Source organism: Maylandia zebra, linkage group LG8, assembly GCF_041146795.1.
Source record: "Maylandia zebra isolate NMK-2024a linkage group LG8, Mzebra_GT3a, whole genome shotgun sequence".
In the NCBI taxonomy this organism is placed as follows: Eukaryota; Metazoa; Chordata; class Actinopteri; order Cichliformes; family Cichlidae; genus Maylandia; species Maylandia zebra.
The window spans coordinates 3,275,364-3,563,721 of record NC_135174.1 but is presented as its reverse complement, the minus strand read 5'-3'; the positions used below and the strand labels follow the sequence as shown (position 1 = coordinate 3,563,721).

At 39.4% G+C, this 288,358-nt stretch overlaps 4 protein-coding genes across 15 annotated transcripts; 1 reads left to right on the top strand and 3 right to left on the bottom strand.

Annotated features, from left to right (window-relative positions):
- Positions 1-163,385: 163,385 nt before the first annotated feature.
- nme2a (NME/NM23 nucleoside diphosphate kinase 2a) lies at positions 163,386-167,258 on the top strand. The gene is made up of 5 exons (XM_004574261.4): positions 163,386-163,533; positions 165,297-165,429; positions 166,444-166,545; positions 166,623-166,735; positions 166,822-167,258. Exons 2-5 carry the CDS (start codon positions 165,301-165,303, stop codon positions 166,934-166,936), a joined length of 459 nt encoding a protein of 152 aa, XP_004574318.1. The 5' UTR covers positions 163,386-163,533; positions 165,297-165,300; the 3' UTR covers positions 166,937-167,258.
- An 811-nt stretch (positions 167,259-168,069) lies between these two features.
- mbtd1 (mbt domain containing 1) lies at positions 168,070-208,240 on the bottom strand. The gene is made up of 17 exons (XM_004574263.3): positions 208,059-208,240; positions 205,910-206,114; positions 205,151-205,284; positions 204,949-205,063; positions 204,777-204,859; positions 204,580-204,697; positions 199,103-199,237; positions 198,943-199,031; positions 198,539-198,773; positions 198,284-198,339; positions 196,133-196,237; positions 193,434-193,581; positions 193,259-193,341; positions 189,488-189,722; positions 188,025-188,096; positions 174,131-174,286; positions 168,070-173,749 (listed from the first exon to the last, which is right to left on the bottom strand). Exons 1-17 carry the CDS (start codon positions 208,077-208,079, stop codon positions 173,631-173,633), a joined length of 2,109 nt encoding a protein of 702 aa, XP_004574320.1. The 5' UTR covers positions 208,080-208,240; the 3' UTR covers positions 168,070-173,630.
- Positions 208,241-208,481: 241 nt separating this feature from the next.
- Positions 208,482-243,761, bottom strand: tdrkh (tudor and KH domain containing). Of its 5 annotated transcripts, none has more exons than XM_012915723.2 (14): positions 243,614-243,761; positions 240,977-241,137; positions 240,778-240,869; positions 227,988-228,189; positions 225,658-225,797; positions 225,243-225,558; positions 224,991-225,157; positions 224,181-224,356; positions 214,015-214,079; positions 211,603-211,754; positions 211,389-211,499; positions 210,216-210,270; positions 209,125-209,207; positions 208,482-209,029 (listed from the first exon to the last, which is right to left on the bottom strand). In XM_012915723.2, the coding sequence occupies exons 2-13, from the start codon at positions 241,104-241,106 to the stop codon at positions 209,152-209,154; spliced, it is 1,662 nt and encodes a 553-aa protein (XP_012771177.1). In that variant the 5' UTR covers positions 241,107-241,137; positions 243,614-243,761; the 3' UTR covers positions 208,482-209,029; positions 209,125-209,151. The 5 variants fall into 5 exon arrangements, with proteins under 5 accessions (XP_012771177.1, XP_012771178.1, XP_076743315.1 ...); XM_012915724.2 differs by having other exon boundaries at positions 208,482-209,026; XM_076887200.1 differs by lacking the exons at positions 208,482-209,029; positions 209,125-209,207; positions 210,216-210,270 and adding an exon at positions 210,280-211,297 and having other exon boundaries at positions 227,988-228,102.
- Positions 243,762-249,183: 5,422 nt separating this feature from the next.
- On the bottom strand, positions 249,184-288,138 carry tmem94 (transmembrane protein 94). 8 transcript variants are annotated; one of them, XM_004574269.3, is made up of 32 exons: positions 288,006-288,138; positions 283,936-284,256; positions 281,030-281,149; positions 279,564-279,691; positions 279,131-279,267; positions 278,702-278,907; positions 277,832-277,983; positions 276,906-277,008; positions 276,718-276,804; positions 276,370-276,486; positions 273,737-273,793; positions 272,138-272,245; positions 269,750-269,923; positions 269,426-269,647; positions 268,787-269,099; positions 267,685-267,858; positions 267,393-267,495; positions 267,074-267,282; positions 266,557-266,738; positions 266,023-266,155; positions 263,968-264,083; positions 263,763-263,862; positions 263,526-263,634; positions 262,863-263,052; positions 262,694-262,771; positions 262,501-262,586; positions 262,325-262,406; positions 261,270-261,439; positions 261,029-261,123; positions 257,958-258,051; positions 254,080-254,250; positions 249,184-253,303 (listed from the first exon to the last, which is right to left on the bottom strand). In XM_004574269.3, exons 2-32 carry the CDS (start codon positions 283,957-283,959, stop codon positions 253,231-253,233), a joined length of 4,113 nt encoding a protein of 1,370 aa, XP_004574326.3. In that variant the 5' UTR covers positions 283,960-284,256; positions 288,006-288,138; the 3' UTR covers positions 249,184-253,230. The 8 variants fall into 8 exon arrangements, with proteins under 8 accessions (XP_004574326.3, XP_004574327.3, XP_076743313.1 ...); XM_004574270.3 differs by having other exon boundaries at positions 272,138-272,242; XM_076887198.1 differs by lacking the exon at positions 254,080-254,250.
- Between the last annotated feature and the right edge of the window lie 220 nt (positions 288,139-288,358).

Sequence of the window (288,358 nt, the reverse complement as noted above, 5' to 3'; positions counted from 1 at the left end):
CTGTTACATGCATTTGAATGGGGAACTCGACCGAAACAAAGTATAGGTTTTCATTATGTGAATAACTTGGAAATCTTAGCTCAAACAGCTGCAAAACCTGTTTTCCCAGCACGGAGACCTTGAGTTCTATAATATAAGGCCATAAACATGTTTGTCTGAGTCTTCTATCAAAAGTTACAGCTATTTCTATGAAGTTGTACAAAAACGCTTTCTTTTGCCAAGACAGTGCGTTTCTCACTGTTACATGCATTTGAATGGGGAACTCGACCGAAACAAAGTATAGGTTTTCATTATGTGAATAACTTGGAAATCTTAGCTCAAACAGCTGCAAAACCTGTTTGCCCAGCACGGGAACCTTGAGTTCTATAAGATAAAGCCATAAACATGTGTATCCGAGGCTTCTATCAAAAGTTACAGCTATTTCTATGAAGTTGTACAAAAACGCTTTCTTTTGCCAAGACAGTGCGTTTCTCACTGTTACATGCATTGAATGGGGAACTCGACCGAAACAAAGTATAGGTTTTCATTATGTGAATAACTTGGAAATCTTAGCTCAAACAGCTGCAAAACCTGTTTTCCCAGCACGGAGACCTTGAGTTCTATAATATAAGGCCATAAACATGTTTGTCTGAGTCTTCTATCAAAAGTTACAGCTATTTCTATGAAGTTGTACAAAAACGCTTTCTTTCGCCAAGACAGTGCGTTTCTCACTGTTACATGCATTTGAATGGGGAACTCGACCGAAACAAAGTATAGGTTTTCATTATGTGAATAACTTGGAAATCTTAGCTCAAACAGCTGCAAAACCTGTTTGCCCAGCACGGGAACCTTGAGTTCTATAAGATAAAGCCATAAACATGTGTATCCGAGGCTTCTATCAAAAGTTACAGCTATTTCTATGAAGTTGTACAAAAACGCTTTCTTTTGCCAAGACAGTGCGTTTCTCACTGTTACATGCATTTGAATGGGGAACTCGACCGAAACAAAGTATAGGTTTTCATTATGTGAATAACTTGGAAATCTTAGCTCAAACAGCTGCAAAACCTGTTTGCCCAGCACGGGAACCTTGAGTTCTATAAGATAAAGCCATAAACATGTGTATCCGAGTCTTCTATCAAAAGTTACAGCTATTCATATGAAGTTGTACAAAAACGCTTTCTTTCGCCAAGACAGTGCGTTTCTCACTGTTACATGCATTTGAATGGGGAACTCGACCGAAACAAAGTATAGGTTTTCATTATGTGAATAACTTGGAAATCTTAGCTCAAACAGCTGCAAAACCTGTTTTCCCAGCACGGAGACCTTGAGTTCTATAATATAAGGCCATAAACATGTTTGTCTGAGTCTTCTATCAAAAGTTACAGCTATTTCTATGAAGTTGTACAAAAACGCTTTCTTTCGCCAAGACAGTGCGTTTCTCACTGTTACATGCATTTGAATGGGGAACTCGACCGAAACAAAGTATAGGTTTTCATTATGTGAATAACTTGGAAATCTTAGCTCAAACAGCTGCAAAACCTGTTTTCCCAGCACGGAGACCTTGAGTTCTATAAGATAAAGCCATAAACATGTTTGTCTGAGTCTTCTATCAAAAGTTACAGCTATTTCTATGAAGTTGTACAAAAACGCTTTCTTTCGCCAAGACAGTGCGTTTCTCACTGTTACATGCATTTGAATGGGGAACTCGACCGAAACAAAGTATAGGTTTTCATTATGTGAATAACTTGGAAATCTTAGCTCAAACAGCTGCAAAACCTGTTTTCCCAGCACGGAGACCTTGAGTTCTATAAGATAAAGCCATAAACATGTGTATCCGAGTCTTCTATCAAAAGTTACAGCTATTTCTATGAAGTTGTACAAAAACGCTTTCTTTTGCCAAGACAGTGCGTTTCTCACTGTTACATGCATTTGAATGGGGAACTCGACCGAAACAAAGTATAGGTTTTCATTATGTGAATAACTTGGAAATCTTAGCTCAAACAGCTGCAAAACCTGTTTTCCCAGCACGGAGACCTTGAGTTCTATAATATAAGGCCATAAACATGTTTGTCTGAGTCTTCTATCAAAAGTTACAGCTATTTCTATGAAGTTGTACAAAAACGCTTTCTTTCGCCAAGACAGTGCGTTTCTCACTGTTACATGCATTTGAATGGGGAACTCGACCGAAACAAAGTATAGGTTTTCATTATGTGAATAACTTGGAAATCTTAGCTCAAACAGCTGCAAAACCTGTTTTCCCAGCACGGAGACCTTGAGTTCTATAATATAAGGCCATAAACATGTTTGTCTGAGTCTTCTATCAAAAGTTACAGCTATTTCTATGAAGTTGTACAAAAACGCTTTCTTTTGCCAAGACAGTGCGTTTCTCACTGTTACATGCATTTGAATGGGGAACTCGACCGAAACAAAGTATAGGTTTTCATTATGTGAATAACTTGGAAATCTTAGCTCAAACAGCTGCAAAACCTGTTTGCCCAGCACGGGAACCTTGAGTTCTATAAGATAAAGCCATAAACATGTGTATCCGAGGCTTCTATCAAAAGTTACAGCTATTTCTATGAAGTTGTACAAAAACGCTTTCTTTTGCCAAGACAGTGCGTTTCTCACTGTTACATGCATTGAATGGGGAACTCGACCGAAACAAAGTATAGGTTTTCATTATGTGAATAACTTGGAAATCTTAGCTCAAACAGCTGCAAAACCTGTTTTCCCAGCACGGAGACCTTGAGTTCTATAATATAAGGCCATAAACATGTTTGTCTGAGTCTTCTATCAAAAGTTACAGCTATTTCTATGAAGTTGTACAAAAACGCTTTCTTTCGCCAAGACAGTGCGTTTCTCACTGTTACATGCATTTGAATGGGGAACTCGACCGAAACAAAGTATAGGTTTTCATTATGTGAATAACTTGGAAATCTTAGCTCAAACAGCTGCAAAACCTGTTTTCCCAGCACGGGAACCTTGAGTTCTATAATATAAGGCCATAAACATGTTTGTCTGAGTCTTCTATCAAAAGTTACAGCTATTTCTATGAAGTTGTACAAAAACGCTTTCTTTCGCCAAGACAGTGCGTTTCTCACTGTTACATGCATTTGAATGGGGAACTCGACCGAAACAAAGTATAGGTTTTCATTATGTGAATAACTTGGAAATCTTAGCTCAAACAGCTGCAAAACCTGTTTGCCCAGCACGGGAACCTTGAGTTCTATAAGATAAAGCCATAAACATGTGTATCCGAGTCTTCTATCAAAAGTTACAGCTATTTCTATGAAGTTGTACAAAAACGCTTTCTTTTGCCAAGACAGTGCGTTTCTCACTGTTACATGCATTTGAATGGGGAACTCGACCGAAACAAAGTATAGGTTTTCATTATGTGAATAACTTGGAAATCTTAGCTCAAACAGCTGCAAAACCTGTTTTCCCAGCACGGAGACCTTGAGTTCTATAATATAAGGCCATAAACATGTTTGTCTGAGTCTTCTATCAAAAGTTACAGCTATTTCTATGAAGTTGTACAAAAACGCTTTCTTTCGCCAAGACAGTGCGTTTCTCACTGTTACATGCATTTGAATGGGGAACTCGACCGAAACAAAGTATAGGTTTTCATTATGTGAATAACTTGGAAATCTTAGCTCAAACAGCTGCAAAACCTGTTTTCCCAGCACGGAGACCTTGAGTTCTATAATATAAGGCCATAAACATGTTTGTCTGAGTCTTCTATCAAAAGTTACAGCTATTTCTATGAAGTTGTACAAAAACGCTTTCTTTCGCCAAGACAGTGCGTTTCTCACTGTTACATGCATTTGAATGGGGAACTCGACCGAAACAAAGTATAGGTTTTCATTATGTGAATAACTTGGAAATCTTAGCTCAAACAGCTGCAAAACCTGTTTTCCCAGCACGGGAACCTTGAGTTCTATAAGATAAAGCCATAAACATGTGTATCCGAGTCTTCTATCAAAAGTTACAGCTATTTCTATGAAGTTGTACAAAAACGCTTTCTTTCGCCAAGACAGTGCGTTTCTCACTGTTACATGCATTTGAATGGGGAACTCGACCGAAACAAAGTATAGGTTTTCATTATGTGAATAACTTGGAAATCTTAGCTCAAACAGCTGCAAAACCTGTTTGCCCAGCACGGGAACCTTGAGTTCTATAAGATAAAGCCATAAACATGTGTATCCGAGTCTTCTATCAAAAGTTACAGCTATTCATATGAAGTTGTACAAAAACGCTTTCTTTCGCCAAGACAGTGCGTTTCTCACTGTTACATGCATTTGAATGGGGAACTCGACCGAAACAAAGTATAGGTTTTCATTATGTGAATAACTTGGAAATCTTAGCTCAAACAGCTGCAAAACCTGTTTTCCCAGCACGGAGACCTTGAGTTCTATAATATAAGGCCATAAACATGTTTGTCTGAGTCTTCTATCAAAAGTTACAGCTATTTCTATGAAGTTGTACAAAAACGCTTTCTTTCGCCAAGACAGTGCGTTTCTCACTGTTACATGCATTTGAATGGGGAACTCGACCGAAACAAAGTATAGGTTTTCATTATGTGAATAACTTGGAAATCTTAGCTCAAACAGCTGCAAAACCTGTTTTCCCAGCACGGAGACCTTGAGTTCTATAAGATAAAGCCATAAACATGTTTGTCTGAGTCTTCTATCAAAAGTTACAGCTATTTCTATGAAGTTGTACAAAAACGCTTTCTTTCGCCAAGACAGTGCGTTTCTCACTGTTACATGCATTTGAATGGGGAACTCGACCGAAACAAAGTATAGGTTTTCATTATGTGAATAACTTGGAAATCTTAGCTCAAACAGCTGCAAAACCTGTTTTCCCAGCACGGAGACCTTGAGTTCTATAAGATAAAGCCATAAACATGTGTATCCGAGTCTTCTATCAAAAGTTACAGCTATTTCTATGAAGTTGTACAAAAACGCTTTCTTTCGCCAAGACAGTGCGTTTCTCACTGTTACATGCATTTGAATGGGGAACTCGACCGAAACAAAGTATAGGTTTTCATTATGTGAATAACTTGGAAATCTTAGCTCAAACAGCTGCAAAACCTGTTTTCCCAGCACGGAGACCTTGAGTTCTATAATATAAGGCCATAAACATGTTTGTCTGAGTCTTCTATCAAAAGTTACAGCTATTTCTATGAAGTTGTACAAAAACGCTTTCTTTCGCCAAGACAGTGCGTTTCTCACTGTTACATGCATTTGAATGGGGAACTCGACCGAAACAAAGTATAGGTTTTCATTATGTGAATAACTTGGAAATCTTAGCTCAAACAGCTGCAAAACCTGTTTTCCCAGCACGGAGACCTTGAGTTCTATAATATAAGGCCATAAACATGTTTGTCTGAGTCTTCTATCAAAAGTTACAGCTATTTCTATGAAGTTGTACAAAAACGCTTTCTTTCGCCAAGACAGTGCGTTTCTCACTGTTACATGCATTTGAATGGGGAACTCGACCGAAACAAAGTATAGGTTTTCATTATGTGAATAACTTGGAAATCTTAGCTCAAACAGCTGCAAAACCTGTTTTCCCAGCACGGGAACCTTGAGTTCTATAAGATAAAGCCATAAACATGTGTATCCGAGTCTTCTATCAAAAGTTACAGCTATTTCTATGAAGTTGTACAAAAACGCTTTCTTTCGCCAAGACAGTGCGTTTCTCACTGTTACATGCATTTGAATGGGGAACTCGACCGAAACAAAGTATAGGTTTTCATTATGTGAATAACTTGGAAATCTTAGCTCAAACAGCTGCAAAACCTGTTTGCCCAGCACGGGAACCTTGAGTTCTATAAGATAAAGCCATAAACATGTGTATCCGAGTCTTCTATCAAAAGTTACAGCTATTCATATGAAGTTGTACAAAAACGCTTTCTTTCGCCAAGACAGTGCGTTTCTCACTGTTACATGCATTTGAATGGGGAACTCGACCGAAACAAAGTATAGGTTTTCATTATGTGAATAACTTGGAAATCTTAGCTCAAACAGCTGCAAAACCTGTTTTCCCAGCACGGAGACCTTGAGTTCTATAATATAAGGCCATAAACATGTTTGTCTGAGTCTTCTATCAAAAGTTACAGCTATTTCTATGAAGTTGTACAAAAACGCTTTCTTTCGCCAAGACAGTGCGTTTCTCACTGTTACATGCATTTGAATGGGGAACTCGACCGAAACAAAGTATAGGTTTTCATTATGTGAATAACTTGGAAATCTTAGCTCAAACAGCTGCAAAACCTGTTTTCCCAGCACGGAGACCTTGAGTTCTATAAGATAAAGCCATAAACATGTTTGTCTGAGTCTTCTATCAAAAGTTACAGCTATTTCTATGAAGTTGTACAAAAACGCTTTCTTTCGCCAAGACAGTGCGTTTCTCACTGTTACATGCATTTGAATGGGGAACTCGACCGAAACAAAGTATAGGTTTTCATTATGTGAATAACTTGGAAATCTTAGCTCAAACAGCTGCAAAACCTGTTTGCCCAGCACGGGAACCTTGAGTTCTATAAGATAAAGCCATAAACATGTGTATCCGAGTCTTCTATCAAAAGTTACAGCTATTCATATGAAGTTGTACAAAAACGCTTTCTTTCGCCAAGACAGTGCGTTTCTCACTGTTACATGCATTTGAATGGGGAACTCGACCGAAACAAAGTATAGGTTTTCATTATGTGAATAATTTGGAAATCTTAGCTTAAACAGCTGCAAAACCTGTTTGTCCAGCACGGGAACCTTGAGTTCTATAAGATAAAGCCATAAACATGTTTGTCTGAGTCTTCTATCAAAAGTTACAGCTATTTCTATGAAGTTGTACAAAAACGCTTTCTTTTGCCAAGACAGTGCGTTTCTCACTGTTACATGCATTTGAATGGGGAACTCGACCGAAACAAAGTATAGGTTTTCATTATGTGAATAACTTGGAAATCTTAGCTCAAACAGCTGCAAAACCTGTTTTCCCAGCACGGAGACCTTGAGTTCTATAATATAAGGCCATAAACATGTTTGTCTGAGTCTTCTATCAAAAGTTACAGCTATTTCTATGAAGTTGTACAAAAACGCTTTCTTTCGCCAAGACAGTGCGTTTCTCACTGTTACATGCATTTTGAATGGGGAACTCGACCGAAACAAAGTATAGGTTTTCATTATGTGAATAACTTGGAAATCTTAGCTCAAACAGCTGCAAAACCTGTTTTCCCAGCACGGAGACCTTGAGTTCTATAATATAAGGCCATAAACATGTTTGTCTGAGTCTTCTATCAAAAGTTACAGCTATTTCTATGAAGTTGTACAAAAACGCTTTCTTTCGCCAAGACAGTGCGTTTCTCACTGTTACATGCATTTGAATGGGGAACTCGACCGAAACAAAGTATAGGTTTTCATTATGTGAATAACTTGGAAATCTTAGCTCAAACAGCTGCAAAACCTGTTTTCCCAGCACGGGAACCTTGAGTTCTATAAGATAAAGCCATAAACATGTGTATCCGAGTCTTCTATCAAAAGTTACAGCTATTCATATGAAGTTGTACAAAAACGCTTTCTTTCGCCAAGACAGTGCGTTTCTCACTGTTACATGCATTTGAATGGGGAACTCGACCGAAACAAAGTATAGGTTTTCATTATGTGAATAATTTGGAAATCTTAGCTCAAACAGCTGCAAAACCTGTTTGTCCAGCACGGGAACCTTGAGTTCTATAAGATAAAGCCATAAACATGTTTGTCTGAGTCTTCTATCAAAAGTTACAGCTATTTCTATGAAGTTGTACAAAAACGCTTTCTTTTGCCAAGACAGTGCGTTTCTCACTGTTACATGCATTTGAATGGGGAACTCGACCGAAACAAAGTATAGGTTTTCATTATGTGAATAACTTGGAAATCTTAGCTCAAACAGCTGCAAAACCTGTTTTCCCAGCACGGGAACCTTGAGTTCTATAAGATAAAGCCATAAACATGTGTATCCGAGTCTTCTATCAAAAGTTACAGCTATTCATATGAAGTTGTACAAAAACGCTTTCTTTCGCCAAGACAGTGCGTTTCTCACTGTTACATGCATTTGAATGGGGAACTCGACCGAAACAAAGTATAGGTTTTCATTATGTGAATAACTTGGAAATCTTAGCTCAAACAGCTGCAAAACCTGTTTTCCCAGCACGGAGACCTTGAGTTCTATAATATAAGGCCATAAACATGTTTGTCTGAGTCTTCTATCAAAAGTTACAGCTATTTCTATGAAGTTGTACAAAAACGCTTTCTTTCGCCAAGACAGTGCGTTTCTCACTGTTACATGCATTTGAATGGGGAACTCGACCGAAACAAAGTATAGGTTTTCATTATGTGAATAATTTGGAAATCTTAGCTCAAACAGCTGCAAAACCTGTTTGTCCAGCACGGGAACCTTGAGTTCTATAAGATAAAGCCATAAACATGTTTGTCTGCGTCTTCTATCAAAAGTTACAGCTATTTCTATGAAGTTGTACAAAAACGCTTTCTTTTGCCAAGACAGTGCGTTTCTCACTGTTACATGCATTTGAATGGGGAACTCGACCGAAACAAAGTATAGGTTTTCATTATGTGAATAACTTGGAAATCTTAGCTCAAACAGCTGCAAAACCTGTTTTCCCAGCACGGGAACCTTGAGTTCTATAAGATAAAGCCATAAACATGTGTATCCGAGGCTTCTATCAAAAGTTACAGCTATTTCTATGAAGTTGTACAAAAACGCTTTCTTTCGCCAAGACAGTGCGTTTCTCACTGTTACATGCATTTGAATGGGGAACTCGACCGAAACAAAGTATAGGTTTTCATTATGTGAATAACTTGGAAATCTTAGCTCAAACAGCTGCAAAACCTGTTTTCCCAGCACGGAGACCTTGAGTTCTATAATATAAGGCCATAAACATGTTTGTCTGAGTCTTCTATCAAAAGTTACAGCTATTTCTATGAAGTTGTACAAAAACGCTTTCTTTTGCCAAGACAGTGCGTTTCTCACTGTTACATGCATTTGAATGGGGAACTCGACCGAAACAAAGTATAGGTTTTCATTATGTGAATAACTTGGAAATCTTAGCTCAAACAGCTGCAAAACCTGTTTGCCCAGCACGGGAACCTTGAGTTCTATAAGATAAAGCCATAAACATGTGTATCCGAGTCTTCTATCAAAAGTTACAGCTATTCATATGAAGTTGTACAAAAACCCTTTCTTTCGCCAAGACAGTGCGTTTCTCACTGTTACATGCATTTGAATGGGGAACTCGACCGAAACAAAGTATAGGTTTTCATTATGTGAATAATTTGGAAATCTTAGCTCAAACAGCTGCAAAACCTGTTTGTCCAGCACGGGAACCTTGAGTTCTATAAGATAAAGCCATAAACATGTTTGTCTGCGTCTTCTATCAAAAGTTACAGCTATTTCTATGAAGTTGTACAAAAACGCTTTCTTTTGCCAAGACAGTGCGTTTCTCACTGTTACATGCATTTGAATGGGGAACTCGACCGAAACAAAGTATAGGTTTTCATTATGTGAATAACTTGGAAATCTTAGCTCAAACAGCTGCAAAACCTGTTTTCCCAGCACGGGAACCTTGAGTTCTATAAGATAAAGCCATAAACATGTGTATCCGAGGCTTCTATCAAAAGTTACAGCTATTTCTATGAAGTTGTACAAAAACGCTTTCTTTCGCCAAGACAGTGCGTTTCTCACTGTTACATGCATTTGAATGGGGAACTCGACCGAAACAAAGTATAGGTTTTCATTATGTGAATAACTTGGAAATCTTAGCTCAAACAGCTGCAAAACCTGTTTTCCCAGCACGGAGACCTTGAGTTCTATAATATAAGGCCATAAACATGTTTGTCTGAGTCTTCTATCAAAAGTTACAGCTATTTCTATGAAGTTGTACAAAAACGCTTTCTTTTGCCAAGACAGTGCGTTTCTCACTGTTACATGCATTTGAATGGGGAACTCGACCGAAACAAAGTATAGGTTTTCATTATGTGAATAACTTGGAAATCTTAGCTCAAACAGCTGCAAAACCTGTTTGCCCAGCACGGGAACCTTGAGTTCTATAAGATAAAGCCATAAACATGTGTATCCGAGTCTTCTATCAAAAGTTACAGCTATTCATATGAAGTTGTACAAAAACCCTTTCTTTCGCCAAGACAGTGCGTTTCTCACTGTTACATGCATTTGAATGGGGAACTCGACCGAAACAAAGTATAGGTTTTCATTATGTGAATAACTTGGAAATCTTAGCTCAAACAGCTGCAAAACCTGTTTGCCCAGCACGGGAACCTTGAGTTCTATAAGATAAAGCCATAAACATGTGTATCCGAGGCTTCTATCAAAAGTTACAGCTATTTCTATGAAGTTGTACAAAAACGCTTTCTTTCGCCAAGACAGTGCGTTTCTCACTGTTACATGCATTTGAATGGGGAACTCGACCGAAACAAAGTATAGGTTTTCATTATGTGAATAACTTGGAAATCTTAGCTCAAACAGCTGCAAAACCTGTTTGCCCAGCACGGGAACCTTGAGTTCTATAAGATAAAGCCATAAACATGTGTATCCGAGGCTTCTATCAAAAGTTACAGCTATTCATATGAAGTTGTACAAAAACGCTTTCTTTCGCCAAGACAGTGCGTTTCTCACTGTTACATGCATTTGAATGGGGAACTCCACCGAAACAAAGTATAGGTTTTCATTATGTGAATAACTTGGAAATCTTAGCTCAAACAGCTGCAAAACCTGTTTTCCCAGCACGGGAACCTTGAGTTCTATAAGATAAAGCCATAAACATGTGTATCCGAGTCTTCTATCAAAAGTTACAGCTATTCATATGAAGTTGTACAAAAACGCTTTCTTTCGCCAAGACAGTGCGTTTCTCACTGTTACATGCATTTGAATGGGGAACTCGACCGAAACAAAGTATAGGTTTTCATTATGTGAATAATTTGGAAATCTTAGCTTAAACAGCTGCAAAACCTGTTTGTCCAGCACGGGAACCTTGAGTTCTATAAGATAAAGCCATAAACATGTTTGTCTGAGTCTTCTATCAAAAGTTACAGCTATTTCTATGAAGTTGTACAAAAACGCTTTCTTTTGCCAAGACAGTGCGTTTCTCACTGTTACATGCATTTGAATGGGGAACTCCACCGAAACAAAGTATAGGTTTTCATTATGTGAATAACTTGGAAATCTTAGCTCAAACAGCTGCAAAACCTGTTTTCCCAGCACGGGAACCTTGAGTTCTATAAGATAAAGCCATAAACATGTGTATCCGAGTCTTCTATCAAAAGTTACAGCTATTCATATGAAGTTGTACAAAAACGCTTTCTTTCGCCAAGACAGTGCGTTTCTCACTGTTACATGCATTTGAATGGGGAACTCGACCGAAACAAAGTATAGGTTTTCATTATGTGAATAATTTGGAAATCTTAGCTTAAACAGCTGCAAAACCTGTTTGTCCAGCACGGGAACCTTGAGTTCTATAAGATAAAGCCATAAACATGTTTGTCTGAGTCTTCTATCAAAAGTTACAGCTATTTCTATGAAGTTGTACAAAAACGCTTTCTTTTGCCAAGACAGTGCGTTTCTCACTGTTACATGCATTTGAATGGGGAACTCGACCGAAACAAAGTATAGGTTTTCATTATGTGAATAACTTGGAAATCTTAGCTCAAACAGCTGCAAAACCTGTTTTCCCAGCACGGAGACCTTGAGTTCTATAATATAAGGCCATAAACATGTTTGTCTGAGTCTTCTATCAAAAGTTACAGCTATTTCTATGAAGTTGTACAAAAACGCTTTCTTTCGCCAAGACAGTGCGTTTCTCACTGTTACATGCATTTGAATGGGGAACTCGACCGAAACAAAGTATAGGTTTTCATTATGTGAATAACTTGGAAATCTTAGCTCAAACAGCTGCAAAACCTGTTTTCCCAGCACGGAGACCTTGAGTTCTATAATATAAGGCCATAAACATGTTTGTCTGAGTCTTCTATCAAAAGTTACAGCTATTTCTATGAAGTTGTACAAAAACGCTTTCTTTCGCCAAGACAGTGCGTTTCTCACTGTTACATGCATTTGAATGGGGAACTCGACCGAAACAAAGTATAGGTTTTCATTATGTGAATAACTTGGAAATCTTAGCTCAAACAGCTGCAAAACCTGTTTGCCCAGCACGGGAACCTTGAGTTCTATAAGATAAAGCCATAAACATGTGTATCCGAGGCTTCTATCAAAAGTTACAGCTATTTCTATGAAGTTGTACAAAAACGCTTTCTTTCGCCAAGACAGTGCGTTTCTCACTGTTACATGCATTTGAATGGGGAACTCGACCGAAACAAAGTATAGGTTTTCATTATGTGAATAACTTGGAAATCTTAGCTCAAACAGCTGCAAAACCTGTTTGCCCAGCACGGGAACCTTGAGTTCTATAAGATAAAGCCATAAACATGTGTATCCGAGGCTTCTATCAAAAGTTACAGCTATTCATATGAAGTTGTACAAAAACGCTTTCTTTCGCCAAGACAGTGCGTTTCTCACTGTTACATGCATTTGAATGGGGAACTCCACCGAAACAAAGTATAGGTTTTCATTATGTGAATAACTTGGAAATCTTAGCTCAAACAGCTGCAAAACCTGTTTTCCCAGCACGGGAACCTTGAGTTCTATAAGATAAAGCCATAAACATGTGTATCCGAGTCTTCTATCAAAAGTTACAGCTATTCATATGAAGTTGTACAAAAACGCTTTCTTTCGCCAAGACAGTGCGTTTCTCACTGTTACATGCATTTGAATGGGGAACTCGACCGAAACAAAGTATAGGTTTTCATTATGTGAATAATTTGGAAATCTTAGCTTAAACAGCTGCAAAACCTGTTTGTCCAGCACGGGAACCTTGAGTTCTATAAGATAAAGCCATAAACATGTTTGTCTGAGTCTTCTATCAAAAGTTACAGCTATTTCTATGAAGTTGTACAAAAACGCTTTCTTTTGCCAAGACAGTGCGTTTCTCACTGTTACATGCATTTGAATGGGGAACTCGACCGAAACAAAGTATAGGTTTTCATTATGTGAATAACTTGGAAATCTTAGCTCAAACAGCTGCAAAACCTGTTTTCCCAGCACGGAGACCTTGAGTTCTATAATATAAGGCCATAAACATGTTTGTCTGAGTCTTCTATCAAAAGTTACAGCTATTTCTATGAAGTTGTACAAAAACGCTTTCTTTCGCCAAGACAGTGCGTTTCTCACTGTTACATGCATTTGAATGGGGAACTCGACCGAAACAAAGTATAGGTTTTCATTATGTGAATAACTTGGAAATCTTAGCTCAAACAGCTGCAAAACCTGTTTGCCCAGCACGGGAACCTTGAGTTCTATAAGATAAAGCCATAAACATGTGTATCCGAGTCTTCTATCAAAAGTTACAGCTATTCATATGAAGTTGTACAAAAACCCTTTCTTTCGCCAAGACAGTGCGTTTCTCACTGTTACATGCATTTGAATGGGGAACTCGACCGAAACAAAGTATAGGTTTTCATTATGTGAATAACTTGGAAATCTTAGCTCAAACAGCTGCAAAACCTGTTTTCCCAGCACGGAGACCTTGAGTTCTATAATATAAGGCCATAAACATGTTTGTCTGAGTCTTCTATCAAAAGTTACAGCTATTTCTATGAAGTTGTACAAAAACGCTTTCTTTCGCCAAGACAGTGCGTTTCTCACTGTTACATGCATTTGAATGGGGAACTCGACCGAAACAAAGTATAGGTTTTCATTATGTGAATAACTTGGAAATCTTAGCTCAAACAGCTGCAAAACCTGTTTGCCCAGCACGGGAACCTTGAGTTCTATAAGATAAAGCCATAAACATGTGTATCCGAGGCTTCTATCAAAAGTTACAGCTATTTCTATGAAGTTGTACAAAAACGCTTTCTTTCGCCAAGACAGTGCGTTTCTCACTGTTACATGCATTTGAATGGGGAACTCGACCGAAACAAAGTATAGGTTTTCATTATGTGAATAACTTGGAAATCTTAGCTCAAACAGCTGCAAAACCTGTTTGCCCAGCACGGGAACCTTGAGTTCTATAAGATAAAGCCATAAACATGTGTATCCGAGGCTTCTATCAAAAGTTACAGCTATTCATATGAAGTTGTACAAAAACGCTTTCTTTCGCCAAGACAGTGCGTTTCTCACTGTTACATGCATTTGAATGGGGAACTCGACCGAAACAAAGTATAGGTTTTCATTATGTGAATAACTTGGAAATCTTAGCTCAAACAGCTGCAAAACCTGTTTGCCCAGCACGGGAACCTTGAGTTCTATAAGATAAAGCCATAAACATGTGTATCCGAGTCTTCTATCAAAAGTTACAGCTATTCATATGAAGTTGTACAAAAACCCTTTCTTTCGCCAAGACAGTGCGTTTCTCACTGTTACATGCATTTGAATGGGGAACTCGACCGAAACAAAGTATAGGTTTTCATTATGTGAATAACTTGGAAATCTTAGCTCAAACAGCTGCAAAACCTGTTTTCCCAGCACGGAGACCTTGAGTTCTATAATATAAGGCCATAAACATGTTTGTCTGAGTCTTCTATCAAAAGTTACAGCTATTTCTATGAAGTTGTACAAAAACGCTTTCTTTCGCCAAGACAGTGCGTTTCTCACTGTTACATGCATTTGAATGGGGAACTCGACCGAAACAAAGTATAGGTTTTCATTATGTGAATAACTTGGAAATCTTAGCTCAAACAGCTGCAAAACCTGTTTGCCCAGCACGGGAACCTTGAGTTCTATAAGATAAAGCCATAAACATGTGTATCCGAGGCTTCTATCAAAAGTTACAGCTATTTCTATGAAGTTGTACAAAAACGCTTTCTTTCGCCAAGACAGTGCGTTTCTCACTGTTACATGCATTTGAATGGGGAACTCGACCGAAACAAAGTATAGGTTTTCATTATGTGAATAACTTGGAAATCTTAGCTCAAACAGCTGCAAAACCTGTTTGCCCAGCACGGGAACCTTGAGTTCTATAAGATAAAGCCATAAACATGTGTATCCGAGGCTTCTATCAAAAGTTACAGCTATTCATATGAAGTTGTACAAAAACGCTTTCTTTCGCCAAGACAGTGCGTTTCTCACTGTTACATGCATTTGAATGGGGAACTCGACCGAAACAAAGTATAGGTTTTCATTATGTGAATAACTTGGAAATCTTAGCTCAAACAGCTGCAAAACCTGTTTGCCCAGCACGGAGACCTTGAGTTCTATAATATAAGGCCATAAACATGTTTGTCTGAGTCTTCTATCAAAAGTTACAGCTATTTCTATGAAGTTGTACAAAAACGCTTTCTTTCGCCAAGACAGTGCGTTTCTCACTGTTACATGCATTTGAATGGGGAACTCGACCGAAACAAAGTATAGGTTTTCATTATGTGAATAACTTGGAAATCTTAGCTCAAACAGCTGCAAAACCTGTTTGCCCAGCACGGGAACCTTGAGTTCTATAAGATAAAGCCATAAACATGTGTATCCGAGTCTTCTATCAAAAGTTACAGCTATTCATATGAAGTTGTACAAAAACGCTTTCTTTCGCCAAGACAGTGCGTTTCTCACTGTTACATGCATTTGAATGGGGAACTCGACCGAAACAAAGTATAGGTTTTCATTATGTGAATAATTTGGAAATCTTAGCTCAAACAGCTGCAAAACCTGTTTGCCCAGCACGGGAACCTTGAGTTCTATAAGATAAAGCCATAAACATGTTTGTCTGAGTCTTCTATCAAAAGTTACAGCTATTTCTATGAAGTTGTACAAAAACGCTTTCTTTTGCCAAGACAGTGCGTTTCTCACTGTTACATGCATTTGAATGGGGAACTCGACCGAAACAAAGTATAGGTTTTCATTATGTGAATAACTTGGAAATCTTAGCTCAAACAGCTGCAAAACCTGTTTTCCCAGCACGGGAACCTTGAGTTCTATAAGATAAAGCCATAAACATGTGTATCCGAGTCTTCTATCAAAAGTTACAGCTATTCATATGAAGTTGTACAAAAACGCTTTCTTTCGCCAAGACAGTGCGTTTCTCACTGTTACATGCATTTGAATGGGGAACTCGACCGAAACAAAGTATAGGTTTTCATTATGTGAATAACTTGGAAATCTTAGCTCAAACAGCTGCAAAACCTGTTTTCCCAGCACGGAGACCTTGAGTTCTATAATATAAGGCCATAAACATGTTTGTCTGAGTCTTCTATCAAAAGTTACAGCTATTTCTATGAAGTTGTACAAAAACGCTTTCTTTCGCCAAGACAGTGCGTTTCTCACTGTTACATGCATTTGAATGGGGAACTCGACCGAAACAAAGTATAGGTTTTCATTATGTGAATAATTTGGAAATCTTAGCTCAAACAGCTGCAAAACCTGTTTGTCCAGCACGGGAACCTTGAGTTCTATAAGATAAAGCCATAAACATGTTTGTCTGCGTCTTCTATCAAAAGTTACAGCTATTTCTATGAAGTTGTACAAAAACGCTTTCTTTTGCCAAGACAGTGCGTTTCTCACTGTTACATGCATTTGAATGGGGAACTCGACCGAAACAAAGTATAGGTTTTCATTATGTGAATAACTTGGAAATCTTAGCTCAAACAGCTGCAAAACCTGTTTTCCCAGCACGGGAACCTTGAGTTCTATAAGATAAAGCCATAAACATGTGTATCCGAGGCTTCTATCAAAAGTTACAGCTATTTCTATGAAGTTGTACAAAAACGCTTTCTTTCGCCAAGACAGTGCGTTTCTCACTGTTACATGCATTTGAATGGGGAACTCGACCGAAACAAAGTATAGGTTTTCATTATGTGAATAACTTGGAAATCTTAGCTCAAACAGCTGCAAAACCTGTTTTCCCAGCACGGAGACCTTGAGTTCTATAATATAAGGCCATAAACATGTTTGTCTGAGTCTTCTATCAAAAGTTACAGCTATTTCTATGAAGTTGTACAAAAACGCTTTCTTTTGCCAAGACAGTGCGTTTCTCACTGTTACATGCATTTGAATGGGGAACTCGACCGAAACAAAGTATAGGTTTTCATTATGTGAATAACTTGGAAATCTTAGCTCAAACAGCTGCAAAACCTGTTTGCCCAGCACGGGAACCTTGAGTTCTATAAGATAAAGCCATAAACATGTGTATCCGAGTCTTCTATCAAAAGTTACAGCTATTCATATGAAGTTGTACAAAAACCCTTTCTTTCGCCAAGACAGTGCGTTTCTCACTGTTACATGCATTTGAATGGGGAACTCGACCGAAACAAAGTATAGGTTTTCATTATGTGAATAACTTGGAAATCTTAGCTCAAACAGCTGCAAAACCTGTTTGCCCAGCACGGGAACCTTGAGTTCTATAAGATAAAGCCATAAACATGTGTATCCGAGGCTTCTATCAAAAGTTACAGCTATTTCTATGAAGTTGTACAAAAACGCTTTCTTTCGCCAAGACAGTGCGTTTCTCACTGTTACATGCATTTGAATGGGGAACTCGACCGAAACAAAGTATAGGTTTTCATTATGTGAATAACTTGGAAATCTTAGCTCAAACAGCTGCAAAACCTGTTTGCCCAGCACGGGAACCTTGAGTTCTATAAGATAAAGCCATAAACATGTGTATCCGAGTCTTCTATCAAAAGTTACAGCTATTCATATGAAGTTGTACAAAAACCCTTTCTTTCGCCAAGACAGTGCGTTTCTCACTGTTACATGCATTTGAATGGGGAACTCGACCGAAACAAAGTATAGGTTTTCATTATGTGAATAACTTGGAAATCTTAGCTCAAACAGCTGCAAAACCTGTTTTCCCAGCACGGAGACCTTGAGTTCTATAATATAAGGCCATAAACATGTTTGTCTGAGTCTTCTATCAAAAGTTACAGCTATTTCTATGAAGTTGTACAAAAACGCTTTCTTTCGCCAAGACAGTGCGTTTCTCACTGTTACATGCATTTGAATGGGGAACTCGACCGAAACAAAGTATAGGTTTTCATTATGTGAATAACTTGGAAATCTTAGCTCAAACAGCTGCAAAACCTGTTTGCCCAGCACGGGAACCTTGAGTTCTATAAGATAAAGCCATAAACATGTGTATCCGAGTCTTCTATCAAAAGTTACAGCTATTCATATGAAGTTGTACAAAAACCCTTTCTTTCGCCAAGACAGTGCGTTTCTCACTGTTACATGCATTTGAATGGGGAACTCGACCGAAACAAAGTATAGGTTTTCATTATGTGAATAACTTGGAAATCTTAGCTCAAACAGCTGCAAAACCTGTTTGCCCAGCACGGGAACCTTGAGTTCTATAAGATAAAGCCATAAACATGTGTATCCGAGGCTTCTATCAAAAGTTACAGCTATTTCTATGAAGTTGTACAAAAACGCTTTCTTTCGCCAAGACAGTGCGTTTCTCACTGTTACATGCATTTGAATGGGGAACTCGACCGAAACAAAGTATAGGTTTTCATTATGTGAATAACTTGGAAATCTTAGCTCAAACAGCTGCAAAACCTGTTTGCCCAGCACGGGAACCTTGAGTTCTATAAGATAAAGCCATAAACATGTGTATCCGAGTCTTCTATCAAAAGTTACAGCTATTCATATGAAGTTGTACAAAAACCCTTTCTTTCGCCAAGACAGTGCGTTTCTCACTGTTACATGCATTTGAATGGGGAACTCGACCGAAACAAAGTATAGGTTTTCATTATGTGAATAACTTGGAAATCTTAGCTCAAACAGCTGCAAAACCTGTTTTCCCAGCACGGAGACCTTGAGTTCTATAATATAAGGCCATAAACATGTTTGTCTGAGTCTTCTATCAAAAGTTACAGCTATTTCTATGAAGTTGTACAAAAACGCTTTCTTTCGCCAAGACAGTGCGTTTCTCACTGTTACATGCATTTGAATGGGGAACTCGACCGAAACAAAGTATAGGTTTTCATTATGTGAATAACTTGGAAATCTTAGCTCAAACAGCTGCAAAACCTGTTTTCCCAGCACGGAGACCTTGAGTTCTATAATATAAGGCCATAAACATGTTTGTCTGAGTCTTCTATCAAAAGTTACAGCTATTTCTATGAAGTTGTACAAAAACGCTTTCTTTCGCCAAGACAGTGCGTTTCTCACTGTTACATGCATTTGAATGGGGAACTCGACCGAAACAAAGTATAGGTTTTCATTATGTGAATAACTTGGAAATCTTAGCTCAAACAGCTGCAAAACCTGTTTGCCCAGCACGGGAACCTTGAGTTCTATAAGATAAAGCCATAAACATGTGTATCCGAGGCTTCTATCAAAAGTTACAGCTATTTCTATGAAGTTGTACAAAAACGCTTTCTTTCGCCAAGACAGTGCGTTTCTCACTGTTACATGCATTTGAATGGGGAACTCGACCGAAACAAAGTATAGGTTTTCATTATGTGAATAACTTGGAAATCTTAGCTCAAACAGCTGCAAAACCTGTTTGCCCAGCACGGGAACCTTGAGTTCTATAAGATAAAGCCATAAACATGTGTATCCGAGGCTTCTATCAAAAGTTACAGCTATTCATATGAAGTTGTACAAAAACGCTTTCTTTCGCCAAGACAGTGCGTTTCTCACTGTTACATGCATTTGAATGGGGAACTCCACCGAAACAAAGTATAGGTTTTCATTATGTGAATAACTTGGAAATCTTAGCTCAAACAGCTGCAAAACCTGTTTTCCCAGCACGGGAACCTTGAGTTCTATAAGATAAAGCCATAAACATGTGTATCCGAGTCTTCTATCAAAAGTTACAGCTATTCATATGAAGTTGTACAAAAACGCTTTCTTTCGCCAAGACAGTGCGTTTCTCACTGTTACATGCATTTGAATGGGGAACTCGACCGAAACAAAGTATAGGTTTTCATTATGTGAATAATTTGGAAATCTTAGCTTAAACAGCTGCAAAACCTGTTTGTCCAGCACGGGAACCTTGAGTTCTATAAGATAAAGCCATAAACATGTTTGTCTGAGTCTTCTATCAAAAGTTACAGCTATTTCTATGAAGTTGTACAAAAACGCTTTCTTTTGCCAAGACAGTGCGTTTCTCACTGTTACATGCATTTGAATGGGGAACTCGACCGAAACAAAGTATAGGTTTTCATTATGTGAATAACTTGGAAATCTTAGCTCAAACAGCTGCAAAACCTGTTTTCCCAGCACGGAGACCTTGAGTTCTATAATATAAGGCCATAAACATGTTTGTCTGAGTCTTCTATCAAAAGTTACAGCTATTTCTATGAAGTTGTACAAAAACGCTTTCTTTCGCCAAGACAGTGCGTTTCTCACTGTTACATGCATTTGAATGGGGAACTCGACCGAAACAAAGTATAGGTTTTCATTATGTGAATAACTTGGAAATCTTAGCTCAAACAGCTGCAAAACCTGTTTGCCCAGCACGGGAACCTTGAGTTCTATAAGATAAAGCCATAAACATGTGTATCCGAGTCTTCTATCAAAAGTTACAGCTATTCATATGAAGTTGTACAAAAACCCTTTCTTTCGCCAAGACAGTGCGTTTCTCACTGTTACATGCATTTGAATGGGGAACTCGACCGAAACAAAGTATAGGTTTTCATTATGTGAATAACTTGGAAATCTTAGCTCAAACAGCTGCAAAACCTGTTTTCCCAGCACGGAGACCTTGAGTTCTATAATATAAGGCCATAAACATGTTTGTCTGAGTCTTCTATCAAAAGTTACAGCTATTTCTATGAAGTTGTACAAAAACGCTTTCTTTCGCCAAGACAGTGCGTTTCTCACTGTTACATGCATTTGAATGGGGAACTCGACCGAAACAAAGTATAGGTTTTCATTATGTGAATAACTTGGAAATCTTAGCTCAAACAGCTGCAAAACCTGTTTGCCCAGCACGGGAACCTTGAGTTCTATAAGATAAAGCCATAAACATGTGTATCCGAGGCTTCTATCAAAAGTTACAGCTATTTCTATGAAGTTGTACAAAAACGCTTTCTTTCGCCAAGACAGTGCGTTTCTCACTGTTACATGCATTTGAATGGGGAACTCGACCGAAACAAAGTATAGGTTTTCATTATGTGAATAACTTGGAAATCTTAGCTCAAACAGCTGCAAAACCTGTTTGCCCAGCACGGGAACCTTGAGTTCTATAAGATAAAGCCATAAACATGTGTATCCGAGGCTTCTATCAAAAGTTACAGCTATTCATATGAAGTTGTACAAAAACGCTTTCTTTCGCCAAGACAGTGCGTTTCTCACTGTTACATGCATTTGAATGGGGAACTCGACCGAAACAAAGTATAGGTTTTCATTATGTGAATAACTTGGAAATCTTAGCTCAAACAGCTGCAAAACCTGTTTGCCCAGCACGGGAACCTTGAGTTCTATAAGATAAAGCCATAAACATGTGTATCCGAGTCTTCTATCAAAAGTTACAGCTATTCATATGAAGTTGTACAAAAACCCTTTCTTTCGCCAAGACAGTGCGTTTCTCACTGTTACATGCATTTGAATGGGGAACTCGACCGAAACAAAGTATAGGTTTTCATTATGTGAATAACTTGGAAATCTTAGCTCAAACAGCTGCAAAACCTGTTTTCCCAGCACGGAGACCTTGAGTTCTATAATATAAGGCCATAAACATGTTTGTCTGAGTCTTCTATCAAAAGTTACAGCTATTTCTATGAAGTTGTACAAAAACGCTTTCTTTCGCCAAGACAGTGCGTTTCTCACTGTTACATGCATTTGAATGGGGAACTCGACCGAAACAAAGTATAGGTTTTCATTATGTGAATAACTTGGAAATCTTAGCTCAAACAGCTGCAAAACCTGTTTGCCCAGCACGGGAACCTTGAGTTCTATAAGATAAAGCCATAAACATGTGTATCCGAGTCTTCTATCAAAAGTTACAGCTATTTCTATGAAGTTGTACAAAAACGCTTTCTTTCGCCAAGACAGTGCGTTTCTCACTGTTACATGCATTTGAATGGGGAACTCGACCGAAACAAAGTATAGGTTTTCATTATGTGAATAACTTGGAAATCTTAGCTCAAACAGCTGCAAAACCTGTTTGCCCAGCACGGGAACCTTGAGTTCTATAAGATAAAGCCATAAACATGTGTATCCGAGGCTTCTATCAAAAGTTACAGCTATTCATATGAAGTTGTACAAAAACGCTTTCTTTCGCCAAGACAGTGCGTTTCTCACTGTTACATGCATTTGAATGGGGAACTCGACCGAAACAAAGTATAGGTTTTCATTATGTGAATAACTTGGAAATCTTAGCTCAAACAGCTGCAAAACCTGTTTGCCCAGCACGGAGACCTTGAGTTCTATAATATAAGGCCATAAACATGTTTGTCTGAGTCTTCTATCAAAAGTTACAGCTATTTCTATGAAGTTGTACAAAAACGCTTTCTTTCGCCAAGACAGTGCGTTTCTCACTGTTACATGCATTTGAATGGGGAACTCGACCGAAACAAAGTATAGGTTTTCATTATGTGAATAACTTGGAAATCTTAGCTCAAACAGCTGCAAAACCTGTTTGCCCAGCACGGGAACCTTGAGTTCTATAAGATAAAGCCATAAACATGTGTATCCGAGTCTTCTATCAAAAGTTACAGCTATTCATATGAAGTTGTACAAAAACGCTTTCTTTCGCCAAGACAGTGCGTTTCTCACTGTTACATGCATTTGAATGGGGAACTCGACCGAAACAAAGTATAGGTTTTCATTATGTGAATAATTTGGAAATCTTAGCTCAAACAGCTGCAAAACCTGTTTGTCCAGCACGGGAACCTTGAGTTCTATAAGATAAAGCCATAAACATGTTTGTCTGAGTCTTCTATCAAAAGTTACAGCTATTTCTATGAAGTTGTACAAAAACGCTTTCTTTTGCCAAGACAGTGCGTTTCTCACTGTTACATGCATTTGAATGGGGAACTCGACCGAAACAAAGTATAGGTTTTCATTATGTGAATAACTTGGAAATCTTAGCTCAAACAGCTGCAAAACCTGTTTTCCCAGCACGGGAACCTTGAGTTCTATAAGATAAAGCCATAAACATGTGTATCCGAGTCTTCTATCAAAAGTTACAGCTATTCATATGAAGTTGTACAAAAACGCTTTCTTTCGCCAAGACAGTGCGTTTCTCACTGTTACATGCATTTGAATGGGGAACTCGACCGAAACAAAGTATAGGTTTTCATTATGTGAATAACTTGGAAATCTTAGCTCAAACAGCTGCAAAACCTGTTTTCCCAGCACGGAGACCTTGAGTTCTATAATATAAGGCCATAAACATGTTTGTCTGAGTCTTCTATCAAAAGTTACAGCTATTTCTATGAAGTTGTACAAAAACGCTTTCTTTCGCCAAGACAGTGCGTTTCTCACTGTTACATGCATTTGAATGGGGAACTCGACCGAAACAAAGTATAGGTTTTCATTATGTGAATAATTTGGAAATCTTAGCTCAAACAGCTGCAAAACCTGTTTGTCCAGCACGGGAACCTTGAGTTCTATAAGATAAAGCCATAAACATGTTTGTCTGCGTCTTCTATCAAAAGTTACAGCTATTTCTATGAAGTTGTACAAAAACGCTTTCTTTTGCCAAGACAGTGCGTTTCTCACTGTTACATGCATTTGAATGGGGAACTCGACCGAAACAAAGTATAGGTTTTCATTATGTGAATAACTTGGAAATCTTAGCTCAAACAGCTGCAAAACCTGTTTTCCCAGCACGGGAACCTTGAGTTCTATAAGATAAAGCCATAAACATGTGTATCCGAGGCTTCTATCAAAAGTTACAGCTATTTCTATGAAGTTGTACAAAAACGCTTTCTTTCGCCAAGACAGTGCGTTTCTCACTGTTACATGCATTTGAATGGGGAACTCGACCGAAACAAAGTATAGGTTTTCATTATGTGAATAACTTGGAAATCTTAGCTCAAACAGCTGCAAAACCTGTTTTCCCAGCACGGAGACCTTGAGTTCTATAATATAAGGCCATAAACATGTTTGTCTGAGTCTTCTATCAAAAGTTACAGCTATTTCTATGAAGTTGTACAAAAACGCTTTCTTTTGCCAAGACAGTGCGTTTCTCACTGTTACATGCATTTGAATGGGGAACTCGACCGAAACAAAGTATAGGTTTTCATTATGTGAATAACTTGGAAATCTTAGCTCAAACAGCTGCAAAACCTGTTTGCCCAGCACGGGAACCTTGAGTTCTATAAGATAAAGCCATAAACATGTGTATCCGAGTCTTCTATCAAAAGTTACAGCTATTCATATGAAGTTGTACAAAAACCCTTTCTTTCGCCAAGACAGTGCGTTTCTCACTGTTACATGCATTTGAATGGGGAACTCGACCGAAACAAAGTATAGGTTTTCATTATGTGAATAACTTGGAAATCTTAGCTCAAACAGCTGCAAAACCTGTTTGCCCAGCACGGGAACCTTGAGTTCTATAAGATAAAGCCATAAACATGTGTATCCGAGGCTTCTATCAAAAGTTACAGCTATTTCTATGAAGTTGTACAAAAACGCTTTCTTTCGCCAAGACAGTGCGTTTCTCACTGTTACATGCATTTGAATGGGGAACTCGACCGAAACAAAGTATAGGTTTTCATTATGTGAATAACTTGGAAATCTTAGCTCAAACAGCTGCAAAACCTGTTTGCCCAGCACGGGAACCTTGAGTTCTATAAGATAAAGCCATAAACATGTGTATCCGAGTCTTCTATCAAAAGTTACAGCTATTCATATGAAGTTGTACAAAAACCCTTTCTTTCGCCAAGACAGTGCGTTTCTCACTGTTACATGCATTTGAATGGGGAACTCGACCGAAACAAAGTATAGGTTTTCATTATGTGAATAATTTGGAAATCTTAGCTTAAACAGCTGCAAAACCTGTTTGTCCAGCACGGGAACCTTGAGTTCTATAAGATAAAGCCATAAACATGTGTATCCGAGTCTTCTATCAAAAGTTACAGCTATTCATATGAAGTTGTACAAAAACCCTTTCTTTCGCCAAGACAGTGCGTTTCTCACTGTTACATGCATTTGAATGGGGAACTCGACCGAAACAAAGTATAGGTTTTCATTATGTGAATAATTTGGAAATCTTAGCTTAAACAGCTGCAAAACCTGTTTGTCCAGCACGGGAACCTTGAGTTCTATAAGATAAAGCCATAAACATGTTTGTCTGAGTCTTCTATCAAAAGTTACAGCTATTTCTATGAAGTTGTACAAAAACGCTTTCTTTTGCCAAGACAGTGCGTTTCTCACTGTTACATGCATTTGAATGGGGAACTCGACCGAAACAAAGTATAGGTTTTCATTATGTGAATAACTTGGAAATCTTAGCTCAAACAGCTGCAAAACCTGTTTTCCCAGCACGGAGACCTTGAGTTCTATAATATAAGGCCATAAACATGTTTGTCTGAGTCTTCTATCAAAAGTTACAGCTATTTCTATGAAGTTGTACAAAAACGCTTTCTTTCGCCAAGACAGTGCGTTTCTCACTGTTACATGCATTTGAATGGGGAACTCGACCGAAACAAAGTATAGGTTTTCATTATGTGAATAACTTGGAAATCTTAGCTCAAACAGCTGCAAAACCTGTTTGCCCAGCACGGGAACCTTGAGTTCTATAAGATAAAGCCATAAACATGTGTATCCGAGTCTTCTATCAAAAGTTACAGCTATTCATATGAAGTTGTACAAAAACGCTTTCTTTCGCCAAGACAGTGCGTTTCTCACTGTTACATGCATTTGAATGGGGAACTCGACCGAAACAAAGTATAGGTTTTCATTATGTGAATAATTTGGAAATCTTAGCTCAAACAGCTGCAAAACCTGTTTGTCCAGCACGGGAACCTTGAGTTCTATAAGATAAAGCCATAAACATGTTTGTCTGAGTCTTCTATCAAAAGTTACAGCTATTTCTATGAAGTTGTACAAAAACGCTTTCTTTTGCCAAGACAGTGCGTTTCTCACTGTTACATGCATTTGAATGGGGAACTCGACCGAAACAAAGTATAGGTTTTCATTATGTGAATAACTTGGAAATCTTAGCTCAAACAGCTGCAAAACCTGTTTTCCCAGCACGGGAACCTTGAGTTCTATAAGATAAAGCCATAAACATGTGTATCCGAGTCTTCTATCAAAAGTTACAGCTATTCATATGAAGTTGTACAAAAACGCTTTCTTTCGCCAAGACAGTGCGTTTCTCACTGTTACATGCATTTGAATGGGGAACTCGACCGAAACAAAGTATAGGTTTTCATTATGTGAATAACTTGGAAATCTTAGCTCAAACAGCTGCAAAACCTGTTTTCCCAGCACGGAGACCTTGAGTTCTATAATATAAGGCCATAAACATGTTTGTCTGAGTCTTCTATCAAAAGTTACAGCTATTTCTATGAAGTTGTACAAAAACGCTTTCTTTCGCCAAGACAGTGCGTTTCTCACTGTTACATGCATTTGAATGGGGAACTCGACCGAAACAAAGTATAGGTTTTCATTATGTGAATAATTTGGAAATCTTAGCTCAAACAGCTGCAAAACCTGTTTGTCCAGCACGGGAACCTTGAGTTCTATAAGATAAAGCCATAAACATGTTTGTCTGCGTCTTCTATCAAAAGTTACAGCTATTTCTATGAAGTTGTACAAAAACGCTTTCTTTTGCCAAGACAGTGCGTTTCTCACTGTTACATGCATTTGAATGGGGAACTCGACCGAAACAAAGTATAGGTTTTCATTATGTGAATAACTTGGAAATCTTAGCTCAAACAGCTGCAAAACCTGTTTTCCCAGCACGGGAACCTTGAGTTCTATAAGATAAAGCCATAAACATGTGTATCCGAGGCTTCTATCAAAAGTTACAGCTATTTCTATGAAGTTGTACAAAAACGCTTTCTTTCGCCAAGACAGTGCGTTTCTCACTGTTACATGCATTTGAATGGGGAACTCGACCGAAACAAAGTATAGGTTTTCATTATGTGAATAACTTGGAAATCTTAGCTCAAACAGCTGCAAAACCTGTTTTCCCAGCACGGAGACCTTGAGTTCTATAATATAAGGCCATAAACATGTTTGTCTGAGTCTTCTATCAAAAGTTACAGCTATTTCTATGAAGTTGTACAAAAACGCTTTCTTTTGCCAAGACAGTGCGTTTCTCACTGTTACATGCATTTGAATGGGGAACTCGACCGAAACAAAGTATAGGTTTTCATTATGTGAATAACTTGGAAATCTTAGCTCAAACAGCTGCAAAACCTGTTTGCCCAGCACGGGAACCTTGAGTTCTATAAGATAAAGCCATAAACATGTGTATCCGAGTCTTCTATCAAAAGTTACAGCTATTCATATGAAGTTGTACAAAAACCCTTTCTTTCGCCAAGACAGTGCGTTTCTCACTGTTACATGCATTTGAATGGGGAACTCGACCGAAACAAAGTATAGGTTTTCATTATGTGAATAACTTGGAAATCTTAGCTCAAACAGCTGCAAAACCTGTTTGCCCAGCACGGGAACCTTGAGTTCTATAAGATAAAGCCATAAACATGTGTATCCGAGGCTTCTATCAAAAGTTACAGCTATTTCTATGAAGTTGTACAAAAACGCTTTCTTTCGCCAAGACAGTGCGTTTCTCACTGTTACATGCATTTGAATGGGGAACTCGACCGAAACAAAGTATAGGTTTTCATTATGTGAATAACTTGGAAATCTTAGCTCAAACAGCTGCAAAACCTGTTTGCCCAGCACGGGAACCTTGAGTTCTATAAGATAAAGCCATAAACATGTGTATCCGAGGCTTCTATCAAAAGTTACAGCTATTCATATGAAGTTGTACAAAAACGCTTTCTTTCGCCAAGACAGTGCGTTTCTCACTGTTACATGCATTTGAATGGGGAACTCGACCGAAACAAAGTATAGGTTTTCATTATGTGAATAACTTGGAAATCTTAGCTCAAACAGCTGCAAAACCTGTTTTCCCAGCACGGGAACCTTGAGTTCTATAAGATAAAGCCATAAACATGTGTATCCGAGTCTTCTATCAAAAGTTACAGCTATTCATATGAAGTTGTACAAAAACGCTTTCTTTCGCCAAGACAGTGCGTTTCTCACTGTTACATGCATTTGAATGGGGAACTCGACCGAAACAAAGTATAGGTTTTCATTATGTGAATAATTTGGAAATCTTAGCTTAAACAGCTGCAAAACCTGTTTGTCCAGCACGGGAACCTTGAGTTCTATAAGATAAAGCCATAAACATGTTTGTCTGAGTCTTCTATCAAAAGTTACAGCTATTTCTATGAAGTTGTACAAAAACGCTTTCTTTTGCCAAGACAGTGCGTTTCTCACTGTTACATGCATTTGAATGGGGAACTCGACCGAAACAAAGTATAGGTTTTCATTATGTGAATAACTTGGAAATCTTAGCTCAAACAGCTGCAAAACCTGTTTTCCCAGCACGGAGACCTTGAGTTCTATAATATAAGGCCATAAACATGTTTGTCTGAGTCTTCTATCAAAAGTTACAGCTATTTCTATGAAGTTGTACAAAAACGCTTTCTTTCGCCAAGACAGTGCGTTTCTCACTGTTACATGCATTTGAATGGGGAACTCGACCGAAACAAAGTATAGGTTTTCATTATGTGAATAACTTGGAAATCTTAGCTCAAACAGCTGCAAAACCTGTTTTCCCAGCACGGAGACCTTGAGTTCTATAATATAAGGCCATAAACATGTTTGTCTGAGTCTTCTATCAAAAGTTACAGCTATTTCTATGAAGTTGTACAAAAACGCTTTCTTTCGCCAAGACAGTGCGTTTCTCACTGTTACATGCATTTGAATGGGGAACTCCACCGAAACAAAGTATAGGTTTTCATTATGTGAATAACTTGGAAATCTTAGCTCAAACAGCTGCAAAACCTGTTTGCCCAGCACGGGAACCTTGAGTTCTATAAGATAAAGCCATAAACATGTGTATCCGAGGCTTCTATCAAAAGTTACAGCTATTTCTATGAAGTTGTACAAAAACGCTTTCTTTCGCCAAGACAGTGCGTTTCTCACTGTTACATGCATTTGAATGGGGAACTCGACCGAAACAAAGTATAGGTTTTCATTATGTGAATAACTTGGAAATCTTAGCTCAAACAGCTGCAAAACCTGTTTGCCCAGCACGGGAACCTTGAGTTCTATAAGATAAAGCCATAAACATGTGTATCCGAGGCTTCTATCAAAAGTTACAGCTATTCATATGAAGTTGTACAAAAACGCTTTCTTTCGCCAAGACAGTGCGTTTCTCACTGTTACATGCATTTGAATGGGGAACTCGACCGAAACAAAGTATAGGTTTTCATTATGTGAATAACTTGGAAATCTTAGCTCAAACAGCTGCAAAACCTGTTTTCCCAGCACGGGAACCTTGAGTTCTATAAGATAAAGCCATAAACATGTGTATCCGAGTCTTCTATCAAAAGTTACAGCTATTCATATGAAGTTGTACAAAAACGCTTTCTTTCGCCAAGACAGTGCGTTTCTCACTGTTACATGCATTTGAATGGGGAACTCGACCGAAACAAAGTATAGGTTTTCATTATGTGAATAATTTGGAAATCTTAGCTTAAACAGCTGCAAAACCTGTTTGTCCAGCACGGGAACCTTGAGTTCTATAAGATAAAGCCATAAACATGTTTGTCTGAGTCTTCTATCAAAAGTTACAGCTATTTCTATGAAGTTGTACAAAAACGCTTTCTTTCGCCAAGACAGTGCGTTTCTCACTGTTACATGCATTTGAATGGGGAACTCGACCGAAACAAAGTATAGGTTTTCATTATGTGAATAACTTGGAAATCTTAGCTCAAACAGCTGCAAAACCTGTTTTCCCAGCACGGAGACCTTGAGTTCTATAATATAAGGCCATAAACATGTTTGTCTGAGTCTTCTATCAAAAGTTACAGCTATTTCTATGAAGTTGTACAAAAACGCTTTCTTTCGCCAAGACAGTGCGTTTCTCACTGTTACATGCATTTGAATGGGGAACTCGACCGAAACAAAGTATAGGTTTTCATTATGTGAATAACTTGGAAATCTTAGCTCAAACAGCTGCAAAACCTGTTTTCCCAGCACGGAGACCTTGAGTTCTATAAGATAAAGCCATAAACATGTTTGTCTGAGTCTTCTATCAAAAGTTACAGCTATTTATATGAAGTTGTACAAAAACGCTTTCTTTCGCCAAGACAGTGCGTTTCTCACTGTTACATGCATTTGAATGGGGAACTCGACCGAAACAAAGTATACGTTTTCATTATGTGAATAACTTGGAAATCTTAGCTCAAACAGCTGCAAAACCTGTTTTCCCAGCACGGAGACCTTGAGTTCTATAATATAAGGCCATAAACATGTTTGTCTGAGTCTTCTATCAAAAGTTACAGCTATTTCTATGAAGTTGTACAAAAACGCTTTCTTTCGCCAAGACAGTGCGTTTCTCACTGTTACATGCATTTGAATGGGGAACTCGACCGAAACAAAGTATAGGTTTTCATTATGTGAATAACTTGGAAATCTTAGCTCAAACAGCTGCAAAACCTGTTTGCCCAGCACGGGAACCTTGAGTTCTATAAGATAAAGCCATAAACATGTTTGTCTGAGTCTTCTATCAAAAGTTACAGCTATTTATATGAAGTTGTACAAAAACGCTTTCTTTCGCCAAGACAGTGCGTTTCTCACTGTTACATGCATTTGAATGGGGAACTCGACCGAAACAAAGTATACGTTTTCATTATGTGAATAACTTGGAAATCTTAGCTCAAACAGCTGCAAAACCTGTTTTCCCAGCACGGAGACCTTGAGTTCTATAATATAAGGCCATAAACATGTTTGTCTGAGTCTTCTATCAAAAGTTACAGCTATTTCTATGAAGTTGTACAAAAACGCTTTCTTTCGCCAAGACAGTGCGTTTCTCACTGTTACATGCATTTGAATGGGGAACTCGACCGAAACAAAGTATAGGTTTTCATTATGTGAATAACTTGGAAATCTTAGCTCAAACAGCTGCAAAACCTGTTTGCCCAGCACGGGAACCTTGAGTTCTATAAGATAAAGCCATAAACATGTGTATCCGAGGCTTCTATCAAAAGTTACAGCTATTTCTATGAAGTTGTACAAAAACGCTTTCTTTCGCCAAGACAGTGCGTTTCTCACTGTTACATGCATTTGAATGGGGAACTCGACCGAAACAAAGTATAGGTTTTCATTATGTGAATAACTTGGAAATCTTAGCTCAAACAGCTGCAAAACCTGTTTGCCCAGCACGGGAACCTTGAGTTCTATAAGATAAAGCCATAAACATGTGTATCCGAGGCTTCTATCAAAAGTTACAGCTATTCATATGAAGTTGTACAAAAACGCTTTCTTTCGCCAAGACAGTGCGTTTCTCACTGTTACATGCATTTGAATGGGGAACTCGACCGAAACAAAGTATAGGTTTTCATTATGTGAATAACTTGGAAATCTTAGCTCAAACAGCTGCAAAACCTGTTTTCCCAGCACGGGAACCTTGAGTTCTATAAGATAAAGCCATAAACATGTGTATCCGAGTCTTCTATCAAAAGTTACAGCTATTCATATGAAGTTGTACAAAAACGCTTTCTTTCGCCAAGACAGTGCGTTTCTCACTGTTACATGCATTTGAATGGGGAACTCGACCGAAACAAAGTATAGGTTTTCATTATGTGAATAACTTGGAAATCTTAGCTCAAACAGCTGCAAAACCTGTTTTCCCAGCACGGAGACCTTGAGTTCTATAATATAAGGCCATAAACATGTTTGTCTGAGTCTTCTATCAAAAGTTACAGCTATTTCTATGAAGTTGTACAAAAACGCTTTCTTTCGCCAAGACAGTGCGTTTCTCACTGTTACATGCATTTGAATGGGGAACTCGACCGAAACAAAGTATAGGTTTTCATTATGTGAATAATTTGGAAATCTTAGCTCAAACAGCTGCAAAACCTGTTTGTCCAGCACGGGAACCTTGAGTTCTATAAGATAAAGCCATAAACATGTTTGTCTGCGTCTTCTATCAAAAGTTACAGCTATTTCTATGAAGTTGTACAAAAACGCTTTCTTTTGCCAAGACAGTGCGTTTCTCACTGTTACATGCATTTGAATGGGGAACTCGACCGAAACAAAGTATAGGTTTTCATTATGTGAATAACTTGGAAATCTTAGCTCAAACAGCTGCAAAACCTGTTTTCCCAGCACGGGAACCTTGAGTTCTATAAGATAAAGCCATAAACATGTGTATCCGAGGCTTCTATCAAAAGTTACAGCTATTTCTATGAAGTTGTACAAAAACGCTTTCTTTCGCCAAGACAGTGCGTTTCTCACTGTTACATGCATTTGAATGGGGAACTCGACCGAAACAAAGTATAGGTTTTCATTATGTGAATAACTTGGAAATCTTAGCTCAAACAGCTGCAAAACCTGTTTTCCCAGCACGGAGACCTTGAGTTCTATAATATAAGGCCATAAACATGTTTGTCTGAGTCTTCTATCAAAAGTTACAGCTATTTCTATGAAGTTGTACAAAAACGCTTTCTTTTGCCAAGACAGTGCGTTTCTCACTGTTACATGCATTTGAATGGGGAACTCGACCGAAACAAAGTATAGGTTTTCATTATGTGAATAACTTGGAAATCTTAGCTCAAACAGCTGCAAAACCTGTTCTCCCAGCACGGGAACCTTGAGTTCTATAAGATAAAGCCATAAACATGTGTATCCGAGTCTTCTATCAAAAGTTACAGCTATTCATATGAAGTTGTACAAAAACCCTTTCTTTCGCCAAGACAGTGCGTTTCTCACTGTTACATGCATTTGAATGGGGAACTCGACCGAAACAAAGTATAGGTTTTCATTATGTGAATAACTTGGAAATCTTAGCTCAAACAGCTGCAAAACCTGTTTGCCCAGCACGGGAACCTTGAGTTCTATAAGATAAAGCCATAAACATGTGTATCCGAGGCTTCTATCAAAAGTTACAGCTATTTCTATGAAGTTGTACAAAAACGCTTTCTTTCGCCAAGACAGTGCGTTTCTCACTGTTACATGCATTTGAATGGGGAACTCGACCGAAACAAAGTATAGGTTTTCATTATGTGAATAACTTGGAAATCTTAGCTCAAACAGCTGCAAAACCTGTTTGCCCAGCACGGGAACCTTGAGTTCTATAAGATAAAGCCATAAACATGTGTATCCGAGGCTTCTATCAAAAGTTACAGCTATTCATATGAAGTTGTACAAAAACGCTTTCTTTCGCCAAGACAGTGCGTTTCTCACTGTTACATGCATTTGAATGGGGAACTCCACCGAAACAAAGTATAGGTTTTCATTATGTGAATAACTTGGAAATCTTAGCTCAAACAGCTGCAAAACCTGTTTTCCCAGCACGGGAACCTTGAGTTCTATAAGATAAAGCCATAAACATGTGTATCCGAGTCTTCTATCAAAAGTTACAGCTATTCATATGAAGTTGTACAAAAACGCTTTCTTTCGCCAAGACAGTGCGTTTCTCACTGTTACATGCATTTGAATGGGGAACTCGACCGAAACAAAGTATAGGTTTTCATTATGTGAATAATTTGGAAATCTTAGCTCAAACAGCTGCAAAACCTGTTTGCCCAGCACGGGAACCTTGAGTTCTATAAGATAAAGCCATAAACATGTGTATCCGAGGCTTCTATCAAAAGTTACAGCTATTCATATGAAGTTGTACAAAAACGCTTTCTTTCGCCAAGACAGTGCGTTTCTCACTGTTACATGCATTTGAATGGGGAACTCGACCGAAACAAAGTATAGGTTTTCATTATGTGAATAACTTGGAAATCTTAGCTCAAACAGCTGCAAAACCTGTTTTCCCAGCACGGAGACCTTGAGTTCTATAATATAAGGCCATAAACATGTTTGTCTGAGTCTTCTATCAAAAGTTACAGCTATTTCTATGAAGTTGTACAAAAACGCTTTCTTTCGCCAAGACAGTGCGTTTCTCACTGTTACATGCATTTGAATGGGGAACTCGACCGAAACAAAGTATAGGTTTTCATTATGTGAATAACTTGGAAATCTTAGCTCAAACAGCTGCAAAACCTGTTTGCCCAGCACGGGAACCTTGAGTTCTATAAGATAAAGCCATAAACATGTGTATCCGAGGCTTCTATCAAAAGTTACAGCTATTTCTATGAAGTTGTACAAAAACGCTTTCTTTCGCCAAGACAGTGCGTTTCTCACTGTTACATGCATTTGAATGGGGAACTCGACCGAAACAAAGTATAGGTTTTCATTATGTGAATAACTTGGAAATCTTAGCTCAAACAGCTGCAAAACCTGTTTGCCCAGCACGGGAACCTTGAGTTCTATAAGATAAAGCCATAAACATGTGTATCCGAGGCTTCTATCAAAAGTTACAGCTATTCATATGAAGTTGTACAAAAACGCTTTCTTTCGCCAAGACAGTGCGTTTCTCACTGTTACATGCATTTGAATGGGGAACTCGACCGAAACAAAGTATAGGTTTTCATTATGTGAATAACTTGGAAATCTTAGCTCAAACAGCTGCAAAACCTGTTTTCCCAGCACGGGAACCTTGAGTTCTATAAGATAAAGCCATAAACATGTGTATCCGAGTCTTCTATCAAAAGTTACAGCTATTCATATGAAGTTGTACAAAAACGCTTTCTTTCGCCAAGACAGTGCGTTTCTCACTGTTACATGCATTTGAATGGGGAACTCGACCGAAACAAAGTATAGGTTTTCATTATGTGAATAATTTGGAAATCTTAGCTCAAACAGCTGCAAAACCTGTTTGTCCAGCACGGGAACCTTGAGTTCTATAAGATAAAGCCATAAACATGTTTGTCTGAGTCTTCTATCAAAAGTTACAGCTATTTCTATGAAGTTGTACAAAAACGCTTTCTTTTGCCAAGACAGTGCGTTTCTCACTGTTACATGCATTTGAATGGGGAACTCGACCGAAACAAAGTATAGGTTTTCATTATGTGAATAACTTGGAAATCTTAGCTCAAACAGCTGCAAAACCTGTTTTCCCAGCACGGAGACCTTGAGTTCTATAATATAAGGCCATAAACATGTTTGTCTGAGTCTTCTATCAAAAGTTACAGCTATTTCTATGAAGTTGTACAAAAACGCTTTCTTTCGCCAAGACAGTGCGTTTCTCACTGTTACATGCATTTGAATGGGGAACTCGACCGAAACAAAGTATAGGTTTTCATTATGTGAATAACTTGGAAATCTTAGCTCAAACAGCTGCAAAACCTGTTTGCCCAGCACGGGAACCTTGAGTTCTATAAGATAAAGCCATAAACATGTGTATCCGAGGCTTCTATCAAAAGTTACAGCTATTCATATGAAGTTGTACAAAAACGCTTTCTTTCGCCAAGACAGTGCGTTTCTCACTGTTACATGCATTTGAATGGGGAACTCGACCGAAACAAAGTATAGGTTTTCATTATGTGAATAACTTGGAAATCTTAGCTCAAACAGCTGCAAAACCTGTTTTCCCAGCACGGGAACCTTGAGTTCTATAAGATAAAGCCATAAACATGTGTATCCGAGTCTTCTATCAAAAGTTACAGCTATTCATATGAAGTTGTACAAAAACGCTTTCTTTCGCCAAGACAGTGCGTTTCTCACTGTTACATGCATTTGAATGGGGAACTCGACCGAAACAAAGTATAGGTTTTCATTATGTGAATAATTTGGAAATCTTAGCTTAAACAGCTGCAAAACCTGTTTGTCCAGCACGGGAACCTTGAGTTCTATAAGATAAAGCCATAAACATGTTTGTCTGAGTCTTCTATCAAAAGTTACAGCTATTTCTATGAAGTTGTACAAAAACGCTTTCTTTTGCCAAGACAGTGCGTTTCTCACTGTTACATGCATTTGAATGGGGAACTCGACCGAAACAAAGTATAGGTTTTCATTATGTGAATAACTTGGAAATCTTAGCTCAAACAGCTGCAAAACCTGTTTTCCCAGCACGGAGACCTTGAGTTCTATAATATAAGGCCATAAACATGTTTGTCTGAGTCTTCTATCAAAAGTTACAGCTATTTCTATGAAGTTGTACAAAAACGCTTTCTTTCGCCAAGACAGTGCGTTTCTCACTGTTACATGCATTTGAATGGGGAACTCGACCGAAACAAAGTATAGGTTTTCATTATGTGAATAACTTGGAAATCTTAGCTCAAACAGCTGCAAAACCTGTTTGCCCAGCACGGGAACCTTGAGTTCTATAAGATAAAGCCATAAACATGTGTATCCGAGTCTTCTATCAAAAGTTACAGCTATTCATATGAAGTTGTACAAAAACGCTTTCTTTCGCCAAGACAGTGCGTTTCTCACTGTTACATGCATTTGAATGGGGAACTCGACCGAAACAAAGTATAGGTTTTCATTATGTGAATAATTTGGAAATCTTAGCTCAAACAGCTGCAAAACCTGTTTGTCCAGCACGGGAACCTTGAGTTCTATAAGATAAAGCCATAAACATGTTTGTCTGAGTCTTCTATCAAAAGTTACAGCTATTTCTATGAAGTTGTACAAAAACGCTTTCTTTTGCCAAGACAGTGCGTTTCTCACTGTTACATGCATTTGAATGGGGAACTCGACCGAAACAAAGTATAGGTTTTCATTATGTGAATAACTTGGAAATCTTAGCTCAAACAGCTGCAAAACCTGTTTTCCCAGCACGGGAACCTTGAGTTCTATAAGATAAAGCCATAAACATGTGTATCCGAGTCTTCTATCAAAAGTTACAGCTATTCATATGAAGTTGTACAAAAACGCTTTCTTTCGCCAAGACAGTGCGTTTCTCACTGTTACATGCATTTGAATGGGGAACTCGACCGAAACAAAGTATAGGTTTTCATTATGTGAATAACTTGGAAATCTTAGCTCAAACAGCTGCAAAACCTGTTTTCCCAGCACGGAGACCTTGAGTTCTATAATATAAGGCCATAAACATGTTTGTCTGAGTCTTCTATCAAAAGTTACAGCTATTTCTATGAAGTTGTACAAAAACGCTTTCTTTCGCCAAGACAGTGCGTTTCTCACTGTTACATGCATTTGAATGGGGAACTCGACCGAAACAAAGTATAGGTTTTCATTATGTGAATAATTTGGAAATCTTAGCTCAAACAGCTGCAAAACCTGTTTGTCCAGCACGGGAACCTTGAGTTCTATAAGATAAAGCCATAAACATGTTTGTCTGCGTCTTCTATCAAAAGTTACAGCTATTTCTATGAAGTTGTACAAAAACGCTTTCTTTTGCCAAGACAGTGCGTTTCTCACTGTTACATGCATTTGAATGGGGAACTCGACCGAAACAAAGTATAGGTTTTCATTATGTGAATAACTTGGAAATCTTAGCTCAAACAGCTGCAAAACCTGTTTTCCCAGCACGGAGACCTTGAGTTCTATAAGATAAAGCCATAAACATGTTTGTCTGAGTCTTCTATCAAAAGTTACAGCTATTTATATGAAGTTGTACAAAAACGCTTTCTTTCGCCAAGACAGTGCGTTTCTCACTGTTACATGCATTTGAATGGGGAACTCGACCGAAACAAAGTATAGGTTTTCATTATGTGAATAACTTGGAAATCTTAGCTCAAACAGCTGCAAAACCTGTTTTCCCAGCACGGAGACCTTGAGTTCTATAATATAAGGCCATAAACATGTTTGTCTGAGTCTTCTATCAAAAGTTACAGCTATTTCTATGAAGTTGTACAAAAACGCTTTCTTTCGCCAAGACAGTGCGTTTCTCACTGTTACATGCATTTGAATGGGGAACTCGACCGAAACAAAGTATAGGTTTTCATTATGTGAATAACTTGGAAATCTTAGCTCAAACAGCTGCAAAACCTGTTTGCCCAGCACGGGAACCTTGAGTTCTATAAGATAAAGCCATAAACATGTGTATCCGAGTCTTCTATCAAAAGTTACAGCTATTCATATGAAGTTGTACAAAAACGCTTTCTTTCGCCAAGACAGTGCGTTTCTCACTGTTACATGCATTTGAATGGGGAACTCGACCGAAACAAAGTATAGGTTTTCATTATGTGAATAATTTGGAAATCTTAGCTCAAACAGCTGCAAAACCTGTTTGTCCAGCACGGGAACCTTGAGTTCTATAAGATAAAGCCATAAACATGTTTGTCTGAGTCTTCTATCAAAAGTTACAGCTATTTCTATGAAGTTGTACAAAAACGCTTTCTTTTGCCAAGACAGTGCGTTTCTCACTGTTACATGCATTTGAATGGGGAACTCGACCGAAACAAAGTATAGGTTTTCATTATGTGAATAACTTGGAAATCTTAGCTCAAACAGCTGCAAAACCTGTTTTCCCAGCACGGGAACCTTGAGTTCTATAAGATAAAGCCATAAACATGTGTATCCGAGTCTTCTATCAAAAGTTACAGCTATTCATATGAAGTTGTACAAAAACGCTTTCTTTCGCCAAGACAGTGCGTTTCTCACTGTTACATGCATTTGAATGGGGAACTCGACCGAAACAAAGTATAGGTTTTCATTATGTGAATAACTTGGAAATCTTAGCTCAAACAGCTGCAAAACCTGTTTTCCCAGCACGGAGACCTTGAGTTCTATAATATAAGGCCATAAACATGTTTGTCTGAGTCTTCTATCAAAAGTTACAGCTATTTCTATGAAGTTGTACAAAAACGCTTTCTTTCGCCAAGACAGTGCGTTTCTCACTGTTACATGCATTTGAATGGGGAACTCGACCGAAACAAAGTATAGGTTTTCATTATGTGAATAATTTGGAAATCTTAGCTCAAACAGCTGCAAAACCTGTTTGTCCAGCACGGGAACCTTGAGTTCTATAAGATAAAGCCATAAACATGTTTGTCTGCGTCTTCTATCAAAAGTTACAGCTATTTCTATGAAGTTGTACAAAAACGCTTTCTTTTGCCAAGACAGTGCGTTTCTCACTGTTACATGCATTTGAATGGGGAACTCGACCGAAACAAAGTATAGGTTTTCATTATGTGAATAACTTGGAAATCTTAGCTCAAACAGCTGCAAAACCTGTTTTCCCAGCACGGGAACCTTGAGTTCTATAAGATAAAGCCATAAACATGTGTATCCGAGGCTTCTATCAAAAGTTACAGCTATTTCTATGAAGTTGTACAAAAACGCTTTCTTTCGCCAAGACAGTGCGTTTCTCACTGTTACATGCATTTGAATGGGGAACTCGACCGAAACAAAGTATAGGTTTTCATTATGTGAATAACTTGGAAATCTTAGCTCAAACAGCTGCAAAACCTGTTTTCCCAGCACGGAGACCTTGAGTTCTATAATATAAGGCCATAAACATGTTTGTCTGAGTCTTCTATCAAAAGTTACAGCTATTTCTATGAAGTTGTACAAAAACGCTTTCTTTTGCCAAGACAGTGCGTTTCTCACTGTTACATGCATTTGAATGGGGAACTCGACCGAAACAAAGTATAGGTTTTCATTATGTGAATAACTTGGAAATCTTAGCTCAAACAGCTGCAAAACCTGTTTGCCCAGCACGGGAACCTTGAGTTCTATAAGATAAAGCCATAAACATGTGTATCCGAGTCTTCTATCAAAAGTTACAGCTATTCATATGAAGTTGTACAAAAACCCTTTCTTTCGCCAAGACAGTGCGTTTCTCACTGTTACATGCATTTGAATGGGGAACTCGACCGAAACAAAGTATAGGTTTTCATTATGTGAATAACTTGGAAATCTTAGCTCAAACAGCTGCAAAACCTGTTTGCCCAGCACGGGAACCTTGAGTTCTATAAGATAAAGCCATAAACATGTGTATCCGAGGCTTCTATCAAAAGTTACAGCTATTTCTATGAAGTTGTACAAAAACGCTTTCTTTCGCCAAGACAGTGCGTTTCTCACTGTTACATGCATTTGAATGGGGAACTCGACCGAAACAAAGTATAGGTTTTCATTATGTGAATAACTTGGAAATCTTAGCTCAAACAGCTGCAAAACCTGTTTGCCCAGCACGGGAACCTTGAGTTCTATAAGATAAAGCCATAAACATGTGTATCCGAGGCTTCTATCAAAAGTTACAGCTATTCATATGAAGTTGTACAAAAACGCTTTCTTTCGCCAAGACAGTGCGTTTCTCACTGTTACATGCATTTGAATGGGGAACTCCACCGAAACAAAGTATAGGTTTTCATTATGTGAATAACTTGGAAATCTTAGCTCAAACAGCTGCAAAACCTGTTTTCCCAGCACGGGAACCTTGAGTTCTATAAGATAAAGCCATAAACATGTGTATCCGAGTCTTCTATCAAAAGTTACAGCTATTCATATGAAGTTGTACAAAAACGCTTTCTTTCGCCAAGACAGTGCGTTTCTCACTGTTACATGCATTTGAATGGGGAACTCGACCGAAACAAAGTATAGGTTTTCATTATGTGAATAATTTGGAAATCTTAGCTTAAACAGCTGCAAAACCTGTTTGTCCAGCACGGGAACCTTGAGTTCTATAAGATAAAGCCATAAACATGTTTGTCTGAGTCTTCTATCAAAAGTTACAGCTATTTCTATGAAGTTGTACAAAAACGCTTTCTTTTGCCAAGACAGTGCGTTTCTCACTGTTACATGCATTTGAATGGGGAACTCGACCGAAACAAAGTATAGGTTTTCATTATGTGAATAACTTGGAAATCTTAGCTCAAACAGCTGCAAAACCTGTTTTCCCAGCACGGAGACCTTGAGTTCTATAATATAAGGCCATAAACATGTTTGTCTGAGTCTTCTATCAAAAGTTACAGCTATTTCTATGAAGTTGTACAAAAACGCTTTCTTTCGCCAAGACAGTGCGTTTCTCACTGTTACATGCATTTGAATGGGGAACTCGACCGAAACAAAGTATAGGTTTTCATTATGTGAATAACTTGGAAATCTTAGCTCAAACAGCTGCAAAACCTGTTTTCCCAGCACGGAGACCTTGAGTTCTATAATATAAGGCCATAAACATGTTTGTCTGAGTCTTCTATCAAAAGTTACAGCTATTTCTATGAAGTTGTACAAAAACGCTTTCTTTCGCCAAGACAGTGCGTTTCTCACTGTTACATGCATTTGAATGGGGAACTCGACCGAAACAAAGTATAGGTTTTCATTATGTGAATAACTTGGAAATCTTAGCTCAAACAGCTGCAAAACCTGTTTGCCCAGCACGGGAACCTTGAGTTCTATAAGATAAAGCCATAAACATGTGTATCCGAGGCTTCTATCAAAAGTTACAGCTATTTCTATGAAGTTGTACAAAAACGCTTTCTTTCGCCAAGACAGTGCGTTTCTCACTGTTACATGCATTTGAATGGGGAACTCGACCGAAACAAAGTATAGGTTTTCATTATGTGAATAACTTGGAAATCTTAGCTCAAACAGCTGCAAAACCTGTTTGCCCAGCACGGGAACCTTGAGTTCTATAAGATAAAGCCATAAACATGTGTATCCGAGGCTTCTATCAAAAGTTACAGCTATTTCTATGAAGTTGTACAAAAACGCTTTCTTTCGCCAAGACAGTGCGTTTCTCACTGTTACATGCATTTGAATGGGGAACTCGACCGAAACAAAGTATAGGTTTTCATTATGTGAATAACTTGGAAATCTTAGCTCAAACAGCTGCAAAACCTGTTTGCCCAGCACGGGAACCTTGAGTTCTATAAGATAAAGCCATAAACATGTGTATCCGAGGCTTCTATCAAAAGTTACAGCTATTTCTATGAAGTTGTACAAAAACGCTTTCTTTCGCCAAGACAGTGCGTTTCTCACTGTTACATGCATTTGAATGGGGAACTCGACCGAAACAAAGTATAGGTTTTCATTATGTGAATAACTTGGAAATCTTAGCTCAAACAGCTGCAAAACCTGTTTGCCCAGCACGGGAACCTTGAGTTCTATAAGATAAAGCCATAAACATGTGTATCCGAGGCTTCTATCAAAAGTTACAGCTATTCATATGAAGTTGTACAAAAACGCTTTCTTTCGCCAAGACAGTGCGTTTCTCACTGTTACATGCATTTGAATGGGGAACTCGACCGAAACAAAGTATAGGTTTTCATTATGTGAATAACTTGGAAATCTTAGCTCAAACAGCTGCAAAACCTGTTTTCCCAGCACGGGAACCTTGAGTTCTATAAGATAAAGCCATAAACATGTGTATCCGAGTCTTCTATCAAAAGTTACAGCTATTCATATGAAGTTGTACAAAAACGCTTTCTTTCGCCAAGACAGTGCGTTTCTCACTGTTACATGCATTTGAATGGGGAACTCGACCGAAACAAAGTATAGGTTTTCATTATGTGAATAATTTGGAAATCTTAGCTTAAACAGCTGCAAAACCTGTTTGTCCAGCACGGGAACCTTGAGTTCTATAAGATAAAGCCATAAACATGTTTGTCTGAGTCTTCTATCAAAAGTTACAGCTATTTCTATGAAGTTGTACAAAAACGCTTTCTTTTGCCAAGACAGTGCGTTTCTCACTGTTACATGCATTTGAATGGGGAACTCGACCGAAACAAAGTATAGGTTTTCATTATGTGAATAACTTGGAAATCTTAGCTCAAACAGCTGCAAAACCTGTTTTCCCAGCACGGAGACCTTGAGTTCTATAATATAAGGCCATAAACATGTTTGTCTGAGTCTTCTATCAAAAGTTACAGCTATTTCTATGAAGTTGTACAAAAACGCTTTCTTTCGCCAAGACAGTGCGTTTCTCACTGTTACATGCATTTGAATGGGGAACTCGACCGAAACAAAGTATAGGTTTTCATTATGTGAATAACTTGGAAATCTTAGCTCAAACAGCTGCAAAACCTGTTTTCCCAGCACGGAGACCTTGAGTTCTATAAGATAAAGCCATAAACATGTTTGTCTGAGTCTTCTATCAAAAGTTACAGCTATTTATATGAAGTTGTACAAAAACGCTTTCTTTCGCCAAGACAGTGCGTTTCTCACTGTTACATGCATTTGAATGGGGAACTCGACCGAAACAAAGTATAGGTTTTCATTATGTGAATAACTTGGAAATCTTAGCTCAAACAGCTGCAAAACCTGTTTTCCCAGCACGGAGACCTTGAGTTCTATAATATAAGGCCATAAACATGTTTGTCTGAGTCTTCTATCAAAAGTTACAGCTATTTCTATGAAGTTGTACAAAAACGCTTTCTTTCGCCAAGACAGTGCGTTTCTCACTGTTACATGCATTTGAATGGGGAACTCGACCGAAACAAAGTATAGGTTTTCATTATGTGAATAACTTGGAAATCTTAGCTCAAACAGCTGCAAAACCTGTTTGCCCAGCACGGGAACCTTGAGTTCTATAAGATAAAGCCATAAACATGTGTATCCGAGGCTTCTATCAAAAGTTACAGCTATTTCTATGAAGTTGTACAAAAACGCTTTCTTTCGCCAAGACAGTGCGTTTCTCACTGTTACATGCATTTGAATGGGGAACTCGACCGAAACAAAGTATAGGTTTTCATTATGTGAATAACTTGGAAATCTTAGCTCAAACAGCTGCAAAACCTGTTTGCCCAGCACGGGAACCTTGAGTTCTATAAGATAAAGCCATAAACATGTGTATCCGAGGCTTCTATCAAAAGTTACAGCTATTCATATGAAGTTGTACAAAAACGCTTTCTTTCGCCAAGACAGTGCGTTTCTCACTGTTACATGCATTTGAATGGGGAACTCGACCGAAACAAAGTATAGGTTTTCATTATGTGAATAACTTGGAAATCTTAGCTCAAACAGCTGCAAAACCTGTTTTCCCAGCACGGGAACCTTGAGTTCTATAAGATAAAGCCATAAACATGTGTATCCGAGTCTTCTATCAAAAGTTACAGCTATTCATATGAAGTTGTACAAAAACGCTTTCTTTCGCCAAGACAGTGCGTTTCTCACTGTTACATGCATTTGAATGGGGAACTCGACCGAAACAAAGTATAGGTTTTCATTATGTGAATAATTTGGAAATCTTAGCTTAAACAGCTGCAAAACCTGTTTGTCCAGCACGGGAACCTTGAGTTCTATAAGATAAAGCCATAAACATGTTTGTCTGAGTCTTCTATCAAAAGTTACAGCTATTCATATGAAGTTGTACAAAAACCCTTTCTTTCGCCAAGACAGTGCGTTTCTCACTGTTACATGCATTTGAATGGGGAACTCGACCGAAACAAAGTATAGGTTTTCATTATGTGAATAACTTGGAAATCTTAGCTCAAACAGCTGCAAAACCTGTTTGCCCAGCACGGGAACCTTGAGTTCTATAAGATAAAGCCATAAACATGTGTATCCGAGGCTTCTATCAAAAGTTACAGCTATTCATATGAAGTTGTACAAAAACGCTTTCTTTCGCCAAGACAGTGCGTTTCTCACTGTTACATGCATTTGAATGGGGAACTCGACCGAAACAAAGTATAGGTTTTCATTATGTGAATAACTTGGAAATCTTAGCTCAAACAGCTGCAAAACCTGTTTTCCCAGCACGGGAACCTTGAGTTCTATAAGATAAAGCCATAAACATGTGTATCCGAGTCTTCTATCAAAAGTTACAGCTATTCATATGAAGTTGTACAAAAACGCTTTCTTTCGCCAAGACAGTGCGTTTCTCACTGTTACATGCATTTGAATGGGGAACTCGACCGAAACAAAGTATAGGTTTTCATTATGTGAATAATTTGGAAATCTTAGCTTAAACAGCTGCAAAACCTGTTTGTCCAGCACGGGAACCTTGAGTTCTATAAGATAAAGCCATAAACATGTTTGTCTGAGTCTTCTATCAAAAGTTACAGCTATTTCTATGAAGTTGTACAAAAATGCTTTCTTTTGCCAAGACAGTGCGTTTCTCACTGTTACATGCATTTGAATGGGGAACTCGACCGAAACAAAGTATAGGTTTTCATTATGTGAATAACTTGGAAATCTTAGCTCAAACAGCTGCAAAACCTGTTTTCCCAGCACGGAGACCTTGAGTTCTATAATATAAGGCCATAAACATGTTTGTCTGAGTCTTCTATCAAAAGTTACAGCTATTTCTATGAAGTTGTACAAAAACGCTTTCTTTCGCCAAGACAGTGCGTTTCTCACTGTTACATGCATTTGAATGGGGAACTCGACCGAAACAAAGTATAGGTTTTCATTATGTGAATAACTTGGAAATCTTAGCTCAAACAGCTGCAAAACCTGTTTTCCCAGCACGGAGACCTTGAGTTCTATAATATAAGGCCATAAACATGTTTGTCTGAGTCTTCTATCAAAAGTTACAGCTATTTCTATGAAGTTGTACAAAAACGCTTTCTTTCGCCAAGACAGTGCGTTTCTCACTGTTACATGCATTTGAATGGGGAACTCGACCGAAACAAAGTATAGGTTTTCATTATGTGAATAACTTGGAAATCTTAGCTCAAACAGCTGCAAAACCTGTTTGCCCAGCACGGGAACCTTGAGTTCTATAAGATAAAGCCATAAACATGTGTATCCGAGGCTTCTATCAAAAGTTACAGCTATTTCTATGAAGTTGTACAAAAACGCTTTCTTTCGCCAAGACAGTGCGTTTCTCACTGTTACATGCATTTGAATGGGGAACTCGACCGAAACAAAGTATAGGTTTTCATTATGTGAATAACTTGGAAATCTTAGCTCAAACAGCTGCAAAACCTGTTTGCCCAGCACGGGAACCTTGAGTTCTATAAGATAAAGCCATAAACATGTGTATCCGAGGCTTCTATCAAAAGTTACAGCTATTCATATGAAGTTGTACAAAAACGCTTTCTTTCGCCAAGACAGTGCGTTTCTCACTGTTACATGCATTTGAATGGGGAACTCGACCGAAACAAAGTATAGGTTTTCATTATGTGAATAACTTGGAAATCTTAGCTCAAACAGCTGCAAAACCTGTTTTCCCAGCACGGGAACCTTGAGTTCTATAAGATAAAGCCATAAACATGTGTATCCGAGTCTTCTATCAAAAGTTACAGCTATTCATATGAAGTTGTACAAAAACGCTTTCTTTCGCCAAGACAGTGCGTTTCTCACTGTTACATGCATTTGAATGGGGAACTCGACCGAAACAAAGTATAGGTTTTCATTATGTGAATAATTTGGAAATCTTAGCTTAAACAGCTGCAAAACCTGTTTGTCCAGCACGGGAACCTTGAGTTCTATAAGATAAAGCCATAAACATGTTTGTCTGAGTCTTCTATCAAAAGTTACAGCTATTTCTATGAAGTTGTACAAAAACGCTTTCTTTTGCCAAGACAGTGCGTTTCTCACTGTTACATGCATTTGAATGGGGAACTCGACCGAAACAAAGTATAGGTTTTCATTATGTGAATAACTTGGAAATCTTAGCTCAAACAGCTGCAAAACCTGTTTTCCCAGCACGGAGACCTTGAGTTCTATAATATAAGGCCATAAACATGTTTGTCTGAGTCTTCTATCAAAAGTTACAGCTATTTCTATGAAGTTGTACAAAAACGCTTTCTTTCGCCAAGACAGTGCGTTTCTCACTGTTACATGCATTTGAATGGGGAACTCGACCGAAACAAAGTATAGGTTTTCATTATGTGAATAACTTGGAAATCTTAGCTCAAACAGCTGCAAAACCTGTTTGCCCAGCACGGGAACCTTGAGTTCTATAAGATAAAGCCATAAACATGTGTATCCGAGGCTTCTATCAAAAGTTACAGCTATTTCTATGAAGTTGTACAAAAACGCTTTCTTTCGCCAAGACAGTGCGTTTCTCACTGTTACATGCATTTGAATGGGGAACTCGACCGAAACAAAGTATAGGTTTTCATTATGTGAATAACTTGGAAATCTTAGCTCAAACAGCTGCAAAACCTGTTTGCCCAGCACGGGAACCTTGAGTTCTATAAGATAAAGCCATAAACATGTGTATCCGAGGCTTCTATCAAAAGTTACAGCTATTCATATGAAGTTGTACAAAAACGCTTTCTTTCGCCAAGACAGTGCGTTTCTCACTGTTACATGCATTTGAATGGGGAACTCGACCGAAACAAAGTATAGGTTTTCATTATGTGAATAACTTGGAAATCTTAGCTCAAACAGCTGCAAAACCTGTTTTCCCAGCACGGGAACCTTGAGTTCTATAAGATAAAGCCATAAACATGTGTATCCGAGTCTTCTATCAAAAGTTACAGCTATTCATATGAAGTTGTACAAAAACGCTTTCTTTCGCCAAGACAGTGCGTTTCTCACTGTTACATGCATTTGAATGGGGAACTCGACCGAAACAAAGTATAGGTTTTCATTATGTGAATAATTTGGAAATCTTAGCTTAAACAGCTGCAAAACCTGTTTGTCCAGCACGGGAACCTTGAGTTCTATAAGATAAAGCCATAAACATGTTTGTCTGAGTCTTCTATCAAAAGTTACAGCTATTTCTATGAAGTTGTACAAAAACGCTTTCTTTTGCCAAGACAGTGCGTTTCTCACTGTTACATGCATTTGAATGGGGAACTCGACCGAAACAAAGTATAGGTTTTCATTATGTGAATAACTTGGAAATCTTAGCTCAAACAGCTGCAAAACCTGTTTTCCCAGCACGGAGACCTTGAGTTCTATAATATAAGGCCATAAACATGTTTGTCTGAGTCTTCTATCAAAAGTTACAGCTATTTCTATGAAGTTGTACAAAAACGCTTTCTTTCGCCAAGACAGTGCGTTTCTCACTGTTACATGCATTTGAATGGGGAACTCGACCGAAACAAAGTATAGGTTTTCATTATGTGAATAACTTGGAAATCTTAGCTCAAACAGCTGCAAAACCTGTTTTCCCAGCACGGAGACCTTGAGTTCTATAAGATAAAGCCATAAACATGTTTGTCTGAGTCTTCTATCAAAAGTTACAGCTATTTATATGAAGTTGTACAAAAACGCTTTCTTTCGCCAAGACAGTGCGTTTCTCACTGTTACATGCATTTGAATGGGGAACTCGACCGAAACAAAGTATAGGTTTTCATTATGTGAATAACTTGGAAATCTTAGCTCAAACAGCTGCAAAACCTGTTTTCCCAGCACGGAGACCTTGAGTTCTATAATATAAGGCCATAAACATGTTTGTCTGAGTCTTCTATCAAAAGTTACAGCTATTTCTATGAAGTTGTACAAAAACGCTTTCTTTCGCCAAGACAGTGCGTTTCTCACTGTTACATGCATTTGAATGGGGAACTCGACCGAAACAAAGTATAGGTTTTCATTATGTGAATAACTTGGAAATCTTAGCTCAAACAGCTGCAAAACCTGTTTGCCCAGCACGGGAACCTTGAGTTCTATAAGATAAAGCCATAAACATGTGTATCCGAGGCTTCTATCAAAAGTTACAGCTATTTCTATGAAGTTGTACAAAAACGCTTTCTTTCGCCAAGACAGTGCGTTTCTCACTGTTACATGCATTTGAATGGGGAACTCGACCGAAACAAAGTATAGGTTTTCATTATGTGAATAACTTGGAAATCTTAGCTCAAACAGCTGCAAAACCTGTTTGCCCAGCACGGGAACCTTGAGTTCTATAAGATAAAGCCATAAACATGTGTATCCGAGGCTTCTATCAAAAGTTACAGCTATTCATATGAAGTTGTACAAAAACGCTTTCTTTCGCCAAGACAGTGCGTTTCTCACTGTTACATGCATTTGAATGGGGAACTCGACCGAAACAAAGTATAGGTTTTCATTATGTGAATAACTTGGAAATCTTAGCTCAAACAGCTGCAAAACCTGTTTTCCCAGCACGGGAACCTTGAGTTCTATAAGATAAAGCCATAAACATGTGTATCCGAGTCTTCTATCAAAAGTTACAGCTATTCATATGAAGTTGTACAAAAACGCTTTCTTTCGCCAAGACAGTGCGTTTCTCACTGTTACATGCATTTGAATGGGGAACTCGACCGAAACAAAGTATAGGTTTTCATTATGTGAATAATTTGGAAATCTTAGCTTAAACAGCTGCAAAACCTGTTTGTCCAGCACGGGAACCTTGAGTTCTATAAGATAAAGCCATAAACATGTTTGTCTGAGTCTTCTATCAAAAGTTACAGCTATTTCTATGAAGTTGTACAAAAACGCTTTCTTTTGCCAAGACATTGCGTTTCTCACTGTTACATGCATTTGAATGGGGAACTCGACCGAAACAAAGTATAGGTTTTCATTATGTGAATAACTTGGAAATCTTAGCTCAAACAGCTGCAAAACCTGTTTGCCCAGCACGGGACCCTTGAGTTCTATAAGATAAAGCCATAAACATGTGTATCCGAGTCTTCTATCAAAAGTTACAGCTATTCATATGAAGTTGTACAAAAACCCTTTCTTTCGCCAAGACAGTGCGTTTCTCACTGTTACATGCATTTGAATGGGGAACTCGACCGAAACAAAGTATAGGTTTTCATTATGTGAATAACTTGGAAATCTTAGCTCAAACAGCTGCAAAACCTGTTTGCCCAGCACGGGAACCTTGAGTTCTATAAGATAAAGCCATAAACATGTGTATCCGAGGCTTCTATCAAAAGTTACAGCTATTCATATGAAGTTGTACAAAAACGCTTTCTTTCGCCAAGACAGTGCGTTTCTCACTGTTACATGCATTTGAATGGGGAACTCGACCGAAACAAAGTATAGGTTTTCATTATGTGAATAACTTGGAAATCTTAGCTCAAACAGCTGCAAAACCTGTTTTCCCAGCACGGGAACCTTGAGTTCTATAAGATAAAGCCATAAACATGTGTATCCGAGTCTTCTATCAAAAGTTACAGCTATTCATATGAAGTTGTACAAAAACGCTTTCTTTCGCCAAGACAGTGCGTTTCTCACTGTTACATGCATTTGAATGGGGAACTCGACCGAAACAAAGTATAGGTTTTCATTATGTGAATAATTTGGAAATCTTAGCTTAAACAGCTGCAAAACCTGTTTGTCCAGCACGGGAACCTTGAGTTCTATAAGATAAAGCCATAAACATGTTTGTCTGAGTCTTCTATCAAAAGTTACAGCTATTTCTATGAAGTTGTACAAAAATGCTTTCTTTTGCCAAGACAGTGCGTTTCTCACTGTTACATGCATTTGAATGGGGAACTCGACCGAAACAAAGTATAGGTTTTCATTATGTGAATAACTTGGAAATCTTAGCTCAAACAGCTGCAAAACCTGTTTTCCCAGCACGGAGACCTTGAGTTCTATAATATAAGGCCATAAACATGTTTGTCTGAGTCTTCTATCAAAAGTTACAGCTATTTCTATGAAGTTGTACAAAAACGCTTTCTTTCGCCAAGACAGTGCGTTTCTCACTGTTACATGCATTTGAATGGGGAACTCGACCGAAACAAAGTATAGGTTTTCATTATGTGAATAACTTGGAAATCTTAGCTCAAACAGCTGCAAAACCTGTTTTCCCAGCACGGAGACCTTGAGTTCTATAATATAAGGCCATAAACATGTTTGTCTGAGTCTTCTATCAAAAGTTACAGCTATTTCTATGAAGTTGTACAAAAACGCTTTCTTTCGCCAAGACAGTGCGTTTCTCACTGTTACATGCATTTGAATGGGGAACTCGACCGAAACAAAGTATAGGTTTTCATTATGTGAATAACTTGGAAATCTTAGCTCAAACAGCTGCAAAACCTGTTTGCCCAGCACGGGAACCTTGAGTTCTATAAGATAAAGCCATAAACATGTGTATCCGAGTCTTCTATCAAAAGTTACAGCTATTTCTATGAAGTTGTACAAAAACGCTTTCTTTCGCCAAGACAGTGCGTTTCTCACTGTTACATGCATTTGAATGGGGAACTCGACCGAAACAAAGTATAGGTTTTCATTATGTGAATAACTTGGAAATCTTAGCTCAAACAGCTGCAAAACCTGTTTGCCCAGCACGGGAACCTTGAGTTCTATAAGATAAAGCCATAAACATGTGTATCCGAGGCTTCTATCAAAAGTTACAGCTATTCATATGAAGTTGTACAAAAACGCTTTCTTTCGCCAAGACAGTGCGTTTCTCACTGTTACATGCATTTGAATGGGGAACTCGACCGAAACAAAGTATAGGTTTTCATTATGTGAATAACTTGGAAATCTTAGCTCAAACAGCTGCAAAACCTGTTTTCCCAGCACGGGAACCTTGAGTTCTATAAGATAAAGCCATAAACATGTGTATCCGAGTCTTCTATCAAAAGTTACAGCTATTCATATGAAGTTGTACAAAAACGCTTTCTTTCGCCAAGACAGTGCGTTTCTCACTGTTACATGCATTTGAATGGGGAACTCGACCGAAACAAAGTATAGGTTTTCATTATGTGAATAATTTGGAAATCTTAGCTTAAACAGCTGCAAAACCTGTTTGTCCAGCACGGGAACCTTGAGTTCTATAATATAAGGCCATAAACATGTTTGTCTGAGTCTTCTATCAAAAGTTACAGCTATTTCTATGAAGTTGTACAAAAACGCTTTCTTTTGCCAAGACAGTGCGTTTCTCACTGTTACATGCATTTGAATGGGGAACTCGACCGAAACAAAGTATAGGTTTTCATTATGTGAATAACTTGGAAATCTTAGCTCAAACAGCTGCAAAACCTGTTTTCCCAGCACGGAGACCTTGAGTTCTATAATATAAGGCCATAAACATGTTTGTCTGAGTCTTCTATCAAAAGTTACAGCTATTTCTATGAAGTTGTACAAAAACGCTTTCTTTCGCCAAGACAGTGCGTTTCTCACTGTTACATGCATTTGAATGGGGAACTCGACCGAAACAAAGTATAGGTTTTCATTATGTGAATAACTTGGAAATCTTAGCTCAAACAGCTGCAAAACCTGTTTGCCCAGCACGGGAACCTTGAGTTCTATAAGATAAAGCCATAAACATGTGTATCCGAGGCTTCTATCAAAAGTTACAGCTATTTCTATGAAGTTGTACAAAAACGCTTTCTTTCGCCAAGACAGTGCGTTTCTCACTGTTACATGCATTTGAATGGGGAACTCGACCGAAACAAAGTATAGGTTTTCATTATGTGAATAACTTGGAAATCTTAGCTCAAACAGCTGCAAAACCTGTTTGCCCAGCACGGGAACCTTGAGTTCTATAAGATAAAGCCATAAACATGTGTATCCGAGGCTTCTATCAAAAGTTACAGCTATTCATATGAAGTTGTACAAAAACGCTTTCTTTCGCCAAGACAGTGCGTTTCTCACTGTTACATGCATTTGAATGGGGAACTCGACCGAAACAAAGTATAGGTTTTCATTATGTGAATAACTTGGAAATCTTAGCTCAAACAGCTGCAAAACCTGTTTTCCCAGCACGGGAACCTTGAGTTCTATAAGATAAAGCCATAAACATGTGTATCCGAGTCTTCTATCAAAAGTTACAGCTATTCATATGAAGTTGTACAAAAACGCTTTCTTTCGCCAAGACAGTGCGTTTCTCACTGTTACATGCATTTGAATGGGGAACTCGACCGAAACAAAGTATAGGTTTTCATTATGTGAATAATTTGGAAATCTTAGCTTAAACAGCTGCAAAACCTGTTTGTCCAGCACGGGAACCTTGAGTTCTATAAGATAAAGCCATAAACATGTTTGTCTGAGTCTTCTATCAAAAGTTACAGCTATTTCTATGAAGTTGTACAAAAACGCTTTCTTTTGCCAAGACAGTGCGTTTCTCACTGTTACATGCATTTGAATGGGGAACTCGACCGAAACAAAGTATAGGTTTTCATTATGTGAATAACTTGGAAATCTTAGCTCAAACAGCTGCAAAACCTGTTTTCCCAGCACGGAGACCTTGAGTTCTATAATATAAGGCCATAAACATGTTTGTCTGAGTCTTCTATCAAAAGTTACAGCTATTTCTATGAAGTTGTACAAAAACGCTTTCTTTCGCCAAGACAGTGCGTTTCTCACTGTTACATGCATTTGAATGGGGAACTCGACCGAAACAAAGTATAGGTTTTCATTATGTGAATAACTTGGAAATCTTAGCTCAAACAGCTGCAAAACCTGTTTTCCCAGCACGGAGACCTTGAGTTCTATAAGATAAAGCCATAAACATGTTTGTCTGAGTCTTCTATCAAAAGTTACAGCTATTTATATGAAGTTGTACAAAAACGCTTTCTTTCGCCAAGACAGTGCGTTTCTCACTGTTACATGCATTTGAATGGGGAACTCGACCGAAACAAAGTATAGGTTTTCATTATGTGAATAACTTGGAAATCTTAGCTCAAACAGCTGCAAAACCTGTTTTCCCAGCACGGAGACCTTGAGTTCTATAATATAAGGCCATAAACATGTTTGTCTGAGTCTTCTATCAAAAGTTACAGCTATTTCTATGAAGTTGTACAAAAACGCTTTCTTTCGCCAAGACAGTGCGTTTCTCACTGTTACATGCATTTGAATGGGGAACTCGACCGAAACAAAGTATAGGTTTTCATTATGTGAATAACTTGGAAATCTTAGCTCAAACAGCTGCAAAACCTGTTTGCCCAGCACGGGAACCTTGAGTTCTATAAGATAAAGCCATAAACATGTGTATCCGAGGCTTCTATCAAAAGTTACAGCTATTTCTATGAAGTTGTACAAAAACGCTTTCTTTCGCCAAGACAGTGCGTTTCTCACTGTTACATGCATTTGAATGGGGAACTCGACCGAAACAAAGTATAGGTTTTCATTATGTGAATAACTTGGAAATCTTAGCTCAAACAGCTGCAAAACCTGTTTGCCCAACACGGGAACCTTGAGTTCTATAAGATAAAGCCATAAACATGTGTATCTGAGGCTTCTATCAAAAGTTACAGCTATTCATATGAAGTTGTACAAAAACGCTTTCTTTCGCCAAGACAGTGCGTTTCTCACTGTTACATGCATTTGAATGGGGAACTCGACCGAAACAAAGTATAGGTTTTCATTATGTGAATAACTTGGAAATCTTAGCTCAAACAGCTGCAAAACCTGTTTTCCCAGCACGGAGACCTTGAGTTCTATAATATAAGGCCATAAACATGTTTGTCTGAGTCTTCTATCAAAAGTTACAGCTATTTCTATGAAGTTGTACAAAAACGCTTTCTTTCGCCAAGACAGTGCGTTTCTCACTGTTACATGCATTTGAATGGGGAACTCGACCGAAACAAAGTATAGGTTTTCATTATGTGAATAACTTGGAAATCTTAGCTCAAACAGCTGCAAAACCTGTTTGCCCAGCACGGGAACCTTGAGTTCTATAAGATAAAGCCATAAACATGTGTATCCGAGGCTTCTATCAAAAGTTACAGCTATTCATATGAAGTTGTACAAAAACGCTTTCTTTCACCAAGACAGTGCGTTTCTCACTGTTACATGCATTTGAATGGGGAACTCGACCGAAACAAAGTATAGGTTTTCATTATGTGAATAACTTGGAAATCTTAGCTCAAACAGCTGCAAAACCTGTTTGCCCAGCACGGGAACCTTGAGTTCTATAAGATAAAGCCATAAACATGTGTATCCGAGTCTTCTATCAAAAGTTACAGCTATTCATATGAAGTTGTACAAAAACGCTTTCTTTCGCCAAGACAGTGCGTTTCTCACTGTTACATGCATTTGAATGGGGAACTCGACCGAAACAAAGTATAGGTTTTCATTATGTGAATAACTTGGAAATCTTAGCTCAAACAGCTGCAAAACCTGTTTTCCCAGCACGGAGACCTTGAGTTCTATAATATAAGGCCATAAACATGTTTGTCTGAGTCTTCTATCAAAAGTTACAGCTATTTCTATGAAGTTGTACAAAAACGCTTTCTTTCGCCAAGACAGTGCGTTTCTCACTGTTACATGCATTTGAATGGGGAACTCGACCGAAACAAAGTATAGGTTTTCATTATGTGAATAACTTGGAAATCTTAGCTCAAACAGCTGCAAAACCTGTTTGCCCAGCACGGGAACCTTGAGTTCTATAAGATAAAGCCATAAACATGTGTATCCGAGGCTTCTATCAAAAGTTACAGCTATTCATATGAAGTTGTACAAAAACGCTTTCTTTCACCAAGACAGTGCGTTTCTCACTGTTACATGCATTTGAATGGGGAACTCGACCGAAACAAAGTATAGGTTTTCATTATGTGAATAACTTGGAAATCTTAGCTCAAACAGCTGCAAAACCTGTTTGCCCAGCACGGGAACCTTGAGTTCTATAAGATAAAGCCATAAACATGTGTATCCGAGTCTTCTATCAAAAGTTACAGCTATTCATATGAAGTTGTACAAAAACGCTTTCTTTCGCCAAGACAGTGCGTTTCTCACTGTTACATGCATTTGAATGGGGAACTCGACCGAAACAAAGTATAGGTTTTCATTATGTGAATAACTTGGAAATCTTAGCTCAAACAGCTGCAAAACCTGTTTTCCCAGCACGGAGACCTTGAGTTCTATAATATAAGGCCATAAACATGTTTGTCTGAGTCTTCTATCAAAAGTTACAGCTATTTCTATGAAGTTGTACAAAAACGCTTTCTTTCGCCAAGACAGTGCGTTTCTCACTGTTACATGCATTTGAATGGGGAACTCGACCGAAACAAAGTATAGGTTTTCATTATGTGAATAACTTGGAAATCTTAGCTCAAACAGCTGCAAAACCTGTTTGCCCAGCACGGGAACCTTGAGTTCTATAAGATAAAGCCATAAACATGTGTATCCGAGGCTTCTATCAAAAGTTACAGCTATTCATATGAAGTTGTACAAAAACGCTTTCTTTCACCAAGACAGTGCGTTTCTCACTGTTACATGCATTTGAATGGGGAACTCGACCGAAACAAAGTATAGGTTTTCATTATGTGAATAACTTGGAAATCTTAGCTCAAACAGCTGCAAAACCTGTTTTCCCAGCACGGGAACCTTGAGTTCTATAAGATAAAGCCATAAACATGTGTATCCGAGTCTTCTATCAAAAGTTACAGCTATTCATATGAAGTTGTACAAAAACGCTTTCTTTCGCCAAGACAGTGCGTTTCTCACTGTTACATGCATTTGAATGGGGAACTCGACCGAAACAAAGTATAGGTTTTCATTATGTGAATAATTTGGAAATCTTAGCTCAAACAGCTGCAAAACCTGTTTGTCCAGCACGGGAACCTTGAGTTCTATAAGATAAAGCCATAAACATGTTTGTCTGAGTCTTCTATCAAAAGTTACAGCTATTTCTATGAAGTTGTACAAAAACGCTTTCTTTTGCCAAGACAGTGCGTTTCTCACTGTTACATGCATTTGAATGGGGAACTCGACCGAAACAAAGTATAGGTTTTCATTATGTGAATAACTTGGAAATCTTAGCTCAAACAGCTGCAAAACCTGTTTGCCCAGCACGGGAACCTTGAGTTCTATAAGATAAAGCCATAAACATGTGTATCCGAGTCTTCTATCAAAAGTTACAGCTATTCATATGAAGTTGTACAAAAACGCTTTCTTTCGCCAAGACAGTGCGTTTCTCACTGTTACATGCATTTGAATGGGGAACTCGACCGAAACAAAGTATAGGTTTTCATTATGTGAATAACTTGGAAATCTTAGCTCAAACAGCTGCAAAACCTGTTTGCCCAGCACGGGAACCTTGAGTTCTATAAGATAAAGCCATAAACATGTGTATCCGAGTCTTCTATCAAAAGTTACAGCTATTCATATGAAGTTGTACAAAAACGCTTTCTTTCGCCAAGACAGTGCGTTTCTCACTGTTACATGCATTTGAATGGGGAACTCGACCGAAACAAAGTATAGGTTTTCATTATGTGAATAACTTGGAAATCTTAGCTCAAACAGCTGCAAAACCTGTTTTCCCAGCACGGAGACCTTGAGTTCTATAATATAAGGCCATAAACATGTTTGTCTGAGTCTTCTATCAAAAGTTACAGCTATTTCTATGAAGTTGTACAAAAACGCTTTCTTTTGCCAAGACAGTGCGTTTCTCACTGTTACATGCATTTGAATGGGGAACTCGACCGAAACAAAGTATAGGTTTTCATTATGTGAATAACTTGGAAATCTTAGCTCAAACAGCTGCAAAACCTGTTTGCCCAGCACGGGAACCTTGAGTTCTATAATATAAGGCCATAAACATGTGTATCCGAGGCTTCTATCAAAAGTTACAGCTATTCATATGAAGTTGTACAAAAACGCTTTCTTTCACCAAGACAGTGCGTTTCTCACTGTTACATGCATTTGAATGGGGAACTCGACCGAAACAAAGTATAGGTTTTCATTATGTGAATAACTTGGAAATCTTAGCTCAAACAGCTGCAAAACCTGTTTGCCCAGCACGGGAACCTTGAGTTCTATAAGATAAAGCCATAAACATGTGTATCCGAGTCTTCTATCAAAAGTTACAGCTATTCATATGAAGTTGTACAAAAACGCTTTCTTTCGCCAAGACAGTGCGTTTCTCACTGTTACATGCATTTGAATGGGGAACTCGACCGAAACAAAGTATAGGTTTTCATTATGTGAATAACTTGGAAATCTTAGCTCAAACAGCTGCAAAACCTGTTTTCCCAGCACGGAGACCTTGAGTTCTATAATATAAGGCCATAAACATGTTTGTCTGAGTCTTCTATCAAAAGTTACAGCTATTTCTATGAAGTTGTACAAAAACGCTTTCTTTCGCCAAGACAGTGCGTTTCTCACTGTTACATGCATTTGAATGGGGAACTCGACCGAAACAAAGTATAGGTTTTCATTATGTGAATAACTTGGAAATCTTAGCTCAAACAGCTGCAAAACCTGTTTGCCCAGCACGGGAACCTTGAGTTCTATAAGATAAAGCCATAAACATGTGTATCCGAGGCTTCTATCAAAAGTTACAGCTATTCATATGAAGTTGTACAAAAACGCTTTCTTTCACCAAGACAGTGCGTTTCTCACTGTTACATGCATTTGAATGGGGAACTCGACCGAAACAAAGTATAGGTTTTCATTATGTGAATAACTTGGAAATCTTAGCTCAAACAGCTGCAAAACCTGTTTGCCCAGCACGGGAACCTTGAGTTCTATAAGATAAAGCCATAAACATGTGTATCCGAGTCTTCTATCAAAAGTTACAGCTATTCATATGAAGTTGTACAAAAACGCTTTCTTTCGCCAAGACAGTGCGTTTCTCACTGTTACATGCATTTGAATGGGGAACTCGACCGAAACAAAGTATAGGTTTTCATTATGTGAATAACTTGGAAATCTTAGCTCAAACAGCTGCAAAACCTGTTTTCCCAGCACGGAGACCTTGAGTTCTATAATATAAGGCCATAAACATGTTTGTCTGAGTCTTCTATCAAAAGTTACAGCTATTTCTATGAAGTTGTACAAAAACGCTTTCTTTCGCCAAGACAGTGCGTTTCTCACTGTTACATGCATTTGAATGGGGAACTCGACCGAAACAAAGTATAGGTTTTCATTATGTGAATAACTTGGAAATCTTAGCTCAAACAGCTGCAAAACCTGTTTGCCCAGCACGGGAACCTTGAGTTCTATAAGATAAAGCCATAAACATGTGTATCCGAGGCTTCTATCAAAAGTTACAGCTATTTCTATGAAGTTGTACAAAAACGCTTTCTTTCGCCAAGACAGTGCGTTTCTCACTGTTACATGCATTTGAATGGGGAACTCGACCGAAACAAAGTATAGGTTTTCATTATGTGAATAACTTGGAAATCTTAGCTCAAACAGCTGCAAAACCTGTTTTCCCAGCACGGAGACCTTGAGTTCTATAATATAAGGCCATAAACATGTTTGTCTGAGTCTTCTATCAAAAGTTACAGCTATTTCTATGAAGTTGTACAAAAACGCTTTCTTTCGCCAAGACAGTGCGTTTCTCACTGTTACATGCATTTGAATGGGGAACTCGACCGAAACAAAGTATAGGTTTTCATTATGTGAATAACTTGGAAATCTTAGCTCAAACAGCTGCAAAACCTGTTTGCCCAGCACGGGAACCTTGAGTTCTATAAGATAAAGCCATAAACATGTGTATCCGAGGCTTCTATCAAAAGTTACAGCTATTCATATGAAGTTGTACAAAAACGCTTTCTTTCACCAAGACAGTGCGTTTCTCACTGTTACATGCATTTGAATGGGGAACTCGACCGAAACAAAGTATAGGTTTTCATTATGTGAATAACTTGGAAATCTTAGCTCAAACAGCTGCAAAACCTGTTTGCCCAGCACGGGAACCTTGAGTTCTATAAGATAAAGCCATAAACATGTGTATCCGAGTCTTCTATCAAAAGTTACAGCTATTCATATGAAGTTGTACAAAAACGCTTTCTTTCGCCAAGACAGTGCGTTTCTCACTGTTACATGCATTTGAATGGGGAACTCGACCGAAACAAAGTATAGGTTTTCATTATGTGAATAACTTGGAAATCTTAGCTCAAACAGCTGCAAAACCTGTTTTCCCAGCACGGAGACCTTGAGTTCTATAATATAAGGCCATAAACATGTTTGTCTGAGTCTTCTATCAAAAGTTACAGCTATTTCTATGAAGTTGTACAAAAACGCTTTCTTTCGCCAAGACAGTGCGTTTCTCACTGTTACATGCATTTGAATGGGGAACTCGACCGAAACAAAGTATAGGTTTTCATTATGTGAATAACTTGGAAATCTTAGCTCAAACAGCTGCAAAACCTGTTTTCCCAGCACGGAGACCTTGAGTTCTATAATATAAGGCCATAAACATGTTTGTCTGAGTCTTCTATCAAAAGTTACAGCTATTTCTATGAAGTTGTACAAAAACGCTTTCTTTCGCCAAGACAGTGCGTTTCTCACTGTTACATGCATTTGAATGGGGAACTCGACCGAAACAAAGTATAGGTTTTCATTATGTGAATAACTTGGAAATCTTAGCTCAAACAGCTGCAAAACCTGTTTGCCCAGCACGGGAACCTTGAGTTCTATAAGATAAAGCCATAAACATGTGTATCCGAGGCTTCTATCAAAAGTTACAGCTATTCATATGAAGTTGTACAAAAACGCTTTCTTTCACCAAGACAGTGCGTTTCTCACTGTTACATGCATTTGAATGGGGAACTCGACCGAAACAAAGTATAGGTTTTCATTATGTGAATAACTTGGAAATCTTAGCTCAAACAGCTGCAAAACCTGTTTGCCCAGCACGGGAACCTTGAGTTCTATAAGATAAAGCCATAAACATGTGTATCCGAGTCTTCTATCAAAAGTTACAGCTATTCATATGAAGTTGTACAAAAACGCTTTCTTTCGCCAAGACAGTGCGTTTCTCACTGTTACATGCATTTGAATGGGGAACTCGACCGAAACAAAGTATAGGTTTTCATTATGTGAATAACTTGGAAATCTTAGCTCAAACAGCTGCAAAACCTGTTTTCCCAGCACGGAGACCTTGAGTTCTATAATATAAGGCCATAAACATGTTTGTCTGAGTCTTCTATCAAAAGTTACAGCTATTTCTATGAAGTTGTACAAAAACGCTTTCTTTCGCCAAGACAGTGCGTTTCTCACTGTTACATGCATTTGAATGGGGAACTCGACCGAAACAAAGTATAGGTTTTCATTATGTGAATAACTTGGAAATCTTAGCTCAAACAGCTGCAAAACCTGTTTGCCCAGCACGGGAACCTTGAGTTCTATAAGATAAAGCCATAAACATGTGTATCCGAGTCTTCTATCAAAAGTTACAGCTATTCATATGAAGTTGTACAAAAACGCTTTCTTTCGCCAAGACAGTGCGTTTCTCACTGTTACATGCATTTGAATGGGGAACTCGACCGAAACAAAGTATAGGTTTTCATTATGTGAATAACTTGGAAATCTTAGCTCAAACAGCTGCAAAACCTGTTTTCCCAGCACGGAGACCTTGAGTTCTATAATATAAGGCCATAAACATGTTTGTCTGAGTCTTCTATCAAAAGTTACAGCTATTTCTATGAAGTTGTACAAAAACGCTTTCTTTCGCCAAGACAGTGCGTTTCTCACTGTTACATGCATTTGAATGGGGAACTCGACCGAAACAAAGTATAGGTTTTCATTATGTGAATAACTTGGAAATCTTAGCTCAAACAGCTGCAAAACCTGTTTTCCCAGCACGGGAACCTTGAGTTCTATAAGATAAAGCCATAAACATGTGTATCCGAGTCTTCTATCAAAAGTTACAGCTATTCATATGAAGTTGTACAAAAACGCTTTCTTTCGCCAAGACAGTGCGTTTCTCACTGTTACATGCATTTGAATGGGGAACTCGACCGAAACAAAGTATAGGTTTTCATTATGTGAATAATTTGGAAATCTTAGCTCAAACAGCTGCAAAACCTGTTTGTCCAGCACGGGAACCTTGAGTTCTATAAGATAAAGCCATAAACATGTTTGTCTGAGTCTTCTATCAAAAGTTACAGCTATTTCTATGAAGTTGTACAAAAACGCTTTCTTTTGCCAAGACAGTGCGTTTCTCACTGTTACATGCATTTGAATGGGGAACTCGACCGAAACAAAGTATAGGTTTTCATTATGTGAATAACTTGGAAATCTTAGCTCAAACAGCTGCAAAACCTGTTTGCCCAGCACGGGAACCTTGAGTTCTATAAGATAAAGCCATAAACATGTGTATCCGAGTCTTCTATCAAAAGTTACAGCTATTCATATGAAGTTGTACAAAAACGCTTTCTTTCGCCAAGACAGTGCGTTTCTCACTGTTACATGCATTTGAATGGGGAACTCGACCGAAACAAAGTATAGGTTTTCATTATGTGAATAACTTGGAAATCTTAGCTCAAACAGCTGCAAAACCTGTTTTCCCAGCACGGGAACCTTGAGTTCTATAAGATAAAGCCATAAACATGTGTATCCGAGTCTTCTATCAAAAGTTACAGCTATTCATATGAAGTTGTACAAAAACGCTTTCTTTCGCCAAGACAGTGCGTTTCTCACTGTTACATGCATTTGAATGGGGAACTCGACCGAAACAAAGTATAGGTTTTCATTATGTGAATAATTTGGAAATCTTAACTCAAACAGCTGCAAAACCTGTTTGTCCAGCACGGGAACCTTGAGTTCTATAAGATAAAGCCATAAACATGTTTGTCTGAGTCTTCTATCAAAAGTTACAGCTATTTCTATGAAGTTGTACAAAAACGCTTTCTTTTGCCAAGACAGTGCGTTTCTCACTGTTACATGCATTTGAATGGGGAACTCGACCGAAACAAAGTATAGGTTTTCATTATGTGAATAACTTGGAAATCTTAGCTCAAACAGCTGCAAAACCTGTTTGCCCAGCACGGGAACCTTGAGTTCTATAAGATAAAGCCATAAACATGTGTATCCGAGTCTTCTATCAAAAGTTACAGCTATTCATATGAAGTTGTACAAAAACGCTTTCTTTCGCCAAGACAGTGCGTTTCTCACTGTTACATGCATTTGAATGGGGAACTCGACCGAAACAAAGTATAGGTTTTCATTATGTGAATAACTTGGAAATCTTAGCTCAAACAGCTGCAAAACCTGTTTGCCCAGCACGGGAACCTTGAGTTCTATAAGATAAAGCCATAAACATGTGTATCCGAGTCTTCTATCAAAAGTTACAGCTATTCATATGAAGTTGTACAAAAACGCTTTCTTTCGCCAAGACAGTGCGTTTCTCACTGTTACATGCATTTGAATGGGGAACTCGACCGAAACAAAGTATAGGTTTTCATTATGTGAATAACTTGGAAATCTTAGCTCAAACAGCTGCAAAACCTGTTTTCCCAGCACGGAGACCTTGAGTTCTATAATATAAGGCCATAAACATGTTTGTCTGAGTCTTCTATCAAAAGTTACAGCTATTTCTATGAAGTTGTACAAAAACGCTTTCTTTTGCCAAGACAGTGCGTTTCTCACTGTTACATGCATTTGAATGGGGAACTCGACCGAAACAAAGTATAGGTTTTCATTATGTGAATAACTTGGAAATCTTAGCTCAAACAGCTGCAAAACCTGTTTGCCCAGCACGGGAACCTTGAGTTCTATAAGATAAAGCCATAAACATGTGTATCCGAGTCTTCTATCAAAAGTTACAGCTATTCATATGAAGTTGTACAAAAACGCTTTCTTTCGCCAAGACAGTGCGTTTCTCACTGTTACATGCATTTGAATGGGGAACTCGACCGAAACAAAGTATAGGTTTTCATTATGTGAATAACTTGGAAATCTTAGCTCAAACAGCTGCAAAACCTGTTTTCCCAGCACGGAGACCTTGAGTTCTATAATATAAGGCCATAAACATGTTTGTCTGAGTCTTCTATCAAAAGTTACAGCTATTTCTATGAAGTTGTACAAAAACGCTTTCTTTTGCCAAGACAGTGCGTTTCTCACTGTTACATGCATTTGAATGGGGAACTCGACCGAAACAAAGTATAAGTTTTCATTATGTGAATAACTTGGAAATTTTAGCTCAAACAGCTGCAAAACCTGTTTGCCCAGCACGGGAACCTTGAGTTCTATAAGATAAAGCCATAAACATGTGTATCCGAGGCTTCTATCAAAAGTTACAGCTATTCATATGAAGTTGTACAAAAACGCTTTCTTTCGCCAAGACAGTGCGTTTCTCACTGTTACATGCATTTGAATGGGGAACTCGACCGAAACAAAGTATAGGTTTTCATTATGTGAATAACTTGGAAATCTTAGCTCAAACAGCTGCAAAACCTGTTTGCCCAGCACGGGAACCTTGAGTTCTATTAGATAAAGCCATAAACATGTGTATCCGAGGCTTCTATCAAAAGTTACAGCTATTCATATGAAGTTGTACAAAAACGCTTTCTTTCGCCAAGACAGTGCGTTTCTCACTGTTACATGCATTTGAATGGGGAACTCGACCGAAACAAAGTATAGGTTTTCATTATGTGAATAACTTGGAAATCTTAGCTCAAACAGCTGCAAAACCTGTTTGCCCAGCACGGGAACCTTGAGTTCTATAAGATAAAGCCATAAACATGTGTATCTGAGGCTTCTATCAAAAGTTACAGCTATTCATATGAAGTTGTACAAAAACGCTTTCTTTCGCCAAGACAGTGCGTTTCTCACTGTTACATGCATTTGAATGGGGAACTTGACCGAAACAAAGTATAGGTTTTCATTATGTGAATAACTTGGAAATCTTAGCTCAAACAGCTGCAAAACCTGTTTTCCCAGCACGGAGACCTTGAGTTCTATAATATAAGGCCATAAACATGTTTGTCTGAGTCTTCTATCAAAAGTTACAGCTATTTCTATGAAGTTGTACAAAAACGCTTTCTTTCGCCAAGACAGTGCGTTTCTCACTGTTACATGCATTTGAATGGGGAACTCGACCGAAACAAAGTATAGGTTTTCATTATGTGAATAACTTGGAAATCTTAGCTCAAACAGCTGCAAAACCTGTTTGCCCAGCACGGGAACCTTGAGTTCTATAAGATAAAGCCATAAACATGTGTATCCGAGTCTTCTATCAAAAGTTACAGCTATTCATATGAAGTTGTACAAAAACGCTTTCTTTCGCCAAGACAGTGCGTTTCTCACTGTTACATGCATTTGAATGGGGAACTCGACCGAAACAAAGTATAGGTTTTCATTATGTGAATAACTTGGAAATCTTAGCTCAAACAGCTGCAAAACCTGTTTTCCCAGCACGGGAACCTTGAGTTCTATAAGATAAAGCCATAAACATGTGTATCCGAGTCTTCTATCAAAAGTTACAGCTATTCATATGAAGTTGTACAAAAACGCATGTAACAGTGAGACAGTACGTTTCTCACTGTTACATGCATTTGAATGGGGAACTCGACCGAAACAAAGTATAGGTTTTCATTATGTGAATAACTTGGAAATCTTAGCTCAAACAGCTGCAAAACCTGTTTTCCCAGCACGGAGACCTTGAGTTCTATAATATAAGGCCATAAACATGTTTGTCTGAGTCTTCTATCAAAAGTTACAGCTATTTCTATGAAGTTGTACAAAAACGCTTTCTTTCGCCAAGACAGTGCGTTTCTCACTGTTACATGCATTTGAATGGGGAACTCGACCGAAACAAAGTATAGGTTTTCATTATGTGAATAACTTGGAAATCTTAGCTCAAACAGCTGCAAAACCTGTTTTCCCAGCACGGAGACCTTGAGTTCTATAATATAAGGCCATAAACATGTTTGTCTGAGTCTTCTATCAAAAGTTACAGCTATTTCTATGAAGTTGTACAAAAACGCTTTCTTTCGCCAAGACAGTGCGTTTCTCACTGTTACATGCATTTGAATGGGGAACTCGACCGAAACAAAGTATAGGTTTTCATTATGTGAATAACTTGGAAATCTTAGCTCAAACAGCTGCAAAACCTGTTTGCCCAGCACGGGAACCTTGAGTTCTATAAGATAAAGCCATAAACATGTGTATCCGAGTCTTCTATCAAAAGTTACAGCTATTCATATGAAGTTGTACAAAAACGCTTTCTTTCGCCAAGACAGTGCGTTTCTCACTGTTACATGCATTTGAATGGGGAACTCGACCGAAACAAAGTATAGGTTTTCATTATGTGAATAACTTGGAAATCTTAGCTCAAACAGCTGCAAAACCTGTTTGCCCAGCACGGGAACCTTGAGTTCTATAAGATAAAGCCATAAACATGTGTATCCGAGTCTTCTATCAAAAGTTACAGCTATTCATATGAAGTTGTACAAAAACGCTTTCTTTCGCCAAGACAGTGCGTTTCTCACTGTTACATGCATTTGAATGGGGAACTCGACCGAAACAAAGTATAGGTTTTCATTATGTGAATAACTTGGAAATCTTAGCTCAAACAGCTGCAAAACCTGTTTTCCCAGCACGGAGACCTTGAGTTCTATAATATAAGGCCATAAACATGTTTGTCTGAGTCTTCTATCAAAAGTTACAGCTATTTCTATGAAGTTGTACAAAAACGCTTTCTTTCGCCAAGACAGTGCGTTTCTCACTGTTACATGCATTTGAATGGGGAACTCGACCGAAACAAAGTATAGGTTTTCATTATGTGAATAACTTGGAAATCTTAGCTCAAACAGCTGCAAAACCTGTTTGCCCAGCACGGGAACCTTGAGTTCTATAAGATAAAGCCATAAACATGTGTATCCGAGGCTTCTATCAAAAGTTACAGCTATTCATATGAAGTTGTACAAAAACGCTTTCTTTCGCCAAGACAGTGCGTTTCTCACTGTTACATGCATTTGAATGGGGAACTCGACCGAAACAAAGTATAGGTTTTCATTATGTGAATAACTTGGAAATCTTAGCTCAAACAGCTGCAAAACCTGTTTGCCCAGCACAGGAACCTTGAGTTCTATAAGATAAAGCCATAAACATGTGTATCCGAGGCTTCTATCAAAAGTTACAGCTATTCATATGAAGTTGTACAAAAACGCTTTCTTTCGCCAAGACAGTGCGTTTCTCACTGTTACATGCATTTGAATGGGGAACTCGACCGAAACAAAGTATAGGTTTTCATTATGTGAATAACTTGGAAATCTTAGCTCAAACAGCTGCAAAACCTGTTTGCCCAGCACGGGAACCTTGAGTTCTATAAGATAAAGCCATAAACATGTGTATCCGAGGCTTCTATCAAAAGTTACAGCTATTCATATGAAGTTGTACAAAAACGCTTTCTTTCGCCAAGACAGTGCGTTTCTCACTGTTACATGCATTTGAATGGGGAACTCGACCGAAACAAAGTATAGGTTTTCATTATGTGAATAACTTGGAAATCTTAGCTCAAACAGCTGCAAAACCTGTTTGCCCAGCACGGGAACCTTGAGTTCTAAAAGATAAAGCCATAAACATGTGTATCCGAGTCTTCTATCAAAAGTTACAGCTATTCATATGAAGTTGTACAAAAACGCTTTCTTTTGCCAAGACAGTGCGTTTCTCACTGTTACATGCATTTGAATGGGGAACTCGACCGAAACAAAGTATAGGTTTTCATTATGTGAATAACTTGGAAATCTTAGCTCAAACAGCTGCAAAACCTGTTTTCCCAGCACGGAGACCTTGAGTTCTATAATATAAGGCCATAAACATGTTTGTCTGAGTCTTCTATCAAAAGTTACAGCTATTTCTATGAAGTTGTACAAAAACGCTTTCTTTCGCCAAGACAGTGCGTTTCTCACTGTTACATGCATTTGAATGGGGAACTCGACCGAAACAAAGTATAGGTTTTCATTATGTGAATAACTTGGAAATCTTAGCTCAAACAGCTGCAAAACCTGTTTGCCCAGCACGGGAACCTTGAGTTCTATAAGATAAAGCCATAAACATGTGTATCCGAGGCTTCTATCAAAAGTTACAGCTATTCATATGAAGTTGTACAAAAACGCTTTCTTTCGCCAAGACAGTGCGTTTCTCACTGTTACATGCATTTGAATGGGGAACTCGACCGAAACAAAGTATAGGTTTTCATTATGTGAATAACTTGGAAATCTTAGCTCAAACAGCTGCAAAACCTGTTTTCCCAGCACGGAGACCTTGAGTTCTATAATATAAGGCCATAAACATGTTTGTCTGAGTCTTCTATCAAAAGTTACAGCTATTTCTATGAAGTTGTACAAAAACGCTTTCTTTCGCCAAGACAGTGCGTTTCTCACTGTTACATGCATTTGAATGGGGAACTCGACCGAAACAAAGTATAGGTTTTCATTATGTGAATAACTTGGAAATCTTAGCTCAAACAGCTGCAAAACCTGTTTGCCCAGCACGGGAACCTTGAGTTCTATAAGATAAAGCCATAAACATGTGTATCCGAGTCTTCTATCAAAAGTTACAGCTATTCATATGAAGTTGTACAAAAACGCTTTCTTTCGCCAAGACAGTGCGTTTCTCACTGTTACATGCATTTGAATGGGGAACTCGACCGAAACAAAGTATAGGTTTTCATTATGTGAATAACTTGGAAATCTTAGCTCAAACAGCTGCAAAACCTGTTTTCCCAGCACGGGAACCTTGAGTTCTATAAGATAAAGCCATAAACATGTGTATCCGAGTCTTCTATCAAAAGTTACAGCTATTCATATGAAGTTGTACAAAAACGCTTTCTTTCGCCAAGACAGTGCGTTTCTCACTGTTACATGCATTTGAATGGGGAACTCGACCGAAACAAAGTATAGGTTTTCATTATGTGAATAACTTGGAAATCTTAGCTCAAACAGCTGCAAAACCTGTTTTCCCAGCACGGAGACCTTGAGTTCTATAATATAAGGCCATAAACATGTTTGTCTGAGTCTTCTATCAAAAGTTACAGCTATTTCTATGAAGTTGTACAAAAACGCTTTCTTTTGCCAAGACAGTGCGTTTCTCACTGTTACATGCATTTGAATGGGGAACTCGACCGAAACAAAGTATAGGTTTTCATTATGTGAATAACTTGGAAATCTTAGCTCAAACAGCTGCAAAACCTGTTTTCCCAGCACGGAGACCTTGAGTTCTATAATATAAGGCCATAAACATGTTTGTCTGAGTCTTCTATCAAAAGTTACAGCTATTTCTATGAAGTTGTACAAAAACGCTTTCTTTTGCCAAGACAGTGCGTTTCTCACTGTTACATGCATTTGAATGGGGAACTTGACCGAAACAAAGTATAGGTTTTCATTATGTGAATAACTTGGAAATCTTAGCTCAAACAGCTGCAAAACCTGTTTGCCCAGCACGGGAACCTTGAGTTCTATAAGATAAAGCCATAAACATGTGTATCCGAGGCTTCTATCAAAAGTTACAGCTATTCATATGAAGTTGTACAAAAACGCTTTCTTTCACCAAGACAGTGCGTTTCTCACTGTTACATGCATTTGAATGGGGAACTCGACCGAAACAAAGTATAGGTTTTCATTATGTGAATAACTTGGAAATCTTAGCTCAAACAGCTGCAAAACCTGTTTGCCCAGCACGGGAACCTTGAGTTCTATAAGATAAAGCCATAAACATGTGTATCCGAGTCTTCTATCAAAAGTTACAGCTATTCATATGAAGTTGTACAAAAACGCTTTCTTTCGCCAAGACAGTGCGTTTCTCACTGTTACATGCATTTGAATGGGGAACTCGACCGAAACAAAGTATAGGTTTTCATTATGTGAATAACTTGGAAATCTTAGCTCAAACAGCTGCAAAACCTGTTTTCCCAGCACGGAGACCTTGAGTTCTATAATATAAGGCCATAAACATGTTTGTCTGAGTCTTCTATCAAAAGTTACAGCTATTCATATGAAGTTGTACAAAAACGCTTTCTTTCGCCAAGACAGTGCGTTTCTCACTGTTACATGCATTTGAATGGGGAACTCGACCGAAACAAAGTATAGGTTTTCATTATGTGAATAATTTGGAAATCTTAGCTCAAACAGCTGCAAAACCTGTTTTCCCAGCACGGGAACCTTGAGTTCTATAAGATAAAGCCATAAACATGTTTGTCTGAGTCTTCTATCAAAAGTTACAGCTATTTCTATGAAGTTGTACAAAAACGCTTTCTTTTGCCAAGACAGTGCGTTTCTCACTGTTACATGCATTTGAATGGGGAACTCGACCGAAACAAAGTATAGGTTTTCATTATGTGAATAACTTGGAAATCTTAGCTCAAACAGCTGCAAAACCTGTTTGCCCAGCACGGGAACCTTGAGTTCTATAAGATAAAGCCATAAACATGTGTATCCGAGTCTTCTATCAAAAGTTACAGCTATTCATATGAAGTTGTACAAAAACGCTTTCTTTCGCCAAGACAGTGCGTTTCTCACTGTTACATGCATTTGAATGGGGAACTCGACCGAAACAAAGTATAGGTTTTCATTATGTGAATAACTTGGAAATCTTAGCTCAAACAGCTGCAAAACCTGTTTTCCCAGCACGGGAACCTTGAGTTCTATAAGATAAAGCCATAAACATGTTTGTCTGAGTCTTCTATCAAAAGTTACAGCTATTTCTATGAAGTTGTACAAAAACGCTTTCTTTTGCCAAGACAGTGCGTTTCTCACTGTTACATGCATTTGAATGGGGAACTCGACCGAAACAAAGTATAGGTTTTCATTATGTGAATAACTTGGAAATCTTAGCTCAAACAGCTGCAAAACCTGTTTGCCCAGCACGGGAACCTTGAGTTCTATAAGATAAAGCCATAAACATGTGTATCCGAGTCTTCTATCAAAAGTTACAGCTATTCATATGAAGTTGTACAAAAACGCTTTCTTTCGCCAAGACAGTGCGTTTCTCACTGTTACATGCATTTGAATGGGGAACTCGACCGAAACAAAGTATAGGTTTTCATTATGTGAATAACTTGGAAATCTTAGCTCAAACAGCTGCAAAACCTGTTTGCCCAGCACGGGAACCTTGAGTTCTATAAGATAAAGCCATAAACATGTGTATCCGAGGCTTCTATCAAAAGTTACAGCTATTTCTATGAAGTTGTACAAAAACGCTTTCTTTCGCCAAGACAGTGCGTTTCTCACTGTTACATGCATTTGAATGGGGAACTCGACCGAAACAAAGTATAGGTTTTCATTATGTGAATAACTTGGAAATCTTAGCTCAAACAGCTGCAAAACCTGTTTGCCCAGCACGGGAACCTTGAGTTCTATAAGATAAAGCCATAAACATGTGTATCCGAGTCTTCTATCAAAAGTTACAGCTATTCATATGAAGTTGTACAAAAACGCTTTCTTTCGCCAAGACAGTGCGTTTCTCACTGTTACATGCATTTGAATGGGGAACTCGACCGAAACAAAGTATAGGTTTTCATTATGTGAATAACTTGGAAATCTTAGCTCAAACAGCTGCAAAACCTGTTTTCCCAGCACGGAGACCTTGAGTTCTATAATATAAGGCCATAAACATGTTTGTCTGAGTCTTCTATCAAAAGTTACAGCTATTTCTATGAAGTTGTACAAAAACGCTTTCTTTTGCCAAGACAGTGCGTTTCTCACTGTTACATGCATTTGAATGGGGAACTCGACCGAAACAAAGTATAGGTTTTCATTATGTGAATAACTTGGAAATCTTAGCTCAAACAGCTGCAAAACCTGTTTTCCCAGCACGGAGACCTTGAGTTCTATAATATAAGGCCATAAACATGTTTGTCTGAGTCTTCTATCAAAAGTTACAGCTATTTCTATGAAGTTGTACAAAAACGCTTTCTTTTGCCAAGACAGTGCGTTTCTCACTGTTACATGCATTTGAATGGGGAACTTGACCGAAACAAAGTATAGGTTTTCATTATGTGAATAACTTGGAAATCTTAGCTCAAACAGCTGCAAAACCTGTTTGCCCAGCACGGGAACCTTGAGTTCTATAAGATAAAGCCATAAACATGTGTATCCGAGGCTTCTATCAAAAGTTACAGCTATTCATATGAAGTTGTACAAAAACGCTTTCTTTCACCAAGACAGTGCGTTTCTCACTGTTACATGCATTTGAATGGGGAACTCGACCGAAACAAAGTATAGGTTTTCATTATGTGAATAACTTGGAAATCTTAGCTCAAACAGCTGCAAAACCTGTTTGCCCAGCACGGGAACCTTGAGTTCTATAAGATAAAGCCATAAACATGTGTATCCGAGTCTTCTATCAAAAGTTACAGCTATTCATATGAAGTTGTACAAAAACGCTTTCTTTCGCCAAGACAGTGCGTTTCTCACTGTTACATGCATTTGAATGGGGAACTCGACCGAAACAAAGTATAGGTTTTCATTATGTGAATAACTTGGAAATCTTAGCTCAAACAGCTGCAAAACCTGTTTTCCCAGCACGGAGACCTTGAGTTCTATAATATAAGGCCATAAACATGTTTGTCTGAGTCTTCTATCAAAAGTTACAGCTATTCATATGAAGTTGTACAAAAACGCTTTCTTTCGCCAAGACAGTGCGTTTCTCACTGTTACATGCATTTGAATGGGGAACTCGACCGAAACAAAGTATAGGTTTTCATTATGTGAATAATTTGGAAATCTTAGCTCAAACAGCTGCAAAACCTGTTTTCCCAGCACGGGAACCTTGAGTTCTATAAGATAAAGCCATAAACATGTTTGTCTGAGTCTTCTATCAAAAGTTACAGCTATTTCTATGAAGTTGTACAAAAACGCTTTCTTTTGCCAAGACAGTGCGTTTCTCACTGTTACATGCATTTGAATGGGGAACTCGACCGAAACAAAGTATAGGTTTTCATTATGTGAATAACTTGGAAATCTTAGCTCAAACAGCTGCAAAACCTGTTTGCCCAGCACGGGAACCTTGAGTTCTATAAGATAAAGCCATAAACATGTGTATCCGAGTCTTCTATCAAAAGTTACAGCTATTCATATGAAGTTGTACAAAAACGCTTTCTTTCGCCAAGACAGTGCGTTTCTCACTGTTACATGCATTTGAATGGGGAACTCGACCGAAACAAAGTATAGGTTTTCATTATGTGAATAACTTGGAAATCTTAGCTCAAACAGCTGCAAAACCTGTTTGCCCAGCACGGGAACCTTGAGTTCTATAAGATAAAGCCATAAACATGTGTATCCGAGGCTTCTATCAAAAGTTACAGCTATTCATATGAAGTTGTACAAAAACGCTTTCTTTCACCAAGACAGTGCGTTTCTCACTGTTACATGCATTTGAATGGGGAACTCGACCGAAACAAAGTATAGGTTTTCATTATGTGAATAACTTGGAAATCTTAGCTCAAACAGCTGCAAAACCTGTTTGCCCAGCACGGGAACCTTGAGTTCTATAAGATAAAGCCATAAACATGTGTATCCGAGTCTTCTATCAAAAGTTACAGCTATTCATATGAAGTTGTACAAAAACGCTTTCTTTCGCCAAGACAGTGCGTTTCTCACTGTTACATGCATTTGAATGGGGAACTCGACCGAAACAAAGTATAGGTTTTCATTATGTGAATAACTTGGAAATCTTAGCTCAAACAGCTGCAAAACCTGTTTTCCCAGCACGGAGACCTTGAGTTCTATAATATAAGGCCATAAACATGTTTGTCTGAGTCTTCTATCAAAAGTTACAGCTATTCATATGAAGTTGTACAAAAACGCTTTCTTTCGCCAAGACAGTGCGTTTCTCACTGTTACATGCATTTGAATGGGGAACTCGACCGAAACAAAGTATAGGTTTTCATTATGTGAATAATTTGGAAATCTTAGCTCAAACAGCTGCAAAACCTGTTTTCCCAGCACGGGAACCTTGAGTTCTATAAGATAAAGCCATAAACATGTTTGTCTGAGTCTTCTATCAAAAGTTACAGCTATTTCTATGAAGTTGTACAAAAACGCTTTCTTTTGCCAAGACAGTGCGTTTCTCACTGTTACATGCATTTGAATGGGGAACTCGACCGAAACAAAGTATAGGTTTTCATTATGTGAATAACTTGGAAATCTTAGCTCAAACAGCTGCAAAACCTGTTTGCCCAGCACGGGAACCTTGAGTTCTATAAGATAAAGCCATAAACATGTGTATCCGAGTCTTCTATCAAAAGTTACAGCTATTCATATGAAGTTGTACAAAAACGCTTTCTTTCGCCAAGACAGTGCGTTTCTCACTGTTACATGCATTTGAATGGGGAACTCGACCGAAACAAAGTATAGGTTTTCATTATGTGAATAACTTGGAAATCTTAGCTCAAACAGCTGCAAAACCTGTTTTCCCAGCACGGAGACCTTGAGTTCTATAATATAAGGCCATAAACATGTTTGTCTGAGTCTTCTATCAAAAGTTACAGCTATTTCTATGAAGTTGTACAAAAACGCTTTCTTTCGCCAAGACAGTGCGTTTCTCACTGTTACATGCATTTGAATGGGGAACTCGACCGAAACAAAGTATAGGTTTTCATTATGTGAATAACTTGGAAATCTTAGCTCAAACAGCTGCAAAACCTGTTTGCCCAGCACGGGAACCTTGAGTTCTATAAGATAAAGCCATAAACATGTGTATCCGAGGCTTCTATCAAAAGTTACAGCTATTCATATGAAGTTGTACAAAAACGCTTTCTTTCGCCAAGACAGTGCGTTTCTCACTGTTACATGCATTTGAATGGGGAACTCGACCGAAACAAAGTATAGGTTTTCATTATGTGAATAACTTGGAAATCTTAGCTCAAACAGCTGCAAAACCTGTTTGCCCAGCACAGGAACCTTGAGTTCTATAAGATAAAGCCATAAACATGTGTATCCGAGGCTTCTATCAAAAGTTACAGCTATTCATATGAAGTTGTACAAAAACGCTTTCTTTCGCCAAGACAGTGCGTTTCTCACTGTTACATGCATTTGAATGGGGAACTCGACCGAAACAAAGTATAGGTTTTCATTATGTGAATAACTTGGAAATCTTAGCTCAAACAGCTGCAAAACCTGTTTGCCCAGCACGGGAACCTTGAGTTCTATAAGATAAAGCCATAAACATGTGTATCCGAGGCTTCTATCAAAAGTTACAGCTATTCATATGAAGTTGTACAAAAACGCTTTCTTTCGCCAAGACAGTGCGTTTCTCACTGTTACATGCATTTGAATGGGGAACTCGACCGAAACAAAGTATAGGTTTTCATTATGTGAATAACTTGGAAATCTTAGCTCAAACAGCTGCAAAACCTGTTTGCCCAGCACGGGAACCTTGAGTTCTAAAAGATAAAGCCATAAACATGTGTATCCGAGTCTTCTATCAAAAGTTACAGCTATTCATATGAAGTTGTACAAAAACGCTTTCTTTCGCCAAGACAGTGCGTTTCTCACTGTTACATGCATTTGAATGGGGAACTCGACCGAAACAAAGTATAGGTTTTCATTATGTGAATAACTTGGAAATCTTAGCTCAAACAGCTGCAAAACCTGTTTTCCCAGCACGGAGACCTTGAGTTCTATAATATAAGGCCATAAACATGTTTGTCTGAGTCTTCTATCAAAAGTTACAGCTATTTCTATGAAGTTGTACAAAAACGCTTTCTTTCGCCAAGACAGTGCGTTTCTCACTGTTACATGCATTTGAATGGGGAACTCGACCGAAACAAAGTATAGGTTTTCATTATGTGAATAACTTGGAAATCTTAGCTCAAACAGCTGCAAAACCTGTTTGCCCAGCACGGGAACCTTGAGTTCTATAAGATAAAGCCATAAACATGTGTATCCGAGGCTTCTATCAAAAGTTACAGCTATTCATATGAAGTTGTACAAAAACGCTTTCTTTCGCCAAGACAGTGCGTTTCTCACTGTTACATGCATTTGAATGGGGAACTCGACCGAAACAAAGTATAGGTTTTCATTATGTGAATAACTTGGAAATCTTAGCTCAAACAGCTGCAAAACCTGTTTTCCCAGCACGGAGACCTTGAGTTCTATAATATAAGGCCATAAACATGTTTGTCTGAGTCTTCTATCAAAAGTTACAGCTATTTCTATGAAGTTGTACAAAAACGCTTTCTTTCGCCAAGACAGTGCGTTTCTCACTGTTACATGCATTTGAATGGGGAACTCGACCGAAACAAAGTATAGGTTTTCATTATGTGAATAACTTGGAAATCTTAGCTCAAACAGCTGCAAAACCTGTTTGCCCAGCACGGGAACCTTGAGTTCTATAAGATAAAGCCATAAACATGTGTATCCGAGTCTTCTATCAAAAGTTACAGCTATTCATATGAAGTTGTACAAAAACGCTTTCTTTCGCCAAGACAGTGCGTTTCTCACTGTTACATGCATTTGAATGGGGAACTCGACCGAAACAAAGTATAGGTTTTCATTATGTGAATAACTTGGAAATCTTAGCTCAAACAGCTGCAAAACCTGTTTTCCCAGCACGGGAACCTTGAGTTCTATAAGATAAAGCCATAAACATGTGTATCCGAGTCTTCTATCAAAAGTTACAGCTATTCATATGAAGTTGTACAAAAACGCTTTCTTTCGCCAAGACAGTGCGTTTCTCACTGTTACATGCATTTGAATGGGGAACTCGACCGAAACAAAGTATAGGTTTTCATTATGTGAATAACTTGGAAATCTTAGCTCAAACAGCTGCAAAACCTGTTTTCCCAGCACGGAGACCTTGAGTTCTATAATATAAGGCCATAAACATGTTTGTCTGAGTCTTCTATCAAAAGTTACAGCTATTTCTATGAAGTTGTACAAAAACGCTTTCTTTTGCCAAGACAGTGCGTTTCTCACTGTTACATGCATTTGAATGGGGAACTCGACCGAAACAAAGTATAGGTTTTCATTATGTGAATAACTTGGAAATCTTAGCTCAAACAGCTGCAAAACCTGTTTTCCCAGCACGGAGACCTTGAGTTCTATAATATAAGGCCATAAACATGTTTGTCTGAGTCTTCTATCAAAAGTTACAGCTATTTCTATGAAGTTGTACAAAAACGCTTTCTTTTGCCAAGACAGTGCGTTTCTCACTGTTACATGCATTTGAATGGGGAACTTGACCGAAACAAAGTATAGGTTTTCATTATGTGAATAACTTGGAAATCTTAGCTCAAACAGCTGCAAAACCTGTTTGCCCAGCACGGGAACCTTGAGTTCTATAAGATAAAGCCATAAACATGTGTATCCGAGGCTTCTATCAAAAGTTACAGCTATTCATATGAAGTTGTACAAAAACGCTTTCTTTCACCAAGACAGTGCGTTTCTCACTGTTACATGCATTTGAATGGGGAACTCGACCGAAACAAAGTATAGGTTTTCATTATGTGAATAACTTGGAAATCTTAGCTCAAACAGCTGCAAAACCTGTTTGCCCAGCACGGGAACCTTGAGTTCTATAAGATAAAGCCATAAACATGTGTATCCGAGTCTTCTATCAAAAGTTACAGCTATTCATATGAAGTTGTACAAAAACGCTTTCTTTCGCCAAGACAGTGCGTTTCTCACTGTTACATGCATTTGAATGGGGAACTCGACCGAAACAAAGTATAGGTTTTCATTATGTGAATAACTTGGAAATCTTAGCTCAAACAGCTGCAAAACCTGTTTTCCCAGCACGGAGACCTTGAGTTCTATAATATAAGGCCATAAACATGTTTGTCTGAGTCTTCTATCAAAAGTTACAGCTATTCATATGAAGTTGTACAAAAACGCTTTCTTTCGCCAAGACAGTGCGTTTCTCACTGTTACATGCATTTGAATGGGGAACTCGACCGAAACAAAGTATAGGTTTTCATTATGTGAATAATTTGGAAATCTTAGCTCAAACAGCTGCAAAACCTGTTTTCCCAGCACGGGAACCTTGAGTTCTATAAGATAAAGCCATAAACATGTTTGTCTGAGTCTTCTATCAAAAGTTACAGCTATTTCTATGAAGTTGTACAAAAACGCTTTCTTTTGCCAAGACAGTGCGTTTCTCACTGTTACATGCATTTGAATGGGGAACTCGACCGAAACAAAGTATAGGTTTTCATTATGTGAATAACTTGGAAATCTTAGCTCAAACAGCTGCAAAACCTGTTTGCCCAGCACGGGAACCTTGAGTTCTATAAGATAAAGCCATAAACATGTGTATCCGAGTCTTCTATCAAAAGTTACAGCTATTCATATGAAGTTGTACAAAAACGCTTTCTTTCGCCAAGACAGTGCGTTTCTCACTGTTACATGCATTTGAATGGGGAACTCGACCGAAACAAAGTATAGGTTTTCATTATGTGAATAACTTGGAAATCTTAGCTCAAACAGCTGCAAAACCTGTTTGCCCAGCACGGGAACCTTGAGTTCTATAAGATAAAGCCATAAACATGTGTATCCGAGTCTTCTATCAAAAGTTACAGCTATTCATATGAAGTTGTACAAAAACGCTTTCTTTCGCCAAGACAGTGCGTTTCTCACTGTTACATGCATTTGAATGGGGAACTCGACCGAAACAAAGTATAGGTTTTCATTATGTGAATAACTTGGAAATCTTAGCTCAAACAGCTGCAAAACCTGTTTTCCCAGCACGGAGACCTTGAGTTCTATAATATAAGGCCATAAACATGTTTGTCTGAGTCTTCTATCAAAAGTTACAGCTATTTCTATGAAGTTGTACAAAAACGCTTTCTTTCGCCAAGACAGTGCGTTTCTCACTGTTACATGCATTTGAATGGGGAACTCGACCGAAACAAAGTATAGGTTTTCATTATGTGAATAACTTGGAAATCTTAGCTCAAACAGCTGCAAAACCTGTTTGCCCAGCACGGGAACCTTGAGTTCTATAAGATAAAGCCATAAACATGTGTATCCGAGGCTTCTATCAAAAGTTACAGCTATTCATATGAAGTTGTACAAAAACGCTTTCTTTCGCCAAGACAGTGCGTTTCTCACTGTTACATGCATTTGAATGGGGAACTCGACCGAAACAAAGTATAGGTTTTCATTATGTGAATAACTTGGAAATCTTAGCTCAAACAGCTGCAAAACCTGTTTGCCCAGCACAGGAACCTTGAGTTCTATAAGATAAAGCCATAAACATGTGTATCCGAGGCTTCTATCAAAAGTTACAGCTATTCATATGAAGTTGTACAAAAACGCTTTCTTTCGCCAAGACAGTGCGTTTCTCACTGTTACATGCATTTGAATGGGGAACTCGACCGAAACAAAGTATAGGTTTTCATTATGTGAATAACTTGGAAATCTTAGCTCAAACAGCTGCAAAACCTGTTTGCCCAGCACGGGAACCTTGAGTTCTATAAGATAAAGCCATAAACATGTGTATCCGAGGCTTCTATCAAAAGTTACAGCTATTCATATGAAGTTGTACAAAAACGCTTTCTTTCGCCAAGACAGTGCGTTTCTCACTGTTACATGCATTTGAATGGGGAACTCGACCGAAACAAAGTATAGGTTTTCATTATGTGAATAACTTGGAAATCTTAGCTCAAACAGCTGCAAAACCTGTTTGCCCAGCACGGGAACCTTGAGTTCTAAAAGATAAAGCCATAAACATGTGTATCCGAGTCTTCTATCAAAAGTTACAGCTATTCATATGAAGTTGTACAAAAACGCTTTCTTTCGCCAAGACAGTGCGTTTCTCACTGTTACATGCATTTGAATGGGGAACTCGACCGAAACAAAGTATAGGTTTTCATTATGTGAATAACTTGGAAATCTTAGCTCAAACAGCTGCAAAACCTGTTTTCCCAGCACGGAGACCTTGAGTTCTATAATATAAGGCCATAAACATGTTTGTCTGAGTCTTCTATCAAAAGTTACAGCTATTTCTATGAAGTTGTACAAAAACGCTTTCTTTCGCCAAGACAGTGCGTTTCTCACTGTTACATGCATTTGAATGGGGAACTCGACCGAAACAAAGTATAGGTTTTCATTATGTGAATAACTTGGAAATCTTAGCTCAAACAGCTGCAAAACCTTTTTGCCCAGCACGGGAACCTTGAGTTCTATAAGATAAAGCCATAAACATGTGTATCCGAGGCTTCTATCAAAAGTTACAGCTATTCATATGAAGTTGTACAAAAACGCTTTCTTTCGCCAAGACAGTGCGTTTCTCACTGTTACATGCATTTGAATGGGGAACTCGACCGAAACAAAGTATAGGTTTTCATTATGTGAATAACTTGGAAATCTTAGCTCAAACAGCTGCAAAACCTGTTTTCCCAGCACGGAGACCTTGAGTTCTATAATATAAGGCCATAAACATGTTTGTCTGAGTCTTCTATCAAAAGTTACAGCTATTTCTATGAAGTTGTACAAAAACGCTTTCTTTCGCCAAGACAGTGCGTTTCTCACTGTTACATGCATTTGAATGGGGAACTCGACCGAAACAAAGTATAGGTTTTCATTATGTGAATAACTTGGAAATCTTAGCTCAAACAGCTGCAAAACCTGTTTGCCCAGCACGGGAACCTTGAGTTCTATAAGATAAAGCCATAAACATGTGTATCCGAGTCTTCTATCAAAAGTTACAGCTATTCATATGAAGTTGTACAAAAACGCTTTCTTTCGCCAAGACAGTGCGTTTCTCACTGTTACATGCATTTGAATGGGGAACTCGACCGAAACAAAGTATAGGTTTTCATTATGTGAATAACTTGGAAATCTTAGCTCAAACAGCTGCAAAACCTGTTTTCCCAGCACGGGAACCTTGAGTTCTATAAGATAAAGCCATAAACATGTGTATCCGAGTCTTCTATCAAAAGTTACAGCTATTCATATGAAGTTGTACAAAAACGCTTTCTTTCGCCAAGACAGTGCGTTTCTCACTGTTACATGCATTTGAATGGGGAACTCGACCGAAACAAAGTATAGGTTTTCATTATGTGAATAATTTGGAAATCTTAGCTCAAACAGCTGCAAAACCTGTTTGCCCAGCACGGGAACCTTGAGTTCTATAAGATAAAGCCATAAACATGTGTATCCGAGGCTTCTATCAAAAGTTACAGCTATTCATATGAAGTTGTACAAAAACGCTTTCTTTCGCCAAGACAGTGCGTTTCTCACTGTTACATGCATTTGAATGGGGAACTCGACCGAAACAAAGTATAGGTTTTCATTATGTGAATAACTTGGAAATCTTAGCTCAAACAGCTGCAAAACCTGTTTTCCCAGCACGGGAACCTTGAGTTCTATAAGATAAAGCCATAAACATGTGTATCCGAGTCTTCTATCAAAAGTTACAGCTATTCATATGAAGTTGTAGAAAAACGCTTTCTTTCGCCAAGACAGTGCGTTTCTCACTGTTACATGCATTTGAATGGGGAACTCGACCGAAACAAAGTATAGGTTTTCATTATGTGAATAACTTGGAAATCTTAGCTCAAACAGCTGCAAAACCTGTTTTCCCAGCACGGAGACCTTGAGTTCTATAATATAAGGCCATAAACATGTTTGTCTGAGTCTTCTATCAAAAGTTACAGCTATTTCTATGAAGTTGTACAAAAACGCTTTCTTTTGCCAAGACAGTGCGTTTCTCACTGTTACATGCATTTGAATGGGGAACTCGACCGAAACAAAGTTGAGGTTTTCATTATGTGAATAACTTGGAAATCTTAGCTCAAACAGCTGCAAAACCTGTTTGCCCAGCACGGGAACCTTGAGTTCTATAAGATAAAGCCATAAACATGTGTATCCGAGGCTTCTATCAAAAGTTACAGCTATTCATATGAAGTTGTACAAAAACGCTTTCTTTCGCCAAGACAGTGCGTTTCTCACTGTTACATGCATTTGAATGGGGAACTCGACCGAAACAAAGTATAGGTTTTCATTATGTGAATAATTTGGAAATCTTAGCTCAAACAGCTGCAAAACCTGTTTGTCCAGCACGGGAACCTTGAGTTGTATAAGATAAAGCCATAAACATGTTTGTCTGAGTCTTCTATCAAAAGTTACAGCTATTTCTATGAAGTTGTACAAAAACGCTTTCTTTTGCCAAGACAGTGCGTTTCTCACTGTTACATGCATTTGAATGGGGAACTCGACCGAAACAAAGTATAGGTTTTCATTATGTGAATAACTTGGAAATCTTAGCTCAAACAGCTGCAAAACCTGTTTTCCCAGCACGGAGACCTTGAGTTCTATAATATAAGGCCATAAACATGTTTGTCTGAGTCTTCTATCAAAAGTTACAGCTATTTCTATGAAGTTGTACAAAAACGCTTTCTTTCGCCAAGACAGTGCGTTTCTCACTGTTACATGCATTTGAATGGGGAACTCGACCGAAACAAAGTATAGGTTTTCATTATGTGAATAACTTGGAAATCTTAGCTCAAACAGCTGCAAAACCTGTTTTCCCAGCACGGAGACCTTGAGTTCTATAAGATAAAGCCATAAACATGTGTATCCGAGGCTTCTATCAAAAGTTACAGCTATTCATATGAAGTTGTACAAAAACGCTTTCTTTCGCCAAGACAGTGCGTTTCTCACTGTTACATGCATTTGAATGGGGAACTCGACCGAAACAAAGTATAGGTTTTCATTATGTGAATAACTTGGAAATCTTAGCTCAAACAGCTGCAAAACCTGTTTGCCCAGCACGGGAACCTTGAGTTCTATAAGATAAAGCCATAAACATGTGTATCCAAGGCTTCTATCAAAAGTTACAGCTATTCATATGAAGTTGTACAAAAACGCTTTCTTTCGCCAAGACAGTGCGTTTCTCACTGTTACATGCATTTGAATGGGGAACTCGACCGAAACAAAGTATAGGTTTTCATTATGTGAATAACTTGGAAATCTTAGCTCAAACAGCTGCAAAACCTGTTTTCCCAGCACGGAGACCTTGAGTTCTATAATATAAGGCCATAAACATGTTTGTCTGAGTCTTCTATCAAAAGTTACAGCTATTTCTATGAAGTTGTACAAAAACGCTTTCTTTCGCCAAGACAGTGCGTTTCTCACTGTTACATGCATTTGAATGGGGAACTCGACCGAAACAAAGTATAGGTTTTCATTATGTGAATAACTTGGAAATCTTAGCTCAAACAGCTGCAAAACCTGTTTGCCCAGCACGGGAACCTTGAGTTCTATAAGATAAAGCCATAAACATGTGTATCCGAGGCTTCTATCAAAAGTTACAGCTATTCATATGAAGTTGTACAAAAACGCTTTCTTTCGCCAAGACAGTGCGTTTCTCACTGTTACATGCATTTGAATGGGGAACTCGACCGAAACAAAGTATAGGTTTTCATTATGTGAATAATTTGGAAATCTTAGCTCAAACAGCTGCAAAACCTGTTTGCCCAGCACGGAGACCTTGAGTTCTATAAGATAAAGCCATAAACATGTGTATCCGAGGCTTCTATCAAAAGTTACAGCTATTCATATGAAGTTGTACAAAAACGCTTTCTTTCGCCAAGACAGTGCGTTTCTCACTGTTACATGCATTTGAATGGGGAACTCGACCGAAACAAAGTATAGGTTTTCATTATGTGAATAACTTGGAAATCTTAGCTCAAACAGCTGCAAAACCTGTTTTCCCAGCACGGGAACCTTGAGTTCTATAAGATAAAGCCATAAACATGTGTATCCGAGTCTTCTATCAAAAGTTACAGCTATTCATATGAAGTTGTACAAAAACGCTTTCTTTCGCCAAGACAGTGCGTTTCTCACTGTTACATGCATTTGAATGGGGAACTCGACCGAAACAAAGTATAGGTTTTCATTATGTGAATAACTTGGAAATCTTAGCTCAAACAGCTGCAAAACCTGTTTTCCCAGCACGGAGACCTTGAGTTCTATAATATAAGGCCATAAACATGTTTGTCTGAGTCTTCTATCAAAAGTTACAGCTATTTCTATGAAGTTGTACAAAAACGCTTTCTTTCGCCAAGACAGTGCGTTTCTCACTGTTACATGCATTTGAATGGGGAACTCGACCGAAACAAAGTATAGGTTTTCATTATGTGAATAACTTGGAAATCTTAGCTCAAACAGCTGCAAAACCTGTTTGCCCAGCACGGGAACCTTGAGTCCTATAAGATAAAGCCATAAACATGTGTATCCGAGGCTTCTATCAAAAGTTACAGCTATTCATATGAAGTTGTACAAAAACGCTTTCTTTCGCCAAGACAGTGCGTTTCTCACTGTTACATGCATTTGAATGGGGAACTCGACCGAAACAAAGTATAGGTTTTCATTATGTGAATAACTTGGAAATCTTAGCTCAAACAGCTGCAAAACCTGTTTGCCCAGCACGGGAACTTTGAGTTCTATAAGATAAAGCCATAAACATGTGTATCCGAGGCTTCTATCAAAAGTTACAGCTATTCATATGAAGTTGTACAAAAACGCTTTCTTTCGCCAAGACAGTGCGTTTCTCACTGTTACATGCATTTGAATGGGGAACTCGACCGAAACAAAGTATAGGTTTTCATTATGTGAATAACTTGGAAATCTTAGCTCAAACAGCTGCAAAACCTGTTTGCCCAGCACAGGAACCTTGAGTTCTATAATATAAGGCCATAAACATGTTTGTCTGAGTCTTCTATCAAAAGTTACAGCTATTTCTATGAAGTTGTACAAAAACGCTTTCTTTCGCCAAGACAGTGCGTTTCTCACTGTTACATGCATTTTGAATGGGGAACTCGACCGAAACAAAGTATAGGTTTTCATTATGTGAATAACTTGGAAATCTTAGCTCAAACAGCTGCAAAACCTGTTTTCCCAGCACGGGAACCTTGAGTTCTATAAGATAAAGCCATAAACATGTGTATCCGAGTCTTCTATCAAAAGTTACAGCTATTCATATGAAGTTGTACAAAAACGCTTTCTTTCGCCAAGACAGTGCGTTTCTCACTGTTACATGCATTTGAATGGGGAACTCGACCGAAACAAAGTATAGGTTTTCATTATGTGAATAACTTGGAAATCTTAGCTCAAACAGCTGCAAAACCTGTTTTCCCAGCACGGAGACCTTGAGTTCTATAATATAAGGCCATAAACATGTTTGTCTGAGTCTTCTATCAAAAGTTACAGCTATTTCTATGAAGTTGTACAAAAACGCTTTCTTTCGCCAAGACAGTGCGTTTCTCACTGTTACATGCATTTGAATGGGGAACTCGACCGAAACAAAGTATAGGTTTTCATTATGTGAATAACTTGGAAATCTTAGCTCAAACAGCTGCAAAACCTGTTTGCCCAGCACGGGAACCTTGAGTCCTATAAGATAAAGCCATAAACATGTGTATCCGAGGCTTCTATCAAAAGTTACAGCTATTCATATGAAGTTGTACAAAAACGCTTTCTTTCGCCAAGACAGTGCGTTTCTCACTGTTACATGCATTTGAATGGGGAACTCGACCGAAACAAAGTATAGGTTTTCATTATGTGAATAACTTGGAAATCTTAGCTCAAACAGCTGCAAAACCTGTTTGCCCAGCACGGGAACTTTGAGTTCTATAAGATAAAGCCATAAACATGTGTATCCGAGGCTTCTATCAAAAGTTACAGCTATTCATATGAAGTTGTACAAAAACGCTTTCTTTCGCCAAGACAGTGCGTTTCTCACTGTTACATGCATTTGAATGGGGAACTCGACCGAAACAAAGTATAGGTTTTCATTATGTGAATAACTTGGAAATCTTAGCTCAAACAGCTGCAAAACCTGTTTGCCCAGCACAGGAACCTTGAGTTCTATAATATAAGGCCATAAACATGTTTGTCTGAGTCTTCTATCAAAAGTTACAGCTATTTCTATGAAGTTGTACAAAAACGCTTTCTTTCGCCAAGACAGTGCGTTTCTCACTGTTACATGCATTTTGAATGGGGAACTCGACCGAAACAAAGTATAGGTTTTCATTATGTGAATAACTTGGAAATCTTAGCTCAAACAGCTGCAAAACCTGTTTGCCCAGCACGGGAACCTTGAGTTCTATAAGATAAAGCCATAAACATGTGTATCCGAGGCTTCTATCAAAAGTTACAGCTATTCATATGAAGTTGTACAAAAACGCTTTCTTTCGCCAAGACAGTGCGTTTCTCACTGTTACATGCATTTGAATGGGGAACTCGACCGAAACAAAGTATAGGTTTTCATTATGTGAATAACTTGGAAATCTTAGCTCAAACAGCTGCAAAACCTGTTTTCCCAGCACGGGAACCTTGAGTTCTATAAGATAAAGCCATAAACATGTGTATCCGAGTCTTCTATCAAAAGTTACAGCTATTCATATGAAGTTGTACAAAAACGCTTTCTTTCGCCAAGACAGTGCGTTTCTCACTGTTACATGCATTTGAATGGGGAACTCGACCGAAACAAAGTATAGGTTTTCATTATGTGAATAATTTGGAAATCTTAGCTCAAACAGCTGCAAAACCTGTTTGTCCAGCACGGGAACCTTGAGTTCTATAAGATAAAGCCATAAACATGTGTATCCGAGGCTTCTATCAAAAGTTACAGCTATTCATATGAAGTTGTACAAAAACGCTTTCTTTCGCCAAGACAGTGCGTTTCTCACTGTTACATGCATTTGAATGGGGAACTCGACCGAAACAAAGTATAGGTTTTCATTATGTGAATAACTTGGAAATCTTAGCTCAAACAGCTGCAAAACCTGTTTGCCCAGCACGGGAACCTTGAGTTCTATAAGATAAAGCCATAAACATGTGTATCCGAGGCTTCTATCAAAAGTTACAGCTATTCATATGAAGTTGTACAAAAACGCTTTCTTTCGCCAAGACAGTGCGTTTCTCACTGTTACATGCACTTGAATGGGGAACTCGACCGAAACAAAGTATAGGTTTTCATTATGTGAATAACTTGGAAATCTTAGCTCAAACAGCTGCAAAACCTGTTTTCCCAGCACGGAGACCTTGAGTTCTATAATATAAGGCCATAAACATGTTTGTCCGAGTCTTCTATCAAAAGTTACAGCTATTTCTATGAAGTTGTACAAAAACGCTTTCTTTCGCCAAGACAGTGCGTTTCTCACTGTTACATGCATTTGAATGGGGAACTCGACCGAAACAAAGTATAGGTTTTCATTATGTGAATAACTTGGAAATCTTAGCTCAAACAGCTGCAAAACCTGTTTGCCCAGCACGGGAACCTTGAGTTCTATAAGATAAAGCCATAAACATGTGTATCCGAGTCTTCTATCAAAAGTTACAGCTATTTCTATGAAGTTGTACAAAAACGCTTTCTTTCGCCAAGACAGTGCGTTTCTCACTGTTACATGCATTTGAATGGGGAACTCGACCGAAACAAAGTATAGGTTTTCATTATGTGAATAACTTGGAAATCTTAGCTCAAACAGCTGCAAAACCTGTTTTCCCAGCACGGGAACCTTGAGTTCTATAAGATAAAGCCATAAACATGTGTATCCGAGTCTTCTATCAAAAGTTACAGCTATTCATATGAAGTTGTACAAAAACGCTTTCTTTCGCCAAGACAGTGCGTTTCTCACTGTTACATGCATTTGAATGGGGAACTCGACCGAAACAAAGTATAGGTTTTCATTATGTGAATAACTTGGAAATCTTAGCTCAAACAGCTGCAAAACCTGTTTTCCCAGCACGGGAACCTTGAGTTCTATAAGATAAAGCCATAAACATGTGTATCCGAGGCTTCTATCAAAAGTTACAGCTATTCATATGAAGTTGTACAAAAACGCTTTCTTTCGCCAAGACAGTGCGTTTCTCACTGTTACATGCATTTGAATGGGGAACTCGACCGAAACAAAGTATAGGTTTTCATTATGTGAATAATTTGGAAATCTTAGCTCAAACAGCTGCAAAACCTGTTTGTCCAGCACGGGAACCTTGAGTTCTATAAGATAAAGCCATAAACATGTGTATCCGAGGCTTCTATCAAAAGTTACAGCTATTCATATGAAGTTGTACAAAAACGCTTTCTTTCGCCAAGACAGTGCGTTTCTCACTGTTACATGCATTTGAATGGGGAACTCGACCGAAACAAAGTATAGGTTTTCATTATGTGAATAACTTGGAAATCTTAGCTCAAACAGCTGCAAAACCTGTTTTCCCAGCACGGGAACCTTGAGTTCTATAAGATAAAGCCATAAACATGTGTATCCGAGTCTTCTATCAAAAGTTACAGCTATTCATATGAAGTTGTACAAAATAGCTTTCTTTCACCAAGACAGTGCGTTTCTCACTGTTACATGCATTTGAATGGGGAACTCGACCGAAACAAAGTATAAGTTTTCATTATGTGAATAACTTGGAAATCTTAGCTCAAACAGCTGCAAAACCTGTTTTCCCAGCACGGAGACCTTGAGTTCTATAAGATAAAGCCATAAACATGTTTGTCTGACTCTTCTATCAAAAGTTACAGCTATTTATATGAAGTTGTACAAAATAGCTTTCTTTCGCCAAGACAGTGCGTTTCTCAATGTTACATGCATTTGAATGGAGAACTCGACCGAAACAAAGTATAGGTTTTCATTATGTGAATAACTTGGAAATCTTAGCTCAAACAGCTGCAAAACCTGTTTGCCCAGCACAGGAACCTTGAGTTATATAAGATAAAGCCATAAACATGTGTATCCGAGTCTTCTATCAAAAGTTACAGCTATTTATATGAAGTTGTACAAAAACGCTTTCTTTCGCCAAGACAGTGCGTTTCTCACTGTTACATGCATTTGAATGGGGAACTCGACCGAAACAAAGTATAGGTTTTCATTATGTGAATAACTTGGAAATCTTAGCTCAAACAGCTGCAAAACCTGTTTTCCCAGCACGGAGACCTTGAGTTCTATAAGATAAAGCCATAAACATGTTTGTCTGAGTCTTCTATCAAAAGTTACAGCTATTTCTATGAAGTTGTACAAAAACGCTTTCTTTCGCCAAGACAGTGCGTTTCTCACTGTTACATGCATTTTGAATGGGGAACTCGACCGAAACAAAGTATAGGTTTTCATTATGTGAATAACTTGGAAATCTTAGCTCAAACAGCTGCAAAACCTGTTTGCCCAGCACAGGAACCTTGAGTTCTATAAGATAAAGCCATAAACATGTGTATCCGAGTCTTCTATCAAAAGTTACAGCTATTTCTATGAAGTTGTACAAAATAGCTTTCTTTCGCCAAGACAGTGCGTTTCTCACTGTTACATGCATTTTGAATGGGGAACTCGACCGAAACAAAGTATAGGTTTTCATTATGTGAATAACTTGGAAATCTTAGCTCAAACAGCTGCAAAACCTGTTTGCCCAGCACAGGAACCTTGAGTTCTATAAGATAAAGCCATAAACATGTGTATCCGAGTCTTCTATCAAAAGTTACAGCTATTTCTATGAAGTTGTACAAAATAGCTTTCTTTCGCCAAGACAGTGCGTTTTGTTACATGCATTTTGAATGGGGAACTCGACCGAAACAAAGTATAGGTTTTCATTATGTGAATAACTTGGAAATCTTAGCTCAAACAGCTGCAAAACCTGTTTGCCCAGCACGGAGACCTTGAGTTCTATAAGATAAAGCCATAAACATGTTTGTCTGAGTCTTCTATCAAAAGTTACAGCTATTTATATGAAGTTGTACAAAAACGCTTTCTTTCGCCAAGACAGTGCGTTTCTCACTGTTACATGCATTTGAATGGGGAACTCGACCGAAACAAAGTATAAGTTTTCATTATGTGAATAACTTGGAAATCTTAGCTCAAACAGCTGCAAAACCTGTTTTCCCAGCACGGGAACCTTGAGTTCTATAAGATAAAGCCATAAACATGTGTATCCGAGTCTTCTATCAAAAGTTACAGCTATTCATATGAAGTTGTACAAAATAGCTTTTTTTCACCAAGACAGTGCGTTTCTCACTGTTACATGCATTTGAATGGGGAACTCGACCGAAACAAAGTATAAGTTTTCATTATGTGAATAACTTGGAAATCTTAGCTCAAACAGCTGCAAAACCTGTTTGCCCAGCACGGGAACCTTGAGTTCTATAAGATAAAGCCATAAACATGTGTATCCGAGTCTTCTATCAAAAGTTACAGCTATTTATATGAAGTTGTACAAAATAGCTTTCTTTCGCCAAGACAGTGCGTTTCTCACTGTTACATGCATTTGAATGGGGAACTCGACCAAAACAAAGTATAGGTTTTCATTATGTGAATAACTTGGAAATCTTAGCTCAAACAGCTGCAAAACCTGTTTTCCCAGCACGGAGACCTTAGGTTCTATAATATAAAGCCATAAACATGTTTGTCTGAGTCTTCTACCAAAAGTTACAGCTATTTCTATGAAGTTGTACAAAAACGCTTTCTTTCGCCAAGACAGTGCGTTTCTCACTGTTACATGCATTTGAATGGGGAACTCGACCGAAACAAAGTATAGGTTTTCATTATGTGAATAACTTGGAAATCTTAGCTTAAACAGCTGCAAAACCTGTTTGCCCAGCACAGGAACCTTGAGTTCTATAAGATAAAGCCATAAACATGTGTATCCGAGTCTTCTATCAAAAGTTACAGCTATTTATATGAAGTTGTACAAAATAGCTTTCTTTCGCCAAGACAGTGCGTTTCTCACTGTTACATGCATTTGAATGGGGAACTCGACCAAAACAAAGTATAGGTTTTCATTATGTGAATAACTTGGAAATCTTAGCTCAAACAGCTGCAAAACCTGTTTTCCCAGCACGGAGACCTTGAGTTCTATAAGATAAAGCCATAAACATGTTTGTCTGAGTCTTCTATCAAAAGTTACAGCTATTTATATGAAGTTGTAGAAAAACGCTTTCTTTCGCCAAGACAGTGCGTTTCTCACTGTTACATGCATTTGAATGGGGAACTCGACCGAAACAAAGTATAGGTTTTCATTATGTGAATAACTTGGAAATCTTAGCTTAAACAGCTGCAAAACCTGTTTGCCCAGCACAGGAACCTTGAGTTCTATAAGATAAAGCCATAAACATGTGTATCCGAGTCTTCTATCAAAAGTTACAGCTATTTATATGAAGTTGTACAAAATAGCTTTCTTTCGCCAAGACAGTGCGTTTCTCACTGTTACATGCATTTGAATGGGGAACTCGACCGAAACAAAGTATAAGTTTTCATTATGTGAATAACTTGGAAATCTTAGCTCAAACAGCTGCAAAACCTGTTTGCCCAGCACAGGAACCTTGAGTTCTATAAGATAAAGCCATAAACATGTGTATCCGAGTCTTCTGTCAAAAGTTACAGCTATTTCTATGAAGTTGTACAAAATAGCTTTCTTTCGCCAAGACAGTGCGTTTTGTTACATGCATTTTGAATGGGGAACTCGACCGAAACAAAGTATAGGTTTTCATTATGTGAATAACTTGGAAATCTTAGCTCAAACAGCTGCAAAACCTGTTTGCCCAGCACGGAGACCTTGAGTTCTATAAGATAAAGCCATAAACATGTTTGTCTGAGTCTTCTATCAAAAGTTACAGCTATTTATATGAAGTTGTAGAAAAACGCTTTCTTTCGCCAAGACAGTGCGTTTCTCACTGTTACATGCATTTGAATGGGGAACTCGACCGAAACAAAGTATAGGTTTTCATTATGTGAATAACTTGGAAATCTTAGCTTAAACAGCTGCAAAACCTGTTTGCCCAGCACGGGAACCTTGAGTTCTATAAGATAAAGCCATAAACATGTGTATCCGAGTCTTCTATCAAAAGTTACAGCTATTCATATGAAGTTGTACAAAATAGCTTTTTTTCACCAAGACAGTGCGTTTCTCACTGTTACATGCATTTGAATGGGGAACTCGACCGAAACAAAGTATAAGTTTTCATTATGTGAATAACTTGGAAATCTTAGCTCAAACAGCTGCAAAACCTGTTTTCCCAGCACGGAGACCTTAGGTTCTATAATATAAAGCCATAAACATGTTTGTCTGAGTCTTCTATCAAAAGTTACAGCTATTTCTATGAAGTTGTACAAAAACGCTTTCTTTCGCCAAGACAGTGCGTTTCTCACTGTTACATGCATTTGAATGGGGAACTCGACCGAAACAAAGTATAGGTTTTCATTATGTGAATAACTTGGAAATCTTAGCTCAAACAGCTGCAAAACCTGTTTGCCCAGCACGGGAACCTTGAGTTCTATAAGATAAAGCCATAAACATGTGTATCCGAGTCTTCTATCAAAAGTTACAGCTATTTATATGAAGTTGTACAAAATAGCTTTCTTTCGCCAAGACAGTGCGTTTCTCACTGTTACATGCATTTTGAATGGGGAACTCGACCGAAACAAAGTATAGGTTTTCATTATGTGAATAACTTGGAAATCTTAGCTCAAACAGCTGCAAAACCTGTTTTCCCAGCACGGAGACCTTGAGTTCTATAAGATAAAGCCATAAACATGTTTGTCTGAGTCTTCTATCAAAAGTTACAGCTATTTATATGAAGTTGTACAAAATAGCTTTCTTTCGCCAAGACAGTGCGTTTCTCACTGTTACATGCATTTGAATGGGGAACTCGACCGAAACAAAGTATAAGTTTTCATTATGTGAATAACTTGGAAATCTTAGCTCAAACAGCTGCAAAACCTGTTTGCCCAGCACAGGAACCTTGAGTTCTATAAGATAAAGCCATAAACATGTGTATCCGAGTCTTCTATCAAAAGTTACAGCTATTTCTATGAAGTTGTACAAAATAGCTTTCTTTCGCCAAGACAGTGCGTTTTGTTACATGCATTTTGAATGGGGAACTCGACCGAAACAAAGTATAGGTTTTCATTATGTGAATAACTTGGAAATCTTAGCTCAAACAGCTGCAAAACCTGTTTTCCCAGCACGGGAACCTTGAGTTCTATAAGATAAAGCCATAAACATGTGTATCCGAGTCTTCTATCAAAAGTTACAGCTATTTATATGAAGTTGTACAAAATAGCTTTCTTTCGCCAAGACAGTGCGTTTCTCACTGTTACATGCATTTGAATGGGGAACTCGACCAAAACAAAGTATAGGTTTTCATTATGTGAATAACTTGGAAATCTTAGCTTAAACAGCTGCAAAACCTGTTTTCCCAGCACGGAGACCTTGAGTTCTATAATATAAGGCCATAAACATGTTTGTCTGAGTCTTCTATCAAAAGTTACAGCTATTTCTATGAAGTTGTACAAAAACGCTTTCTTTCGCCAAGACAGTGCGTTTCTCACTGTTACATGCATTTTGAATGGGGAACTCGACCGAAACAAAGTTGAGGTTTTCATTATGTGAATAACTTGGAAATCTTAGCTCAAACAGCTGCAAAACTTGTTTGCCCAGCACGGGAACCTTGAGTTCTATAAGATAAAGCCATAAACATGTGTATCCGAGTCTTCTATCAAAAGTTACAGCTATTTATATGAAGTTGTACAAAATAGCTTTCTTTCGCCAAGACAGTGCGTTTCTCACTGTTACATGCATTTTGAATGGGGAACTCGACCGAAACAAAGTATAGGTTTTCATTATGTGAATAACTTGGAAATCTTAGCTCAAACAGCTGCAAAACCTGTTTGCCCAGCACGGGAACCTTGAGTTCTATAAGATAAAGCCATAAACATGTGTATCCGAGTCTTCTATCAAAAGTTACAGCTATTTATATGAAGTTGTACAAAAACGCTTTCTTTCGCCAAGACAGTGCGTTTCTCACTGTTACATGCATTTTGAATGGGGAACTCGACCGAAACAAAGTATAAATTTTCATTATGTGAATAACTTGGAAATCTTAGCTCAAACAGCTGCAAAACCTGTTTTCCCAGCACGGAGACCTTGAGTTCTATAAGATAAAGCCATAAACATGTTTGTCTGAGTCTTCTATCAAAAGTTACAGCTATTTATATGAAGTTGTACAAAAACGCTTTCTTTCGCCAAGACAGTGCGTTTCTCACTGTTACATGCATTTGAATGGGGAACTCGACCAAAACAAAGTATACGTTTTCATTATGTGAATAACTTGGAAATCTTAGCTCAAACAGCTGCAAAACCTGTTTTCCCAGCACGGAGACCTTGAGTTCTATAAGATAAAGCCATAAACATGTTTGCCTGAGTCTTCTATCAAAAGTTACAGCTATTTATATGAAGTTGTAGAAAAACGCTTTCTTTCGCCAAGACAGTGCGTTTCTCACTGTTACATGCATGTGAATGGGGAACTCCACCGAAACAAAGTATAGGTTTTCATTATGTGAATAACTTGGAAATCTTAGCTCAAACAGCTGCAAAACCTGTTTTCCCAGCACGGAGACCTTGAGTTCTATAAGATAAAGCCATAAACATGTTTGCCTGAGTCTTCTATCAAAAGTTACAGCTATTTATATGAAGTTGTAGAAAAACGCTTTCTTTCGCCAAGACAGTGCGTTTCTCACTGTTACATGCATGTGAATGGGGAACTCCACCGAAACAAAGTATAGGTTTTCATTATGTGAATAACTTGGAAATCTTAGCTCAAACAGCTGCAAAACCTGTTTTCCCAGCACGGAGACCTTGAGTTCTATAAGATAAAGCCATAAACATGTTTGCCTGAGTCTTCTATCAAAAGTTACAGCTATTTATATGAAGTTGTAGAAAAAGGCTTTCTTTCGCCAAGACAGTGCGTTTCTCACTGTTACATGCATTTGAATGGGGAACTCGACCAAAACAAAGTATAGGTTTTCATTATGTGAATAACTTGGAAATCTTAGCTTAAACAGCTGCAAAACCTGTTTTCCCAGCACGGAGACCTTGAGTTCTATAATATAAGGCCATAAACATGTTTGTCTGAGTCTTCTATCAAAAGTTACAGCTATTTCTATGAAGTTGTACAAAAACGCTTTCTTTCGCCAAGACAGTGCGTTTCTCACTGTTACATGCATTTTGAATGGGGAACTCGACCGAAACAAAGTTGAGGTTTTCATTATGTGAATAACTTGGAAATCTTAGCTCAAACAGCTGCAAAACCTGTTTGCCCAGCACAGGAACCTTGAGTTCTATAAGATAAAGCCATAAACATGTGTATCCGAGTCTTCTATCAAAAGTTACAGCTATTTCTATGAAGTTGTACAAAATAGCTTTCTTTCGCCAAGACAGTGCGTTTCTCACTGTTACATGCATTTTGAATGGGGAACTCGACCGAAACAAAGTATAGGTTTTCATTATGTGAATAACTTGGAAATCTTAGCTCAAACAGCTGCAAAACCTGTTTGCCCAGCACGGGAACCTTGAGTTCTATAAGATAAAGCCATAAACATGTGTATCCGAGTCTTCTATCAAAAGTTACAGCTATTTATATGAAGTTGTACAAAATAGCTTTCTTTCGCCAAGACAGTGCGTTTCTCACTGTTACATGCATTTGAATGGGGAACTCGACCGAAACAAAGTATAGGTTTTCATTATGTGAATAACTTGGAAATCTTAGCTCAAACAGCTGCAAAACCTGTTTGCCCAGCACGGGAACCTTGAGTTCTATAAGATAAAGCCATAAACATGTGTATCCGAGTCTTCTATCAAAAGTTACAGCTATTTATATGAAGTTGTACAAAAACGCTTTCTTTCGCCAAGACAGTGCGTTTGTCACTGTTACATGCATTTTGAATGGGGAACTCGACCGAAACAAAGTATAGGTTTTCATTATGTGAATAACTTGGAAATCTTAGCTTAAACAGCTGCAAAACCTGTTTTCCCAGCACGGAGACCTTGAGTTCTATAATATAAGGCCATAAACATGTTTGTCTGAGTCTTCTATCAAAAGTTACAGCTATTTCTATGAAGTTGTACAAAAACGCTTTCTTTCGCCAAGACAGTGCGTTTCTCACTGTTACATGCATTTTGAATGGGGAACTCGACCGAAACAAAGTTGAGGTTTTCATTATGTGAATAACTTGGAAATCTTAGCTCAAACAGCTGCAAAACCTGTTTGCCCAGCACAGGAACCTTGAGTTCTATAAGATAAAGCCATAAACATGTGTATCCGAGTCTTCTATCAAAAGTTACAGCTATTTCTATGAAGTTGTACAAAATAGCTTTCTTTCGCCAAGACAGTGCGTTTCTCACTGTTACATGCATTTTGAATGGGGAACTCGACCGAAACAAAGTATAGGTTTTCATTATGTGAATAACTTGGAAATCTTAGCTCAAACAGCTGCAAAACCTGTTTGCCCAGCACGGGAACCTTGAGTTCTATAAGATAAAGCCATAAACATGTGTATCCGAGTCTTCTATCAAAAGTTACAGCTATTTATATGAAGTTGTACAAAATAGCTTTCTTTCGCCAAGACAGTGCGTTTCTCACTGTTACATGCATTTGAATGGGGAACTCGACCGAAACAAAGTATAGGTTTTCATTATGTGAATAACTTGGAAATCTTAGCTCAAACAGCTGCAAAACCTGTTTGCCCAGCACGGGAACCTTGAGTTCTATAAGATAAAGCCATAAACATGTGTATCCGAGTCTTCTATCAAAAGTTACAGCTATTTATATGAAGTTGTACAAAAACGCTTTCTTTCGCCAAGACAGTGCGTTTGTCACTGTTACATGCATTTTGAATGGGGAACTCGACCGAAACAAAGTATAGGTTTTCATTATGTGAATAACTTGGAAATCTTAGCTCAAACAGCTGCAAAACCTGTTTGCCCAGCACGGAGACCTTGAGTTCTATAAGATAAAGCCATAAACATGTTTGTCTGAGTCTTCTATCAAAAGTTACAGCTATTTATATGAAGTTGTACAAAAACGCTTTCTTTCGCCAAGACAGTGCGTTTCTCACTGTTACATGCATTTGAATGGGGAACTCGACCGAAACAAAGTATAGGTTTTCATTATGTGAATAACTTGGAAATCTTAGCTCAAACAGCTGCAAAACCTGTTTGCCCAGCACGGGAACCTTGAGTTCTATAAGATAAAGCCATAAACATGTGTATCCGAGTCTTCTATCAAAAGTTACAGCTATTTATATGAAGTTGTACAAAAACGCTTTCTTTCGCCAAGACAGTGCGTTTCTCACTGTTACATGCATTTGAATGGGGAACTCGACCAAAACAAAGTATAGGTTTTCATTATGTGAATAACTTGGAAATCTTAGCTTAAACAGCTGCAAAACCTGTTTTCCCAGCACGGAGACCTTGAGTTCTATAATATAAGGCCATAAACATGTTTGTCTGAGTCTTCTATCAAAAGTTACAGCTATTTCTATGAAGTTGTACAAAAACGCTTTCTTTCGCCAAGACAGTGCGTTTCTCACTGTTACATGCATTTTGAATGGGGAACTCGACCGAAACAAAGTTGAGGTTTTCATTATGTGAATAACTTGGAAATCTTAGCTCAAACAGCTGCAAAACCTGTTTGCCCAGCACAGGAACCTTGAGTTCTATAAGATAAAGCCATAAACATGTGTATCCGAGTCTTCTATCAAAAGTTACAGCTATTTCTATGAAGTTGTACAAAATAGCTTTCTTTCGCCAAGACAGTGCGTTTCTCACTGTTACATGCATTTGAATGGGGAACTCCACCGAAACAAAGTATAGGTTTTCATTATGTGAATAACTTGGAAATCTTAGCTCAAACAGCTGCAAAACCTGTTTGCCCAGCACGGGAACCTTGAGTTCTATAAGATAAAGCCATAAACATGTGTATCCGAGTCTTCTATCAAAAGTTACAGCTATTTATATGAAGTTGTACAAAAACGCTTTCTTTCGCCAAGACAGTGCGTTTGTCACTGTTACATGCATTTTGAATGGGGAACTCGACCGAAACAAAGTATAGGTTTTCATTATGTGAATAACTTAGCTCAAACAGCTGCAAAACCTGTTTGCCCAGCACGGAGACCTTGAGTTCTATAAGATAAAGCCATAAACATGTTTGTCTGAGTCTTCTATCAAAAGTTACAGCTATTTCTATGAAGTTGTACAAAATAGCTTTCTTTCGCCAAGACAGTGCGTTTCTCACTGTTACATGCATTTGAATGGGGAACTCGATCGAAACAAAGTATAAGTTTTCATTATGTGAATAACTTGGAAATCTTAGCTCAAACAGCTGCAAAACCTGTTTTCCCAGCACGGAGTCCTTGAGTTCTATAAGATAAAGCCATAAACATGTTTGTCTGAGTCTTCTATCAAAAGTTACAGCTATTTATATGAAGTTGTACAAAAACGCTTTCTTTCGCCAAGACAGTGCGTTTCTCACTGTTACATGCATTTGAATGGAGAACTCCACCGAAACAAAGTATAGGTTTTCATTATGTGAATAACTTGGAAATCTTAGCTCAAACAGCTGCAAAACCGGTTTGCCCAGCACAGGAACCTTGAGTTCTATAAGATAAAGCCATAAACATGTGTATCCGAGTCTTCTATCAAAAGTTACAGCTATTTATATGAAGTTGTACAAAAACGCTTTCTTTCGCCAAGACAGTGCGTTTTGTTACATGCATTTTGAATGGGGAACTCGACCGAAACAAAGTATAAGTTTTCATTATGTGAATAACTTGGAAATCTTAGCTCAAACAGCTGCAAAACCTGTTTTCCCAGCACGGAGACCTTGAGTTCTATAAGATAAAGCCATAAACATGTTTGCCTGAGTCTTCTATCAAAAGTTACAGCTATTTCTATGAAGTTGTAGAAAAACGCTTTCTTTCGCCAAGACAGTGCGTTTCTCACTGTTACATGCATTTGAATGGAGAACTCGACCGAAACAAAGTATAGGTTTTCATTATGTGAATAACTTGGAAATCTTAGCTCAAACAGCTGCAAAACCTGTTTGCCCAGCAAGGGAACCTTGAGTTCTATAAGATAAAGCCATAAACATGTGTATCCGAGTCTTCTATCAAAAGTTACAGCTATTTATATGAAGTTGTACAAAAACGCTTTCTTTCGCCAAGACAGTGCGTTTCTCACTGTTACATGCATTTGAATGGGGAACTCGACCGAAACAAAGTATAGGTTTTCATTATGTGAATAACTTGGAAATCTTAGCTCAAACAGCTGCAAAACCTGTTTGCCCAGCACGGGAACCTTGAGTTCTATAAGATAAAGCCATAAACATGTGTATCCGAGTCTTCTATCAAAAGTTACAGCTATTCATATGAAGTTGTACAAAAACGCTTTCTTTCGCCAAGACAGTGCGTTTCTCACTGTTACATGCATTTGAATGGGGAACTCGACCGAAACAAAGTTGAGGTTTTCATTATGTGAATAACTTGGAAATCTTAGCTCAAACAGCTGCAAAACCTGTTTGCCCAGCACGGGAACCTTGAGTTCTATAAGATAAAGCCATAAACATGTGTATCCGAGTCTTCTATCAAAAGTTACAGCTATTCATATGAAGTTGTACAAAAACGCTTTCTTTCGCCAAGACAGTGCGTTTCTCACTGTTACATGCATTTGAATGGAGAACTCGACCGAAACAAAGTATAGGTTTTCATTATGTGAATAACTTGGAAATCTTAGCTCAAACAGCTGCAAAACCTGTTTTCCCAGCACGGAGACCTTGAGTTCTATAATATAAGGCCATAAATATGTTTGTCTGAGTCTTCTATCAAAAGTTACAGCTATTTCTATGAAGTTGTACAAAAACGCTTTCTTTCGCCAAGACAGTGCGTTTCTCACTGTTACATGCATTTGAATGGGGAACTCGACCGAAACAAAGTATAGGTTTTCATTATGTGAATAACTTGGAAATCTTAGCTCAAACAGCTGCAAAACCTGTTTGCCCAGCACGGGAACCTTGAGTTCTATAATATAAGGCCATAAACATGTGTATCCGAGTCTTCTATCAAAAGTTACAGCTATTTATATGAAGTTGTACAAAAACGCTTTCTTTCGCCAAGACAGTGCGTTTCTCACTGTTACATGCATTTGAATGGAGAACTCGACCGAAACAAAGTATAGGTTTTCATTATGTGAATAACTTGGAAATCTTAGCTCAAACAGCTGCAAAACCTGTTTGCCCAGCACGGGGAACGTGAGTTCTATAAGATAAAGCCATAAACATGTGTATCCGAGTCTTCTATCAAAAGTTACAGCTATTTATATGAAGTTGTACAAAATAGCTTTCTTTCGCCAAGACAGTGCGTTTCTCACTGTTACATGCATTTTGAATGGGGAACTCGACCGAAACAAAGTATAGGTTTTCATTATGTGAATAACTTGGAAATCTTAGCTCAAACAGCTGCAAAACCTGTTTGCCCAGCACAGGAACCTTGAGTTCTATAAGATAAAGCCATAAACATGTGTACCCGAGTCTTCTATCAAAAGTTACAGCTATTCATATGAAGTTGTACAAAATAGCTTTCTTTCGCCAAGACAGTGCGTTTCTCACTGTTACATGCATTTGAATGGGGAACTCGACCGAAACAAAGTATAAGTTTTCATTATGTGAATAACTTGGAAATCTTAGCTCAAACAGCTGCAAAACCTGTTTTCCCAGCACGGGAACCTTGAGTTCTATAAGATAAAGCCATAAACATGTGTATCCGAGTCTTCTATCAAAAGTTACAGCTATTTATATGAAGTTGTACAAAATAGCTTTCTTTCACCAAGACAGTGCGTTTCTCACTGTTACATGCATTTGAATGGGGAACTCGACCGAAACAAAGTATAAGTTTTCATTATGTGAATAACTTGGAAATCTTAGCTCAAACAGCTGCAAAACCTGTTTTCCCAGCACGGAGACCTTGAGTTCTATAATATAAGGCCATAAACATGTTTGTCTGAGTCTTCTATCAAAAGTTACAGCTATTTCTATGAAGTTGTACAAAAACGCTTTCTTTCGCCAAGACAGTGCGTTTCTCACTGTTACATGCATTTTGAATGGGGAACTCGACCGAAACAAAGTTGAGGTTTTCATTATGTGAATAACTTGGAAATCTTAGCTCAAACAGCTGCAAAACCTGTTTTCCCAGCACGGAGACCTTGAGTTCTATAAGATAAAGCCATAAACATGTTTGTCTGAGTCTTCTATCAAAAGTTACAGCTATTTCTATGAAGTTGTAGAAAAACGCTTTCTTTCGCCAAGACAGTGCGTTTCTCACTGTTACATGCATTTGAATGGGGAACTCGACCGAAACAAAGTATAGGTTTTCATTATGTGAATAACTTGGAAATCTTAGCTCAAACAGCTGCAAAACCTGTTTGCCCAGCACAGGAACCTTGAGTTCTATAAGATAAAGCCATAAACATGTGTATCCGAGTCTTCTATCAAAAGTTACAGCTATTTCTATGAAGTTGTACAAAATAGCTTTCTTTCGCCAAGACAGTGCGTTTTGTTACATGCATTTTGAATGGGGAACTCGACCGAAACAAAGTATAGGTTTTCATTATGTGAATAACTTGGAAATCTTAGCTCAAACAGCTGCAAAACCTGTTTGCCCAGCACGGAGACCTTGAGTTCTATAAGATAAAGCCATAAACATGTTTGTCTGAGTCTTCTATCAAAAGTTACAGCTATTTATATGAAGTTGTAGAAAAACGCTTTCTTTCGCCAAGACAGTGCGTTTCTCACTGTTACATGCATTTGAATGGGGAACTCGACCGAAACAAAGTATAGGTTTTCATTATGTGAATAACTTGGAAATCTTAGCTTAAACAGCTGCAAAACCTGTTTGCCCAGCACGGGAACCTTGAGTTCTATAAGATAAAGCCATAAACATGTGTATCCGAGTCTTCTATCAAAAGTTACAGCTATTCATATGAAGTTGTACAAAATAGCTTTTTTTCACCAAGACAGTGCGTTTCTCACTGTTACATGCATTTGAATGGGGAACTCGACCGAAACAAAGTATAAGTTTTCATTATGTGAATAACTTGGAAATCTTAGCTCAAACAGCTGCAAAACCTGTTTGCCCAGCACGGGAACCTTGAGTTCTATAAGATAAAGCCATAAACATGTGTATCCGAGTCTTCTATCAAAAGTTACAGCTATTTATATGAAGTTGTACAAAATAGCTTTCTTTCGCCAAGACAGTGCGTTTCTCACTGTTACATGCATTTGAATGGGGAACTCGACCAAAACAAAGTATAGGTTTTCATTATGTGAATAACTTGGAAATCTTAGCTCAAACAGCTGCAAAACCTGTTTTCCCAGCACGGAGACCTTAGGTTCTATAATATAAAGCCATAAACATGTTTGTCTGAGTCTTCTATCAAAAGTTACAGCTATTTCTATGAAGTTGTACAAAAACGCTTTCTTTCGCCAAGACAGTGCGTTTCTCACTGTTACATGCATTTGAATGGGGAACTCGACCGAAACAAAGTATAGGTTTTCATTATGTGAATAACTTGGAAATCTTAGCTCAAACAGCTGCAAAACCTGTTTGCCCAGCACGGGAACCTTGAGTTCTATAAGATAAAGCCATAAACATGTGTATCCGAGTCTTCTATCAAAAGTTACAGCTATTTATATGAAGTTGTACAAAATAGCTTTCTTTCGCCAAGACAGTGCGTTTCTCACTGTTACATGCATTTTGAATGGGGAACTCGACCGAAACAAAGTATAGGTTTTCATTATGTGAATAACTTGGAAATCTTAGCTCAAACAGCTGCAAAACCTGTTTTCCCAGCACGGAGACCTTGAGTTCTATAAGATAAAGCCATAAACATGTTTGTCTGAGTCTTCTATCAAAAGTTACAGCTATTTATATGAAGTTGTACAAAATAGCTTTCTTTCGCCAAGACAGTGCGTTTCTCACTGTTACATGCATTTGAATGGGGAACTCGACCGAAACAAAGTATAAGTTTTCATTATGTGAATAACTTGGAAATCTTAGCTCAAACAGCTGCAAAACCTGTTTTCCCAGCACGGAGACCTTGAGTTCTATAATATAAGGCCATAAACATGTTTGTCTGAGTCTTCTATCAAAAGTTACAGCTATTTCTATGAAGTTGTACAAAAACGCTTTCTTTCGCCAAGACAGTGCGTTTCTCACTGTTACATGCATTTTGAATGGGGAACTCGACCGAAACAAAGTTGAGGTTTTCATTATGTGAATAACTTGGAAATCTTAGCTCAAACAGCTGCAAAACTTGTTTGCCCAGCACGGGAACCTTGAGTTCTATAAGATAAAGCCATAAACATGTGTATCCGAGTCTTCTATCAAAAGTTACAGCTATTTATATGAAGTTGTACAAAATAGCTTTCTTTCGCCAAGACAGTGCGTTTCTCACTGTTACATGCATTTTGAATGGGGAACTCGACCGAAACAAAGTATAGGTTTTCATTATGTGAATAACTTGGAAATCTTAGCTCAAACAGCTGCAAAACCTGTTTGCCCAGCACGGGAACCTTGAGTTCTATAAGATAAAGCCATAAACATGTGTATCCGAGTCTTCTATCAAAAGTTACAGCTATTTATATGAAGTTGTAGAAAAACGCTTTCTTTCGCCAAGACAGTGCGTTTCTCACTGTTACATGCATTTTGAATGGGGAACTCGACCGAAACAAAGTATAAATTTTCATTATGTGAATAACTTGGAAATCTTAGCTCAAACAGCTGCAAAACCTGTTTTCCCAGCACGGAGACCTTGAGTTCTATAAGATAAAGCCATAAACATGTTTGTCTGAGTCTTCTATCAAAAGTTACAGCTATTTATATGAAGTTGTACAAAAACGCTTTCTTTCGCCAAGACAGTGCGTTTCTCACTGTTACATGCATTTGAATGGAGAACTCGACCGAAACAAAGTATAGGTTTTCATTATGTGAATAACTTGGAAATCTTAGCTCAAACAGCTGCAAAACCTGTTTTCCCAGCACGGAGACCTTGAGTTCTATAATATAAGGCCATAAATATGTTTGTCTGAGTCTTCTATCAAAAGTTACAGCTATTTCTATGAAGTTGTACAAAAACGCTTTCTTTCGCCAAGACAGTGCGTTTCTCACTGTTACATGCATTTGAATGGGGAACTCGACCGAAACAAAGTATAGGTTTTCATTATGTGAATAACTTGGAAATCTTAGCTCAAACAGCTGCAAAACCTGTTTGCCCAGCACGGGAACCTTGAGTTCTATAATATAAGGCCATAAACATGTGTATCCGAGTCTTCTATCAAAAGTTACAGCTATTTATATGAAGTTGTACAAAAACGCTTTCTTTCGCCAAGACAGTGCGTTTCTCACTGTTACATGCATTTGAATGGAGAACTCGACCGAAACAAAGTATAGGTTTTCATTATGTGAATAACTTGGAAATCTTAGCTCAAACAGCTGCAAAACCTGTTTGCCCAGCACGGGGAACGTGAGTTCTATAAGATAAAGCCATAAACATGTGTATCCGAGTCTTCTATCAAAAGTTACAGCTATTTATATGAAGTTGTACAAAATAGCTTTCTTTCGCCAAGACAGTGCGTTTCTCACTGTTACATGCATTTGAATGGGGAACTCGACCAAAACAAAGTATACGTTTTCATTATGTGAATAACTTGGAAATCTTAGCTTAAACAGCTGCAAAACCTGTTTTCCCAGCACGGAGACCTTGAGTTCTATAATATAAGGCCATAAACATGTTTGTCTGAGTCTTCTATCAAAAGTTACAGCTATTTCTATGAAGTTGTACAAAAACGCTTTCTTTCGCCAAGACAGTGCGTTTCTCACTGTTACATGCATTTTGAATGGGGAACTCGACCGAAACAAAGTATAGGTTTTCATTATGTGAATAACTTGGAAATCTTAGCTCAAACAGCTGCAAAACCTGTTTGCCCAGCACGGGAACCTTGAGTTCTATAAGATAAAGCCATAAACATGTGTATCCGAGTCTTCTATCAAAAGTTACAGCTATTCATATGAAGTTGTACAAAATAGCTTTCTTTCACCAAGACAGTGCGTTTCTCACTGTTACATGCATTTGAATGGGGAACTCGACCGAAACAAAGTATAAGTTTTCATTATGTGAATAACTTGGAAATCTTAGCTCAAACAGCTGCAAAACCTGTTTTCCCAGCACGGAGACCTTGAGTTCTATAATATAAGGCCATAAACATGTTTGTCTGAGTCTTCTATCAAAAGTTACAGCTATTTCTATGAAGTTGTACAAAAACGCTTTCTTTCGCCAAGACAGTGCGTTTCTCACTGTTACATGCATTTTGAATGGGGAACTCGACCGAAACAAAGTTGAGGTTTTCATTATGTGAATAACTTGGAAATCTTAGCTCAAACAGCTGCAAAACCTGTTTTCCCAGCACGGAGACCTTGAGTTCTATAAGATAAAGCCATAAACATGTTTGTCTGAGTCTTCTATCAAAAGTTACAGCTATTTCTATGAAGTTGTAGAAAAACGCTTTCTTTCGCCAAGACAGTGCGTTTCTCACTGTTACATGCATTTGAATGGGGAACTCGACCGAAACAAAGTATAGGTTTTCATTATGTGAATAACTTGGAAATCTTAGCTCAAACAGCTGCAAAACCTGTTTGCCCAGCACAGGAACCTTGAGTTCTATAAGATAAAGCCATAAACATGTGTATCCGAGTCTTCTATCAAAAGTTACAGCTATTTCTATGAAGTTGTACAAAATAGCTTTCTTTCGCCAAGACAGTGCGTTTTGTTACATGCATTTTGAATGGGGAACTCGACCGAAACAAAGTATAGGTTTTCATTATGTGAATAACTTGGAAATCTTAGCTCAAACAGCTGCAAAACCTGTTTGCCCAGCACGGAGACCTTGAGTTCTATAAGATAAAGCCATAAACATGTTTGTCTGAGTCTTCTATCAAAAGTTACAGCTATTTATATGAAGTTGTACAAAATAGCTTTCTTTCACCAAGACAGTGCGTTTCTCACTGTTACATGCATTTGAATGGGGAACTCGACCGAAACAAAGTATAAGTTTTCATTATGTGAATAACTTGGAAATCTTAGCTCAAACAGCTGCAAAACCTGTTTTCCCAGCACGGAGACCTTGAGTTCTATAATATAAGGCCATAAACATGTTTGTCTGAGTCTTCTATCAAAAGTTACAGCTATTTCTATGAAGTTGTACAAAAACGCTTTCTTTCGCCAAGACAGTGCGTTTCTCACTGTTACATGCATTTTGAATGGGGAACTCGACCGAAACAAAGTTGAGGTTTTCATTATGTGAATAACTTGGAAATCTTAGCTCAAACAGCTGCAAAACCTGTTTTCCCAGCACGGAGACCTTGAGTTCTATAAGATAAAGCCATAAACATGTTTGTCTGAGTCTTCTATCAAAAGTTACAGCTATTTCTATGAAGTTGTAGAAAAACGCTTTCTTTCGCCAAGACAGTGCGTTTCTCACTGTTACATGCATTTGAATGGGGAACTCGACCGAAACAAAGTATAGGTTTTCATTATGTGAATAACTTGGAAATCTTAGCTCAAACAGCTGCAAAACCTGTTTGCCCAGCACAGGAACCTTGAGTTCTATAAGATAAAGCCATAAACATGTGTATCCGAGTCTTCTATCAAAAGTTACAGCTATTTCTATGAAGTTGTACAAAATAGCTTTCTTTCGCCAAGACAGTGCGTTTTGTTACATGCATTTTGAATGGGGAACTCGACCGAAACAAAGTATAGGTTTTCATTATGTGAATAACTTGGAAATCTTAGCTCAAACAGCTGCAAAACCTGTTTGCCCAGCACGGAGACCTTGAGTTCTATAAGATAAAGCCATAAACATGTTTGTCTGAGTCTTCTATCAAAAGTTACAGCTATTTATATGAAGTTGTAGAAAAACGCTTTCTTTCGCCAAGACAGTGCGTTTCTCACTGTTACATGCATTTGAATGGGGAACTCGACCGAAACAAAGTATAGGTTTTCATTATGTGAATAACTTGGAAATCTTAGCTTAAACAGCTGCAAAACCTGTTTGCCCAGCACGGGAACCTTGAGTTCTATAAGATAAAGCCATAAACATGTGTATCCGAGTCTTCTATCAAAAGTTACAGCTATTCATATGAAGTTGTACAAAATAGCTTTTTTTCACCAAGACAGTGCGTTTCTCACTGTTACATGCATTTGAATGGGGAACTCGACCGAAACAAAGTATAAGTTTTCATTATGTGAATAACTTGGAAATCTTAGCTCAAACAGCTGCAAAACCTGTTTGCCCAGCACGGGAACCTTGAGTTCTATAAGATAAAGCCATAAACATGTGTATCCGAGTCTTCTATCAAAAGTTACAGCTATTTATATGAAGTTGTACAAAATAGCTTTCTTTCGCCAAGACAGTGCGTTTCTCACTGTTACATGCATTTGAATGGGGAACTCGACCAAAACAAAGTATACGTTTTCATTATGTGAATAACTTGGAAATCTTAGCTCAAACAGCTGCAAAACCTGTTTTCCCAGCACGGAGACCTTAGGTTCTATAATATAAAGCCATAAACATGTTTGTCTGAGTCTTCTATCAAAAGTTACAGCTATTTCTATGAAGTTGTACAAAAACGCTTTCTTTCGCCAAGACAGTGCGTTTCTCACTGTTACATGCATTTGAATGGGGAACTCGACCGAAACAAAGTATAGGTTTTCATTATGTGAATAACTTGGAAATCTTAGCTCAAACAGCTGCAAAACCTGTTTGCCCAGCACGGGAACCTTGAGTTCTATAAGATAAAGCCATAAACATGTGTATCCGAGTCTTCTATCAAAAGTTACAGCTATTTATATGAAGTTGTACAAAATAGCTTTCTTTCGCCAAGACAGTGCGTTTCTCACTGTTACATGCATTTTGAATGGGGAACTCGACCGAAACAAAGTATAGGTTTTCATTATGTGAATAACTTGGAAATCTTAGCTCAAACAGCTGCAAAACCTGTTTTCCCAGCACGGAGACCTTGAGTTCTATAAGATAAAGCCATAAACATGTTTGTCTGAGTCTTCTATCAAAAGTTACAGCTATTTATATGAAGTTGTACAAAATAGCTTTCTTTCGCCAAGACAGTGCGTTTCTCACTGTTACATGCATTTGAATGGGGAACTCGACCGAAACAAAGTATAAGTTTTCATTATGTGAATAACTTGGAAATCTTAGCTCAAACAGCTGCAAAACCTGTTTTCCCAGCACGGAGACCTTGAGTTCTATAATATAAGGCCATAAACATGTTTGTCTGAGTCTTCTATCAAAAGTTACAGCTATTTCTATGAAGTTGTACAAAAACGCTTTCTTTCGCCAAGACAGTGCGTTTCTCACTGTTACATGCATTTTGAATGGGGAACTCGACCGAAACAAAGTTGAGGTTTTCATTATGTGAATAACTTGGAAATCTTAGCTCAAACAGCTGCAAAACTTGTTTGCCCAGCACGGGAACCTTGAGTTCTATAAGATAAAGCCATAAACATGTGTATCCGAGTCTTCTATCAAAAGTTACAGCTATTTATATGAAGTTGTACAAAATAGCTTTCTTTCGCCAAGACAGTGCGTTTCTCACTGTTACATGCATTTTGAATGGGGAACTCGACCGAAACAAAGTATAGGTTTTCATTATGTGAATAACTTGGAAATCTTAGCTCAAACAGCTGCAAAACCTGTTTGCCCAGCACGGGAACCTTGAGTTCTATAAGATAAAGCCATAAACATGTGTATCCGAGTCTTCTATCAAAAGTTACAGCTATTTATATGAAGTTGTAGAAAAACGCTTTCTTTCGCCAAGACAGTGCGTTTCTCACTGTTACATGCATTTTGAATGGGGAACTCGACCGAAACAAAGTATAAATTTTCATTATGTGAATAACTTGGAAATCTTAGCTCAAACAGCTGCAAAACCTGTTTTCCCAGCACGGAGACCTTGAGTTCTATAAGATAAAGCCATAAACATGTTTGTCTGAGTCTTCTATCAAAAGTTACAGCTATTTATATGAAGTTGTACAAAAACGCTTTCTTTCGCCAAGACAGTGCGTTTCTCACTGTTACATGCATTTTGAATGGGGAACTCGACCGAAACAAAGTTGAGGTTTTCATTATGTGAATAACTTGGAAATCTTAGCTCAAACAGCTGCAAAACCTGTTTTCCCAGCACGGAGACCTTGAGTTCTATAAGATAAAGCCATAAACATGTTTGTCTGAGTCTTCTATCAAAAGTTACAGCTATTTCTATGAAGTTGTAGAAAAACGCTTTCTTTCGCCAAGACAGTGCGTTTCTCACTGTTACATGCATTTGAATGGGGAACTCGACCGAAACAAAGTATAGGTTTTCATTATGTGAATAACTTGGAAATCTTAGCTCAAACAGCTGCAAAACCTGTTTGCCCAGCACAGGAACCTTGAGTTCTATAAGATAAAGCCATAAACATGTGTATCCGAGTCTTCTATCAAAAGTTACAGCTATTTCTATGAAGTTGTACAAAATAGCTTTCTTTCGCCAAGACAGTGCGTTTTGTTACATGCATTTTGAATGGGGAACTCGACCGAAACAAAGTATAGGTTTTCATTATGTGAATAACTTGGAAATCTTAGCTCAAACAGCTGCAAAACCTGTTTGCCCAGCACGGAGACCTTGAGTTCTATAAGATAAAGCCATAAACATGTTTGTCTGAGTCTTCTATCAAAAGTTACAGCTATTTATATGAAGTTGTAGAAAAACGCTTTCTTTCGCCAAGACAGTGCGTTTCTCACTGTTACATGCATTTGAATGGGGAACTCGACCGAAACAAAGTATAGGTTTTCATTATGTGAATAACTTGGAAATCTTAGCTTAAACAGCTGCAAAACCTGTTTGCCCAGCACGGGAACCTTGAGTTCTATAAGATAAAGCCATAAACATGTGTATCCGAGTCTTCTATCAAAAGTTACAGCTATTCATATGAAGTTGTACAAAATAGCTTTTTTTCACCAAGACAGTGCGTTTCTCACTGTTACATGCATTTGAATGGGGAACTTGACCGAAACAAAGTATAAGTTTTCATTATGTGAATAACTTGGAAATCTTAGCTCAAACAGCTGCAAAACCTGTTTGCCCAGCACGGGAACCTTGAGTTCTATAAGATAAAGCCATAAACATGTGTATCCGAGTCTTCTATCAAAAGTTACAGCTATTTATATGAAGTTGTACAAAATAGCTTTCTTTCGCCAAGACAGTGCGTTTCTCACTGTTACATGCATTTGAATGGGGAACTCGACCAAAACAAAGTATAGGTTTTCATTATGTGAATAACTTGGAAATCTTAGCTCAAACAGCTGCAAAACCTGTTTTCCCAGCACGGAGACCTTAGGTTCTATAATATAAAGCCATAAACATGTTTGTCTGAGTCTTCTATCAAAAGTTACAGCTATTTCTATGAAGTTGTACAAAAACGCTTTCTTTCGCCAAGACAGTGCGTTTCTCACTGTTACATGCATTTGAATGGGGAACTCGACCGAAACAAAGTATAGGTTTTCATTATGTGAATAACTTGGAAATCTTAGCTCAAACAGCTGCAAAACCTGTTTTCCCAGCACGGAGACCTTGAGTTCTATAATATAAGGCCATAAACATGTTTGTCTGAGTCTTCTATCAAAAGTTACAGCTATTTCTATGAAGTTGTACAAAAACGCTTTCTTTCGCCAAGACAGTGCGTTTCTCACTGTTACATGCATTTTGAATGGGGAACTCGACCGAAACAAAGTTGAGGTTTTCATTATGTGAATAACTTGGAAATCTTAGCTCAAACAGCTGCAAAACTTGTTTGCCCAGCACGGGAACCTTGAGTTCTATAAGATAAAGCCATAAACATGTGTATCCGAGTCTTCTATCAAAAGTTACAGCTATTTATATGAAGTTGTACAAAATAGCTTTCTTTCGCCAAGACAGTGCGTTTCTCACTGTTACATGCATTTTGAATGGGGAACTCGACCGAAACAAAGTATAGGTTTTCATTATGTGAATAACTTGGAAATCTTAGCTCAAACAGCTGCAAAACCTGTTTGCCCAGCACGGGAACCTTGAGTTCTATAAGATAAAGCCATAAACATGTGTATCCGAGTCTTCTATCAAAAGTTACAGCTATTTATATGAAGTTGTACAAAAACGCTTTCTTTCGCCAAGACAGTGCGTTTCTCACTGTTACATGCATTTTGAATGGGGAACTCGACCGAAACAAAGTATAAATTTTCATTATGTGAATAACTTGGAAATCTTAGCTCAAACAGCTGCAAAACCTGTTTTCCCAGCACGGAGACCTTGAGTTCTATAAGATAAAGCCATAAACATGTTTGTCTGAGTCTTCTATCAAAAGTTACAGCTATTTATATGAAGTTGTACAAAAACGCTTTCTTTCGCCAAGACAGTGCGTTTCTCACTGTTACATGCATTTGAATGGGGAACTCGACCAAAACAAAGTATACGTTTTCATTATGTGAATAACTTGGAAATCTTAGCTCAAACAGCTGCAAAACCTGTTTTCCCAGCACGGAGACCTTGAGTTCTATAAGATAAAGCCATAAACATGTTTGCCTGAGTCTTCTATCAAAAGTTACAGCTATTTATATGAAGTTGTAGAAAAACGCTTTCTTTCGCCAAGACAGTGCGTTTCTCACTGTTACATGCATGTGAATGGGGAACTCCACCGAAACAAAGTATAGGTTTTCATTATGTGAATAACTTGGAAATCTTAGCTCAAACAGCTGCAAAACCTGTTTTCCCAGCACGGAGACCTTGAGTTCTATAAGATAAAGCCATAAACATGTTTGCCTGAGTCTTCTATCAAAAGTTACAGCTATTTATATGAAGTTGTAGAAAAAGGCTTTCTTTCGCCAAGACAGTGCGTTTCTCACTGTTACATGCATTTGAATGGGGAACTCGACCAAAACAAAGTATAGGTTTTCATTATGTGAATAACTTGGAAATCTTAGCTTAAACAGCTGCAAAACCTGTTTTCCCAGCACGGAGACCTTGAGTTCTATAATATAAGGCCATAAACATGTTTGTCTGAGTCTTCTATCAAAAGTTACAGCTATTTCTATGAAGTTGTACAAAAACGCTTTCTTTCGCCAAGACAGTGCGTTTCTCACTGTTACATGCATTTTGAATGGGGAACTCGACCGAAACAAAGTTGAGGTTTTCATTATGTGAATAACTTGGAAATCTTAGCTCAAACAGCTGCAAAACCTGTTTGCCCAGCACAGGAACCTTGAGTTCTATAAGATAAAGCCATAAACATGTGTATCCGAGTCTTCTATCAAAAGTTACAGCTATTTCTATGAAGTTGTACAAAATAGCTTTCTTTCGCCAAGACAGTGCGTTTCTCACTGTTACATGCATTTTGAATGGGGAACTCGACCGAAACAAAGTATAGGTTTTCATTATGTGAATAACTTGGAAATCTTAGCTCAAACAGCTGCAAAACCTGTTTGCCCAGCACGGGAACCTTGAGTTCTATAAGATAAAGCCATAAACATGTGTATCCGAGTCTTCTATCAAAAGTTACAGCTATTTATATGAAGTTGTACAAAATAGCTTTCTTTCGCCAAGACAGTGCGTTTCTCACTGTTACATGCATTTGAATGGGGAACTCGACCGAAACAAAGTATAGGTTTTCATTATGTGAATAACTTGGAAATCTTAGCTCAAACAGCTGCAAAACCTGTTTGCCCAGCACGGGAACCTTGAGTTCTATAAGATAAAGCCATAAACATGTGTATCCGAGTCTTCTATCAAAAGTTACAGCTATTTATATGAAGTTGTACAAAAACGCTTTCTTTCGCCAAGACAGTGCGTTTGTCACTGTTACATGCATTTTGAATGGGGAACTCGACCGAAACAAAGTATAGGTTTTCATTATGTGAATAACTTGGAAATCTTAGCTCAAACAGCTGCAAAACCTGTTTGCCCAGCACGGAGACCTTGAGTTCTATAAGATAAAGCCATAAACATGTTTGTCTGAGTCTTCTATCAAAAGTTACAGCTATTTATATGAAGTTGTACAAAAACGCTTTCTTTCGCCAAGACAGTGCGTTTCTCACTGTTACATGCATTTGAATGGGGAACTCGACCGAAACAAAGTATAGGTTTTCATTATGTGAATAACTTGGAAATCTTAGCTCAAACAGCTGCAAAACCTGTTTGCCCAGCACGGGAACCTTGAGTTCTATAAGATAAAGCCATAAACATGTGTATCCGAGTCTTCTATCAAAAGTTACAGCTATTTATATGAAGTTGTACAAAAACGCTTTCTTTCGCCAAGACAGTGCGTTTCTCACTGTTACATGCATTTGAATGGGGAACTCGACCAAAACAAAGTATAGGTTTTCATTATGTGAATAACTTGGAAATCTTAGCTTAAACAGCTGCAAAACCTGTTTTCCCAGCACGGAGACCTTGAGTTCTATAATATAAGGCCATAAACATGTTTGTCTGAGTCTTCTATCAAAAGTTACAGCTATTTCTATGAAGTTGTACAAAAACGCTTTCTTTCGCCAAGACAGTGCGTTTCTCACTGTTACATGCATTTTGAATGGGGAACTCGACCGAAACAAAGTTGAGGTTTTCATTATGTGAATAACTTGGAAATCTTAGCTCAAACAGCTGCAAAACCTGTTTGCCCAGCACAGGAACCTTGAGTTCTATAAGATAAAGCCATAAACATGTGTATCCGAGTCTTCTATCAAAAGTTACAGCTATTTCTATGAAGTTGTACAAAATAGCTTTCTTTCGCCAAGACAGTGCGTTTCTCACTGTTACATGCATTTGAATGGGGAACTCCACCGAAACAAAGTATAGGTTTTCATTATGTGAATAACTTGGAAATCTTAGCTCAAACAGCTGCAAAACCTGTTTGCCCAGCACGGGAACCTTGAGTTCTATAAGATAAAGCCATAAACATGTGTATCCGAGTCTTCTATCAAAAGTTACAGCTATTTATATGAAGTTGTACAAAAACGCTTTCTTTCGCCAAGACAGTGCGTTTGTCACTGTTACATGCATTTTGAATGGGGAACTCGACCGAAACAAAGTATAGGTTTTCATTATGTGAATAACTTGGAAATCTTAGCTCACACAGCTGCAAAACCTGTTTGCCCAGCACGGGAACCTTGAGTTCTATAAGATAAAGCCATAAACATGTTTGTCTGAGTCTTCTATCAAAAGTTACAGCTATTTATATGAAGTTGTACAAAAACGCTTTCTTTCGCCAAGACAGTGCGTTTCTCACTGTTACATGCATTTGAATGGGGAACTCCACCGAAACAAAGTATAGGTTTTCATTATGTGAATAACTTGGAAATCTTAGCTCAAACAGCTGCAAAACCTGTTTGCCCAGCACGGGAACCTTGAGTTCTATAAGATAAAGCCATAAACATGTGTACCCGAGTCTTCTATCAAAAGTTACAGCTATTTATATGAAGTTGTACAAAAACGCTTTCTTTCGCCAAGACAGTGCGTTTGTCACTGTTACATGCATTTTGAATGGGGAACTCGACCGAAACAAAGTATAGGTTTTCATTATGTGAATAACTTGGAAATCTTAGCTCAAACAGCTGCAAAACCTGTTTGCCCAGCACGGAGACCTTGAGTTCTATAATATAAGGCCATAAACATGTTTGTCTGAGTCTTCTATCAAAAGTTACAGCTATTTATATGAAGTTGTACAAAAACGCTTTCTTTCGCCAAGACAGTGCGTTTCTCACTGTTACATGCATTTGAATGGGGAACTCCACCGAAACAAAGTATAGGTTTTCATTATGTGAATAACTTGGAAATCTTAGCTTAAACAGCTGCAAAACCTGTTTGCCCAGCACAGGAACCTTGAGTTCTATAAGATAAAGCCATAAACATGTGTATCCGAGTCTTCTATCAAAAGTTACAGCTATTTATATGAAGTTGTACAAAATAGCTTTCTTTCGCCAAGACAGTGCGTTTCTCACTGTTACATGCATTTGAATGGAGAACTCGACCGAAACAAAGTATAGGTTTTCATTATGTGAATAACTTGGAAATCTTAGCTCAAACAGCTGCAAAACCTGTTTGCCCAGCACGGGAACCTTGAGTTCTATAAGATAAAGCCATAAACATGTGTATCCGAGTCTTCTATCAAAAGTTACAGCTATTTATATGAAGTTGTACAAAAACGCTTTCTTTCGCCAAGACAGTGCGTTTCTCACTGTTACATGCATTTTGAATGGGGAACTCGACCGAAACAAAGTATAGGTTTTCATTATGTGAATAACTTAGCTCAAACAGCTGCAAAACCTGTTTGCCCAGCACGGAGACCTTGAGTTCTATAAGATAAAGCCATAAACATGTTTGTCTGAGTCTTCTATCAAAAGTTACAGCTATTTCTATGAAGTTGTACAAAATAGCTTTCTTTCGCCAAGACAGTGCGTTTCTCACTGTTACATGCATTTGAATGGGGAACTCGATCGAAACAAAGTATAAGTTTTCATTATGTGAATAACTTGGAAATCTTAGCTCAAACAGCTGCAAAACCTGTTTTCCCAGCACGGAGACCTTGAGTTCTATAAGATAAAGCCATAAACATGTTTGTCTGAGTCTTCTATCAAAAGTTACAGCTATTTATATGAAGTTGTACAAAAACGCTTTCTTTCGCCAAGACAGTGCGTTTCTCACTGTTACATGCATTTGAATGGAGAACTCGACCGAAACAAAGTATAGGTTTTCATTATGTGAATAACTTGGAAATCTTAGCTCAAACAGCTGCAAAACCTGTTTGCCCAGCACAGGAACCTTGAGTTCTATAAGATAAAGCCATAAACATGTGTATCCGAGTCTTCTATCAAAAGTTACAGCTATTTATATGAAGTTGTACAAAAACGCTTTCTTTCGCCAAGACAGTGCGTTTTGTTACATGCATTTTGAATGGGGAACTCGACCGAAACAAAGTATAAGTTTTCATTATGTGAATAACTTGGAAATCTTAGCTCAAACAGCTGCAAAACCTGTTTTCCCAGCACGGAGACCTTGAGTTCTATAAGATAAAGCCATAAACATGTTTGCCTGAGTCTTCTATCAAAAGTTACAGCTATTTCTATGAAGTTGTAGAAAAACGCTTTCTTTCGCCAAGACAGTGCGTTTCTCACTGTTACATGCATTTGAATGGAGAACTCGACCGAAACAAAGTATAGGTTTTCATTATGTGAATAACTTGGAAATCTTAGCTCAAACAGCTGCAAAACCTGTTTGCCCAGCACGGGAACCTTGAGTTCTATAAGATAAAGCCATAAACATGTGTATCCGAGTCTTCTATCAAAAGTTACAGCTATTTATATGAAGTTGTACAAAAACGCTTTCTTTCGCCAAGACAGTGCGTTTCTCACTGTTACATGCATTTGAATGGGGAACTCGACCGAAACAAAGTATAGGTTTTCATTATGTGAATAACTTGGAAATCTTAGCTCAAACAGCTGCAAAACCTGTTTGCCCAGCACGGGAACCTTGAGTTCTATAAGATAAAGCCATAAACATGTGTATCCGAGTCTTCTATCAAAAGTTACAGCTATTCATATGAAGTTGTACAAAAACGCTTTCTTTCGCCAAGACAGTGCGTTTCTCACTGTTACATGCATTTGAATGGGGAACTCGACCGAAACAAAGTATAGGTTTTCATTATGTGAATAACTTGGAAATCTTAGCTCAAACAGCTGCAAAACCTGTTTGCCCAGCACGGGAACCTTGAGTTCTATAAGATAAAGCCATAAACATGTGTATCCGAGTCTTCTATCAAAAGTTACAGCTATTCATATGAAGTTGTACAAAAACGCTTTCTTTCGCCAAGACAGTGCGTTTCTCACTGTTACATGCATTTGAATGGAGAACTCGACCGAAACAAAGTATAGGTTTTCATTATGTGAATAACTTGGAAATCTTAGCTCAAACAGCTGCAAAACCTGTTTTCCCAGCACGGAGACCTTGAGTTCTATAATATAAGGCCATAAATATGTTTGTCTGAGTCTTCTATCAAAAGTTACAGCTATTTCTATGAAGTTGTACAAAAACGCTTTCTTTCGCCAAGACAGTGCGTTTCTCACTGTTACATGCATTTGAATGGGGAACTCGACCGAAACAAAGTATAGGTTTTCATTATGTGAATAACTTGGAAATCTTAGCTCAAACAGCTGCAAAACCTGTTTGCCCAGCACGGGAACCTTGAGTTCTATAATATAAGGCCATAAACATGTGTATCCGAGTCTTCTATCAAAAGTTACAGCTATTTATATGAAGTTGTACAAAAACGCTTTCTTTCGCCAAGACAGTGCGTTTCTCACTGTTACATGCATTTGAATGGAGAACTCGACCGAAACAAAGTATAGGTTTTCATTATGTGAATAACTTGGAAATCTTAGCTCAAACAGCTGCAAAACCTGTTTGCCCAGCACGGGGAACGTGAGTTCTATAAGATAAAGCCATAAACATGTGTATCCGAGTCTTCTATCAAAAGTTACAGCTATTTATATGAAGTTGTACAAAATAGCTTTCTTTCGCCAAGACAGTGCGTTTCTCACTGTTACATGCATTTGAATGGGGAACTCGACCAAAACAAAGTATACGTTTTCATTATGTGAATAACTTGGAAATCTTAGCTCAAACAGCTGCAAAACCTGTTTTCCCAGCACGGAGACCTTGAGTTCTATAATATAAGGCCATAAACATGTTTGTCTGAGTCTTCTATCAAAAGTTACAGCTATTTCTATGAAGTTGTACAAAAACGCTTTCTTTCGCCAAGACAGTGCGTTTCTCACTGTTACATGCATTTTGAATGGGGAACTCGACCGAAACAAAGTATAGGTTTTCATTATGTGAATAACTTGGAAATCTTAGCTCAAACAGCTGCAAAACCTGTTTTCCCAGCACAGGAACCTTGAGTTCTATAAGATAAAGCCATAAACATGTGTATCCGAGTCTTCTATCAAAAGTTACAGCTATTCATATGAAGTTGTACAAAATAGCTTTCTTTCGCCAAGACAGTGCGTTTCTCACTGTTACATGCATTTGAATGGGGAACTCGACCGAAACAAAGTATAAGTTTTCATTATGTGAATAACTTGGAAATCTTAGCTCAAACAGCTGCAAAACCTGTTTTCCCAGCACGGGAACCTTGAGTTCTATAAGATAAAGCCATAAACATGTGTATCCGAGTCTTCTATCAAAAGTTACAGCTATTTATATGAAGTTGTACAAAATAGCTTTCTTTCACCAAGACAGTGCGTTTCTCACTGTTACATGCATTTGAATGGGGAACTCGACCGAAACAAAGTATAAGTTTTCATTATGTGAATAACTTGGAAATCTTAGCTCAAACAGCTGCAAAACCTGTTTTCCCAGCACGGAGACCTTGAGTTCTATAATATAAGGCCATAAACATGTTTGTCTGAGTCTTCTATCAAAAGTTACAGCTATTTCTATGAAGTTGTACAAAAACGCTTTCTTTCGCCAAGACAGTGCGTTTCTCACTGTTACATGCATTTGAATGGGGAACTCGACCGAAACAAAGTATAGGTTTTCATTATGTGAATAACTTGGAAATCTTAGCTCAAACAGCTGCAAAACCTGTTTGCCCAGCACGGGAACCTTGAGTTCTATAATATAAGGCCATAAACATGTGTATCCGAGTCTTCTATCAAAAGTTACAGCTATTTATATGAAGTTGTACAAAAACGCTTTCTTTCGCCAAGACAGTGCGTTTCTCACTGTTACATGCATTTGAATGGAGAACTCGACCGAAACAAAGTATAGGTTTTCATTATGTGAATAACTTGGAAATCTTAGCTCAAACAGCTGCAAAACCTGTTTGCCCAGCACGGGGAACGTGAGTTCTATAAGATAAAGCCATAAACATGTGTATCCGAGTCTTCTATCAAAAGTTACAGCTATTTATATGAAGTTGTACAAAATAGCTTTCTTTCGCCAAGACAGTGCGTTTCTCACTGTTACATGCATTTGAATGGGGAACTCGACCAAAACAAAGTATACGTTTTCATTATGTGAATAACTTGGAAATCTTAGCTTAAACAGCTGCAAAACCTGTTTTCCCAGCACGGAGACCTTGAGTTCTATAATATAAGGCCATAAACATGTTTGTCTGAGTCTTCTATCAAAAGTTACAGCTATTTCTATGAAGTTGTACAAAAACGCTTTCTTTCGCCAAGACAGTGCGTTTCTCACTGTTACATGCATTTTGAATGGGGAACTTGACCGAAACAAAGTATAAGTTTTCATTATGTGAATAACTTGGAAATCTTAGCTCAAACAGCTGCAAAACCTGTTTTCCCAGCACGGGAACCTTGAGTTCTATAAGATAAAGCCATAAACATGTGTATCCGAGTCTTCTATCAAAAGTTACAGCTATTTATATGAAGTTGTACAAAATAGCTTTCTTTCACCAAGACAGTGCGTTTCTCACTGTTACATGCATTTGAATGGGGAACTCGACCGAAACAAAGTATAAGTTTTCATTATGTGAATAACTTGGAAATCTTAGCTCAAACAGCTGCAAAACCTGTTTTCCCAGCACGGAGACCTTGAGTTCTATAATATAAGGCCATAAACATGTTTGTCTGAGTCTTCTATCAAAAGTTACAGCTATTTCTATGAAGTTGTACAAAAACGCTTTCTTTCGCCAAGACAGTGCGTTTCTCACTGTTACATGCATTTTGAATGGGGAACTCGACCGAAACAAAGTTGAGGTTTTCATTATGTGAATAACTTGGAAATCTTAGCTCAAACAGCTGCGAAACCTGTTTTCCCAGCACGGAGACCTTGAGTTCTATAAGATAAAGCCATAAACATGTTTGTCTGAGTCTTCTATCAAAAGTTACAGCTATTTCTATGAAGTTGTAGAAAAACGCTTTCTTTCGCCAAGACAGTGCGTTTCTCACTGTTACATGCATTTGAATGGGGAACTCGACCGAAACAAAGTATAGGTTTTCATTATGTGAATAACTTGGAAATCTTAGCTCAAACAGCTGCAAAACCTGTTTGCCCAGCACGGGAACCTTGAGTTCTATAAGATAAAGCCATAAACATGTGTATCCGAGTCTTCTATCAAAAGTTACAGCTATTCATATGAAGTTGTACAAAAACGCTTTCTTTCGCCAAGACAGTGCGTTTCTCACTGTTACATGCATTTGAATGGGGAACTCGACCGAAACAAAGTATAGGTTTTCATTATGTGAATAACTTGGAAATCTTAGCTCAAACAGCTGCAAAACCTGTTTGCCCAGCACGGGAACCTTGAGTTCTATAAGATAAAGCCATAAACATGTGTATCCGAGTCTTCTATCAAAAGTTACAGCTATTCATATGAAGTTGTACAAAAACGCTTTCTTTCGCCAAGACAGTGCGTTTCTCACTGTTACATGCATTTGAATGGGGAACTCGACCGAAACAAAGTATAGGTTTTCATTATGTGAATAACTTGGAAATCTTAGCTCAAACAGCTGCAAAACCTGTTTTCCCAGCACGGAGACCTTGAGTTCTATAATATAAGGCCATAAATATGTTTGTCTGAGTCTTCTATCAAAAGTTACAGCTATTTCTATGAAGTTGTAGAAAAACGCTTTCTTTCGCCAAGACAGTGCGTTTCTCACTGTTACATGCATTTGAATGGGGAACTCCACCGAAACAAAGTATAGGTTTTCATTATGTGAATAACTTGGAAATCTTAGCTCAAACAGCTGCAAAACCTGTTTGCCCAGCACGGGAACCTTGAGTTCTATAATATAAGGCCATAAACATGTGTATCCGAGTCTTCTATCAAAAGTTACAGCTATTTATATGAAGTTGTACAAAAACGCTTTCTTTCGCCAAGACAGTGCGTTTCTCACTGTTACATGCATTTGAATGGAGAACTCGACCGAAACAAAGTATAGGTTTTCATTATGTGAATAACTTGGAAATCTTAGCTCAAACAGCTGCAAAACCTGTTTGCCCAGCACGGGGAACGTGAGTTCTATAAGATAAAGCCATAAACATGTGTATCCGAGTCTTCTATCAAAAGTTACAGCTATTTATATGAAGTTGTACAAAATAGCTTTCTTTCGCCAAGACAGTGCGTTTCTCACTGTTACATGCATTTGAATGGGGAACTCGACCAAAACAAAGTATAGGTTTTCATTATATGAATAACTTGGAAATCTTAGCTTAAACAGCTGCAAAACCTGTTTTCCCAGCACGGAGACCTTGAGTTCTATAATATAAGGCCATAAACATGTTTGTCTGAGTCTTCTATCAAAAGTTACAGCTATTTCTATGAAGTTGTACAAAAACGCTTTCTTTCGCCAAGACAGTGCGTTTCTCACTGTTACATGCATTTTGAATGGGGAACTCGACCGAAACAAAGTATAGGTTTTCATTATGTGAATAACTTGGAAATCTTAGCTCAAACAGCTGCAAAACCTGTTTGCCCAGCACAGGAACCTTGAGTTCTATAAGATAAAGCCATAAACATGTGTATCTGAGTCTTCTATCAAAAGTTACAGCTATTCATATGAAGTTGTACAAAATAGCTTTCTTTCGCCAAGACAGTGCGTTTCTCACTGTTACATGCATTTGAATGGGGAACTCGACCAAAACAAAGTATACGTTTTCATTATGTGAATAACTTGGAAATCTTAGCTTAAACAGCTGCAAAACCTGTTTTCCCAGCACGGAGACCTTGAGTTCTATAATATAAGGCCATAAACATGTGTGTCTGAGTCTTCTATCAAAAGTTACAGCTATTTCTATGAAGTTGTACAAAAACGCTTTCTTTCGCCAAGACAGTGCGTTTCTCACTGTTACATGCATTTTGAATGGGGAACTCGACCGAAACAAAGTATAGGTTTTCATTATGTGAATAACTTGGAAATCTTAGCTCAAACAGCTGCAAAACCTGTTTTCCCAGCACGGAGACCTTGAGTTCTATAATATAAGGCCATAAATATGTTTGTCTGAGTCTTCTATCAAAAGTTACAGCTATTTCTATGAAGTTGTACAAAAACGCTTTCTTTCGCCAAGACAGTGCGTTTCTCACTGTTACATGCATTTGAATGGGGAACTCGACCGAAACAAAGTATAGGTTTTCATTATGTGAATAACTTGGAAATCTTAGCTCAAACAGCTGCAAAACCTGTTTGCCCAGCACGGGAACCTTGAGTTCTATAATATAAGGCCATAAACATGTGTATCCGAGTCTTCTATCAAAAGTTACAGCTATTTATATGAAGTTGTACAAAAACGCTTTCTTTCGCCAAGACAGTGCGTTTCTCACTGTTACATGCATTTGAATGGGGAACTCCACCGAAACAAAGTATAGGTTTTCATTATGTGAATAACTTGGAAATCTTAGCTCAAACAGCTGCAAAACCTGTTTTCCCAGCACGGAGACCTTGAGTTCTATAATATAAGGCCATAAATATGTTTGTCTGAGTCTTCTATCAAAAGTTACAGCTATTTATATGAAGTTGTACAAAAACGCTTTCTTTCGCCAAGACAGTGCGTTTCTCACTGTTACATGCATTTGAATGGGGAACTCCACCGAAACAAAGTATAGGTTTTCATTATGTGAATAACTTGGAAATCTTAGCTCAAACAGCTGCAAAACCTGTTTGCCCAGCACGGGGAACGTGAGTTCTATAAGATAAAGCCATAAACATGTGTATCCGAGTCTTCTATCAAAAGTTACAGCTATTTATATGAAGTTGTACAAAATAGCTTTCTTTCGCCAAGACAGTGCGTTTCTCACTGTTACATGCATTTGAATGGGGAACTCGACCAAAACAAAGTATACGTTTTCATTATGTGAATAACTTGGAAATCTTAGCTTAAACAGCTGCAAAACCTGTTTTCCCAGCACGGAGACCTTGAGTTCTATAAGATAAAGCCATAAACATGTGTGTCTGAGTCTTCTATCAAAAGTTACAGCTATTTCTATGAAGTTGTACAAAAACGCTTTCTTTCGCCAAGACAGTGCGTTTCTCACTGTTACATGCATTTTGAATGGGGAACTCGACCGAAACAAAGTATAGGTTTTCATTATGTGAATAACTTGGAAATCTTAGCTCAAACAGCTGCAAAACCTGTTTTCCCAGCACGGAGACCTTGAGTTCTATAAGATAAAGCCATAAATATGTTTGTCTGAGTCTTCTATCAAAAGTTACAGCTATTTCTATGAAGTTGTACAAAAACGCTTTCTTTCGCCAAGACAGTGCGTTTCTCACTGTTACATGCATTTGAATGGGGAACTCGACCGAAACAAAGTATAGGTTTTCATTATGTGAATAACTTGGAAATCTTAGCTCAAACAGCTGCAAAACCTGTTTGCCCAGCACGGGAACCTTGAGTTCTATAATATAAGGCCATAAACATGTGTATCCGAGTCTTCTATCAAAAGTTACAGCTATTTCTATGAAGTTGTACAAAAACGCTTTCTTTCGCCAAGACAGTGCGTTTCTCACTGTTACATGCATTTGAATGGGGAACTCCACCGAAACAAAGTATAGGTTTTCATTATGTGAATAACTTGGAAATCTTAGCTCAAACAGCTGCAAAACCTGTTTGCCCAGCACGGAGACCTTGAGTTCTATAATATAAGGCCATAAATATGTTTGTCTGAGTCTTCTATCAAAAGTTACAGCTATTTCTATGAAGTTGTACAAAAACGCTTTCTTTCGCCAAGACAGTGCGTTTCTCACTGTTACATGCATTTGAATGGGGAACTCGACCGAAACAAAGTATAGGTTTTCATTATGTGAATAACTTGGAAATCTTAGCTCAAACAGCTGCAAAACCTGTTTGCCCAGCACGGGAACCTTGAGTTCTATAATATAAGGCCATAAACATGTGTATCTGAGTCTTCTATGAAAAGTTACAGCTATTTATATGAAGTTGTACAAAATAGCTTTCTTTCGCCAAGACAGTGCGTTTCTCACTGTTACATGCATTTGAATGGGGAACTCCACCGAAACAAAGTATAGGTTTTCATTATGTGAATAACTTGGAAATCTTAGCTCAAACAGCTGCAAAACCTGTTTGCCCAGCACGGGAACCTTGAGTTCTATAAGATAAAGCCATAAACATGTGTATCCGAGTCTTCTATCAAAAGTTACAGCTATTTATATGAAGTTGTACAAAAACGCTTTCTTTCGCCAAGACAGTGCGTTTCTCACTGTTACATGCATTTGAATGGGGAACTCGACCGAAACAAAGTATAGGTTTTCATTATGTGAATAACTTGGAAATCTTAGCTTAAACAGCTGCAAAACCTGTTTGCCCAGCACGGGAACCTTGAGTTCTATAAGATAAAGCCATAAACATGTGTATCCGAGTCTTCTATCAAAAGTTACAGCTATTTATATGAAGTTGTTCAAAAACACTTTCTTTCGCCAAGACAGTGCGTTTCTCACTGTTACATGCATTTTGAATGGGGAACTCGACCGAAACAAAGTATAGGTTTTCATTATGTGAATAACTTGGAAATCTTAGCTCAAACAGCTGCAAAACCTGTTTTCCCAGCACGGGAACCTTGAGTTCTATAAGATAAAGCCATAAACATGTGTATCCGAGTCTTCTATCAAAAGTTACAGCTATTTATATGAAGTTGTACAAAAACGCTTTATTTCGCCAAGACAGTGCGTTTCTCACTGTTACATGCATTTTGAATGGGGAACTCGACCGAAACAAAGTATAGGTTTTCATTATGTGAATAACTTGGAAATCTTAGCTCAAACAGCTGCAAAACCTGTCTGCCCAGCACGGAGACCTTGAGTTCTATAAGATAAAGCCATAAACATGTTTGTCTGAGTCTTCTATCAAAAGTTACAGCTATTTATATGAAGTTGTACAAAAACGCTTTCTTTCGCCAAGACAGTGCGTTTCTCACTGTTACATGCATTTGAATGGGGAACTCGACCGAAACAAAGTATAGGTTTTCATTATGTGAATAACTTGGAAATCTTAGCTCCAACAGCTGCAAAACCTGTTTGCCCAGCATGGGAACCTTGAGTTCTATAAGATAAAGCCATAAACATGTGTATCCGAGTCTTCTATCAAAAGTTACAGCTATTTATATGAAGTTGTACAAAAAAGCTTTCTTTCGCCAAGACAGTGCGTTTCTCACTGTTACATGCATTTGAATGGGGAACTCCACCGAAACAAAGTATAGGTTTTCATTATGTGAATAACTTGGAAATCTTAGCTCAAACAGCTGCAAAACCTGTTTGCCCAGCACGGAGACCTTGAGTTCTATAATATAAGGCCATAAATATGTTTGTCTGAGTCTTCTATCAAAAGTTACAGCTATTTCTATGAAGTTGTACAAAAACGCTTTCTTTCGCCAAGACAGTGCGTTTCTCACTGTTACATGCATTTGAATGGAGAACTCGACCGAAACAAAGTATAGGTTTTCATTATGTGAATAACTTGGAAATCTTAGCTCAAACAGCTGCAAAACCTGTTTGCCCAGCACGGGAACCTTGAGTTCTATAATATAAGGCCATAAACATGTGTATCTGAGTCTTCTATGAAAAGTTACAGCTATTTATATGAAGTTGTACAAAATAGCTTTCTTTCGCCAAGACAGTGCGTTTCTCACTGTTACATGCATTTGAATGGAGAACTCGACCGAAACAAAGTATAGGTTTTCATTATGTGAATAACTTGGAAATCTTAGCTCAAACAGCTGCAAAACCTGTTTGCCCAGCACGGGAACCTTGAGTTCTATAAGATAAAGCCATAAACATGTGTATCCGAGTCTTCTATCAAAAGTTACAGCTATTTATATGAAGTTGTACAAAAACGCTTTCTTTCGCCAAGACAGTGCGTTTCTCACTGTTACATGCATTTGAATGGGGAACTCGACCGAAACAAAGTATAGGTTTTCATTATGTGAATAACTTGGAAATCTTAGCTCAAACAGCTGCAAAACCTGTTTTCCCAGCACGGAGACCTTGAGTTCTATAAGATAAAGCCATAAACATGTGTATCCGAGTCTTCTATCAAAAGTTACAGCTATTTATATGAAGTTGTACAAAAACGCTTTATTTCGCCAAGACAGTGCGTTTCTCACTGTTACATGCATTTTGAATGGGGAACTCGACCGAAACAAAGTATAGGTTTTCATTATGTGAATAACTTGGAAATCTTAGCTCAAACAGCTGCAAAACCTGTCTGCCCAGCACGGAGACCTTGAGTTCTATAAGATAAAGCCATAAACATGTTTGTCTGAGTCTTCTATCAAAAGTTACAGCTATTTATATGAAGTTGTACAAAAACGCTTTCTTTCGCCAAGACAGTGCGTTTCTCACTGTTACATGCATTTGAATGGGGAACTCGACCGAAACAAAGTATAGGTTTTCATTATGTGAATAACTTGGAAATCTTAGCTCCAACAGCTGCAAAACCTGTTTGCCCAGCATGGGAACCTTGAGTTCTATAAGATAAAGCCATAAACATGTGTATCCGAGTCTTCTATCAAAAGTTACAGCTATTTATATGAAGTTGTACAAAAAAGCTTTCTTTCGCCAAGACAGTGCGTTTCTCACTGTTACATGCATTTGAATGGGGAACTCCACCGAAACAAAGTATAGGTTTTCATTATGTGAATAACTTGGAAATCTTAGCTCAAACAGCTGCAAAACCTGTTTGCCCAGCATGGGAACCTTGAGTTCTATAAGATAAAGCCATAAACATGTGTATCCGAGTCTTCTATCAAAAGTTACAGCTATTTATATGAAGTTGTACAAAAAAGCTTTCTTTCGCCAAGACAGTGCGTTTCTCACTGTTACATGCATTTGAATGGGGAACTCCACCGAAACAAAGTATAGGTTTTCATTATGTGAATAACTTGGAAATCTTAGCTCAAACAGCTGCAAAACCTGTTTTCCCAGCACGGAGACCTTGAGTTCTATAAGATAAAGCCATAAACATGTGTATCCGAGTCTTCTATCAAAAGTTACAGCTATTTATATGAAGTTGTACAAAATAGCTTTCTTTCGCCAAGACAGTGCGTTTCTCACTGTTACATGCATTTGAATGGGGAACTCGACCAAAACAAAGTATACGTTTTCATTATGTGAATAACTTGGAAATCTTAGCTCAAACAGCTGCAAAACCTGTTTTCCCAGCACGGAGACCTTGAGTTCTATAATATAAGGCCATAAACATGTTTGTCTGAGTCTTCTATCAAAAGTTACAGCTATTTCTATGAAGTTGTACAAAAACGCTTTATTTCGCCAAGACAGTGCGTTTCTCACTGTTACATGCATTTGAATGGGGAACTCCACCGAAACAAAGTATAGGTTTTCATTATGTGAATAACTTGGAAATCTTAGCTCAAACAGCTGCAAAACCTGTTTTCCCAGCACGGAGACCTTGAGTTCTATAAGATAAAGCCATAAACATGTTTGCCTGAGTCTTCTATCAAAAGTTACAGCTATTTCTATGAAGTTGTACAAAAACGCTTTCTTTCGCCAAGACAGTGCGTTTCTCACTGTTACATGCATTTGAATGGGGAACTCGACCGAAACAAAGTATAGGTTTTCATTATGTGAATAACTTGGAAATCTTAGCTTAAACAGCTGCAAAACCTGTTTGCCCAGCACGGGAACCTTGAGTTCTATAAGATAAAGCCATAAACATGTGTATCCGAGTCTTCTATCAAAAGTTACAGCTATTTATATGAAGTTGTACAAAATAGCTTTCTTTCGCCAAGACAGTGCGTTTCTCACTGTTACATGCATTTGAATGGGGAACTCCACCGAAACAAAGTATAGGTTTTCATTATGTGAATAACTTGGAAATCTTAGCTCAAACAGCTGCAAAACCTGTTTTCCCAGCACGGAGACCTTGAGTTCTATAATATAAGGCCATAAATATGTTTGTCTGAGTCTTCTATCAAAAGTTACAGCTATTTATATGAAGTTGTACAAAAACGCTTTCTTTCGCCAAGACAGTGCGTTTCTCACTGTTACATGCATTTGAATGGGGAACTCCACCGAAACAAAGTATAGGTTTTCATTATGTGAATAACTTGGAAATCTTAGCTCAAACAGCTGCAAAACCTGTTTGCCCAGCACGGGGAACGTGAGTTCTATAAGATAAAGCCATAAACATGTGTATCCGAGTCTTCTATCAAAAGTTACAGCTATTTATATGAAGTTGTACAAAATAGCTTTCTTTCGCCAAGACAGTGCGTTTCTCACTGTTACATGCATTTGAATGGGGAACTCGACCAAAACAAAGTATACGTTTTCATTATGTGAATAACTTGGAAATCTTAGCTTAAACAGCTGCAAAACCTGTTTTCCCAGCACGGAGACCTTGAGTTCTATAATATAAGGCCATAAACATGTGTGTCTGAGTCTTCTATCAAAAGTTACAGCTATTTCTATGAAGTTGTACAAAAACGCTTTCTTTCGCCAAGACAGTGCGTTTCTCACTGTTACATGCATTTTGAATGGGGAACTCGACCGAAACAAAGTATAGGTTTTCATTATGTGAATAACTTGGAAATCTTAGCTCAAACAGCTGCAAAACCTGTTTTCCCAGCACGGAGACCTTGAGTTCTATAATATAAGGCCATAAATATGTTTGTCTGAGTCTTCTATCAAAAGTTACAGCTATTTCTACGAAGTTGTACAAAAACGCTTTCTTTCGCCAAGACAGTGCGTTTCTCACTGTTACATGCATTTGAATGGGGAACTCGACCGAAACAAAGTATAGGTTTTCATTATGTGAATAACTTGGAAATCTTAGCTCAAACAGCTGCAAAACCTGTTTGCCCAGCACGGGAACCTTGAGTTCTATAATATAAGGCCATAAACATGTGTATCCGAGTCTTCTATCAAAAGTTACAGCTATTTATATGAAGTTGTACAAAAACGCTTTCTTTCGCCAAGACAGTGCGTTTCTCACTGTTACATGCATTTGAATGGGGAACTCCACCGAAACAAAGTATAGGTTTTCATTATGTGAATAACTTGGAAATCTTAGCTCAAACAGCTGCAAAACCTGTTTTCCCAGCACGGAGACCTTGAGTTCTATAATATAAGGCCATAAATATGTTTGTCTGAGTCTTCTATCAAAAGTTACAGCTATTTATATGAAGTTGTACAAAAACGCTTTCTTTCGCCAAGACAGTGTGTTTCTCACTGTTACATGCATTTGAATGGGGAACTCCACCGAAACAAAGTATAGGTTTTCATTATGTGAATAACTTGGAAATCTTAGCTCAAACAGCTGCAAAACCTGTTTGCCCAGCACGGGGAACGTGAGTTCTATAAGATAAAGCCATAAACATGTGTATCCGAGTCTTCTATCAAAAGTTACAGCTATTTATATGAAGTTGTACAAAATAGCTTTCTTTCGCCAAGACAGTGCGTTTCTCACTGTTACATGCATTTGAATGGGGAACTCGACCAAAACAAAGTATACGTTTTCATTATGTGAATAACTTGGAAATCTTAGCTTAAACAGCTGCAAAACCTGTTTTCCCAGCACGGAGACCTTGAGTTCTATAATATAAGGCCATAAACATGTGTGTCTGAGTCTTCTATCAAAAGTTACAGCTATTTCTATGAAGTTGTACAAAAACGCTTTCTTTCGCCAAGACAGTGCGTTTCTCACTGTTACATGCATTTGAATGGGGAACTCGACCAAAACAAAGTATAGGTTTTCATTATGTGAATAACTTGGAAATCTTAGCTCAAACAGCTGCAAAACCTGTTTTCCCAGCACGGGAACCTTGAGTTCTATAAGATAAAGCCATAAACATGTTTGTCTGAGTCTTCTATCAATAGTTACAGCTATTTATATGAAGTTGTACAAAAACGCTTTCTTTCGCCAAGACAGTGCGTTTCTCACTGTTACATGCATTTGAATGGGGAACTCGACCGAAACAAAGTATAGGTTTTCATTATGTGAATAACTTGGAAATCTTAGCTCAAACAGCTGCAAAACCTGTTTTCCCAGCACGGAGACCTTGAGTTCTATAATATAAGGCCATAAATATGTTTGTCTGAGTCTTCTATCAAAAGTTACAGCTATTTCTATGAAGTTGTACAAAAACGCTTTCTTTCGCCAAGACAGTGCGTTTCTCACTGTTACATGCATTTGAATGGGGAACTCCACCGAAACAAAGTATAGGTTTTCATTATGTGAATAACTTGGAAATCTTAGCTCAAACAGCTGCAAAACCTGTTTGCCCAGCACGGGAACCTTGAGTTCTATAATATAAGGCCATAAACATGTGTATCTGAGTCTTCTATGAAAAGTTACAGCTATTTATATGAAGTTGTACAAAATAGCTTTCTTTCGCCAAGACAGTGCGTTTCTCACTGTTACATGCATTTGAATGGAGAACTCGACCGAAACAAAGTATAGGTTTTCATTATGTGAATAACTTGGAAATCTTAGCTCAAACAGCTGCAAAACCTGTTTGCCCAGCACGGGAACCTTGAGTTCTATAAGATAAAGCCATAAACATGTGTATCCGAGTCTTCTATCAAAAGTTACAGCTATTTATATGAAGTTGTACAAAAACGCTTTCTTTCGCCAAGACAGTGCGTTTCTCACTGTTACATGCATTTGAATGGGGAACTCCACCGAAACAAAGTATAGGTTTTCATTATGTGAATAACTTGGAAATCTTAGCTCAAACAGCTGCAAAACCTGTTTTCCCAGCACGGAGACCTTGAGTTCTATAAGATAAAGCCATAAACATGTTTGCCTGAGTCTTCTATCAAAAGTTACAGCTCTTTATATGAAGTTGTAGAAAAACGCTTTCTTTCGCCAAGACAGTGCGTTTCTCACTGTTACATGCATTTGAATGGGGAACTCGACCGAAATAAAGTATAGGTTTTCATTATGTGAATAACTTGGAAATCTTAGCTTAAACAGCTGCAAAACCTGTTTGCCCAGCACGGGAACCTTGAGTTCTATAAGATAAAGCCATAAACATGTGTATCCGAGTCTTCTATCAAAAGTTACAGCTATTTATATGAAGTTGTACAAAAACGCTTTCTTTCGCCAAGACAGTGCGTTTCTCACTGTTACATGCATTTTGAATGGGGAACTCGACCGAAACAAAGTATAGGTTTTCATTATGTGAATAACTTGGAAATCTTAGCTCAAACAGCTGCAAAACCTGTTTTCCCAGCACGGGAACCTTGAGTTCTATAAGATAAAGCCATAAACATGTGTATCCGAGTCTTCTATCAAAAGTTACAGCTATTTATATGAAGTTGTACAAAAACGCTTTATTTCGCCAAGACAGTGCGTTTCTCACTGTTACATGCATTTTGAATGGGGAACTCGACCGAAACAAAGTATAGGTTTTCATTATGTGAATAACTTGGAAATCTTAGCTCAAACAGCTGCAAAACCTGTCTGCCCAGCACGGAGACCTTGAGTTCTATAAGATAAAGCCATAAACATGTTTGTCTGAGTGTTCTATCAAAAGTTACAGCTATTTATATGAAGTTGTACAAAAAAGCTTTCTTTCGCCAAGACAGTGCGTTTCTCACTGTTACATGCATTTGAATGGGGAACTCCACCGAAACAAAGTATAGGTTTTCATTATGTGAATAACTTGGAAATCTTAGCTCCAACAGCTGCAAAACCTGTTTGCCCAGCATGGGAACCTTGAGTTCTATAAGATAAAGCCATAAACATGTGTATCCGAGTCTTCTATCAAAAGTTACAGCTATTTATATGAAGTTGTACAAAAAAGCTTTCTTTCGCCAAGACAGTGCGTTTCTCACTGTTACATGCATTTGAATGGGGAACTCCACCGAAACAAAGTATAGGTTTTCATTATGTGAATAACTTGGAAATCTTAGCTCAAACAGCTGCAAAACCTGTTTGCCCAGCACGGGGAACGTGAGTTCTATAAGATAAAGCCATAAACATGTGTATCCGAGTCTTCTATCAAAAGTTACAGCTATTTATATGAAGTTGTACAAAATAGCTTTCTTTCGCCAAGACAGTGCGTTTCTCACTGTTACATGCATTTGAATGGGGAACTCGACCAAAACAAAGTATACGTTTTCATTATGTGAATAACTTGGAAATCTTAGCTCAAACAGCTGCAAAACCTGTTTTCCCAGCACGGAGACCTTGAGTTCTATAATATAAGGCCATAAACATGTTTGTCTGAGTCTTCTATCAAAAGTTACAGCTATTTCTATGAAGTTGTACAAAAACGCTTTCTTTCGCCAAGACAGTGCGTTTCTCACTGTTACATGCATTTGAATGGGGAACTCGACCGAAACAAAGTATAGGTTTTCATTATGTGAATAACTTGGAAATCTTAGCTCAAACAGCTGCAAAACCTGTTTTCCCAGCACGGAGACCTTGAGTTCTATAAGATAAAGCCATAAACATGTTTGCCTGAGTCTTCTATCAAAAGTTACAGCTATTTATATGAAGTTGTAGAAAAACGCTTTCTTTCGCCAAGACAGTGCGTTTCTCACTGTTACATGCATTTGAATGGGGAACTCCACCGAAACAAAGTATAGGTTTTCATTATGTGAATAACTTGGAAATCTTAGCTTAAACAGCTGCAAAACCTGTTTGCCCAGCACGGGAACCTTGAGTTCTATAAGATAAAGCCATAAACATGTGTATCCAAGTCTTCTATCAAAAGTTACAGCTATTTATATGAAGTTGTACAAAATAGCTTTCTTTCGCCAAGACAGTGCGTTTCTCACTGTTACATGCATTTGAATGGAGAACTCGACCGAAACAAAGTATAGGTTTTCATTATGTGAATAACTTGGAAATCTTAGCTCAAACAGCTGCAAAACCTGTTTGCCCAGCACGGGAACCTTGAGTTCTATAAGATAAAGCCATAAACATGTGTATCCGAGTCTTCTATCAAAAGTTACAGCTATTTCTATGAAGTTGTACAAAAACGCTTTCTTTCGCCAAGACAGTGCGTTTCTCACTGTTACATGCATTTTGAATGGGGAACTCGACCGAAACAAAGTATAGGTTTTCATTATGTGAATAACTTGGAAATCTTAGCTCAAACAGCTGCAAAACCTGTTTTCCCAGCACGGGAACCTTGAGTTCTATAAGATAAAGCCATAAACATGTGTATCCGAGTCTTCTATCAAAAGTTACAGCTATTTATATGAAGTTGTACAAAAACGCTTTATTTCGCCAAGACAGTGCGTTTCTCACTGTTACATGCATTTTGAATGGGGAACTCGACCGAAACAAAGTATAGGTTTTCATTATGTGAATAACTTGGAAATCTTAGCTCAAACAGCTGCAAAACCTGTTTGCCCAGCACAGGAACCTTGAGTTCTATAAGATAAAGCCATAAACATGTTTGTCTGAGTCTTCTATCAAAAGTTACAGCTATTTATATGAAGTTGTAGAAAAACGCTTTCTTTCGCCAAGACAGTGCGTTTCTCACTGTTACATGCATTTGAATGGGGAACTCGACCGAAACAAAGTATAGGTTTTCATTATGTGAATAACTTGGAAATCTTAGCTCAAACAGCTGCAAAACCTGTTTGCCCAGCACGGGAACCTTGAGTTCTATAAGATAAAGCCATAAACATGTGTATCCGAGTCTTCTATCAAAAGTTACAGCTATTTATATGAAGTTGTACAAAAACGCTTTCTTTCGCCAAGACAGTGCGTTTCTCACTGTTACATGCATTTGAATGGGGAACTCGAACGAAACAAAGTATAGGTTTTCATTATGTGAATAACTTGGAAATCTTAGCTTAAACAGCTGCAAAACCTGTTTGCCCAGCACGGGAACCTTGAGTTCTATAAGATAAAGCCATAAACATGTGTATCCGAGTCTTCTATCAAAAGTTACAGCTATTTATATGAAGTTGTACAAAAACGCTTTCTTTCGCCAAGACAGTGCGTTTCTCACTGTTACATGCATTTTGAATGGGGAACTCGACCGAAACAAAGTATAGGTTTTCATTATGTGAATAACTTGGAAATCTTAGCTCAAACAGCTGCAAAACCTGTTTTCCCAGCACGGGAACCTTGAGTTCTATAAGATAAAGCCATAAACATGTGTATCCGAGTCTTCTATCAAAAGTTACAGCTATTTATATGAAGTTGTACAAAAAAGCTTTCTTTCGCCAAGACAGTGCGTTTCTCACTGTTACATGCATTTGAATGGGGAACTCCACCGAAACAAAGTATAGGTTTTCATTATGTGAATAACTTGGAAATCTTAGCTCAAACAGCTGCAAAACCTGTTTGCCCAGCACGGGGAACGTGAGTTCTATAAGATAAAGCCATAAACATGTGTATCCGAGTCTTCTATCAAAAGTTACAGCTATTTATATGAAGTTGTACAAAATAGCTTTCTTTCGCCAAGACAGTGCGTTTCTCACTGTTACATGCATTTGAATGGGGAACTCGACCAAAACAAAGTATACGTTTTCATTATGTGAATAACTTGGAAATCTTAGCTCAAACAGCTGCAAAACCTGTTTTCCCAGCACGGAGACCTTGAGTTCTATAATATAAGGCCATAAACATGTTTGTCTGAGTCTTCTATCAAAAGTTACAGCTATTTCTATGAAGTTGTACAAAAACGCTTTCTTTCGCCAAGACAGTGCGTTTCTCACTGTTACATGCATTTGAATGGGGAACTCGACCGAAACAAAGTATAGGTTTTCATTATGTGAATAACTTGGAAATCTTAGCTCAAACAGCTGCAAAACCTGTTTTCCCAGCACGGAGACCTTGAGTTCTATAAGATAAAGCCATAAACATGTTTGCCTGAGTCTTCTATCAAAAGTTACAGCTATTTATATGAAGTTGTAGAAAAACGCTTTCTTTCGCCAAGACAGTGCGTTTCTCACTGTTACATGCATTTGAATGGGGAACTCGACCGAAACAAAGTATAGGTTTTCATTATGTGAATAACTTGGAAATCTTAGCTTAAACAGCTGCAAAACCTGTTTGCCCAGCACGGGAACCTTGAGTTCTATAAGATAAAGCCATAAACATGTGTATCCGAGTCTTCTATCAAAAGTTACAGCTATTTATATGAAGTTGTACAAAATAGCTTTCTTTCGCCAAGACAGTGCGTTTCTCACTGTTACATGCATTTGAATGGAGAACTCGACCGAAACAAAGTATAGGTTTTCATTATGTGAATAACTTGGAAATCTTAGCTCAAACAGCTGCAAAACCTGTTTGCCCAGCACAGGAACCTTGAGTTCTATAAGATAAAGCCATAAACATGTGTATCCGAGTCTTCTATCAAAAGTTACAGCTATTTATATGAAGTTGTACAAAAACGCTTTCTTTCGCCAAGACAGTGCGTTTCTCACTGTTACATGCATTTTGAATGGGGAACTCGACCGAAACAAAGTATAGGTTTTCATTATGTGAATAACTTGGAAATCTTAGCTCAAACAGCTGCAAAACCTGTTTTCCCAGCACGGGAACCTTGAGTTCTATAAGATAAAGCCATAAACATGTGTATCCGAGTCTTCTATCAAAAGTTACAGCTATTTATATGAAGTTGTACAAAAACGCTTTATTTCGCCAAGACAGTGCGTTTCTCACTGTTACATGCATTTTGAATGGGGAACTCGACCGAAACAAAGTATAGGTTTTCATTATGTGAATAACTTGGAAATCTTAGCTCAAACAGCTGCAAAACCTGTTTGCCCAGCACGGAGACCTTGAGTTCTATAAGATAAAGCCATAAACATGTTTGTCTGAGTCTTCTATCAAAAGTTACAGCTATTTATATGAAGTTGTAGAAAAACGCTTTCTTTCGCCAAGACAGTGCGTTTCTCACTGTTACATGCATTTGAATGGGGAACTCGACCGAAACAAAGTATAGGTTTTCATTATGTGAATAACTTGGAAATCTTAGCTCAAACAGCTGCAAAACCTGTTTGCCCAGCACGGGAACCTTGAGTTCTATAAGATAAAGCCATAAACATGTGTATCCGAGTCTTCTATCAAAAGTTACAGCTATTTATATGAAGTTGTACAAAATAGCTTTCTTTCGCCAAGACAGTGCGTTTCTCACTGTTACATGCATTTGAATGGAGAACTCGACCGAAACAAAGTATAGGTTTTCATTATGTGAATAACTTGGAAATCTTAGCTCAAACAGCTGCAAAACCTGTTTGCCCAGCACAGGAACCTTGAGTTCTATAAGATAAAGCCATAAACATGTGTATCCGAGTCTTCTATCAAAAGTTACAGCTATTTATATGAAGTTGTACAAAAACGCTTTCTTTCGCCAAGACAGTGCGTTTCTCACTGTTACATGCATTTTGAATGGGGAACTCGACCGAAACAAAGTATAGGTTTTCATTATGTGAATAACTTGGAAATCTTAGCTCAAACAGCTGCAAAACCTGTTTTCCCAGCACGGGAACCTTGAGTTCTATAAGATAAAGCCATAAACATGTGTATCCGAGTCTTCTATCAAAAGTTACAGCTATTTATATGAAGTTGTACAAAAACGCTTTCTTTCGCCAAGACAGTGCGTTTCTCACTGTTACATGCATTTGAATGGGGAACTCGACCGAAACAAAGTATAGGTTTTCATTATGTGAATAACTTGGAAATCTTAGCTCAAACAGCTGCAAAACCTGTTTGCCCAGCACGGGAACCTTGAGTTCTATAAGATAAAGCCATAAACATGTGTATCCGAGTCTTCTATCAAAAGTTACAGCTATTTATATGAAGTTGTACAAAAACGCTTTCTTTCGCCAAGACAGTGCGTTTCTCACTGTTACATGCATTTGAATGGGGAACTCGAACGAAACAAAGTATAGGTTTTCATTATGTGAATAACTTGGAAATCTTAGCTTAAACAGCTGCAAAACCTGTTTGCCCAGCACGGGAACCTTGAGTTCTATAAGATAAAGCCATAAACATGTGTATCCGAGTCTTCTATCAAAAGTTACAGCTATTTATATGAAGTTGTACAAAAACGCTTTCTTTCGCCAAGACAGTGCGTTTCTCACTGTTACATGCATTTTGAATGGGGAACTCGACCGAAACAAAGTATAGGTTTTCATTATGTGAATAACTTGGAAATCTTAGCTCAAACAGCTGCAAAACCTGTTTTCCCAGCACGGGAACCTTGAGTTCTATAAGATAAAGCCATAAACATGTGTATCCGAGTCTTCTATCAAAAGTTACAGCTATTTATATGAAGTTGTACAAAAACGCTTTATTTCGCCAAGACAGTGCGTTTCTCACTGTTACATGCATTTTGAATGGGGAACTCGACCGAAACAAAGTATAGGTTTTCATTATGTGAATAACTTGGAAATCTTAGCTCAAACAGCTGCAAAACCTGTTTGCCCAGCACGGAGACCTTGAGTTCTATAAGATAAAGCCATAAACATGTTTGTCTGAGTCTTCTATCAAAAGTTACAGCTATTTATATGAAGTTGTAGAAAAACGCTTTCTTTCGCCAAGACAGTGCGTTTCTCACTGTTACATGCATTTGAATGGGGAACTCGACCGAAACAAAGTATAGGTTTTCATTATGTGAATAACTTGGAAATCTTAGCTCAAACAGCTGCAAAACCTGTTTGCCCAGCACGGAGACCTTGAGTTCTATAAGATAAAGCCATAAACATGTTTGTCTGAGTCTTCTATCAAAAGTTACAGCTATTTATATGAAGTTGTAGAAAAACGCTTTCATTCGCCAAGACAGTGCGTTTCTCACTGTTACATGCATTTGAATGGGGAACTCGACCGAAACAAAGTATAGGTTTTCATTATGTGAATAACTTGGAAATCTTAGCTCAAACAGCTGCAAAACCTGTTTGCCCAGCACGGGAACCTTGAGTTCTATAAGATAAAGCCATAAACATGTGTATCCGAGTCTTCTATCAAAAGTTACAGCTATTTATATGAAGTTGTACAAAAACGCTTTCTTTCGCCAAGACAGTGCGTTTCTCACTGTTACATGCATTTTGAATGGGGAACTCGACCGAAACAAAGTATAGGTTTTCATTATGTGAATAACTTGGAAATCTTAGCTCAAACAGCTGCAAAACCTGTTTGCCCAGCACGGAGACCTTGAGTTCTATAAGATAAAGCCATAAACATGTGTATCCGAGTCTTCTATCAAAAGTTACAGCTATTCATATGAAGTTGTACAAAAACGCTTTCTTTCGCCAAGACAGTGCGTTTCTCACTGTTACATGCATTTGAATGGGGAACTCCACCGAAACAAAGTATAGGTTTTCATTATGTGAATAACTTGGAAATCTTAGCTCAAACAGCTGCAAAACCTGTTTGCCCAGCACAGGAACCTTGAGTTCTATAAGATAAAGCCATAAACATGTGTATCCGAGTCTTCTATCAAAAGTTACAGCTATTCATATGAAGTTGTACAAAAACGCTTTCTTTCGCCAAGACAGTGCGTTTCTCACTGTTACATGTATTTGAATGGGGAACTCCACCGAAACAAAGTATAGGTTTTCATTATGTGAATAACTTGGAAATCTTAGCTCAAACAGCTGCAAAACCTGTTTTCCCAGCACGGGAACCTTGAGTTCTATAAGATAAAGCCATAAACATGTGTATCCGAGTCTTCTATCAAAAGTTACAGCTATTTATATGAAGTTGTACAAAAACGCTTTATTTCGCCAAGACAGTGTGTTTCTCACTGTTACATGCATTTTGAATGGGGAACTCGACCGAAACAAAGTATAGGTTTTCATTATGTGAATAACTTGGAAATCTTAGCTCAAACAGCTGCAAAACCTGTTTGCCCAGCACGGGAACCTTGAGTTCTATAAGATAAAGCCATAAACATGTGTATCCGAGTCTTCTATCAAAAGTTACAGCTATTCATATGAAGTTGTACAAAAACGCTTTCTTTCGCCAAGACAGTGCGTTTCTCACTGTTACATGCATTTGAATGGGGAACTCGACCAAAACAAAGTATAGGTTTTCATTATGTGAATAACTTGGAAATCTTAGCTCAAACAGCTGCAAAACCTGTTTTCCCAGCACGGAGACCTTGAGTTCTATAATATAAGGCCATAAATATGTTTGTCTGAGTCTTCTATCAAAAGTTACAGCTATTTCTATGAAGTTGTACAAAAACGCTTTCTTTCGCCAAGACAGTGCGTTTCTCACTGTTACATGCATTTGAATGGGGAACTCCACCGAAACAAAGTATAGGTTTTCATTATGTGAATAACTTGGAAATCTTAGCTCAAACAGCTGCAAAACCTGTTTGCCCAGCACGGGAACCTTGAGTTCTATAATATAAGGCCATAAACATGTGTATCCGAGTCTTCTATCAAAAGTTACAGCTATTTATATGAAGTTGTACAAAATAGCTTTCTTTCGCCAAGACAGTGCGTTTCTCACTGTTACATGCATTTGAATGGAGAACTCGACCGAAACAAAGTATAGGTTTTCATTATGTGAATAACTTGGAAATCTTAGCTCAAACAGCTGCAAAACCTGTTTGCCCAGCACGGGGAACGTGAGTTCTATAAGATAAAGCCATAAACATGTGTATCCGAGTCTTCTATCAAAAGTTACAGCTATTTATATGAAGTTGTACAAAATAGCTTTCTTTCGCCAAGACAGTGCGTTTCTCACTGTTACATGCATTTGAATGGGGAACTCGACCAAAACAAAGTATAGGTTTTCATTATGTGAATAACTTGGAAATCTTAGCTCAAACAGCTGCAAAACCTGTTTGCCCAGCACGGGGAACGTGAGTTCTATAAGATAAAGCCATAAACATGTGTATCCGAGTCTTCTATCAAAAGTTACAGCTATTCATATGAAGTTGTACAAAATAGCTTTCTTTCGCCAAGACAGTGCGTTTCTCACTGTTACATGCATTTGAATGGGGAACTCCACCGAAACAAAGTATAAGTTTTCATTATGTGAATAACTTGGAAATCTTAGCTCAAACAGCTGCAAAACCTGTTTTCCCAGCACGGAGACCTTGAGTTCTATAAGATAAAGCCATAAACATGTTTGTCTGAGTCTTCTATCAAAAGTTACAGCTATTTCTATGAAGTTGTACAAAAACGCTTTCTTTCGCCAAGACAGTGCGTTTCTCACTGTTACATGCATTTGAATGGGGAACTCGACCGAAACAAAGTATAGGTTTTCATTATGTGAATAACTTGGAAATCTTAGCTCAAACAGCTGCAAAACCTGTTTTCCCAGCACGGAGACCTTGAGTTCTATAAGATAAAGCCATAAACATGTTTGTCTGAGTCTTCTATCAATAGTTACAGCTATTTATATGAAGTTGTACAAAAACGCTTTCTTTCGCCAAGACAGTGCGTTTCTCACTGTTACATGCATTTGAATGGGGAACTCGACCGAAACAAAGTATAGGTTTTCATTATGTGAATAACTTGGAAATCTTAGCTCAAACAGCTGCAAAACCTGTTTGCCCAGCACGGGAACCTTGAGTTCTATAAGATAAAGCCATAAACATGTGTATCCGAGTCTTCTATCAAAAGTTACAGCTATTTATATGAAGTTGTACAAAAACGCTTTATTTCGCCAAGACAGTGTGTTTCTCACTGTTACATGCATTTTGAATGGGGAACTCGACCGAAACAAAGTATAGGTTTTCATTATGTGAATAACTTGGAAATCTTAGCTCAAACAGCTGCAAAACCTGTTTGCCCAGCACGGGAACCTTGAGTTCTATAAGATAAAGCCATAAACATGTGTATCCGAGTCTTCTATCAAAAGTTACAGCTATTCATATGAAGTTGTACAAAAACGCTTTCTTTCGCCAAGACAGTGCGTTTCTCACTGTTACATGCATTTGAATGGGGAACTCGACCAAAACAAAGTATACGTTTTCATTATGTGAATAACTTGGAAATCTTAGCTCAAACAGCTGCAAAACCTGTTTGCCCAGCACGGGAACCTTGAGTTCTATAATATAAGGCCATAAACATGTGTATCCGAGTCTTCTATCAAAAGTTACAGCTATTTATATGAAGTTGTACAAAATAGCTTTCTTTCGCCAAGACAGTGCGTTTCTCACTGTTACATGCATTTGAATGGAGAACTCGACCGAAACAAAGTATAGGTTTTCATTATGTGAATAACTTGGAAATCTTAGCTCAAACAGCTGCAAAACCTGTTTGCCCAGCACGGGGAACGTGAGTTCTATAAGATAAAGCCATAAACATGTGTATCCGAGTCTTCTATCAAAAGTTACAGCTATTTATATGAAGTTGTACAAAATAGCTTTCTTTCGCCAAGACAGTGCGTTTCTCACTGTTACATGCATTTGAATGGGGAACTCGACCAAAACAAAGTATACGTTTTCATTATGTGAATAACTTGGAAATCTTAGCTTAAACAGCTGCAAAACCTGTTTTCCCAGCACGGAGACCTTGAGTTCTATAATATAAGGCCATAAACATGTTTGTCTGAGTCTTCTATCAAAAGTTACAGCTATTTCTATGAAGTTGTACAAAAACGCTTTCTTTCGCCAAGACAGTGCGTTTCTCACTGTTACATGCATTTTGAATGGGGAACTCGACCGAAACAAAGTATAGGTTTTCATTATGTGAATAACTTGGAAATCTTAGCTCAAACAGCTGCAAAACCTGTTTGCCCAGCACGGGGAACGTGAGTTCTATAAGATAAAGCCATAAACATGTGTATCCGAGTCTTCTATCAAAAGTTACAGCTATTCATATGAAGTTGTACAAAATAGCTTTCTTTCGCCAAGACAGTGCGTTTCTCACTGTTACATGCATTTGAATGGGGAACTCGACCGAAACAAAGTATAAGTTTTCATTATGTGAATAACTTGGAAATCTTAGCTCAAACAGCTGCAAAACCTGTTTTCCCAGCACGGGAACCTTGAGTTCTATAAGATAAAGCCATAAACATGTGTATCCGAGTCTTCTATCAAAAGTTACAGCTATTTATATGAAGTTGTACAAAATAGCTTTCTTTCGCCAAGACAGTGCGTTTCTCACTGTTACATGCATTTGAATGGAGAACTCGACCGAAACAAAGTATAGGTTTTCATTATGTGAATAACTTGGAAATCTTAGCTCAAACAGCTGCAAAACCTGTTTGCCCAGCACGGGGACCTTGAGTTCTATAAGATAAAGCCATAAACATGTGTATCCGAGTCTTCTATCAAAAGTTACAGCTATTTATATGAAGTTGTACAAAAACACTTTCTTTCGCCAAGACAGTGCGTTTCTCACTGTTACATGCATTTGAATGGGGAACTCCACCGAAACAAAGTATAGGTTTTCATTATGTGAATAACTTGGAAATCTTAGCTCAAACAGCTGCAAAACCTGTTTGCCCAGCACGGAGAACGTGAGTTCTATAAGATAAAGCCATAAACATGTGTATCCGAGTCTTCTATCAAAAGTTACAGCTATTTATATGAAGTTGTACAAAATAGCTTTCTTTCGCCAAGACAGTGCGTTTCTCACTGTTACATGCATTTGAATGGGGAACTCGACCAAAACAAAGTATACGTTTTCATTATGTGAATAACTTGGAAATCTTAGCTTAAACAGCTGCAAAACCTGTTTTCCCAGCACGGAGACCTTGAGTTCTATAATATAAGGCCATAAACATGTTTGTCTGAGTCTTCTATCAAAAGTTACAGCTATTTCTATGAAGTTGTACAAAAACGCTTTCTTTCGCCAAGACAGTGCGTTTCTCACTGTTACATGCATTTGAATGGGGAACTCCACCGAAACAAAGTATAGGTTTTCATTATGTGAATAACTTGGAAATCTTAGCTCAAACAGCTGCAAAACCTGTTTTCCCAGCACGGAGACCTTGAGTTCTATAAGATAAAGCCATAAACATGTTTGTCTGAGTCTTCTATCAATAGTTACAGCTATTTATATGAAGTTGTACAAAAACGCTTTCTTTCGCCAAGACAGTGCGTTTCTCACTGTTACATGCATTTGAATGGGGAACTCGACCGAAACAAAGTATAGGTTTTCATTATGTGAATAACTTGGAAATCTTAGCTCAAACAGCTGCAAAACCTGTTTGCCCAGCACGGGAACCTTGAGTTCTATAAGATAAAGCCATAAACATGTGTATCCGAGTCTTCTATCAAAAGTTACAGCTATTTATATGAAGTTGTACAAAATAGCTTTCTTTCGCCAAGACAGTGCGTTTCTCACTGTTACATGCATTTGAATGGAGAACTCGACCGAAACAAAGTATAGGTTTTCATTATGTGAATAACTTGGAAATCTTAGCTCAAACAGCTGCAAAACCTGTTTGCCCAGCACGGGAACCTTGAGTTCTATAAGATAAAGCCATAAACATGTGTATCCGAGTCTTCTATCAAAAGTTACAGCTATTTATATGAAGTTGTACAAAATAGCTTTCTTTCGCCAAGACAGTGCGTTTCTCACTGTTACATGCATTTGAATGGGGAACTCGACCAAAACAAAGTATACGTTTTCATTATGTGAATAACTTGGAAATCTTAGCTTAAACAGCTGCAAAACCTGTTTTCCCAGCACGGAGACCTTGAGTTCTATAATATAAGGCCATAAACATGTTTGTCTGAGTCTTCTATCAAAAGTTACAGCTATTTCTATGAAGTTGTACAAAAACGCTTTCTTTCGCCAAGACAGTGCGTTTCTCACTGTTACATGCATTTTGAATGGGGAACTCGACCGAAACAAAGTATAAGTTTTCATTATGTGAATAACTTGGAAATCTTAGCTCAAACAGCTGCAAAACCTGTTTTCCCAGCACGGTAACCTTGAGTTCTATAAGATAAAGCCATAAACATGTGTATCCGAGTCTTCTATCAAAAGTTACAGCTATTCATATGAAGTTGTACAAAATAGCTTTCTTTCGCCAAGACAGTGCGTTTCTCACTGTTACATGCATTTGAATGGGGAACTCGACCGAAACAAAGTATAAGTTTTCATTATGTGAATAACTTGGAAATCTTAGCTCAAACAGCTGCAAAACCTGTTTTCCCAGCACGGGAACCTTGAGTTCTATAAGATAAAGCCATAAACATGTGTATCCGAGTCTTCTATCAAAAGTTACAGCTATTTATATGAAGTTGTACAAAATAGCTTTCTTTCGCCAAGACAGTGCGTTTCTCACTGTTACATGCATTTGAATGGAGAACTCGACCGAAACAAAGTATAGGTTTTCATTATGTGAATAACTTGGAAATCTTAGCTCAAACAGCTGCAAAACCTGTTTGCCCAGCACGGGAACCTTGAGTTCTATAAGATAAAGCCATAAACATGTGTATCCGAGTCTTCTATCAAAAGTTACAGCTATTTATATGAAGTTGTACAAAATAGCTTTCTTTCGCCAAGACAGTGCGTTTCTCACTGTTACATGCATTTGAATGGGGAACTCGACCAAAACAAAGTATACGTTTTCATTATGTGAATAACTTGGAAATCTTAGCTTAAACAGCTGCAAAACCTGTTTTCCCAGCACGGAGACCTTGAGTTCTATAATATAAGGCCATAAACATGTTTGTCTGAGTCTTCTATCAAAAGTTACAGCTATTTCTATGAAGTTGTAGAAAAACGCTTTCTTTCGCCAAGACAGTGCGTTTCTCACTGTTACATGCATTTTGAATGGGGAACTCGACCGAAACAAAGTATAAGTTTTCATTATGTGAATAACTTGGAAATCTTAGCTCAAACAGCTGCAAAACCTGTTTGCCCAGCACGGGAACCTTGAGTTCTATAAGATAAAGCCATAAACATGTGTATCCGAGTCTTCTATCAAAAGTTACAGCTATTCATATGAAGTTGTACAAAAACGCTTTCTTTCGCCAAGACAGTGCGTTTCTCACTGTTACATGCATTTGAATGGGGAACTCGACCGAAAAAAAGTATAGGTTTTCATTATGTGAATAACTTGGAAATCTTAGCTCAAACAGCTGCAAAACCTGATTTCCCAGCACGGAGACCTTGAGTTCTATAAGATAAAGCCATAAACATGTTTGTCTGAGTCTTCTATCAAAAGTTACAGCTATTTCTATGAAGTTGTAGAAAAACGCTTTCTTTCGCCAAGACAGTGCGTTTCTCACTGTTACATGCATTATGAATGGGGAACTCGACCGAAACAAAGTATAAGTTTTCATTATGTGAATAACTTGGAAATCTTAGCTCAAACAGCTGCAAAACCTGTTTTCCCAGCACGGGAACCTTGAGTTCTATAAGATAAAGCCATAAACATGTGTATCCGAGTCTTCTATCAAAAGTTACAGCTATTTATATGAAGTTGTAGAAAAACGCTTTCTTTCGCCAAGACAGTGCGTTTCTCACTGTTACATGCATTTGAATGGGGAACTCCACCGAAACAAAGTATAGGTTTTCATTATGTGAATAACTTGGAAATCTTAGCTCAAACAGCTGCAAAACCTGTTTGCCCAGCACGGGAACCTTGAGTTCTATAAGATAAAGCCATAAACATGTGTATCCGAGTCTTCTATCAAAAGTTACAGCTATTCATATGAAGTTGTACAAAATAGCTTTCTTTCGCCAAGACAGTGCGTTTCTCACTGTTACATGCATTTGAATGGGGAACTCGACCGAAACAAAGTATAAGTTTTCATTATGTGAATAACTTGGAAATCTTAGCTCAAACAGCTGCAAAACCTGTTTTCCCAGCACGGGAACCTTGAGTTCTATAAGATAAAGCCATAAACATGTGTATCCGAGTCTTCTATCAAAAGTTACAGCTATTTATATGAAGTTGTACAAAATAGCTTTCTTTCACCAAGACAGTGCGTTTCTCACTGTTACATGCATTTGAATGGGGAACTCGACCGAAACAAAGTATAAGTTTTCATTATGTGAATAACTTGGAAATCTTAGCTCAAACAGCTGCAAAACCTGTTTTCCCAGCACGGAGACCTTGAGTTCTATAAGATAAAGCCATAAACATGTTTGTCTGAGTCTTCTATCAAAAGTTACAGCTATTTATATGAAGTTGTACAAAAACGCTTTCTTTCGCCAAGACAGTGCGTTTCTCACTGTTACATGCATTTGAATGGGGAACTCGACCGAAACAAAGTATAGGTTTTCATTATGTGAATAACTTGGAAATCTTAGCTCAAACAGCTGCAAAACCTGTTTTCCCAGCACGGAGACCTTGAGTTCTATAAGATAAAGCCATAAACATGTTTGTCTGAGTCTTCTATCAATAGTTACAGCTATTTATATGAAGTTGTACAAAAACGCTTTCTTTCGCCAAGACAGTGCGTTTCTCACTGTTACATGCATTTGAATGGGGAACTCCACCGAAACAAAGTATAGGTTTTCATTATGTGAATAACTTGGAAATCTTAGCTCAAACAGCTGCAAAACCTGTTTGCCCAGCACGGGAACCTTGAGTTCTATAAGATAAAGCCATAAACATGTGTATCCGAGTCTTCTATCAAAAGTTACAGCTATTTATATGAAGTTGTACAAAATAGCTTTCTTTCGCCAAGACAGTGCGTTTCTCACTGTTACATGCATTTGAATGGAGAACTCGACCGAAACAAAGTATATGTTTTCATTATGTGAATAACTTGGAAATCTTAGCTCAAACAGCTGCAAAACCTGTTTGCCCAGCACGGGAACCTTGAGTTCTATAAGATAAAGCCATAAACATGTGTATCCGAGTCTTCTATCAAAAGTTACAGCTATTTATATGAAGTTGTACAAAATAGCTTTCTTTCGCCAAGACAGTGCGTTTCTCACTGTTACATGCATTTGAATGGGGAACTCGACCGAAACAAAGTATAAGTTTTCATTATGTGAATAACTTGGAAATCTTAGCTCAAACAGCTGCAAAACCTGTTTTCCCAGCACGGGAACCTTGAGTTCTATAAGATAAAGCCATAAACATGTGTATCCGAGTCTTCTATCAAAAGTTACAGCTATTTATATGAAGTTGTACAAAATAGCTTTCTTTCGCCAAGACAGTGCGTTTCTCACTGTTACATGCATTTGAATGGAGAACTCGACCGAAACAAAGTATATGTTTTCATTATGTGAATAACTTGGAAATCTTAGCTCAAACAGCTGCAAAACCTGTTTGCCCAGCACGGGAACCTTGAGTTCTATAAGATAAAGCCATAAACATGTGTATCCGAGTCTTCTATCAAAAGTTACAGCTATTTCTATGAAGTTGTACAAAATAGCTTTCTTTCGCCAAGACAGTGCGTTTCTCACTGTTACATGCATTTGAATGGGGAACTCGACCAAAACAAAGTATACGTTTTCATTATGTGAATAACTTGGAAATCTTAGCTTAAACAGCTGCAAAACCTGTTTTCCCAGCACGGAGACCTTGAGTTCTATAATATAAGGCCATAAACATGTTTGTCTGAGTCTTCTATCAAAAGTTACAGCTATTTCTATGAAGTTGTACAAAAACGCTTTCTTTCGCCAAGACAGTGCGTTTCTCACTGTTACATGCATTTTGAATGGGGAACTCGACCGAAACAAAGTATAAGTTTTCATTATGTGAATAACTTGGAAATCTTAGCTCAAACAGCTGCAAAACCTGTTTTCCCAGCACGGGAACCTTGAGTTCTATAAGATAAAGCCATAAACATGTGTATCCGAGTCTTCTATCAAAAGTTACAGCTATTTATATGAAGTTGTACAAAATAGCTTTCTTTCGCCAAGACAGTGCGTTTCTCACTGTTACATGCATTTGAATGGGGAACTCGACCGAAACAAAGTATAGGTTTTCATTATGTGAATAACTTGGAAATCTTAGCTCAAACAGCTGCAAAACCTGTTTGCCCAGCACGGAGACCTTGAGTTCTATAAGATAAAGCCATAAACATGTTTGTCTGAGTCTTCTATCAAAAGTTACAGCTATTTATATGAAGTTGTACAAAAACGCTTTCTTTCGCCAAGACAGTGCGTTTCTCACTGTTACATGCATTTGAATGGGGAACTCGACCGAAACAAAGTATAGGTTTTCATTATGTGAATAACTTGGAAATCTTAGCTCAAACAGCTGCAAAACCTGATTTCCCAGCACGGAGACCTTGAGTTCTATAAGATAAAGCCATAAACATGTTTGTCTGAGTCTTCTATCAAAAGTTACAGCTATTTATATGAAGTTGTACAAAAACGCTTTCTTTCGCCAAGACAGTGCGTTTCTCACTGTTACATGCATTTTGAATGGGGAACTCGACCGAAACAAAGTATAAGTTTTCATTATGTGAATAACTTGGAAATCTTAGCTCAAACAGCTGCAAAACCTTTTTGCCCAGCACGGGAACCTTGAGTTCTATAAGATAAAGCCATAAACATGTTTGTCTGAGTCTTCTATCAATAGTTACAGCTATTTATATGAAGCTGTACAAAAACGCTTTCTTTCGCCAAGACAGTGCGTTTCTCACTGTTACATGCATTTGAATGGGGAACTCGACCGAAACAAAGTATAGGTTTTCATTATGTGAATAACTTGGAAATCTTAGCTCAAACAGCTGCAAAACCTGTTTGCCCAGCACGGGAACCTTGAGTTCTATAAGATAAAGCCATAAACATGTGTATCCGAGTCTTCTATCAAAAGTTACAGCTATTTATATGAAGCTGTACAAAAACGCTTTCTTTCGCCAAGACAGTGCGTTTCTCACTGTTACATACATTTGAATGGAGAATTCGACCGAAACAAAGTATAGGTTTTCATTATGTGAATAACTTGGAAATCTTAGCTCAAACAGCTGCAAAACCTGTTTGCCCAGCACGGGAACCTTGAGTTCTATAAGATAAAGCCATAAACATGTGTATCCGAGTCTTCTATCAAAAGTTACAGCTATTTATATGAAGTTGTACAAAAACGCTTTCTTTCGCCAAGACAGTGCGTTTCTCACTGTTACATGCATTTGAATGGGGAACTCGACCAAAACAAAGTATACGTTTTCATTATGTGAATAACTTGGAAATCTTAGCTCAAACAGCTGCAAAACCTGTTTTCCCAGCACGGGGACCTTGAGTTCTATAAGATAAAGCCATCAACATGTTTGTCTGAGTCTTCTATCAAAAGTTACAGCTATTTATATGAAGTTGTACAAAAACGCTTTATTTCGCCAAGACAGTGCGTTTCTCACTGTTATATGCATTTGAATGGGGAACTCGACCGAAACAAAGTATAGGTTTTCATTATGTGTCTTTATGAAGACCATTAAAAACGCTTTATTTCACCACGTTAGTGCGTTTCTCGCTATTATATGCATTTGAATGGAGTTCTCGCACGACACAAAGTAGTTTTCATTTTGTGAATAACTTGAAAATGTTAGCTCAAACAGCTGCAAAACCTGTTTGCCCAGCACGGGGATATTGAATTCTATAAGATAAAGCCATGAATATGTGAGTCTGAATCTTCTATCAAAAGTTACAGCTATTTATATGAAGTTGTACAAAAACGCTTTCTTTCGCCAAGACAGTGCGTTTCTGACAATTACATGCATTTGAATGGGGAACTCGCCCGAAACAAAGTATAGGTTTTCATTATGTGAATAACTTGATAATTTTGCTCAAACAGCTGCAAAACCTGTTTGCCCAGCACGGGGACCTTGAGTTCTATAAGTTAAAGCCATAAACATGTGTATCCTAGTCTTCTATCAAAAGTTACAGCTATTTATATGAAGTTGTACAAAAACGCTTTCTTTCGCCAAGACAGTGCGTTTCTCACTGTTACATGCATTTGAATGGGGAACTCGCCCGAAACAAAGTATAGGTTTTCATTATGTGAATAACTTGGAAATCTTAGCTCAAACAGCTGCAAAACCTTTTTGCCCAGCACGGGGATATTGAATTCTATAAGATAAAGCCATAAATATGTATTTCTGAGTCTTCTATCAAAAGTTACAGCTGTCTTTATGAAGACCATGAAAAACGCTTTATTTCACCACGTTGGTGCGTTTCTCGCTATTACATGCATTTGAATGGAGTTCTCGCCCGACACAAAGTATAGGTTTTCATTATGTGAATAACTTGAAAATCTTAGCTCAAACAACTGCAAAACCTGTTTTCCCAGCACGGGGAAATTGAATTCTATAAGATGAAGCCATAAACATGTGTGTCTGAGTGTTATATCAAAAGTTACAGCTATATATATGAAGTTGTGCAAAAACGCTTTCTTTCGCCAAGACAGTGCGTTTCTGACGATTACATGCATTTGAATGGGGAACTCACCCGAAACAAAGTATAAGTTTTCATTATGTGAATAACTTTAACATCTTAGCTCAAACAGCTGCAAAACTTGTTTGCCCAGCACGGGGATATGGAATTCTATAAGATAAAGCCATAAACATGTGTGTCTGAGTCGTCTATCAAAAGTTACACCGATTTATATGAAGTTGTGCAAAAACGCTTTATTTCACCACGTTAGTGCGTTTCTCGCTATTACATGCATTTGAATGGAGTTCTCGCCCGACACAAAGTACTTTTCATTTTGTGAATAACTTGAAAATGTTAGCTCAAACAGCTGAAAAACCTGTTTGCCCAGCACGGGGATATTGAATTCTATAAGACAAAGCCATGAATACGTATATCTGTATCTTCTATCAAAAGTTACAGCTGTCTTCATGAAGACCATTAAAAACGCTTTATTTCACCACCTTAGTGCGTTTCTCGCTATTACATGCATTTGAATGGAGTTCTCGCACGAAACAAAGTATAGGTTTTCATTATGTGAATAACTTGAAAATTTTAGCTCAAACAGCTGCAAAACCTGTTTGCCCAGCACGGGGATATTGAATTCTGTAAGATGAAGCCATGAATACGTATATCTGAGTCTTCTATCAAAAGTTACAGATGTCTTTATGAAGACCATTAAAAACGCTTTATTTCACCACGTTAGTGCGTTTCTCGCTATTACATGCATTTGAATGGAGTTCTCGCACGACAAACTGCAAAACCTGTTTGCCCAGCACGGGGATATTGAATTCTGTAAGATGAAGCCATGAATACGTATATCTGAATCTTCTATCAAAAGTTACAGCTATATATGTCATGGTCCTGGGTCGTGCGACCCAGTGTTTTGTGTTTAGTCTATTTTGATGTTTATTGATTGTTTAGGTTCATTAAGTTAGTCCAGCCATCTGTATATACCACCCTTGCATTACGTCTCCCTTGCCCTTCGTGTGTTTATGTTTGTGTGTCTTGTACTGTCAAGTTCATGCTGTCAGTTATGTCACCTCCCCCTGTACTACGTCTCCCCGGTTCATGTCTCATGTTTCCTGTTTTACTTTGAAGGCCTGCATTCACTGTCAGTGTATTCAGTTTCACTCCTCCTGTCCTGTCGTTAAGTTCATGTGTGTCAGCTGCGTTCCCATGTGTGGCCACTTCCCCTGATCATTCCTCATGTGTATTTAGTCTCTGTGTTTCATGTAGTCTGCGTCGCGTCGTCTGTGTTCCCACCCCCTGTGTTCCATATCTCCAGCCATAGCCTTTCCATAGTTTATGTCCAGTTTAGGTTTCTGTTTAGCTACTACTCTTATGCTGCCCTCACTCTGGTTTGTTCCTTTCATCAGCCATAATAAAAGGCTCGCTTTTGTTTAATCCACTCCTGTATCTTCGCTTGTGTTCGCACCTGGGTCCATTACACGCATTCTCCACTCGGTCCGTCACAGCGGACCGTGACAATATATATATGAAGTTGTACAAAAACGCTTTCTTTCGCCAAGACAGTGCGTTTCTGACGATTACATGCATTTGAATGGGGAACTCGCCCGAAACAAAGTATAGGTTTTCATTATGTGAATAACTTGAAAATATTAGCTCAAACAGCTGCAAAACCTGTTTGCCCAGCACGGGGATATTGAATTCTATAAGATAAAGCCATGAATACGAGTCTTCTATCAAAAGTTACAGCTGTCTTTATGAAGACCATTAAAAACGCTTTATTTCACCACGTTAGTGCGTTTCTCGCTATTACATGCATTTGAATGGAGTTCTCGCCCGACACAAAGTACTTTTCATTTTGTGAATAACTTGAAAATCTTAGCTCAAACAGCTGCAAAACCTGTTTTCCCAGCACGGGGATATTGAATTCTGTAAGATGAAGCCATGAATACGTATATCTGAATCTTCTATCAAAAGTTACAGCTATATATATGAAGTTGTACAAAAACGCTTTCTTTCGCCAAGACAGTGCGTTTCTGACGATTACATGCATTTGAATGGGGAACTCGACCGAAACAAAGTATAGGTTTTCATTATGTGAATAACTTGAAAATATTAGCTCAAACAGCTGCAAAACCTGTTTGCCCAGCACGGGGATATTGAATTCTATAAGATAAAGCCATGAATACGTATATCTGAGTCTTCTATCAAAAGTTACAGCTGTCTTTATGAAGACCATTAAAAACGCTTTATTTCACCACGTTAGTGCGTTTCTCGCTATTACATGCATTTGAATGGAGTTCTCGCACGACACAAAGTAGTTTTCATTTTGTGAATAACTTGAAAATGTTAGCTCAAACAGCTGCAAAACCTGTTTGCCCAGCACGGGGATATTGAATTCTATAAGATAAAGCCATAAATATGTGTGTCTGAATCTTCTATCAAAAGTTACACCGATTTATATGAAGTTGTGCAAAAACGCTTTATTTCGCCAAGACAGTGCGTTTCTGACGATTACATGCATTTGAATGGGGAACTCACCCGAAACAAAGTATAGGTTTTCATTATGTGAATAACTTGAAAATCTTAGCTCAAACAGCTGCAAAACCTGTTTGCCCAGAACGGGGATATTGAATTCTATAAGATAAAGCCATAAATATTTATTTCTGAGTCTTCTATCAAAAGTTACAGCTGTCTTTATGAAGACCATTAAAAACGCTTTATTTCACCACGTTAGTGCGTTTCTCGCTATTACATGCATTTGAATGGAGTTCTCACCCGACACAAAGTACTTTTCATTTTGTGAATAACTTGAAAATCTTAGCTCAAACAGCTGCAAAACCTGTTTGCCCAGCACGGGGATATTGAATTCTGTAAGATGAAGCCATGAATACGTATATCTGAATCTTCTATCAAAAGTTACAGCTATATATATGAAGTTGTACAAAAACCCTTTCTTTCGCCAAGACAGTGCGTTTCTGACGATTACATGCATTTGAATGGGGAACTCACCCGAAACAAAGTATAAGTTTTCATTATGTGAATAACTTTAACATCTTAGCTCAAACAGCTGCAAAACTTGTTTGCCCAGCACAGGGATATGGAATTCTATAAGATGAAGCCATAAACATGTGTGTCTGAGTCGTCTATCAAAAGTTACAGCTATTTATATGAAGTTGTGCAAAAACGCTTTATTTCTCCAAGACAGTGCGTTTCTGACGATTACATGCATTTGAATGGGGAACTCGCACGAAACAAAGTATAGGTTTTCATTATGTGAATAACTTGAAAATCTTAGCTTAAACAGCTGCAAAACCTTTTTGCCCAGCACGGGGATATTGAATTCTATAAGATAAAGCCATAAATATGTATTTCTGAGTCTTCTATCAAAAGTTACAGCTGTCTTTATGAAGACCATTAAAAACGCTTTATTTCACCACGTTAGTGCGTTTCTCGCTATTACATGCATTTGAATGGAGTTCTCGCCCGACACAAAGTACTTTTCATTTTGTGAATAACTTGAAAATGTTAGCTCAAACAGCTGCAAAACCTGTTTGCCCAGCACGGGGATATTGAATTGTATAAGATAAAGCCATGAATACGTATATCTGAGTCTTCTATCAAAAGTTACAGATGTCTTTATGAAGACCATTAAAAACGCTTTATTTCACCACCTTAGTGCATTTCTCGCTATTACATGCATTTGAATGGAGTTCTCGCACGAAACAAAGTATAGGTTTTCATTATGTGAATAACTTGAAAATTTTAGCTCAAACAGCTGCAAAACCTGTTTGCCCAGCACGGGGATATTGAATTCTGTAAGATAAAGCCATGAATACGTATATCTGAATCTTCTATCAAAAGTTACAGCTATATATATGAAGTTGTACAAAAACACTTTCTTTCGCCAAGACAGTGCGTTTCTGACGATTACATGCATTTGAATGGGGAACTCGCCCGAAACAAAGTATAGGTTTTCATTATGTGAATAACTTGAAAATATTAGCTCAAACAGCTGCAAAACCTGTTTGCCCAGCACGGGGATATTGAATTCTATAAGATAAAGCCATGAATACGTATATCTGAATCTTCTATCAAAAGTTACACCGATTCATATGAAGTTGTGCAAAAACGCTTTATTTCGCCAAGACAGTGCGTTTCTGACGATTACATGAATTTGAATGGGGAACTCGCACGAAACAAAGTATAGGTTTGATGCCAAATTCACCACACCAGGGCCTGCGTTGCTTGCTCAAGCCATCCACATTACACCGGGGCCTGTGCTATTCGTTGATGCAATCCACATTACGCCAGGGCAAGTGGTTTTGGCTGAGGACATTCAAATTACACCTGGGCCTTTGGTGCTGGCCAATACCATCCACATTTCACCAGTGCCAGTGTTGTTGGCTTAGGCGATCCACATTACACCACTGCCCGTGCTTCCTGTGAGGCCATCATCACCACACCAGTGCCTGTTGTGTTGCTTTCTGATGCGATCCACAATATACAAGGTTTCTGTACTACCGGCTGAGGCCACCCACATTACACCAGGGCCAGTGGTGCTGGCCAATACCATCCACATTTCACCAGGGCCACTGTTTTTGGCTGAGGCCATACATTTTACACCAGGGAGAGTGCTTCCTGAGAGGCGATCTTCACCACACAAGGGCCTTTGCCCTGGGTTGAGGCCATCCACATTACACCTGGGCCTGTGGTGCTGACCGATATCATGCACATTTCCCAGGGCCAGTGGTGTTGGCTAAGGCCATTCACATTACACCAGAGACAGTGCTTCCTGTGAGGCCATCTTCACCAAACCAGGGACTGTGCTTTTGGCTGAGGCCATCCGCATTACATCAGGGCCTGTGATGCCGACTTCTACCATACACATTACACCAGGGACAGTGCTTCCTGTGAGGCCATCTTCACCCCACCAGGGCCTCTGCTGCTCGTTGATGCCATCCACATTACACCAAGGCCTTTGCTACTGGCTTAGGACATTTACATTACACCAGGGTGTGGTCATGGCTGGGGCCAACTACATTTCACCAGTGCCTGTCTTGGTGGCTGATCCAATCCACAATATACAAAGGCCTGTGCTACTGGCTGATCCCATCCACATTACACCTGGGCCAGTGCTCCCTGTGAGACCATATTCACCACACCAGGGCCTGTGCTGCTGGCTTTTACCATTCTCCTTTCACCAGGGCCTGCGTTGCTGGCTGAGGCCAACTACATTTGACCAGGGACTGTGCTACTCGTTGATTGCATCCACATTACACCCGGGCCTGTTTTGCTGTCCGAAACCATCCACATTTCACAGGGCTTGTGTTGCTGGCTGATGACATTCACAAAACACAAGGGCCTTTGATACTGGCTGATGCCATCCACATTACACCAGGGCCAGTGGTGTTGGCTGAGGACATTCACATTACACCAGGGCCTGTGCCAATACCATCCACATTTCACCAGGGCCAGTGTTGTTGGTTGAGGCCATCCACATTACACCAGTGCCTGGGCTACTCGTTGATTCCATTCACATTACACCAGGGCCTGTGGTGCTGGCCAATACCATCCACATTTCACCAGGGCCAGTGTTGTTGGCTGAGGCCATCCAGATTACACCCCTGCCAGTGCTTCCTGTGATGCCATCATCACCACATCAGGGCCTGTGCTACTCGTTGATACCATACACATTTCACCAGGGCTTGTGTTCCTGGCTGATGCGATCCACAATACACAAGGGCCTCTGCTACTGGCTGAAGACATCCACATTACACCAGGGCCTGTGGTGCTGGCAAATACCATCGATATTTCACCAGGGCCACTGTTGTTGGCTGAGGCCATAAACTTTACATCAGGGACAGTACTTCCTGTGAGGGCATCTTCACCACACCAGGGCCTGTACTGTTGGCTGAGGCCATCCACATCACACCAGGGCCTTTGGTGCTGGCCAATACCATCCACATTTCACCAGGGCCACTGTTGTTGGCTTAGGCCGTACATTTTACACCAGGGAGAGTGCTTCCTGTGAGGCGATCTTCACCACACAAGGTTCTTTGCTGTTCGCTGAGGCCATCCATATTACAACAGGGCCTGTCCTACTGGGTGAGGACATTTACATTTCACCAGGGCCTGTGGTGATAGCTGATTCCATCCACATTACGCCTGGGCCTGTGGTGTTGACCGATATCATGCACATTTCACCAGGGCCAGTGGTGTTGGCTAAGGTCATTCACATTACACCAGGGCCTTTGCTACTGGCTTAGGACATTTACATTACACCAGGGTGTGGTCATGGCTGGGGCCAACTACATATCACCAGGGCCTGTATTGGTGGCTGATCCCATCCACAATATAAAAAGGCCTGTGCTACTGGATGATGCCATCCACATTGCAACAGGGCCACTGCTCCCTGTGAGGCCATATTCACAACACCAGGGCCTTTGCTGCTTGCTGATACCATCCTCATTTCACCAGGGCCTGCGTTGCTTGGTCATGCCATCCACATTACACCAGATCATGTGCTACTGGCTGATGCCATCCACATTACACCAGGGCCAGTGCTCCCTGTGAGACCATACTCACCACACCAGGGCCTGCATTGCTGGCTGAGGCCATCCACATTGCACCAGGGCTAATGCTCCCTGTGATGCCATATTCACCACACCAGGGCCTGCGTTGCTTGCTCAAGCCATCCACATTACACCGGGGCCTGTGCTATTCGTTGATGCAATCCACATCACGCCAGGGCCAGTGGTTTTGGCTGAGGACATTCAAATTACACCTGGGCCTTTGGTGCTGGCCAATACCATCCACATTTCACCAGTGCCAGTGTTGCTGGCTTAGGCCATCCACATTACACCACTGCCAGTGCTTCCTGTGAGGCCATCATCACCACACCAGGGCTTGTGTTGCTTTCTGATGCGATCCACAATATACAAGGTTTCTGTACCACTAGCTGAGGCATCCACATAACACCAGGGCCAGTGGTGCTGGCCAATACCATCCACATTTCACCAGGGCCACTGTTGTTGGCTGAGGCCATACATTTTACACCAGGGAGAGTGCTTCCTGTGAGGTGATCTTCACCACACAAGGGCCTTTGCCCTGGGCTGAGAGCATCCACATTACACCTGGGCCTGTGGTGCTGACCGATATCATGCACATTTCCCAGGGCCAGTGGTGTTGGCTAAGGCCATTCACATTACACAAGTGTATGTGGTGCTGACTCATGCCATCCACATCAATACAGTGCCTGTGCTACTGGCTGAGGCCATCCACATTACATCAAGGCCACTGCTTCCTGTGAGGCCATCTTCACCACACCAGGGCCTGTACTGCTTTCTGAGGCCATGTAAATTTGACCAGAACCTGCGTTACTAGCTGATGTCATCTACATTGCACCTGGGCCTGTGGTGCTGACCGATATCATGCACATTTCACCAGGCCAGTGATGTTGGCTAAGTCCATTCACATTACACCAGGGTGTGTGGTGCTGGCTGAGGCCATCCTCATTTCACCAGGGCCTGCGTTGCTGGCTCATCCCATCCACATTACACCAGGTCATGTGATACTGGCTGAGGCCAACTACGTTTCACCAAGGCCTGTGCTACTCGTTGATACCATCCACATTTCATCAGGGCTTGTGTTGATGGCTGATGCGATCCACAATACACAAGGGTCTGTGCTACTGGCTTACGACATTCACATTACACCAGGGCCTTTGGTGCTGGCCAGTACCATCCACATTTCATCAGGGCGACTGTTGTCGGATGAGGCCATCCGCATTACACCAGGGACAGTGCTTCCTGTGAAACCATCATCACCACACCAGGGCCTGTGGTGCTGGATGAGGCCATCAACATTACACCAGGGCCTTGTGTTGCTGGCTGATGCGATCTACAATACACAAGGGCCTTTGCAACTGGCTGAAGACATTCACATTACATCACGGCCTGTGATGCCGGCTTGTACCATCCACATTACACCAGGGAAAGTGCTTCATGTGAGGCCATCTTCACCCCACCAGGGCCTCTGCTGCTCGTTGATGCCATCCACATTACACCAGGGCCTGTGGTGTTAACCGATATCATGCACATTTCACCAGGGCCAGTGGTGTTGGCTAAGGCCATCCACATTACCTGTTCTACTGGCTGAGGACATTTACATTTCACCAGGGACTGTGTTTGTGGCTGATCCCATCCACAATATACAAAGGCCTGTGCTACTTGCTGATGCCATCCACATTACACCAGGGCCAGTGTTGTCGGATGAGACCATCCACATTACACCACTGCCAGTGCATCCTGTGAGGCCATCATCACCACACCAGGACCTACGTTGCTGGCTGAGGCCATCCACATTGCACCATGGCTAATGCTCCCTGTGAGGCCGTCTTCACCACACCGGGGCCTGTCCTTTCTGTCTGAGACCATCTTCACCAGACCAGGGTCTGTGCTACTGCCTGATGCCATCAACATTACACCAGATCCAGTGCTTCCTGTGCGGTCATCATCACCACATCAGGGCCTGTGCTTCTGGCTGATGCCATCAACATTACACCAGGGCCAGTGCTCCCTGTGAGGCCATCTTCACCACACCAGGGCCTGTACTGCTTTCTGAGGCCATCTACTATTTCACCAGAACCTGCTTTTCTGGCTGATGCCATCCACTTTACACCAGGGCATGTGTTGCTGGCTTAGACCAACTAAATTTCACCAGGGCCTGTGCTACTCGTTGATGCCATGCACATTAAACCAGGGCCTTTGGTTTTGGCCGTTACCATCCACATTTTTACCAGATTGTGTGCTACTTGCAGATTCAATCCACATTGCTGCAGGGCCAGTGCTCACTGTGAGGCCATCTTCACCACACCAGGGCCTGTGGTGCTGGCCAATGCCATCCACATTTCACCAGGGCCAGTGTTGTTTGCTGTGGCCATCCACATTACACCACTACCAGTGCTTCCTGTGAGGCCATCTTCACAACACCAGGGCCTGTGCTAATACCTGAGACCATCCACATTTCACCAGGCCCTGTGCTACTCGTTGATGCAATGCACATTACACCAGGGCCTGTGGTTTTGGTCGTTACCATCCACATTTTTACCAGAGCCTGTGCTATTTGCTGATGCAATCCACATTGCACCAGGGCCTTTGCTGTGCCAATAACATCCACATTAAACCTGGGCTTATTGTGCTGACCGATATCATGCACATTTCACCAGAGCCAGTGATGTTGGCTGAAGCCATACACATTACACCAGGGCCTGCGTTGCTGGCTGAGGCCAACTACATTATACCAGGGACAGTGCTTCCTGTGAGGCCATCTTCACTCCACTTCAGCAGGGCCAGTGGTGTAGACTAAGGCTATTCACATTACACCAGGGTGTGTGGTGCTGACCAATGCCATCCATGCTTCACCAGGGACAGTAATGTTAAATGAGGAAATCCACATTACAATAGGGCCAGTGCTCCTTGTGAGGCCATATTCACCACACCAAGGCCTGTGCTGCTGGCTGATACCATCCTCATTTCACAAGGGTCTGTTCTGCTGGCTGATACCATCCTCATTTCACCAGGGCCTGCGTTGCTGGCTGAGGCCATCCACGTATATATACTGTTTCGCCCGAAACAAAGTATATTCCCCAGCACGGGGATATTGAATTCTATAAGATAAAGCCATAAATATGTGTATCTGAGTTTTCTATCAAAAGTTACACCTATTTATATGAAGTTGTACAAAAACGCTTTATTTCGTCAAGACAGTGCGTTTCTTGCAATTTCCATGCATTTGAATGGGGAACTCGCCCGAAACCAAGTATAGGTTTCATTATGTGAATAACTTTAAAATCTTAGCTCAAACAGCTGCAAAACCTGTTTGCCCAGCACGGGGATATTGAATTCTATAAGGCAAAGCCATAAATATGTGTGTCTGAGTCTTCTATAAAAAGTTACAGCTGTCTTTATGAAGTTGATCAAAAACGCTTTATTTCACCACGTTAGTGCATTTCTTACAATCCCATGCATTTGAATGGAGTTCTCGCCCGACACAAAGTACAGGTTTTCATTTTGTGAGTAACTTTATGCTTTATTTCACCACGTTAGTGCGGTTTTCGCAATTACATGCATTTAAATGGAGTTCTCGCCTGACACAAAGTATAGGTTTTCATTATGTGAATAACTTGAAAATCTTAGCTCACACAGCTGGAAAACCTGTTTCCCCAGATGCTGAATTCTATGAGGCAAAGTGCGGTTTTCGCAATTACATGCATTTGAATGAAGTTCTCGCCGGACACAAAGTATAGGTTTTCATTTTATGAATAACTTGAAAATCTTAGCTCAAACAGCTGCATAACCTGCTTGCCCAGCACGGGGATATTGAAATCTACGTATAAGGTAAAGCCATAAATATGTGTCTGAGTCTTCTTTTAATAAGAATCAAATCAAAGCGTCTATTGTCATTCAAAGCTTTTTTTTTGTCATATGTCACAATTATATGAAATATAATTTCTCTGTTCAATGACATTCTTCCTTTGCTGTCCATCTACAAATGCCATGGATAAGGGTTAAAAGAACAGGATAAATAAAGATATAAAATAAGCATAAAAATAGTGGAAGATAAATAAATAAGTCCAAAAATAAATAAGTTAAGATAAGTGAGGTATGCAGATGTTGATGTATAAAGGAGCTCAATGTGCAAAATGAACTTAGTGTGCAAATTGTCCTGATGTGCAAATTGCAGTTGAGGTATGTCATCTGTTCAGGAGTGGGGAAGAAGGAGTTTTGAGTCGGGATGTTCTGGATTTCACACTTCTAAACCTTCGTCTCAAGGACTTAAGTGTGAACAGTCCATTTTGGGGGTGTGTGGGGTCTTTGAGGATGGAGGCAGCTCTCCTCTGGACTCTTCATTGGCAGATGCTCTGCAGAGAGGGCAGCGGAGCCCTGATGATCTTCTCCCCACAGTTATTATCACGCTCTGCAACTGTTTGCAATCCATAGCACCAGAGATGGTGATTACCAGATCACCATCTCTGGTTATCTGTAATCTGATTACTTTTTTCAAGTAACGAGTGAAGTAAGGGATTACTATTGCAAAAACGGTAATTAGATTACCGTTACTTTCCCGTAGGAACGCTGCATTACTGCGTTACTAAAACCGTGATTTTTTGCGAGAATGTCTCACGACAGTGACGTAAGCGAGTGCACCGTTAGTGACAACAGCTGTGTGCAGATCAACAATGGATCATGTATCGATTGTGGGAGAGAGTATGAGGGTGCAGCGTTTAAAGCGTGGAAGTACTGACCTTACTTTGAGTTTGATTCCATAAAAAGTGACAAAAACATTAGTGTCCATTGTGCGTGGGAAGAAAACTTCTTTTTACAGCGAAAAAAACCCCTAAACTTCCGAGCAAGCACCGAGTGCGCAACGACGTAATGGGAAACTCACAGAGAAAGTCGCGGATTCTTCAACTGACCGCGGCACACCTGCACCAGGGTAAACCTCCGCCTACCGCAGTCCTGCTTTACAGGTGAAAATGGAGCAACAGGACCGCTGAGTCTTTGACTTTATTTATTTTCTGCACAAAAAATATTTTATTTTATGTGCTGGAATGTGCAGAAAATAGGTTTAAATGTTAAACTAATTTATTCAAGTCAGAGAATGTTGCATATAATTAAATTTTTGCTTGATGCATAAAGTTAAAAGATTAAAACTAATAAAACAAGTTTTAAAAGGAGACTTTTCCATTTGATTACATTTTATATGATGGATTATGCAGAAAAAGTAGAATTGGGGTGAAAGATCTATCACTTTATCACCTCTTCAGGTTGTAAATCGTGTTTTTTAAAAAGTAACTAAGTAACTAAGTAATTAATTACTTTTGAAAATAAGTAATCAGTAAAGTAACGGGATTACTTTTTTGGGGAAGTAATCAGTAATTAGTTACTGATTACTTTTTTCAAGTAACTTGACCAACACTGCATAGCACCATGCAGTGATGCAGCTGGTCAATGTGCTCTCCACAGTGCAGCTGTAGAAGCTGCTGAGGATCTTGGCCGACATACCAAATTTCCTCAGCCTCCTCAGAAAATACAGCCGCTGCTGAGCCTTCTTGACCAGCTGTGTGTCCAGGTGAGGTCCTCACTGATGTACAGCTATCTTTATAAAGTTGTACCCAAACACCTATATCACAGAGACAATGCGTTTCTCACCATTACATGCACTCTCAGTGGGTCATACGTTATCTTTCTCGCCTAAAGAAAAACGCTTCTTCATTTTGTGAATAACTTGAAAATCTTAGATCAAACAGCTGCAAATCCTGATAGCAAACAACAGGGATACTGAATTCTATAGTATTCATGCAGAAATATGTTTGTCTGTGTCTTCTTTTAAAAATTACAGTTATCTTTATGAAGTTGTACCAAAACACCTCATTTCGCCCAGACGACGCGATTCTTACTGTTACAGTAAGTTACGTTGGAATTTGTGTTAGACTTCGTTCTTTTTTTTCCTTTTTCTTCTTTATAATTTAACTGACACTGAAAAATTCTGATCATCATGATTGAGCTTCAGGAAAGCAATGTTATACCCAATAAAGGAGGGCTGGTTAATAGTGGTTAAAGGTTGGTTTTGATATACAAGTAAAATGGCCATGTCTCTATTCAGTTTAAAGTCTGACCCATAACTGACTTTATCTAAGTTTTAGCCACCACTGGTCTATATTTTCATTAAAATAATTTGAATAATTTTGTTCTAGCTGATTATAACAAAACTTGAAGTACAAAAAAACCCCAAACCAGCTATTCCAGATTGAAAGGATCTATGCTGACACAGTGGTTTATATGAATCTACCTCTCATACATGATACAACGTGATAATGTAAATGTGACAATGTGGCAGGTTAAGTCAGGGATGTCAAACATAAGGCCCGGGGGCCAGACTCCAGTCCACCTTACTAGATGGCACTATTGGAAGGAAAATGTGAAGAACAGAAATGTTGAACTTTTAATTGTTTTTTCATGAGTTTTAAAGGTTTTCCTACTGACGAAGATTTTCTTGGCCCTTCAAGCTACACCTGAGTAATCAAATAATAGATTTCTGTAATATTACAAAATTACTTTTTAAAATTTGAAACACAAAGACTAGCACTTCATTTATTTATTTTTAATATAAACTATCTCAGGATTACATGTGTAATTGAAACATTACTTTCACTGGTCCCATCCACATAAACTCAAAGTGGGCTGTATGTGGCCTGTGATGTAAAATTAGGTTGTTGTTTTTTTTTTTTTTTGCCTGTCCCATTTGGTTCTTTAGTCGTCAGAATTGTTGTCTGAAGACCAACAAGGATACCCAATGGATTTACTTTGCCAAATGGATCATCGTGGCATTGCCGTATTGGTCCATTTGATCGACCTTTGTTTTTATTGTTTATTATATTTTATTTTCAGATGTTACAGACGGGACAGACATGAGTGAGGGATAGGAAAGGGAGAAAGAAAGAGGAAGGAAAAGAAAAACAGAAGGGGAGAGGGACAGTGAGAAAGGGAGAGAAAAAAATCTCCTGGATCACCTGTTGAGAGAAGAAGAATAGAAAACTAGCAAAAAAAAAAAACCCCAAAGCAACATACTAAACACAACACCATCGCATTAATCTAGCTAAGTGTAAACAGCAGTAAATACTGAATATTCAATGTTGTTGTGCAGCACGCAGGACAGACAGCGCACAATGTGCTTTGAAGTAGCAGCCAAGAGAGGTGTAATTTAAGTCTATGAGCAGTGAACACCCGTGTGCATACCTGTGTGGGTCAGCGCGCTTGTATTCAAATGGTTTCCCCATGTAATGGTCTGCAAGAGGATGTAGCAAAAAAAAAAACGCGCACGCTTTAGCTCGGATTTTCACCATTTTGTCTTGACTTGTGATATTGTTATTCATATGGGTTTTTGAAGAGGTACTTCTAGCAACCACAAGGAGGAGTATTGTACATACACTTGACATATTTGTCCTAGTGTCTCGCCGTCGTACGAAGTCTCCGCCTTCGTGGATAAGAATCCGCTGCGCACCCTCTGTAGGTCTTTGCAGACGTCAACCGTGGTAACTGCTGTTTGTCCCCTACCCGGATTCTACGTGTTAAGGTATTGTTAGCGTATGGGTACATGCACTGGTATGACAAATCGGTGTTAACATCGGTCGGTTGTTTTCTCAATACCGATGGTAAAATGTCTGAAGTGAGCTTTTATTAAAGTGATGTTAAATTGATGGGTTTTTTTGTTTGTTTTACGCTCAGTACAGTCAAAGGTCCAGGTGAAATTTGTAAATTGCTATACTTAACAAAGTAGTATAGCACGCGGTTTCGGTACGATCCTGGAACGTAACGTGGCTTTTTAAGGTACTGCGCTGTACTGCGAACAAAAGAAACCATGTGTATGTGAAGGCTTGGGCCTACTCGTGAAAAGGTGCGCGGGTTAGGTGTTCAGCTCGCTGTTTTGACATAAACTGGATGCTCAGGCATGAAGGCAACTAGTAGTTAACAGGGTGCAGTTCGCTCCTCTTAAACTTGCTTGTGAAACCGCGTCGACATGCCAATAGAGCGCCTTCCGCGTGTCGTTTTACCATTGTCTAAATTATGGCAGACATCTCGATTCGTCAAATAAAGGAGTGACATATGTGAAGCTCGAAAATTTATCAAGGAATTTTGATTTGTCAGTAGCCTATAGGAGTTAACTGTATTGTGCCAAAAGAGATTTCCGGTATTTTCCTAAAAGCGATTGCGGGAATTTAAGCTGTTAGATGTCTCTTGCTGACCTACAATCTGTCAAAAAATAGTTTAATCCTATCTCTCACTTAGAATGTCACGTAATTTGGAGCCATAAAGAGCCGTCCTATCACAAAGTAGCTGATGCAATGAGCTTTTAGCAAAGTCATTTTTATATATCCGGGTGAAGGGTGTCATTCTTATGTCTAATATTTTTTACTTAGATTAGTAAATAGACGGTAGTCAACGGGATATTCTTAAATATTTAACATTTATTCTTATAAATGTTAAATACTTAAGAATATCAAGACATGGCCCAGAGATGATCTTGAATGGCAAAACACAGAAATGACATTAAATACAACTGTTTTAGGTTACATTCTTTTTAAAGTAATTGTATACATTTCAGTATTTAGAAAGTGTGCAGGAACGATGTATGTTTAGTTGTGTGAAACAGACAACCTCAAATACTAAGCTAACATTCAGGGGACATTGTCAGTTTTACCTGCAGAAATAATAATGAGCCTGCTGCAAATAGGCTTGAACTTGACCCTGCATTGTAGAATAAATGAATGGATCTCATTGGGTAATACTGCTCACATGAAGTGGTGGCACTGGGAGACGGAGATTAGCCCTCGATTTAGAGTTGAGCTTTAAAGCTTGAATGTGTGTCTTTGACCTGTCACACATTGTTGTAGCAGTTAACAGTCAAAACTAATATTATCTTAATTTGGTGTTATATCCAAAATAATATTTTCCCTGTAATTTATCTCCAATTATTAAAAAAAAATAAAAATAAATCCCTAAGCAGTGAGTCGCTGTCACATTTTTATTCTGGCACATTCAGAGTCTTGACAGCATGATGAAGATCAATGTGTTCACTGTGTGGGCGGGGCTGCTAGTTCAAGTTTCTGTCCTCTTTAAATGATCACAGCAAGATGCATACTAAGCCAGGTTGCAAGCTGTACTAGCATTTTCTTTACAATGGGGTCCATGCCCTCAGCATCTTGTCCTCTCATAGTCAGCCCCGCTGCTGACTGTGTCAAATACAGTAAAGTGCTGTGAGTAACTTATCAGACGTGTTCTTTCTGCAGCACATAGGCTGCCTGTTTGTCTTCATCATTCTTGTCTATTTTCTTTCAGAGTCATGGCTGAGCTAAAGGAACGCACATTCATTGCCATTAAGCCTGATGGCGTGCAGAGGGCCATCATTGGTGAGGTCATCAAAAGGTTTGAGATGAAGGGCTTCAAGTTGGTGGGCATGAAGATGCTCCATGTAAGTATAGACTGAAAGAATCCAACCCTTACAGGTGAAACTGTATCATAGTGGTCAACATTTTTGCCCTTAAAACATTTTAACCATCTGCAACATATGCACAGATATTGTAAGTGTGCCAAGTAATGGGTAAGCCTGATTAGCCTACTCATCTGTTCCTGAGTGAAGCACAGCCAATTAGCTGTTAAGGTCTACTGATCCTGTAACATTTAACCTGATATGGTAAGGTGCTGCTTTATGTGAACATCAAGTTTGCTTAAGTTATAAACCTGCAACACTTAAATATTTCTGTTTAAACATCTGTCCTGTTAGCGTTGGTGTGATAAACATGTTCTGATGATATGGTACTGGCCTAAATTTCCATGCAATTTCTGAGAAATTGGTGTGATTGTTTCTACACCCAGACTTCGTCTGTTGCTTGCGGCTAAAAAGCTGGGGGTAAACATGTTGATAAAGTTGCCAATTATATGCAGTAGCGAATGGGTACTAATGCAGTTTCTAGAGCTGCATCAGTACACATATGGTGACAACACAGTTACTGTGATACTACAACAGAGGTCTCGAACTCCAGTCCTCGAGGTCTGGTGTCTTAAAACATGTGTCCCTGTTGCAACACACCTGAATTAGGTCATTATAGAACTTGACTACATGCTGAAATGGCAACCCCTAACCCTACTCGAGTAAATTTAAGTAAATGTAAGTGTTTGGAAAAGTGTACTTCTAACAGTACTTTGATTGCACCATGTTCATTCACTCATGAGCTGCTGTAACATGAATCAAATGGCTGCATTGTATGCTACTAATTGTGTGTTGCAGCAGGGGCACATGGAAAAGTTTCAGGACACCGGCCCTTGAGGACTGGAGTTCGAGACCCCTACACTACAATTAGAGTGCTTCATCTGAAATTACAAGTATTACAGCAAAGCAGCGAGTGAAATGAAGTACAAATGATGACTCACAAATTAGGATGTGAAAGTGAACATTTACGAAACTGCCTTGTTTTCTTTGCTGCAGGCCTCTGAGGACCTCCTGATGAAGCATTATGTTGACCTAAAGGACAGACCATTCTTTCCTACTCTCATCAACTATATGAGGTCTGGTCCAGTGGTTGCCATGGTAAGACTCTATGTATGTATGCATGTCAACAGTTCAAGGTCAGATCTTAACCTCATTATCTGTCATGGTTGCTTCAGGTGTGGGAAGGCAAGGGTGTGGTGAAGACAGGCAGGGTGATGCTGGGAGAGACTAACCCTGCTGATTCTAAGCCTGGAACCATCAGAGGAGACTTCTGTATTGATGTCAGCAAGTGAGTTATCTTTGCATGATGGCAGATGTGAAACAATAGCGTGTATGAAGTGTATAGTCACTTTCTGACTCTGTCCTCTTCTTAAGGAACATCATCCATGGCAGTGACTCGGTGGAGAGTGCCAACAAGGAAATTTCCTTGTGGTTTAAAGATGATGAGCTTGTCAACTACACTAGTTGTGCCTTCAGCTGGCTCTACTGAGCTGCTCTGGGTCTGGAGCTCCCACCTCACCACTGCTTGGGCACAAAGTGAAACTCTTGCCTCAGATTTCCTGTGGTAAGCTGTAGCCTGGAGGGAGAAGAACTTGTGTAAATCCTTTGTCTTTCACAATTCACCCCTCTTGTCCTTTACATTACCACTGTGCTCTGATTTGGTCTCTGTGGGGCCACATGTAGTCCGAATTCATTCCTGAGCAAGGACCATCTAGTCCTTCAATGTACATCGTTTAATGATTCCAAACCTGTCTTTGACTGTCTGTTTTGTTAACGGTAATTTGCTTTACAATAAAATAAAATAGCTGGCATCCTGTCTGTGTCATTGGTACTTATGTTCCTGTGTGTGTGGGGGGGAGGGGGGTTAAAATGTGGTGACTTTAGGCAGGATTAGTGTTAATTAGCCTGACAGTCTGTATTAGCAATTTCCTAATCTGACTAGATTAGGAAACTGCTTTCATACTGTCAATAGTTTAAAGCAACTTTATCATTCTTCCAGACATTGATGACTAATAAGAAAAATCTTTTAAGACTTCCAACTATTAAATGAACCATGTCAGTTTGCTGAGGAAAGGGGATTGGGTTTTTGCAATTGGCAGTGATCATTAAAAAACTTGAATTGGGTTCACAGTTCATCTTCCAGGTCTGAAAGTGAAGCTGATCATCTCACAGTGTTTTATGGCTATTATATCCCACCGGGTCAGCCAGCAGCATTGATTCGATGATTCAGATTTTCAAATTGACAGAATCTAGAGGTACAAAGACAGATTTTTAGTAGATAGAGGTAAACTTTTCTGAAAATCTTGAGAATGAGGCAGTGCAGTTCATCTCTAACGATCAGTCCCAGAACTAGTTTGTGATGGTGCTGGTAAATTGAGTTTCTGGTGTAGTTCTTCACGGTTAAGTCTGATGCAAAATAGTACGTTTCATTATGAGGCACACTAACATGCTATGGTCTATTTTGATTCTCTGTGCATGTTCAAAGATGTATTGTCCAATGGTGAAGCAGAGAGGATTGGCAGTGTTACACTGAATACAAGTTTAATAATTCAAAAAAGTCACCAGAAACTTTCACAGCCATGCAGAAACAGTTGGCAACGCTTGTAAACAAAGACAACCAAATTGTAATCCAAACTTCTGGCTTTATTTACATGGTCAAAGCTTAGTCACAGCACAAATTAATCATATAAACAGAAACTTGTATACACTATCAAAAAGATGTACAAACTTGAAACTGCAATTTTGAAAATGTACCTCTAGGGTTATTGTTAATATCAATAGATTTATAACTGACAGATACTCCCTCCCCCACCTCAATTTGTATCGAAAATAAATTTTTCACTATAACTCAATTTACCAGACAATCTCTCTCCCCATATATATCTATATATATATATATATATATATATATATACACACACACACATAGCACCACAATATAATCAGGAGGGGAAGTGATCACATACAAAAGACCCGTGTTAGAAGCCAAGAAAGAGGATCAAAACAAAACAACTTCAGCATTTACCTAATTATTCTCATCTAGAAGAACCAGATCAGCTGCAAGACCTCCATAACCAAACGGTTTCTATGGAAGGCTATCAGTGCCAGGAAAAGGCAAAAACAAAACTGGATTACACAAATATTCAGCAAACGCAATAAAGCTGCAAGTCTGATTTTATTTTGTTTCAATTTTGGCTTAACACCAAAATTAGGAAAATTCTGACTTGGCATACCCAACTTATTTTACCACATAGAAATTTAATTCAAAATGAAATTTGTCATGTTTGTCTTACTTGGAAAATGAAATAATATAAATTGTTATCAGGTAATGTTATTCCTGATATTATGACATATTGTTCTCACTATTACTGTTTTGGTAGAGTAACATTTTTATTATTACTGTTACGTGCCACCAAAATCAAAATCATCAACCTGCTTTCATCTCAAGCTACTGAGATTCAAAATCTTTAAATATATAAGCAACTGTGGATGGAGCATTAGGAAAGAAGGTAAATCAAAAAGTACATTTTCTACAAGAAAATATTAGGAACTGGAGATCTGAAATAACATTTGATTACTTGGGGTTTAATCTAAAGGAGGCCAGAAACAGAACAGTCATTTTGTTTTTGTACAAATACGTTTTGCTGATCAGGTATTTTAATGTTTCCTTTTGCCTTCATACATTACAGGAACATGAGCACCTTCTCAAAGGGCTCATGTCAATGAGTCTTGCACTTATTGTAAGACAATCATTTATTGTTTCACAATCAAAAACCTTTGCATTTCTTGTACAAGTTTCTCTTAAAAGGAAAACAATTGTTTTCCTTTTAAAACAATTGTTTTCAAATCTCAGGAGATGAACTTAAACATGAATGCAGAATGGTTCATCTTGAGTGTTCGGAAGCAAAAGAGTTCTAATTAAGGAATCATAACTTAATTCTTAAATGAATTTTGTTTTTAAACACAGCTTAATACCAAATGTTGATATTTAACTATCATTTTAAAGGATAGTGATGATGATCTTTTAGCAACAGTCTTCCTCATTCATATATATATATTTATTGTGTGTGTGTTATTTTTATATGTGTATATTTAAGTCCAAAAGGTTTGACTATTGCTCTCAAAAGACATTCTGTAATTAAGCAACAATGGGATCTATGACTGACGGGGGGGGGTCAAACAAAAAAAACATTTACATACTTTTATGATGCTGGAGATGCAAATTTCTGTTATGTCAATTAACATAAATTTATGCCCCTCCATTTTTATGTTTTACATGAATTTTTAATTTCTGGGAAGTAAGTTTTGACAGTTCTGTTTCTTGAAAATTCTGAAATAAATTAAAAAATGTACTAAATATGCCATCACAAATCAGAATCACAATTCTGGGGAGGCTTCAGCGTTCAAATATCACGACCTGCTTCAAAATCTGTCGTTTTAAAACCTTGTTTGCTTCCATACAATAAATCTACAAGATCAAAATGCCTTTGGGGTTTTCAAACCCTGCTGATTCACACAACCTTTACAAAGGATCAAAACTTCCTGAGAATTGAACCATTCAATTGAATCTTTGAATCTGAAACTTGTTAGTTTACCTTTACTGAGAAGTTTACAGATTCTCTGCATTTAAAAGCATCCTTTGGCCATAAAGTGAGCATTCTTTTTAAACCCTTTGACCATAAAAGTCACAGTTATACAACACCCTATTGTTAATTTTTCTTACATGCTAATGATAACAGTGTAGTGATCGTGAAATTTGCAGGCGCTATAAATTTTACTTAGTATAGCAAAATAAGATTGGATCTATTAATATTGCATTACATTCAAAATAGAAGACTTCCTCATGTGTTGCAATAATATTATTCCACGTTTGAAGTCTAGCCTTCAAGTGGATTATTTTCAGGTTGTTGATTTTTTTCCATTTGCATAAGCCAACACACTGCAATAGTCTATTTCATGCTCTCGCTTTAGCTAAACATAGCTAGCATCAGGAGGTAGTAGATAAACGGTTGCAAAAATCGAGCTCTAAGAATAATCAAAGGTGGTCTGTTGTCTTTTCCATTTTCTGGCTAAAGATGATTTCTTTGTTTGATTCCATCACAGTGGTGGAGTATAAATATATGTATTTACATACAATATATGTTTTTATGCCACTATGCTATGTGAATGCTGCCTTCAGAGACGATAGGAAAAGCAGTGCATTGTTTAATTATCAAGAACAACCTGTCATTCTGTGGCTCAGATGAATCATAAACTAGCTTGCATACATGGCTTTATCACTCGTACGCACACCCACACACACAAACCCTACAAACATTTTGCATATTACTTGAAGACCTGTTTGGTTATAAGTTTGCTGTAACCAAGGTAGATTCTCCCACTTTGTCTTAACATGGGAGTCCAGCCACCTATATTGAGTGACAGAAACTAAATGGAGTATGTAGTCTCAAGTATGCCACATACAGTATTTAATCATATTCCATTAACTAAAGAATAAACCAACAACAGCCATGAAGTGAATTTACATTTCTGCCATCTACCTCCTTAACTTTCTATCCAGCAGATTAGGGTTGGTGGGGCGTTTAAAATGTAATTTTCTAATAAACTTTTGTATGCATTTAATATTTTTAAGTGATTCATATGTATTTACTACTACTACTACTACTACTACTACTACTACTACTCAATGAATTCTATAATTCCCATTTCATTATGTCATACGTTACATTTCTTCAGAATAAGGAAATTTTTTTTTCCTTTCAAGATTTTCTGTATTGCATATTATTTTTTAAAAATTAAATAATAGATTGAATATAATTGTGGCACACTGCAGATGCAGATTTGGGTAAAATTACAACTGAAATCAAAAGAAAAAGGACATGACATGTATATTGATAAACCTTTAACAGAATACCAAGATTATTATGATTATGTCCAGGGACCAAGTGATAAGACAAGTCTCTGATAAGACTGAAGTTCATCTTTTACAGCAGCTACAATCAGAGAGTAAAGCTCAAAGCATATTGTATGGCCGGGCAGTGGGGACATGTCATCATATCCTATCATAACAGTGCGATTTTTCATTTAAACTTTGCGACCTGCTGCTTACTTACACTTCCTGTTTCTTCTGAAATATTCTCATATCATCAAAATGTGGAGCTTTTTTTTTTCTTTTTAAAAAAAAAAAACCAAACAAACAAAAAAAGCCATTTTCATTTCCACAGCTTCAGTAATCCTTTTTTTTTATCAGTACAGCACACAGAATCTGAAGCTACCCCAGTGATAACTGCTTCAACAACTGCTCATTCACAGAGGTACTGCAGGACCAAAAACTCAAGCTTAGCTCCAAAAGCAAGTCATAACCCCTACATACAATGTTCAGCTTTACAGCATTAAAAGAAAAATGTGCTTATATCCCAGTATATGGCCAAGTTGTGGTGTGAGACACACTACCACAGGCAGCTGTGGTGTGGCTGGCAACAGGCCACACCTCCATTAACTGGCGTCACTGAACTAGACTTCTGGACTATACTTGTGTTGTTGATGCCTTTTGGCATCTATTTATCTGACAAATTATCAGCCCTGCTGGTGGAAAATAACATTCAAGATGTTTGTGCTTCACCCTTGGTGAGTGAAAACCTGAGTGTTTTATTAGCAGTAATTAGGCGGTATGTGGCTGCTAACCACCTAGCTAGCATTTGCTGGTAACTTAGCCACCTGTTGTTCAATTATGTTCATTTCTGGCTCCAAGAAACAAAACAAAAAGGGTCAAAACTTAAATGTTGACAGTTAAAAATTGAAAACCAATGGTTCGTGGTAGCCATGTCCATATTTTATATATTGTCTATACAAGCTCAGTGGAATGTGAAAAAAGTGTTTTTGTTTGTTAATATAAAAAAAAAAAAAAAAAAAAAAAAAAAGCAACAGCTGCATAAGATGTGTTTTTGTATAAAGCTGCACCAGAAAGTGGGAAAACCCTGTAAATGTGGATAAAAAAAAAGAAAATCTACTAACAAAAAATAAGTGATAAGATACCCTAAAAGGTCAATGAAGAACTTGGCTTCTCAAATGGGCTCAAAAAGACTTCTTAGTTTAAAACATTGCAAAGTTAGTGAAAGGTTAATAATAATAATAATAATAATAATAAGATTAGTAGGACATTGAAAAAGAATCTATTATAAAACTACTTTTGTAATGGACTCTGTCAAACTGGTCATCATTTTGTTGAGTCTGGAAAAAAAAAGAGCAACAGATTTTGGTTCTGTAATAACTAAATGAGGAATAAATGTAGCTGTGGAAATCTTCTGTTCAATACTATAAGGAAAAAGAACAAAAGGAGGGAACGACCATCATTAATGCTGAGCAGCATGGCAAGAACTCTTTGTGTAGCTCTATCTGAATAGGCCTACACTTACTAGTGAATAGTCACTTTATAAAACAACACGTTACTCAAACAGCCACCAAAACATGAAAAAAGGACATAAAAAAAATCAACCTGAAAATCAAAACAAAATGAAATAAGGAAAAATTCAAGTACTATTATTAAAATTAAAGTCCACCTGGCAATACTGCAAAAATATACACAACTCTGCTCATCTTTCTGACAGCCTTACTTTGCTCATGCAGCTGCTAAACGGCTGACTCTGACATTTTCATACAAAAACAAAAACAAATAAACAAAAAACCCCCACCACCAACAACCCCCCCCCCCTTCCCATACAACAAACGCAAGAAAACCTAAAGACCTGGCTCAATAAATTGTTGTCACAGTTTCTCCAGGTCTCTGTATGTGGCCCACATTATGGCTGAGGCTGGATGGGCTTGCAAGACATAAAATCATCCAAATAGCTCATCTGGTTCAGATAGCCAAAGAAAGGGAGAAAAAGCTGCAGGTCGTAGAAAGAGAATGCCCAAACATCTATGACCCAGGCCTGACTCTGGGTGCTTTCTATGATTAGACAGGATTTTCTGAGTGATTATGTGGACACACCCCTACAAGGTTAGAAAATCGTTTTAAGTGATGTTGAGGAATGTTATTCCTCATGTGCTGACATTACAGGTGGCCTGTGGCATCACTCTTCAAGTATCCTCTCAGGTGAGTTTGACTCTCCCCATTCCTGATTGTTGGTTTGGTGTTTCCAGAGATGTCCTTTTGTGGTTTCCTCCTCCTCGATTTTGTCACATCAGGGTTCCTGTCTAATGTAGTAACTGCCCGAGCCATTGCTCTCTTGGTCTGAGGTGCCCTGCGAGAAGGTGAATTCATCCACTTCAGCGGTCTCCTCTTTCATTCGCAGGAGAGACTCTAGAGGCAGGAACAGAATGCAGAAGAGAAGAGTAGCAAAGATGAGCCCCTTGTGTTCATGCACTTTGAACAAAAATGCAAGGAGCCTTTGCTTCGGAAGTTAATTTTAAAACCACCTGACAGGCATCAAAATAAATGACCCAGTCCCTACTGTAAAGCACCACTCTACTCTTTACTGACATGAAATATTCATGTTGATAACGAACAGAGAAAGGTTGATTGAATCAGCAGCTTCCAGCCCCACAGTGTAGCCTGGTGACCAGGACTGTCTTCATAGACAGTCCTTCATACACCCCCCCTACACACACACACACACACACGAAAACAACCCAGGATACTTGCAGTGCAGTGCTGGTTTTGTTTTTAAAAGAGTGCCATTACCTGATTTGTGGGTTAGGTGGAAATGGGTGCGGGGTCTGGGCCGAGCTGGCCCCTGGGCAGGGTAAGGGGGTGGACTCTGCTCTTCGTCCCCTGAGAAGCTGCTCCTCCTCCTGCCTGCCTGACTGAAGGGCCGTCGACCAACAGGAATCTTCCTCTCTAAACACCAAGCCAGATGCGGGTAAGCTACCAGGGGGTTCATTACAAATATGGGATGACTTTACGTTTAGATGACTTAGCACTATGAAGTTAAATAAAACCTGCTGTCTGATCATTCCTTTCTGCTAACACTGATATGCCCATCTGAATAAACCCCTGGTAAGCTGTACTCTGAGTGCTAGACACAAGTAAGCAGATGTACAATTAGCATGATATTATATTTATGCCATATGTGGCAAGCCATATAATACATAATCACAAGCAAATTATAGTATTTCATAGTTGCACAACAGAAGTCCTGGTGCACAAATTTAACACTGCATGAAGCGGGAGCTGAAATTAAAGTTTATGAATTAACAATAACTAAGGTGACTCTGCTCTCAGACAAATTTCCCATAGGATAACATCCCTGTGCCCTACATGCAAGGGCTTGTAAAGACTATGTGGGAGTGAAACAATAATTATAATTTGCTTGTGACTATGATTTATCATGGTTGTGACATATGACATAATTATGAATCCACGGTAAACCAAGATGAATGCTACAGGAACTGTCAGTATTTAAAATAATAACTTTTCGTGTTCCATCTGAGCATCCATGAAGTATGGCAAAGCCATACTTGAAGAGTATCCAGTGCTGATATTGCTGATTTGCCAAAATCTGCAGTTTCTCAAACAACTACTTGAAGCAAACTCCAAAAGGAAGTCAATCCCCATAGACTTCCATAAAAATGTAAAATCTACAGCAGAAATAAACATGTTCAAAGCCTTGTATTAAAAAAAAGAAAGAAAAAAAGCAGGTGCTTCTCTAACTAATTCATGACAATTTTTGGGGTGTGGGAGGGGAGTTAGAGAACTTACCTGGTGAGACTGTATTAAAGCTTAAAGTTATGAACAATATTTTACACAATATCTCAATTCCTTTGGGTCACTTGGTGTTCGCACTTCCTGCAGTAGAGTATCGCTTCCTGGTCCAACACATAGTGGTGTTTTTGTGTAGCGATTTAATTAAAAACTTATAGATAACGTCTTATTTCATAGTGTAATCGTCACATGCTTCATCCGAAGCAAACTCACTGTGTCTTTAGGGATTCCCCAGCTTAGCTCGCAGCCGACTTAACAGCAGGGCCTCTTCACCTGTCCCACCTACACTTTCCCACTCATTGTGTCAGATGTTCAGTTATTCCTTGACCTCCTTTAGTAATAATTATTCTTAAAATAAATATAGCCTATTTGCCAGGCCAGGATCACTGAATTGGAGACTGTTTTGCACCCTTGAAATACCTTTAGCTAGCCCAGCCCCTGTAGCTGGTGCAGCCGAAGGTAGTGTAGTGTAGTTCGCTCTCCCCAAGCAGCGGGGAAAACAGGATGGCTGGGTGACGGTGATGAGGAAGCACAGTCTTAAACAGAAGCCCCAGGTACACCACCAACCTGTTCATGTGTCAAACTGCTTTTTCTCCACTCTGCAACACACCCACCAGAGATCAAAATCTTGAAAGTGGCGATTCTGTTCTTAAACATGTGAAGCGAGAGACATCAGCAACCATAGTAATGGTCTTCTAGGGGCCAGAACAGGTGACATTGAGGGAAATTTAAAACTGCTGCCTAAGAGTGAACGTACATTCAGTAAAATTATAATTCACGTCGGTAGTAATGACACCCGGTTATGTCAGTCAGAGATCAGTAAAATTAATATTGAATCGGTGTATAACTTTGACAAAATAATGTCCAGTGCTGGCTATCCAAAAAGATATCAAGACATCAAGATTTACAGACAATTGGGAAACTTTCAGGTGGAAACCTGGTCTTGTTAGGAGAGATGGCATCCTCCCTGCCAGATTTGTAGAAATAAGAGCTGCTCCATCCAAATTTAACCCACCAAAACGTGACTATCTGGAGCTGGGACCAGGAAGCAGAGTTACAGTCTTACACGCCTCTCTGCAGCTTCTCTCCTCCTGTTATCCCCCCAAAACCCCATCCCCTTAGAGGCTATGTCAGCTCCCAAACAGGCAAAAAACAAAAACAAAAAACCAAACAACAAATCAGCCAAAACAACATTTAAAGATAACAACAACATTTAAACAACATTTTTTAAACATAAAAAAACAAAGAAAGAACAATACAGTATTCTAAACAGCACTGGAGAGTAAAACAGTGAAATGTGGATTATTAAATATTAGGTCTCTCTCTTCCAAGTCTCTGTTAGTACATGAGTTAGTAATTTATCAATAAATCAATTTACTTTGACTTACAGAAACCTGGTTACAGCAGGATGATTATGTTAGTTTGAATGAATCAACACCCCCCGAGTCATAGTAACGATCAGAAACCTCGAGGCACAGGCCGAGGGGGAGGTGTGGCAGCAATCTTCAAGACTGAGAGTTTTAACTCATTTGAAAGACTGATGCTCAGCCTTGTCCACCCCAGCTGTAAAACTCAAAAAACAGTCTTACTTGTTATCATCTATCGTCTACCTAAGCCTTACACTGAGTTTCTGTCTGATTTCTCAGACTTTATATCTGATTTAGTTCTGAGCTCAGATAAAATAATTATTGTGGATGATTTTTAACATCCATGTAGATGCTAAAAATGACAGCCTCAACATGGCATTTAATCTGTTATTAGACTCAATTGGCTTCTCTAAAAATGTAAAAGAACCCACCCACCACTTTAATCACTCTCTAGATCTTGTTTTAACATACGGCATAGAAACTGAACATTTAACAGTGTTTCCTGAAATCCGTCTCTAGTTTGATCATTTCCTGATAACATTTAAACTTACAATAATTGATTACACAGCAGTAGGGAGTAGATTTCATCACAATAGATGCCTTTCTGAAAGTGCTGTAACTAAGTTTAAGAATATAATTCATCCGCTGTTATCATTTTCAATGCCCTGTACCAACACAGAGCAGAGCAGCTACCTAAACACTACTTAACACAGGTCGATTATCTTTTTAATAATTTTAATAATTATGACTGTGGATACTGTAGCTCTTGTGAAAAAGAGAGTCTCAAATCCGAAGTACCTGACTCCATGGTATAATTCTCAAACACGTAGCCTAAAGCAGATAACTCGTAAGCTGGAGAGGAAATAGCGTGTCACAAATCTAGAAGATCATTTAGCCAATCAACTATTTATCACTGATTGAAGAAAATAAGAACAACCCCAGGTTTCTCTTCAGCTCTGTAGCCAGGGTAACAAAAAGTCAGAGCTCTGTTGAGCCAACCATTCCATTAACGTTAAGTAACGATTTCATGAATTTCTTCATAAATAAAATTTTAATCATTGGAGAAAAAATTACTCATTACTGTCTCACAGGCATAACATTTTCTACAGATGCTTTTAGTACCATTGATATTTATTTAAAGTCTTTCTCTCCCATTGACTCTTCTAAGTTAACTTCAGTAATTACTTCCGAACCATCCATGTGACTTTTAGAACCCATTCCTTGCTATGTACCACAGGCCTTCAAACTGGCTGTAGTTAAACAGTTACTTAAAAAGCCATCTCTTGACCCACCTGTCTTACCTAATTATAGGCCAATCTCCAACCTTCCTTTCATCTCAAAAATTCAAGTTGAGTAGAGTAGTTGTCAAACACTGCTTGACCTCAGTGAAGCATGTTTGATACTGTCGACCATAATATCCTATTACAGTGATTACATCATGCTTTAGATTTGAATCATATCTATGTAATAGACTCCAATTTGTGCATGTAAATGGAGAGTCCTCTTCACACAATGAGGTTAATCATGGAGTCCCACAGGGTTCAGTGCTAGGACCAATTCTGTTTACATTATACATGCTTCCCTTAGGCAGCATCATCAAATTCAATCTTTATTGGCAGACTTCATGTCCATAAAAACAAAACACACACACACACACACACACACACACACACACAGCCCCCCCCAAAACACATGGTATAGACATATATATTAGGGGTGCAGCGATATTCGTATCGATATTGAACTGTTCGGTACAGTGCTTTCGGTTCGGTACGCATATGTATCGAACAATACAACATTTGTAATTTATTTGATCAACTTTCCTTCTGACGATGCTGTCTGTGTTGAGCGCTCAGTGGATCTGCGCTCGACAGTGCAGCCTAGGCGGAGCAGTCGAGTGCAGATTCACTGAGCGCAGGGCAAGCTAGCGAGACAGAAGCTAAGCTCCCGTTGCAACATGGCAAATTGAACCTCCCCAACCCTCATTCAGATCTGGCGTTTGGATTTTGGTTTTCATGTGACGTATGACCCTGAAGGTAAGCGCGTCATGGACAAAAGTGAAACAGTGTCGGATGTGCCACGCAATGCTCAATTACATGGGTGGGAACTAGTGCGTTAGCGTAGTTTGCTCGTTATGGTGTTGGCCGTCCAGCCCCACACACGGGGCGATCCGCGGTAGCTCGTTAACGGAGATTTGCCGTGTTGTGGCATTAACGTCATTTCAGATTAACGCTGACAGCACTAGTGGGAACACAACGAATATGACTGCACATTTACGTCGACATCATCCAAGTGCAAAGACAAGTGGAAGCAGACGCAAAACAACAAGCACGCATGCTACAAACTTTACCCGAGTCATTTAGACAGCCGTTAGCACAGGATTCTCCTTATGGGGACCTGTTATGTTTAATATGCTGCTGAGAATATAGCCCAGAAGAAGCGGATAGTATAGCTTTTATTTTGGAAAGAGACATTTCTCTGTAATAAACTCTTTTCCACAGATGAGTGATTCCTCAATCAGATATAGATAGATATATATATATATATATATATATATATATATATATATATATATATATATATATATATATATATATATATATATATATATATATATATATATATATATATATATATATTTTTTTATTACTTTTTTGTTTCAGCAACATTAAATTTAAAAACTGTACTTTTGAGTTAAAATATATATTTCTAATTTTGATAAATGACAAATTAAAAAGGCATGTATCGAAAAAAATATCGAACCGTGACCGAACCAAACCGTGAATTTTGTGTATCGTTGCACCGATACACAAAATTCACGGTTTGGTTCGCTACTTTGGTGTCACAGTTCGATATGTTTTCGATACACAAAAAAAAAAAAAAAAAAAAAAAAAAAAAATGTTCATGCCTTTTTGATTTTGTCATTTATTAAATTTTCACGGCACATTCCGCACCACATCTCTGTGCGTTCATCATTTGTTTGAAGCCAGCTCACCTCCTGCAACTACTTTTCTGAGAATACGTGCTTCTTTTGTGGTTTGGACTCCTGACATTTCTTTGGAGGTGGAGGAATATCACAGTAATTGCTTAAAGGAGCTTCTTCGATATCTTTAAGAGTTCTAAACAAATGTCTGTCCTCCTCCTGAAAATCTTATGTATGCAAACACATGTTGCAACTTCTTATCTTGTGTGCGTTTTTTATTTTGACAGCGAATGCGCACCTGCGGACCACTTATGTGCAGCCCTGGTTATTTAGCTCGTCATATTGCAGCCACAGAAATTCTTTTGTCCATGAAACCATAAAGCTGCACTTTCTTTTTGCCTTATAGTCTGATTTGTCATTACTTTTCCGTTTTGTGGTAAGCTTTTCTTTGGCTGTCACTTCTTCACCCTGACCTGTCTTATTTGGCTCAGCAGAACTAAAATATATATCCTGCTGCTTTTACACACGTACTCACATAAGCTCAGCGATTCTCTGCGTGATCAACCTCTCACATGTTTAAGCTGCGGGAGATTTCACTTGTCGTGTTTGCATAGTAAGCTAACGATTAATAAGACGATGTCAGAGGAATTGGTGCGCAAATTATCATCACTCACCAATCAGTGCTGTCGCTCTCTATACACAGTTCGCGCGATTGCAAAGTGAAAGCAAAAAACAAGCGCAAATTCAAACTCAATTTCAATATGTCACATATTGACAGTAGCTCACCGATGCCAATGACATAATTACCCAGCTACATTTCCGAAAGAATGCAAAAGCATTGACATATATTTTTCCTTCCTGCGATAGCCCGACGGGCAGGGAAGAGATAGATTTTGGTAACCCGACTGGAAAAAAAAAAAATCGCTAGCCCCGGGACGTCACTCATCTTTGGAAAAGAGAGTTTATTACAGAGAAATGTCTCTTTCCAAAATAAAAGCTATACTATACGCTTCTTCTGGAGTATACTCTCAGCAGCATATTAAACATATCAGGTCCCCATAAGGAGAATCCTGTGCTAACGGCTGTCTAAATGACTCGGGTAAAGTTTGTAGCATGCGTGCTTGTTGTTTTGCGTCTGCTTCCACTTGTCTTTGCACTTGGAAAATAAGTATTTGGTCAATAACAAAAATACAACTCAATACTAACATGTAACATAACCTTTGTTGGCAATAACAGAGGTCAAACGTTTACTATAGGTCTTTACCAGGTTTGCACACACAGTAGCTGGTATTTTGGCCCATTCCTCCATGCAGATCTTCTCGAGAGCAGTGATGTTTTGGGGCTGTCGCCGAGCAACACGGACTTTCAACTCCCGCCACAGATTTTCTATGGGGTTGAGGTCTGGAGACTGGCTAGGCCACTCCAGGACTTTCAAATGCTTCTTACGGAGCCACTCCTTTGTTGCCCGGGCGGTGTGTTTTGGATCATTGTCATGTTGGAAGACCCAGCCTGGTTTCATCTTCAAAGTTCTCACTGATGGAAGGAGGTTTTGGCTCAAAATCTCACGATACATGGCCCCATTCATTCTGTCCTTAACACGGATCAGTCGTCCTGTCCCCTTGGCAGAAAAACAGCCCCATAGCATGATGTTTCCACCCCCATGCTTCACAGTAGGTATGGTGTTCTTGGGGTGCAACTCAGTATTCTTCTTCCTCCAAACACGACGAGTTGAGTTTATACCAAAAAGTTCTACTTTGGTTTCATCTGACCACATGACAGTCTCCCAATCCTCTGCTGTATCATCCATGTGCTCTCTGGCAAACTTCAGACGGGCCTGGACATGCACTGGCTTCAGCAGCGGAACACGTCTGGCACTGCGGGATTTGATTCCCTGCCGTTGTAGTGTGTTACTGATGGTGACCTTTGTTACTTTGGTCCCAGCTCTCTGCAGGTCATTCACCAGGTCCCCCCGTGTGGTTCTGGGATCTTTGCTCACCGTTCTCATGATCATTTTGACCCCACGGGATGAGATCTTGTGTGGAGCCCCAGACCGAGGGAGATTATCAGTGGTCTTGTATGTCTTCCATTTTCTGATGATTGCTCCCACAGTTGATTTTTTCACACCAAGCTGCTTGCCTATTGTAGATTCACTCTTCCCAGTCTGGTGCAGGTCTACAATACTTTTCCTGGTGTCCTTCGAAAACTCTTTGGTCTTGGCCATGGCGGAGTTTGGAGTCTGACTGTTTGAGGCTGTGGACAGGTGTCTTTTATACAGATGATGAGTTCAAACAGGTGCCATTCATACAGGTAACGAGTGGGGGACAGAAAAGCTTCTTACAGAAGACGTTACAGGTCTGTGAGAGCCAGAGATTTTCCTTGTTTGAGGTGACCAAATACTTATTTTCCACCCTAATTTACGAATAAATTCTTTACAAATCCTACCATGTGAATTCATGGATTTTTTTTTCCACATTCTGTCTCTCACAGTTGAAGTGTACCTCTGGTGCAAATTACTGACCTCTGTCATCATTTTAAATGGGGGAACTTGCACAATCGGTGGCTGACTAAATACTTTTTTGCCCCACTGTACGTCACATGAAAACCAAAATAGTTCCAAACGCCAGATCTGAATGAGGGTTGGGGAGGTTCAATTTGCCATGTTGCAACGGGAGCTTAGCTTCTGTCTCGCTAGCTTGCCCTGCGCTCAGTGAATCTGCACTCGACTGCTCCGCCTAGGCTGCACTGTCGAGCGCAGATCCACTGAGCGCTCAACACAGACAGCATCGTCAGAAGGAAAGTTGATCAAATAAATTACAAATGTTGTATTGTTCGATACATATGCGTACCGAACCGAAAGCACTGTATCGAACGGTTCAATATCGATACGAGTATCGTTGCACCCCTAATTTTTTTTCTTTTTTAAATCTCTCTCTCTCTCTCTCTCTGATCTGTGAGTGCTAAAGGCATAGGATATATTTTCACTGCTATACAAATGACACCCAACTCGATCTATACATGAAGCCAGATAACACACACCAATTAGTTAAACTGCACAATTGTCTTAAAGAAACGAAGACCTAGATGACCTCTAACTTTCTGCTTCTAAAATTCGTACCTGCTATTAATCTCTGTCTCTCTTCCACAGCATGTCTTTATCCTGTTTTCCTTCTCTCACCCCAACCAGTTGCAGCAGATAGCCCCGCCCCTCCCTGAGCCGGGTTCTGCCAGAGGTTTCTGTTAAAAGGGAGTTTTTCCTTCCCACTGTCACCAAAGTGCTTGCTCATAGGGGGTCATATGATTGTTGGGTTTTTCTCTATATCTATTATTGTAGGATCTACTGTGCAATATAAAGCACCTTGAGGCGACTGTTGTGATTTGGCGCTATATAAATAAAACTGAATTGAATTAAATTCAGATCAAACTGAGTTTATTGTACTCGGCCCTGAAAATCTTAGAAATATGGTATTTAAAAGGATACTAAAATATGTAGGACTGCTTTCTTCCATTTGTGCAATATTTCTAAAATTAGAAATATCCTGTCTTAGAGCGTCGCTGAAAAACTAGGTCATGCATTTATTACCTCTAACCTGGACTACTGTAATTTGTTATAATCAGGACATCCTAGACTAGAAAGAGAAAGCGTATATCTCCTATATTGGCTCCAAGTTAAATCCAAACTGAATTCAAAATCCTGCTCCTCACATACAAGGTCTTGAATAATCATCCCCCATCTTATCGTAATGACTTTAAAGTACTATATCACCCCATTAGAGCACGTCTGCAGGCTTACTTGTGATATTTAACCTCCTAAGACCTGAACTCTTCCATGGAAAGCATTTTAATTTCTCTTTGATATTTGGGCATATTGGGACCCGATGAATGTAAAAAGAAAGAATCACCAGATTTTTTTTATTTTTATTTTTTACCCAATATTTGTTTCTAAGAAAAATTAGAGCCACATGTGAAGACATTTGTTTTAAATTTTGATAAAACAGAGGCAGTATAATATTCTCGTAAGTGGATATCAGGCCCCTTTAGAGCAAAATTTTGTATTTTGTCTAGACAACCCAAAATGTGATGTCCACATATGTGGACACCAGGGGTCCGTTCTTCGTACCTCGCTTACTACATCCAAGATCAAATGACACATCCAAGATCAAATCATCGCGCTAACTTTGAGCTCCCTATTCCGGTTCTTCGAACACACCTGTTGTTGACGCTTAGTACAGCTGGATGAAGTAATGTGAGATCACCGGGTGGCTTAACAGGGGCTACGCATCGATAGTAGAAACATTGATCAGCAACCCTTTGATTGGTCGGCGAAAATGTCGAAGGAGCGCGCTCGGTATTTTTCGGCAGCAGAGCAAGAACTCTTGATTGACGGATTTCAGGAGTTTCAGAGTTTAATTAAAACGCAAGGGAACACTGCAAATGCTGCAAAAGCAAGGAGAGAGGGCTGGCAGAAAGTTGCTGACAAATTAAACTCGTAAGTAATTTAATAATAATAATAATAATAATAATAATAATAATAATAATAATAATAATAATAATAATGGATTGGATTTATATAGCGTTTTTCAAGGCACCCAAAGCGCTTTACAATGCCACTATTCATCCACTCTCACATTCACACTCTGGTGGAGGCAGCTACGGTTGTAGCCACAGCTGCCCTGGGGCAGACTGACAGAAGCCAGGCTGCCATATCGCGCCATCGGCCCCTCTGGCCAACACCAGTAGGCGGTAGGGTAAATTTATTATATTATTTTATATTACATTATATCATATTATATTATATTACATTATATCCTCTTTCACATTAGAGCCACGACAGGACCCACTAGAACATGGGAACAAGTAAAAGTGAAATATTAGAATATTCTACAGAATGGTAATATTTATCACTTATATTGGTTTTCGTCTCTTGAAAAGAGACCCTGAAATAATCTGTTTGTTTGTTCATAACAGCAACCAAGAAAAGGGCAAAGCAACAAAAGACAGGTGGTGGTCCTGCACCCCCTCGTCAACAAGTTGGTTAAGTAAATAATACCCTCACGGGAATATCGATATCTCTCTATGAGCACACTGTCGCGCTGAGCTAAAGGATCCTGTCTATCCCGCAATATACGCTGAATTCTGAAAACTCTCCTTATCAATCTTGCACCTTCCGCAATGGGTGGCTCGCGTATACGGACAGGACATGGCTGCGACAGACTTCCCAAATCCACCTTCGCTTTTATAGCCGTGGTCTCTCATCTTGATTACACGAAGTAATAGAATGATTAATAGTACATTTCCCTTTTTTAGGAAATGACCTGTATGTATCTGTATGGAATCAATAAAAGGATCAAGTGCTGCATTATCTTTAGTTACATTGATGTTATTTATTTATGGTGAAACAGTGGTAAAATATCGCTGTTGCTTTCGTATAAATGAAGCGGACATACCTGCGTGGCCGCGATCTAATCCTGTTTACATAAAGTAAACCTGCTCCCGAGCAGGTTTACGCTTACGGATATGTTGCTATGACAGCAAGTCCCGGATGAGCTTCGGGGAACCGAACGATCCAGGATCATGCGAAATCGTCAACAATCAAATCCAGCTAACTTACTTAGCGAGGTACGAAGAACGGGCCCCCGGGCCCTATTTCAGGAAGCCGGTTTAGAAAACTCAGAGTGAAAAACGATACTCAGGGTTGAGTAACCCCGAACTGTCCAACTCAGAATATTCGGTTTCAGAAAGGCTGATAACAATTAGTTCAGTCAACGCGGAGTTGCTTTAACCCCAAGTTAAGCGCGCGCACGAGGATACATAAAGCCCTGATTAGTGGAGCACAGATTAAGCGAGTCACCATGGAGACGGAGGGAAAGAAGGCGCGGACAATGTATCTTACAGCGCTTGAGGCCGAAATTCTGATGGCAGCATATGCCGATAACATGCAAATTCCGCGGAAAAAAAGTAACACAGCCTCAGCTGCAAAAGAAAGAGAGCATGCATGGCAAAACATAGCCGACAGAGTCAATGCGTGAGTGTTAATTTAAACATTGATCTAGGGATTTCCACCCATTTAACACATTATTTTATTATATTTTATTTTTTATTTCATACATTTTATTTTGTGATGTGATTTGAGCGCAGGTGCAACCCAACAGGCCCCAAACGTTCCTGGCAGCAAGTAAAAATGAAATATAAAAATATGGTCCAAACAGGTAAGGTGTAATTGTATTATGAGCCATAGTGCTTGATCTGTTTGTCCGATGTCAATCAATTGCAGTTAGAGGCTACATTAATTTTCTTTCTGTAAGCACTTATTGAAATTATCTGAGCACGTTACAAGTACATATTTGCTTACTCTGTATGCTCAAATGTGACCCGTTATAGCCAACAGAAAAAAAGCGGAGGCCCGAAAAATAGGTGGGGGTCCTCCACCACCACCACTCACAGAGGCTGAGCAGTTGGCTTCCACATTTGTGATAATGTTGGTAGCATCACATATGATCTTCACAGTGCAGAGAACACAAATTAGCATCCATTACTATAATGAAATAATTTGTTAGTTTGAAATGCTACAGGGAACTATGTACCTGTACATTAATGCTGTGGAAAGACTTCCTGTTCACATAGTCTCCTTCATTTACTGAAGGAGCAATGATTGGAATGTGAGTGCCATCTCTACAGCCAATCACGCCTGGGAACCGTGAAAATAAATGTAAAATTTAAGTAGTAGTTCAAGTGTCACCACATCATGAATTAAGTTTCGTTCATCCTGATACCTGCAATTTTGTGGCATCCCTCTTTGATGAATCTTGTGCGTCTGTGACCGGGGAACACCACAAACGAGTACAGGAGATGTTTCAGTGCAACTGTAACATTCCTGACTGCCCGACAGACGGTAGCCTTGGAAACGTGCTCAACGTCACCATTATACAGAAAGCTCCCGTTTGCAAAAAACTGAAGTGCAATACAAATAATATGTACAGAACTGAGAGAATGTCCGCGATGTGTCACATGAGCAATATTAGGCCTGAGGATGTTATTCAAATAAATTATAGATTGTGCTGAAAAACGGTAACGTTCACACAGGAAATCATCAGGAAATGATAAAATGTCCGAACGCGCTCTAATCACTCTCTCCCGGTGGAGAGCTCTGCGGAGAATTTGGGCTTCAACATCTACTGGCTCTTCAAGGAAGGAGCACGCCATGTCTGACACTTCCTACAGTCAGGTTTCCGACAAAGAGGCAGAGAAAGTCAGGGTTAGTTGAAGTAAACCTGCTAGGTCCTAGGAGGTTAAAAATAGAATGGGAGGCAGAGGCTTCAGTTTTCATGCCCCTTTTCTGTGGAAACAGCTTCCAAATTTAATTTGGGAGACAGACACCATCTCTACCTTTAAGACTAGGCTTAAAAATTCAGAGAAAATTCTTTTTTTTTAAATTACATTTTTTATTGTAAAAGCCACAAACATGTTTAACGAATCATTTTCATAACTTGAAATGCAAATAGAAATTGTACATTTACTACACTACACACTAACTACAGCCTCCAAACACGCTAAACGTCACTAATGTCTCACATATGAAAACTCGCTCTCTCTCTCTTTCGTTCGCCCGCTTTCTCTCGCAGGTGTCACTCCTAAAACTTCCCCCTCTTCCTAAAAACCAAGTGCCACATGTTGCCATATCATTTTTTTGATTGGCTGACACAGTAAACTTTAACACCAATAGGGAAGGGGTGTTTTTTCTTTTTTCACTCGCAAGCGCAGTGTTTGCTAGCGCTGTCCTTAGAAAATGCAGTTTTTAACCATTTCTTCTCGCTGTAAACACCACTGTTTTGTTCAGAAAAAAAACATTGCGTGTATTTTTTATCATAACTCTGGTTTTACGTGGCCAAACGACACAATTTAAAAACTGGTATGTGCCTTGCAGTCCGCACTTCCGAACCAAGTTGAATTGGAGACTGTGTCGCTGCATCTTGTTGCTGTGTCATCTTAAATTGGTCATGTGATTTTGACGCACCGGCGCGTCTGTCGACCCCAGAGGATTAAAGCATATAGTTAGGGCTGGATCAGGTGACCCTGAATCCTCCTTTAGTTATGCTGCAATAGGCTGCCGGGGATGCTGTGTTAAGTATTTCTTCTTCAGTCACCTTTCTCACTCACTATGTGTTAATAGACCTTTTTGCATTAAATCAGAGTGTGTGTGTGTGTGTGTGTGTGTGTGTGTGTGTGTGTGTGTGTGTGTGTGTGTGTGTTCCTGTCTAGCTATCTTTGTGAGGACCGAAATCTCCATTCTACTACTACTACTATACTTGTGAGAACCAACAGTCACTTGTGAGGACACACACACACACACACACACACACACACACACACACACACCGGTCCTCACATATTTGAAGGCCTTTTTGAGGCTCAAAATGTGGTTTTAGTGTCAGGGTTACAATTAGGTTATGGTTAGGTTTAGGGTAAGGGTTAGGCATTCATTTTTAATGGTTAGGGTAAGGGGCCCCCTTACTAAGATAGCTGATAACAAAAGGAGAACAAGTAGATAAAGCAGAGAAACTCTGATGCTAAAGAAGGGAATACTCACTTTTCTTTTGGCCTTTATACTGCTGGGCCTTTTTCTTCTGCTTGGGAACAGACTGGGACATTTCTCTGTTACCTAAAAAAGAAACAAGAAAGGACATTCAAGCATACAATGAGAGGAAAGCACATCCATACGACTGTCTTCCTCTTATCCAATTCAGTGTCGCGGGACGAGGAGGGGGGCCGGAGCCTTTTCCAGCTTTGGCAGGATACATAATTATCTTTTTGGCAGTTGTGAGGCAGAGGCACATGCGCAAACATTCTCCAAATGATATAGGTTATGGTTGGAGAGAAGTTCAAGAGCCCTAGGTAAGATAGTTCAGGATGTCATCCTACTGCAAGGTGGCAGACTTGAGACAGCCACCACAGCAACATGCTCATATTACTATCTTCTAGTTCCAGGTGGTTTGCAGTGACTGAACAGTTAAAACAAAAAGAGAATGTTTTAAAAGACCTACATATGAAGAGGAACGGTTAATTTGAAGATTTACATTAAGGCTGCGAAGGATATTTAGTTTTCATTATGTTGACTGCAGAGAAAATTGCCTTGCTTTTGTGTGTGGAGCAAGACATGGTCAAGCTACACGGGGCTAATTTCCTTATATCTGAGAAATTTCTTTCAGTACAAACTGCTCTTTTGGGTCCACATCATCTTAGAGATCAACAAATTGCATCTGGAGAGGCCCAGCATTTAGCCACTGCTCAACTTTCACAGCACCAGTTTGTTCCTTATCTTTTCTCTCCTTTCGCCGTGTCACCCATTTGCTTTTTCAGCTTTCTCAGGCATAGTCTTCTGTATTTTTCCCTTTTTTCTATATTGCTTTCTTTCTACTGTCTTTTCTTGTGTATCTTACTAACTCTCAGTGGTCAGGACAAACACCACTGAAACAAAACAAACAAACAGAAAAAAACAAAACGTAATGATCAATTGAACTGCTGAAATAAATGCAGTACGAGAAATAGACCTGAAATAAGCTCACTGTAAATCTATAAATTCTAAGCAGGCATTCCTGATTGGTGGCAGTTTATAAACACCCCTATGAGACAAACAAACACATATGCACATCCCTACCTCACAATGTTTACAGGTCTAGATGTGCGCACACTCAACCGCACAGGTGGTCTGTGGGATAACAAACGATTCTCTATTTCTCAGTTATATATTGGCAAGAAAACACCTATTCTTCCTCTGGAAATGCAGCAATACCCCCTTGCACATTCAATGGCTGCGTGATGTAATGTCCTTTCTTAAACTTGATAAGCTCAACCATTTTCTCTGAGGCAGATCCCAAAGGTTTTTGGTCAAGTGACAGCTATTCGTGACCTACTGTAGTTCATTATAACCGTCTCATGTAGTGATCCCATTCTCTGCCCTACTATCTTGTCTGATCCTTGATATTAATAATTCTCTAAACGTTTTGCACTAAGACACTAGAGGAAGAAGTATGAACAGCATTATGGCATTACTCTGTGAGGCAGGCGGTTGGAGCTGGTAGCCTGTTAGCTGACACCAGCCCACTGGATAGAGGTCAGGCGACTCGCAGTCCACCCACTGATCATACTCGTCTTCCCAACCATCAAAGTGGATCCTCAGTAGGCGGTGCACAATCCTTGTCACCGTGGCGACACACACCAGCCTTGGTTCCATCAGATCAACAGCTTCCAGCTTCATGCCTAGCCGAAACCCATGATTGGGAACCTCCTAGGACATGAAAGGATCAAGGACAGTGGAAAAAGAGAAATTTAACAAACAAAACCCGGATCTTAAAAGTACTGCAGCCTGTATTTATCCTTCAGTAAAAGCTTGTGAGAAACTTTACAAATCCTGTCAGTCATAACATGAATATGACCAATAATGACATGAGTTTTTACTGCTACTGTTTAAATGGATGGGGCACGGTGACATGGAGATTAGCACTGTTGCCTCACAGCAAGACGGTCCTGAGTTCAATCCCGACCACCTGGCCGGGGCCTTTCTGTGTGGAGTTTGTGTGGGTTCTCTCCAGGTACTCCAGCTTCCTCTCACCGTCCAAAGACATGCAGTTAGTGGGGTGGGGTTAGGTTAATTGGTGATTCTAAGGCTATATCTACACTAGCCCGGATAAATATGAAAACAGTGTATACGTCTGAAAACGCTCCGCGTCCACACTATCATTTTCATAGAGTTGTTCATCCACATTTAAATCAAGTTCAAGTTCAAAGTTTATTCGCCACATGCAGTGGCAGGTTGCCCTGCAGTGGAATGAACCCGCCCCCCGACCTTACACATACAACACAGACATCACATGGGGATACAAGTCAGAGAACGGTTGCATTACAGAAAAAAAAAAACACTGAAATGTACACTACAATGGGAAAGGTACAAGAGGAAAAAAAGAGACCTCTACTCATGCTGGGCTACAGGAGGACAGCATGAGAGCAGGAAACAAAAAAAACTCCTCTGCACAGAAAGCACATAAATGTCCACAGTACAACATTATAGAGCACGTGAACAGCAACAGGGTTGGGGATAAGGAGTAATCCCAGGCAACACAGCAGCCATCCTGCCACTGCGCCGACTCTCCAGCGCGGGCCCAGACCCGTCCCCAGGAGGCAACAAGCATCGAAGGCATTGGAAGGGGAAGGGAAATGTGTGAGTGCTTATCAGTGTAAGTGTATGTGTGTGCGTGTCCATAGTTCAGCTGAGACAGTGTCCTTCGCCCTATCAGGCTAAGTAAACAGTCTGCTAGCCAATCCAGGTGGCCTTGCATGGGATGGGAAGAATAGTCATCACACAGTCGTTATCAGGGAGTTTTTGTTCGGCTCCAGCCCCAGCTGGCGCCATGGTGTCCGCATGTTGAGGTTGTCAATTTTCTTTTTATGCGAGCAGCTCAGAGGAGGAGAATTTCAAGCTGTTCCTAACACTCCGACACTGGTCCCTCAATCTCCCGTTGGAGAGCCGCAAGCCTCCCCATGATGGTATCAAACTTCTGTTCCATGGTGTTATCATTCTTTTGATTCTGAGACCCCACAACTGCAGTGAGCCATTCTGCGATGTGATCCAACTTTCACTCAAGGGTCTCATTTTGAGCAGGCCTCTCTTTGATGTATCCCAACATACGCTCAATGGTGTTGTTTTGAGTCTTCACGGCAGCTGTAAGCGTCTCCAAGGTGTTAACCACACTGCGTTCGTTGTGAGAGGTCGCGCCTCATCCAGTCGCTTCGATTCCAGCGGGCAGCTTTGGGGGGGGGGGGTTGAACAGCCGGTTCCGCTCTCATATTTCTCCAATAAGTCAGGGCCAAGCCAGCTCCAATCAGCAAGAACCCTGTTATCATGGTTCCGAATAGGTAGATATCTTCAGCGTCCTCGATCGACAGTCCCGCCAGGCACATGATCTTCCAGTTCTGCCACCCATCCATCATGTATCCGGCAGGGAAAGTCCCTCCAGGGCACTCGGGCTCTCCCGAGCCCAGACTCCTCGTTGAGAAAAGGGTGTCAATAGCATTCAGAGACCAGTTGATCAAATCCATAATTCTCTTTTAGGTTTTAGAGAACGACAGTGAGAGACTGTTCGAGGGAAAGTAATACACACGAGACAAGACAAGGACACAAGAGGCTAAGCAGGGAAGATAAGGGGAAGGAGGAGAGGAGAAAAAGTGCGACCGCCTTCGCCGAGAGCCAAGAGAGAGAGCCAAATAACCGAAAACGCTTACGTTCCAGTACTGCACATGCGTAAAACCCAAGACGATTCGACCTGCCTCATTTCTGTCTGCCGTTTATTTACTTTCCGGCTCTTTGAAACGTCGCGGAAAAAAGTTTTTTTTAAATGGACTCTGAATATCAGTGACCTTGACCTCAAGGTCCAGGTCACTGATATTCAAACTTGTCCACAATTTTTAGTAGATGCACCTATGGTATCAATTTTAAAATAATAAATGGCCACTCATTCTTGGATCCCCGTGGAACTCTGTGACCAACTTTTGAGCATGAATAAGAGAAATTTAAATCTAGTAGAGATATCAAATTCAGACCACACTGACTGATACTACCGTTGTATTCTAATCGCCTTAGTAAAATACTGTTGTCAGTGGTAATTGAATTGATCATTGATCATCAATTGATCATTTGTTACCTTACCAGTGCCGTGTCTGTGCTATGGCGCAAATCTGGACTGAATCTTTGCAAATTATCTGTTCTTTTGCAATGATTATTTAACTGATTGACAGTTAACATCTCCAAATGTTTTGAAATAAAAGTAGCTAGTAAGAACTTTTCAAGTAATAATTTAATTACAGCCATCTTAATGAGGACAGATTAATCATACTTGTGTAACACTTGTAACAACAATTTTTCGAGGACAAACAAAGATGGAGAGTGGAAAGTCATTTTCAGTCTCCATCATGTTAACAGTGAAGGAATCACTTCCTTAAACTTAGTTATCACACATGTTTTGATTGTAGTTATACACAGACAAAAGTACTGGGTCAGCTAGACTGACAAACCGATATCATGAAGCTCCCAGCATAGTGCTAATGTTAATGCTAGAGAACGTTTGTAACTCTACAGCATATAACTGACAACCGACTACATGGCTCAGGACTCAGCAACCCTGCACTGCAAATTTACGTGGTCTGTCACTTCATGGCTGAGTTGCTGTGGTTCCCAAATGCTTTTCCTCTGCAATAATACTGCTTACAGTTGATCATGGAATATCTAGGAGTTAAGCAATTTTTTAGATGTGTCCTTGATCCAACACAGCTTATTTAAATGGCTAAATTACCTCCTCAACATGTCTTGAATGTCTCCAGAGGCCTGGTAATGAACTAATCATCATATTCAGGTGTGTTGACCCAGGGTGATATCCTGCAGGACACCGGCCTTTGAGGCCTGGAGTTCCCCACCCCTGGTCTATATAGTGTAGATCAGGGGTGTCGAACTCCAGGCCTTGAGGGCCGGTGTCCTGCAGGTTTTAGATATCACTGTGGGTCAACACACCTGAATGAAATGATTAGTTCATTACCAGGCTTCTGGAGAACTTCATAACATGTTGAGGAGGTAATTTAGCCATTTAAATCAGCTGTGTTGGATCAAGGACACATCAAAATCCTGCAGGATACCGGCCCTCGAGGCCTGGAGTTCGACACCTGTGGTGTAGATAATTGCAGATGGTGTTTTTATTGCAAGTTATGGGATTTTGATTAGCAGAAGATTTTTAAACTGTTTAAAAACCACACAGGATATACATCAATAAACCTTACCTTGTTAAAGAGCCTGACAGGAGCAGCTACTGAACCTGTTTCTCTGAGGTAGTCAAACCATTTGAATGGGAGTTTAGTGTACCCTGAGAAACACAGTATGTGTCAAGGTCAGAACATAAACAACCCCAAATTTTAAGGTTCCAAAGTGAAGAAAAAAAATATAACTGTAGAGTACCTCTAGGGGGTGTGAGTTCAATGTTATTGATTTCACAGAAGCCAACAGGGAAGATGGAAGGGGAGGTGCCATGGTAGCAGAACCAGTCTGATCCATCGACTGCCTCTGAGCCATCTACCCCAATCATGAGATATCCATCTGCCAACACCTATATAGCAGAGAGTTATGTCATGTCAACTTTAATGTACAACCTAAATTCCAAAAATGTAGATGCTTTTCGGGAGGAGGTTTTCTGGACTTTGAACAAGGCCACCGGCCTGAAACTAGCTCTCAACCCCCTACTTGCTCTCTTTGGTACAGCGGGAGAGGATGATAAGCATATTCCAAAAGCAAAGCGCAGGGTGCTGTCCTTTGGTTCCCTCTTGGCTAGGCGTGCCATTTTGATTGGCGGAAGGTTGCTGCCTCGCCCTCCCATGTTCGGTGGCTTTCTTTTTTCTTTTTTTCCCCCTCTTTTTGTTTTCTTTCTGTCTTTTTTTCCCTTGTTGCTTGTTTGCTAAATAATAAGAAAGGAAAACTGTTCCAACATGAGAAGTTCTCTTTTGTATTCATTGTAAAGTTTGTGTTTTCCGTCTTTTTTTCTTTGTAAACTATATCCACAAATACTCAATAAAAATATTTAGAAAAAAAAATGTAGATGCAACTAGAAACAGAACACAATCAAATCTCATAAATCTATAATCTCTTGACACCTGAGGACAAAAAAACAAAAACAAAACAAAAAACAACAGATTGAAGGTTTAAACTGAGAAAATATACCATTTAAAACATTTTTTTCATTTTACAGCAGGAACCCCCACTCCTCACCCCTCACCCCTACCAATTACACCCCAAAAACATTTGGCTGCTCCATTGTTCATAAGGGGTGACTCTTCACATATTTGATTTGGCAGACTTTATATGCTGGCTGCCTCCTGACAAACTCCAAGAGATCATACCAGGATAAACCACTACACTATGGAGCTACAATTTGATGGCAGTAAAGCCCCTTTTCCATTAGCACCTAACCCAGATCAACTGGCCACGGATCGCCACGACCCAACTTGGATGGTTTCCCATTACAAAACACTAGTACTAATGTACGTGACTGTCGTCAATAGCAACACGTCCACGCGTCCTGCCACATAATTAATAATGGACAAGAACACTACAACAAAGGTGGACTTCGAAGCTAGAATGCTAATGCTCGGTCTGTGGCACTGCGTTAGACTCTGGGAACACGGTGTTGTTTCTGTATCCATTTCTCTCGTTTACAGGTTTAAAAAAAAAATAAAAAAATGAAGGTTTTGATTTAGTTAACAAGAGTGCTCTCATGACTCATCAAGTGATGCTACTGGCCAGGTATTCGGTGGCATGCAGTTTGATAACTTTAGATTTTTTAACCTGCTTGGATTGCTTGGAACCACTACCAAGCATACTGGTGGTACGTAACCACCACTTAATATAGTGGATGAGAAATAAATAAATTATTAGTGGTATTGAAAGTAGGTGTACACAAAGTTACATCAGTAACAGTAATTTTTTCTCTAATGATATTTTAACCTTAAGTAGTGATGACTTCTTGAATTTCTTTATAAATAAAGGAATCCTTGGCTTAACAGAGCTGACTTTTGGTCAGCCTGGCTACAGTGCTGAAGAGAAACCCATCATTCTTATTACCTTTAGTCAGTGATGAGTAGTACGATGTTCTACCTTTACGGAGGGCTTTGTTATAGAGCAATAATCTACTTTTGCAGGCTAAATGATGATCTGCCAAATTAGTTAGATGCCATTTCCTCTGCAGCTTATAAGTTATCTGTTTTAAGGTGCACGTTTGAGAGTTCTAGTCAACTACTTTGGATTTCAGGCTGTATTTTTCAGAGGTGCTACTATATCTAGAATCATATACAGAAAGGAAGTACATTTAATAACAAGACAATGTACTTCTGTGGAAATAAAGTTCAGGTAGCTGCTCTCCACTGTATTGGCACATCACATTGAAGATAACAGTGGTGCAATTATAGCCTTAATTTTACAGCAATCACAAAGATATTCACTGTGTTGAAACATTGATTCTGTTCATCTGGACGTAGTATTTTCAGTGGAAGAAACATTTCATCACTCATCCACCAAGTGACTTCTTCTATCATTAATATGCAAATTGTCATAACCATTGATCAACATATATTCAAATTTCAATTTGTTTGACCACAAAACAGTTTTCCACCTTGTGTAAGTCTATTTCAAATGACTTTTGACCCAGTGAAGATGGTAGTATTTCTATATCATGTTTCCATTTGGCTTTGCCGTTTCTTAATAGCCAACACAATGTTACTTAATAGCCTACCTGCATTTGTGTATGCATTAGTGAACCCCTTGAGAATTCTGAGAAACACTGGTTATACTGGTTACACTGATAATCATCTTAACCTGTTAAGATCAGGTTAGGGTTAGTGGCAAAATCTTCCTAAATCCGTTTCTTTTTAGTACCACTTCCTTTACCAGCCTTTTGTTGCCCCTGTCCCAAATTTGCCATGTTGCTGCCATGAAATTCAAAGTGAGCTAATATATTTCATCAAATAGTAAAATATTTAAGTTCAGACATCTGTTTTCTATGTTTTATTGTGAATAAAATAAGGGTTCAGGAGATTTGTAAATCATTGCATTCTGTTTTATTTACATTTTACACCATCCTGACTTTTGCAAAATCAAAACTGGCTTACCTTTCTTACAGTAGCTACACATATAGCTGAGAGATTGAGGGGGTCAATGGCTTCTAACTTCATCCCATCTTTGAACCAGTCCCCACTCTGGTCCACTTCCTTCGTCTGTAAAATAAAAGGCAGACAAGTGAAAAGAAAATAAGAAAGAAAAATTTATGAAAAGAATGCAGACAGTTAGGGTCATCCCCTTAGTGAACTTGATTAGAGTGACGGTACAGTAAGCGGGCCTGTTAGGTTGAAATTGTTAAATGTTGTCATTGTTTTACTTAAATTTGTAAGTTTTGTAAGTTTCTGTCCTCCTCCCCGGACTACATCTATGTGGGGGATGCAATAGCTATAGTGTTTAATTGTAGGGACATCCTATGTGAGAGTTCTGCTTTCTTATTTAGTGAGGATGTTTTACTTCCTGCGCTTGTGTATGGTGAGACTGTTAAAACGGGGTTGAGCCATATACAGGGGGAGGGGAGATGACCCTTTGTGATCAGCAGGAAGTCACACAAACACATCCACACACAGTCACTCACGTTCACGTGCACACACACAACCGAGCACACCGGTTAAAGCTGTTCGTCTTGCTTTCTTCATGAGTTATGAGTCTCTGAACTACCTCCTGAGCTACGGGGGTGGCTGTAGCTCAGGAGGTAGAGGTAGAGCAGGTCACCTACTGATCGGAAGGTTGGTGATTCAATCCGTGGCTCCTCCAGTCTTATTTATAAACCGTATTTCTATTTATACTTCAATGCAACCAACATCCCTACCTCTTTAAACTGTATTTATTATAACCTTATTTAGTATAGTTGCAACTGCACCCCCCCACTCTGTCTGTCTGTGTGTGTGTGTGTGTGTGTGTGTGTGTGTGTGTGTGTGTGTGTGTGTGTGTGTGTGTGTATATATATATAAATAAATAAAAGCTATTCTAATTCAATTAAGGGTGATACATATGTGATGTTCATGGTTAAGCAACAGTTTGTGTATGTAAATGATCTGTGTACACAAACGTTTCTGGAGCTTGAAAAGGACTGTGTGCCAATGTCATGCACCAGGATGAAATGATAATTGAAAAGTCAAATGACAGAAATGTAGTATCCATCTCCATTTTACGAAGTTCCAAATGGAGTAGTCAACATCAGACACACAGAAACAGACAGACAAATCCATGCATGTATGAGCAAGAGCACAGAACACCACTGTTGGATTAAATGCTTTTATGAGGATTAACTTCAGATTTGTTAAACTACACAATAACATTTTGAATAAATAGCTCTTTCCCACCGAATCTACTACATAAGTATGAAACTTAAATTTTGGTACCCTTATAACACAGGGCTACCACGAGGCAACAAAACAAATTTTGCTCGAGAGTGGAAGAGACATATTTCTTATTATATTAACAGGGACCCCCAAGCACTTAAAAAATTAGGTTAAAGTTTTTTTTCTAAAAATAAAAAACAAAACTATATACCATAAAGGGTTATAACTTTCAATGTTTGTTATGTTTGGAATTGACAACTCACATTGAAACTGCAACATTTTATAATAGGATTGACTTGGGAATGCACCTGTAAAGGTTTGTGCCTCCAGGATCAAGGAGTAGAAAAGTAGACACTATGGGGACATGTTTAAAGTCTCAGACAATAAATAAGTATTTAGTAACGTTTAAAGCCTTATTTGTGCCATTTCAGTTAAAAGCAACACAGTATTATTTGATTGCGAGCTTTCTTTCAAAATATTGGTTAACAAATAATGTTTTAAACTTGCTTTTTTGATGCCAAAAAAAAATCCAGTTCATTAAAGGGGACATTAAAGTAAAGAAAAAGATGTTTTCAGGTCTTATTCCCCACTTGGATTTGAATTTAAGTGGAGTTTAAAGATTCATTAATCCTGTATTTATTCATTTTGATGAAAGGAGTGCTTTAATTTTTTAAATATAAATCCAAACCAGTCGCAGCACTGTTATGCCTGGCTGAATACTCATCATGCATGTACACACACATACAGTACATCACGTCTGTGTGTTGAAAATCTTCCTAGCTGAAGTGTGAAATCTGCTTTTCAAAGGGGGAAGCTTGCAAGGGAACAGGGACTTTTAGTGGTGGTTCACATGTGGGATAATAAGGATGAAATATATTCTGTTCTTTTGCCAAGTCTTACCTTCTGGAAGAGCTGTGGAGGAGCATCGACTTGACCATCTAATTTCCTTGTTATATCTAGAATATGAATACATGAAAATGACTGGTTACACATAAAGTGGGCATTGTTGTAGTCACGTGTGTCAATGAAGATTTCAAGTAAATATTGACACACGTGACCCACATTCACACCGGACTGTTACTTGATCAACTATAACAATTTTCAAAATTCACAAGTTTTGATTCCTCAGACTCCTTACAAAGTGAGTGTGCCTACCAGATCGTTTGAAGCGGTGTCCAATGCTTCTTGACCAGCCTATATTATGGATAAGAGGGCTATACATGTGGCACCAGAAGTCATCAGCTCCACCCTGGCTCTCCTCATAGACCAACCTCAGGCGACCTCCAATCACTTGCTCTACCAGCGCCACCCGTGTCCGGCTGAGATAGTTCTTATCAACCACCTCAACTCGCATTAGCTTCTTAAAGGGAAATTGCATGTTTTGCTGTACCTTCAGTGAAAAATGAGTGACAGGTTTACTAAACCAAGATGAAATTTAACAGCCAAGGATGAACAGAAACAACAACAATGTTTTATTGTAATTTTAGGTTCAGCAAGAACACTTAAAAATAAAATAAATATATAAAATGCAGCTTTACAATACTGGGCTGATGCCTTACCATATCATTAAAGTTAGGTGGCAGTGTTTTAGCTCCAGTGAGGCGCTTCACAAGAAACGTTTTCCAGTTAGAGTACTTATGTTGTATGCCTGTAGAGAGCAGCAATAATTAACCATAGTGCTAAAGAAAACTTAAGTGATTTGTTTGTCAAAACACTCACTTTTTGGAGGTACGAGGGGTTTGCCACTTGAAGCACACCATCCCACAGGGCGAACTTCAGGTATGCAGAGGTTACACCAGAAGTCTTTACTTGTGTCACTGTCAAAGCCCTCATAACGCAGGAGAGCCTTGAACCCTGAAGAACAAGAGGAAACACTGTTAATGTGCGCACTAATTCTTGACATCAGAAACAGTAGATTGAAAAATTAACCACTATCCGCGGTCAGTTTGCTTATTCTATATTCAGCTTCTTGACTAGTTGGAGAAAAAAAATTTGATACAAAGACCGTATTCACATGTGGTATAAACAGTGTTGGGACTAACGCGTTATTAAGTAACGCGTTACAGTAACTACGTTATTATTGTGGTAACGAGCACGGTAACTAGTTATTATGCCAAAACCGGGAACGCGTTACTCGTTACTGGGATTTAAATAGGCTCGTTATTCGTTACTTCGTGTGGTGGCTATCGCGGAGCTTCCACAGATTCAATAACATTAGCAAGTGGTGGAGGCCAGCAGGTGGATGAAGGAAAAGGGAGGCAAGAGGAGAGACCCGAAGCGGCCGCTGGTCCGAGAGTGTCAGGTGAACTGAACTTCAGGTAAGAAGTTATGACCTGCAGTTCATCTGGGTCAGATATAAACCAAGTTTAGGTGGAGTTTATTTTTGTTATGCTGACTTTTTCGTACTGCATGCTAGCTAGCATGACGGAGTTTCTATACAGCTGGGTGGTGCTATGTTACTGATGTTGAACTTTATTTTGTTCATAAGGTTAATTATTAGAGTTGCCAACCGTCCCGTAAAAAACGGAATCGTCTCGTATTCAGAGAAAATATTACACGTTTCGTATTGAGGTGAAAAGGAACACAGTTTGTCCCGGACTTCAGCTACAATGAAAAAGACACAAAGCTGGAGTTATTCTGTGTCTTTGCTGCACAGCTGCCTCTTCTCCCCTCTCTCTCCTGTTGCTACTTCAATCATGAAACTGATCAATGATCAGCTGATCGGCTTTTCTCTCGTGTTTATTTATCGCCCACTTTGCGCCAGAAAGAGGAAACCAGCGGATGTCGCGCTAAACAACAGCAGCACGTTTAAGCTTGATCAGCTAGAATTTATTTAAAATTACTTTCTAGTATCAGCTGATGTTTGCTGGAGCCACAGCTGTAAAGCTGCTGGTCATGATGTCGGTTTGGATATGTGGTGAGAGGGAAACATGAAGATGAAACCAGGAGATGTCCTTACTGAATCATCAGAGCTGTGATGGAGAAACAGGTTTACCTTTTAGTTAACATGAATGAGTTGAAGGGAAGTTATGAAGTAAACTAGTAAGTAAGTAAGTAAACTTTATTTATTAAGTGCTTTTCACAGCGCTTAATAAATAAGCGCTGTGAAAAGCGCTTATTTATTAATACTTAATAAATGAACTGTTTCTGAGAGACAAATAACACCAGGATCCTTTTCTAAGTAGCTGACAGCTGGTAACTGTGCAGGGGCGGGTCTAGCAAAGTGTTGCCAGGGGGCCAGGTAGAGCATTAAAAGGGAAAGGGGGGCACAAGGAAATACTTTCTTATTCTCATTTAAAATGTCTCCCTTTAAAAAAAATAATTATCTGAGTCTTACAACAAACAATTGATAGATTGATGCATGTATACCATCAGAACAGTGTACATCACTGTCACAACAGTGTTTATTTTCATTCAAAGGCTTTATGATTTTTCCTATAATGCCCGGGACGATTTTTTTGTCCCAGTCCAGCTCTGTATGCAGCTCATCTGCAGTCTGGTGTTACCTACATCTTCCTATTCAGAAGGCAGAATTTCCGAGTTCTGAGTACAATCGAAAGCACCACGACTGCAGTTTTTGTGTTGGATGTAAAAAGCAGGCTAGGATAGAATCAGGCGTGGGATTTCTCTCGTGGAAATGTGCACATTATTTTTTCCTTTCTATTGGTAGGTGGCACAGTGCACTTGTGGCAAGTAAGCAAGCTAGAAGACTGACAATCTTGCTGGGTTACGGAAGCAACACATTAACAAGAGAATTTTGAGTAAAACCAAAGTTACTTTCCCTAGTAACTAGTTACTCTGAAAGTAACGAGTAACTTGAAGTAACTGAGTTACTTTTGATAGAAGTAACTAGTAATGTAACTAAGTTACTAACTTAAAGTAACTTACCCAACACTGGGTATAAATAATGTGTTATTTCTCCTCACTGTTGGTGAGAAAACTATTTATACTGTATCGATTCCCTTCCAAAGGTTTCTTTCTAAACAATCTCAGAAAATCACTTCTGTTTCAGTGCTGAATTTCTTTAACAGCTCATAACAAAGATGTCTGAAGTGAAGCCTTAGTGAAGGAATGGAAATCAGAGTGTCCTGTACTTTACACATAGATGATAAATACATGTGACAGCTAAACATACCAATGAATGTAAACATCTTATTTTTAAGGTTTTTTCCCCCTCTGATGTCAACTTGCACATTTTATTTGTTGGGATGTGGACTGTCACATGTGGAATGGGAGAAGGGGTTTGTTGCTTATTTCTTTGTTTATGGTAAAACAAAAATCAAATACAGACTTTTATTAGCTCAGGTAGAGGGATACATCTGGTACTTTCATCTATGTGTAGGTTTGTTGTCAGTATTGTCATCAACACAATTGCTGCCAGGACAAAGCAATAAACCTTGACAGATATGGGTCTGACTAATGAGGATGATATTGGCTCAATTGAGAATGAATTTTTAAACTATTTTAGTACTGTAATTTAAAAAAAAAATAAATACAACTATTCTTGCAGCATGTCAGTGTGTAGTATTAAGACCTAGAAAAACTTAAGGCTACAACTTTACAAGGTTGGGCGATATGTAGGATTTTTCCAACCGGCATTCGTCAGTCCAATAAATGACGATAGGTGATATATTTGCACAGGTGACTTTTTGAATTTATACGTTTTTTGGAGGGAATATTTCACTTTCTTTTCTTGTTTGTTTCAGTATTAATATAGGTACGTTCTTGATTAGTCATTTGTTTATTTGAGAGGCACCAAATCGCACAAAAGACAACTTTACGTCAAAGATTTTTTTTATGTTCGCTGGAAGAAACATTTTTTAACATACGTTTTGTATCTTGTTGTTTGGTCGAGTGTGTAAGACAGATAAACATTGGAAGAGCCTGTAAACACTAGGGGTGCAACGATACACAAAATTCACGGTTCGGTTCGATACTTTGGTGTCACGGTTCGATATTTTTTCAATACAAAAAAAATGTTCATGCCTTTTTAATTTGTCATTTATTAAAATTATAAATATATATTTTAACTCAAAAGTACAGTTTTTAAATTTAACCCTAACCCTTGTGCGTGTTTTTTATTTTGACAGCGAATGCACACCTGCAGACCACTTATGTGCAGCCCTGGTTATTTAGCTCGTCATATTGCAGCCACAGAAATTCTTTTGTCCATGAAACCATAAAGCTGCACTTTCTTTTTGCCTTATAGTCTGATTTGTCATAACTTCTCCGTTTTGTGGTAAGCTTTTCTTTGGCTGTCACTTCTTCACCCTGACCTGTCTTATTTGGCTCAGCAGAACTAAAATATATATCCTGCTGCTTTTACACACGCACTCATATAAGCTCAGCGATTCTCTGCGCGATCAACCTCTCACATGTTTAAGCTGCGGGAGATTTCACTTGTCATGTTTGCATAGTAAGCTAACGATTAATAAGACGATGTCAGAGGAATTGGTGCACAAATTATCATCACTCACAGATCAGTGCTGTCGCTCTCTATACACAGTTCGCACGATTGCAAAGTGAAAGCAAAAAAACAAGCACAAATTCAAACGCGATTTCAATATGTCACATATTGACAGTGGCTCACCGATGCCAATGACATAATTACCCAGCTACATTTCTGAAAGAATGCAAAAGCATTGAAATATTTTTCCTTCCTACAATAGCCCGACGGGCAGGGTAGCCCGTCTGAAAAAAATCGCTAGCCCCAGGACGTCGGGCTAGCGATTTTGCGAGCCCTGTATCTGATTGAGGAATCACTCATCTTTGGAAAAGAGAGTTTATTACAGAGAAATGTCTCTTTCCAAAATAAAAGCTATACTATCCGCTTCTTCTGGGCTATATTCTCAGCAGCATAAGGAGAATCATGTGCTAACAGCTGTCTAAATGACTTGGCTAAAGTTAGTAGCATGCTTGTTGTTTTTGTCTTTGCACTAGGATGATGTCGGCGTAAATGTGCAGTCATATTCGTTGTGTTCCCACTAGTGCTTTCAGGTTAATCTCGTTGAAATGACCTTAACGCCACAACACGGCAAATCTCCGTTAACGAGCTACCGCCGATCGCCCCGTGCATGGGGCTAGACGGCCAGCTAACTGCGCTAACACACTAGTTCCCACCCATGTAATTGAGCATTGCATGGCACATCCAACATACTGTTTTACTTTAGTCCATGACTCGCTTACCTTCAGGGTCATACGTCACATGAAAACCAAAATAATTCCAAACGCCAGATCTGAATGAGAGTGGGGGAGGTCCATGTTGCAAGGAGAGCTGAACTTCTGTCTTGCTAGCTTGCCCTGCGCTCTTCCTTCTGACTATGCTGTCTGTGTTGAGCGCTCAGTGGATCTGCGCTCGACAGTGCAGCCTAGGCGGAGTAGTCGAACGCAGATTCACTGAGCGCTCAACACAGACAGCATCGTCAGAAGGAAAGTTGATAAAATAAATTACAAATGTATTGTTCGATACATATGCGTACCGAACCGAAAGCACTGTATTGAACAATTCAATATCGATACGAATATCGTTGCACCCCTAGTAAACACGGTTAAAGTGGAAAAAAGAAACCAGTTTTTCTTTGTTTCCCTGCCCAACATTGTATTTTTTTATTTAAATAAAATGTTTTTGTTTTTTACTGAACATAGGATACTGTCTTTCTTTCTTTCTGTTATGACTTTGTGTAAATTGATCGCTGCATTTGGGGGCACACTGAGGAGGGTGCCGTTAAAACAGCGCTATTATTGTTTTTGTTGACTTTTTCTCTTAGCTTCAACCAACATTATTAGCAAACTTACTAACGGGCAAATAAATAAATTGCTCTTGTAAAAACGATTGGCGAAAGGCTCAGCCTATCGTTGATCGTTGATAAATTCGTCCAATCACCCAACCTTACTACACCGATTCTGAGTCAACTAGCAGCTGCAAGTTCTCTTTTATGTAAAGCCAAATGCCTCTCTTGTGGTTCACTGTCTCATCAACAACAACTACTTGTTGTGGAAACAGCGAAACTAACTGTTCAAATGTTCAGTGTGACTTTTACATTGGACTTTGCATACATTTGCTATGTCGTGATGTACTTATTCAGCATTAACACTTACTCCTAACAGAGTTCACAAAAATGAAAAGACACAAACACAATTAAAAACACCCCAAGGGTTGTGTGAGAGATTTTACCTTAATTACTTGTAGTGTTTACCTGCTAGCTTTATGATTTCTGCTATCCAGTACACCTTGGTGGAGAAGTTGGTATCAGAGTTGGGCACTTCAATCCTCACACCTACTTCAATATCTCCCCAACATGTTCCCATGGGGGCCTGAGGCACAGAAGTTATCAGCTATGATAATCATAGTATCATATCAGTGGTGACCATATTCTCAGCTCCAGCTACTTACATGCTTGAAACAGCTGACAGGAGCCCCCACCGTGTTACTGCTACAGATATACTGCCCCCAGTCAAAACTCTCTCCAGCGACCACTGACGGAAACAACAATTAGTTTGTTGCTTGTGTACATCAAAAAGAGCAGAAATATGAGCCCCATCATGATTGCTTTTTCATAGCCTACCCGCTTTCAGTTTGGCCTGGTTCTGTTGACTTGCTTGGTACTGGGCATAAGCTGCCAACTTTGCCATGAGAGGCTGTTTCTGTAAGACTTTAGCCTTTTTTGTTGGTGGTTTGCCCTTGTAAAAACCAAAGCAGATGTTAATATTTACATAATACAAAATTATGAAACTACTATACTTGTTTATCAAAGATAATGCATTTACCTGGAGTCTTGCCAAGATGCTAGCTTTTTTAGAATTTGAGGAATAACTCCTAGAACAGGACACACTGCAGAAACGCTTGGTTTTGGAGTAAAAAGCATCTCGTACACCGACCATCCCACACATCTCACAGGTGGCTGTGAAAACAAACCGAAATAGATCAGCAGTCTACAAATGGTAAATGGCATTTATAGTTATCCCCATAAGTATTTGGAAATTGACACAATTGCAATTTTTGCTCTGTACGTGGTAAATAGACTGGTTTTTATATAGCGCCTTTCTACTCTGAATACTAAAAGCTCTTTATACATCTTTCCTCATTCACTCATTCACATGCAATCGCACAAGCACTTTTTTATAGGCACTTTCTACCCAACAGTCATACACATTCATTGTCCGGTGGATGCATCGGAGAACAACTTGGGGTTATTATCTTGGCCAAGGATATTTGGCATGTAGAATGGAGCAGAAGGGGACCGAGCCACCCAATCACTACAGTGGATTTTAAATTAACCAAATGTGATACAAATGAAAAATTTCAGCTTTAATTCAAAGGGTATACCAAAAGTAATGCATTAACTGTTTAGGTAATTCAATATCTTGGCCAAGGATATTTGCACATATGAATGTTGAGGAGCTGAGAATCAAACTAATAATCGTTCTACTTCCTGAGCCACAGCAGCTAAACGTAAACACTATTATTGTTCACTCACAGATTATTATTTAAGCAATACACACAAAAAATAAGCCTCATGTACTGACCCATTCCAGCCTTTCCATCAGGGTAGGTGTAGACTTGTCCATTGTTCTTGATGATGGGCAGACTAGCAGGGATAGAGGGTACCACCTCATCCTCACTGTCGTCTGAGCTAGAGCTGCTGGTGGACTCCTCGCTGCAGCTGTCATAGCCATCAAACATCCCGAATGAGTCTCGTCGCTTACGATCTGAACGTGGGGTACGCTCAGCCTTTACAGAGGACACAACAGAGAAACACTGAATGAATTCATATGGATGCTTTTAGGGGTGTCTGTAGCTCAGGAGGTTCTCCTCTCCATTTCTCCGTATAATGTAACACGTTTACTTTGGCATTGGTCATGGAGAAAGCAGTGAAATTGGTCTAAGACATAGGTGTCAAACTCTGGCCCGTGGGCCTAATTTGGCCCGCAGCCTAATTACATTTGGCCCGCAAAGCCATACCAAATTATTATTAGAGCTGGCCTACTGGTATTATACAGCTAATATATATATTCTTTAGTATTAAGCTTTGCTTGTTCCATATTCAGTTTTTCAGCAAAACTTGTTTGAGTCCATAAGAAGAGATTCATTCTTAAATCTGGAGGAAGATTTTTTTTTTTCAATAAATATTAACGTTAGCCCGCGACCTTGTTCCAGTTTTGAATTTTGGCCCACTGTGTATTTGAGTTTGACACCCCTGGTCTAAGAGAAGGTAACTGTTCAGAAAAACATATTTCATTCAAATCATTTTATTTTACTCCATTCCTTTTGAGTTATTTTACTTTAGTAAAACTCAATAAAAGAAAAATAATTCTTTTGAGCTATTGCACTTTATTTTAACGGCTCCTTACAAATGTCCTTGTTCTGTGGTTCTGGAGTTTAGCCACACAAACTAGCCAAAAATTTGTCTTTAGTGCAGAAGAGATGCCCAGTTTATTTATTTATTTATTTTTTAACAGCGGCGCTCTTATTCAAATTAAATATACCATGGTTTTTAATATTAATAAAATTAACCTTTTCTTTGAACATATAATTAATGGTAAAAGCACAGCAATAATAGTGCCTTAAAATAATTCTTATTACTGTTAATCTCAATCTCTGTGCGAATCAATACAAAAAAACGAAGATACTTAAAACAACAACTTCTGTGAGGAGGCTAGAAAGGGAATATTGCTCTAAGGCATTCTTGGGAGGTAGAAAGGGGAAGAATGGGGGAGCAGACACAGTCTGCAATAGTTGCAAAAGAAATAGTTTGATTGCAAGGTTGATGCAAAATATAATAATGGACCAGAAGAAAATAAAGATTCAAATCTTTTTAGTTCACATTTTTATTATTTTTGTAATCAATATTATTTCCTTTTTTGAGCATTTGTAAGATGTTTTAGACAAATGTCAACAAAAATCAAGTCCCTAAGCTAAATTTTAGTATTGAAGTGAAGCTGAACTTATTTTAGTTGAAAGATGCAGTTTTACAGTTCGCCTTTCATCATTAATGCATCATTTAGATTCAGGTAGGAAAATATCAGCGAACCATATCTGAGTCAGCATGACTTTGTTCGAAACGCCCAAACATCTAAATAAATAAATTCTACGTGAAAATATGGAAGTCTGATCACAGGATCCGGAACAATGCGTACATGTTGTCAAAGCTAGTTTACTTCCTCTTCACAGCATCTCAGCTCAAACATTACACTACGCACAACTGTTTAACTTAAAAAAAAAATATATATATATATATATATATATCTCAAGACACCCATTTCCAAAGACATCCTTCGTAAGCTACATTTTGCATACATATATATTAAAAAGTAAACTAATACCGAAACTAAAACAAGGGACGGCCTTATTACAAACACCTCCTAAAGCTAAACAGCACTAGCATAGCTAGCTAGCAGAACCTGTTTCTCCAGGGTTTTTTTTTTTTTTTTCAGAGCAAAGCCTTTTTACGTTCGTCTATTATATAGTTGCAATAGTTAGACTTGTAAGAAAACTCTACTTGTTTTTTTTTTTCAGAGAGAGAAAGAGACGAAAGAAAGAGCTTTAGTATTATGTGTAGATGGGTGAGCCACTAGCTGGCTATCGTAAACAGATAACAACAAAGGAGGCGTACTAGCCTGAACAATCCACTGGAAACGGAGGCTCGCGGCCCAAAAATGTTTCAAACCAACTCACCAAATCCCTTGCGTTTTCCATCAGCCCTTCATATAGATGCTCTTCCAGTTACCTGCACTTCCTAATTCAAACAAATCCCCTCACCTGGGGTATAACCTAGCTTTGAATTTTAGTCTAAATACTACCAAGCAGGATATCAACAAATTACTCTGCAGCCTCTGCGCATGAGCGACCGTAACCTACTTTCGTGTGATTGGTGGATCTGCAATGGAGGTCATCGACCGATGCAGACACAAAATAGACTTCGCAGAGTAACTGAATGAAAGGGGCCTTCAGAACAACTACAGATTATTAGTCGGTGTAAGTACAGTAACGTTACAGTAATTTCAATGGTTTTGTTTTGTTTATAACTAGCTCCTGACTTTCGTTTGAAATTTTTCCATATAAAAAGAACTTCAAAATAAAATACACAAGTATTACATGTGAAGTAAAATAAATATTTTATTAGGATATAGTGACATTATTACATTTTCAAAGACAATCTTTCTTGTGAAAGATTTCTACAGTAGATGTAATATGTTCACACTGAACAAAATCTGAGAACCACATTCAACAACACTTTAGCTTTTAACTTCCAAAATATATTCACTTAAGCCTGATAATGGGCATAGTTTTTTTTGATATACATACAAGTATAGCAAGAAACTAAACAATATTAACCACAAACCAACTGAACTTTGCTCCAGTAATTCCAATCACAGTGCTTTTCAGTAATAATACTGGCATTCTAGATTTATTCCTTTCCCTATTCCTTGAACACAAAATTTAGCAAAGCAGAACAAAACATTAAACAAAAAACAAAGAATTATTTGCTGAAGTAACAACAACAAATGGATAATGGCTGGAAGAACTGTGGCACACTCATCAAGTAGGTAAGGCTTCAGGAAGAGGGTTTATGTAATCAAGTTTAGGTTAGGCAAAGCTCTATATCATCATTAGGGCTGATGCTGAGGAGTAGATGTTGAGGGCTGCTAAAGAAAAGTTAATCATTTTTAGACATAATGGTTCACACAAGAGCGTTCACTAGCAAATGTTCAGAATCAGACATCAAACTGGGAGAAGATACCTTGGTTTTTTTTAAATATCTTTGGTCTCACAGCAACTCGTCCTCCACAACATCATCAACACTTCCTGATATAGAGGCAGCTTCTGAGGTGCAAGAAGGAAACACTCAAGTTAACAATGACTGTAACAGCAGCTTCAACTCTTTTTGTTTATCCACCATGGTACAAAAGCTTGACTGAGAGTCATAGTGACACCGTTCCTTTGTTTCACTATGTTATCTTTATTTTCACTGTATTGCTTTTTCTTACGGATTTAAACCTCCCCCAGATAGGAAACTGCTTTATGATAAGAACATGTAGGATTTTCCTCTCTAAAATAAGACAAATCTTTCACGATCTTTGCTAATTCTAGTCACAAAGCAAACAACTAGAAACATTAACATAAGGGTGGCTGTAGCTCAGGTGGCAGAGCAGGTCAGCCACTAATCAGAAGGTCGGCGGTTCGATCCCAGGCTGCACCCTGGCTGCATGCCAAATATCCTTGGGCAAGATACTAACCCCGTGTTTGCCTACTGGTGGTGGTCAGAGGGCCCGGTGGCGCCAGTGTCCGGCAGCCTCGCCTCTGTCAGTGCGCCCCAGGGCAGCTGTGGCTACAATGTAGCTTGCTATCGCCAGTGTGTGAATGGGTGAATGACTGAATGTAGTGTAAAGCGCTTTGGGGTCCTATGGACTAGAAAAGCGCTATACAAATGCAGGCCATTTACCATTTCCTGATTTGTTAGAGATAAACTACAAATTGCACTGAATACAAGTATTTGGAGTATTAGGGTCAAGTTAATTGATCATAATCAAAATGTATATTGTTGTGTTCATTTCTTCTTGAGACACTTTAGAAAGTTGATTTAACAGAACTGCATTCCTGTTAATTTTCCACCACATGGGGGCATACACTACCTCTCTGTAGGTGTAAGAAGTGTCCCAAGTCAAGTATCTGATCCAATGTGGACATCACTTGGATATTCTGTTGTATTTAGAAACCTAGATAACATTTTTACTTCAACATACAATCCCAGTAACATCAGGGTATGAGGGTTACTTTATGATCGCTTAAACATAGTCACTGGCAAATCTACAGTTCCATGACAGAACTCACCTGATAAACTAATACAGGAAAGACTGAGCTCTGATGATGCTCCTATTACATCATCCTGTTGGAAGAATAAAAGTGATTAGCCGCTGTTAAACAGTCCTCCAAACTTTCAGAACAGAAGTAAGGGGATTACCTAATCTCTCAGGCATAAAGATAAATTAAAATAATAATAATAAAAAATGACAGAGTACCTTGTCGGATACAGTTGGACAGAGATTAATATACCTGACAAGCACACCCAAGAAAACTAGGATGCTAGAATTGCATACCAATAATAAGAAGCAAGATTCTTTATTATTCTTTTATTAATGTCTTCCTTCACATACAGAAGTTCATATAAACTCATCATGTGCATGAATGCCATTGTAATTCTGGACTTGACTGATGATTTCTTTTAGCTGTTCTTTTTACAAGGGTGGAATAATCATACAGCATATATATTTTATGACATTAAAAAACAAAAATTGGGTCCATCATTTGGAAATCATTTTGGATATTCTCTAATCTGCAAAAGGTAAGAATTATACATATAGTGTCAAATATAAACATACACTCTCACTAATATTTGGTTAACTGTCTCTTAGCAAGTTGTACCTCGTTTAATAGCCATCAATAAGCTTCTGGCATTTAGTTGCTGATTTGAGTCAAAGAATTTGAAGTTAACCCTTATTTTCAACATTCAATCCAATTTGTGCAACAGTACCACTGGCACAGTGCAGTATAAAGGTACATCAGACCAAGATGAAGTCCCTGTTGCAGGAACCTACAGTGCAGCACTAAGGATCTGGATTTGATCCTGATGAGATGCATGAGGAGCCTAGTCCGGAATTACCCAGTAGTAATAGTCCAAATGGTACAGGTGGAATGGGCCCAGCCAGCTAGAAGACTAAATGGTATCAGTCTTGCAGCCATGACTCACCTGCAAATCATGGCTGCAAGTCAGGGTTGTTGTCAGTCAGTGGAGGTTAACTGAGGGAGTCTGGATTCCCAAAAATGAGAATTCCACAATCATCCAGCAGTTTTGATCTATCTCTCTGTTCAGTGTTGATTTTTCCAGGATTTTTTCCCGCTGGCTTACAGACGTCCTGTTCAAGATTAAGTATATTGATACCCTATTTTTGTCCAGGAAGAAGTAAGAGACGCTGGAAGACACGAAAAGCAGAATGAGTAACTTACCAGCATCATCTGCAGACAGCCAAGATTGCAGCCCTCTTTTTTTCCATTCAAATCTTCATGGAAGATAACGGCATAGCCCAATCGTATAAGCTCCTCTCCAACATTCACAGCCTTTTTTACATGATATGCACATGGAAAGAGGAGACAGGGTAAAGGACAAACCAAACACAGGCTTATTAAAGTCTTATTATTAAGAAATAAAATCCTATCTAACCTTGCCCTCACTGTTGTCATAGAGCTTGACACTGGGCCATGAGGAGATTTCCGAGTGAGAGTAGCTGCACAGTTTGGCCTGCAGGGGTCTCCAAGAGGCACAATATGTCAGCCTCTCAAACTGATCCAGGGCTTCCTCAGTCCAAACCCCTCCTGCATGACAAGTTGGTGGAGGAAAGAAACTGAAATAATCAAGAATTCAAGAATAATGCACTGCAGAATACTAAAAGACCTAAGGGCGTCAGTATATCCTCTGCATTGATTGTGCCACCGTAACATCATTGCACAGTCAGTTTTATTTATGTTCCCCAGTAAGATGAGTCTGAGTGATATAGCAAATGTAGTTTTTTCAATTATGATGGTTAAAATGGCTCTACTGTAACCATCGAGTATAAATTGCCATGGTAATAATAAGCTGTCTGCAGTTTTTTTTCTCCCACATGCTATAAATGCATCACTAATCCCACCCCCCAACCACAAATTTTTCTACCTGGCACACTGCGCTGAGCATGCGTGTTTATATACTACCAAATAGGGAAAAATATGGTGACAGTGAGAGTCTCAGACAAGCAAGGAAATGAGACTGTAACTGAACAGGAGCCAGACAAGATGGTTCCAAAGAGAAACAGCACTGGATCAATCATCTGGCAGTGGTTTGGATTTCCCAAAGAGGATGTCGAACCTAAATGCGGAACGTGGTATTTAGTACTAGTGGTAATGTGGTCACATGGCTTCACTCAAACCTGGAGCTTGTGTTTTTGGCACAGAACTTACACACCTTAAACACAGATGACAGTGTTCTTGTTCAGGAGTAATAAAGTCACAATTCTTGATTATACGTTAGCTTCTGTGAATTTTTTTACCGCTTTGCGTGGTGTGTTTTGTTGTTTAAATTCTAGAACAGGTAGCGCGATCATTATTTAGATGGTTTTGAGATGCTCTAATACCTGTGATATGACTGTTCTTGTTCCGTTTTTTTTGAAGGCACTGTCTGAACTTGGAACCGTTTTCCATTTTACCACTTTTTGCTGTTTAAACTTCTTAGCACATATAGAGACAATAGTTCTGAGATGCTCTGATACCTGTGACAGTTTTTGGTCAATGGTTTTTATAGACACTAACTACACTTTTGTTTCTGTAGGTCATCACATTTTACAGTTTTTATATGTTATAAGCACAGAGAACACCTTTTTAATTACAATTGTTTTAAATTTGACTTTTGCTTTCTTTTTTTTGTTAAAGGGTTAGTGTTGACCACAGAAAGACTGTGAGAATATTGTCATTTGTGAAAAACCTCTGTGTGCAACTGATGGTTAAAAAATGGTTAAAATAAAACATATTTTTTGGCTATATCGCAACACATCATGTGTTGTGATATACAATACACGACCAGACGAAAGAAATGGCCAAAATGGTAATGCCAGTTGATGTGATATGACACAGCGTGACAGGAGGTAAGCAGTGGCCATAAAAGTGCCCTTATGTCCTCATGTACCAGCAAGTGTGTGACAAAGTGTGTATAAGTATATGTGTGTGTGTGTGTGCGTTTGGGAAAGAGTGTGTATGTAATGCTGGGCATACACTGTGCGATTTTTGGCTCATTTTGAGCCGATTTTTCAGTCGTGCGACCGTTTTGGTGATTGGTCCGAGTTTCGCCTTCATCGTGTGTCATGTAGTATACATGGGGTAACGAGAAGCGATTAACACCTCAGGAGCAGCTCCCGATCATCAATCGCTTGGTCGTAAGAAAATCAAACCTGTTTGAAATCCTGTCAGCCGTCGTGAGGGTGTCACCGCAGCCTCTCACACTGCGCACGCGCAAACACAGAAATGAAAGTGAAGAGATGGAGCAGCACGGCTGTGCAGCGTGTGATCTGGACACAAGTGATGGAGGCACAACTTGTAGAACTTTGGCTCATCCGAGCCTTTTCGATGTGGCCTCACAAAATTATCACGACCACAACATCCGTGAAAATAATTGGATGGACATTGCTGCTCAATCACAGCTGCCTGATCAACGTTTTTCATTAGCAATTTAGCAAAGTTGATGGTGGTGGTGTGTCTGTGTGACTGAAAGACAGAGAGAGAGAGTGAGAGCGACAGATTTTCTATTATAACCTTCATGTTATGGAGGCACAGTCTGAGCACTCAGGTCGCATCAGAGCATCGGGTCATATAGTGTGACCCTGCATCGTGACCTACAAACTTCTAACCCCTGCGAGTCAATCGTGCAGTTTGAGCAGAAGCTGAATAACGCAACTGAAAAAAATCACACAGTGTCTGCCCAGATTAAGAGAGAGGAGCAAGAGTGTGTAAGAGAGAGGAACAGGGAGTGAAAGGGTAAGAGACAGTGAGTAAATGAGCAAGTGAGAGAGAGAGAGAAAGACAGTCATTGTTAAGATGAGAGCTTTACCTTTTGGCTTCACTCCTGCTAAGCTGCACTCAATAGCTTGAAATGGTAAACTGAGGAAGTCGCTCCTGAAAATTGCAGCATATGCAAAAGCTGTTAATAAGTCGTGTCCTTTTTTTATCCATATTACATTCAACATTATACAGTGTGCAGTAGCAGTATGTCACATCAAGTTCTTCGAAAGTTAGATGAAGAAGTGTACAAAGCAACACTCACTGCATGAGCTAACATAGAAATGCAGAATTTAAAATTGTGTGCTCTTCAAAATCAGTAACTCACCAGCCTCCTCCGAAGACAGCCAGAAACATTTGTCTCATGCTGATATGATGGTCACAAACAACAAAACTGCTCTTGTGCAAGGTTATCTTGTTTCTTTGTAATACTTCAATAAAAGCATTGCTGATTGTAACCAATTTCAAAGTAACGTGTTACTCTTATCATTATAATCATCACATTTGTCTGTAAAGCAGTATTATTTTTGCATTCTTGTACTAAATCCCTTGATCACGCTAAAACTACTAATCAATTTATTTTGTTTTTACTTGCAAGTGAAAACGAAATAGTTTGATAATTGTAAAATTCATAATAATCATAATAATTTAAGACTCCCATCCTGCATTTTAGTCTGCTGTTCTGGAGTTACACCTTCTAATTTTAATGCTGTGGTGTTTCCCATCTCAGATCACAAGCTTGTATTGTTTGACATTATCAAAATCTCACCTACAGCTGTCATGTCCTTTTGGAATCTCAAGTGTTAATCCCCTCATTGGTTTATTACCCATTCATATTATCCTCACTGCTGACCTGCTACATCACTACAATGATAATTTATCCTGTGGCTGCTCCACTCTTAACACTCTTAACAAAATCAAGCCTGCAGAAACCACTTCTCATCACACTTCCACGACACAGTGCACAGCATTCCTGGACTTCTCCAACAAAACAAACATATCCTACAACTGAATTCTTCAAGGTTATCATTCTTTCAGCTATCTTAAGTGGAAAACATCACCAAACTCATGATGTCCAAAACTTCTGCGTGTTCACTGGACCCCCTTCCAACTGCCTTGGTCAAAGACTCCATTCCTACCCCGTCTCCAATTATAACTGCCATACATCATTTTACACTGCTGCTGTCCCCGTGTCCCTCAAGACAGTCTCTAACATCCCCATTCTTAAAAAAACCTGGTCTAGACTCCAAAAGTCTTAACAACTACAATGGTGTGAAAAAGTATTTGCCTCTTCCTGATTTCCTATCTATTTGTATGTTTGTCACATTTTAATGTTTCAGATAATCAAACAAATTTTAATATTAGTCAAAGATAACACAAGTAAACACAAAATACAATTTCTAAATGAAGGTATTTATTATTAAGGTGAAAAGGGGGGAGGGGGATCCAAGCCTACATGGCCCTGTGTGGACAAAGTGATCACTTGCCCAGTTATAAAATAAATTACCTGTGGTATGTCATATCTTCAGGAAGCTTCTGTAGCTTCACCCAGGCCCGATTACCACCTGATTACCAAGGATCGCCACCCTTAGCAGCAACAACTGCAATAAAGTGTTTGCGATAACTGGCAATGAGTGTTTTACAGCGCTTTGGAGGAGTTTTGGCCCACTCATCTTTGCAGAATGGTAATTTGTACAATGACAAGACACTTTATTGTTGGTTTATGTGGAATAGATGTAGTAGACTATTGCATAATTTCAAGAATTAGATTTTTCAGGGACTTTTCCACCACTATATGATCACATGACCTGCTCTAAAAAAAAAAAAGAGGCTGGAGAATAATGTGAAAGAAATGTGTTAAGTCTAACTGTTGAATGTTGTCATTGTGTTTCTTAAATTTGTAAAGTCTTAGTTCAAGCAGTAGGATCAAAGCCATTCCTTTGATCCTGACCACTAGGCCTGGGTATCGTCACTCATTTCTGGAATCGATTCAATTCCGATTCACAAGGTCCCGAATCGATTCGATCCACGATTCGATTTGAATCTGGGAAATTTTGACAGTCAGAAATATTATAATTCAGATCAGTACATTTACATATGTTTGTATCTATAAAAAGGAAGCTGACACACGCAAGACTTTATCACAGGCGTAAGCGTCACAGCAGATGCCTTTGTGTCAAAGTAGCTGAGGATAAAACACATTTAAACATGAAGGCGATTTTCCTGGCCTGGGATTTTATAAAAATATTCTGCAGTACATCAAAAATGAAAGAAAACCATTAATCAACACATGAACATTACCTCTGACGTTACAGCGGTTTTATTAGAGACACGGTTAAGCGTTTTGCATTTTGCATAATTTTAAAAAGTTTAAATTTGTTCAGTGTTGAACGGCAGAAATTAGGTTTTCTTTCGGAAGTATATAAAACGGAAAAAAAATGTCGGCCGACAGCGCTGTAAACTTGTGCGTAACAAGAAAGCGAATAACGAAGAAAACAGATTTTTAGACGGGAAACTGCTCTTGAAGTACAGAGAGAGAGAGAGAGAGGGAGAGAGAGAGCTGTGCATCGTGGTCGAAGCAAAACCGTAAGTCAGAGTGAATCCATGTGAAGTGTAGTTTGGATTTTCTTTTGCTGCTGGTTCGGTCAATATTGTTTGGAGAGAGATCAAACTAACAGCTTTAGAATCGGCTCATAAAGGGCGTGAACACAAAGCTCGGACCTGCCGACAGATCAGAATCAGCGAGCTGTCGGCTTTCAGCCCCGACTGTGAGAAAGGCGACATCTAACTGATTCTGATCCGCGGGTCGCGCTGTGTGTTTAAGTCTATGTGCAGAATCCGTGTACCTGCTCTCATTTACTGTCTTAGCTGTTTGGTGGTTGTTGAAATTTTGTGAGGTTTCACCAGAGATTCTGGCATTTCGGGCAAAATAAATTTATATTAAAAAATCGATTCAGGATTTTAATGAATCGATTTTACGTTATCCAAGCCAGAATCGATTTTAATCGATAAATCGATTATAAAAACCCACCCCTACTGACCACCTCTCCAGCCACTCTGTGCTGGGGGAGGTTTTATTGTAGATACATCTTATCTGACAGATCTGTTTCTTGTGTTGTAAGCTTCCTGCTTCTATGACCCTTTTGGTCAGCAGGAGGTCACACAAACGCACCCCATGACAGTGCCTTGTCTTTGTAACCAAGGGGGGTTTTACGGTGGGAGGTTCTTTTGCTGTGATGTGTATTGTAACTGTCCTGTCAATAAAAAGGCTACGAGGACAGCTACTCTTTGAAGGATTTGGGCTAGAGACAGGTGAGGAGCGTGAGCTCCAAGAGCTGGTTCTGACCAAAGCTTCCCTCGTTAGCGAGTAAAAAGCCGGTTGAAGATGTTCTGTCTTGTTTTTCCGTTCTTCATGAGGAATAAGTCTCTAAACTAGCGGGGCTTGTGGAAACACAGACCCAACAAAATGTCTTTTTCTTTCTTTAATGCCCAAACCTTTTGCCCTACATGTAAAATATATACACCAAGACATAACCATCTTGTCCTCTTTCATTCAGTGTCAATTTCTCTGAGATTTGGATCTTATTGGATTTACTTATTGGATTTGCCATTGATGTGCAGCCTCCTCCATCTCCCTCTCCTGTAGAGAACAACGTTACAACATCTCCCAAAATTCAGCTGAAAACCATGGCTGCAATCACAGCATTGTAAGATGGCGAAAGATGTAACCTTAGGCCCCCACCTCGATTCAGAGATTGTCTTTCCCTTTTCACGTAAATGGCCTTCTTGACTCTGTGCTCAAACCAGCGTTCCTCCCTGTCCAAGATGTTACATCCTCATCCTTGAAAGAGTGTCCACTGGTCTGTAGGTGTGAACAGACTGCAGAGTCCTGGCCGACGAGGCAGCTCTTCTGTGTTGTGCCATCCGCTTCGCCAGAGGTTGTTTGGTTTCTCCGATGTATAAATCCTGGCAATCCTCCTGGCACTTAACAGCGTACACTATGTTACTCTGTCTGTGTCGGGGGACCCGATCCTTGGGGTGGACCAGTTTTTGGCGCAGCGTGTTTTGGGGTTTAAAAGCCAAAGAGACCCAGTGTTTAGAAAAAATGCATCTCAACTGCTCTGATACTCCTGACACATATGGGATCACTACAGGTTTTTGCTTGGGCAGCGGTTGTCCTGGCCATTGATCAGTGGTCTTTGATCAGTGGGTTTTGGTCAGTGGTTGTAGATCAATGGTTATGAGAATTTGCATAATTAAGATTAAGGAACTGACTTCCCAGCCCTTTGTTCCTTCAGTGGGCTGGTTTCAGTCATTATGCAAATGTACTGTTTATAAGATTGGGGAAACCTGCAGTCAGCTGAGACTGAAGAAGTCACTTGGATGAGTGATGAAACGTTTCTCCCACAAAACGCTACGTCCAGATGAACAGAATCAACTTTTTGGAGATTTACTTTCCTGGATGATTGAAAATGCATCAAGGAGAAACAGCAAGTATACAGAATGAAATGGAATGGGCCATCTGCGACGCTACAGACAGATTAACAGCCTTAGAAAAAGATCATGAGACTCTAAAGAAAGATTACAACAAACTACACGACAAACGCCTGGATTTAGAAAACAGAAGCCGCAGAAAAAATCTGCGTGTGGTGGGCATTAATGAGGGGGGAAACCCCAGCCATTTCATGGCAGAGTTTTTCTCAGAAGTGCTCGCGAAAGAAAACGGTGATTCATTTACTATAACAGACCGAACCCACAGGACCCTCGCCCCGAAACCACGGACAGGAGAGCGCCCAAGAGCCATGATAAGGGCAAGGGATAGATTCTGCAACTGTCCAGGGGAAAAGGCTGCCTCTTCTACAAAGGATCACCTGTACACATCTTCCCTGACATGAACCCCGAGGTCAGCAAACTTCGTGCGACATTTAACCCCGTGAAAGGGAAACTGCGGAATGCTGGCATCCTGTACAGTACTACTATCCCGCGAAGCTGATTATAACAGTGAACAACACCAAGCACTCATTCACAGATCCACGTGAAGCAGAGAAGTTCGTCAGTATCCACATCCAGAGCCCAGCCACATCTACTGACAAGGAGGGATAGTTGGTGCCATCTCTACAAACAACATGACCCAGGAGGGAATAGTATATAATAATAGACAATCTTAAGGAGTTTAGTGGTAAGTCTGATGTCTACAGCCCATAAAAAGCTGGACAAAAATTGTTTTTCTTTTCTTTTCCATTTGCAGCTCAGTTTCGCTGCAAATAAAGAAGGTGTTCAGGTTTGAGTTCAAGGGGATGTTCTTTAGTTTAGTTCAAGAAAGTTGTGAATTTCAGAGGCTCACATCTAGAAAGGTCAGAGTAAGATCCATTAACCAATTACTAACAGTTAGTAACTATTGGCACCTCTACTGAAGGAATGCCACAAAATCTTGTCAGTTTTGTAACATGGAACTGTAGGGGACTCAGAGGACCAGTGAAACGATAAAACATTTTAGCTCACTTAATCTCCTAGGACCTGGCGTCCACATATGTGGACATCACATTTTGGGTTGTCTAGACCTAAAAACACAAATTTTTCTCTACAAAGGCTTGATATCCACTTACGAGGACATTCTACTGCCACTGTTCTATCAAAAATTTAAAATGAATATCCTCATACAGTATGTGGATCTCATTTTTGTCAGAAAAATAAATCAGGTAAAAAAAAAAAAAAAAAAGAAAATCTGGCAATTCTTTGTTTTTACATTCATGAGGTGCCAATATGCCCAAATATCAAAGAGAAATTAAAAATGCATGCCATGGAAGAGTTCAGGTCTCAGGAGGTTAAAAAAAAGTAAATGCGGATATAATATTTTTGCAAGAAACGCATCTAAAAGTACAAGACCACAACAGATTACGTTGCAAATGGATAGAACAAATATTTCACTCGTTTAATGCAGGAAGCAGAGTCACAGCTATACTAATCCAAAAAACAGAACCATTTACTGCAGCAAAAATATTACCAGACGCTCAAGGTAGATATATTATTGTAACTGGCAAAGTTTATGGTCATTTAGTTACATTAGTAAACATTTACGCTCCAAATATTGGAGCGTAAATAGAAGTCTGGGCTCGGGAGAACCCGAGTGCCCTGGAGGGACTTTCCCTGCCGGATACACGATGGACGGGTGGCAGAGGATCGTGTGCCTGGCAGGACTGTCGATCGAGGACGCTGAAGATATCTACCTATTCGGAACCATGATAACAGGGTTCTTGCTGATCGGAGCTGGCTTGGCCCTGGCTTATCGGAGAATTAAGAGAGCGGAACCGGCTGTTCAAACCCCCACAAGGCTGCCCGCTGGGATTGGAACGACAGGTGCGACTTCTCAGAAAGGGCTCACTGAAGGCAGCATGGTTAAGAGCTTGGAGGCGCTTACGACTGCAGTGAATGCTCAGAATAACACCTTTGAGCGTATGTATGTTGGATTACATCAGGAAAGAATCAACTCAGAACAACATCTCTGGGCGGAGCTGGATTACACCTCGGATCAGTTGGCTGCGGTCGTGAGGTCTCAGAATCTGCTATGTGAGCAAAAAGAGTGACAAGACCACAGAATCGACGGCTAATAACATCACGGAGAAGCTCGCAGCTATTAACGGGAGACTGAGAGACCAGTGTCGGAGTGTTAAAAACATCTTGAAAGTCTCAATTACCATCATAATGCGGCTACCCCTTCGGCGCCAGCTGTGGGCTCAAGGCCAAGGCCAAGGCTCAAGGCTGGAGCCGAACAACAACTCCTTGATAACGACTGTGTTGAGTCTGTTCCTTCCCATTCCATGCAAGGCCACCTGGGTTGGCTGGAAGACTGTTTACTTAGCCTGGCAGGGCGAAGGACACTGTCTCAGCTGAACTATGGACACGCACACACATACATATACTGATACTGATAAGCACTCACTGACGCATCACCCTCCCTATGTATCCCTATTGTGATTAATAAAGCCTTTTTTAATAAATTAGTCTCCTTAATATCCTATTTCATATGGAACAGAAAGAACCCAAGAATCAAGAAGAGTAGAGACCGACATGTCAGGGAGGGATGGGGTTGCCATGCATCCGTCTTTATTATTGGTAAGGTAATGTTCGTTCCATGTCGTTTTGGTTGAGCACTCGGGGGGCCGACTGGACAACGATGGAAAGTGAAAGTTGTTATCCCTCCTCATTAGAAGCTATGATCTATTCAGCTCTCCCTATCCCTAGACACGACCTTAAGAATCCTGTAATCTCTCATACAATTAAAATCTGAACTCAGATAAGGAAACATTACGGGTGGAATGAAGCCTCCATACTATCTCCACTCATGAATAACGCAACATTCACACCATCACTTTCAAACATTTCATTTCTCCAATGTAACCTTAAGGGGCTGCACTCAATAAAGGATTTATTCATCAGTAAGGGTTCCAGCAATTGCAAGAAAAATGTAACTTGCACAGTAATGACTTCTTCAAATACTTACAGATCAGAAGCTCTGTAAGGAGTAATTTTCTATCCTTTCCAGATCAACCCCCAGACTCTATCTTAGATAACTTATTCCAGTTCGATCCACTCAAAAAAGGACTAATAACAAAAATTCACAATGCATGGTCACAACTGGATGGAACTACCACGCTTGATCATCTGAAAGAGGCCTGGCAGAATGACCTTGGTATGAGAATCACAGATAGTCAATGGACAAAAGCCCAAGAAAATGTAAACTCTTCCTCTGTTTGTATTCATCATGGACTCTTACAGTTTAAAGTGCTACATAGACTCCATTTATCAAAGTTGAAAGTGTCAAAAATGTTCCCCAATGTAAACTTGTCCTGCGAAAGATGTAAACAGCAACCTGCTTCACTGGCGCATATGTTTTGGAATTGTCCCTGTAAAGCAACATATTGGAATAATGTCTTTCAAACCTTGTCTAAGATTCTAAAACAAACACTGAAGCCAGACCCAATCTGTGCTTTATTTGGAGTGAAGCCAGTTGTTGTAGATTTGTCAGCCACCCAAAATAATGTAATACATTTTGTGACACTGCTAGCACACAGTTTAATTTTACTAAACTGGAAGCAAAAAGTGCCTCCTACCAAATCAGCGTTAATACAAGATATAATGAAACATTTGCAGCTGGAAAGAATTAAACTCCTACTAAGGGGGAAGTTGGAATAATTCTATCCAACCCGGCAGCCTTTTATAGATCAATACAGCACAGATATAAACAATCACTGAGCCTCATTGGTAGTCCGATAAATAACATCCTCTGTCCAACTTTCTTTTGTTGTTTGTCGTATTTTATTCTGTTCAACTTTTACCGTATATATGTAATCAGTTATATTTGAATCTTTGTCATCTTTATGGAAAAGGAAAACTGGGAAACCAAATGAAGAGATTTGGAAAAAAAAATGCAAAAAAAGGTGAAAATTGAAAAATTGAAAATCGTTTTTGTTTTGTTTTTTAACATATATTTCTAGTTAGAGAAATTTAAGAGGTTTATCCCTCAAAACTTTAAATACACAAAAGTTTATTTTGAGTGTCTTCATAGTTTTATTTTTGAGACACACCAATTTTTATATACTGCAGAAAAAACAAAAATAAATATTAGAATGCAAATTTGCAAAAAAACAGCATGTGAATCAAAATAAACTATTTTCAGCAGTGCAATTTAAGTTCTAAGCATCCCAGAAACTATACAGAAAAGCATAAAGTCAAACATGACTTTTAAAAACACCAATGACAAAATGACGTCACTTCCGGTTTCGGCCAGGTAATGGCGGATATGCGATAGTTCGCGCTGACGTCTATTCCAAGGTAGGAAGTGTTATGAACAGCTGATCAGATCGTCAAAGCATGTTTCTGGAATATTATGTTTTTGTTGCTGCAAGTGCTTTTTATGCAGTTTTTGCAAAGCTATATGTGGAAGGAAACGGTGACCGAGGACAAGCTGATGGCATAAGATGTAAGTACAACTCCTCCAGTTTCATATGCAAAAAAAATTATTGCGCTAGCTTACGTGGTTGCAGTTCTACAGGGATTTAAAAATAGTTACGCAAAACGGAGCGTGCCCGTTTTGATCGGTTTTAAAGGGTTTAGAAAAAATAAAGTAACATAGAGAAACAGTATGTGTGCAGAAAAATAAATAAATAAATAAAATACTCTGGAGGAGTCACACAAAGCCTGCTTGGTTGGGGGATATAAATTTGATCCATTTATCCCAAATTTGGTAAAACTTGTCTTTCTGGATTCCAAGAGAGTACATCAATTTTTCCATTCTAAAAATTTCAAGAATAGTTTCATACCAATCATCTAATGTTGGTGGGACTCGGTTCATCCACCTTCTTGTAATAGATTTTTTGCTAGCAGCTAGAAGAGCCTGCAGCAGCTTTATATCCGTCCTCCGTTCTAGAATTATAACATGACCCACGTATAAATTTACAAAGTCAAACGGAATCTGTACCTCAATGTTTTATGAATCCCACTCCAGTACAGGTACCGCCTGGGACAGTCCCAAAACACGTGATAATGGTTTGCCTCCACTGAACCACACTGCCTCCAACACTCTGAATTCGTATTGCTAAATTTACCCTGGACTAGAATCTTAAAGTATCTTATGATATTTTTCCAGCAATGTTCTCTCCATTCTAATGAATTAGTGGAGGACCACTGTGAGCAACATATTTCTTCCCAATCTTTTTCCAAAATGCTAATTCCAGCTTCACTCTCCCACTTTTCCTTTATATATAGAATACTGTCTTTCTTGCATAGAGTAGTGCATTGTATAACCTTGAAATAGATGTATTTATAGTTGAACTATGGGCAAGTTTCAGGATTTTGAGAAAGTTAGTTTCATTCTACGTTAAATTTATAATTTTCCATTGTTTATTAAAGGAATCTTGCATTTGAAGGAACCAAAGGTTACTTTTTCACGTTTACTTAAGGAAAGAAGACGACTCAGTAAAAGAAAGAAACCAAAGAAACCAGACTATACTCCAAACACATTACACCACACAGTAATGTGTTTGGAGTCCAAACACGCTAAAGGTTATGTATTCTTAAAATCTAAAAACTTGGTATGGATATCGCTAGCTGTCTTAACCACCATCACTCACTCCCACAGCTTTTCCCTCTCCTCAGCAACCAAATACTACTGTATATTAGTACAGTCACGTCTTCCTCTTTTATCCTGAATTCACCTACCTCATCCTGCGGAGGCTGCTCCTTGGGAGTTCCCCATTGTCCCCAAAGTCAACGTAATAAAGGTCCACCAGTCCAGAGCCTAGGACTCCCAGCACCCTTGCCCTGTTCCATGTGCCATGGTCTCTGTATGGAGCAGCCACAATGTCCCCTACAACAATGGTTTCCACTCGCTGATCCTACAGATCAGAAAAGCAGATGAGTTCAAACACAAATCAGACACTGGGTTGCAGAAGGTGCTGCAGGGATAGAGGTGCCCCTATGGGCTGTGTGAGCTTATTGTTAACATACTTTTTATTCACACGCAGGATCTCAGATATTTTTCTATATCTACTCGATGAATAGTTGCAGGCCTGCTTCTTATCATCAGAGCCTGGCTTTTAGCGTTCTCTAAATCACATTTTAAATGCCATTACTACAAGTTACCCAGCTTTCTGAACTGTTGTAAGATCTGCAGCACATAATCAAGACTCTTAAAAAAAGTCAGTTCTACCAGGGTAAAGAAAAAAAATACTGGCAACCGTCAGTATTACCTGTCAGCCTCCTGGTAGGCACACCGACGGCATCAATTTCAAAATCCTATATCACTGCATTCCCGAGTTATCGCTGAGAAATCAGTGATGGTAACAGATTCTAACCCATCCAAGACTTTTGTAGATTCACCTATAGTATCAATTTAAAAAAGGGAAAATACTTGGATCTTTGCAGTTTCAAGTGTGTGGAAGTATATCGGAACTCTCAACTCTCATTCTGGCCCACAAGGGAACTCTTGTGGAACAAGAGAGACACAAGGAGAGCAAGATATGTCCTTACTGTAGAGTTTCCATTGTTGTAGAAGTGGTTCATCTCCTCTGTTAGTTTGTCCAGCTGAATGGATCGAACCCCCAGGATCTGAATCCAGAAGTGGTTTGGGTTCTCTGATGCAGAAACATACACCTCAAGGTGTTCGTCAGGCTGGAAGCTCAAGTCTGGGCTTGCAACTGGAAAACACAGAGAAAATATGAAATTACTACACTTAAAGACACATTACATGGCTGCTCTGGGGTGACTGAAATCTGAACTCACTTTCAAACTTGGACACTTCAGAGAAGGTCTTAGTAGTTGTACTGCCCTCCTTCTTGCTGGCTTTTTTGATTTTTGACTCTCCCACCTGGTCAAAAAATGTTTCTGGTTCTCCTGTGGTCCCGTTGGCAAAGACAAGCACATTCTCCTCTATGTGGGAGAAGGGACTGTTGTTGTTCAAGAACAATAGAGGTTCAGTCTCTGTGTCGTTTGACTTCTGACTCACGACATTATGGCCACGTTTCTGGCGCCGGGCTGATGACTGTGAGATTGTTGTCCTCACCATCATGTCCTCGGTGACTTTTTCTAGAATCATATCCTTTGAACAGGTTTCAAAAGCAGGAGTTAGATGTCCCCTCAACTAAAATTAAAGGATGTGGTACACACAGGAGATCCAAATCAAGGCACTGTGCGTTACCTGTGCCTTTTTCACCTCCTGCCTGGTCCCTGTAATCGTCACCATGCCCTTTGCCTGTACACCGTGTGCTGGCTCTTTGGAACACGCCACTTTGGCTCCTGTAGTTCGGGTGATCTGTTTCAAACTCTCTCCACCACGGCCTGCAATACACAGATAATCATGTTCTCCTAACAATTATTGCATATAGGGGTGAGATAAAATGGGGACTTTTTTTTCACGGGGTTCGAATGTTAGCCATTAAAACCTCATACATAAAGATAACTCAGATAAAGAGAAATATGATTAATGGTAAATTCACTTTTACTTATATAGCGCCAAATCACAACAACAGTAACCTCAAGGCACTTTATATTGTAAGGTAGACCCTACAATAATACATACAGAGAAATTCACTTTTCACACAAATTTAGTATAAGACTTTCTGGTTATGTTTACAAAGCTCACAGTGCAAAGAAGCCAAGGGACCATTTTCCCCATAAACTCTACACAAACAGTTTTTTTTTTGTTGTTTGTTTTTTTGCAATCCAAGAAGTTGCCCCATGCTAATCAACAGAAAGAATGCAGGTTAAAGTAACTTCTGCTTTGGCTTCATTTTCACAGCCAGAACCTACAGCTTTCTAACATTATTTATGAACTACAGGGAGTGCAGAATTATTAGGCAAATGAGTATTTTGTCCACATCATCCTCTTCATGCATGTTGTCTTACTCCAAGCTGTATAGGCTTGAAAGCCTACTAGCAATTAAGCATATTAGGTGATGTGCATCGCTGTAATGAGAAGGGGTGTGGTCTAATGACATCAACACCCTATATCAGGTGTGCATAATTATTAGGCAACGTCCTTTCCTTTGGCAAAATGGGTCAAAAGAAGGACTTGACAGGCTCAGAAAAGTCAAAAATAGTGAGATATCTTGCAGAGGGATGCAGCAGTCTCAAAATTGCAAAGCTTCTGAAGCGTGATCATCGAACAATCAAGCGTTTCATTCAAAATAGTCAACAGGGTCGCAAGAAGCGTGTGGAAAAACCAAGGCGCAAAATAACTGCCCATGAACTGAGAAAAGTCAAGCGTGCAGCTGCCAAGATGCCACTTGCCACCAGTTTGGTCATATTTCAGAGCTGCAACATCACTGGAGTGCCCAAAAGCACAAGGTGTGCAATACTCAGAGACATGGCCAAGGTAAGAAAGGCTGAAAGACGACCACCACTGAACAAGACACACAAGCTGAAACGTCAAGACTGGGCCAAGAAATATCTCAAGACTGGTTTTTCTAAGGTTTTATGGACTGATGAAATGAGAGTGAGTCTTGATGGGCCAGATGGATGGGCCCGTGGCTGGATTGGTAAAGGGCAGAGAGCTCCAGTCCCACTCAGACGCCAGCAAGGTGGAGGTGGAGTACTGGTTTGGGCTGGTATCATCAAAGATGAGCTTGTGGGGTCTTTTCGGGTTGAGGATGGAGTCAAGCTCAACTCCCAGTCCTACTGCCAGTTTCTGGAAGACACCTTCTTCAAGCAGTGGTACAGGAAGAAGTCTGCATCCTTCAAGAAAAACATGATTTTCATGCAGGACAATGCTCCATCACACGCGTCCAAGTACTCCACAGCGTGGCTGGCAAGAAAGGGTATAAAAGAAGAAAAACTAATGACATGGCCTCCTTGTTCACCTGATCTGAACCCCATTGAGAACCTGTGGTCCATCATCAAATGTGATATTTACAAGGAGGGAAAACAGTACACCTCTCTGAACCGTGTCTGGGAGGCTGTGGTTGCTGCTGCACGCAATGTTGATGGTGAACAGATCAAAACACTGACAGAATCCATGGATGGCAGGCTTTTGAGTGTCCTTGCAAAGAAAGGTGGCTATATTGGTCGCTGATTTGTTTTTGTTTTTGAATGTCAGAAATGTATATTTGTGAATGTGGAGATGTTATATTGGTTTCACTGGTAAAAATAAATAATTGAAATGGGTATATATTTGTTTTTTGTTAAGTTGCCTAATAATTATGCACAGTAATAGTCACCTGCACGCACAGATATCCCCCTAAAATAGCTAAAACTAAAAACAAACTAAAAACTACTTCCAAAAACATTCAGCTTTGATATTAATGAGTTTTTTGGGTTCATTGAGAACATTGTTGTTGTTCAATAATAAAATTATTCCTCAAAAATACAACTTGCCTAATAATTCTGCACTCCCTGTATAATAAAAGAGATACTCTGCCCTCCCTCCTGGCCAGCTGATCTGCTTGTCACTTACTGGAGCTTTTAGTTTTGAAAATGATGCCTGGTAATGAAAAAAAAAAAACAATTGACATGATCAAAGATTCAGTCTACCTATTATGCGTCCAAAAGAGGACTGTGGAACCTCCAAAATCTCTGAGACAAGTTCACATTCTGTGAGCAGGTTCTCCAGGACACAGCGGGCCAGTAAGACCTGCTCCTTAGAGCCCTGAAGCAGGAAACATACGGTCGTCTTACATTCATGATCTCCTGAATCTGACATGACCCTCACTTGAGCTCCAGACTTCTCAGTCACCTGAAAAGTTAGCATACAAAGAGAAAGAAAGACTAGCTCAATCTGTGAAACTAATTTAAGACCTGCTTGTAAAACGTGGAACTCCAAAATTGCAATTGAGAAGTAGCAATGGCATACTGAAAAATAGAAAAAATCTTATATAGGTATGCAGGGGTGAGGCATTAATTCAAGAGAGAATTTCCTCAGTGTAAATATATTCAGCTGCATACACACAGGGACACTTAGACGTTATCATATCTTCATGGTGCTAACAATCAGACTGAACTCTAAACTTGAGCTGGGAGGCAACTGAATACAGCTAAAATACAACTGAGTGAAAAAAATAACAATCCATCTCACTTCAATACTTTATCTAACACATTAAGTAACTAAGAAATGAATCTAAGAATACATATTTACTGAATAGTATTTTAGGAAAATAAAAATTACATTAACAAAGTAAATGTCCAATTCATGGTCACTGGGGGGCTGGAACCTATCCCAGCTGCCTTGGGATGAGAGGCAGGGTTCACCCTGAACAGGTTGCCAGTCTCTCACAGAAAAACATTCACACCTATTAGCAATTTAGAATCATCAATTAACCACCCCCACTAATAATAATAATAATAATAATAATAATAACAACAACAAATTTTATTTATAAAGCGCCTTTCAAGACACCAAAGGACACTGTACAATAGGATAAAACACATAATAGAACAATGACACAATGAAGAACAATAAAAGAAAAGCACAAGATACAGTGGGTTCACAGTGAATATGCAGACTTGAACAGATGGGTTTTGAATTGAGATTTAAACTGGGGGAGAGAACCAATGTTTCTTACATCAGGGAGTAGAGAGTTCTACAGCCTGGCAGCAGAGCAGCTAAAAGCTCTGCTTCACATGGTGGTGAGGTGGAAGGAAGGCACAGAAAGCTGGATAGAAGAAGATCAAAGTGAGCAGGCAGAAAAAGTAGTGCTTAACAGGTCACAAAGGTAAGGAGGAGCGAGGTTATGAATGGCCTTGAAGGTGAGCAGAAGAAGTTTGTATATTATCTGGAATTTCACTGGGAGCCAGTGAAGTTCCTGAAGAACAGGGGTGATGTAGGAGGGGGTTCTGGTGATAATGCAAGCAGCAGAGTTCTGAACCAGTTGAAGCTTATGGAGGGATTTTTGGGGAAGACCATGCAAGAGAGAGTTGCAGTAGTCAATGTGGGAGGTAACAAGACTGTGGACAAGAGTGGAAAGAGAAGGACGTAATCTGTTAATATTGCTTAGATGGAAGTAGCCAGAACAGGTGAGATTATTGATGTGAGATTATAGGAAAGTGAAATGTCTAGGATGACACCAAGGCTCTTCACCTGAGGAGAAGGGAAAACTGTGGAGTTATTGATAGTGAGTGAGAAATGGTTCGCCTTCAGAAGGTCAGATTTGGTGCCAATAAGGAGGATTTCAGTTTTATCCTCATTGAGCTTTAGAAAATTAGAGGACGGTGATGTCATCAGAGAAGGACCGGCGCTCAGCATTGCAGAGTGAGCACAAGGAAAGCGGCGGGGCCAGACAGCATCACCGGCCGTCTGCTGCGCTGCTGTGCTGACCAGCTAGCAGGTGTGTTCACTTCGATTTTAACGAGTACCTGGCTAAGTCTGTGGTCCCCACATGCTTCAAGAGATCTACCATCATCCCTGTCCCCAAGAACAACAAGCCCTCATGCCTGAATGACTACCGGCCAGTTGCACTGACCTGAAGAAAACCATCTCCTCTTCCATCCCAGACACCACAGATCCGCTCCAGTTCGCCTACTGACCCAACAGATCCACGGAGGACGCCATCGCCCACGTCTTGCACACAACCCTTAGCCACGTGAACAAGAAACAGGGTAACTATGTGAGAATGCCATCTCCAACAACGATGGATGAAGTGAAGAATCTGCTCAATGACGGCAAGACCAAGGAGCTGGTGGTGGACTTAAGAAGGAGTCAGCACAGAGACTACAAGCCCATTATCATTAATGGAGCTCCAGTAGAGTGTGCAGTCCTTCAAGTATCTCGGTGTCCACATCTCCTCAGACCTGACATGGGCTGCCCACATTCAGGTCCAGACCAAAAAGGCTAGGCAGCGCCTGTATCACCTACGACAACTGAGGAAGTTCAGAGTCTCTCCAGTGATTCTCAGGACTTTCTATACAGGCACTGTGGAGAGCATCCTCACACAGAACATCACATGCTGGTATGAAAACAGCGGTGTCAAGGATAAAAAAAAAACTCTCCAGAAAGTAATCCATATGGCAGAACGCTGCTGCAGGACTGCTCTCCCTTCCCTACAGGAAATTTACGTCAAGAGATGCTGAACTAGAGCAACTGAGATTTTGAAGGACCTGTCCCATCCCAGCAACAAACTGTTCCCGCTTCTGAAATCAGGCAGAAGGTTCTCCACCATCTGAACAAAAACAGAGAGGCTCAAGAGGAGTTTTTATCCTCAGGCCATTCGTGTGTCGAATCAGCAATCACCCTTAAGTGACTGAGACAGGACTCATTACCACATTCTCATATCATCCTGATCTTTCTGGCCTCACTATAGCACAGGAGACTTTAACACCCTTCCCACGCAATGTACACAAGCTGTAAATTTCCAGATTGTTTTATTTTATTTCTATTTATATAATGTACATAACTCACCCACTTGCTGCACATTATGTCCTCTTTGCATATACTCATTCACTGTATACAAAGTTCTGTCTGTCTCGCTCTTTTTTCTTTGCACAGTCGAGGAACGTATCAGGTCACATTTCACTGCGTGTTACACCTGTATAACCATGCACGTGACAAATAAAGAATATTGAATCTTGAATCTGAATCTGAGATAAACCAGGATTTTAATTCGGATAGACATTCTGTAAGGGAAGAAGGTGGGAGGGAGGAATCAGGTCTGCAGGAAAGATTTAACTGGGTGTCATCAGCAAAACAGTGAAAGTGAAGATCAAATTCTAGAGGGAGGATGTATATTATGAAGAGATGAGGGCCTAAGACTGAACCTTGGGGGTACACCAGAAGTGACCGGGAATAGACGAGAGCGGAATGATTTCAGTTGAATAAACTGGGAGCGGTCAAGGAGATATGATTGAAACCAGGCTAGGGGTGTGTCAGAGATGCCGAGAGAGGAAAGTCTGCTTAGAAGGACGGAGTGAGAGATGGTGTCGAAGGCTGAGTTCAGATCCAAAAGGGCGAGAATGTCAAGAAGACCAGTGATCTTCTCGACATTAGTGACTTTAGGTAAAGCAGTTTCTGTACTGTGACATGAACGAAAACCAGATTGAAATCTCTCGTAGATGTTATTATTAACCAGTTGTGAATAAAGTTCCAACTACTTTTCCGAGTATTTTAGAGATGAAGGGTAGATTAGAAATCAGATGGAGGTTGTTAAAGTTGTTAGGATCCAAAGAACGTTTTATCAGTATAGACTGTCCTGTATTTGGCTCCATCCATCTTCCCATCAACTCTGACCAGCTTCCCTGTCCCTGCTGAAGAGAAGCACCCCCAGAGCATGATGCTGCCACCACCATATCTGACAGTGGGGATGGTGTGTTCAGAGTGATGTGCAGTGTTAGTTTTCTGCCACACATAGCGTTTTGCATTTTGGCCAAAAAGTTCCATTTTGGTCTCATCTGACCAGAGTAGCTTCTTCCACATGTTTGCTGTGTCCCCCACATGGCTTGTGGCAAACTGCAAAGGGACTTCTTATGGTTTTCTGTTAACAATGGCTTTCTTCTTGCCACTCTTCCATAAAGGCCAACTTTGTGCAGTGCACGACTAATTAGAATTAGAATTAGAATTCAACTTTATTGTCATTGCACATTCACAGGTACAGGGCAACGAAATGCAGTTTGCATCCATCCAGAAGTGCTTTAGTGATATAGATATATTACAATATATATTAGCAATAATATAGATATGTGAGTATATTACAGAAATGGGTCTATTATGGTATGTTATAATGTACACGGTATGAAGTATGTTGTGAATATTCTATAACTATAAGTATGTACAGGCTGTAGTGAGTACAAGCTATGTACAGGCTATGAACAGGATATAAATATGAAAAACTATACAGAATATGAAATAAATAACTTTACAGAAATCTGAGATATACAGCTATACAGAAATGGGAACTATGCAAGTTGTAAACAGTTGTAGGGTTAAAAATTATCGAATGTACAGAATGATTATTTACACAGAGCTATACAGTAGTTCAGTTAAGATAAGTGAGATATAATTCCTACAGAGGCTATATAAAGTGCTAGTGGTTGTGAGTGGTGGTTCAGTCCATGTTATTATTGTGTGTTTGAGGGTACGGTTGTCCATTGTGGGTGTGTGTGTGTTCAGTCCATGTGTTAACGTGGGTCAGATGTCAGGAGGCAGAGTTCAGGAGTCTGACAGCTGTGGGGAAGAAGCTGTTCCGGTACCTGGTGGTCTTAGTCCGGAGGCTCCTGTAGCGCCTCCCAGAGGGCAGGAGGGTGAAGAGTCCATGTGATGGGTGACTGGGGTCTTTGATGATTTTCCCAGCCCTTTTCAGACACCGCTTCCTGTAGATGTCTTTCATGGCAGGAAGTGGTGCTCCGGCGATGCGCTGGGCAGTTTTCACGACCCTCTGCAACGCCTTCTGGTCCGAGGCAGAGCAGTTCCAATACCAGACTGTTATACAGTTGGTCAGGATGCTCTCGATGGTGCAACGATAGAAGTTCACCAGGATGTCTGAGGACAGGTGGTTCTTCCTCAGAGTCCTCAAGAAGAAGAGGCCCTGGTGAGCCTTCTTGACCAGCTTGGAGCAGTTGGTTGTCCAGGTGAGATCCTCGGAGATGTGGACTCCCAGGAACTTGAAGCTGCTCACACGCTCCACAGCCGTCCCCTTAATGTGGATGGGTGGATGTGGGTCAGCATTCCTCCTGTAGTCCACGATGAGCTCCTTGGTCTTCTCGGTGTTAAGCAGCAGGTTGTTTCTGTCGCACCACTCAGCCAGACGATCCACCTCCTCCCTGTAGGCGGCCTCATCATTGTCACTGATGAGGCCAATCACCGTGGTGTCATCTGCAAACTTAATGATGGTGTTGGAACCATCAGCAGGTCTGCAGTCGTGGGTGAAGAGGGAGTAGAGGAAAGGGCTCATCACACAGCCTTGTGGTACACGGTGTTCATCGTGACTGTAGATGAACAGTGGTTATCCAGCCGGACATGTTGGGGGCGGTTGGTCAGGAAGTTCAGTAACCATTTGCAGATGAGGGAACTGATGCCCAGGTCTGTCAGTTTCCTGATGAGTTGTGAGGGGTGGATTGTATTGAATGCTGAACTGAAGTCTATAAACAGCATTCTGGCGTAGGTGTTGTTGATGTCCAGGTGTGAGAGGACAGAGTGCAGTGCGATGGAGACTGCATCCTCTGTGCTCCTGTTCTGGCGGTATGCGAATTGGTGGGGGTCCAGGGTGGGGGGGAGACAGGATTTGAAGTGTGCTAGGACCAGCTGCTCTAAGCACTTAGTGATGATGGGGGTGAGTGCTACTGGGCGGTAGTCATTGAGGCAAGATGGGTTGGAGTTTTTGGGTATCGGGACGATGGAGGTGGATTTGAAGCAGGCCGGTACCACAGCGTGGGCCAAGGACAGGTTGAATATGTCTGTGAGCACTCCTGCAAGCTCCCCAGAACACGCTCTGAGAACACGCCCGGGGATGCCATCAGGACCTGCAGCCTTGTGGACATTGATCCTGCTCAGCACCGCTCCTACATCAGTAGGGGAGAGAGTCAGAGGTTGGTGGTCTGGCGTCACGTCTGCTTTGGTTGTGGTTGTAGGGTTCCCTTGCTCAAAACGAGCATAAAAGTTGTTGAGCTCGTTGAGGAAGGAGACATCAGAGGATGCGGGGGAGGGTTTGGTGGTCCTGTACTCTTGTAATGGTCTGGAGTCCTTGCCACATGCGTCGGGGGTTGGAGTTGGAGAAGTGTTCTTCTACCTTCTTTTTGTAATGGTGTTTGGCTTTTTTGATGCCCTTCTTTAGATTAGCCCTGGCTGTACTGTAGGCGTGTGCATCTCCTGACCTAAAGGCGGTGTTGCGGGCCTTCAGGAGAAGACGAACATCCCGGTTCATCCAAGGCTTCTGGTTGGGGTACATGGTGATCCGTTTCTGGGTGGTGACACTGTCTGTGGTTTCGGAGATGTAATCCAGTACAGATGAGGCGTACTGGTCCAGGTCTGTGTGGGTGAACATATTCCAGTCTGTGTTTTTAAATCTGTCCTGGAGCACTGCGTCTGTCCCCTCTGGCCACACTTTAATTGTCCTCACAGCAGGTTTCACACGTTGGATGAGTGGTGAATACCGAGGTGTGAGGAACAGGGAGAGATGGTCCGATTGTCCAATGTGGGGGAGGGGTGTTGCTTTGTAGGCTCCAGCCAGGTTGGAATACACATGGTCTAAAGTCTTGTCTCCTCTGGTGTGGCAGGAGACATGTTGGTGGAATCTGGAGAGGACTGTCTTTAAGTTGGTGTGGTTGAAGTCGCCAGCAACAATAAAAGCAGCCTCGGGGTGTTTATTCTGGTGTTTGTTAATGGCTGCAGAAAGTTCTTTCATGGCCAACCTAGCATTAGCGTCGGGGGGTATACAGTGGGGCAAAAAAGTATTTAGTCAGCCACCGATTGTGCAAGTTCCCCCACCTAAAATGATGACAGAGGTCAGTAATTTGCACCAGAGGTACACTTCAACTGTGAGAGACAGAATGTGAAAAAAAAATCCATGAATCCACATGGTAGGATTTGTAAAGAATTTATTCGTAAATCAGGGTGGAAAATAAGTATTTGGTCACCTCAAACAAGGAAAATCTCTGGCTCTCACAGACCTGTAACGTCTTCTGTAAGAAGCTTTTCTGTCCCCCACTCGTTACCTGTATGAATGGCACCTGTTTGAACTCATCATCTGTATAAAAGACACCTGTCCACAGCCTCAAACAGTCAGACTCCAAACTCCGCCATGGCCAAGACCAAAGAGCTTTCGAAGGACACCAGGAAAAGTATTGTAGACCTGCACCAGACTGGGAAGAGTGAATCTACAATAGGCAAGCAGCTTGGTGTGAAAAAATCAACTGTGGGAGCAATCATCAGAAAATGGGAGACATACAAGACCACTGATAATCTCCCTCGATCTGGGGCTCAACGCAAGATCTCATCCCGTGGGGTCAAAATGATCATGAGAACGGTGAGCAAAGATCCCAGAACCACACGGGGGGACCTGGTGAATGACCTGCAGAGAGCTGGGACCAAAGTAACAAAGGTCACCATCAGTAACACACTACAACGGCAGGGAATCAAATCCCGCAGTGCCAGACGTGTTCCGCTGCTGAAGCCAGTGCATGTCCAGGCCCGTCTGAAGTTTGCCAGAGAGCACATGGATGATACAGCAGAGGATTGGGAGAATGTCATGTGGTCAGATGAAACCAAAGTAGAACTTTTTGGTATAAACTCAACTCGTCGTGTTTGGAGGAAGAAGAATACTGAGTTGCATCCCAAGAACACCATACCTACTGTGAAGCATGGGGGTGGAAACATCATGCTATGGGGCTGTTTTTCTGCCAAGGGGACAGGACGACTGATCCGTGTTAAGGACAGAATGAATGGGGCCATGTATTGTGAGATTTTGAGCCAAAACCTCCTTCCATCAGTGAGAACTTTGAAGATGAAACCAGGCTGGGTCTTCCAACATGACAATGATCCAAAACACACCACCCGGGCAACAAAGGAGTGGCTCCGTAAGAAGCATTTGAAAGTCCTGGAGTGGCCTAGCCAGTCTCCAGACCTCAACCCCATAGAAAATCTGTGGCGGGAGTTGAAAGTCCGTGTTGCTCGGCGACAGCCCCAAAACATCACTGCTCTCGAGAAGATCTGCATGGAGGAATGGGCCAAAATACCAGCTACTATGTGTGCAAACCTGGTAAAGACCTATAGTAAACGTTTGACCTCTGTTATTGCCAACAAAGGTTATGTTACAAAGTATTGAGTTGTATTTTTGTTATTGACCAAATACTTATTTTCCACCCTGATTTACGAATAAATTCTTTACAAATCCTACCATGTGGATTCATGGATTTTTTTTTTTTTCACATTCTGTCTCTCACAGTTGAAGTGTACCTCTGGTGCAAATTACTGACCTCTGTCATCATTTTAGGTGGGGGAACTTGCACAGTCGGTGGCTGACTAAATACTTTTTTGCCCCACTGTATACCCCCCGACGCTAATGCTAGGTTGGCCATGAAAGAACTTTCTGCAGCCATTAACAAACACCAGAATAAACACCCCGAGGCTGCTTTTATTGTTGCTGGCGACTTCAACCACACCAACTTAAAGACAGTCCTCTCCAGATTCCACCAACACCACTGTATACACGGCAGTGAGTATGATAGAAGTGAGTTCTCTGGGGAGGTAATAAGTAGGGGTGCAACGATACACAAAATTCACGGTTTGGTTCGATACTTTGGTGTCACGGTTCGATATTTTTTCGATACAAAAAAAATGTTCATGCCTTTTTAATTTGTCATTTATTAAAATTATAAATATATATTTTAACTCAAAAGTACAGTTTTTAAATTTAACCCTAACCCTTGTGCGCGTTTTTTATTTTGACAGCGAATGCGCACCTGCGGACCACTTATGTGCACCCCTGGTTATTTAGCTCGTCATATTGCAGCCACAGAAATTCTTTTGTCCATGAAACCATAAAGCTGCACTTTCTTTTTGCCTTATAGTCTGATTTGTCATAACTTCTCCGTTTTGTGGTAAGCTTTTCTTTGGCTGTCACTTCTTCACCCCGACCTGTCTTATTTGGCTCAGCAGAACTAAAATATATATACTGGTACTTTTACACACGGACTCACATAAGCTCAGCGATTCTCTGCGCGATCAACCTCTCACATGTTTAAGCTTGCTGCGGGAGATTTCACTTGTCATGTTTGCATAGTAAGCTAACGATTAATAAGACGATGTCAGAGGAATTGGTGCACAAATTATCATCACTCACAGATCAGTGCTGTCATTGCAAAGTGAAAGCAAAAAAACAAGCGCAAATTCAAACGCGATTTCAATATGTCACATATTGACAGTGGCTCACCGATGCCAATGACATAATTACCCAGCTACATTTCTGAAAGAATGCAAAAGCATTGACATATATTTTTCCTACAATAGCCCGACGGGCAGGGCAGAGAGATTTTTGTAGCCCGACTGGAAAGATCGCTAGCTCCGGGACGTCGGGCTAGCGATTTTGCGAGCCCTGTATCTGATTGAGGAATCACTCATCTTTGGAAAAGAGAGTTTATTACAGAGAAATATCTCTTTCCAAAATAAAAGCTATACTATCCGCTTCTTCTGGGCTATATTCTCAGCAGCATAAGGAGAATCACGTGCTAACAGCTGTCTAAATGACTCGGCTAAAGTTAGTAGCATGCTTGTTGTTTTTGTCTTTGCACTAGGATGATGATGTCGGCGTAAATGTGCAGTCATATTCGTTGTGTTCCCACTAGTGCTTTCAGGTTAATCTCGTTGAAATGACCTTAACGCCACAACACGGCAAATCTCCGTTAACGAGCTACCGCCGATCGCCCCGTGCATGGGGCTAGACGGCCAACACGTTAACGAGCTAACTGCGCTAACACACTAGTTCACACCAATGTAATTAAGCATTGCATGGCACATCCAACATACTGTTTTACTTTAGTCCATGACTCGCTTACCTTCAGGGTCATACGTCACATGAAAACCAAAATAATTCCAAACGCCAGATCTGAATGAGGGTGGGGGAGGTCCATCTTGCAAGGAGAGCTTAACTTCTGTCTCGCTAGCTTGCCCTGCGCTCTTCCTCCTGACTATGCTGTCTGTGTTGAGCGCTCAGTGGATCTGCGCTCGACAGTGCAGCCTAGGCGGAGTAGTCGAACGCAGATTCACTGAGCGCTCAACACAGACAGCATCGTCAGAAGGAAAGTTGATAAAATAAATTACAAATGTTGTATTGTTCGATACATATGCGTACCGAACCGAAAGCACTGTATCGAACGGTTCAATATCGATACGAATATCGTTGCACCCCTAGTAATAAGGTCTGCATTTGACCATTAAAAACTCCGCATTAGGTGAGCAGTGACTCTCAGTAGTAGTGGAGTTCATGCACCAAGCATTGTTAATATAAATGCACAAACCTCCACCTCTGGTCTTGCCGGAGTCATCTGCTAGCCTGTCGGCTCGGTGTGTGTAGTGTCCTGCTAACTCGATAGCATTGTCCGGGCAGCTGTTGTTCAACCATGTTTCGGTGAAAAACATGACATTTGAGTCCATAATCCGTCTGTTGTTAGTGATGGAGAGCCGTATCTCATCCATTTTGTTTGCCAGAGAACGGACATTGGCGAGGAAAATACTGGGTAAAGGCAGCCGGTGTGGTGTTAGCTTTAGCTTATCCCGTAGCCCTCCGCGCCTACCTCGCCTTTGTTTACGATCTCGGCGCCGTCTGCGTGCACTTCCGCCCGGCCGGGAAGAATGGGCAGCCTCCGGTGTTCTGGAGATCTCTGGGATGAGTCGGAGATCGGCGACAAAACTGTTGGAGTTATGAGTCCAGATGTCCAGATCGGCGACAAAACTGTTGGAGTTATGAGTCCAGATGTCCAGAAGCTCTTGTCTGCTGTAGGTCAGCAACGCACAGCAATTCTGGATGAATAATCCGGTTAAAAGTAGATAAAAAACCGCTAAATAGCAGATTCTGGAGAGACACTGAGCCTCGCGTTGTTCACGCGCCGCCATCTTGGATGTCCTATGGACAGATTCCCCCACCTGAGCTGTAGATCTCTGCAGCTCGTCCAGAGTCACCATGGGCCTCTTGGCTGCATTTCTGATCAGTGCTCTCCTTGTTCGGCCTGTGAGTTTAGGTGGACGGCCTTGTCTTGGTAGGTTTACAGTTGTGCCATACTCCTTCCATTTCTGAATGATCGCTTAAACAGTGCTCCGTGGGATGTTCAAGGCTTGGGAAATCTTTTTGTAGCATAAGTCTGCTTTAAATTTCTCAATAACTTTATCCCTGACCTGTCTGGTGTGTTCTTTGGACTTCATGGTGTTGTTGCTCCCAGTATTCTCTTAGACAACCTCTGAGGCCAACCTCAGGGCAGTTGTGGAGCTGTTTTGCAAAGAAGAATGGGCAAGGATTTCAGTCTGTAGATGTGCAAAGCTGGTAGAGACAGACCCTAAAAGACTGGCAGCTGTAATTGCAGCAAAAGGTGGTTCTACAAAGTATTGACTCAGGGGGCTGAATAATTACGCACACCCCACTTTGCAGTTATTTATTTGTAAAAAATGTTTGGAATCATGTATGATTTTCGTTCCACTTCTCACGTGTGCACCACTTTGTGTTGGTCTTTCACGTGGAATTCCAATAAAATTGATTAATGTTTGTGGCTGTAATGTGACAAAATGTGGGAAAGTTCAAGGGGGCCGAATACTTTTGCAAGCCACTGTATCTATGCTCTAGCTGCGCAAGCTTTGGCCTTCAATGCTCGGAGTTCATAGGTAAAACCAGGGAGCAGAGCGAGTGAAGGAAACAGAGTGAGTTTTTACAGGAGCCAGAGAATCAAGGACATTGAGTAAACAATTTTTATAATATAATAACAAATCATCAGGAGCAGAATAGAAGTCCGGAATCTGAATATTGTCCAGTCTGGTAGTGAGAATGTCCATACAATGTTCTTGATGTTGTGGAATGAGATGAGACGGTTTGGTTTGGTAGAAGAGCAGCTGAGACTGAGGTTAAATGAAAGGAGGAAATGGTCAGTTATGGGAATTTTAGAGGCAGAAAGATTCGAGGGAGTAAGACCAGAACAGCAAATCAAGTCCAAGGTGTGCCCTTTGGAGTGAGTGGGAAAAGTCAATAAATTGTTTAAATTCAAAGCCCTCGAGACAGGGGGAAAAGTCTCTGGTGACCAGAAGGTCATTATTATATATTCATATTATTATATATGAATGTTGAAATCTCCCACCAAGATAACATTTGGGGAGAGAGATGAAGGATGGGTTAGCAGATTAGCAAAGTCACTGAGGAAGTCAGGGTTAGGTTTTGGGGGGGGGAGGGGGGGGGGGGGGACAGTAGCTATCATGGTGGGAATGGGTCCAGTCAGCTCACATGCAAGGCACTCTAGGGAGCTAAAGGTATGAACATTAACTGGCAGGACCTTCAAGTGCTGACGAAAAATGATCGCGAGACCACCCCCACGACCTGAGCAGCGAGGTTTAGAAAAGCAAACAAACCCCAGAGGAGTAGATTCATTTAGCGGAGAAAAGTCATCAGGTTGTTGCCAGGTTTCAGTTAAACAGAAAAAGTCAGACTTATTGCAGAGTACCAAGAGAGAACCCACACAAACACAAAGTCCCCAGCCAGTTGGTGGATTTGAACTCAGGACCTTCGTGCTGTAAGATAACAGTGCTAACCACCATGTTGCCACAAAATAAATGCATTCCGGTTATTTCCACTCATTTACAATAAACGTTCAACCACACGGAACATGCAACAAAGAAGCAGACAGTGAAAAGGTCTGAACAACTCACCATGTCTAAAAATGTGGCTTGGCATCGGTACATGTTCCTGTACACCTCTATAGGAAGCGTCATCTTGGACACCTCAGTGTTGGGACCCTGATCTGTTAATATCAATCATATACAGATAAGCTCATAATAAAATAAAATCTATTAATTATCATACACAAATTAGGTTTGGAATGATACCTGTTCAATGAGAGATACTTACTGCTCTTGGTGCCGTTTATGTGGCGATAGATGATGTAGCCCAGAGTGGCCCCGACGGAAAGCCCTGCAGCCAGAGCCACTATTTTCCCAGAGCTCAAGCTGGTCTTATGACCTTCCTTCACTGCATCCATGACACCTTGTGCACCCTGCAGGATGCTTTACCTAAACACACACACGACACAAGTCTCCATCCATTGGTACTATCAGCCTTATTAATGATCTACTCCTCCTTCTTCCATCCATGTTGCCAGCTACAGTTTATAGAATGTTTTTATTTGGACATCTTATTGCTTCGTCCTGAGAATGACCCCTTATTGCAACACAGAAACTGTGGCTCTCAAGAATAGTCATCAGCACACATTGTGCCACATCTACTTTGAGCTAGGTAAACATTCATAAATAATATGATTAAGAGCAAAGAGAATTTAAATATCAGTTATTTTTATAAAGATATCTTTGTTTCAATTAACAATAAATAAAACATCAAAAAGAACATTTAAACAGAAAAAATATATACTGTATCAGATGTTGCTCAAATTCAAACTCAAAAGCCCAGGACCTTTGAATTAGTTAAACAAAAGATTCAGGTCAGGCCACTACAAATATTCTTTGGTTTTTTTAAGAGGTGGACTTTCTGGTGTTTTGGATCATTGTGCAGCTCCAGAACCCAAGTGCACTTCAGCTTGAGGTCATGAACAGATGGCCAAACATTTCCCTTCAGAAAAACAACTTCATTTTGTGTTTACTTGCGTTATCTTTGTCTAATATTTACATTTGTTTGATGATCTGAAACAGTCAAGCGTGACGAGGAGGAAGGAAGGAAGGAAATCAGGAATGGGTCAAACACTTTTTTTTTCTTTTTACACCACTATGTATATACATACACAATGCAGTACTGAGGGTTTCTATTAAATTCAGATTTAGATAAAACTGTACTTTCAAATATGGACCATCTCATTCAAAAGATAAAAATGATTACATTGGTGTGGCTCCCAAAAATCAACTGTCTCAATGATGTTGCCTGTTGGAATAACCTCACAGGTACTTGGCCAATTTGACCAAAAAATGTAAGACTTTCTGTAAGATAAAAATAGACCGAGGATCAGTAGAAAGAAAACATGGACATTGAGACAGAGGAAGAAATATAAATATATAAACATAAAATGTGATTTTTCATATCTGAGACGATCTATACATCTTTATGTGATGTGTGTATCGGAAACATTGGCTTGAAAAAGGAATATGTACAATGAGCAATGTTTATTTGGATGGAGTGGTTTGTCATATGAAATTATTCAGAAAAGCGTTTTGAAAAGAGACTTTCTGGCAATACTTACAAATGAGAGAAAATATTTTTAAAGTCCAATTTATCATGAACAAGAACCAAGTGAGTGACTTTTTGGATCTTTATGAAGTTGCACATAAGGCAGCTGTGCTTTATAAACTGTTAAACAAATAGAAAAAGGACACCTTCAATACTCTGAGGATTTGGCAAAAGGACCTTGGATGTGCAATGAGCAAGAAGAACTGGTCTGGAGTACTCTCCAATACTAATAAATACCTTTTAAAAAGGCCCATGGAAAATTCATGCCATTTCTAAAGTAATACGTGGGTTTTATTTTACCCACTTATAGTTTGGATGTAATGTGCAACAATTTCTGTTGGAAATGTAAATCAGAAAAGGAACATTTATTCATGTTATTTGGGAATTTAAACAAGTGTATCCCTTTTGGGAAAAAAAAAATCTAGATCGTGTAGTGGACTGGTTAAGTTTGATAATACCCAAATCACCAAGGTTATGTTTTTTCTGAGACCAGTCGGTCTTACCCACTGCATCCAAATACTGCTTTGTGGTGGCAAAAGCAGGTGCTTTTACAGCCACAAGAATAACCCGAAGAGTATGGAAAGACACATCCTCCCCAAATTTCAAAACCTGGACAGAAGCTATGTAAGAAATTGGATCATACAGAAAATGTTGGCAAGAATTGACTATGATACTAAAAACTTTAGGAGATCTTTGAGAGGGCAGTTTGTAGAAATGGTTGTAGGTTAGAATCTCAAGCCCAGCCTTTCTTTGTCTTTCTGTTTTTATCCCAGTTTTCTTCCACTCTCTTTTTACATAGGCATGTAGTTATGATCAGCACATTCACGGAAAATCAAATAATGACCCCGTCTGATCTCGTTAAACAAAAATTTTAAGAACGACTTTCATGACTCACACTATTGAGTGTAGGCTTCAACCCAGCTGCCTTCTAATGAGAATCGTACTTAAAAACCCATTGAATGCGGCATGTCTTCCTAAATATAACACAACGTGATAATTGCACCCTGCATGCATTTGCTCAGGAGTGTATATATTTTGGGCATTTGATAGTTCTGTTTAGCAGCAGCTTACCACTTTAGGACAATAATATAGAACAAATATTACATTTAGATTCGAATACTGCATGCAGTCTCCTCGGACCTGCTCATACAAGATAAGCTAGCTGCTGCTTTCAGCACTGACACAAGGTAACTAAACGCCACTAGCATGCTCAGATACATGATATCACAGCCTTTATATGTTTTCGACGCTAATACGATTTAGAATCAACGGCATTTTGGAAAGAGTTTCCACTCCCTTCCCACTCGACCTTACCTGTCGATTTGTTAACCTCCTAGGAGGAAGTTCTCAATAAACCGGAAACAATATTTAGTATTTAATTTTCGAATATTGAATTTTCTAATGTGCAGCAGCAAATTAGCTATTAACACTAAAAAAAACACGTTATAAATAATTCACTATGAAAAATCTATTAACCACAAACGTGATTATTTAAATGAAACATTTTATTTTAAGCCGTCAACCGGAAGCCCACTTCTCGCTGCGCAAGCTGCGTGCAAGCTCTCTCAGCCCAGTGACTGTGAAGAAGAGGCGTTCCCCTCAGAATCAGACCTCAGCACCACCCGGTGGCAACAGACAGACATCACAGACAACCTGTGTGTCAACTCTTGTGCTGAATACATTCATTTGTTTTAATATTTGAGCAAATTTGTCGCAATTCCAATATTCAAACAAAATTTAAAAAGTACAACTGCTGACCATAATTTGTACTGTCAGTGAAACCAGGTGTTTTACTGAAAAAGGTACAGGCAAAACTTTAGTTTTCTAGAACCTTACCTGAAGGTTACAATTTGGAGAGCGATCTAGGATTATTTCCTGAAGGTAAGTTATGTAGAACCTTAAGAGAACTTGTTTAAACTGTTGATGTTATGGGAGAACCTCAGAGGACCTCCAGGGAATATTGCCTTCTATTAGTGCCTCAGAGAACATATTGCAACCACTACAGCTGTCTGGAAACGTCAGTCATATTTAAGGGCATTGCCTATAGTGATAGCTACAAAAAACAAAAAAAGATGTGATTTTTTTTTTCAGATAAAATGTAAAACTGTACGAACACACAATATCATTCTTCTCTTAGGATGGAAAAGAGAGCTTTAAACAGACTGATGTTTTTCAGGTAAGTAGGCATAATAGAATAGAATAGAATAGAATAGAATAGAATAGAATAGAATACTTTTATTTGTCAATTTCTTCAAATGTACTTGCCATACAAAGGAATTGAAATTACGTTTCACACTGTCCCATGCGTAGACATTGACAACAATAAGGTGCAGATGCACAACAAAAACAGCCCTAACAATAAAGTAATAAATAGTAATATAATAATATAAATAGTGCTAAAAGAAATACTAAAAATATATATATAGCAGCAGGTGTGTGCAATTGCAATGCAAGTCAGGAATGTTTTCAGTTCTTGGTTCAGAGAGTGTTTCCTTGTTGGAGAGTGTGCGTGGGTGAGTGGGGGGGGTAGAGTCCAATTCTGTCTTCCTATACTTCTGCCAATCTGGTGATTCTGCTGGCTGGGAGCCGGGAGGGAAAAGAGTTCAGCAGTCTCACAGCCTGGTGGATGAAGCTGTTGGTGAGCCTGGTAGTGCGGGAGCGGAGACTTCTGTATCTCTTTCCAGAGGGCAGGAGGCTGAACAGACAGTGCGCGGGGTGGGTTGCATCGTTGACAATTGTGATGGCTTTGCGGGTGAGGCGAGTGGTGTAAATGTCTTGCAGGGAGGGGAGTGGTACACCAACTATCCTCTCAGCTGTTCTCACAATGCGTTGTAGAGCTTTTCTGTTATAGTCAGTGCAGCTACCGCCCCACACAGTGATGCAGCTGGAGAGGATACTTTCAATAGTTCCTCTGTAGAATGTAGTCAGGATGGGTGGTGGAGCACTTGCCCGCTTGAGTTTGTGCAGGAAGTAGAGGCGCTGTTGTGCTTTCTTGGCCAGTGATGCTGTGTTGGTGGTCCAAGAGAGGTCCTCACTGATGTGCACCCCCAGGAACTTGGTGCTGCTCACCCTCTCCACCGCAGCGCCGTCGATGGTCAATGGGGGGTGACAGGTGTGGCCTCTCTGGAAGTTGACAATAATCTCCTTGGTCTTACTGACATTTAGCAGGAGGTTGTTGTCTCTACACCACGTGGTCAGGAGCTCAACCTCTTTCCTGTAGTGATGTAGTGTTGGTGATGAGCCCCACCAGCGTTGTGTCGTCCGCAAACTTCACAAGGTGGTTGGAGCTGTAGGTTGGTGTGCAGTCATGTGTCAACAGGGTGAAGAGCAGAGGACTGAGCACACAGCCTTGTGGAGCCCCCGTGCTCAGGGTGATGCTGTTTGAGACCTTGTTGCTCACACGCACCGCTTGAGGCCTCTGGCTGAGGAAATCCAGCAGCCAGTTGCAGAGGGAGGTGCTGAGGCCCAGTCTGTCCAGTTTACAGATGAGTTGTTGTGGTATTATGGTGTTGAATGCTGAGCTAAAGTCTATGAACAGCATTCTCACATATGAGTCTTTCTTGTCCAGATGAGTTAAGGCCGGGTGGAGGGCAGAGCAGATTGCATCCTCTGTGGATCGTTTCGCTCTGTATGCAAACTGGTGTGGGTCCAGGGTGGGAGGTAGGGTGGATTTGATGTGTGACATGACTAGTCGTTCAAAGCACTTCATAATAATGGGTGTCAGTGCCACGGGGCGGTAGTCATTGAAACAGGCTGGGGGGGGAGAGAGATGATACAGGAATATAAACATCCTTATAAATTGTCAAAGGAGCTTGCAAAGAAAAGCGTCTGGACTTCTTTAAGTTACTTGAAGACGTTTCACCTCTCATCCGAGAAGCTTCTTCAGTTCTAAGGTCAAATGGTGGAGAGTCCCAGATATAAACCTAGTGGGAGTGACCCCCCACAGAGGGACAAAAGGACCCCCTGATGATCCTCTAATCGCCTGAGCCAAGGTGTGTAACTGGGTGTGGGTCCCAATCAGCCAGAGTTTCGGGTGTGTTCATTGTGAAACCTGGCCCCACCTTATCATGCGAATTCCTGAGGTCAGATGGCCCAGGATGTGAGTGGGCGTTAAGGCGCCTGGGAAGGGATCTCAAAACTGGATTATAGATGGCAGAGAGTTGGTGTCGTAAACCACCACCTCTGTTCAAAGATGGTCGCTCACAGTGGACATACAGTAGATGGCTTCTTTCACTCCTCTTTCAAACCATCTGTCCTCTCTGTCCAAAATGTGAACATTGGCATCCTCAAAGAGTGTCCTTTATCCTTAAGATGCAGATGGACTGCTGAGTCTTGTCCTGTGGAGGTGGCTCTTCTGTGTTGTGCCATGCGCTTGTGAAGTGGCTGTTTGGTCTCTCCAATGTAGAGGTCTGAGCATTCCTCGCTGCACTGTACAGCATACACCACATTGTTAAGTTTGTGTTTTGGCGTTTTGTCTTTGGGGTGAACCAGTTTCTGTCTGAGCGTGTTGCTGGGTCTGAAATACACTGGGATGTCATGCTTGGAGAAAACTCTCCTGAGTTTCTCTGATACACCGGCTACATAGGGGATGACAATGTTGTTGCGTCTGTCCTTCTTATCCTCCCTCGCTGGTGTCTGGTCTTCTTTTCTGTGCCTCTTTGCTGACTTTAAGAACGCCCATTTAGGATAGCCGCACGTTTTGGGTGCTTCCTTTACATGTGTGTGTTCCTTCTTTTTTCCTTCAGGCTTAGAGGGAACATGTTCTGCCCGGTGGTGTAGGGTCCTGATTACTCCAAGTTTGTGTTCCAAAGGGTGATGGGAGTCAAAGAGGAGGTACTGGTCCGTGTGTGTGGGCTTCCGGTAAACTTCGATGTTGAGTTTGCCGTTCTCTTCAATGTGCACGGCGCAATCCAGGAAAGGCAAACAGTCGTCCTTTGTGTCTTCCCTGGTGAACTTGATGTTTTTATCCACAGCGTTAATGTGCGCAGTGAAGGATTCCACTTCTTGTGTCTTGATTTTGACCCAGGTGTCGTCCACATATCTGTACCAGTGGCTGGGTACTCTTCCTTTGAAAGAGCCAAGAGCCTTCCTTTCCACTTCCTCCATGTAAAGGTTGGCTACAATAGGTGACACGGGGGAGCCCATGGCACAACCATGTTTTTGTCTGTAAAAGCCTTCGTTGTACTTGAAATATGTAGTGGTGAGGCAGAGGTCTAACAGTGTGCAGATCTGATCGGGTGTGAAGTTGGTCCTGTCCTCCAAGGAGCTGTCTTCTTGTAGTCGTTTTCTGACAGTCTCCACGGCCTCCGTGGTGGGTATGCAAGTGAAGAGAGAGACTACATCAAAGGACACCATGGTTTCATCTGGATCCAGGGTAAGTTTCTGGCCCTTGTCAGGGCTGGGATAGCTCAGTAGGTAGAGTGGTGGCCCCTTGATCGGAAGGTCGGGGGTTCGATTCCCCTGAACAGCTACCCTGAGGTACCCCTGAGCAAGGTACCGTCCCTACACACTGCTCCCCGGGCGCCCAGTGGCTGCCCACTGCTTCACTGAGTGAATGGGTTAAATGCAGAGAGGGATTTTCCCCACGGGGACCAATAAAGTACACTTTCTTCTGAAGTCGGTGGAGTTCTTGATGTGGTGTGGGGTGTTCCCCACGAGAGGCGCAAGGATGGTAGCAAGGTGTTTAGCAATGTTGTAAGTGGCTGAGTTTATGGGTCTGAGGGGGGTGGGGGGGTTACTCCCACTAGGTTTATATCTGGGACTCTCCACCATTTGACCTTAGAACTGAAGAAGCTTCTCGGATGAGAGGTCAAATGTCTTCAAGCAACTTAAAGAAGTCCAGACGCTTTTCTTTGCAAGCTCCTTTGACTACGATGACCTGGATGACTGAGAACCTTCACAGACAGAGCCTTATAAATTATGTAATGCTGTAGGTGAACTCACTCACCAAAATATATAACACATAAAAAACTATAGCAGTAATATGCAACAAACACATTATGTAGCAGTGTTATTCGTAAAAGAAAAAAAAAAAAGCACACCACAATGTGTTTCACATAAAAAAATACATTGACACAACTATTTGTTTGACATTTGTTTTCAAGTACATTTTGGTGTTGATACTCACACACTGAGGTTATGAATGTACAACGTTTTGCAGCTCTTGATACTTTTTTCACTGGAACTAGCACAATCCCATTCGGATGAAAAAATATTTCACTAAACACATTATGGATAAATCAAAGCTGTCCACAGTTCCCTTTATTTTTCCTTTTTCCCTAACAGAAACCACCCTTTCTTTCAGGATAAACCTCAGTGATTAACCACATATTTGTTATTTCTCTATACGCAGCAGTTATATTTGTGTTGAAAATACCTCTGCAAATACAGGAAACAAATATTAAACAATTGTTTTAAATGTTTCCACCAGAAACTTAACTAGAGGATGCAACACCGCAGGGACTTAATTTAGTTGTACTTGTTACAACAATAAAGATATTCTGATTCTATTCTCCCCATTCTCTCAACCTCTCAGCTGGTGCTTGGCTGGTTCCTCTTGGTCCACCTTATCCTCACGCTGCTGAATTTGTCCTGCCCTATCATCAAATGTGGAAAACAACAGTTGATGATAATCACCTGTCACCTTGCAGGAGGGCACTTTTCAGTCTCTCCCAAATCTGGATTCAATCAGTAAATCAACCACGGCAGTTAACAAAAATAACAACAAAATGTATCAAAAGTTTATTAAACATCTGTTAACTTGCCAGATGAAAACACAATTTTGACATGGACATACTTTATAAAATAAGAGAGAGAGGAAATGGGAAAAGAAAATTGCACGTACATACAAAGAATTTTTTTATTTATTTTTTTTTGGGGGGGGGGGGGGGGGGGGGCACATGTGATATGCATTTAAGCTTTAAAACATTGCAATATCTAAAATGGAAACCAAAGAGCAGTTCATTCTGAAGCCAGATACAAGAACATCTTAGAAGACATAAAGACCTGGATGACCTCTAATTAGCTGCTTTAAAAAATTCAGATCAAACTGATGTTGTTGTACTCTGCCCTAAAAAGCTTCGAAATATGGTATTTAGACAGATGCTTACTCTGGATGGCATTACCTTGGCCTCCAGTAACAATGAGAAATCTTAGTTTTTTGACCAAGACATGTCCCTCTGTGCATATAATACACAAATATATAGGACTACCTTTTTAAAAATTTGCATTTTCATCTTTAAAATGAGAAATATCCTGTTTCAGAGTGATGCTGGAAAATTTACTTTATGCATTTATTATCTCTAGGCTGGACTACTGTAATTCTTTATTATCAGGATGTCCTAAAAACTCCCTGAAAAACCTTCAGTTAATCCAAAATGCTGAAGCAAGAGACCTGACAGGGACCAGAAAGAGAGAGCATATTTTGCTCATACTGGCCTCTGTTCATTAGTTCCTTGTTAAATTCAGAATAAAAATTTTAAAATCCTTCTCATCTTCTAATCAGAAGATGGTTCAATCCCTGGCTTCTCCAGTCTCCATGCTAAATAGCCTTGGGCAAGATATTAACCCCAGGAGTATGGATGTGTGTAAATATTTCACTTACAGTGAAAAAGGGCTTGTATGAATTAGTGAATGAGGCATGTTGTATAAAGAGCTTTGATTGCTCAGAGAGTAGAAAAAAAGTGCTATATCAAAACCAGTCAATTTACCATATACCGCTGTATATAATTTAAGTACAGCACCACTTCCTGAGTCATCTGACGGTTTGCCAGAATCGTTTTGAGGCTGACTGAAGGTATTGTTCCATGGTCTCACTGAAATCCTCCCATAACACAGTTTTTGCATCAGCCACTGCTTGAACTGCACTCTGCTTGGTATGCCAGTACCTTTCAGCTGCCTTTGTTATCCTACATGCTAGCCAAGCCTGATAAGACTCCTTCAGTCTGACAGCTCTCTTTAGGTTGGGTGTCCACCACCTGGTTCTGGGATTACCACCACTACAGGCACCAACAACCTTCCAGCTGCAATTCCTTGCAGTAGCTTAGGCAAGGAAGTTGTGGAACATTCTCACTTGGACTCAATGACCCCAGCCTCTTTTAGAATGGAATAAAAGCCAGGGAAGGCTGGAGGGGAGCTGGGATAATTCCTTAATCATGCTCTTCCTACTTCAGTAACAACAGGACCTGGAGGGAAAGGATAGATGAGCAGGAGACCCGATGGCTGTAAAGCTGTCTGGAGCAGAGCACAGGTTTGTTGGTGTAATCATACTGTAAAATAATCAGTTCCCTGCAACACAGACTGTGTACACACAGTGTTATTGCAGTGGAAGGCGGGAAGGTGCAGCCACAGATGGAGAAAATGACAACCATCACAGCCTGCACATGTCCAAGACCAAACAAAAAAACAAAACAAAAAAGAGATGAGGTGGTTTTGGGGCTGACTGGATATTACCACTGGTTCATTCTGAACTTTGTAGAGCTGACCAGCCCCTAACGGACCTCTCTGAAAAGGTGTCCAAGATCTGCTACAGTGGATGGAGGAGTGCCAGGTGGCATTTGTGCAGGTTAAAAAGGCTCTCTGTGGGGAACCTGTGCTGCACACCCCTAACTTTTTCCTGTTAGAACGGGAAAGGTGGTACTGTTGAAAAAGAGTTCTTGGCAATACAGTGGCTTCCTGAAATGCCCATTCACTTTGTTTGGATCACGTCCCACTGGCTCCAGTGTATGAAGGACGCCATTGCCTGGATCACCTGGGATTAGCTCTCCAGCCTTTTAAGTTAAAGGTGGCCCATAAGCCAGGGGCACAGATAATCGTGGCTGCTTTCTCCAGCTTGTGGGAAAATGGGTGGGAGGTAGAACTGGCCAGATGGCTCCGCTTGCCTAAGTCGGGCAGTGGGGTATTTAGAGAGGATGGGTGGGGCAGCAGGTTCAGGGAGCAATGCTAAGGAGGCTGGCTGGTCAGCTGAAACTAATTCCCTAATCATTCTCTCTCTTCATTTAAGTAATGCTGCGATTGAGCAAAAATCCTGTGGTATTTTTCCTGTGGGATAAACAAACTGGTGATAGCTAACCAACCACAAATTGTAGTGGTAGACAAGTAGAGGAAGAAGGCTGTAGTAACATATTGATAAGATTAGGAGGGTGAAGGCAACAGTGATACCTGCGGTAACAGGAGAACAATGGGCAGACGGGGAGATGATCACAGGTTGAAGGATAAATACCGCCCACAGGGTGGGTGGTGTGTGTGTGTGTGTGTGTGTGTGTGTGTGTGTGTGTGTGTGTGTGTGTGTGTGTGTGTGTGATCTGTGCCCTTCACTGGACAATAGTCTAACTGCATGTCTTCTTTATTCATGTGATTGTCTGCAAGAGAATATAATCCTTACATTTTGCGGTACTCTGACAAAATGGACGAATATGGGAAAAAAATGGATGAAACAATCTGTCAATATTACTTATTACAATGACGAATATTTACAAAATTCCAAAAACCTAGGACACACATGGAATAAAGTGAGGTTTTTAAATCACAACTACTGTGACAGCCAATGAATATTGCAAACTTTGCAACCTGCACATGCCATATGTGAATTCAACTTTATTCCCATACATATAAAAAAAAACAAAAAAAAAACAAAACAATATTATATATACACAATTCCAACTCAAAACAAAGGTTTTGGGGGGATTTTTACATTTTCTGAAAAACAATTTTAATTCTCGATCACTCACAGGGTTAACATGCCCCTGGCAAAATTTATTTTGAGGCTGTTGAGGAACGTGTTCTCAACTAATAGTATTCTGAAGATTTTCAGAGAACTTGACCTGTGACCTTAAGGTTAAGGCCACTGAGATTCAAACTCATTCGATATTTTTAGTAGATACACCCACGTATCAATTAAAAAAATTAAATAAAATCCTGTGTCGCTACATTCTCTAGCTATTACATTCCCAAACTTGGGTGTCCACATTGATCCCCTTGACGACAATACCCCATCAACCTTTTATGTCTCAGGGGTAAAAAAATGACTCATTGTCAGGTTGTATTGCATAATGTCTCTCTTCATGACTCTAGACTTATTCTCTGTTACAAGCTCAACAACCTAAATAGTTCCTGTTCCTGTCAACTAACAAACTACACAGTGCAGTAAATAAACCCAAACACATCAGCAAATATGAGAGAACCTGAGTGGCACTTCATGCTTTAGTTTCCTTTCTAACTCTAAATGGGAAAACCTCCTTTACAAAATAAATTAGCCATTTTTAATAAAAACACATTCAAGTGTGCATCTTACCTCCTCAAATGTTTTCACAAACAACGTTTATTCGACTGTTTGTTTCTGTATTCAGTGAAATAGAACTAAGTTCTTCAAAAGTACTCATGCCTATATTTATAATTATTACAAACTTTGGGGCTCCACGGGTACCTTTTTTTTTTTCCAGTGTTCCCACTTGACTTGTTAAAAAAAAAAAAAAAAAAATCATCAAAGCTAGTCAGATGATATGCAACAATTCAACATGTCTCAGTGGATGTCACATTAAGATCCTCTGAAAGTGAAGTAGCATTTAGCGGAACGTTTCTGGAGTGGACCCCATGTAAAACGTTTCTCAGATGTAGAACAGATGTGAAGAAGATGAAGCAGGAGCTTCTTCAGAAATTATTCTTCATGTCTTTCAAGAGTTCAGACAACAAACTCTTCTGACATCATTTAAATGTTTGTAATTAAATTGGATTCTTTGGAGTCTTTCTTTTCCCTGCCTTTTTTGTCATGAATCAACTGTTAAAAAACGGTCCCAGAAGCTCGAACAAATGTGTCAAACTGCCCTCATGGTTGTTCGACTTTTGCTTCGCCTGGCCGCAGTGCAGTTAGGCTTAAATTGTCTGCTACAGCATGTGCACCAAGCTGGCTCCTGGTATTGCCCCACCAACCGACTTCAGAACGGAGAGTTCATTCCAAGCTTCGTTTCAAACTGCAACTTCTGTCTCTTCTGGTACCGAACTCGCACCCTTTGAAAGGACACAGAGGACAAACCAGAGCTTATAATCAACAAACGCACAAAAAAAACAATTTAGCAGCAATTCAGTGCTCTGAGGAGTGTAAGAGTAAAACAAAGACTGACCTGAAATCTAAAAAATTAATAATCATCATCATCATCGTCATCATCATATTATTATTTAATTAATCAATGGCTAATATCATTATTATTATTAATATCATTATTATCATCATCATCATTATTATCATTATTATTATTCCACCACCACATGTTCATGCTACCCTCTTTCTGTTTCTAACATTTGTACAGAACATATTGTCCATCCATCCATTCGCTTCCGCTTCTCCTTTCCAGGGTCGCGGGGGGCGCTGGAGCCTATCCCAGCTGTCATAGGGCGAGAGGCGGGATACACCCTGGACAGGTCGCCAGTCTGTCGCAAGGCTAACACAGAGACACAGACAACCAGTCGCACTCACATTCACACCTATGGGCAATTTAGATTGATCAATTAACCTATCCCCACTAACTGCATGTCTTTGGACTGTGGGAGGAAGCCGGAGTACCTGGGGAGAACATGCAAACTCCACACAGAAAGACCCCGGCCTGATGGTGGAATTGAACTCAGGACCTTCTTACTGTGCAGCAAAAGTGCTAACCACCGTGGTGCCCGTGCAACGTGAATCAGAATCATATTGCTTCTAATCGTTTTCCAACTATTTTATACTATCCCTTCTCCCCCCCCCCAACACTACTGATGTATTTCTAACAGCTTCTTCTATTTCGTACCGTATCTCATGTAGCTTCACCACTTCATTGACTACAACCACCAGCAGCAGGGAGACAGACACTAGCAGCCAGGCCTCCAGCGGTATGTCAGCCAGTTTAAAGCACAGGACAGTAGTCTTGTCACACCACAACTGGTAATCCACTGTGGCTTGAACAATTTGGCTGACCAGTCTGGTGAAAAGTACAGACAAGAGGATTTCATACATATACATACCCTTTTCCATTAGTACCTACTCGTGTCGGCTTGGTATGGCTTAACAAGGGTTTTTAGGGTTCGCCATGGGACGATAGTAGTGACTGGTAGCAGGTACCTTTTTAGTACCTGCTTGGCCACAGTCTCAAGCGGTCCAACCAGGTACTAAAATGTGACATCAAACCGCATGCCACCGATTGGCTAATCGGTGGCGTCACTTGATGATTCACGAGAGCGTCTCCTTATCGAAAATCATAACCGCCATTTTTGAAACATGACAACGAGGTAAATGGGTACACAACAAATAATACTGTGGTCTTCAAGTCTGACAAAACGCCACCGACTGAGGAATGGGAATAGCATCGGTCTGATATCCTCCTCTACTGTCTTGATGCATGCTCAATCATCCTGCTAAGTAAATCCCAAAGAGTTAATTCTGTTCATCTGGACGTTTTTAGTTTTCAAGTGATTTTCTTCAGTCACAGATGACTGCAGGTCTCTGCAACCTTATAAACAGTACCTTTGCACAATGACAAGCCCAATGTGCTGTGAGGTCAGACCACACTGATCAACAACCACAGATCAAAGACCACTGATCAATGCCCATGAGTACTATTCATAGAGTTGGGGAATGGTTGCAATCACAGCATTGTATGATGGTGAAAGATGTCCCCTCCTCGATTCAGAGGAACTCTTTCCCTTTTCACATAAATGGCCTCCTTGACTCCCCACTCAAACTAGCAAACTAGTGTTTAAACACAACGTCCACAGATGAACACAATCAACTCCTTGGGGCTCTCCTTGTGTTGTGGTGTCATGTGTCGCATGCAAATGATGTAACCGGAGACTCTGCTGCGTTACTATTAAGACTTCACGCACGTTCGTGGTATATTGATTGTAACGAGCCGATCCAAGTAGGTACTAATAAAAAAAATTGCTAACAAAGACTCAAAAACAAAGGCAATCCCAACTGATTTTACTGTAACGTATAAAGTATCATAAGACAAGATCTTATTATGGTCATGACTACATTTTACATTCTGCCAACTCTGAGGTAAACAGCAGAACTACAGTTCTGTGCAGAAGTCTTGAGCCACCCACCTGTTTTATATTTTGTTTCGAAGAATTCAGAATTTGTATTTTTAAATATCTATAGGCAATAGTTTTACAGACATTATTAAGCTCTTTCAAAGTTTTTCTTTGGACATTAGGTGCTTTTTTTTTCCAGTTTTCAGTCCAGTCCTTGTACCTAATCATTTTCAGAAGAATGTTTTAACACTGGCCAATGACTCATGCAGGCATAAAAAGGCACCCAACTCAACCAATGAAGGATAATGATAACAATGTTATAAAAACTGACAAAACACAATTTTAGAAATAAGAAGGAAAAATCCAGCGAAGACCTAAAAGTCCTCCTTTGAAATGCATCTGATCTTTCAGTCATTTACTGTTTGACCACGACTCAGTAATGACTTCCATGGAGTGTGGCTATCAAGAAGCCATTCTTAAGAAAGGGAAACAAGAAGAAGAGCTTGAGGTAAGCCAAATTGCACAAAAACGGGACTGAAAATCAGGGGTATCAGGACTTATATACAGCTGGACAGAATTGTTAGCCCGCTATGTAAATATAATTTTTAAGCACACGTTTTAACAGTACTTGGAAAATACTTGAATTTTTTCCCCCCAGTACCATCACTTTGGTCTTCTGGAGGTAGTTCTTCACCACGAGTTATATATGATTTGGCTCCTTGTCAGGTTGGAAGACAAAGCAACAACCCAGAACCACTTTTACTATGGACTGCATGAGTTTTTCTGTTAAAATCTTCACATTTCCCTCTTTCTTCATGATTTCATCGACCATGATGAGTTTTCCCACTTCCACACTTGCTGCAGCATCCCCATAGTTTGGTGTGAGGACAGTATGCTTTGGGTTGCACACATCTCCCTTCTTTCTACAAACATAACCAATGTCTTTGGCCAAAGAGCTAGAATTTTGTCTCATTTGATCAAAGGACACATTTCCTACCTCTGCCAGTATGATGGCTGCATGCAGCCACACAACTGAAATACTCTGTTACCTGGAGCTGGTTTAAGTGCAGAGGCAACAGAATGGACTTAACCATCTGTTGTGACGATTCAGGGGGGAATGGGGTTTCTTCTTGTATTATGTTTAGCTATTGCTTTGTGGTTTTCCCCTTTTATTTATACAATAGTTCATTCAGTCACTATATAAGTGGAGCTGTCTCTCATTTGGGGAAGTCTGTTTGTTGAATTATGATATTTTGTACTTTTTTTGAGTATAATTTTGTTTAGTTAACCTCTTTTATGGGCCCACTTAATTATTAATATGGCTTGTTTCTGTCATTTAATTTTTGTAATAATTTTGTCTTTTTTGGAGGGTATAGTAAAACCTATTTCTTGAAGTGCATGTATGTTCTCATAGCCAGGTTTGCTCTGTACTGGGTGGCTCACTTCCTCATGTTCCTCAAACTTGGAAATGTTACAACTTTTTATATTCAACTGCTTTGTGGGCATCAATAAGTCTTTTTCTAAAGTCTAAATTGATTTTATTTCTTTCTGGCCTGATGCTTTCTCAAGTGACAGCTCAGACATTTTTTCTACTGTATAAATAAGATAAATCCCAGTTTTAACTCGAAGCTTTGGTCATTTTAAAGTCAAAGCACATCATTGCATAGCAGTGGTTTGGGCTACGGCTCAATGGAAAAGGTCAATTTTTCAGAGGGATAATAATACTGACCCCAGGCATTTTTGGGTTTTTTTCTGAAATTATTCTTTCAATATGTGCAAATAAAAATATTTTGTGCTTTCTAAAGAAACCTAATGTATTTAGAAATGCTCGTTTGAAAATCTCTTCTGTTAAAAAAAAAAAAAAAAAGTACTTGGGAAATTTTGACATCAACTTGAAATTTCGTAGTGGGAGTAATCATTTTGTTCTTATCTGTACGCAGAATAAGAACAAAAGCAATCTATAAAACACGGTGAAGACTGTAATGGTTTAGGTCTGCATGGCTCTTCAGTGGAGTTATGAACATGGAAATGTACAATTAGATTTTTATCCACCATCCACTACCACCTGGAAAGCAACTGATTGGCAATGGCTTCATTTTTTAGCATGACAATGGTCACAAATATGACACCGATGCTGTAAAAATAACAAGGTTTCTACACGTACCAAGATAGAAAATGTCTAAACTATTTGCTGCACATATACTTTCATAGCAAAAAATCTAAATGAAGCATGGATCAAGACTTTTGCACGGTACTGAGTTTTCTCTCAGGTGGTAACGTTGCAGCAACATAACCACAATGTTCAAAGTTTGATTCTAGCTTTGTGAGTGCAGTATGTCAACACAACATTGCATTCACTTTGAAAGTTGTCTTGCAATCTCATTAGTAAATATGTCTCTAAACATTGCTTAACATCTTTAATAGACAAACACATGAACTCCAGCACCAATCTGTTCATTTTAACCCTGTTGTAAGTACAGTATCTAAAGCTAAATGTACTGGTGTTTATACACTGCAATTTTCTAGTCTTACTGATCACTCAAAACAGGGCTGCTGAAATCTATTATAAAACCAGCGTTAATCTTAGTCCTTGATGTTTGCAAAGATGTTGATAAACACTGGGCTTTAACATTATCTAAAGAACATAATTACTTACACCACAGGTACAGTGACACACCACCAGGTATTGCTGAATGGGCTCTTTTTCCATAAAGGCTGCGAGCGATGGACATAGCTCAGGGAGATTACCACTGGTAAATGACAGAACAACAATAAGAAAAGTTCGATTTTAAAAAAGAAAACACAATCACTCATCTTTAACATGGGAGTTTTACTGATCATCTCGTGATTATCAAAACAATCTGTGTTCAAAATCCATCCATCCATCCATCCATCCATCTTCATCCGCTTTATCCGGGGCCGGGTCGCGGGGGCAGCAGCCTAAGCAAAGAAGCCCAGACCTCCCTCTCCCAGCCACCTCCTCCAGCTTATCCGGGGGAACACCAAGGCGTTCCCAGGCCAGCTGAGAGATATAATCTCTCCAGCGTGTCCTGGGTCTGCCCCGGGGCCTCCTCCCGGTGGGACATGCCTGGAACACCTCACCCATCCTTGTCAGATGCCCGAACCACCTCAGCTGGCTCCTTTCGATGTGGAGCAGCAGCAGCTCTACTCTGAGCCCCTCCCGGACGGCCGAACTTCTCACCCCATCTTTAAGGGAGAGGCCAGCCACCCTTCGGAGGAAGCTCATTTCTGCCGCTTGTATCCGCGATCTCGTTCTTTCGGTCACTACCCACAGCTCGTGGCCATAGGTGAGGGTAGGGACGTAGATCGACCGGTAAATTGAGAGCTTCGCTTTTACACTCAGCTCCCTCTTCACCACGACGGACCGGTGCAGCGTCCGCATTACTGCAGCTGCAGCCCCAATCCGTCTGTCGATCTCCGGTTTCCTTCTCCCATCACTCACAAACAAGACCCCGAGATACTTGAACTCCTCCACTTGGGGCAGGAACTCATCCCCGACCCGGAGTGGGCACTCCACCCTTTTCCGGCTGAGAACCATGGCCTCAGATTTGGAGGTGCTGATCCTCATTCCCGCTGCTTCACACTCGGCTGCGAACCGTTCCAGTGCGAGCTGGAGGCCCTCACCCGATGAAGCCAACAGAACCACATCATCTGCAAAAATCAGAGATGAGATTCTGAGGCCACCAAAGCGAAAGCCCTCCGCCACTTGGCTGCGCCTAGAAATCCTGTCCATAAAAATTATGAACAGAACCGGAGACAAAGGGCAGCCCTGGCGGAGCCCATCACCCACCGGGAACGAGTCCGACTTATTGCCGGCAATGCGAACTCTTGCAACGGTTGTATTGGGATCGAATGGCCCGTAGCAATGGGCCAGACACCCCATACATTTTGAACACACACCAAGTATGGGTGAGTTCAAAATGTTCATTTTTTTTTTTTTTCAAACTACCTCTCTGAAAATGGGCCACGTCCACATGTACATGGGTATTTTTGAAAACGCAGGATTTTCTATGTGTTTGCACCTTTCGTCCACATGTGTACGGTGTTTTTGATCACTGAAAACTAAGATTTCTAAAAAACTCCTGCCAGGGTGGAGGTTTTCAAAAACTCAGTTTTTGCGTTTGTGTGGACGAGGAAAACTGAGATTTAGTCATGCAACGTCAGAGGTGTGAGCCTCTTTTGACGTGACGTTATTGTTTACATGAGATTAATTTCTACAATTGCGGATATAGACAAAATACTATTGGTGTTAATCTATGTGCAGTTTTTACACACTTACATATACACACACACTTACTGTCCCTCCGTTTAGAAAGGCAGAGGCGTCAGAGTGAACTTCGCACATGGCTTATACATTCAACCAGTGTTGGGAAGGTTACATTTTAAAATGTATTCCACTACAGATTACAGATTACATGCCCCAAAATGTATTTTGTAACATATTCCGTTACGTTACTCAATGAGAGTAACATATTCAGAATACTTTGGATTACTTAATATATTATCATGCTTTAGAACTACATGAATGTACTATTGCTGTGATTTATTACTATCACTGAAGGCTACTCGCCATACCAATACCAACTAGATATTTAAATCTTAATATAAATGAGTAACAGTAGGTGGACATTAGGTAAGGCTGCACTTTTTGCAGCGATCTCGTATAGAAAACTATTCCGCGTGTATATAAAACAGGTCCGCGGCTTTGAACCGTAGTAAAGGGACCTCTGGCTAATACGGGCTTGTAGCTGAAAACTAGCTTTACTTTGTTGTCTGGGTCAACTTTGCAAGCGAAAGACAGAGAGAGGCGTTGAAAGACTGCTTCAACGGAACTTATTGTTTCGGAGGAAAACACGAACACGGTGTACAGTCGAGTCTTAACAGCTTACTTACAACTGGGCTCGTCAGGCACTCTTCTTGGCTGCAGTGGTTATTATTATATTTACATGCTCACAGACACATAACGGATATGACAGTCCATTCTCGCTGCAGCACGGACTACACTACCCATGAGGATACATTCTTTAAGGCTATGCCTGTAACACTCTGCCTATTGCCTTCATTTTAAATACTTTTTTGAATAATAAAATTTTTTTTTTTTTTAAATTCCGTAAGTAGAGGTGACATGGGCCGTGAGATTGAGACACAGACATTAGAGCCTCTTAATGGTTGTATTCTGAGTACCACCCTTTTAAACAGTAAATGTAATACAGTTACTCATATTTTGTATTTTAAATACGTAACGGTGGTACATGTAATCCGTTACTCCCCAACACTGCATAAAACACAGCCGCTTAATGTATGTATGCTGTATCCATTTTGTTCATTCCTAAGCTGTGAGTCTACACCAACCTGTCTTTAGTTATTAGCATTTGAAATGTTGAAGGCACCCCCCCAAGAAGACGGAGGGAAGCCCTATCCCTAGCAGAGCACAGTGTGGGTAAAAAAAAAAAAAAAAAAAAAAAGAGAAAAAAAAAAAGCAGTTTCAGGTGATTTGGGCAAACCTAAGCTCCGAGAACAGAATAAAAATTGTTTTATGGTCCCGCAAATTGACCAGAGGGAGGAAAGGGGTTTTCATTTACTAAAGACGCGCTCCAGTGGAATACTCTAAGATCCTGACTGCCGTTGTCATAGAGCTCACAAACTGCTTTAAGACATCATAAAAATCTAAAGGACACTTGTACATATCTATGAAGGCGCTCTTACCTGTGTGCAAGACAAGAAACCCTGCCATGATCTTCTGCGTCATCAGCAGACCGTTAGACAGTTCAAAGAACCACTGAGGTGCACTAGGTGAAACGCTGCAGATATATGGAAATATATTTGTTTTTAACATGTTGCTTACTTGTTCTTCATTATTGCTAATCTAACTGCATTGTAATTAATTTTAGCATTAAGTCTATGAGTGGAACAGCTATGGACTGTTGCAGGTTATTGTTACTCCTACCTCTTTGCAAATATATTACAGGAGGCAGTGGTGTTGTCTGAGGAGTTCAGGTTGCAGTGTGACAAACTGCTCAGGCAGACCGCTTGTAGGCTAAACCCAAAGGCCAACAGGTAGGCACACATAGTCAGGCCAAACTTCAACAGGAAACAGCCAAGGAAGTAGTTCTGAGTCTGGTTAAAGAGGTTGGCAAACAGACATACACAAATTCATCCAAGATTTCAGTAGCTGATCTGGTAATGTAGCTGTTCCTTTTCAAATCACTTTATCAGCTAATGTTACAAAATAGCCATCAGATTCATGTATGGCTAATTGTATCTTGCTTGCCAAGGTTATTGCTAGTAAGACAGCAAATACTAGCCTAGCCTGCCAAATGACTTCAATAGTTAATGTGATCCTTCATATGAACTTACCCATAAATTCTAAAGTCAAATGACTGAACAAAACAAAGATTTATAACCACTTTCTTCAGTAGTACCGCAAAATATAGAATGGCTAGTTATTACTAGCTGTTGTAACTCTTTTATTCAGTGTGATTGTTTTTTAATGTTACTCTTAATTGATCTGTTATTGTATATTTTTCACATGTTCGTATGGGATATTGTATTTGTTTTAAATGTTATGTACATGTATTTTGACTTTAGTTGCCATGATGCCAGGTTTCTCTTGGAAATGAGATTTTTAATCTCAATGAGATTTTTTTACCTGGATAAATAAAGGACTAGTAAAATAAAAAATAAAAACCAAGCTATGCAACATGTATTTTGCAATAGTAGCTGCAACTTTGTTGTCATATGACTGATGCTGAGGAAAACAGTAGACGAAATAGTCCACCATTACAGTGCAGGACATTTTTGTGCATGTCTTGTAATTTGCCAGTTGTAACTGTTATGGTCGTGTCTATAATTAATTCTTTCTCTGAGGTTGAGCAGAGTTTCTTTAAGTAGATTTTATTAAGCATTCATTTGAGTGGATACAGGAAATAGATACACTGTGTGAACAATAAAAACCTGAATAATATCACATGAGTATACTCTATTTCTCATACTTGATACTACCTTCTTTGGGATTGCGTCCAGGTTCTTCCCTGTGGCAACTGTCATAACTGTACTATCAGGTGGCTTTCCCAAAAGTGACACACTGCCAACAGAGAACAAATTAGAACCAGTTTCTTCACGAAACAACAAAATAACAATGAATTATTAGTTTCTAGATATTTACAGTATGTATGTACCTTAGCAGAGGGCAGCTGAAGCATGACACCCAGAGGATGTCAGTGGTGTTCATGGGAGGAGGAAGTTGAGCTAAGCAGGCTAAGAACTGTAACACCAGAAGCACATCATGCAGTAAATTACACAGAAATAGGAAGATGTTTAATGCAGTGTAAACAGGCACATCTTCAGAATTTATGAATCTTCCCTTCTCACCTGGATGATAACCAGACTGAGTTGACACTGCAGCAGAAAGAGGAAGCACTTGCGAATGCCGTAGGTTGTGTGTCGTGCCTGCAACACATTCAGCCAAAGGCAGATACATTTATAAATGTAACATTACTCTTAGACTGATCGGGTACACAAGGGCCTGTGTGCATCTAACCTGTTCTATGAGTTTGACCATGCTCACACTCTCTCCTTGGTGGAAGGTAACAGAACAGCCCATGCTGTTGAGCTGTCCAGACAGCCTCAATGGAGACAGTCCTTCGACCTCTCCATTAAATCCTCCCCCAGTGGCATAGCCAAAAGTCTCCCACAAACACTGAGATGGATACAAAGGGTCCAAAGCAATGCTGTAAAACAGAGGTCAGGTGGCGCGATTAAGTCTCAGCTTTGACTGGACAATTCAAAGAAACAGAGTACTGAAGCAATTACAAGCTCATTTTTTTGCTGATGAGTAAACCATCATCTCCAGCACACTGCAGCTGGAGTCTGATTAAGAGACTTGTCCATTCATTCTTCCAACTTTGCATTGGATTTCTAAAACTATAAGTCACTTGCTTAAAGGAGACCTGTTTTATTCTAGTTTGGCCAGGTGCAGTATACAGGATACACTGTGGCATGAAAGTGTTTTTGAATTAATCTGCAAATATTCCAAATGATTTATTATCTCTTTGGTAGTCCTTGTTCTGCTTTGCAGCCTCAGTTAGCCCCATATTAGAAAAAGAATTACTGTAGCTAACTGCAGTCAGTGACAGAGTTGTGACAACCTACTGCAGAGGCAGTTGATTCTATGTTATGATTGCGCATTTTATTATTAGCATACCTTAGGTCACTCTGAAGGAACAGGCGGCTATTGCGGAAATTGCCAGCGCTCCCCAGACAGCACGTAACCTCCCTGTTTTCCTGCATGATCGTGATCATCTCACACATGGCTGAAAGGAAGTGATACAGGCATGTGGATCGTTGGTTCACTTTTGTTAAACTTTACTCAGAATACTAAGTAGTAATGTACTGGACATCTTGTACACAATATGGTACCCATATGTAAGATAAGACTTACTTTCAGGCGTACAGTCTGTGAAGAGTGGCACCAAAAGAGGCACATTATCAATGTTCTTCAAATGAGGACGAACCTGGTGGATCCCACGAGGTAACTTGGCCTTTACAAAATATATGGAAGCAATACATAAAACACAAGACTGAGCAGACTTTGCTTTTGCCTCTGTGGGCTAGAACAGTAGTTTCACTGGTTAAGAGCAAATTACCCTGTTACAGTCCTCCAGGAAGCTGGGGACATCGCTATCTGTGGGCTGGAAACTGGCCAGGTCAGAGTGAGCTTCCTCTTCTGGTAGCAGGGGACCTTCTGCTTCATCCCGAGAATCTGTGTTACAGAAAAAATATAGTGTGGCTTCCTCTACACTTATTAAGAAGCATTACTGAAAAAAAACAAAAAAAACAACGAAAAACACCAAAAGATAAGATAAGATAAGATAAGATAGAACTTTATTAATCCCTCGGGTGGGTTCCTCTGGGAAATTCGACTTCCAAAAAAAAAAAAGCACAGCAACGACCGAAGTACATTTACTCATACACTCTTAAGATACACAGTATATTGCATACAGTATGTTGTATACAGCAGCGGTCCCCAACCTTTTTTGCGCCACGGACCGGTTTATGCCCGACAATATTTTCACGGACCGGCCTTTAAGGTGTCGCGGATAAATACAACAAAATAAAACTAGTACCGGTACCAAAAAAAAAGAAGATTTATTCATAACACACGTGAAAAGACCCAGGAAAACGGAGTTAACGATAAAAACGATAAAAACGATAACAAACTAATGCTGAAAACCGATAAAAACCCTGAAAACTATACATTTCACACCTGAGCCTCAACTCTCGCGGCCCGGTACCAAACGACTCACGGACCGGTACCGGTCTGAGACCCGGGGATTGAGGACCGCTGATATACAGTACTAAACTGATTTTTTGCTGAGAAGGAACCCAATACTTCGAGAAAGGAGACTGTAAGTGGTTTTATAGATATAACAGAGATACGGCTGGGCTGCCATAAATTGCTTTACCTCATAGGAAAACACGCATTGCCAGCTATTTTTCCCTCCCACTGAGTTAGGGAGGGGACATTTAGTGTGTATGTGGCAGAGTGTGAAGCACTGAGAATTAAAAGTAGCACCTCATGGTTCTCAGCCAGAAAAGGGTGGAGGACCCACTCTGGGTCAGGGATGAGTTGCTGACCCAGGTAGAGAAGTTTAATTATCTCAGGGTCTTGTTCACGAGTGAGGAAAGAGGGGAGCAGAGATTAACAGACAGACTAGTGCTTTAGCTGCAGTGATGCAGACACTACTGGTGCATCACGGTGAAGAGAGAGCAGAGTGGAAGTGCACAGCTCTTGATCTACCTTCATGAAGTGTTTGACAGTTTGGGTAATTGTGTTCTTTCAGATGTGGTTGTACATTTAGATATTAGTTGCTTTTTGCATTACCTCGTTCTGGGTGGATATTATGTTGTTGTATCCTGTTACGACAGTACCTAATAATTCTGTTTCTAGCGACATGAGAGACCTCACATTGGTTAATTGGAACGTAAAAGGTCTTGGACACGTGGTTAAGAAGGGTCATGTCCTTTCACACCTTAAATTTTTGGAAGAAGAAATTATCTTCCTCAAAGAAACGCATGCTAGTGCAGCTGAACAGCACAGGTTGAGAGCAAATTAGGTTTCTCAGGTTTTTCAGGCTCCATTTACTTATAAATCTAGAGGTGTGCCAATCCTCAGTTGTACAAATATTCTCTTTAGAGTGGAGGCCACAAAGTCTGATCCATATCATAGATACTTTTGGTTACTCTACCAAATGCTTTTCTAATTATTTATGCTCCTGATGTTGATGCTCTTTTTTTTTGAGTTTTGATATTATTCCTTCATCTAATTCCAACATTGCATTTGGAAGTAGAGTCAACTGTTATCTTGAGCCCATTCTTGACAGCCTACCCACTCCCAATCATTTTCCAGAACAGATTTTAAATGAGTTAATTAAATCAAAATATTTGGTGGATATTTGGAGATTTCCAATTATTCCAACTTTTGAAAGAGCCATGTTTTTTTCCCTTTTGAATATTTATTGTAAATAAGACAGAAATACTTCTTATTCGATTACTTGTTGGAATAATCAACAGTTTACTTGATTACTAAAATAATTGATAGCTGCTACACTATTAATGACTAAATATATAATCAGCCTTTAAAATTGTTCCCATTACTAATAACACGAATATTAACTCAAACTTGTCAGAAACACGGGTACCTTGGTTCAAATCCTCATGCAGGGAGCCATGACTGGGGCTTGATGGAGCTCCATCACAGGGACCGTCTCCGTTTGGTGTCAGAGAGATATGACAGTTCCAGCCTGTCTCTAAACCCATCTTCTCTGCAAACACCTGCACAAATCCAAAGGAGCCGTCTCAAATTTATAGTAGATTATAGCAGTATACTAGACTATATATAGACACTACTATATAGTAGTATCCAGTATTTTAGTAGGTTTTTCCAAACAAATCTGAAAATTTTCTTCAGGTCATAAACTGTGACCTTGTGTGAGAGCACACCTGTCTAAAGTGAAACACGCAATGTCATTTGCTGTTAGACCCTCATCAAATCTTTTTAGATGACGGAGAACGGTAATTAGCAGTAATTAAATAAGTTACCACCTTTGTCCTATTTGTCTGTAAATGAGCAAAAACTTATAGATACTTATAGATAATAGAAATACTAAATAAATAAGTTAAAACTAAATAAGTAAGCTTTTAGTTGCAATGATTAAGAGCTTGACTGTACTCACCTTGCTGCGGAGCTCATCCTCCATGGAAAAGTAAACAAAGCGGATGCAAGCAGTGACGAGGGCATCAATGAGACGGACCGTGTCTAGCCTTGCCTGGAACTGGGATGACACCATTCCCATAAAGATCTGCCCGCTTAGGGCCTGAACACAGTCGTCACGCTCCACACCCTCACCTATACCTTCTGTGAGCACGACGGGAAAGAGGAAAGAGAGGGTAACTAAACAATGTAACATCTGTCTAAAGTCAGAGAAATCTCTTTATCCATACAATTTTGCAATTTACAGTCACTTCCAAGACATGTAGAATCAAAACTTACTAACTCACTTGTATGCAGTGATTGCCAAGTAAGTAAAAAGCATCTGTCCAAGTCATGGTCTTTGATAAACAAGTCAAACTACTGAACCTTGGATAACAGCAATTGAGCTTTGCAGTGACAACATATTTCCTTTAATTCTTGTACAGTTTTGTCTTGCTCAAATGCAAAACCACCCATTTCATCAGTGTCACAGTCCATACCATCTGAGCTCCAGCTGTTCCTGCAGGAGTTGTGTTTGATGGGAGTCGTGGAGGGCAACTCTAGTCCAGAAAACAGACAGGGACCAGGAGCCAGTTCCATACATTTCCCATTCAGCTGGCTAGACAGAGATACTTGCATGGGTTTATACGCAAAAGCTGAGCAGTAACCTGATAGACAGGCACGTTGGTAGAAGTCCAGGACCTTCTTTCTGTGACACAGGAACCAAAGGATGAAATGAAAACTTTCCAAATTCACTGTGTGCATTTGGAAAGTGTAACTATGTTGACTTCAAGCACAAACAAAAAGCCAAAGACAGACCTGTCTGAGCCTGAGAGGGGGTAGATATCAGTTCCATCCCAGAAGTCAGTGCAGGCCTCCAGGATAAGGTCAGCTGAACCATGTGACAGCATCTGGACATTATCTAACAGTGCATAAAAGCATTATCAAGAAAGAAAACAATAAAACATTATGGTACTGTTTGGCCAAAGGGAGGATTGGAGAGAAACATATACAGGAACATGGATTATGTGCAGGGAATAAAGAGATGGTGCTGAACATTTTATTAAAACTGCATCATAAAACCCAAAACAATAATAGTGTGCTGACTCACTGGATGAAGAGTCTCGTACGAACAGAGAGATGAGATGGGAGATGGGAGGCTGGCGTTTGGTGAAGTAATGAAGGCGGTGGGATGTGAACTCCTTGGTCTTCTCTCCAGATGGCAGCTGGTAGAGGGTCAAGTGGTTCTCCTGTTTAAACAACTCTCTCGCACCAGGGGTGAACCCTGACAAACAGACAAAAAGAAGAAAACAATGCTTCTGAATTGTTCTCTGATAGATTTTAATATCGCACTCAATCGATTCGGATGCAGTGATTTATTTAAAATTATATACCAGTGAATGAGAACATAACGTCTTGAGAAAGCTAATTTTTTGTAATTTAATTTGGTAAAGTAAAGTAAAACATATATTCTTTGTTCATTACGAGTAATGAACAAAGAATATATAATAATAGAATATATTATTTGTATAAAATCTCTCTTTTAACCCCTGTCGTGTAATATGTGCTTTTAATGCTTCTATTACTGCTGGGAGCACTTTGCACTTTACCTACATAATAATTTAGCCTACATAATCATACCACACACTCGTTACAAATTAAACACACAGATTCGACATTTGGATTTAGTGGTAAAATAAAAAATAAACCCTGGCTTGTCAGACACAGCAGGGTTAAATCAGTGGTTTTCATTTTTCCTGTTGGGTTGATAAAGGCATGTTGCTGTCGCATCATAGACTACTTGTTTCATTTGTAGAGATATGTTTACAACAATGCACTGCGGTCTGAATATTACTAGGCTATTAGGAGTGTTGCGTTTAACCATCTACATTATGCTGTAGAAATTTCAGTTTGAAATTTTTTTCCTCCCGTCTTACTCTGCATTTCTGGCAGGATCATTGACAGGGCCACTCAGAGGTTGCTTCTGGCCACATGTGGCCTGTAGGCCATTGCTTGAGTAGGCTGGGCGTAGAGGATCTGTAAAATCCTCTGTGCCACAGGATAACCATTGTTAAATAGGTTTATATCAGCATGTAACCTGTAACTTATACATTGTGTTAAATAGCGACCCACAGGCTGTTGGATATAACCAAAAGATTCAGGGAAGTCATTACTTGTTTAGTTTATATAAGAATCAGTTCTGACATGCTCACCTATAAGTCTGGAAAGCTCACAGAGCCCCCATGGAACATATACTGGCAGCACCGTGCCGTGGCTCTCCTGCAGAGCCAGGTTTGATAGATGGTCAGAGAAGCGACAGAGCTGCTTGGTGACACTGGCATTGCAGAGGTTTAGCATGATATTCAGGCCCAGTGGCTTTAGGGAGGGCAGGTGGCACTGCCAGGATTGGTCATCAAACTGGATGCTGGCAGGGTTCTGCTGGTCTTGTGACAGGCTCAGCATCTCCAGGTGGTAGTCACACACAAAGTCATCAGCCTCCACTTCAGGACAGCCCAGTGAAAAATCCTTGAGATAAGAGAAAAAAACCTGAAGCCACATACCAACTTCCTGAGTTCCTACACTTTATTTGTACTGTGCTGGTTAGTTCCCTGTCATTTTAAGTTATTTCTTATTGGTTAGCTTAAATATGTAGGCCATAGCAGCAGCAGTGAAAATTCAAACTGACAAAAAAAATTTTAATACAACATTTACATCTCAGATAACCCAAAATTTCAGTATTAATGGGACTTACTAACGTTTTCACCATCTGTTTTTAAAATTTTATGTATTAATTTTTTTTTTATTTTTTTTTTAAAGAGCTCTATATTAGAAATTTCAGTTGCAGTTTGTACCGGTGTCTGGGCATCCTCGCCTCCCTCAGTGTCATGGCTGAAGCTCACATTCGATCCAGAGTGGTGTTTAGTGCAAGTGGGTACAGGCTGGCAGTGCTGCTGAATCTGGAGAGTGTCAGATGAGAGTGCTGTTTCGTGCGACATCTCGCTGGGATCTGGCCCAACTCCCGGCTGAGGGGGGGGCTCTTTCTGCAGACAAAGCAGAGCCTCTGCCTCCTGGCCCTACCAGACAATAAAAGGTTTTCTTGTTTTTTGTTGTTTTTTTATTAAACTCTAAAATTAATTTTGGGGGGCTAAAAGCTTTGCCTAAGAGAACAAACAAACCTCTTCCCTGTCATCATCCATCTCCATTTGGCAGTATGAGTTAACAGACATGTTGTCTCTGAGGTCATCTTGACTGTTGTGTGATGGTTCCACTCGTCCACTAAAGAATAGCACAGTCTCCGGACTGGGATTTGGCCACGAAAGAATACCCTGCTTGTCCACACAACACAGAACCTGCACGCAAAACAAAAGTACAGATTATATAAACACACACTTACAGAACAAAAAGCTTCCTGAGAAAATAGCTTTCAGTGATAAGAAGAGTTCTAGGCTTTTTAACCTCTATAAAGCGCTGGCTCAGGGAAGCATTGTTTGGTCACTACTTTAGGAATTCCAAAACAGTTCCAAATATCCACACAGAAGAGTTACACACACACACACACACTGTAGTATAGGACCCATGTGCCTAAATACGTACAATTTGAAATTGCATAAGGTCCACGTCCTCGAAAATATTTTAACAGTGCTGTGAGAAAGTATTTCACCCATTCATGATTTTGTATTGGTTTTTGCAATTTCATCACACTTACATGTTTCAGATCATCAACCAAGTTTAAATGTATTGGGCAAAGATAACCTAAGTTATTAAGGGAAAAAAGCTATCCAAACCTACCTAGTAATTGGTCTTAACTTAATAACTGGTTGTGCCATCCTTGGAAGCAATAACTATAATTATTGTATCCAAAAGATATTATTTAGAATCTGTTCATTATGTAGAGAGACAACACTGGTTCATCCCTTGCATTAGGTGGTTTTTTATGCTTGAATGATTCATAGGTCAGTGTTAATTGGCAAAAAACAAACAAACAAAAATATTCCTCTGAAAATGGTACAAGGACTGAAAAAGAAGAAAAAGTTTGAAAGACAATTTCTTCCCAATCGAGAAAGGTGGATGTTCAGGGTGAATCTATAATTATTGTGCATGTCTATTATGTCAGTGTACTCTATTTCCACCTTTATGGCAGCTCGGAGTGGTGCTTCAAATTTTGGTATCAATCTGATACCGTCACCAATTTGCAAAGTATATGTTCTAATATATTTCTAAAGGTGCTATTGACATAAAATTCTCACCAGATGTCAGTAACAACCCATCGAATCCAAACATGGACAGAAATCAAAACATAGGTTTCCTTAAATTATGTGTAAGAATGAGAAATGACACAGGGAAAAGTATTGAACAGACTTACTGAAATGCATTTAACATTTTATACAAAAGCCTTTGTTGGTGATGACACCCCCGTATGGATCAAGGTTGCTCGGCTGTGTTTTGACCCATTCTTCCATACAAACGTTCTTCAAATCCTGAAGGCTCTCTTCTATCAACTCTGAGCTTTACTTCATACATGTTTAATCAGAATCAGAATACTTTATTGATCCCTGGGGGAAATTATTTTTTTGTCACAGTGCTCCATTAAAAACCAACATAAACCAACATTAAGACAAGACAGACAATACGCTAACTAAGAATAGTACAAAATATATACACACATATACACACACACATATATATACACATATATATATACACATATACATATATATACATATATACATATATACATATATATATATATATATATATATATATATATATATACACATATATATATATATATATACATATATACACACACATATATACACACACATATATACACACACATATATACACATATATATATACATATATATATATATATATATATATATACACATATACACATATATATACACATATATATACACACACACATATATATATATATATATATATATATATATATATATATATATATATATATATACATATACATATATATATACATATATATATATATATATATACATATACATATATATATATATATATATATATATATATATATATATATATATATATATATATATATATATACATATATACATATATATATATATATATATATATATATATAAAAAATATAAAAGTCACTCATTAATAAATAGCTGGAAAAGAAACGTGTAGTTGTAGCAGTAAACAGTGTGTTAAGTGGATGCATTGTTACTTGGATTCGGGTCAGGTAACTGGATGGTACCACACCTGAGAGCAGTTACTGTGTTCAGATCTGCACAAATGAACTGCATCAAGCAGGAAAACTAACCCGAGTTTGATTTAAATGGACTTAATACTGCAGGTATGAAAATACCCTAAGTTTACATAGAAATTTGATATGAGGTTAGCCAGCACAGATTAGGTGTTCTGTTCTATGATCATATATCAAAAGCTTACAGAACAGAGCTGCATATAATTTTATTCTATTTTTAATTTGATCTAGACGCAACATGAAATGCATTTTGGGTAGCATTTTTTTACCTAGATGTATTTGTCTAATGGCCTACAATACTCACTGTGACAGATCCCAGTGTATGTAAAAGGCTGGAAGTACAGCAGAGTGTCTGAGATTTTCCCTTCAGGACAGCAACCAGGTGTCTCCATACACATCGGAGCATCTCCTGCTTAAGTGAAAACACACACACAGACACACAGTTATCAAGAGAACTACTTACTACTAGATATCAAAAACCTAAATGCTTAAATACATGACTAAAATGTATGAGTCTTATGAGGAGGGGCAATATACATGTAGGAACACCAATCGCCTTTGGACCTCAGGTCGGGTGCTCCACTCCTGACTAGGGTGCCTGTATCCAGTAAGAAATACATAACAGACCTGCCTTTTCTCTATGCATAAATACCCCCACCCCCCCGTATCCCACCCACTAACCCAGATGCCAATATGAAGAGATAATCACTTTATTATTATTGTCAGTGGTCATAAACTTTATGCCTGATCACTGCATGTCAGAGAACTGAAGTGTATTGCAGAGATCTGAAGTGTCATTAGGTTCAGATCAGGAGCATGTTTAACAGAGAAACCTTCCTCTTGATGAATCTTCCTCTTCTACTAAGCTGTCAGATACCATAATTAGATTGTCAGCAGAAGTAGCCACCCCAGTTCTCTTTCCTGAATGCAAATTTGTCCACTACACTTCCCTTTTCTATAGACATGTTCCCTACAAGTTTAAATAACAGATTGAGCTGCTAATGTGCAGGATTGACAGCCACAGAGGAGTTCAAAGTCTTTCATTGAACTCCCCTGCAGCTCACTGACCAGCATGTCTTCCAAACACAAAGTCAAACTTTATTTCATGAAATTAGGTGGAAAATATTTTCATGGTTCACTGTTGATAAGGAGAGGACACAAGGAGAGGAAACCTAATTTCCAGTCATGCAGTATAAGCAAAAAAGCAGAGGTGAAAGGTCCAACAAAGAGTCAGTGCCTCTCTTATCCTCAACACTTTCTATCATTTTCTCTGATTCAAACGCCAAATACTAAATGTTTGCAAAAAGACAGACTGGTGGCAGTTGTTACTGTCCAGTTATAACAGAAGACAATGACTGAGTTTGGTTAGAAGCTGTGTAAGGTGGTGGGAACAGAAGTAGTAACCATGGACATGAACACATAATCTTAAACACACAGGATAGATTATTGAAGGTAACTATTCGATGACAAAACAAATTTCCCACGTGTGGGACTAATAAAGGTTATCTTATCTTATAACGGGAGGCATCTGAGTGTAAAATCACATGAAGAGTTGCTTGGTCAAATTGTGTTGACTAATAATGTCCAAACAAAACCATTCAAAGAGAGGGAAATCACATGTACAGCATTTACAAACAGAAAGCAAAGTCAAGTATTTGGATGAAAGCAAAAAGCAAACAAAAAGGACACCGAATCTAATGTCTATGTAAGACATTCAGATGTAAGTGGGACTGAGGGTGAGAGGGGAAGGTGGAAAAGTAGCAAGAGCTATGTACAATGGTTCCACAGAAGGGTTGCAAACAAACGGGTAAAGACAGTGAGTGGGTTCGTTCAGGTGGATTTGGGAGCCAAGCAAGTTTAGGCGGGGGGAGAGAATGGGGTGTCAAACAGCATGAGGTTATACCTGGGAGGAAACCATCTCGGTGTAGCTGCTTAGAGTGTCCTCAGAGAACTTAGCAAGCTAGGGCAAGAGAAGAGTCTAGTTAAAACACAGAAGGAGGCTCTCACTGTGCCTCCTCTGTGTGGGATATGGTGTGTGTGTGTTTGTGTGTGCATGTGCACTGTTATTACTGAACTGAAGAAGAAAAACATCTGAAACAGTGTGCAGTGCAGACGATCAGAAGTTAGCAAACAGCAGACACAAAAACACTGGATAACCTATATTTGATGAGACGCCATGAACACTGGTCTGGGCCCTAAAGTGATGCCTTCACCTTTATCGTGCAATTTGCAGCAGACTAAATTCGAATTTTTACATTTTTACCAACACTTACATGCATTGCTCCTAATTAGATTCAGAATATGGGGCTGGTGGGGCTGCTCTGGCTTTGTGAGTTAGAAGTCCAACTTGAAGTCCAAATTCTGACATCTGATGCACCAACACTCAGCCAACATTCCTTTGACAGGTTCAACTACTGAAACCTTCAAAGGCACATTACTTCCATCTTTATGACCAAAGCCTGGTATTGTTATTGCTGTTTAATCACAAACATTTCACCACAAAAAAGCCTGATATCGCATTTTGAAAGGAAAAAATAAACTATATATGACCTAGACATCTACCAAATATTGACTTTAGAAAGATTTAATCTGTGTACCATTTAGATCTATTTTAGAACCTTTGTCAGAAGAAAATTTGGTGAATGGTTGAAATTAGCTTCAAAGCCTCAAAAGATGATTTTTCACCTTTTCAAACAAATTTACACTTAAAGGGTATGTTTTTAAAGGCTATGACTGGCCACCCAGAGTTGTTGTCAGCCATTAGATATTACCCTTACTGTGACGGATAAACTTTTGTCAATACAGGTAAGAGTGTAAGAAAAAGTGTGATCTCATTGACTATTTACTGTGATAGAATTTGTCAGCCATTATGTCACCACAAGACTGTTTATATATTCCTATTTCTTAGTATTTACCCTCAAAACCACCGACTGAGTTGCAGTGCTGCTAGTAGAAGCAACATTTTGACAATAAAAAGGTGAGAAAATCATCCATTAACAGAAAATTAACTCATGCTCAAGTTTAATGCAGACAATAAGAAGTTATACTACGTCCACTATAACTTCACAGATGAAATAATGTTCATTTATACTAAACAGCTGTATTGGGGTCCCATCCGTGCACAAACACATGTATCAACAGTGGGGTCATTGAGCAAACTACTGTTGTCAGCCATTACTGAAACTGCTAAAGACAGCGTTCTCCATCACAAAAGCTATTGATGAAATTGATTTTGGAAGAATGAAGTCCATTCCTTCAGTAGAATTTGGAGAAGGAATCCGAAGGTGCATTAAAGTTATTCTTGACACACATGACTGAATTTCATTTAGTCATTTATCGCTATCTAAAAGCATTACTCCAACAGTTTTACACTGTAGTTCTACTCAGTGTGTCTGTGTCCCTGAAGGACTTGTTGAGAAAAAAGCATTGGTGTTATTATCGGGGTTTGAAGAGTTCTAGAAATAATAGTTATAGATTTATTCACCTTTGAAATCCGATGTGTCTGCTTCTTTGCAACCTCTGTTCAACTGTCTGCATGAAGTTAAAATTTGGTTATCACATAATTTTCTTACACTGAATGAGAATAAGACCGAAATCATTGTTTTTGATAGTCACACTCCGCCAGACCAGTTAGCTGATGGCCTAGGTCCTCTTGCTAGCCATTTCTCGCTCACTGTAAGAAACCTCCGAGTGTTCCTGGATGGCGCTTTTAAACTTGAGAAACAGGTCTCCACTGTGGTAAACAACAGCTTTCACCAGTTGCGTCAGATATCCAAAGCAAAGCTGTTCCTACCTCTAAAGGACCTTGAAAAGCTTATCCACGCATTTATCACATCCAGACTGGACTACTGTAACTCCCTCTACAGCCTCCAACATGCTTCAGTTAGTTCAGAATGCAGCTGCGCGCCTCTTAACAGGTACGAGAATCTATGAACACATCACTCCAATTTTAGCCAGCTTACATTGGCTCTCTGTTAAATATCGTATAGATTTTAAAATTCTTTTGTTCACTTTTAAAATTCTAAATAATTTAGCACCCAGCTATCTTTCCGAACTCCTCCACTTGTACAATCCCAATAGAGCACTAAGATCGTCCAATCAGATGCTCCTAGCACAACCTAGGTCTCGACTGACGTTGAGAGGCGACCGGGCCTTTGCAACCATAGCACCTAGACTCTGGAATAACCTCCCTGTTCATATTCGTACCATCTTTTTACTTTGGCTTTTGATTCTAACTAGTTGGTTGTTATCTGGCTTGTTGTGTTGTCACCTATTGTTTCCTGCCCTGTTTTCTTATTGTTTATTTTAATTGTCTCATGCTTTTACTGACTGTGAAGCACTATGGTCAGCTTTGTTGTTTTTAATATGTGCTATATAAATACATTTTGATTTGATGTGTTCTTTTAGACCTGTTACTAAAAGTAAAAAAAAAAAAAAAAAAAAAAAATCCACTGATAATAACTGAAGCCTTTTCTCCTGTCATTGCATGTCACATTTGTGTGTGTTTGACCGTGTCCCTGTGTGCATGTCCCTTACCAGGCCAGCTGGTGACACACGGCTGAACTCGGCGAGGACCCTGGCCTCTCCGTAAGCATTCACCAGCACCCACATAATAGGAAAGAGCAGGGGCAAAATGGGCAGAACACCCATTAGCTGAAAAAACAAGTCATACACACATTTCTGTCCAGTCTTTTTCGCTTTCAAGAATATTCTTAGTACAATCATTATGTTTGGTGCCAACACAGAACAAACTGTTAGGAAAGTTTATTATCAATAGTAATCACAAAAAACACCTTTACATACACACTGGTTGGCTGTGTCCCTACATCACTAATACATTACAGTCTTTGCTGTCTGCACATTTACTGCTTTGAATTATTTTACCTGAAGCTGAACAAAATTGTAGCATCTAGGAGTGAGGCTGGGGGCAGTAAGAAGAAAGCGAACAGTGTTAACAAGCAGGAATGCCACCTAGAAGAGGGGAGCAAAACACACATAAGACTGCACATATTTACATGTTCATGTTCAAATACAATGCAGAATACATTAGGAAGAACACACCAACTACTCACCAGTACAACAGGACAGACTAGCTTGGTGATAACCGACTGTACTGTAAATCTCTCATTATCGAGCACAGTGACTGGGCGAGACAGGGCCAACTCCAAATTGTTCCTGTTGGATAAAAGACAGACAGAAATACAAATGATTTTACCAAAGTTTAACAACTTTTTTCCATTACCATTCATTCCCATTGATACTCTTCTTATGTTCATCATCATTCTTCATCTGTGAGATGTTATGGTTTCTTTTCATTACATCATAGTCACATGACAGCAGTATAGCCAATTAACTTTTGTCAATATGGGTACGAGCGCAAGCTAATGTTCAAATAAAATGTCACAATTGAGAAAAAGTGTGATTTCTTAATATTTACTTTCCAGAAGCCACAGACTGAGTTGCAGTACTGTTTCCTGAAGCAACGTTTTGATAATAAAATGGTCAGAAGAAAATTAACTCAAGTTTGATGCAGATCCAGGATAACAGGATCAAAGTTATACTTACCTCCACTATAATTTCACAGATGAAATAATGTCCATTTATACTAAACAGCTGTATTGTGGTCTCATTCGGGCACAAACAAATTTATCATCAGTCTTCTGGGTTATCTAGCAAACTGCAAATGGGAAGCATTGCTCCTTTTGGAGAACAGTAACTTTGCTGTTTATTTTTCTGTTATGGTGGGCAGATGAAGATTTGCCCTTTTGACCTTTTAAACAGCACACTGGTGCATTAATGTGCATAACCTAATGTTAACCTAAGGTGAATGTCATGTATGTATGTTTTGCTTCCATCCCACCAAAAAAATGCATATGTACATGAAAGACTGTATAATACTTTTAACATTCATTTTTAATATTTGAGGATATTAGAAGTAATTCCAATATTTGGTTTAAAAAACAAAAAACAAAAAAATAAACATGGCTATGTTCCCTACCTTATCGTGTCCAGGACTGGAGTACAGACCACTCTGAAGAGGCGGTGTTGCTGGGGGCTCTGGGGTCCTCTTTTCTCATTGGCCCGTGGTGAAGGAGGAGGGGAGAATGGTGGGAATAAATCTCCTGGTTCAAGCACAATGTGCTCATCATCCTGAGGAGGAAAAATGAAAAGAAAAAAAAAAAAAGAACAATTATAATTTCTGAGATACCAGATACCGGTCTTACTGACAGGTTAAGGACCTTCTATGGCCCTGTCAGCTCTCCTAGATTTAACCACCTGTCTGCTGCACTGTCAATCATAGTCTCAAGACTATGCTGCGAGACACAGCAAACCTTTTAGCAAAAGAAAGTACTGATGTGGCATCCTAGAGGAGTTGGACCTCCTGTGAAACATGTGTATGGTGCAGGTATCGTCTCGTGCTTCCAGTAGAAAAGATGAAAACTCAGCAAAGCATCCAGTCAGAAAATGATGATGAGGGGAAAAAAGGTCAGAGGTCTCCACCTGTAAAACTATTTATTTTTTTGCCTCCATTTTCATAAACAGTGTAAAAAACAATGTATTAAATAGAATTTTTTACACAAACTAATAACAAAAATATCCTGTCCATCCTTTTTATCACATATCATACAACAATGCATTAGTTTTGTCTAAATGTGGCTGATAAACTTCCAGTTGATGTATTTGTTATTCCTACCAGCAGAGGAAATACCGGGTGAGATTGTGTCTAATACCTAAATACAGGCTTAAGCTGCCGATACAAATTGTGATACGTGTTGCTTTTTAAAGCTTTTGAAAATTGTTATTTACTCAAAAAAATAGATACTATCTTACAAAAGTATACTACAGCTTACAGTAAATGCAGACTAACCTTAATGCCTCTAAGTGATGCAAAGGCCTCTTGACCAGGTCTCAAAGCAATGATATCGCCTTCCACCAGTAGACTAACAGGCAGGTTAACCAGCTGAGAGTCACGATAGGTCCAGTGAAGGGACCACGATGGGGATGAGGGTGTGTAAAGGTCAGGGTAGAGAGATGAAGGCCATTTCACTTCACCAACACAGGCTGACAAGTAATCTAGGATAATGAATTACAAAATTGAGGACTTATTTAGAGAACAAAAGAAGAACTAACATGACAGACTAACTCTTGTTAATGAAATAGGATTTGAAGAAGGTAAAACAAAAAACAATTACAACAACAACAAACAAAACTAAACAAACAAATGCGACTTTTACAGAGAATACAAGTTCCTCAATTCTTCTGTGTTTGCAGTAATGCAGTCATGAGCCTTACTCACCACTGAGCTGTGTGATGATGGCCTTTAGGCGCCATATCATCTCATTTCGCTTCAGTCTCTCCTGGCGTCCACCCAGACACAGGTTCAGCACCAAGAGGAGAAGGAGAGCAGCGGCATTCAGGAGCTCTATACCAGCACTGTGGAGGTGAAGACAGAAGACCACAGCTATGAATGAAAGATCAAAGAATACAGTGATGAAATATCTCTCATCATGGTGGACGAGGGAGATGCATTTCTCAATTACCTGGCTGTGCTAAACATTTTTAATGCAAACTAACTAGAATTTCAACCAGTGCTTTTTTTTTGGAAAGGATGCTATCTTGTAGAGAATCCCTCATGTGCCGAGAAGAAAGCTCTCAAAGCACTGACAGCTATGTGGACTTACCACCGTGTGGAGGTGAAGAATAAGACATCCCAAAAAGAGGTTACATACCTCCCCTTCGGCTGGCTACCATGGCAACAGACGAGTCCCACCACCACCAGCAGAGTGAGAGCAGCACCCGGCCAATGGACACAAGAGTGACGATTACCATGGTAAAGGAAGCTATTTTGCCACTGTTCCTATGGAAATGTCCCCAAAACAAAAGCAAGTAAGCACAACAATATACAACATGTTACATTACAAAGTAGTGTGCCTACACAGAGCACATGTGTATGTACACAGAGCCTCACAAGTATGTAAGGCTTATAAATAAATAAATAAATATTTATTTATTAGGGGCGCAACGATACTCGTATCGATATTGAACCGTTCGATACAGTGCTTTCGGTTCGGTACGCATATGTATCGAACAATACAACATTTTAAATTTATTTTATCAACTTTCCTTCTGACAATGCTGTAAGTGGATCTGCGTTCGACTACTCCGCCTAGGCTGCACTGTCCAGTGCAGATCCACTGAGTGCAGCACATGCTAGCAAGACGGAAGCTAAGCTCGTTGCAACATGGCAACTGCCTCAACGCTACCCGAAATTGAACCTCCCCCACCCTCATTCAGATCTGGCCTTTGGAACTATTTTGGTCTTCAAGTTAAGTATGACCCTGAAGGTAAGCGCGTCATGGACTAAAGTAAAACAGTATGTTGGATGTGCCACGCAATGCTCAATTACATGGGTGGGAGCTAGTGTGTTAGCGCAGTTAGCTCGTTAACGTGTTGGCCGTCCAGCCCCACGCACGGGGCGATCCGCGGTAGCTCGTTAACGGAGATTTGCCGTGTTGTGGCGTTAACGTCATTTTAACGAGATTAACGCTGACAGCACTAGTGGGAACACAACGAATATGACTGCACATTTACTCCGACATCATCCTAGTGCAAAGACAAGTGGAAGCAGACAAAAACAACAAGCACGCATGCTACAAACTTTACCCGAGTCATTTAGACAGCCGTTAGCACAGGATTCTCTTCATGGGGACCTGATATGTTTAATATGCTGCTGAGAATATAGCCCAGAAGAAGCGTATAGTATAGCTTTTATTTTGGAAAGAGCCATTTCTCTGTAATAAACTCTTTTCCAAAGATGAGGGATTCCTCCATCAGATAGATTTATTTTTTATCCCTTTGTTGTTTCAGCAACATTAAATTTAAAAACTGTACTTTTGAGTTAAAATATATATTTATAATTTTAATAAATGACAAATTAAAAAAGCATGAACATTTTTTTGTATCGAAAAAATATCGAACCGTGACACCGAGTCACCGTGACAGCTCCTTTTTGGCACGAACAGAAAACAGCAGTGAAGTTGTTAACCTCACCAGGTACCGCCATCCAAGGAATAGTGCATACATATGTAGCATAATTTACAGATATAGCCACATATATGGAAAATCCAAAACGGGGAAATAAGGTTCTAAAGTAAGGACCACTGGTTTAAAAGTGTAGACACAAGTGTGTGCGTACCAGCACAGATGTTCGTCTGCATGCAACTCTCTGATGCTGTTCCAGCAAGCTGCTTAACTGGTCCCGGAGCTTCTCAAGAGCCTGGCCAGTTGAAAGGCCCAGAGTCACAGCATCCTCCTCCTGGAAGAACAACAACAAAATAAAACAATCCAGTCATTTTACTGGTCGATTTTAAAAAAGAAAAAAAAAATCCTTTGTTTCACCATTAGTCTTGATGCTGGGTATCAAAAATTCTAGAAGTCCCACAGGTAGGCTTGATTAGCCTTGGGGGAGTCGGGGAGTGGGCAGAGGGAAGGGTTAGGAGCAGTGTGTGAATAAAGAGTTTACAACATTAAACCTATGCAGCCCGCAATTGTTCAGTAAAAAGCATGATAAAACAACAGTGGCAGTGATAATAACATTGGCATAGTTGAATATGGAGCTGGAGTCTGTTTACACAGCATGAGGCGCAAAGAGGCAGCACCCTTACTGAGATGGTGAGCTCAGGTAGATGGAAGAAAGCATGTTTCTAGCGTCCAAAACAGCAGCGCTGTTCCTGTAGCCAACTTTAAAACCTTTAATTTGAAACAGCTAGCGGGAATCCTTCATCAAATCACCTGATCAACAAAGTCCGACTTGGGAAAAAAAACAAAATTTTTTGCTGCTTCATACACTGCTGTTTGTTTTACACAGCAGTAAACCAGTTGTATTAAAATATGCAGATTAACCAAGTCTGACACCATGTTTAAATTATACAGCTTCCAGGCTGACGGCCGACAGCAGAAAGTATGAGGGTAAATATGCTGCAAAATGCCAGAGCTTATAGAATAAAGAAAAAATTGAGAATTTCAAAAACCACAATTATTAGCACAATTATAACCACTGGACATGGGAGTATAGAGGGTGTCTGGGGAGCGTGAGTGTGTGTACGGTGTTCATTTCTGTGTCTCTACATGTTGAGCATTTGTATATGTGTGCATGAGGGAGTGAATGCATTCTTGTGTGCCTGTTTGTCCGTGTCAGGTCTTACACTCCACCTCTTTTACAACATATCTTAGAATATAATAATAATAATAATAATAATAATAATAATAATAATGGATACTTTATTGATCCCCATGGGGAAATTACTTGTTTTATCTTGAATATCTCAGGCACCCTGGGGGTGAGGGCCTATGAGGTGTACAAACAGGTATTCACAGACACACCATATTATTTGGCTGCTGCCTCTAAATATATTTTGCATTATTAGTACTGTGTGCTGTTCAGTAACATTTATTATTTATTGTTATTTATGCATATGTCGGTTCTTGCTGTTGTTTCTCTGCTGTGTTATTTTTTCCAGCAGTTGTTGAAGCAGATTGCGATTACAATAACACTAAATAAAAAAAGATCCTAACAAAATATCACCATCAAGTGGACCATTAAAGTAAATGTCATGATGGTCCACTAGGGAAAGTAAATCTGTTGGCCATTTTTTGGTCTTCAGACAACAATTCTGCCAGACAGGACAGAATAAACACAATTATTCCACTATTGATTGAAAATTAGCTCTTCTTTATTTGAAAGTTTCAAACTCTCAAAAACATGTTTAGCCCCATTTTCTGTCAGTACGGAACGTTATGACACCAGGTGGGTTGGTTGCAGTCAATAGACACTTTTGTGTTGTCTCTTGCTGCAACAATCAGTTTTATGTTAAAACCAAGGACATACTCTGCACTGAAACAGGGAAATCCACCTGTTAACCATAATGTTCGGGCTTGTAATGCACCTTATAAATGAGGACTGTGTGGAGAAGAGCCTGTTTGAGTCAGGTGACAGGTGGTTCACCGGACCGACAACCCTGATTAAGAAAATTATTTTTCCTCATCTAGTCGATTGTACCAATCAGCTGATGCAATCAGTTCTATTTTATGCAATAAAATTGTCTCTCTTTTCCTACGCACATCAATCTAGTTGACAACAAAACAGCTTTAATACATGCACATCACACCATAAACATGACTATCTTTCTTACCAAAGCACGGTCAGGAATCCCATAAGCACGTGTGCTGGGAAAATTAGAGCTTTTTTCCTCTCGTGTCATCTCACTGACTGGATTGCTTCATTTTAGAAATGAGGAAAAGCGAAATGGAAGTGAAGGATAGAAGGATCGATGTGGAGATTTTGTTTGTTTGTTTTCCTGCAGACAGCATGTTCGAACGTGTTTCTGCAAGAAACATTCTTGTGGTGTGATGCACTGGTAGAGAGACTATTTTACTGCATAAAATAGTGCTGAACAGATTTTGCACTCATTTTTGAAGCCAGGGGCAGCACAAAAGTGATCCCTTTAGACTGATTTTTTTTTGTCTTTAATTTCCCCTGAGTTATTGGTTCTGTTACTAGCTAGCTAAAATAAACTAATGTGAGTCTTGACATCAACAACCACCCAATCCGGTGACATGACGTTCCATGCTAACAGAAGATGGCACTAAACATGTTTTTAAAAAGTTGACTTCAAGCACTTATTTCTTATATCCAGCTACAGACAGTGTTACATCTATGTCTGTTTCTGAAAGCAGGGCTATATTGTGCCTTTATACAATTTGTGTTTTGTTTTCACTTTAATGCAAAAATGTTATCACTTACTCCGAGTTAGCAAAATTCTAATATTTTATTAGCCTGTTACACATATACATCTCTGTGTTGTATCCAACACACTTCTGGTATCACAGTGGTTTCTGTTTATAGGTCTGCAGAAAAATTGCTCTCTCTGAAGAAGCAAAAAACCTTGGAAAAACAAGACCCCATGGTAGATGATGTTACAGCAAGGCAGTTAATCTCCTGAGGTCACTCTAAACACCAAGGTAGCTGTCTATTAAAACAGCATCCACACAGGAAACATTTACGTTCCAAAGGCATTTGCTAATCTAAGCAACCAGACTCACCTGTCTCTTATCCCTTGGCTCCATGGCAACCACAACCACTCTACATGCTCTGCTCCTTGTTAGGCAAAGATGTGGCAAATTCTGTCAGTTCTGCCACACAAAGTCCAGCTCTAGATGCTACACATCTTTGATTCCAGCAGCTGTAGATCAAGTGGCTAAGATGCGCACAGAGAAAGCAGTTCTCTGCCTGTTAAGACCTCCTGCACTGCGTCCTTTGCCAGTGTGACAGAAGAAAAGTGGAGAACTCTCTCTGGGATATCTGGTTTTGTTTACTTCATCAGGTGCTGCACAGGAATCGTGTCATAACGTTGATGCAGAGCCCTGTGAATAAAATGCAAAGCACATGAACAAAAATGTATATCTAACTGGAATGTCATCAACATAGATGACATGAATAACACCTTGGTGTCATTTGGTGTATAAAGTCCAGGAAACATCACCCAGTGTTAGCATAACAGCAGTACTGACAATCAGACTGCACCATAGAATCTACTCACCTTGAACACAAGCAGTTTCAACTGACACAAAACCCCAGAGTCAGCAATCTCCTTGGCAAAGAGTTGAGAGTGGTGAGCCAATCGAACAGGCAGACAGACTGAAGGGTGGAGGGAGGAATGCCCAATATATTCCCTGGACTTGGACAGCAACAGTCTTTCTGACACCGCCATCAGAGAGTCTAGCTCCACAGCCACATTACTGGCCTCGTGGATTAGTTTGTTGAGTGTGTTGGTGTTGGTTGATTGGTTGTAAGGTGAATAAAGTGCTTTAAGTGTACATAATAAAGCCCTGTAGTCTAAACCTCTTTGAGTGGTCAGTATGAGTAGAAAAGCAGTGTATAAATGTGAGAACATTGTATCTCTGGAAACTAATGGGAAGAGAAGAAACATGCTAGTAGGGCTGGGTGATATGAGAAAAATCTAATATCACGATATTTTTTTGGCTACACCACGACACATATAGCAATATGTTTAAATAAACTTCAAAAATAAATATTATTTTCAACAATATAGTGCCTAAAATTACACTCATTCAAATCGACCATCCAAGGTTTTCTTCTACTTTGAATACAAAACATTTGAATCAATTTAAATGTTTTATCCTAACCATTTTTTAACCATCAGTTTTTCACAAATGACAATACTGTCACAGTAAGTCTCTTTCTGTGGTCAACACCAGACCTTTAACAAACTAAAGATCATAGCAACAAAAAAGGACATCAAGCAATAATTGAATAAAACAACTGAAAATAAACGGATGCTCTTTTGTGCTTGTAACATATAAAAATTGTAAAATAAAACACGCGATGACCTCAATTTACAGTAACTATAGTAACTATTAAAACGACTGAACAAGAATAGTCCAGGGTATCACAGCTGGTTTGTTTAACGTTTTCTTTGGTTTACGGGAGATGGTGACATGCAGAGTTTAAAACATTCTTCATTTGGATGACTTTTCAGCTGGTAGAATAATTTCGTGATATTGCTCTCTTTTTATAAATAATAAATAGTTTTACGGCATGTTTTGCAAATTATTGCATTTTGTTCTGCATCATCCCCGTGAAATCCAAATGACAGCAAGTGTCAGTCCCCCGCTCGTCTGACGCTCCCACTGACGCCAAATTTTTCCCAATCTGGTAGTATATAAACAGGCATGCTCAGCACAGTGTGCCAGGTAGAAAACTTTCCAATTGGGACGGGGGAATTAATGATGCATTCCCAGCGTGTGAGAGAGAAAAAAAATTTCACAGTGGCAATGGCAATTTATCCTCGATGGTTACGATAAAGCCAACTTAACCATTGTACGTGGAAAAAATTTGATATATCGCCCACCCCTACATGCTAGTGAAGGCATCTACGTGTTTATCAGAGAACCTCTTTTAAACATTTCTGCCTTGCCAAGTAGCTGTGAAATAACTCCTGCTACTTATACTGCATCTCCTTGATACTGACATCATCATACTTTTTGGTATAGTTTATTTTTATTCTTAGGCTTGATGTGAAACTTAACATGTAAACAAATGACAAAAGTGAACACTCATCTCTGCACGCATGCCAAATATCTATGATTGTGCAAACTTGTCTCCATAGACGTTATGGATAAACAATGGAAAGACTGTTCATCTGTATGTCCACATCCACAGCAATGCATAATCTCTGCATACTACTGCTGAAATGGTCGCCCCCTCGGCCTTTACCTAAACAACCACTTTCAGCAGCGACCATTTAAGGGGTCACCACAGTAATTATCTGCCTCTTTGCATTCTCTACTGTCACCAGAGCCCTTTTCGTGTCTTCCTCCACTACATCCATGAACTCTCTTACCTAGCAAATCCAAATTCAACATCCCTTGTCCAGTATATTAATAATCCCTCATCTGTACATCTTCAAACCATCTCAACCTTGCCTCTCTTAACTTTGTCCCAAAACTGCTCAATCTGAGTCGTCCCTCTAATATACTCATTTCTAATGCTGTCAATACTTGCACTGAAAATGTTAACATCTTCAGTTCTGCCTGGGTGATAGACTGGCTACTTGTCCTGGGTGTACCTTGCTACATACCCAAAGTCAACTGGGATAGGCTCCAGTCGACTTTACTCCACAAGCCGTGGCAATGAGGCATTGCTAAACAGAATTCTGCCAACATTTTCCCCCTATGCATTCATCTTTAGTAGGCTTGATTACTGTAACAGCATCTTTACAGGTCTACCTAAAAAATCAGTCAGACAACTACAGCTCATTCAGAACTCTGCTGCTCGAGTCCTCACTAAGACCAAAAAGGTGGACCACATCAGTCCAGCTCTGAGGTCCTTACACTGGCTGCCTGTCAGTCAGAGGATAGACTTTAAAGTTCTGATGCTGGCCTATAAAGCTCTGAATGGTTTAGGACCAAAATACATCAATGACCTCCTGACCCAGTATGAACCATCCAGATCCCTCAGGTCATCTGGATCCGGTCTTTTATCAGTTCCCAGAGTCAGAACCAGACACGGACAAGCTGCATTCAGCTTTTATGCTCCTTATATCTGGAACAAACTCCCAGAAAGCCTCAGATCAGCTGAAACACTCAGTTTATTTAAATCCAGGTTGAAGACTCACCTATTCTCAGCTGCATTTGAATAAAGCACCAAATCCACACTTTAAGCTTAAATTTCAAAACTTACATTTAACTACTGATTTTATCTACTGTTCTGATTTTATCTGTTTTGATTTTATATACTGTTGTTTGTTTGTTTGTTTGTTTGTTTGTTAATTAGTTAGTTTATTTGCTTGTTTTAATCAATTTTAAATCATGCTTTTTATTTGTTCTTGTTTCTAATGTCTCTGTAAAGCACTTTGAATCACCTTGTTGTTGAATTGTGCTATACAAATAAACTTGCCTTGCCTTGCCTATTTGTGAAGTAAATCGTAAACCGTAGCTGGCGGTTTCAAAGACTTTTGGTAGATTTTATCCACACATAACGATCGCGTTGACACAAATATGACCAAAAGAGAAAGACGGAAAAATACAAAAGTCAGAATTCTGAATTTGACTTAAAGTAAAATCGTCGCAAAACAAGTGAAAACTCTTATTTGTCGTATGGCTTTACGGGCTCTAGCAACTTTACAGAATGGGTATGAATAAGCTCACGTACACCTTGAGAGCTGTACTTAAAGCATAACCCCTAACACTAACCCAGCCTACAGCTCCAGCATGAAAGCTGTAAAAGCATGTCAATTTGTCAAATCACAATACTTCGCACCAATGAAAATCTTATCGCGGAGAACGACAATAGTCGGTGTTTTCACAAGCACCTCTCAAAGGTCAACAAAGCGACATGTCGTGAGTCACATTAGCTATAAATGAAATGTTCTGCTGTAAACAGCAGCTATCACAAGACTAGTCTCGATTTGAGCTTTTAATCGATCTATCTTCTTTAAAAGCAAAGCTGTTGTCAGGCCACATATCTCCTTACCTCCATCTCAGAGGCAGATGCTACCGCAACACAGGCGTTGTTTAAACTACACTTCACCGCTGCAATATTCATCATATCACACTGAGTGGGTGTACATTATTAATATATAAGCACTCACCTTTGCTCATTTTCGAGTCTCTCTGCACATCCTGAAAAAACACCTTTTTCTCTCCATATAAACACACTTCAGATGCTTCACTGTGCAGCAGCAGCCATGTTGGAAAGCGTTCAGCTAGGAGGAAGGAAATAATGTGTACGTGCGCGCGTGCGTGCGTGTTCTTCTTCTTCTTTTGTTTTTAAAGGCAGCTTGCATCCAACAATGTTGCACTATTGCCATCTCTTGGGCTATACTGCTACGTCACTTTTATTTCCTTAATAAGCAGCTCTGCACATTAGGAGAGTCCAGGTCTTACAGTATAATACTCATGTATTACTGTAATCCTTATACAGTAACGTTAGTTAGTGACTGAG

Coding starts and splice junctions, on each gene's coding strand:
- tmem94 (XM_076887194.1), bottom strand. CDS start 283,959: ATGGAGCCAAGGGATAAGAGACAG. Junction 279,692..281,029: donor GCAGACGAACATCTGTGCTG/GTACGCACACAC, acceptor ACATTTCCATAG/GAACAGTGGCAAAATAGCTT. Junction 262,772..262,862: donor TGGTCAAACTCATAGAACAG/GTTAGATGCACA, acceptor AATGTGTTGCAG/GCACGACACACAACCTACGG.
- mbtd1 (XM_004574263.3), bottom strand. CDS start 208,079: ATGGAAAACGCAAGGGATTTG. Junction 205,285..205,909: donor TGATGGAAAGGCTGGAATGG/GTCAGTACATGA, acceptor TTGTTTTCACAG/CCACCTGTGAGATGTGTGGG. Junction 174,287..188,024: donor GTATAAAGGCCAAAAGAAAA/GTGAGTATTCCC, acceptor CTTGGTGTTTAG/AGAGGAAGATTCCTGTTGGT.
- tdrkh (XM_004574265.5), bottom strand. CDS start 241,106: ATGGATGCAGTGAAGGAAGGTCATAAGACCAGCTTGAGCTCTGGGAAA. Junction 225,158..225,242: donor TGAAGTGTCCAAGTTTGAAA/GTGAGTTCAGAT, acceptor TGTGTTTTCCAG/TTGCAAGCCCAGACTTGAGC. Junction 211,755..214,014: donor AGCAGGAGTGAAGCCAAAAG/GTAAAGCTCTCA, acceptor CTTGTCATGCAG/GAGGGGTTTGGACTGAGGAA.
- nme2a (XM_004574261.4), top strand. CDS start 165,301: ATGGCTGAGCTAAAGGAACGCACATTCATTGCCATTAAGCCTGATGGC. Junction 165,430..166,443: donor TGGGCATGAAGATGCTCCAT/GTAAGTATAGAC, acceptor TCTTTGCTGCAG/GCCTCTGAGGACCTCCTGAT. Junction 166,546..166,622: donor CTGGTCCAGTGGTTGCCATG/GTAAGACTCTAT, acceptor TGGTTGCTTCAG/GTGTGGGAAGGCAAGGGTGT.